The sequence below is a fragment of the Podarcis tiliguerta genome (assembly GCF_965153285.1).
Source record: "Podarcis tiliguerta genome assembly, chromosome: 2".
In the NCBI taxonomy this organism is placed as follows: domain Eukaryota; kingdom Metazoa; phylum Chordata; class Lepidosauria; order Squamata; family Lacertidae; genus Podarcis; species Podarcis tiliguerta.
Window position 1 is genome coordinate 60,347,551 of NC_139535.1, and position 288,358 is coordinate 60,635,908.

Sequence of the window (288,358 nt, forward strand, 5' to 3'; positions counted from 1 at the left end):
GTCACTCCTTTCTGCTGCAGGAAACGTTATTCCCAGCAGTACAGAATACAGAGATAAGTATCCCCACCACCTTCCATTCATTGGTGTCCTGTGATCCTTTGGAAGAAAGTGTGGGAAATAAGTCTTATGGTTATCCGGAGTGCACGGGTATTGTTATGACTTATTTTAGGGTGTGACTATTTCCCAGTTCAAACCCCTAGTGGGTAGTAGTGGGGCTGAACAGATTGGTGGAGCCACCACCACATCCAGAGTCACACCACCACAAGGCAGAAGGTTGTGGAGGCAAGAAAAGTAATTATGAGTCAGTTTAACTGGACCTGGATAAGATTCAGAGCATCCTTGTGTGACCCAGCTCTGCTCTCTGTGTGTCCTGTTTAGAGGGTATGTGCTACCTAGCAGGGATGCGGGGGGCGCTGTGGTCTAAACCATGGAGCCTCTTGGGCTTGTCAGTTGGAAGGTTGGTGGTTCAAATCCCCATGACAGGGTGAGCTCCTGTTGCTTGGTCTCTGCTCCTGCCAACCTAGCATTTTGAAAGCACACCAGTGCAAGTAGATAAATAGATACCAATGCAGCAGAAAGGTAAACGGCATTTCCGTGCTTTCTGGTTTCCATCATGGTGTTCCCTTACACCAGAAGTAGTTTAGTCATGCTGGCCACATGACCTGGAAAAACTGTCTGTGGACAAACGCCTGCTCCCTCAGCCTGAAAGTGAGATGAGTGTTGCAACCCCAGAGTTGCCTTTGACTGGACTTAACTGTCCGGGGGTCCTTTTACTTAGCACTGGTAGGGATACTGTTAATGGTCACTTCTGCCCACCTTAAGTTTGAGCAGGAGGATTTGGAAGTTCCACACCAGTGGACCCACCAGTGGAGTCCAGCAGAACTTGGTGGGTTGACACTTCTGCCTCATCTACACTCCCTCCATTGTGACAGAATGGGAGGGGGCGTGGAGGCGGATAAAAGTTGGATTGCTCTCAGTTATGTCTGGTGCCCACTGGGACTGGTGGGAGAGCAGAGGAAGCGCCAACTAATTCAATTTGTATTTATTTTTTATTTTTCTACTAAATTTATTAGTCATTATTTTTTGCCCAGGGCAACTCAAAGCAACTTCCAAACAAACAAACAAACACAAACAAACACAACCCACATAGTCCCATCCTCCTCCTGCTGTGTTCTACAAGGGGCAACCTTGAGACTCAGAAAGAGCATACTGATGGGCAGTGCCCCCCTCTGGGCTGGATATAAGGAAGGAGACAGGCAGGTGGGGCCTGACTGCAGTTGGTGGGGCCTAAAGGTCCAGCCTCCGCTGATTGCTCTGTAGCTCCTTTGGGGAGAGAGAAATAGGAAATCATTCACATTACTAAAAGTCCCTAGGTTCTTCAGAGAAACTTTCCACTTTACTGGAATGTGTCCTCTTTCAAATTCCAGAGAGAGCCTTTCAGGTTAAAAAAGGGGGGGGTGGAAAACCACTGGATAACTCATACCATTAAATAAGTAGTAATCTCCTCCTTCACTCCCCCCCCACACACTTCCACCATGATTTTTTTGGGAGAGTTTTGTTTTCCCTGATGAATGGGTGAAAAATATATCTTCAAAATGTTCAGCGCCACTCTAGTTTTAACAATGGTATTAACGTCCCATTTGTTGCTTCTCATTACATGGTTTTACTGCATTGGGTTTTGTTTTGTTTTGTTTAATCATGAAAATCCAGCATTTTGTAAAACTCTTAGCACGCAATTCTTCCCTTCTGAGAGCACAGTGCCTGGCCACAGAGATGTGCCCCATTCAGCAGGAGGTAGGGAAAGGATGCATTTCCACAAGCTGATTGCCCTTCTGAAAAGCTTCCTGGAGGGCCATGTGCCTGTGGGGAGAGGGGAGGGCCAGAGGCAAAAGTGGATGGAGCAATGGGGTGTATTTCTAACCATTGGTCAGTGGTTTAGTTTCTGCACGTGCTCATTTCCCTCGCCTCGTTGTCATTCTATCCACCATCCAGGCAGGCTAGCAGCACTACCAGAGTTCAAGGGCGCATTCCAGCATTAAAGGAGGATGTGACCCAAGTCCTGGGGAAAGAGGGGGTGTCTGGTGAAGGGGTGTTGCCTCCAAGCCTGGGGAAGGTTTGGCTTCCAAGTCTGAAATTACCCATCTCTGCCATTAAGGAGAGCAGAGTTAGAGATGAGATGAGGTAGTGGCAACACTCCAGTGGCAACATTTGCAGCATGGACCCGTTCTTCCCTGCTCAAAGGACAAAGGTGATTGTGAAAGACTCAATTAATTCTGCAGTTAGGTCCCAGCATGAGTGGAGAGTCCATGATGCCAATGCACCACTAGTGGGTGGTGGTTTCATCTTATGAGGGCACTTCAGGCAAGAAGACCAAGACATACAAAGCACCAGTTTTCCCAACATAGGCCCTGGGGTTTTCCCCTCAGCTTTCCCTTAACCATCCACATAGTCTTCAAGCACACTGGTTATTTTAATCTGTCTGAATCTGCATCTGATTGGCCATCTTGCTCTTTATTCTTGTTATTGTGAGTTGCTGGGCTTTTTTTGTAATTGTCAGCACTATAGTTTTTAAATGGTTGTGAGACAACTTGGACATTAAGATTCTCCCCCCCCCCCAAGGTGGGTTAACACCCCACAAAAAAACTCTCAAATAAATAAATGCTTAATACTCCTTCACCTTCTGTGTTGAATCTCCTGCACCAGTTAACACTTGATCCGAGAATGTGAGACTTGGCAATTGGTCAGGAAACTACATCAGGTATAAGCTTTCTTGGCACACTGGGTTTTGCTGTTGAAGCAACTTGACAGCATTGATGGACTCATAAACAGCCTGGATGTGGGGGGTGGGGTGGGGGAACTCGCATATTAGAAAGAGACAAAAGATCATAAAGGAGATGGGAGGAGAGGAAGCTTACATTCAAAGAACAAGCAACGGATTTGGCATGGTAGCAGGACAGACTGCAGGAAGGAAAATGCAGGAGCAGGGTGGCCAGCCTCCAGGAAACCATCAAAATATCATGATGGACTTGCTGAATGTCCAGATGCAAATGGCTGCAAATGAGTATGCAAATACCTTTCTTAAACAAAAACTGATGAAATGAGAGCCAATTGAAGCCCCCAAGACCTGATGAGAATAATTAGAGCAGCATTTGACATAAGCCCTGACAACAAAACAGTAACACAAAAGCCTAGTTTGTTGAACATGTGCTTGAGACATAGGAATTAATTGTCCAAGCCATTGTTGATACACTCCAATATATTAGCTGTTCCATACATTTGCTTAAATTGTATATGTATGTCCTATTGTTTTTAAATGCATCCTGTCTACTGCATGACTTGGTGCGTTTTTCTGTAATATTTGGCTATACAGACTGTTCATTCTTGGCACTCCCGTTTACTGTTGGCTGGTTGCATTGATTGACTATGTGCAGAAGAATCCCAAACGTATTTCTTTAAAATACAGTCTTTATTCCATTGTGCTCCCAATCTATTCATGCATTTGAGGCCTAAAATCTTCCTCGGTAATAAGATTTGAAAGGTAGAATCTATTCAGTCAAATACTTGAGATAGATTTCACAGAAAATGACTAGCAGTGGCCTTTGCATGCACCACACAAACTAGAGCAAGACAAACTAGAGTTTGAGTACTGCTGTTGTTGGCACCCATCTGTTTCAAGAGACAATGGAGTGCACCTTTGAGGGTGAAGTTAAACCACTGCAAGTGCCGCACCAAAGTGACCTCCCCAGGACAAAAGCCTGGGCAATGTGTACAATGTGTTGCCCACTGGTGTGGTCCAAATGAAAGGGGAGCAATGTGTTTGGCACCAGCTAGAAGTAAGGAAAGGGGAGACAGGCTGATAGACATCCCTGCCTCACAGCAAGCTCTGAATACATGACCTTGACTCTTTCTGCAAGATTCTATTACTTTGTTCAGATTTTGAATTATTGGGAAGGAGAGTCTCCATCTTCATTGTTTTCTTCATTGTCTTTGAACCCATGGACCTCCAGAAATTGTTGGACTACAACTCTCATCAGTCTCAGCCAGCACAGCAAAAAGTCAGGGGTTATAATAAAACAAAGTCAGGAGACCCTTCTCTCCAACTGTCATTGTGTTCCTCACAGAATCCTAGATTTCTGTGAATGAAACAACAGTCTGAGGGAATCTGAGGGAATCTGAATGTCCCTGTTGTAGTCAACGGAGGATGCTTGTTTTCCCTGGAAGGGTATTTATTTATAAAGGGCTTCCTACATCCCCTTCCTGGCCCAGAGCCCAACTTGTGCCATTGAGGCAGGCTGCAATAGCAATGGCAGAGGCAAGAGCTTTACAGAAGGTGATGCCAAGTAGCTGTAGACAACCATGTGGTCACATCGTATACAATTCCAGCTGGAGGCAAGCACACTGGGCCCCAGGACTGTCCTGCCTCCATCTGTTCTGTCAAGAGGAAAGCTGCGCTGTGCAGTTACAGCCCAACTGTAGGCATACGAATAAAAATTCATTAAGGAACAATCAAGATGGTTAACAAGTGAATACCTTGTTTGTTGTATAGCAAGTGATATTACATAGGCCCAATCACCTTCTCAGTCTGTCCCATGGACAGTTCAGGAATCAGCGTGTTTTTACATGAGTAGAATGTGTCCTTTTATTTAAAATGCATCTCTGGGTTATTTGTGGGGCATAGGAATTTGTTCATTTATTTTTTTTCCAAAATATAATCTGGCCTGCCACAAGATCTGAGGGACAGTGGACTGGCCCCCTGCTGAAAAAGTTTGCTGACCCCTGACATAGGCACTAAGGAACCCACAAGGAGTTGTATTTCAGCATGAAATGCAGTTTGCTTCGTACAGCCCCTGCATGGAGTGATTCAGGGTAGCTTCCTTATGTTGTGTGTAGTATGTACAAAGGCCCATAGCAACCCTACGTTCAAAGCTGGGTTCCAATTTCAGATTTAGACACTGTCCAAAAGCATCTCTCTTAACTGAGTGAGTAGGTCATGGAATGTCAGTTAATATTCTTAGGGTTGCATCCAGTGTTATGCAAACATATCTACACTTACACAGCAGGAATCATGAGGATTCCTTCCCTTGCATCCTGCAGCCCTGCATGTACTCCCAAATCTTACAGTGTATAGGTTCCCCAACCCATCCAGAGGAGATTTTGAGGGTGTGCAGGGGGGCTGTAGGCAGGAGGGGAGGAATGGGAAGTCCTACTGGACTCTACTTCCTTGGAGGTTTCTAAGCAGAGGTTGGATGGCCATGTGCCATGGATGCTTTTGCTGAGATTCCCCATATATGGTCCTTGGGGTCCCTTCCAACTCTATGATTCTATGAGTGGATTTCTCCTCTGCTCATGCAATGCAATCCACAGTGTGTGAAAGCATAAAATATGAGGCAGTGGTTAGGATGTTGGGTTAGAACCAGGGAGATCAGGCTTCAGATCTCTGCTCAGTCACAAAGGTCACTGGGGAAAGCTGGGCCATTTACAAGCCTGCTTCACAGAGCTGTTATACAGTCCTATGAGGCAGGTTAGGCAGAGAATGTGTAGTCTATCCTGAGCTCTTCAGAGAAAGAGTGGGATGAAAATTAAATTTGACCTGAGAGTTGCACTCTCCTCTCTCTCTAGGAGAATGAAGTGTGGTCCCAGCCCCAGAGTCCTACCACTGGCGCAGCACGCCTCCCTGCAGGGCACCTGTCATGCCTGGTTGCACCCTCTCACACCCTCAGAATAATGCGTCTAGGGCTGCTGCCCCCACAGCCCTGGTCACGCTATGCCAGTGCCTCAGTGAGATTGGATCCAGTAGGGTTAGTGGCCTCCCCCAATTATTATTAACTTTCCTCTTGAAGGTCTGTTTAGTATTCCTATATTCATCTCCTACACAGCTGTATAGAGGAAGATATTGCAGACACAGATCCAGCTTGGAGGCCTCATCATTGGTACAGAGGGTATCACAGAGGCACCTCAGAAGCACTCCTTAAGCATGTGAAATTAAGCTTTTGACTGAAGCGCCATCGTCTGTTGAATGATATTCCTTCTCGCTTCCGTCTACTGCGCTCATCCCAGCCCACGGGCATGCTCTTGGCATGTTACTAATTTGAGTTTGTGTCTTTGGTTCACTACACTCATTTGTTGCAAGGGGGGGGGAGATTATAGAAAACAAAGGGCAGCAAAATTTCCTTCTTTGGCTCAGCAAAGGAAGTGGAGGTGAGGTGGAGAGAGAGTGGAATTAGGTCCTTGTTCAACGCTGAATGGACAAATGGTTGGTTATGGCTTTATAATTTCTGGTTGGGTGGCTTTGCTCAAGAGCATCCTTGCCTGGTCCTTTCCCACAGACCTTACATAAAGGAACAGAAATGTGCAGGCCACCATATCAAAGGCAACGTGTGATGTTCTGCTTCAGAATTGGGAGGGGTGTCAAGCACACTCAGGAGGAGGCCCCAATAATGCGGAAGAGGCAGGATGCCCAAACATAGACTAACCTGGACTTTTTGGATCCCTCATAAAAATTAGATCATCAGTGGAGTAATGGACCTTTTGTAGGACTTGAACTCCCTGGTGAATGTGTGTCCTTTGGAGGCAGCTATAGGCCTGACAGTTTTTTATTTTTATTTTTATGATAGGAAAGTGCCATATATACCAGGTCAGGCTACTAGTTCATATAGCTCAGTATTGTCTACACTCACTGGCAGTGGTCCTTCAAGCATCCAGTCAAGGATTTCTCTAGGAAAGGTACCTGGGGTGGGGCAGAGCTATGGAGCTGCTGTCCAGACCTTGAGACACTTCTGCTTAGCTGGATGAAACTGAGCAAAGTTGGGACCACATGGTTGCACTAGTGGGAGTGCTGGATTGGTGGTGGTGGTTCTGCTACTGCATCCACGTAGCCACAACTTTACCGCAAACCCATCCATGTAAGCAGAAGTGATGTGCTGGTTTTGGAAGGATGGCTCTCTCTTATCACAAATATCATTGCTGGGTCTTTCCCAGCCCTGCTGGAGATACCAGGGACTGAATCTGGGACCTTCTGCATGCAAAGCAGACTCTATACCACTGAGCTACAGCTTTTACATTCTCTCTTAAGAGGAAGGCACATTTGGCAAACCCTCACCATGATCAACTCCTGCCCCGAAACCTATGTTCTCACTGTCGGGGGCCTCCACAGTCACATACGGACTCACTGTTAAACCGTGTTTATGGAAGACAATCTTACTCGGCTATGAGTGGTAAAGAAGAAGAAGAAGAAGAAGAAGAAGAAGAAGAAGAAGAAGAAGAAGAAGAAGAAAACAATCTCTCTCTCTCTCTCTGTCTGTCTCTCTCTCTCACACACACATACCCAGACAAGGAGCAAAGCCAGTAGGTAGCATAAGTAGGAAATGGAATGAAGAATAAGGATGGTCTGCTACTTCAGGTAACATAATAGCAACAAAGAAATGGAAGAATTGTTTGTGTGTGAACTATACCCTTTTTTGGTGAGGTTCTTTCTGCATTGCTATTTTCACAGAACACATCACCAGATGGTGCTGTTACATAGTACCATTTGCAGTCCTTTCTTATATACTTTCAGACGTCATCAACATAAGTTAGGGATACCTTTCCTAAATGCATAGCTGTCCATTTTGCTGTGTCTGAAACCCCTAGCCCTTTGATCAACATGGAGGTTTTTTTGCCTTCACTGGCCTAGGATTGCTTGTTTTATGATGGAGCTACTGTTTGTGGAGTAACAAGCATGAGGAGATGCTAACCTTGATGGTAGATTTTATTTTAATGATTGCTCAAATTTGTTTGTGTGGCACCACATCTCAGTACTGCAATCTGTTAGTGGTTTAATCAAACAAGGCCCTGAAGACAGTTATGCAGCTGTTAGCAAACATTTTCTGCAAAGTTATGCTATGTATCAGGGACCCTGAAATTGTATTCACTCTGTCATGCCATCTGGGTGGGCAGGCAATACAGTAAATTAAGTGCTTATGAAAGCTTTGTATTAGCTTCTTAAAAGGGGGAGGTGAGGAGGTTGGATTGGATATTTAGATTCTGCCAAGTCCCAATTCTGATATGAAAATGGCTTCAAAAGATCTGATCTGCATATTATATATTTTAAAGTTTCCTTCATTCTTTTGATATTTCAGAAGGCTTTTTTTTTTAGTCCATACATTCTTAAACTTGTTTAAACAATTTGTATTCTAAACATATTCTCTTTTCTTCCAGATCATCTTCATTTCCACCCTAAGTTGCATATTGAGGAACAAAACCTTTATTTTTAAAAAATCACATTTAAATGTTTCATTCAAATCCATCTATAGTTTCATGAGGAAAATCACAAAACTGTAAGGATGTTAATACAGTCTTCAAACTATAAAACCCATGATGCAGGGTGAATGTGAGTGAATCACACTTCCATGAAAACATAGAAGCCTTTAGTTAAAGTGAAGAACTGATTATCTTGAATGCATCTTTGCACAACCAAAATTGCCTTCGGCACCTGTATATATAGTATCTACAGCTCAAGATTGAAAAATGGAACTGCAAAATGGTATTTCTCCAGTAGTATTTTTTTTTCTGACACCATGTGAAGGTCACTGCATCAGTTGCACAACCAATACTGAGCAAATTCAGAATCTACATTACAGCAGGAATCACAGATGAGAAAGTAATTCTCCCCACACCCAATTCCAAATAAAAATGTCGCCTCTGAAGCACAGGGGCAAAACTTGCATCATGGATTCAGAAGTAAATGTAGTCCTCCTCAGTCACCAAAGCCTCATGCAGTGAGGGAGATGGACCTATTGACCTCACTGTCTCCTTTAGGTCCCCATCACTAGCTTCATTGCCTTCTATGTATTTGGGTTGGAACCTCTACACTATGTTCCTTCTGTCATTTTTGCTCCTTCTGTAATTTGGAACCCTGGAAGATCAGGGTACTAAATTGCATGGGAAGCCTACATGAGTACAGCAAGCTCATACCCACATCATTCAATAGAAGAAATGAAAAGAGGGTTAATGATTCTCCCAGCATCAATCTTAATTGTTCCCTAAAAGGGAAACACAAACACAGTCTTTGTCAAGCTTCAGTCATTATGGTATCTATACCTGGAAATGGAGTGAGCTTTGAGGACTGGTTTGTCACTTCATGCATTCAAGTTTCCCGAGTGGTGGATCTTCACTACCACTTTCAGAAGACTTGGAACTCGGTTGCTAAGCTACCATGCTGGGTGTTGGAGGCAACACATGACAAAATGGTTTCCGGGCTTGGGTGGTTCAGACGGGTGAATCCCTAGGAAATACAAAGTTCCATTGTAGGAGTATTGGTAAATGAGTTGGGAATTGTGGAGTGACTTAAAGTATCTGAGATAATGTTGGGTGGCAGAAGTGTGGAAGGACTGCTACAGGAGGATGGGAAGATGGCTGAGAAGTGTAATGAGTCTTCAGTGTGTAAGATGTTGGGCAAATGCCCATGCCTGCACCACTTTTTTTCAGGAAAGGCATCTGTTGAGCTAAATAAAATAGAGGTGAAAAGGAAAGAAATTCTAGGGCTAACTGACAAATTAAAAATTAACAAGTCAGCATCTGCACATGGCATGCACCCAAGAGCTTTTTAAAAACTCAAATATTTTCCTTCTCACTAAGCCAATTGGTAAGAGCTTCTTTGGGCACATCTAGGCTTCATTTTTTGCTGTGCTTTCCAGACATAGGTCTACACCTTAAAGCTCCATGTCCAAATTCTTGTTTGTTTGTTTTTTGGTCTCTGTGCTTTCCCCCAGAAAACCCGTGTTTTGCCAGCAAACCAGTTTTAGAGCAAATAGCAATCTGCAGAAAAACCTGTTTGCTGTTTGCTCCAATTCAGTAGGAAAACTTTTTTGTGTAAGATGTTTAATGCAGTCAAACCAACAATTCATGGTTTGACTGCATAGGCGTATGAAGGGACTCAGGCTAACGGTTTCCTGTAAACTTGCTAGAGAGAGCACTGGATCCTGATTCTGTCCAGTCCAGTCACATGACCTGGCAACCCAGCAGAACTTACAAGGCAAAAAGGGTGATGTAGGTCAAACTCTCTTTTAAAGGTAAGTTTTCCCTCTGCCGGGCTTGGGCCAACTCTGCTGGCAGTAGCCTTTCTCCTGAATGAGGTTTACATCTGGCATTTTTTTCTTGAGCCTACATAAATGACATTGGCTTCCCATATTTAATATTGCTTCCTAAGCCCAGTGCTAAAATTACCTGGCTGCACCACTGAAAAGAGCAAGTTTTGCCGAGGACGAGTCAGCCAGACTTCTGTAAAGGAGCTCCTGACTTCTACAGAAGCTGTGCTTCTGAGGTAAAATTGATCAGCATAAGCTGAGGACAAGTGAATCAAAATACTTCTCCACACAATGCATAAAAAGCAGCATACAAAATCTGCACCAGGAGGTAGAGATGGCAAATAGCTTGGGAGTGTGTGTGTGTGTGTGTGTGTGTGTCCAACAAACTCATAGAGAATAGGTCTGTTCATGGATCTTTTTCCATGGTAGGCTAGTGGAACCACAGTGGACCTCTGGATCCCAGTGCCTGGGTAGTGTGGGGTAGGGGCAAAAAGAGATGTTCGTACCTTTCCTGTGGACTTTCCAGGAATATTTGGGTGGTTATTGTGGGAAAGAGGCCGCTGAACTGGAAGGGCCATTGCTCTGTCCTGATCCAATTTGGCTCGTCTAATGAAGAAGACATTAGTAGCTATGTATCATTAAAATATATCTGCACAATACAAAATAAAAAATAAAAATCCTATTTAGTACAAGCCAGCCATTAAGCATGTGATAATAAAGCACCGAAAAATCAAGTGATATATACGTGTGTGTCAACCAGTGTTTAGACAACACTTTGGAGAAATGTATTACAAGCTGGGGGTGCAGAATTGGGGAGCAACCCAGTCACAGGAGCTATTGAGAATTCCACATGAAATATATAAAGTGTGAAGTACTTGTACATCATTTTCCAGCATTGGTCCTCCCTCAAGGCATTGCTCCCACACTCTCATATTTCACCAGTCCCCACCTCGGAATTCACAAACACCTACAGATCGTGAAAGTGTCTTTGCTTCTTTGATTGATTTTGTGCAGAGGTGAGGAAATAGGTTGCACCGTGACCATACGGAACAGTTCCGGCAGGCAAATATCATGGTTGCCTGGCTTGCGCTATCTGTAAAAATACACGATGTGCTTTGTTTAACAGCACTCAGGAGAGTCTGTGGCTCCCTGGTGGCTGTGCTGCTTCCAGAATGATCTTCCCTTCCCCGCAACCCCATCGGTCGCCATCACCTCGGAACTCAATAAATAAAAATGCAAAGGAGAAGAATAAAAATAGTAATCGATATTAAAGACTGGGATGGGTGGGGTCAAGTGCCGTTGGTTGGTGGGGATGGGGGAGGGGGGAGAAGGGAGAAGGAAGCAAAACCCACCATGCAGTCTCAGACCTCATCTTCCTCCTTCGGCGCAAATGACTGACAACTCGCAGGCAGAAGCCAAGGTGCTGGAACAAGGGGGTGACACTCATCCGTCTCCCCCCTGTCCCCAATCTTTTGTCATTGGATTTTTCTGCTGGAGAAGGAAAGAAAGGGAGAAGCGTGCCTTTCCAAATGCTGCAACCGAAATGGTTGATATGAAACCAAACACGCCGCAGCGTGGCACTCAATCTGCAACCGACAGCCAGCGGCTGGCCAAGCGTGACGCCATGGCTCGTTTTTCACTCTGACACTACCGCAAGCTCCACGAGCCTTCTTGACTTGCAAGGTGATTGGAATATTGAATACAATACTGCAGTGGAAAAGCCCGGTGCCTACCATGACAACAACAACCACCGCCCCCTCTTCCACCCACCCCCTCCCCACCCCTTTGATGCACAAAAATAAAGGCAACAAGAAAAGGGTTTTTTGTTTATTTGTTCACATCCAAGGGCCAAACGCCTTCAGAGAAGACCCCGCTTTCATTGTTTCCCCAGTTCTCCCAAATGCCGAGCCACCCCCCCTCCCCTCCATGTCCTTTTCAGTGTGGATGCTTTTGCTATGGAAATGTAACCCTGGTCATACATTGTGTCGATGGCAATGCTGTCAGACCACTGCAGTTCACCCTTCACCCACCCATTACAATGCTAATAAAGTTCCTGGAGAGAGCAGTAACTTATCATTTGCCCTCATGTCACAGCCTGGGAAGGGTGTGCATGTGAAAATCAAGCTCTCCAGAGGTACCTAGTTTCCCCTTTGTCAAACCCTACATTCCCTCCGGACGAGAGGCATGGATATGAGCCGAGATGACGCTGTAAAATGCGTTTTGCAAAAGCGGACGCAGATAGAAATCCACACAGCTTGGCACTGGATCATTAAAAATTGCTACGATAGAATCTGAGAAGGTAATTTGGTTAATAACCACTAATTACATTGCAAGCATGCACCTTCCCTCGACAGATGTCAGAGTGCTTTTTGCTTGTACCGGGGAAGCTTGGCTGTGGCATAACAGCTGCCATACCTCACCACGGCGCTCTGATGAGCACCATCTCTGAGAGTTATGTTCTCAACCTGATTCTGTGACCCTCCTCAGTACCTCTTCATTGTGGCACTTTCCCATTCTTTTTCTTCTAGACTAAGTTCTGGACGGCATGATAATCTGCATCCCTGCCTGCATTGTACCTGCAGTGAAGTGGTGACTCATCAGAAATGCCTTCCAAAGAACCAGATCTGTCCCTATCAAAACTCTAGAGGAAGTACTAATACAGCATGACTTGTGTCTATCACCAATTGCCACCTGAAGCACATCAAACCTTTTCCTAAACGAAACTTCTGCTATCATCAAATGCTCTGTCAGGGGGACAGAAGGGCCAAACCAATGGTCTCAAGACGGTTTACACCAGGGATGAGCAGCTGGTAGTCTGGGATCTACCAGTAGATCTCTGGTTGATTTGTGGTAAGTAGATCAGCCAGAATTTCTGACTCCCAAATGTTGATCAATAGTTGCAACAAAGCAACTACTTCCTCACCTGAATCAGGCTGCTAAACTGAAAAAGTTAGCCAGGAGTTTTGTGTGAAAACAGTGTAGGCACTGTTCAGTTCAGGTACTGAACACAATGTGCTCACTGTCACATTCTTATTTAATTCTAATTTATCTCTTTTGTACCTAGTTTCGGTTGGTAGACCTTGGAGTTTTAGTTTTAGGGTTTTTTGTTTTTGTTTTTTTGTTAATGAGGTTGATGCAGCAAGCCTGAAGACTGCCTGCTCCTGGTTTAAACAACAAGCTCTCTGTGTGATTAAAGTGTTTGTGGACTGGACCATTTCAGACTGACTGTAGGTGAAGAGGAGTTTTGCATTTTTGATGCTTCCTCATGTGGGGCAAGGAGGATACCTGCTAGGCCTGTGACTCAGTTAAAGAAATCATAGGTGAGTGACTGTCTTTGTTGATGAACAGATTAAATTTCTGTCTGCATCATGCCAAGAATTATGCAATTTTTAGATTAATAACACGGAAGTAATCTAATAAAGGTTAAATAATACAATTTTAAATGAGGCCCACATTCATTTGTGGCAGTCTGCTTGGTTTGTGTCTCTGTTCTCCCCTCTCCTAAAACAGACCAAAGTTGGTGACCAAAGGAGGAGTGTGTGAGAATAGATACAATGCATAGCAACAAACTGTGAGTCAGCTTCATGACAGACTAATTTCATCTGCAGTGTACAGTGTGTGTGTGTGTGTGTGTGTGTGTGTGTGTGCAGAGTGAAAGAATGAATCAGACACAGGTACTTTTGAAGGAGAAGGGTGATTTAGAAGAAGTGCAACGGAGGTCTTTGCCTTGTCTGGGATGATCTTGCGCATCCTGGTGCCTGGAGATAATAGGCTCAAAGAAGAAAGAGGGAACCTTTTGGCACAAGGAAATGCCACTGTGGGCACACGTGAATCTGTGGGCACTGTGTTGAAGACCCCTGGAGCAAAAAATCAGCCTTTATGATCAAGAATGACCTTGTGAGAAGTAGCCCCAAAGCCCCAAGTATTCAAAACCTAGTTTATAAAAATTGTTCAAATACCCTGCTTCATGTGTCTGCAGGCAAAGCTAAGTTCTGCATTAGCCCTGGGACTGATTTTACACCTCTGTGTCTGCTAATGGTCACTGCAAACTAGTATTGCTCAAAACAAGGGTAGTGTCAATGTGGAAGCCAAGGAAGCTTTTGGTCCCTGTCCATGGTGCTGAATAAAACCTCAATTCTACGTTCTAGTTCCTGAAATCCTTTGTCAGGTGATAGCAGTTCTATCTCACTCCAGCAGGGAGCAGTGACACCCATATGCATACACAGAATCTCTCCTCAGGTTTTCCACCTGTAGAAATACACATTTTATGTGAATGTCCTTTATAGACCCCTGTATCTCCAACTCTACAATTCTACTACATAAGGTTTGAGTTGTGCATGGGATGCAGATGAGTAGCATTTGTTGAAAAATGGGGACAATGTTGGTGAACTACAGTCAAAGGAAGTGATGGAATGATGCACCAAATGGGGGTGGCCCCTGGAGCAGACTAAAATCTGTATAGTGGTGTATCCAACAGTAGTGAGTGCTGTTGTGCTCCTGCCCCTCTTGCACACTTCCCAAAGGCATCTACTTGACCACTGTGAGAACAGGATGCTGACCTACATGGGGCATTGGCCTGATCCAGCAAGGCCTGCCTTATGTTCTTATCCAATACTTCGTATGAGTATTTTAACCAGGAAAGATTTCAGATACGAAATGCAAATGATTCAGCATATAAAATGACATATAAATTATTTACTGGGATCCACCATTCCTATATTTCTGAAACACCAAATATATTCATCCAATTATATTTTTATACTATTGCTGGAATGATTTTAATATGTATAATTTCCAGGAGCAGTTTTCCTTAGACATGGCGCTGATCATGCATGCATTTTTTCTTCACAGCATCTGCATGTTGTCATCCTCATTAAAACACCTCCCTCGTTTCATCCAAATGGACCATTTCCGTGGTGCATTGTTTCCTTTGTTAATTAATTGATTTTGCTGTGGTAATGATAAAATCTAGATGTCATGGAGAAATTATATGGGACAGCATTTTGCTGGGTAGAGCCTGCACAAAATTTACATGCGAGGTCAGTCCCAAGTTTGCCTGGGACTGACAACTGCCTGGTGTTCTTAATGCAGGATAGAAAGTGAGAAAGAGCCTTTAAGTTGTGTGCCCATTTGAGGGCCAAACCTACAAGCTGAATTAACCACTTGCCAACTAAGATCCGTACAGTTAAAGCCATGGTTTTCCCAGTAGTGATGTATGGAAGTAAGAGCTGGACCATAAAGAAGGCTGATGGCCGAAGAATTGAATTATGGTGCTGGAGGAGACTCTTGAGAGTCCCATGGACTGCAAGAAGATCAAACCTATCCATTCTTAAGGAAATCAGCCCTGAGTGTTCACTGGAAGGACAGATCCTGAAGCTGAGGCTCCAATACTTTGGCCACCTCATGAGAAGAGAAGACTCCCTGGAAAAGACCCTGATGTTGGGAAAGATGGAGGGCACAAGGAGAAGGGGACAACAGAGGACGAGATGGTTGGACAGTGTTCTTGAAGCTACTAAAATAAGTTTGACCAAACTGTGGGAGGCAGTGGAAGACAGGAGTGCCTGGTGTGCTCTGGTCCATGGAGTCACGAAGAGTCGGACATGACTAAACGACTAAACAACAACAAACTGAAACAGCAGGAGGAGAGAGTATTCTTGCTCTGGGGCTTGAGGGTTTACTTCAGGTATCTTGGTGGCCGCTGTGAGAACTGGATGGTGGTCTTGTTGGACCACTGGCCTGATCCAACAGGCTCATCTTATGTTCTTCACTTTGCCACCTTCACTTTGAAGAAAAGGCATCCCTGCATGGCTCCAATCTAACACTAATGGTCCCAATTTCAATCAGGGGCCCACAATGGCTTCTTGCCTCCTTCAGGTACTTTGACTTTAAATATGCCATTTATTACAAAGAGAACAGTTGGGGGGGGGGACTTTTGTGTATTTGCACGCACGCATGCATGCATGATGGGAAACCATTGCGGGGCCATGGCATAGAGCAGAGGTGTAGTGATGCTGTGCGCTGGTCTTTGGTAGCTGAACAAATAAATTGGTTTCAGTGGATGAAATAAAATAATATTTTAAGCTGCCTATTAGAGAGGAAAAGTTTTACAAAATACAATACAAGAATGGGGAGGTACAGGGAAGCAATTTTGCTTCCTGCAGCAAAAACCTTTATTTTAAAATCTTGCAAAAACATTAGTGGAGATAGATAAACTGTCCACATATTATCTCCTTTTTTTCTGGAAAATGAATATAAAATTGCTAAGGCTTTTTAACACCTTGATAAAAGGATCTTCTGTTTGGACTCATCTGGAACATCTTATAAGAACCCATTTATTATGTTGACATGCTCTCCATCTCTTATGTAATGGCACTTTTGCCAGTGATGGCCAAGTCCAAGAAGAGCATTTTCATTTTTGTATTCACAAAAGTTGTTTCTACTTTACCTAGGAGAGCTCATTGCTACCTTTGGTACACTGAAATATGTCATCATTAGCCTCAATCTGTTATTTGGTAAAAAGAGAAACACTGTGCATTTGCGAACATTAATTGGAGTTATTTCAGATTAATCTTAATTGTTTCCACGCTTAACCTGTTTTCTGCAATTTCCATCCTTGTTTTCCCAGGCTTTCAAATTTTGGTTGGTCTGCTTCTGGTTAGTCTGGCATTCTTTTTATGCTTCATTTATAGATTATCAGAGCAATCCTACCGTCACGAGAGGGAGTGATTATGGGAGACAAACCACACAAAAAGGTGGAAACCTCTAGAAGAACATTATGCAAGGCAGACATTTATTTTTTGTTTAGCTAGGGGCTGATGGGGAGGGCGGCAATCTCCAAACTCTTCATCCAAAAAGAAAATCTTCTGATAACTTTTGACTCAGCTCTGGAGTGAACCTTTTACAAGGCTCGGACCTTTGGCAAGAGTACTCCTGGATAATATCACATCACAGTAAATTCTATATATTAAGGAATTTTGTAATACCCTTAATTCCACTTCCCAAGAACTGCAAACAAGCAATGCCTTGGCAGCACTATAGACCACCAGGGGAAGCAAACCCTTTCCCCAAACACTCAAACGTTTAGAGCATTCCAGCAGCATATTCCAAACGAGCCTTTCCAAATTCATACTGAACGATTATTTAGGATAATGAATGCAAGATTCACATAACCAACCGATTCCAGGGCAGAGGGGAGAAGAAAAGGGCGTAATCCTTAAGTCTTCTTCCATAATGTAAATGAGGCCTGAGCACAACACCAAATACATATGCATATCACATATAAAAATACCAGGCTGTGTGGGACTCATTCCACAGCAGTGCTCTCCCACATATTGTCTATTGTAACACTGGTACCTTGGGTTACAGACGCTTCAGGTTACAGATGCTTCAGGTTACAGATTCTGCTAACCCAGAAATAGTACCTCGGGTTAAGAACTTTGCTTCAGAACAGAAAGTGTGGCAGTGGGAGGCCCTATTAGCTAAAGTGGTGCTTCAGGTTAAGAACAGTTTCAGGTTAAGAACAGACCTCCAGAACGAATTAAGTTCTTAACCCGAGGTACTGTATATGAATTCTAAGGTCTTATATATAAAAATCACATGTTAATAAATTTACAAGTCAAACACATACATAAGTATATAAACTACGTGTCTGAAATAGGACAGGAGAGCAATCCTGAAACCATTTTGACTCTCCCAAATTGACCTCAAATATTTCTCTGCAAGGAGGAAGGAAATGGGAAAGCCTCTTCATTGTCTTTTGCTTACCTGTCTTAAGGGCGTATGTGTGTATGAATAGAGTGAGCCTGTGACCTGGATTCAGGAATTAAAGCATTTATCACCACAAAAGAATGGCCGGGCTGCGAGATAGAGCAATGATTGACCATTGTCAGGTTTCCTGGAAGACAGGATTTCTGTAGTAGACCGCCCCTCGTGATGTATTTCTGCTACAGACCACCTCCTTCTGTGATGTATGTAGGATGTTTTGGGGGTTGATCTTAAGCTACAGGGTAGGAAATTTCAAAAGTCTATATAAGAGCTTACACACCATTGTTCTGGGTTCCTCTCCTCCCTCCCTGCGTGGGGTGAGTAGGGGATGCTGTTGCAACAGTTTCATGCTTACTAGCTGCTTTGCTTCTCAATATTCTCTGGTTGGCCTCTGTTATTTTCTCCTACCAACAGAGAACCTGCTTAAGGACTCTATACAGGCTCATGGATACCCCATAAGGGAAAGGGAGCAGGTTTTCTCTCTCCTTATAACACTATTGATACAGTAACCACTTCCCTCTTTGGGAAAGTGATTCCCACACAGGAAGGAGTATGTCTGCATGAGAAGCGGAAGGTGGAAAGGGAAGAGTAGGCAACCTACATACAATTTGTTTTCTTCTGCTCTGGAGGGTAGGACTAGAACCAATGGCTTCAAGTTACAAAGAAAGGAGATTCTGACTAAACATCAGGAAAAACTTTCTGACAGTAAGAGTTGTTTGACAGTGGAGTGGTCTCCCTCAGGAGGTGATGGACTCTCCTTCCTTGGAGGTTTCTAAGCAGAGATGGATGGCCATCTGTCATGAATGATTTAGCTGAGATTCCTGCATTGCAGGGGGTCAGACTAGATGACCCTTGAGGTCCCTTCCAACTCTACAATTCTATGATTCAATTATTCTAACTGTAGCCACTGATAGTCATCTGTTGTTATCTTGCCTCTTTCTCCCCCTATATGGGTCCTCACACTGGAGGTGCCTTGGGACAGGGATCCATGCTTTTGGCTTGCAGCCCCATGTAATCATCATTCTCTCTCCACTCCCTGATTCACATTTTATACATTATTGTCTAAGACACAGAACTAACATAGTTGTTTTCATTTTGGGGTTTTTTATCACTGTGCTTCACAACAAAAGCCAGGGTGACCTGACAAATGCTGGCAAGAAATTAAGGCTACTGTCATTGAGGAAAATGGGCTCAGTAGACCATTGATCTCCCATTCTGTTTTCCTTATTGCTCTTTATCTGATGCTATTCTCTACGAACGGCTTCTTCCTGGCTAAGGGTCATGGAACATTATGTGCCAAACGCAGGTGGGCTTGCCCACTCAGCTTGCCTACCTGGAGAACTAATTAGTTCCTGGGTACTAATTAATGACTGCAAAGTGGATTCTAGATGCAATACAAATAAATCATCAGAATGAATCTCTCAGTGAGTGAAATGGGGGTGGGGGCAGAATGCATCTCTGGCTTCCTTCTATTTTTTATTTTTTTGTAAATAAGAAGAGATCACAAAATAAAGCCGACAGAAACCCCAGCTCTTCTCCGCTCGCCTGGCTCACCGTCTGGAGACCAAACTGTGCTGCCTCCTCTTGGAGCAGTCTGATTCATGAGAGCTGATCGTCTTTGGTTGCTTCATCACTGTGACATCGCGAGGCTGCTGTGGTCCCTGCGCACATGGCTTCATTGTCTCGCCGCCTCACAGTGCCATGTAATATGACCGAGGCATGTGATTTCCAAGCACATATAGCATCAGGCTTGACCTTGAAAAGACGTAGAGGCTAAATGCTTCTGAATGCTGCTGACTGAAAGGATGAAGAGAGAATGAACAAATCAACGGGAAATTAAGCAGGCATTTAATGCAGGGTGCTCTCTTTGGCCTGCATTACATTCCCCAAAGGAGAGGCATTAAAAAGGCATGTGAGGGGGAAAGTCTCCCATTAAGTACTGTACTGTGGCATAATTCTCTCTCTCTCACACACACACACACACACACAGAGAGAGAGAGAGAGAGAGAGAGAGACGCAGACACACACAAATAGAGCAGTTAAATAAATAAATGTACAATGCTACAGATGAGTGGGTGTGAAACTTTTTCCATCCCAATGGCCACATTCACTTCCAGGCAACTTCCCAAGTGCCACATGCCAGAGGCAAAAATGAGACCAAGCAAGACATTTAAATTTTACCTTTGTACACTAGACTAGTTTCTACACACACTCACAACCCCCTCTCTACACTCCATCCAAACAAAAGGCAATATCAGGCTTCATGAAAACAGGGCAGCCAGACCAAAATTCCTGGAGAGTGAAGAAGGGTCACTGAGGGGTGTGGCCTGGAGAGAGTTCTAAGGGCCAGACAGAGAGCACTGGAGAGCCACTCTTGGCCCCAGGTCTGAGATTTCTCACCCCTGCTATGGATGTCTAGTGTAAACATTTCTACTCAGAAGCAAGTTCTGCTAAGTTCAATGGAGCTTCCTCTCAGGTAAGTGAGCATAGAAATGCAGCCTTGCATAGCCAGGTTTCCTTGCATTAAATGATGGAAGTTAGGCCATAATCCTCTCCTAATTGCTGCTTCTATTTTTAATGCAGGGAAACCCAGCCATTTCCATCACATGCATGCTGTTAAATATTCACCACGCTGAACATGCATTTCGCCACTCAAACATTTCGCCACTTCTACCTGGTTTAATCAGCAAAGTGTGAATCTGCTCTAATACTGCTGCATGTGGGTTACGGCTGTGAAATGCTTGACATTTTTTGACAATGAAATCATGACAACTGATTTCTGCAATGGGATTCTAGACAGCTGTAAAAGTGGGAAGCCGGATATGGAAAGCTGGATATTTTTACAGAATGTCTTAAACAACAGCTGTAAAGTCATTGGTCTTACACGGGATCTAGGCCATATCCACACTCTTATACCACTTAAACAGCCATGGAAATTCCTGGGAACTGTAGTTTGTTGAGGATGCTGGCCCTTATAAGCTATACTTCCCAGTATCCTTAACAAACTACAGTTCCCAGGAATCTTCACAGCTGTTTAAGTGGCATAAGAGCACTTTAAATGAATGGTGCGGATGTGACCATAGTCGTTTCGGAGAGAAGCCACACAGCCTGACACCAAAAGACCCTGCACAGTACAATTTCATCTGTCCATTTGGGAAATACAAGACAACCATTTACCAGGTGATACCTTACTACGCTGTGCAATCATACAGCCACTTTAGAAGACGGCATTTTCTAGCATCCACTGACACCCTCGTGCATGTTTTAATTACTCAGAGTAGCACTGTAATAGCCTGGTCGAGGACCAGCTCAGCTTTCCCCCTTTTACCATGCAGTCTGAAGTATGCCCTACCCACAATGGTGGATATTCTTCAATATGACTAGCTGATCCTCATAGAAAACAAGATCCCAAATATTTCACATGGATGACAGAATCACAGGTTTGCCACTTCAGTCAACTGAATTTGATTATAAGCCCTCCATTGATATGCAGCAGTCCTCAGCACTGTTGGCCTTGCATCCTTGCATGATTTGCATAAGAACCAGTGTGGTATAGTGGTTAGAGTGTTAGACTAAGACCTGGGAGACTAGGGTTCAAATCCTCAGTATGCCATAAAGGTACTGACGTTTAAAGCCCTAAATGGCCACAGTGCAGTATCCCTGAAGGAGTGTCTCTACCCCCCCCCCCCACCGTTCAGCCCAAACACTGAGGTTCAGCTCCGAGGGCCTTCTGGCAGTTCCCTCACTGCGAGAAGTGAGGTTACTGGGAACCAGGCAGAGGGCCTTCTCGGTAGTGGCCTCTGCCCTATGGAACGCCCTCCCATCAGATGTCAAGGAATAAACAACTATCTGACTTAGAAGACATCTGAAGGCAGCCCTGTTTAGGGAAGTTGTTTGATGTTTTAGCGTGTTTTTAATATGCTGTTGGGAGCTGCCCAGAGTAGTGTTATTATTTATAAATTATTTATAATACTTTATAAATAATAAATTATCATCATCATAATCATCATCATCATCATGGAGTGGCATTGAACCAGTCACAGCCTCCCAACCTAACCTACCTCACTAGGTTGTTGTGAGGATAACATGGGGAAGAGAAAGCCTATGTATCACCACCTTAAGCTCCTTGGAAGAAAGGTGGGAGATAAATAAAATAAAGAAATAATAAATAAATAAAAATCCTCTTGATCAGGGGAACACTAAAAGCATATTTGTGCAAAGGGAAGAAATGCCACACGTTTCTAGGAAGGATGACTAGTATTATTTTAGTGAGTTTTTGCAACTTGATATTTATTCAGAAAATTTTAAAAATGTGACTAGATCATCACAAATGAGGTATGGTTGAATAACATACTTTCTTTGACCCACTGAAATAGCATCCTACACTGTCTATAAATTGTGATAGCCCTACTAGCCATCTCCTTGATCATTTCCAGATGTTTAATCAGTTTACCAAGGCCAACTCCTGATTGGTTGGTTTGACCTCATCCAGGCTACTTGTAGCTGCTGGTCCACATTCTCTGTCACTCATGTGGACCATTAAAAATGCCCTAGGCATATTAGCCACCCAGTTAAAAGGATGTTCCATTCTGAACATTCATGGACAAGGCTGTATACTACAGACAATATTACTGCACTTGTGTGCTTTGGGAAGGTTCATTCTTTCTGTGAAAAGCAACTAGCACAGACTTCAGCCCTGCCAAAAATGATATATGCATCATGAAATCTCAACATGAACTCCCTGAAATCTGGACAATATATACTGAAACTTTCCAAACAGCTCCAAAACTACAGTATCTCATATTATTTCTATGGATGATTTATAGTTTGGCTGTGAGAGTAGCTAGAAAATGACGGGGGTGGGGGTTGTGTTTGTAGAGAATTCTTTGGGACAACCAAATGACTTACGTGACCCTGCAGCTTTTGCTCTCATTCTATTCCTCCCAAATAACCCTGCTCTGTGTTATTGTGCAAAGAGAGACATGTTATGCAAATTGATGATGATGATGACTTGAATAGTAATTACCACATTTAGAATGCTGCAAAAACATTCTTTTGCTGGGCTGTCCTAGCCCACGCAGTTGCTTGCAAACCAAGCAACGTTACAAAAATTAATAACAAAACAATAAATGGGGGTGGGGGTGGGGAAAGCAGACAAGGCCAATTGGGCCACAAACATTTTGCTTCCTGAGATGAAGGTCAAGATGGTCCCCATATTCTATGTACAGGAGCCAACTTCACATCTAGTTTAGGCCTCACCTGCTCTATTCACTTAAACCATCATGATAAACAGTCATAGCTTCTCCTAAAGAATTGCAGTTGAATTGCATCTTGAGAATTGCAGTTTTGTTAAGGGCGCTGAAGTGGTAACGCTATTCCCTTCAAAGAGCTATAATTCCTAGAATGGTTTAAGAATCAGTCCCTCTTCCTAGGGAAGAAATCTGGGAATTATGTATCTCTTTGAGGTGCCTAGAGGTCTCCCCAAAACTCTCATCATTCTTAGCAAACTACAGTTCCCATGATACTTTGGGGGAAACCACAATGGTTAAGGGAGCACCACAGTGCTTTAAATGTACAGTGCAGGTGTGTCTTGAATCTTATTTGAATCACCTCAAAGCAGCAAGCTAACTTAGGAGTTGCAGGGCAAACTGCACCTTCTAATCCTGGAGGACAGAGCTCTGTTGTCCAATGCTGTTTCTACCTCCCCAGCATCTGCCGCCTGAGGCAGCTGCCTCACTCAGGCTAGTGGGTAGTTTGGACCAGAGGCAGGGACAATAAACATGGTTCCCCTCTCCATCAACCAAAGAGGCAGGCATGCCTTTTGGGTCCCTGTGGGGACAAGCCATTTTACAGAGTTGAAATAGCCAATTCAGACCGAAACTAACTGAAATCTTCAAGCTTGGTAAGGTCTCTGACAGTGAGGAATAGGTTCAGGAACCCGTTCCACTCTTAATCAGTGTAATGAAGCAACTCTTCAGGAATTATGTGTTTCTAAACCTGTTTTGGCTCTCATTGACTCAGTCCACAGCAAACCTTCATTAAGAAGGTTTATACAGATGGGCGAAGCTGCATTTTCCGTTTCTCACGAGGGAAGAAAACAATAACTTGTGATTTATGCCAGTGTTGTGGTGTGTCAGTTCTGTTCTTTCCCAAACTGCATAATTAAAAAACAGTGTTTTCAGTCTTGAAGAATACTTACAATAAACAGTTTTGGTGGATACTAAATGACTCAGCTCCAGAGCTTAATCAACTGCAGAAGATGTGTATTGCTGCATATGCTTGAATGCTGCAAACATTATCTTTTATACGCTCACTTTTAACTGAGAAGAAATAAAATCAAAATAAGAACAAGTTAATGTCCTTCTTGGCTCGGCTAGAAGAAATTAAGGCAAGGGAGGGGAGATTGGTTTTAATGCAGCAGCAACAGTTGCAGGGCTTGCATCTATTATAGATTTTGGAAAGTTGTATTTTCACTATGCACTTGGGTGCCATTTTTAGTCAATATGGTGGATTGAACCTTCCAAAACTGCATTGATTTTCTTAACCAAATACTGCATGATGGTTCCTAAAATCAAGGAGCAGGTTTATATCTGTGTTTGGCTATAATTGGATGCTATTTTGAATTGAGGTGGCAGACTGAACCTTTCAAAACTGCACTAGTTTTAACATGGCATCAATGGTTGATATTGGTCCAGCTTTGAAAGGTTCAATCGACTACAATTTTGAAAACTACACTGATTCCCCCCCCCCCGCCGCCTTTGAATTCCTGAACAACGCCAAGTATGAGGCTAGTAGTATCAAATAAAACATTTAATGCTAGTGAGTTTCCCATCAACTGTGTGTGGAAAAGAGGCCATATATCTCTTCTCCTTTGGTTGTATCAACCTAAGTAGACTCATTGAGATTGAGGGAAACAATTAATTCCAGATAGGTCTACCCTGAGTGAAACCTAGTTACATAACAGCCCTTCAATCCCCAGTTTCTCTCTGAGATCTTCTGCCCCTACTTTTCCAAATGCTGCAGTCTCAAGCAGTCATGTTTCCAGGGAACCTACCACCTGCTGTTCGCTGCTTTCTTTATCCTTAACTCTTGGTTGCTAGGCATGCAAATAAGTCTGAGATGAAAATCAGAATTGGTGTAGCAGTCACAGCTATCACAAAGTCACTGAGGGTTCACTAAAGCAGAAGAAAGCCATTATAATTCCCCTGTGCAGGTTCACTGGGAAACATCAAAATGCAATATAGGAGACAGGCAATAGGACAGTGGTGCAAACATGGACCACACCTGCACTATTATACCACTATACCTCTATTAAAAGCACTATTATACCACTTTACACGGTCATGGCTTCTACCAAAGAATCCTGGGAACTGTAGTTTGTAAAGAGTGCTGAGAGTGAACAGCAAAGAACGTGCAGAAGCAACGCTGACACCAAACCCTACATATATTAAGTGAAATAGAAACATTGTCACCCACACCCACCCCATCTTTCCCCCACCCCACCTCTTTCCCCCTTTTCTTCCTAATGTTTCAACAAATGAAACTGATTTGTAAAAATGTTGCGGGGGGGGGGGGGGATATGAGAGAGAGACATTGCACACACTTTTGTAAATCAAGAAAATCTTTAATAAAAATACATTTTTTTAATAAAAAAAAAAGAGTGCTGAGAGTTGTAAGGAGACCCCTATTCTCCTCACAGAAGTACTATTTGCAAAGGAATCAGTTGTTAAACAACTTTGGGAATTGTAGCGGGGGGCGAGTGGTTTTCTAACAAATTTCAGGACCCTTAACAAACTGAAGCTCCCATGATCCTTTGGGGGAAGTGATGACTGCTTAAAGTGGCATGATACTGCTTTAAACCCATGGCATGGTCTTTGATACTAGAGTGGGATGCAGCAGAACAGTCTCAGCCCCCAGAATTCAACTTGTTACCCATTCATACTGCTAAGTTTCCTGGAATGAATGAAGTGGGATTCATCTCCAGCTACTTCCAAACAAAAACGGAAATAGAATCTAGTGTTCTTTGTCATTGAATAGAAATTTATGTTCTGAAAGAAGCTTCTGCGCAAGCATGAATGAATGAAGAAGTATAACAGTTTTATGACCTCATCTACCTGATGCACAAGAAATGATTGAAAATGAATGTGGTGCATTTGGGAAGTTCATTAGCAGCGCTATGGAAAATTTACAACCAGAAAATCAGAGTGCAAATGTAGCTTAATCAAACCCAGGTACTCTGAAAAGTTAAATCTAATGAAATGGTCACAATAGTAAAACATTTTCTTTTTTTACTGTGTTGCCACGTAAGCAAGAGAAGAGTTTCAACCTCTCTAAAAACTCTAAACATTTAAGTTCCTGGGGAAAACTCTATTCTCTTGTAACTTATCTGTATGTATGTATGTACTGTATGTATGTATGCACATTAGCAGTAGTAGCAGCAGCAGCAGCAGTAATAATTTATACCCTGCCCATCTGGCTGGGTTTCCCCAGCCCAACAGAAAATTAATTTAAAAAGCGATAAAACATCAAACATTAAAAACTTCCTTAAACATTGTAACTGGAAATCTCTCTAAATAGGTTTAAAAAGAGGCAAAGTGCTACCTGCTCCTTTCCTATTTTTTTCTCAGGTCAATGGTCTCAAATCAGAGAAAGTTTGTCACTTAGGTTTCATGGGATGATCTGAGGGCACATAAGGCAGCTATTTAGTTGAAGACGAGCAGGTCTGGCTCTGGTCAGTGTCTGGTGGGAGACCACCATGTCGACCACCTTGACTTCCATGATGGAAAAAGCTGTGAGATATGTAATGAATAAATTCATTGATGAGTAACTATGCCGTGACATCAGCCTAGTAAATCCTCTCTAAATGAGGATAGGTTTGCATTCCTTTTTAAAATTTCTCACCACCATTTCCCTCCTGATAAGCTTTTCACATCCTAATCTACAACTTTGCTTTCCAATTCTTTATGTCTCTTCCCTTTGCATGGAATAAAAGATGTAAATCCTTCACTTTGGCGCTTATCTCGCCTTTTTGAAATATTGCACACCCAGAAAAAGTAAAGTAAACACTGGGTAGTAAATTTCGATTGGAATCAGAGAATGAAATGTACGATAATAATACAGGAAACCAATTTCATCAAGATTTCTCCAGGGAAACAGGGAACTAACAATGTCTATAGATCAGTATAGCCAATATAGTGGCCTCCAAACAAAAACCTGTTGCCTTGCTTCTGTCCTCCTTCTTTCACATTACTTTCCCTTGCTATTCACAAAGTTCATAGCCTTCGCTTGCCATTGATTGCCTTGCCTGCCTCTAACATCCCAAACTTCCTGCCTGCAGTCAGACTCAGTGGCCATTTGTGTACATGTGACTACCAACACATATGCTCAGAGCTCTAACGCAACCAAGGGCACCCAGATTTCCACAAAGGAAATACTTGTTCCTGCATCCTTCACTGAGTTGGACTGTGAAGCCTGACATGATCGGCTCACTGAAAATCCCAAGATCACACTTACCCACACATATACCTCAGGGTTTCTTTTTTGCATTTAGAATACAAAAGACCTGACTATTCCTTGCCCACTCAACCATGTTCTTGGCACTGGAGGGGGAAGAGGGGGGGAGCACACCGCCCCTGGCAGTCCGATCCCAGTGGGGTGCCATGGCAGCTGGGCCCCCCTCCTATGCTGGGTGCCACGCCTCCACAGGTGGTGTGTCATGCCCCCAGGATGTGTGCCCCACCCTGGGACACATGCCATGCCCCCAGGATCCATGCCATGCCCCCGGGGTGCACGCCAGCCCTGCCCCGCCTGCTCTCCGCCCCCTGGTGCTGGATCATGAAGCTCTGCCACCTGTTCTTGGATTTCTCTATATCTACTAGAGTTGGATCATTACACAAATTAATGAGGGCTGGACTAATTCATGGATGGTGTGCCCATTAATGGCTAGGTAGCCCATTAATGGTTAGGATCAGAAGTAGTGTATTTCTGATTACCAGAAATCTTCTTCAAATTACATCTGTGTCTACTGAAGTCAATGAAATATACATACATACATACATATATATATTCATAGAAAGACTCAGGTAGGCTGTCGTGTTGGTCTGACACAGTCGAAATATATTTTTTTTTAAATTAAAAATTGTCCAGTAGCACCTTAGAGTTCAACTAAGTTTGTTCTTGGTATACGTTTTTGTGTGTATCTGAAGAAGTGTGCATGCACACGAAAGCTTATACCAAGAGCAAACTTATTTGGTCTCTAAGGTGCTACTGGACAACTTTTTATATATATATATATTTCATAGAAAGACTGTGAGCTATCTGGAGCTCTGAAAATTTCTCTGAATTCTTGAATAGTTATCAAATATTTTCTGGATATTTGATAAGCATATTTAACATGGTGACAATTTATTTCAATATTTCATTTCTGATGCCATTTCTTGGTTGACATGCAATGGTATGTTATATCTAATAATTGTCATGTGATAGTATTAGTATTTGATGGTTGCTAATAACTGTTATGCAATGGTGTATGTTACTGGACAACAGCTAACAGTTCAAATGCAAATGAGGCTTAATGTAAGCCTGGATTTGATAGATAATTTTTCAACTGGACCTAACATTTGACAAGGTTATACTTATGAGGTTTCATCTGTCTGTCAAGCTAGAAGCAAAAACAGTTGAGATGTGCCAACAAAACTAACACACTTGAAATTAGAGGTAAGCCTCTTCACATTCAAATTTTCACATTCAGAATTTAAATTGTGGGGTATTTTAGAACCAGAAATATTAGCAAATATTTGCAGATGTTCCTTTCATCTCTAGAGCTGCTGCTATTAAGCCGGCATACAGAATATTAAACAAATCTGGCCTTTTCCCAGTGAACTTATGAAAAATACATTGCTGGGAGTTGCAGGAGGAGGAGGATAGTAAAGCAGTGCAGTAATTTGAGAATAAATAGCTTTGAAAAGAAACACACCAAAACAATTCTCAAACTGTCTCCCTGCTATGTTTATTCAGCACAGGCGTTGAATAGCTTCTAGACAAGATTTCACAAGGCATTGAAAGAGATGAAAAGAGCAAGCTCCTTGTGATTTGGGCAGTGGGTATTCACCAAAAGAATAGTCAAGGAGTTGAAAATGTTGGGTGGGGGCATATTGTAAAAGAAGAGTGCTCTGTGATCCTAATGGTTAAAATCTGTAACCACACCAAGCTCCTGATTTTTGAAAAGTGTTTCCATACAAACCAGAGAAATCAAAGGAAACTTGAAAGGGGAAAATAAAAGCCGTCTTAACAGAGACAATAACTAGCGAGCCCTCCCTGGTTGCAAATAGACCCATGCATGTTTCTAGCAAAATTCTTCCTGTATACATGGGACTGATTGGCTGCGATTGGAAAGGATGTTAATTTTCATCTAGAAGAAGGTATTAACCCAGAAGATTATTCCTTTGCTATACACCAGTGGTTATAAGATGGAGAAGCCTTCTCTTTTCTTCAAAGGCCCTTCTACGCTGCAGGCAGTTCAGTAGGATAAAGAGAGGAGAGCTCTCTGCAGTAGCAACTCCCTTCCAACATCAGTTTGATGCTGACTGTTGGCCCCAATACATTTTTGTTTTTCTGGGCTAGATTTCTCGGGGATTCTGATTCAAGTCCGAGGACCTTCCTTCTTGGTCTCTCTCTTATGTGATGGGAAAACTTCCTTGCTCTCATGTGGGTACCATACTCCAAGACTCACCTTTGGAAAATGGCATGCTAGCTTCTGAATACACACCTACATGCATTTCTACATCAAGACTTCTCTAGCCAGGAAGCAAGAAGCATTCCAGCCAGGTAGAAGAGGTGTGGAACAGGGCCAGTATGGCTTGGGACCCAGATAGAGAGGTTCCTGGACCTGAGGTCCCCTACCCCTGCTTTCAATGACAAACAGATATTTTGGTATTATGTGAGAATTTAAGGTAAAGGTAAAGGTACCCCTGCCCGTACGGGCCAGTCGTGTCCGACTCTAGGGTTGTGCGCCCATCTCACTCAAGAGGCCGGGGGCCAGCGCTGTCCGGAGACACTTCCGGGTCACGTGGCCAGCGTGACAAGCTGCATCTGGCGAGCCAGCATGGCACACGGAACGCTGTTTACCTTCCCGCTAGTAAGCGGTCCCTATTTATCTACTTGCACCCGGGAGTGCTTTCGAACTGCTAGGTTGGCAGGCGCTGGGGCCGAACGACGGGAGCGCACCCCGCCGCGGGGATTCAAACCACCGACCTTTCGATCGGCAAGCCCTAGGCGCTGAGGCTTTTACCCACAGCGCCACCCGCATCCCATGTGAGAATTTAAGGCACCCCAAATTCCTAGGAAGCAGATAGAAAGGCAATTAGAGTTGGTGACTAGCATTTAAAGAAAAAGAAATTACTTTTGCACAGTGAAATTGCAAAGTGAAAGGCAATGTGGGTTGATTGTTTTTGTAGTTTTTGTGATTTTAACTCTTAAGGGGTGAAAGCCTGATGGTCTAGATCTTACTGATGAAGAAACTGTGTTTGACCCCACGCGGGGGGGGGGGGGGGGATCTAACAAACTTGTCATTCCAAGATGCTATGTAGTTTGAAATCAGAATAGTTGAATGATAGAAATTGGCTTTGCATTAAAGTCAAGGGTGAATGTGTGACCCTCAATGTGAAGAAGATGCAGGCACCCTGCGAGACACTTGGATGGTCTTCCATTTTTCAATACACTTCAGGAGCCTCTCACAGCTTTTTGCAGTAGAGAAATGTAAGCAAATGAATTGTGACAAGGTTCTGGAAGTCAAAAATATGTAATAAATAATGCACACACTTTTCAAATGACTGCCTTATTAACTCTTTCCTTTTCTGTTTGTTCCCGTTAAAGGGCTCAAACAATGTCCCTTTTGCTGATTTCTCTATTAAATACCGAGTCTGTTCAACATGTACGTGTTAAACAGTTGAACTGTTCCTAGGTTCTGATATGGAGAGAAAGAGAGTCCATGATCATTAGGATATTGTCTGCCATAGGTGAAGATCATGCTGGACACCACAGAGATCATAGTTACCATGTCAATGGAGTAGTGTTGGCCAAATTTGAGTCTCCAGCTGTTTTTGGACTACAACTCCCATTATCCCTAGCTAACAGGACCAGTGGTCAGGGATGATGGGAACTGTAGTCCTAAAACAGATGGAGACCCAAGTTTGGTCAACACTGCAATAGAGAACCCTCCTGAGAACCGTGTGTGTGTGTGTGTGTGTGTGTGTGTGTGTTCCACCTGTCTACTACCTGCTGTATATTTTGTGTGAACTGGGGTTAGTCCACATACTTGGACATCATACTGATAAAGAGCCAGGGCAGTACTAAGGGGGAAAAGCAGAATGGCAAAAGCCATGATGATAATGGAACAATGGAGGTAATCCGTGTTTTGATTCGGAAACTGCTATTTGTGAAAGTCAAAAGAGAAGAACACACAGGAAATAATCTGTAGCCTTGAAAATGGAAAAATCCCACACCCCCATGCACCCAAGTTCATGAAATATTTTAATGTTTGTGTGTGGCAGCATTAGTGCTTAGGCACAGTTTGGCTGTTTAGCACACAACTATCTTATGAAACATTTTACGACGTATATCAGCATATTTTGATCTATTTCCTCCCTTCTCCCCCCATACACTTGTTTTGGTACAGTATTGTAATGGTGACACAGACCATCTCCCTGCAGGAGGCATCTAGCTGCTGCTGTATAGAGTGGTGAATGTAGCTTGTAATTTGCATTTTAGCCTTAACGAGTTGCTGTAGTGCTGAACATGTACAGCAGATTGACTATGATGTGGACTGCAAGGCTATGCTTACTGAATATGTATATGATTATTAAGGCTGCGTTCCGACAGCAACACTCCAACAGCTTACAGCAGAGCGTGCCTTAACACTGCCTGAGATTTTCAGTTCTCCCAAAATGTAACTTGCACATCAGTATAAGCACTCTCCTCCTTTTTGACAGGGTGCCCTTGTAAATGGTAATTTTCCGGGTGGAGGATGGGAAAGGCACTCACAGCTCATCTTGGGCAGAATGCCCTATGGGAAGCGATTTTCATGGAATATCAATGTATCCCTATAGCTACAGACACAGGGCTAGCTCCGGACGTGTAAGCTGGGAGTAACACCGCTGAGATCAATGCTTTTCATGTTGGCGGAAGGATGATCAGAATCAGGAGGGACTCGAGCCGACAGATGTAAATAGAAAGTGTTTGCACTAAGCAACAAGGTGACAGAGACAGGGAAGGCACTGTTGTATAACCAGTGTCACCATCTTTTCCCAGAATGCACAGTATGTTTTAAGGCCAGGATAAATAACTGAAGCAACACAAATCAAATAAAGCACAAGCGTTCCTTAGAAGGCGCATAGCCATAACAATATCTTGCGAATCTGTTGCATCATCTATCTGCAGCGCATGAACAGATGACAGCTTGCTTCCATCTCAGTTCTGAAAGTGCAGGGTGCATCACCAGAAATGGGAGATACCGTAACTTTTCTTTCATGGCACTCTCTCCCACACCACCACAGATCGTTCTGTGAATATTACGTCACCTCTCAGTTGCCCTCCATCTGGGTAAGCAAAAGATCAGTGTGGGAACCTACGGATGCTCTTCAGAGAAGCATCTGATTTCTGACATATTTATCTGGCTAGAGATATGGACGTTCACATAAATGAATTCAAATTAAACTCATACTGTTGTAATCAAATAGAAGATTCCTATGAGTTCGTATAGGGAGATACACATATCCAATTTTCTACTGGAGTTACATCAGTACTGTTCTTGATATCTCTCACCACATATACCGCATTTCATGAAGCTGTTTCAGATCAACTTTACATGCTGTAGAACCACAAGGAGTACACACTGAGCACCCATTTACATGTTTCCTATAGGGCAACACTGCTGCTTCCATTCAATGCTTGCTCTCAGGCTAGTCCAAATAATGCTTCCATCTTCTGCCTATGTTTCAGGTGGAGAATCAAGTGATTATATAACACACTAGCGACGCCCACCCTAGCAGAGTGTATGCTACGATTTCCCATAGTATGTAACATGTGATCCATTTATGTGGAAGAAGGTTGTGAATGTTACATTGATGGGCTCAACCATGGAGGAAGTGATAACGAAACCTTTTAATGACTAATAATTTTAATATTAAATAAAAGCACCTCTTGCTGATAATTAGACAGAAACTAAAAGGGTTCTATGTTTTCCACTACTGAGCTAAAGATCAGGATGAGATCTTGAACCAGATTCAAAAGCTGGCTGAATCTTATATTAATTTACGTACCTTCTTTCATGTATCCATATTGTCTATGCAAGCTAAATATGTGAAGTGACTAGAAAGGATACAAAGCGGGTATGCATAATGAGTGTGTGTTTAATGTGTACCTGCTAATAATATAATGTTTGAAGTGGCTTTCAATGGTTTTAAACTGCACTGTTCCTGTTTTACTTTGCTTGAAGCTTGACTTCCTTGTTAACTTGTTAAGCCGCCTTATATATTAAAAGTCCGGCTGGAAATAAAAGCGAAAGATATGTAGAAGAAAAGGGGATGACAATGTGCTTTTGCAAGATAGAGGCTTGTAGCCAATGTAGTGCTAAGTCAACATCCCATCAGTGCAAGTATTTCTGCTTGTGCAACAGGGCTTGTCCCTCACTCCAAAGAGAGCAGCAGCTAGACTGGTGACTGGGAGTGGCCGCTGAGACCATATAACACCGGTCTTGAAAGACCTACATTGGCTCCCAGTACGTTTCTGAGCACAATTCAAAGTGTTGGTGCTGACCTTTAAAGCCCTCAGCCCATTATATCTGAAGGAGCGTCTCCACCCCCATTGTTCTGCCCGTACACTGAGGTCCAGCGCTGAGGGCCTTCTGGCGGTTCCCTCACTGCGAGAGGCCAAGTTACAGGGAACCAGGCAGAGGGCCTTCTTGGTAGTGGCGCCCGCCCTGTGGAACGCCCTCCCATCAGATGTCAAAGCGATAAACAACTACCTGACATTCAGAAGACATCTGAAGGCAGCCCTGTTCAGGGAAGTTTTTAATATGTGACATTGTAGTGTATTTTTCATCTTTGTTGGAAGCCGCCCAGAGTGGCTGGGGAAACCCAGCCAGATGGGCGGGGTACAAATAATAAATAATTATTATTATTATTATTATTATAAAATGAGGATCCTTTGATGGGTTGGGGACTGACTGCTCCTCTCATTGGACTCCACATCTATCTTCCTTGCTGCCACCACAGCCATGCTCTCAGCTGAGCTGTTCGTCAGCCAGATGCCCCTACTATAGCTAGTGCAGTGGAGGCTAGTGCCCATTGGGACTGGTAAGACAGTAGGTGGAGCCAGAGCCAATGGCAGGTGGAGGCAGGACCAGAAATAGGCAGAGCCAACTAATTCTGGTTTTGTCCCCACCCTCCTTTCTGCCTCCTGAGTAAGGAGGCAGGCATGTGGAGGATGGTTTAGCACAGACTGTGCTTGGTGGGGCAGGGCCCCATTTGCCTAATGGTGCTATCTCTACAAAGCTGGAAGTGGGCATAGTACAGCAAGGTAAAGAAGAAAAAGCAGCTAAGGGTGCAGAAACAGAAGACAGAAAATGAGTGGCTGCTTAGGGAAAAGGAAGGAGAAAGGGAGACCAGTTTTCTGGATTGAAACTGTAAAAAAAGAAAGGAAGTCAAACTTTTCCCTGCATTACTCTGGCAGGCCAGATGCTTCCAACGAACAGGAAGAAAAGTAAGAGAGGTGGAACTGAACACAAGACAGGGAAGGAAAAAGGTGTGGACATAGCACTCAACCTACGAAATGTCACTGCACAGATCAAAATCACACCTCTCAGAAATTATAGTGCTAAAAGCCATCCTCGCCTCTGGAGATTGCTTTTCTCTTCTCTTCTTCTTCTTTTTTTAAAAAAGCTGGATTTTCTATTGTCTTGAAGGGAAAAAAACATGGGTGAGATCTAAAAGAGCAATGATATGACGATTGTGTCATGAAGATGCTCCATGGTGGAGAATGCATGTTCCAAATGTGGTTATTCCAAACTGAACATCTAGGCTGCATTCAGACAACAGTTTATTCCATTTTATCAATATTTCCTTAACTGATATTTTCCATGTTTTATGTGATCTTCTGCATAATGTAAAAGCCACTTCTGGAAAACCAGTGGAAATTTAGCACACTCATTTCTGTTTTATTTGCTTCCAGAAGAAAATCTGCTTGCATTCCAGAAAATCACAGGAGTTTTGGGTCAAAATTTTCCAACAGGAAATTTGGGGTGATATTCTGGCCTAACAGTTCTTCCCACCATTTAAAACATAGTATGTCATGACAGCATATCCATCAAAAAGCCATGGACCCATGATGCAACAGTGTAAATACAGTGTAAAAGGAGTAATAGTACCTGGGCCAGAAGTGCTTGCATTATAATTGGGAAAACTGATGCAATAATCCCCACCTCTGAAAGCATCCTTAGTGTGGAAGCACCCCTCTTGAAAGGTAATGTAAGGCTTGCATCTAGGTAAAGGTAAAGGTAAAGGACCCCTGGATGGTTAAGCCCAGTCAAAGGCGACTAGGGGGTTGCAGTGTTCATCTTGCTTTTCAGGCTGAGGGAGCCAGCGTTTGTCCACAGACAGCCTTCTGGGTCATGTGGCTAGCATGTCTAAACCACTTCTGGCACAACAGGATACTGTGATGAGTGCTAGAGCGCACGAAAATGCTGTTTACTTTCCAGCTGCAGTGGTACCTATTTATCTACTTGCACTGGTATGCTTTCAAACTGCTAAGTTGGCAGAAGCTGGGACAGAGCAATGGGAGCTCACCCCATCACATGGATTCAAACCACCGACCTTCCAATCAGCAAGCCCAAGAGGCTCAGTTGTTAAGACCACAACGCCACCCACTGCCCTTAAGACTTGCATCTAACTCCCTCACAACTTTGTTCTGCTAACCCAACTAATCAATGCAGTTCTAGAACCCTGCAAGTTAGCACCCATGATTTAAGGTTCTAAATTATGTGGGAAGTCTGCAGCTCCCCACTGCAGGCCTTCTGCTTCCAATGTATGGAAGACAGCAGGGAACACATCTTTGCTCTCCCCACACAAGCTTCTAATTGTGTGAGGCTTTCAATACCTGCATAGGGCCCCAGTGTCCTATTTTTGTGCTGCTTCCTGATTTGTATGCCTCTCCTCACTGTCTGCTCTTGCCAGTATTGTTGCTTAGAGGGAACATGAAGTGAAAAGAGGTGAACGCAACATACTATATGGGACAATCTTCTGCAGGAGGGGTGAATATGCGCGTCAGGAACAGTCAGTCCTGTTCTGGGTCAAATCAGAGGATTTATGATGGAACGTATCTGAACATGTTTTTTGTAGGGTCAAGGTAGGGGAGGGAGACATAGAGATCGAGGGAGTACATATCATTTGTGAATCAGCAACAAAGATGAACAGGGAAAACCTTCAGAGACAAATGAAAAAACCAAAGGTTAATTGTGTTAATATATCTACTTGGAGATATTATATTTCTACAATTGCAGTGAAAGGTGGTCATGCAACTATAGCGCAGAAAATGAGGCAATGGCCAGTCTTGTTTTTGAATGTTGGTCCACAGGGAAGACACCCTCCATGTAGAAAACTAACATGCTAATAAGAAAGCCCCATTACTTGTCTGCTTATTTATTATGTGCAGGGACCTCTGTATGTGGGAAAGCATTAAAAAATATGGCATCTCCAACCTATGTCTGAAGTGGTACAGTCCAGAGTATCCCATGCTATGGAGGAAAGGCCATGGCGCAGTGGTAGAGCATCTGCTTTGCATGCATGAGGTCCCAAATCCACTTCCCACTGAGGGAAAAGCCTGTCTGAAGCTCTGGAGAACTGCCACCAGTCAGTGTGGACAATATTGAGCTAGATAGGCCAATGGTCCGACTCAATAGACGGCAGCTTTCTATGTCCCTACTTCTCTCATTCTACATTGTGCATAGAACAGGTATTGGTGAAAACAGTGTTACCACCCCCACCATAACCCCCCATGTTTGGTTTTAAAAAATATAGTAAGAATTTAATTTAAAAAACAGTATACAGTGGTACCTCGGGTTAAGTACTTAATTCGTTCCGGAGGTCCGTTCTTAACCTGAAGCACCACTTTAGCTAATGGGGCCTCCTGCTGCTGCCACACGATTTCTGTTCTCATCCTGAAGCAAAGTTCTTAACCCGAGGTACTATTTCTGGATTAGCGGAGTCTGTAACCTGAAGCATATGTAACCTGAAGCGTATGTAACCCGAGGTACCACTGTAATAATGATTGCCATGATTTCACAATCAGGGCATGTAAAGCTGAGCTGAATTTTGAAAGTTTCATTTGCAGGTCAGCTTGAAAAAGGGCAGATGAGAATTTTGTACCGAACATCTAAATTGTGCAAAAACTTGGTTTTTTCAATGATGAAGCGCAATGTATGAAGAGCAATTTTCATACTCCTCAAAAAGCAAGTGGAGAAGAGGCAGTGCTCACTCTCTCTTTTTTGCCAGATGGAACTGGGGTTAATGTATTTGTTCCCTGGAAAAGAAGGTCATCCTGCACTGGTTATTCACATTTCCATACAGCTTGCATCACTCCAGGTTATATCTCTGTTAGTATAATTGAAGCTCACAGGAGAAGCACTGACTGATTATCCCACTGCTCTTGAAAAACCCCACTTATGCTTAAGACAGCCATGACCTGCCACTTAGAGCTTTCCACTTCATTTCTTTCTGTTGAGTCACCTTGTTTTCCAGAGCTTTCTGAATCGCGTTCCCAAGAAGCTGCTGTTCCACATTTACCTCTGGCAAGTGGAAGGGTCAAGGCAAGTCGTAAGGGCTGGTCCCTGAGGAGGCAAGCGAGAAACAGAGAAAGGGGAGAATTCATGAAATGTTATGTGTGGTGCAGTGGTTAAGAGCGGTAGAATCATAATCTGGTGAACCGGGTTCAATTCCCTGCTCTTCCACATGCAGCTGCTGGGTGACCTTGGGCTAGTCACACTTCTTTGAACTCTCTCAGCCCCACTCACCTCACAGAGTGTTTGTTGTGGGGGAGGAAGGGAAAGGAGAATGTTAGCCGCTTTGAGACTCCTTCGGGTAGTGCTAAAGCGGGATATCAAATCCAAACTCTTCATCAGATGCCAACTTGGGCGGCATCCACATTTAAAGAATGTGGGTTTCCTCAAAGAATTAGAGGTGTTGGGAATTGTAGCTCTGGGAGAGCAGTTCCCATGTGCTTAAAATGATGTCGGTGTGTTCAGAGCTGTTCCCGTGCATGGGCAATTCTGATGGGCAATTGATCCCATTACGTCCATTATGTCCCATTGCGTCCATCTGCATGTCTGACAGTTGTTTCATGCGATAAATGGAAATTTCACCACCAGCATAGCCCAAAGGGGCCCTCTGGATGTTGTGGACCCCCACTGGCAGAGGAAGTGGGTGCGGGGGGTGTGTGGTGTGCCCTAGGTGTCATCTCTGAGTGGAGTGACATCACCGCCACGCCCCCCTGGGATGCTCGCCGCTCACCCCGCCCCCTGTGGACTCCAACTCCCATCCACCCCAGCCAGCAAGACCATTAAGGATGGTGGGAGTTGCGATTCATAACATCTGAAGTGCAGCAATTTGATTCGCATAGGCGGCTTTAGGGGAGTGCAACCAGTTTGCCTGCACTGGGGGCTGAGCTGGGGAGTGCTGCAGGGGAGACTGCAACAAAGATGAGCAACAGAAGGCAGGAGGTGGTATTCTGGCATCGCAGAGGGCACTGCTGAAGTCCCATGTCCACCACTGCCCTGTTCCATAGCCCTAGTCAGGTGTTCTGTTACTTCATGCAATTAATACTGTACAAGGGAGAGTGTTGGTATGCTGGCAAGCCCTATCCCTTGCTTCCTTCATTTCATTTCGTTTCGTTTTTTTCATTTCAATTTTAATTTCCCAATCCAATCCAAATCTTTATTACGGCCATAGACCAGCATAAGGTAAAAACACCTCCATGCATAAATAAAACATGCTAGATAGGCAATAAGGCAACTGCGGAAGCAGAGTGTACACAGCCTCATTCACTCAATTACAGTAAACTAGCATAAGATAAAAACACATAAAACATGTAAATCAAACTTTCACTTTTAGACCTCTGACATATGCCAATCATAGCAGCACAATATCTCGCAACTGAATATGTTATATCAGGATTTATATCTTGGAGCAATAAGGAGATATAGAATTTCCCTGTGTGTCCTGGAAATTTTATTTTTTTTATTGTCAGGATAAACCTAGCATGTATATTTATATAATATTGGCAAGGGAGAAAAACGTGTTCAGTTGCTTCTCTGTGCCCAGAGCCACAGGGGCATTTTTAATTTGTATACCGCCTTTCTATATTACTACACAGGGTGGTTTACAAGCTGAAGAAACAACAAAATAGGCAGCAAAGATTACAAACCTAATAACAATATGATCCATTACAATGGGGGGGGGATTATAAATGGGAAAAATTATAATTTACTTAGGAGACCACTGTAAGCAGATGAAAACATTAGCAGGATTTTAATTCCACTTGTAATGTAACAAATACTATGGACAATATGACTAGATATAAAATATAGACTATGAAATAATATGCAGTTGAAAACATTGAAAATAGGACCCATGTGGGGAGCGGGGGAAAGTCTTGAGATTCAGAGAAATCTCTCTATATGGATATGTATTTGGTTTTGCTATAAATTTATATTTGCAAAATCAAAGAAAAATTATTTCAAAAAAATACACAATATGAACCGTTACCCAAAAAAAGTCAAAATAAAAACCTAACTTTAAAATAAAGCTATATCAAATAAAGCAGTATTTAATAATCCATTAGAATATAATAGTAAACAATAAAATTAGAAGAGCAAATAATTAAACAGTTTAAACTTAACCTTTGCAATAAAGAATCACTAAACTATAATCAATAAAAATAATGGCCAGTCACAATGCATAAAATACCACCAAACATGCAAAACCATGTAAAAGGGTCAGATTGAGAAACAAGGACACACATCTTATAAAATTATTTTTTTAAAAAAAAAAAATCCTTCCCCTTCTTTACAGTCCTCCATGAATTGAAGGCTGAACCTCTGAAGTTCTGAAGGCTCCAGGAGTACAGGAAGCATCCGGCTTCAGTTCTCCCTCAACCTTATGGAAGACTTGCAAAACATGCACCAAAGGCAAAGGGGTTGCCAGCATGCCTTCCTTTTCCCTCAGGCAGTTTTCAGCCCATGGAGATCCACAGCAGCTGCAGAAGACTCATGAAACCTGCTGTTGAGAATTTTGTGAGGGTCCCCCCCCCCCCCGCCTACATGAAATACTAAAGTTGTATTCTCTCTACGAAGTAGACGAAGGCAGACGTTTTTGGTTTAGGAAATAAACATATTTATTATTATCAGGAGAATCATTCCCTGAAATCCCTTCTCTTTTGGTATGGCAAAGTAAACTTGCAGATGTGCTCCCACATGGTAAGAATACAAGCTATTACATCCTGAAAATTATTAGTAAATGCAAAGATAACATTTCAGCTCGGTTGTGTCCTTATGTGCGTTGCCCTCTGAAACAAGGGGTCCAAAACAGTAGAGAAAAGGGAGGATTAATTGTTGCTCATATATGAGTTTATTTACAGAAACTAATTTGTGTGTGTGTGTTCCTTTTTTTGAGATTTTTCCAGAAGAAGAAAATCCATTGCTGGACTGATGCTCCTGCAATCTAACTAGGACTTCTAACTAAAACTGGTGGTTTTTAAAGAGAAAAAAAATCTATGTGACACATGTCTCAAGATCTGCCAGGCCCTATGTTTGATACCCTTGGTTGATGTTGTGTTCCCACCTGTACCTTCCCTGCCTCATTATCAGATATTGCACAGGCACTGCAGTTTCTGAGCACACTATATCACGTCAGTTGTATAGACATCTTGCACATAAGCAGCATCCATTTCATCCCACATAGGGAAATGAGGGCTGCTGCCAGACACAATCACTCCATCATCTATCTATCATCTATCTATCATCTATCTATCTATCTGTCTATCTATCTATCTATCTATCCACACACACACACAGAGAGAGAGAGAGAGAGAGAGAGAGAGCTACTTCACCCTTTCTGCTTTCTGTTCTATAATGACTTCGTTACAGATAAATTAGGCATGCTAGGAAAGGGTAAATCAATCCACAGTGAAAGGTGGGATGGAAGAGGGAGAAGTGCTCTCTGCCACAGCTCCAGTTTGCACTGACAAAGCATATTACTGCAAGCAAAGGTGAGCAAAACACAGGGTTTTACATTGGTATGCAAGTACTGCTGCTTTGGTTTTCTTATATTGGAAGAGTCTGGTGCTCCTGGGGACTGATTTAGACTCCAGCTATTCAAAATATACACCAGCCAACGCGACTCACCATACCACTGTATCTCTAGTCACAGGCCACCTCATAAATCTGCCAAGTACCCGCAATGCGCCCACACTCAGATCTGCAAACGTCCTTCTTAAAGCAATAACGGAATCTCACAGATCTCTGCCAATGCGCCTTCGGTAGTCCTGGCGTGCGCACACACCCCATTCCTGAATAGAACATGGCTCTTCTCTCCCACCCCCTTCTTCTTCTTCTTCTTTTTTAATAGCACCTTCATTACTCAAGGTAGCCTGGAAAGCTTTATGAAGCAAAGCAGGTAGTTCAATATTGGCAAGGCAGCTTCTGTGCATGCAGACGAAACCGCCATTACAGGCTCAGCAGCAATACAAACAGCCTCTGCCATGCCACCCTTTTGTTAAATGAAGACAGGGGGATGCTGATCTAAACTGCAGGCTTATGAGCGCTCTGGATTCTGTTTTAGTTAGCTCTGGTGTCCCATTGAGCCAGAAGCGGTTAAGTCATGCTGGCCATAAGATCTAAAATGCTGGCTCTTTGGGGGGGGGGTTTCTTCTATTGGGTTGCTGGTTTTGTTTTGGTTTTATGTATTTTGTATGTATTTTATATTTTATGTGAACCACCCTGAGACCTTTGGGTATAGGGTGGTATAGAAATGAAATCTCCTTTTCATTAAGTTCTACAAGACTATAACTTTCCCCTACATGATGAGCATGTAGGTCTCATCCCCAGCATCTCTAGATAGGACTGTGCAAAAATCCCAAACCCTAAACAGCCACCACTAGTCAGAGTAGAGCAGCTGTGAGGAACGTTTAGCCCTTCAGATGTTGCATGGCTAGTAGTCAGGGATGATGGGAGTTGTAGTCCAGCAATATGTGGAGGGCCAAATGTCCCCCACACCCGGTTTAGAGAATACAGAGCTTTATTGTGTGTGCCCTATACGCAGGAGCCAACTCCATGGGCTGAGGTCCCTTTGGGCCCCCCAATAAAATAGTTGATGCATGTGTCATAGGGCAGGGCTTACCAACTTACCAATAAGTACCAACTTATTCAAGTTGGCACCCCTTGCCCTATGTATGCATGTGTGTGCATGCACTCACCCTGGGGTGAACTAGGGGCTTGGCATAGCCCTAATCGGGACTTTAACTCTTAATTGAATATGTGGTTAGCGGCATTCCTCTTGATCTGATAAGACTATAGAGCATTTGTTCACATTTGTTTATAGAGTGGTAATGTGGCAGTGAGGATTCATCCTGGTGCATTTACAGGGTGCTCACGGGTCTCCCTATGAATCATCTGTTCATCCCACACTTTTCAGTGCATTCCCTGTCACTTTCCTATCTGCAAAAAGTCTGGTTTTTGTTTTGTTTGGGGTTTTGGTTTTTCATGGATTTCTTCCAATAGAGTGAGAGATTGCTTCAAGACACTTTCATTGGACACACCTAAATTTCTGGTATGAACTTGAATTACCCCAAGAAAATAGCAACAGAATGGAGGTAGACTGTTTTCAGCACTAAAGAAAACAGAAATATGGAGGAAGCCATTTCCAACTTCCCTCAGCAGCAGAATTTGTCAAATTTGCACTTCCCAAAATAGTATGAGAACGGAAGCATGGTGATACTTCAAAATTTCCACATATCTGAATTTTGTGATCCAGTTCTTCAATCAATGTTTATAAATGTTTATAAAAATGAATTATATTATGAGAAATCGCTTGCAAAAATGTGTGCATTAGTCAAAACTTCAGGAAAAAATGTAATAATTAGAAATTAACAGAAAAATGTTGAGCAATCCTTTCTAAAAAAAAAAAATGCAATTTGCTGCAGAAATGTGGAGAACGGGTTGGGAAAATGAGAAATGAAATTGGCAGATCATTCTAACCCTTGTTGAGGGTGAGACGCAAGGAGAGCATTCTACCCAAGGCTATGTTTGAATCTCTCTGCCTGTCAACACCAGACCATTGCTTTTGTAGCAGGGAGATGAGCTTCTGCATCACAGCCAGCTCATAAACAATTAACTTGCCCAGCCATAACTCGGTATATCTAAGAATACCATTTGGAACACCATCTCAACAACCCAGGTCACATCATTCACAAAAAGCTACAGATACAAAGTTGGGGATGGTAGCGAGCCTATCTCTTATGCCTGGCATTGTGTAGACTGAGGGGAAGTGTGTTGGCATCTTACCCAGAGTTAGTTCCAGGCTTCACAGGGCCCTTGGTAAAGGGTCCTCTGGTGGGATTATGGCTATGTTGGCAAGTTTACCTGGCAGTGGCTGTAGGAGCAGTAGGTGGCCATTTAAGTTCCCCACAGTGCCCTGGAATGATGCATCTCCAGAGGTATTGCAGGAAATTGATTGGGCTTGCAGACCCAGAAAGCAGGGCCAGAGTAAGTGCCAGCCGACCTTGCCCAGGATCTGGGAGCTGTCCAAGGATATCTGGTGCTGATGGCAGGTGTCATCCCATCCCACTTCCTTAATGCAAACCAATGCTTTGTCCTTCACCCACCAGTAGTTCCTACTCAGTTTTGTAGGATGCAATCCAGAAAACAACTGGCGGGGGAAGCAAAACCTCTCTCCTTAACCCCTAGAGTAGGCAACTGTTGGCTTGTGCTAAAGGGGGCCACAACACAATTCACCTGACCTTCTTCCACCTTCCCTGCCGTCATCATGACAGGCATTTCACTACTGATTCTGTAAAAGCTTTGATAGATGACAGAACTGTCGTTAATGCAAATTTAGCTCTTAGGAAGTATGAATTATGCTTTCCTCTGTGCCTGATCGGCAAAGGTTATATTAATCTGTTACACAGGCTGGCTCTCAAGTCAAGACTGCAAGTTGTCTTCAGTCCTAGAATGCTGGTTGCTTCTTCTTTATTTATTAAATTTATATCCTGTCCTTCCTCTCAAAGGTCACTAGTAACAGGGTCGGCCCTGCGATGAAGCAAAGAGAGGCAGCTGCCTCAGGTGGCAGATGCTAAGGTGCAGGGAGTAGCCAGTGCTGTGGTGCCCTGCAGATGTCTGCTCCCCCATCCCCATCCCCCTTCCCACCAAAGCACTCTCTCTTGTAGCAGGCAACATTCTTGATTTCAAAGGAAAATGACGCATGATCTCTTGTCAACCATACAGATCCATGGTGCTGGGCTGGAGCATAAAAACAGCTCTGAAATAAATGGCTAGTTTAATTGGATTGATGGAGAAAGCTCCCTGTTCCAAAGGAAGCGGCACAGGAAATCATTTACAGTACAGATAATGAAAAGCCATGCCTTACGACGTGGTTTGCATCAAGGTGGTCTAGTTTATTGATTTGTGTATGCTTTTGGAAGTTTTGTGCTTCTGTTACTGGTATTTATAAACACCCGCACACTCACGCACACACACCTGTGTGTTCTTTTTCTACAGTAATATCATTTCCTATTGGCAAGATATTTATTCATTTATGAAATTTATGCATTGCTTTTCTGCTAAAAACCACTCAAGGCAATGGGCAATCAATAATATTTCAAATACAGTAAGAAGGTCTCCACACAAATTATAAACCCATTAGTCACAGGTCCGGAGAAAGTGAAGAAAGATACATGCTTACCATTTTGCATTCAAAGTGTATATTACATGTCAAAAAAAAATATGCTTTTACATGGTTTGGGGGTTAGCGATCTTGGGAGCCAAGATGTCAGTGAGCATTTTGTGCATTACTTTCATACGGGTGGTTGATATTTATTTATTTATTATTTTGCTTTGGTCTGCCCTTGCACTAATGACATCGGTAACAGTGGAATGATGCCAGTTGCAGTGCGGTCTAGACAGAACACAGGGAATTGGTCATCGGTGGGTATTGGTAACAATGGCAATCATTAGCAGCAGGATATTAACTGCTCTGGAGCTGTAGGAGCTCCTCATCAGGACACAGGATGTCCAGGGCCCAGCCCAACTTCAAACCATGCCGGAGGGGAAATGGCTAAAGCAATCTCCATTCTCACCTCTAGAACCACAAAGTTCAATTTCCTTTGTAACTGCAAAGCGGCCTCAAAATTCAAAGGGCAGACCAAACCACAGACCTAGAGGGAGCAGCTGAAGAGCATTAACTCGAATTTGTTTGCAGATCAATCACAATCTTACATTAAGTGAATATTATTCCACTCTCTCCCATGCATTTCACTATCACTTTTCTTACTGTAAAATGTCTGATTTTCTTGAGTAGCCTGATTGTTCTGCAAGGGCACCAAACCAACTTCAACTGCTCAACCTGAGCTTGCTAGCATGCTGCTGAATCCCATCCACAAAGTTCTGACAGTCTGGAAGAGGCCTTCAGCTTCAGAAGGACTTTCATCCAACAATGATCTTGAACATCCAATTGCCATTCAAAAGGAACAAGCCCCTCTCACACCACCACCTTCTCAAGCCTTTTTACATGGGCATATGAATGTTCTTTATGTCCCACTTTAAGCATTAACTTGAACAGAATTCCTGGCCCATCAGCATTTTTTGAAATGATTTTGTTTGCAACGCTTATAGCTCCGGTTATTTATCAAGGAGATCAGCTTTCTCCAGTCTTGGGGGACAGAGAAAGTAGCAAGCTCTGTGAAATCACAAGATTGCATATGGTGGACTATGAAAGCCATCAGTTTTGCAACTTAAATACACTAAGCTATCCCCACCCTGCTACTGGGTAATGAGGTGATATGGTTTACCAAGGTAGTTGAGATTGATTTACTGATCTCAGACAAATGATCCATAGAATCATAGAATTGAAAGGTACCATGAAGATCATCTAATCCCAAGCTCAATGTAGGGTCTGCAATGTGGGATGCAGCTACATCATCCATGGCCAGTCTCTGCTTAAACACACCAAGTGAAGAAGGTCCCACCACTTCCCAAGGCAGCCTGTCCTTCATGAAGCTTATTCTCCTTTCTAAGAGCCAGTATGGTGTAGTAGTTAAGAGTGGTAGACTCGTAATCTGGTGAACCGGGTTCGCGTCTCGGCTCCTCCACATGCAGCTGCTGGGTGACCTTGGGCTAGTCACACTTCTGTGAAGTCTCTCAGCCCCACTCACCTCACAGAGTGCTTGTTGTGGGGGAGGAAGGGAAAGGAGATTGTTAGCCGCTTTGAGACTCCTTCGGGTAGTGATAAAGCAGGATATAAAATCCAAACAACAACTCTTCCTCCTCCTCTTCTTCTTCTTCTTCTTCCTGTAAGTTGGTTCTAGAGTCCAGCTTTGGAACAAATCTGCTCCATCAGCCATTCAGCTATCATGTCTCCCTTTCTTCTCTTCTCTATATTTAACTCATTCAACTGTTTCACTTAGAAATTGTCTTTCAGACGACACACTCGTTTGCTCATGTCCATCTTTAAAAGACCAGCACAGAACAGAGCAGAATGATTCGTTCTCAAGATCTGGACACTAAGCTCCTGTCAATTCAGCCTGAGATTTCATTCACTTTTTTTTAGCAGCTGTGTCATGCCACCGGCTCATCTTCAGCTTACGATAATCTAAGACACCCAGATCCCTTATACATGTACTGCTGCCAAGCCAAATCTTCTCCCTCCTGTATTTGTGCCTTTGATTCCTTCACATGCATCTCTGAGGAATTTCATCTTGTAAGTTTCATGCATGTCATCTTCAGATCTGACAAGCATCCCCTCTGCTCTTCAGAACCACCCATCCCTCATGAATGCTTTTCTCCCTCAGAATATCTAGCCATGGCATCCTATCCAACTTTTCTCTGAGCTCTCTGAAGCCCATTGTCCAGAGTTTCAGATTATATGCCCGACTATGCTGAGTTTTCACATCGCCTGCTGTCACCATTTCCAAGAGGACACAGCCACCTCCCCCCCAAGGTTCCTGCCACTTCTATTTCTTCAGTCTGTTCTTCTTTGTAGGTCAGGATTAAGTCAAGGATAGCAGATCCCCATGTTCCCTTGTCCACCTTTTCAGAGATGAAGTTGTCAGGAATTTATTGGACATTCCATATGGTGCCTTATTTTCTCGCCAGGCTGTGAAGCAGGGAATTGAGAGGACGAGAGTCATCTGTGTGTGTGTGTGCTTGTTGTTTTCAACTTCACCATGAAATGAGCTGTCATTTTGAAAGGGTAGAAAGAACTGAAGAAGATGACGAAACAGGACTGAGCATGGTTATGGAATACAGTTTTAGATATTCCAACAGCTTACAGAAGGGGCTGGGAAGCCTCAGACAAAGGGGCTAAATATTCACATTTATTCCTCTGGACACTTATGTCTCTGGCCCCACCAACCCCTGGCATATGACCCCCAGAAAGGAATGTTTCCAAATAATCAGGGCCTACCAAGTGACTATTGCAGGGATAACCAGTGTGGTGTCCTCCAGATGTTTTAAACCACACCTCCCATCAGCCCCTTTCAGCATGGCCAGTGGTAGAGGATGATGGGAGTTGCAGTCCAAAACATATGGAGGGCCCCATGTTGTCTATCCCTGGGCCACTGAATATCTAGCAAAAAAGTCCAATAGACCCTGAGGTTTCAGGGGCAGAAACAATGCTACATTTCTGCGGAGTTTTGATGTATTTTTTCTACTACATAGAATGAGAGCTCTTACATCTCTAGAACCCTCTCCATAAAATGTTTAGAATGTAAACGAACTGTATATTCACTACAGACATATATTGGTGTGTTTAATGACTATTGCTCTGAAATTCTATAGGCTCCAGGGCAAAATAGGAAATAACTTCCCGTGAAAGCAGATGGAGCTCTATACAAATCCTCGGCAAAGTACTTGAGTGTGTCTGACAATTTACAATAATATATTTTAGCACAATGGAAGCACAAGTGACTGTACATTAACTTGCTTGACCAAGGTCACATAAGAAATCCTCATAAATAGAAGGGCAATAATACTTCTGCTAAATCAGGCCTCCCTATTAAAACGGAAGGATCTCTGTGAAGTATTGTTTTTACATTTCCTCTAGCGTGTTAGCTGTTAATCTTCTTTATGAATTCCACAATTTTTAATCTCAGTTCGTAGTCACAATTAAATATTCAAACCCTTTAAATATTCAAAGCACTTTGCAACCCTTATGTGAGCTTCTCAGGACACAGTTCCATTTTAGGAAAGAGAGCTGAGGATGGGGCTCAGAGACAATGACTTTAGCCATGACTACCCAGTGAGCCTGTGGGTAAGGTAGAATTTGAACTCAAGTTTCCTAAATATGCAGCCTATCAGACTATGCTGACTTTTGCTGTTATTTATCTGTGTGAATAACACAGGAAACCAACCTATGCTGTCTCAGGCCATTGACTGGTAGTGGCTCTGTAGGCAAGAATCTCTTCTAGACGGGGGTCGAACCTGTGACCTTCTGCATGCAGAGCAGATGCTCTGCCACTGAGCTATGACCACTTCCCCAAGTAGCTGGCTTGTGGGAACCCTTGTGCTAATGCAAAATAGAATTTCTCTGCTACATAAGAAGCAGAAGAGATGACAATTTTTTAAAAAATCACAAACGATGAATTTAAATATTGCCGTGTTTTATAACTAGGAGAAAAAGAAATCACTAATTATGAATGCACAACCCATCTGGCCTTCTCCCTGCAAATGCAAACAGGCCCATCCCCAAGAAGCAGTAAGGCCAGGCCAGTGCTCAGCAGGCCAAAAAAAGGGGACATGCTGATGTCAGAATTACTGCCAATCGCACATGGATTGCCAACATTTGTTTTAAAAATACAGGCCCCCTAAGCAAAGCTGAAGACACAGCTTTTTGAGCCAGGAGCAGAATCACAGGAAGGGCAAGAGGAACAGCAAACCTATTTATCATTTATTTCCAATATTTGTCTACTGTTTTTCACCACCTTGTGGTCACAAAGCAGTTTCTGATAACACTCCATAAAACAAACCATCAACCAACATAATATGGTGTTGAAAACCGCAATGTGCAAGTAAAAAAAAAAAAACAGATTCCCCAAACACTCCTGTGATCCAGAGCAGGCTTAACCAAGTCCACCATAAGCCTCAGCAATCAATTACGTTTGAAATGGTGAAGGAAGCTCAAGGATGTAACCATCTGTACCTTCTGGGGAAGGGAGTTCCACAGCTAGGGTGCAATGACCAAGATGTCCTACTTCCCCAAACACTGAGACACTCTTGACCAGCAAAGAAGCAGAAGCAAAAGAAGAGTAGTAGTTTGGATTTGATATCCCACTTTATCACTACCCTAAGGGGTCTCAAAGCGGCTAACAATCTCCTTTCCCTTCCTCCCCCACAACAAACACTCTGAAGTGAGTGAGGCTGAGAGACTTCAAAGAAGTGTGACTAGCCCAAGGTCACCCATGTGGAGGAGTGGGGAAGCGAACCCGGTTCACCAGATTACGAGTCCACCGCTCTTAACCACTACACCACACTGGCTCACAGGACCATTCCTGAAGCCTGGGCAAACTGTTATAAGTGCTCCACCAGGTACCCAAACCCTTTGAGCTTAATATTTCAACATCAACGCTTTAAATGGGGCCAGGTAGTGTATGGGCAGCCAATGAAGATCCCAAAGGTCATGTATTAGATGGTAATGTACTAAAGTGTCAGTCTGCACTTTAGCAACAGCATTCTGCACTAGTTGCAGCTTCTAGGCTGCCTTCAAGAGTAGCCCTGTATAAAGCACATTACGGTAATCGAGGTGGGAGGTTTCAGAACATGTAAAACTGTGGCAGGCTGTCCTGGTCCAGGAAAAAGCCAAAGCTGGTGAATCGGCTGGAGTAAAAGGGTTCATTGCCACTGAAGCCACTTTAGACACAATCCTCTAATACCAGTTTCCAGTTGGTGGTCCACTGACCCCAAAGGGTCTGTGTAACACACCCAGGGGTCTGTGGCACTATTCACATCACAAAAACTACTATAGAGATACCAACATTTTCAAAAGGCTTAGCTTTTGAAAAACAATACTTAGCTAATTGGGAACCATTACTCTAACAAACATCCTTCTCTTTGGTTGTTGAAACAGAAAAATAAAATAAAGAAATCACCTGCTTAGTTGGCACCTATTGGGTTTCCTGCTTAATTGCTATCATAGTGCACAATCACCTTCACAATTTCTTTCCCTGGTTATTTCCCCCCCTTATCCTGTCTAATGAGAAATTATTCCACTTCCCTGTGCCCATAAAATTCACCCCACCTGGGCAACAGAGTAGTTATTTTATTAGTCCCTGCTTCTTATTCTCTATTATTAAATGAGAAGCCTCCTAATTAAGCACACCACAGTAGACCGAAATCTTAGACAGCCCCTGCCAAGCCGTTGCTACAATCCAAGAAACTCAGCTTGCCAGCTCCCACTCATGAGGATTGTCTTTGCCTCTTAAGCAAGCAATCAAATTCAATGGGCTTCCTTGTGGAAATCAAGCACTATAGGAGAGTCAATAGATCATAGGCTGCTTGCTGCTTGCATTACAATAATGAACAATTGCTGCATGGCAGAGTACAGGTAGCCTGGGAGGAGAAGAGCCTGTGAAGGTAGGTCCAGCTCTCTTCAGAAACATAGCCTATAGTGGGAAATATAAAATCCTCTTTCAACTGCACTGTCAGCATATTGCTTACAGGTTATGACCCAAAACATTCAGGTATGACCAATATTGGCTGCCGCTTTCAACTCCAAGAACAAGAAAGGGGCAGAAGTGAGTCTTTTTGGTAGTCATCATGTCTGCATTGTAATTATGTCATACTTAGCTGGTTTCAGGAAATGGAAGAGTAGTGAATACAACTCTTTGACTGTCAGTGGGCTAATGTGGAGAACATTATGGGAAAGGGTGTGGCCGCCTCTAGCCAAAATCAAAGAAACCTTGAATCTTCCATGAGACGTGGAGCTGGAGCCTGGACAGACTGGGGAAAGCTCTGCTGGTGCAGAAAAAAAATAGAAAGGATTCCTGGGTGCCAAGATCTACGTTTGGGGCTAGTACCCTTGGCTGAGAAAAGCCCAGGATAGATTTAAAATCACAAAATAAGCCAGAAAGTAAAGCATTGAAATATTGACTGTAAAACCTTAAAAGAGCCCTTTCAAATTCATTCCAAAGTTTCCCACTTACTTCCCCTAGTGTAGAAAAATACCATTTTATCATTTGGTAAGTTAAAAATGATTTACTTACAACTCTCCAAAGGTCAAATTCAGGTGCTTTTCCATACAGCATTCAGCTGCAGAGGCAGTAAAATGTATCTTAGTTACAAAATGGTAACAGATTCTAGATAACTGGTGCAGGAACACAAGAGTGGCTGGAGAGAACCACATGGTCAATCTGAAGCAGTCATATGAAACCTCTCCACATGTTTGGGGTGCGGACAATAGCCTTGGTTCCCTATTAGGAGCACTCTCTCTTGTCCTCACCAACTACACTTCTATTGGTGAAGGAACAACAAGGAAGTCCAATCTTGATTCTTGAAATACAATAGTCCCAGGCTGTTTACAGCTTTGAAGGTCAAAGGCAGCATATTTAATTGAGGCCGGAAACTAAAGAAATGTGTATTTAGCAGAAATACAGGTTTAAAATGTTGTCATGTTTTTGCGATAACCTTTTTTTTTAAAAAAAAAAAAAGCAAAATGATGCAGTAATGTGATGAATCACAGCTGTAAAAATGAGAAATGGAGAGAAACTGAAACTGCTGGATTTGTCCATCCCTGTCTGGAAGAGACTAAGGCACTTGCCATCTCATGTTTCTAAATGCTGCTCCAGATTCTACTTGCAGTTTCACCCAAAAATACATGTATTGTGAATGACATGTTATTAAGTGCATCAATTGCTCATTAATCTGCAATACACTGTTTAGAATTGGGGAATATTGCTCACTACCTAATGATGACACTTATGGATTTGGAAAGCAATGAGATATTTAGGCTAAATACTTGACACCTGTCCCTTTAAGGGACTGGATGGCACATAAGTTTACCATGCACGTGACATTGGAGCTTCTGAAATCTCCCTTATTCCCCAGCCAGTTGTTTCCTTCCTGTAAGTGGCTAAAATCATTAATTTAAGGTTTCTAAAACCCAAGTTACCGTAGTGTGCCTGAAATAATAAATGTTTCAGAATTTCAATTAAAGTAAACGTTGAAGTGCTGGATCCCTTTCTCCCCCCAGTATCTAATGAGTCACGCAGAACCATTACCCCACTATCCATTAATTATAACGAGGTCAGCATATTTGCTGACATCTTCTCATGCCTGCATAATGTACCAGCAGAGTACCTTAGCGAGGATCACAGGTACAGCACAAAGCACACAGACGCATTAACCGCTAAGGAATGTCATTGGCTGCTTGGGAACTTGGGTTGGAAAACAGACGGAAGAGGCTGGTGCAGGGCAAGAGAGCAAGGAAGGGACACACAAACAAGTGGGAAACAACCAGAAGAGCTCAGAGCGGGAGGGAGGGAGGGAGGGGGACACAAAGGGGAGCAAGAGTTTGCCCCACAGCTTCCTAATCTTTCATAATTGAGATTCCATAATTTATATTCAGGAACTTCAGACTGGGGGCTCTCCCGGGCTTCTCAGGACTCTCCCCAGACCACAACCCCTGTCACTAGAACACACTCCTCAATGCCCCAGTTCGTACCTTTCTTTGCCTGGTTGAAATGTGCCCTTCAATTCTGACAGTGCCTCTCACTTACCTGCACGGAGGAGAAAGAGGGGTGTGTGAAGAAGGAAGCCACTTCGCAAAGGCAAAATTTGTGATAGCTGCTTTGCCCCCAGAAGGCTGCTCAGATGGGTGAATCAAGCCTAGGTAAAAAAAGTCCCCCCCCCCAAAAAATATATATATATATATGCAAGGAGACAGATTCTACAAGGAGAGTGGCTTTCTCCAACCAGACAGTGTCATCTGGGATCATAAAGAAGCATTTCCAGGGAAAGGTTTGAGAATTAATGGGTTTAAGCACCCATTATACCTCTTTAAAAGCTATGTCCCCCCCCCCCCAAAAAAAAAGAATCTTGGGAGTTGTAGCTTGTTAAATCTGCAGGGAGCCATTAAGAGGCCTTTCATAGATCTACAGTTCCCAGCACCTTTAACATGCAACCGTTCCCAGGATTATTTGGGAGGGAGGCCATGACTACCGAAGTGGAATAAGCAGTGCTTTTTTTCCTATAAAAAAAAGTTCAGGGGTACTCTCATTTTGACTCAAGAAAATCGCTATTTCATAGTTCAAATCAGGAAAAAATTAATACAGTAAATGGACAAAAGTACAAAGATTCACAAAAGGCTCAGGGGTATGCATACCCCGCGTACCCCCCAGAAAGAAGCACTGGGTATAAGGTTGCTTTAAATGTATGCTATAGATGAGGCCCAATTCATGCAATTTAGAAATCAAGCTCTGTGCATGTGCTACCCTTACAATGTTTTCGCAACATACACCTTAGGATGGAAGGACACATTTGCATCTTTTAAAAAAATGAAATCATCTGCTGCATAGCAGTATATCTGAAGGAGCGTCTCCACCCCCATCGTTCTACCCGGACACTGAGGTCCAGCACCGAGGGCCTTCACTGCGAGAAGCCAAGTTACAGGGAACCAGGCAGAGGGCCTTCTCGGTAGTGGCGCCCTCCCTGTGGAACACCCTCCCACCAGATGTCAAAGAGAACAACAACTACCAGACTTTTAGAAGACATCTGAAGGCAGCCCTCTTTAGGGAAGCTTTTAATGTTTGATGTATTTTAATATTTTTTTGGAAGCCACCCAGAGTGGCTGGGGAAGCCCAGCCAGATGGGTGGGGTATAAATAAATTATTATTATTATTATTATTATTATTATTATTATTATGCTTATCCCACCCATCCTGCAAGGAACACTCAGCGTGACATACATGGGTGTGTGGTTTTGTTTTGGATGTTATCCTCACCACAACCTGAGGCAGATTAGGCTGAGAGGGATACGACTGGCCCAGTAACAACGAGCACAATTTTTATCCCAGGCTGAGAGGAAACATGGGGAACATCCAGATGGGAGTGCAATATTGCAACTGGGTCACTGAGACAGCACAAGTGGGTGGTGTTGTGTGTGAGAGAGAGTGTGTTTTAAGAAACAAAATTTACTGGATTGTCTTCAAAAGGGTAAATCTGGATTAAATGAGGGGGAAATGCAGGTTGGCACTTTGATGGCGACAACATTGCATGGACTCTGCGAAAAAACTTGCATACATGAGCAGCACCCATCTCACTATAAAGACCCCTCTGGAAGCTGTCTAATCCTGAATCCACTCCTTCACACTGGCCTTCTGTAGCTGACAACAGGAGCCAGAAAAGGTAACTTCATCCCAGCTCTTCCCTCTGCAATTTTTGAATTCTCCATCCCTTACATATATTTTGATTTGTTTGCTGAGCCTCTGGTCTTTTTCCACCCTGTGGGACACTTCCTTAGTTAAGTGTTTGTCCCTTTTCTCCCTCTACTGCTGGCCCCTGCTCATCTTCTTCCATTGCCTTCCCACATCAAGGGATGCAGAGAGAGACAGAGAGAGACTGTTTCACTTGAAGGGGCTTTAGACTGATGCATTACCAGCTAATTGCCTGGGTGAAGGAGGAGATGAAGGTCATGTCACATGCCGCTTCATTTACAATGCATAGACTCTCTCGCTTTCGCTATCTGCAAGGGTATTATACCCATTCTGCTTGAAAAACACCTACGATTAAGCTCCAGCGTGCCACCATGAAGAATGCCACCTTTCAATAAATTCATAATTATGTTTGCCTTTAAAAAATTCATGCCTATCAGAACCACCTGCCGAAGAACCAAAAACAGCCATCTTCTTTATCTCCCTTCAACAAAGAACAAAAATATATCAAGCTTCTCTGCTGAAATTCTCCTGTCCCTATTTGTGAGTAAGTGGAGGGGAATTTATTGTTTGCTTGTTTAAATTTATTTTCTCATGAAGCTTAGCTGAATGGGGAAGTTCCTCATTATGCTTAAGAGCAAGGGAGGCTGGTTTGTAACAAAAAGTCAGAGTGGAACTGCAAGAGGTCCCCACCCTGCCAAGGCAACTTAACCACATCTTCCCACCACCCTGTCTGTTCTGCTTGCATTAGCTCCTCCTACCAGCCAAGATAAATAGATCCTCAATATGCTTTCTTTTTTTTTCTAATGTAGCCAATTTCCCCTGATATACACATTGTTACATGGAATTTTCCCTAAACGCAAGGCAATTTTGTATTCAGTTTTCAGTTATATGCTTCTTTGTGAATGCTTTCCTAATACACACATCTTGGTAAATATTTTTGTTCTGTAGAACTGCACTGCGAAATTTGGAGATGTGAAAATTTCAAGGGATCTATGCATATTCATTTGTATATGCAGAAGCAGATTTAGGGCAATACAATCGGTTCCACCACACTGGGTGCAGAACTGAAGGTGAGAGGTGGTGGGGTAAGCACCAAATTTTGGCCTCACACTGCTGAAATTTGAAGAACGAAAGTGAGCCCCTGGCATATGTTTTCAGAAAGTAAAAAATTAGGTAATGAAAATACAATCCAAACCCATTTTCTTCCTCATTCTCACCTAGGCATAAGTAGAATTTAGGATCAGATATCAACAATTTTGTGGGGTGTGTGTTGCAGATTGGTTCCTTTTAACTTTGCTATAAACATACAAAGCATAATAGAAATTCTAGGCATGTGATGTTGGGTTTGGAGAGAGTTCTCCTGGCAAGACTTGGTGTGTGCTTTGCTTTCATGCAGAAGCATTAACAAATGGATCCATGCAGGCCTGTCTCTTTCCTTGCAATAGAGGTGGTTAAGCCAATTGCTTGTAAATGATTTCTTTTTTAAGGCAACCATTCACTAATCTCCATTTAAATTGCATGGTGGGGTTTTAAGGCTTATATCCTAAGTAAAGGGACGCGGGTCGTACTGTGGGTTAAACCACAGAGCCTAGGACTTGCCAATCAGAAGGTCGGCAGTTTGAATCCCCATGACGGGGTGAGCTCCCATTGCTCGGTCCCTGCTCCTGCCAACCTAACAGTTCGAAAGCACATCAAAGTTCAAGTAGATAAATAGGTACCACACCAGCGGGAAGGTAAACCTCATTTCCGTGCACTGCTCTGGTTCGCCAGAAGCAGCTTAGTCATGCTGGCCACATGACCCGGAAGCTGTACACCGGCTCCCTCAACCAATAAGAGTTATTGAAGACCCAGAAGATGAAAGCAGAAAGTCTATTTTGTTAGATCCTCATGCCATATCTGACAGCTGTTCCCTGGGCAAATCTGAGCAACAGATCCTGAAGAGCTTTAACATTAGCCCTGAGATTGTCAAGTATAACCAGGAACTGACATACGACCATTTCAAGGTGGACGAAATTCTGCAAGCAGTGCTTCCTGAAGGGCAGGAAGTGACTACTGCATTCAGCAGAATTGGCCACATCCATTCACTTGAATCTGAGGGACCATCAGCTGCCCTACAAACATAATTTGTAGTGAGATGAGCACCGCAACCCCAGAGTTGTCCATGACTGGACCTAATGGTCAGGGGTCCCTTTACTATCCTAAGTAAGCTTTCACTGGTGGGAGAATCCCATTATGCCATCTCCATATTTCAGAGGGGCCCTTGAGCAAGAAATCCTCCATAGTCTTCCTTCCCCAAAACAATTTTCACCAGCTGCTGCTCTTCTTCCTCATCACTGCTACCGCCTGCCTACTTCCCCGGCAGAGACCCAATGAGCAAGCAATCCATGGCATCCCCTGCTCCTCTTTTTCACCATCACCATTGCCTGGGCCAGAGCAAGAAGCAGGTGAACAAGCAATCGGGTCACAATGGTGGATTGACGCACTGGATGCACAGGGCCCCCAACAGAATTTGTGCCTTTGGCAACCTACCAACTATCCTGACCATCATCGCCAGTTCTGGTGTCCAGTGAGTAGAAATTCACTCCTGGGACACTCCGCTGAGAAGCAAAGGGCGCTGACTGTCACTGATCTGTTCCTAAGGCTTGGTGGACCTTCCAGAGCAGAGTTGGGGAATGGGGGGAAATCAGGAAGAAATACCATCCTGCCTATCGCCCAGCAAGGGCCTCTCAATTTGCAGAGGGCTACTTAGGACGCTGGTCTAAGTATTTTTTCTCTCTTCACATTATTTCCCCACTACCATCCTCTTCCTTTTTTTGCTTCAAACTCTCCAGATGTAGACAAGGGTCTCCCCACCCCTGCTCGCTCCTTTTGATTCAGTGAGACTTTTTCTTTCAATAAAGTTTCTGCAGCATTCTATCTGTTCCATTTCTACCTCTGAAAGTGAAGTGTCAGCTAATAACAGGTAGGACAGACCCCTGCAGGCAAGCTCGGTAAATATATATTATCCCTAATAAAGATGGAGAAATGATAAATGTGTCTCCGGAGAGGCTCAAGTGCCTGTTTCGCTAGATAAAATACAAGAAGGGATGGAGAGAAATGCAAGCCAACAAGAGGGACTTGTGTAGCTCTTTTGTTCCTTCCGAAACCTGCCTAATGCTGGAACTGGGCTTACCTAGAAGCCAATTCCATTGTGATCAATGAAATTTATCTCCCCTGGAATATGTTTAGAACTGAGCTGTAACTTGGGAGAGTGGGGGAGAAATAGTGATGAAACACAGCAAGCCACAATGAAAGAAAGGGACTGCTGATATTTACCAGCTTATGTTTCCTGTATCTTTGCAGTTTGAAAACTTACTAGTGGTGTTGCTAGCTTTCAGCACTGGAAGTGGTTCCCATATCCCCACCACCACCTCAAATACACAGGCATTTAGAAAATACCAAAGCATATTATTATATTATATTATATTATATTATATTATATTATATTATATTATACTATATTATATTATATTATAATAAATTTTATTTTGTTTTATTGCAACTAAGTCAAAACTATTTGAATGTCCTCAAAGCCCATAAATAAATGTAAGCGGCTTTGTGTACTTGAGGAAAGTGCTCCCGCACCTTCAATAGGTATATAAAACTGGGAATTTTCGCAGGTGTACCTGGAGTGCAAAGATCTCTTAAACTGTAGTTCGCTAGAGCTCCCAAGCCCTAACACAGGCATCCCCAAATTTGGCCCTCCAGCTGTTTTGGGACTACAACTCCCATCATCCCTAGCTAACAGGACCAGTGGTCAGGGATGATGGGAATTGTAGTCCCAAAACAGCTGAGAGCCAAGTTTGGGGATGCCTGCCCAAACACTTAAAAGCTTTGGCAAACTACAATTGCCAGAGATCTCTCCATGAGGAGCTTGTTGTTGATAAGGTTTGTGGCTTAATGAAAGCTCCAGGAGCAGCCTTCTCCTTTGCTAACATATACACCTCAATGCTGCTGAACTATATTACTAGAGAAAAGAAAGCATAGAATTGTAAAGGTGGAAAGAGGGAAGCTGGTTGTGGGGAAGTTTAGAGACAGAGGAAGACTGAAAAAGTTCAGAGAAAAGCATGAACCCATTCAAAATAGAACTGGAAGAAGAAGAACATAAAATGAGCCTTCTGGATCAGGCCAATGGTCCGTCTAGTCCAGCATCCTGTTCTCACCGTGGCTGACCACGTGCCTGTGGAAGCCTGCAAAGTGAATGTGAATGCAACAGCTCTCTGCCCAGAAACTGTTATTCAAAGGCATAAGGTATATTTGCTCATCTTGAAATACAACAGAGCAGAGGCGGGGAACCAGTGACCCTTGAGATGTTGCTGCACCACAACTCCCATCATCCTTGGCCATTGGCCATGCTGGCTGGGGCTGGTCAGAGTCGAATAACATCTAGCAGTGTTTCTCAACCTTTGGGTCCCCAGATGTCGTTAGACTACAGCTCCCATCATTCCTAGCCAGCATGACCAGTGGTCAGGGATGATGGAAGTTGTAGTCCAACAACATCTGGGGACCCACAGGTTGAGAGCCGCTGATCTAAAGGATGATAGACTCCCACCACTGCAGTAGTGTGATATTATTATTATTATTATTATTATTATTATTATTATTTATTATTTTGACGATATAAGAAATAAAGAAATAACCCCAGGGATGTATGCCTTAGAATAGCCATTCTTCAAACCTTAGTTGTTCCCAAGTTAAAAATTTCCTGAACTTGCAACGTGTCTCATGTAGTGGCATCTTAATGTAACCCTGCATAAAGAGCAGTCACGTCAATTGAAGCTTCCCACTGTCTGAAGATGCTGGGTGTCTGCCAGACGGTTTGGATGAATGCAACTGCATTCTAGTCAATGTTGCCATTAAATGTGCTTTTAGTGCACAGTTTGAAAGGGAGAAACAATGAGAAGCAGAAAAACAAAAATGCTGGAGCGTTTGTTTGTTTTTAGAGAAGCACGCGTAAAGAAAAAGAAGAGAGATTAGGTCAACAGCCTTGGGGTTATCTGCTCAATAAATGCAATGCCATTCATGGCTACCTAGAGTTCTGCTGTTCAGTTGCATAAGAAATTAAAATGTCTACACGCCTGTGGTCTTCATATCCTCCCTGGTGGACATTTTGGATGGCATTTGCAGAATGGTTAAAGGATTTCTGCTCTAACAATGCAGCTGAATACAGAGGATTAGTTTCGCTGCATGAGGCTCTCAGAATCAGCCCTGGGGACATTGTCAGGGGGTTTCAGTGGGAGAGGATAACCACATCTCTGCAATTTAGCAGCTAAACTGTTCCTTCACAAAATGTACAGCTTGGCACTGTGGGGAGTCACAGGATATAACAAAAGCTTACATTAAGGAAGAGTCTAAATCCTATTTTCTAGGAAATTCTGGGGGATTTCCATGTGCAATCCTTTTCCGGGTAATCCTCCAGCAGAAGACTGTATTACAAGGCAAAATAATAAAAATAAAAATCCCAAGCCACAAAGCCAAACTCCAGTGCAAGCAGAATTGTGAAACATGAAAACATGGAGCTGAAGAAAGTCTGATTTAAAACAAGGTTGATCGTCAAGAGTTTTACGTTTTCTCTATCTCAGCTGTAAAATTTTGCAGGAGCACAAAGGGGTTGGGGAATGGGATTTATGAGGCAGTGATAGATAGTAAGATGAGAGTTGTGGGATCAAAGCAGGAGACAGGTGGCTACAAAGATTGGAAACACACTGCAGCCTCACCCTAAGTGCGCAGTCTTCAGCAGCAGCTGCCTTCACATTTTTAAAAGGTCTGTCTCACTGTGCCAAACTGTGATCTTGCTTGTTGTTAATAGCTTGAGTAAGTGGCAAAGACCACACAAAGCATGTGAGTGCATGGACTGTTTCAAAACACCTTACTCTGCAACCATAATTTTTGGAGGGGGAAAGGAGACCTCAGCCCTTTCAGGAAAGGATCTGTGGCTCTTCCCATTGGTTGAAGTGCACACTGTGCATGCTTTCCTCAGCCAATACTAATCCTGATTAGCACCCAGCACTGCTGAGGATGTCCCTTGTGGGCAGTGTGGGTACCCACCCACCCAGCCCATGGCTGGTACATTTTGAGGGACTAAATGGGTCTGATGGCAGTTTGAGGCCAACAACATCTGAATGCCACAGGTTGCCACCTGGTGAAGAACATACTGAAATAGATGGGCTAGTAGTCTGCTTTGGCATAACACAGCTACTGATGTTTCTGTGACCTCCCTGCTTCCTTCTATATTTTCTTGCCAAAATAGGAGGTCATTGCTATGAGCATGGAAGCCATTTTATCCTAGTCCCCCTTCATCTGGGCTTCCAGAGCCATGAATGTGAGAGACCCGCTTTTCTTACACATATTTCAGAGCCCTCTCCTAGGACAACTCCTTCATAAAGACAGTGACTGAAAACTCCACTTTTAGTGAATGGGTTTGCTTACTGCTTGCCGTGGTTAATGCTACCTGCTCTGCGTTGCATCTACAGGAGACATGAGAAGAATCACTGCAGCTACACACTAGAAGGGCAAAGGTCACAGCTCAGTGGTAGAGCAATCCTCTCTTAATCTTGGAGAGCCATTGCCATTCAGTGCGGACAACACTGAGCTAGATGGATAAATAAGATGGCCTGGTATATAGCAGCTTAATATGTTCCTAATAGTTCATCTAGAGAGCATCTATTAAGCAAACTGGAGTACAACCTTTCACCCTCAAAGAGATGTTGGAAATGGTCCAATAACAGTAACAAAGCGGGGGTGGGGGGGGAGGTGATAAATATGTCCTGAAAGCAAACAGTAATGATGTTGTTCAGAGAAATGTTGAGGGAAAGAATTAATTTGGCTTTCAACAGAGCCATTGCCCCTCACCTAGTCTATCATCTTGTTATTTGCTTAATGCAACCATTCTTTTTCAGGGCCTCCAACACCAAACATAAATGATTCAAGAGAGCTACTTCTGCAATCAGTAAAAGTAACAATCATGAGAACAGTGAGAGTAATGAAAAGCTTATTGCTGGCCAATGAACACTTTTCTCTCTTTCTTTTTTTAACCAACGTCTGCAGAGCTGGTGGATGGAAGGAAAATTATTAGAACAAATCAAATAATCCCTTCCCAGTGAGAAATACTTTTGCCGAGACAGATCTGTTTGCAGTTATTAATTTCGTCTCCTTCAAAACACCTCAGTAGGGAACGGGGATAGACTTGAAATTGATTTTCCTCTAGTACTTTAGTTTCAGACTCTCACTGAAGTAAGGACATTAACGGGATATTAAATATATTAGCAAGGGCAATAATTAAAGGAAAATCAGACAAAACACTGTTGGCATTTCTGAGGGATGGTAAAATGGGATGTGCTGTTTACTCTAGTGAAACATCAGCATTTAGCCACTCTTCTGGGTTCCAGCATCAACTGAAAAACACTCACTCTCTTAGAGAGGTATCTCTTGGCTTATAAAAGTTTACTTGCTACTTTGGGGGGTTTAGAAGTTTTTAATTTGGGGGGGGGGAGCTTTAAGGATTTTAATCAATTTTTTTCTACATATATATTGCACTGAGTAAGCTTACTAGATACTTTTTTAAAAAATGTGAGCTGTCTGGGCAGAGGTATAAAAGACCATAGATTCTTTCTATGGAAAGGTGGAAGGAAGACAAGATACCAACAACAGAAGAATGGCAACTGAAAATGATGGACTATGCAGAAATGGCAAAACTTACGGAAAAGCTCAGAGACAGTGACATTGAGAAACTTAAAAAAGAATGGGAAGCATTTATTGTATATGTACAAAAATATTGTAAACAAGTAGAAACACTAGTGGGCTGTGACTAAACATTTGCAAGTAGTTATACTGAGATAAAATTTATGGAAGGAAATTTGAATTGAAACAGCAAAATATGATGACATGCAATTGGGATAGAATAATAAGGATAAGAAAAAGAGGTTTAAGTAAATTATGAAGAAAAGGTATATATTCAATGAAACAGGAAAGGAAATGGAGGGAAGTCAGGAGGCTAAAGAGAACCTCCAAAACGATCTTTTCTTTTCTTTTTCTTTTTTCTTCTCTTCTTTCTCTTTCTTTGTTTCTCTTTAATTTTATTTCACTTTTTATTTTATTTTTTATGTTGGATATTTTGTATCTTTAATTTTACTTGATGGAAAATAATTGTGGAAGTTGAAATTGTAAAACCAATAAAATTTATTTACAAAAAAATAAAAAAGACCATAGATTTTTTTTTTCCAACTTTGGGTTTATTTCACCTGTTAATCATGACCACACATAGAAGTCTCCGCATGTGCAGAGTGATACCATCGTTATTTCTATGGGTATTCATCTGTCAATGCAGTTGGCATCAAACACCCACAAGGCTTGATGAAGAACAAGTCAGTCAACACACATATGTTCTGCTCAGCCATAGATTCAGCATCAGAAGGGCCTGGCATCCCTGATATCACAATCTGTAGAAGGAAGAATCAGTCCAGATGCAGATTTAAAGGTCACCTCCATGGGGTGGGGTGGGGGAAAGAACTGTTCGCTCAAGTAGGTCATGGTGGGCTTGCAAAAACATCTGGCAGACACAGAGAAAGGTTTCAGGAGCAAGAGTCAAGAGATCTTGGTTACAAGCTTGCACTAAAATCCCTCGTATATATATGCAGAGAGGTCACTTGACTGAGCAATGTACAAATCTGGTGGGACTGAAAAGGCAAGAGATGACAAAGCTACTTAATGTTGTGTCACATCAAGATCTGGGGGGCATGAACTAAAATCTCTGGAAAGGTTACGTCTTGAAAGAGCCGGGCTGAAGTCAAGTGGAGGCAGTGTTGGAAAACTGCCTCTCTGAAGCAGCAGCAGAAGGCATACAAGAATGCAGGTAAGAGGATAGATCCAATGAATAAAGACTTATCAAACAAATCAAGAAAAGGAAACAAAGAATTGCACTCTGCTCTTCTTAATATCTTCTTGAATGCTGCCACGATGTTGAAGTGAAAGCTCATAGGTATCCTCCTGTCATTTTCACTCAAGGTCTTACACTCCTACCTTGTCCCAAAATGCCTCATTGTCACCCTAATGTCACTAAGGAGGCCACAAGTGTTTCGAGTCAACTCACTATTATCAACCCAAATATCAACTGAAGCAAAACAAACAAACAAACCAAGGCAGAATGAGTGATTGGGATGAGAACTTTCCTGAGTGATTGAGCAGGAAAAGGTGGTGGTGGACTTGACTGCCTTTGGGAAACTTCTGAGCCCCAGTTCTTGGTGCCATGCCTCATTGACTAGAACAGCAGTGGCACTGGCTGAGTGGTTCTGGCAAGCAGAGAAAGGTTTCTGTCTTAATAGCCTCTCTTATTACCCTCCTGCCTGTAGTTGAGAAGACAAGAAGACTTGAAAAGCTTTGGAGCATTACTCAGCTGAAAACTGGGGAGGGTGAAGGGGGATATGCCTTCTTCTTTGGACATCTTGGGACTTGAGTAAAATCAGTTAAGGGTTACCTTGAGAGCACCCACTGTTCTGAGGGCGGTTTGTGAAGTCTTTTGTTTCCTCTGCTCAGTCGCCAGCTTCTTTTATTGAGCTATATAACACTGTGCTGCAGGAGCAGAGGGTGAAGGCACTCTTGTTCCCCTGTTCACCCTCTTCTCCTACAGTAGCGTGTTATATTGCTCAATAAAGAAGCTGGTGACTGGAATGGGGGGACAAAAGGCTTCATGAACTGGCCTCAGAGCATCATAAAGTGATCACAGAGGATGTCCTGATGGGAGCTGCACCTAAACCACACTGAGAAGATGCCATTTCACATATGAGCCAAAGGGTATGCAGCCACAGAAGCGGCAGCCACAACCTGATGCTGTATGTTTTAGATTTCAATGGCAACCACCATGGCCAACGGTCAGGGGTGATGGAAGCTGTAATCCCAAACATGTGGAGGGCACCAAGTTGGGGGTGACTCATCAAAAGGGTGCCTGAGGAGTGAGCACAACTGTTCAAGAATATACCTGCTCCTCAGACACTGACTCAGTCCAAGAAGCTACAATGTACTACATACTGATTTGGTCTGCATTCCTCACTGTGATGGAGATGACCTTCTCATTTCTTCAGCCTGAACATTTCATTAGGCTTCAATCACTCCCTATGGGACAGCTGTTAGCAGTACTTGAAAGCAAATTGACAAAAAAACTTAATCAATTCCCCCTCCTGCCAGTACTCAGGGACTACATCCAAAAAAACAGGCTGATTTATGGCCAAGAAGTGATTTGTAAATATAATGTACTGACTGACCAGAAGTAAGACAAGAAGAAAGAGCGATAGACTGGCCAACTCTCTGAAAGTTAAAAGTCACTTTGGGACACAGATGCATAATAGTCAAATCCATCAGCTGTCTCCAGCTTCCATTTGGGTCTCACAATTACACCAAGTTAGTGGTGGCTCCCCGCCATTTTGTTACATGGTTCCAGGACTGGCCCTACTATTAGTCAGAGTGAGGCAGGTACCTCAGGTTGTAGATGATATGAGTGGGGGCAGTGAGTGGCAGTGAGATTTTGGAGGCCAAAGCTGTATAGAACATGTGGTCTGCTATGTACCCCTTCAACTAGCCAGCTAGCCGCCAGAGAAGACAGGTCATACCATACATTTAAAGCACATGGTATCTCCCAAAGATTTCTGGGAACTGTGGTTTGTTATGGATGCTGCAGACTTTAGCACTGTGAAGGATAAACTACAACACCCAGAATTAATGGGGAGGATGGGAGAATCAATTGTTATAAAAGTGCATTAAATGTGCTTTCAATGTATGGTGTTGCATGTGACCACAGTCCTATCACCAGCTCTCAAATAAGTTTCAATTGATCAGCTTCTGATCAAAAGACTCTTGAGTCTTGTGCTCAAACTAATCCTGCCCCCATAGGTCCTTCTTTATTGTGCCCTCAAACCCTGCACTGATTTTCAGTGGTGCTCTGCTCCCAGGAACTCCTACACTTGAACAAGAAACATAAGACTGCAGCCTGGCTTCAGAGTCCTCTTCGGGTGCAGAAGTGAGCAGCACATGGAATATTGACCTTGAGATTGGCAGGCAGCATGGAACCTCAGCATAGATCACACCTGGCATGAATGTGAGGAACCTGGCCTGCCTGGGGTTGCTCAATAAAGCTGACCTGCACTTTAGGCTGCAGCTGCCAAACCACTTACTTCAGTTTCCCAGTGTTACTGCCATGTCTGGATTTGGGTATGACCATCCAGGGTCCCAGCCCCCCGACTCTTAATCCGAATGCTTTCTTTATGCCTTGGTACATTTTGCGAGCATTGCCACTTGTCCGCAGTGAACTGAATGCTCTGACACATGGGCACATCATCTGGCAATCTGCATGGCACTACTCCCTGCCTTTCTCAGTGCAGAAAGGGGCAGGGCCAAAACTGTACAGATTACAGATACAAATTTGCTTGCAAGGATAAAATACAATAAACTGGGAAATATTATGTATCCATTTGGTGCAAGGTACGGAGACATAGACATCTGTATATTCTGTACAAAAGTCCCAGGAGGTGTCTGGTGGATGTTGTTTGTAATAAGCTGCATGCTCAAACATGGAAAGTGCATTAAGGTCCTCTGTCCATTGTTTGATCGCTGGAGGGGATTTATCTTTCCCGTGTTGGAGGGCAAAGTTTTTCACCGCTATATGAGCCCTTATGACCCATTTTCAGTTACTCCATTCCCTTGATCATTTGGGTTACATTTTTCTGAACCTTTCCAACCCTACAATATCCTTTTCGAGGTGAGGTAGCCAGCATTCCAAGTGGGGATGCACTATAGATTTGTATCATGGCGTTATGATATCATCAGTTTTATTTTCATATTCCTCTCTTAATGATCCCTAGCATGGAATTGGCCTTTTTCAAAGCTGCAGCGCACTGGCTCAACATTGTCAGTGAGCTATCTACTACAATCCCACTGTCTTATTCCTTTTTGTTCTCTTCATTTGGACAAGATTTCTATTTTGTAAGGAAGCCTTCCTGCCTCTAATAGTTCAGCTTTTTCTTTAAAACAACAACTCCCAAGCATTTTGGAATGATCTGACTTTCTTCATTTTGACTTTTAACTTCAGTCTCTTCATTTGGGGCAGGTTTCCTCTTCTGAAATCAAATGGGACCATGTTGGATTTTTTTGCCCATTGGTCATTTACATGTACGGTATATTTAATTTCTTAGCACTACAGTCACTGCTCCCATTTGTCCTGGCAACACTTATGTCCTGCACCAGGCCCTGGGTGCCTCTCAAGATTATGGCTGGAGTCATTGCCCCTCTGATTGCTTCCATAGTCATTTAGGGTAATTTTACCTCTTTCTCATGACTGCCAGTTTATTTGAGGGTAGTTGAAGTCACCCATTCCTGCAACATCTTCTCATTGGGATGCTTCCTTGAATTCATTCTTCATCTCAAGATCTCCCTGAGCATTTTGAGTGGGGGGACAATAGCCTGTCCTCAGCACTAAATTATTATTGAAGTCTCATATAGCCACCTACAAGAGTTATGTGACAGAATCTGCCCTGCTTGGGATTTCTAGCATGATCTTAAAGGTAAAGGTAAAGGGACCCCTGACCATTAGGTCCAGTTGTGGCCGACTCTGGGGTTGCAGCGCTCATCTCGCTTTATTGGCCGAGGGAACCGGCGTACAGCTTCCAAGTCATGTGGCCAGGATGACTAAGCTGCTTCTGGCGAATCACAGTAGCATATGCTGTTTACCTTCCCACCAGAGCAGTACCTATTTACAGTGGCATAGCGTGGGTTGTCAGCACCCGGGGCAAGGCAAGTAATTTGCGCCCCCCCCCCACTGCACTGTCCCTCCCCCAGATAGTCCCTCGCTCTCTCTCCGCACCGCACGCCTGGCACCCTCCCCTCCACAGTGGGCGGCGACCCGGCGGCTCGGATCGGATTCGCACAGCCAGCACTGCAGTGAGAGAGAGTGAGTGAGCCAGGTAGGGGCAGAGAGCTGCGAGTGTGAGCACCCCCCCCCCAGATATTGCGCCCGGTGCGGCCGGCCCCCCCCCTGCACCCCCCATGCTACGCCACTGCCTATTTATCTACTTGCACTATTGACGTGCTTTCGAACTGCTAGGTTGGCAGGAGGAGGGACTGAGCAACGGGAGCTCACCCCGTCATGGGGATTCGAACCGCTGACCTTCTGATCGGCAAGCCCTAGGCTCTGTGGTTTACATGGGTTTTACTTACCCTCTCCTCGCACATCTGCTTAACTGGCCTTGGCGCTTCATCAGCTGGGGCACCCTGTATCATTCCCCACAAGGATCATTGGACTTCTGCTGACATGCATAGCATGCTTTGTGACTGGAAATATTCTATACATCATGGGGCATTGCAACAGGGGCAAGATGACCTGAATGCTTCTTCAAGACAAGTAGCACAACAGCACAGCAGTGATCACAAAACAACAACACCCTGGTGCCAGCCCCTCTGCCCATATGCGCATGTGAGCTTCTGGAGATATTACCTTTTAATGAAAATGGTTTAAACCCGCTATGCCATCAAGCAGATGGGCCATCATTCAAAGGGATGCGGCAGGCATGAGCTAGTCCTTAGGGGTCTGAACCTATTAAGGTCAGTGTTTTAAAAAAGCAATCAAGGAAGGAAGCTTGAATGATATTATGGCAGCAGTAAAGACTGGCCTGCTTCATCAGCGCTTTCTGGTTTCTTAAATAACCTCGATGGCAAAGAGACACAGAGAGTTTAGCTCTACTAAAATCAGAGGGGAATGTGGAGGTGGGGAGACAGACTGCTCAGGGTTGTTTAAAAAACATAGATGCAAAACAACTTTGGCATGCCAGGCAAATTGTAATTGTTTGCAGATGCATCCCTCTCCACTATTCTACTTTGCTGCTATAAATTTGTGCAACCCAAAATAGCGTCGCTGCTGCCTGGCTGATTCCAACACTTCAGTGCTGCAATCCCAGAGCAATGCCTTTCTCCATTAAGCAGGCCCATGTTGCACTATATTGCTACAAATGAGTACAATTTGCCTGAGATGCAGATATTATTATTAATTGGGATTCTGCAAAGATCTTCATTTTTCTTGTATCATCAGCCACATATGGTACTGAACCATATGCACAGCACTGCTTTGTTTTTTGCTAATGCTCTTTGATGAGCTTTGCCTTGCTGTCTGTTCCTTAGGATCTGATTCCCAAATTATTATTTTCTGAATCCATTTTGTGTGTGCTTTACTCAAACACTTGTATTCAAAAGCTTTCATTCTAGGCTAATACCCATTGGCTCGTCCACATAGATGGCATTGGCATGGAAATAATCCAAAATTATCACAAGACCAAAGCAACTGTGGGATGCGGGTGGCGATGTGGTCTAAACCACTAAACCTCTTGGGCTTGCCGATCAGAAGGTTGGCAGTTCGAATCCCCACGACAGGATGAGCAGTTCAAAAGCACGTCAAAGTGCAAGTAGATAAATAGGTACTGCTCCGGCGGGAAGGTAAACAGCGTTTCCGTGCTCTCTTCTGGTTTCAGTGTTCCATTGCACCAGAAGCGGCTTAGTTATGCTGGCCACATGACCCAGAAAAACTGTCTGCTGGGCAGACAAATGCCAGCTCCCTCGGCCTGTAAAGCTAGATGAGCGCTGCAATCCCAGAGTCACCTGCAACTGGGCTTAACTGTCAGGGGTCCTTTACCTTTACCTTTTAAGGCAACCGTGCAGAAAACCTGTGATGTAAAGGACATTTCCAGCCACAGGTTCCCTAGTGGAGGTTTGTCACAAGAGCAATCTAGTCCTTTCCCTGCAACCTGCACATCATTCTGGGGGTTCTCTTGCCTTCCTGAGCCAATTAGGTGGCATTGAGGGAGAGAAGGAAGAGCCCGTTGTGCTAGTTGAATCCAACCCCATATCTAGGCTTTAAGAAAATATATTTCTCAGCAACAGAACGAGAGAGGGGGAGGGAGTCAAGAACTGATTTAAAGCAAGTTTGTTCCAGATATGCAAAGAATTAACTGGAAACTTTTGGCACTTCCAACTAGTATTGATTTTAAATATGAGTGTCAAATGCAGGCAACCACAAATTGCTGCTGAATATCAATGTTAACAAAACAGAAATAGCAAACGTATAAAAATGTAATGGCAAATGGTATAATATATGGAATGTTAAATATTTAGTTAATTTATATATTTCTTCATATTTCAACAGAATAGCCATGTGATTTACATAGCCAAATGAAAACCAATAATAATAATAATAATAATAATAATAATAATAATAATATTTATACCCCGCCCATCTGGCTGGGTTTCCCCAGCCACTCTGGACGGCTCACAACAGAATATTAAAAATAGAATCAAACATTAAAAACTTCCCTATACCCTTTACAATGCTAATAAAGGGTTGCATCAAACAAAGTTATCCTGTAAGCACAAGGACTTCTGTTTGCATTACAAAACTACTTCTTGCTCTCTCCATGTGGCCCCCATGTTCTCCCAAATCTGTCCCAGGGGGTTGGAGGGGGCCCCCAGAACAGATTGAGGGGCAGGGGGAGGGCAGGAAGATGAAGTTCTATTGTACAAGTGAAAGTCCTTGTGGGGTGGTCTGACTGGATAAAGCCCAATAATTCCAGTTTTTAAGTACTGTAACAATAAATATATCTAAACATGCATACATGTAAAACAACTAAGAATCATAAAATCAAAACAAATAGAAAACACCAATGTACATCAACATAACAGTAGATATTCAGTGCTATTGTCAGATACCATGCACTGTTAGATTCCAGAGTATAATATTAATAATATGTATAATTATTATTAATAAAAAATTATTATTTATACCCTGCCCATCTGGCTGGGTTTCCCCAGCCATTCTGGGTGGCTCCCAACAGAAATAATAATAATAATAAAGCTATAATACATCAGACATTAAAAACTTCCCTAAACAGGGGGAATGTATTCTACATTCATATTTGAAGAAGATAATTTTTAACAGGATGTATGTGTTCAAAATTGAATAATCTTCATTGTACTTTAAGCTAATTCCACATGTAATATTGGACCACTTTAGCACACTAAGCATCCAAATGCACACCAGTAGTCTAGTGTGGAAGGAGTTGCATTCTGGCAACAAAGAGAATAGTTCATGCTACCACTGCACCTCACTTTGAAATGTTATGAGCATTTACTAGATCCACATTTCACCATACCAAAATAAGATTTCGCAGGAGAACAAGGAATCGCAAAAGATAGGAATTTCTAAAGTAGGTATGGGAAACCTGCAGCTCTCCAGATGTGATTAGACTACAACTCCCATCATCCCTGACCATTGGTCATGCTGGTGGAGAATGATGGGAGTTGGGAGTCCCGCCCTGATCCAAAAATGTAACTTCCTTTTAAATAAATATAGTAGTATAAAAGTGGCTTACTGTAAATGCAAACTAGGCCCCTTTCCAAACCAATGTAAGTGTCATTACAGTAAAAGAGAATCAATCTGGCTCATTTTAAGCCCCCCTCCCACCAAGAATACTGTTACGTTTGACCCTTTGCACAATATTAGCAATAAAGTTCCATCCAATATTCTCCACGATAGGTGACTGCTTTGCGTTTGAATTACAGCAGGGTTGGGGAAGTTTCTTACAGCGTCAGCACAAATGTGAAATGTACTCTAACCCTGGCTTGTGAAGCAACTCTTTTTTAAAAAAATGTAATGAAATGAAACATGGTGCAAGTATATCCAGAATTAAAATAGAAGATTAGCAATGGAGCTACAGCAACAGTTACTCAGAATAAGGCAGCCAAATTGCTCTTGGGAAAGCGTGGGTCTTTCTGACGTCACCTCTGTAGAATGGGAGCCACTGCAATGTGCTAACATTCCTCCTGGAAGCTGGAGCAATGCTGACATTGTGCAAGAGTCTTCCGTGGTCTTCCAGGATACCACATCTGTTTATTTTTGCCTTCATTTTCTTTCCACTCTCCCTGTCTACATTTCTAAAAGTCTAAACTTACGGGCTGAAGTTCAGACAATATAGAAAGAGACAAGACAATATATACAAGCGCTGTGTCATCACTCTTTTAACGTCACGCACAGTCAGCCACTGGAAGGGTGGGGGGAATGTTTTATGGGAACTTGAGAAAAGTTCAAGCTGCTGTCTGGTTGTTCATCTGTTTCCCAAAACTATTCTTCCAGACCAGTGATATTCCGGACAGGGTTTCTCTGCTCCATGCAATATGACGCTCAGCAGCACATATGTGTAAAAACTAGGTCAATTGCAGTTCCACTTACTATAACCCAGGGGTGGACAATCAACCTATTTGCATTCTGTGTCAGTTTCAAATACTTTCAATCATAAGTCGCTTCCATCCCATTTTCTGCAAATTTCTTTTTAAATCACACACACACACAAAAATCAGACTTTGTACACCTTGTCTCTTAAAATGTTGCTCCTCTAAAATATGCATTTTGTATGCATTTTTCACATAAATATGCATATTCATATGCCTTTTAAAAAACAGCATTGAAACTTTCAGAGAAAAGTGCAATTAAGTTTGTTTACTGCACTCCAAATTGATTATAAGTCTGGCAAGTGTGAATTAGGTTGGTTCGCTAAGTTTTGTGTCCCATTTTCAGCCTTTTCTGGTAATTGGTGTGCATTGAGGCTGTATGCATGTGCGCCAATTTTATTCAGCTTCCTAATGGTTGTAGAAGAACTTCACCAAAATTGCTATTTCTGTCAGTGAGATAGAGAAAAGCCCAAGTGCCTTTGTAGATATAGATAGTTGATTCTTGATATCAGTACACTTAGAAGAAGCCACCACTCACCACCCACCCCAGAATCAGGGGGACCAGAAATCAACCCTTCAAAAAAGCATGGTGAGACTATTTTAGCTTCTGCCATTCCAAGATATGGGTAAGCAATGGAGGGTATGGCTATAACAGATGTCATGTAACGGATGCTTATTTAGAAACATTTCTGTAGTAATAGTAGTATAGTTGTAGTAGTAATAAAAGTAGTCTTGCTTAGTCATTAAAAAAGAAGCAAAGTTTCACATGCACAGCTTAAAAACTAACAAATTCATTGCAGCCTAGATCATTGTGTGAGCAAGAGCCTACTTCATGACATTATTCTATTCTGAACTTAAAAATGGTAAGCGTAATGCTGGCTGTCAAAAAAAGAGGTTCAAGGCAAATTTTTAAAAATGTATTATAAACACCGACAACTGGGAAACACTGGCCTGCAAGCGCTCTATTTGGAGAACAGCCTTTACTAAAGGTGTCATGGGTTTTGAAGATGTTTGAACTCAGGACGAAAGAGAGAAATGTGCTAAGAGGAAGGCACGCTTGGCAAACCCTCACCATGATCAACTCCCACCCGGAAACCTATGTCCCCAATGTGGAAGGATGTGTGGATCCAGAATTGGCCTCCACAGTCACTTACGGACTCACTTTAAAAACCATGTTTATGGAAAACAATCTTACTTGGCTACGAGTGATTGTCAAAGAAGAAGGTGGCTTCATGACATTAAACCAGGTGTGGAGAACCTTTGTCCCTCCAGATGTTGCTGAACAACAACACTCTTCATGCCTGGTCTGCTGAGGGAATTATAGTACAACATCTAGATGGTCTCCACACCTGCATTAAACACTCAGATTCTCCTCCATGCTACTAGAGTACTAGAGCACAACCAGTTGTGCTAAGGCATAATGAAGGGTTTTCAGGAATACATCATTTCTGTCCAAGAAGGAATTCCCAGGCCTCTAAAATCTTTGATTACTAACCTTTAAAAGGTTGATTTAAAAGAAAAAAAGAAAAAAGAAAAAGCCAGGGGAAATGATGAATGTTAATGTAATAACTAAAGGAAAACATCTCGCCTTCAACTGCTCTTTGAATGAATCAATATTTGCTTAAGAAAAGTGTGATTAGATTATGCAATAAATCTCCCCTTTTCCAGATGAAAGAACAAATGCTACATTTGACATATTTGTTCAACATGCCTCTTGGGTTAATTTATCAATATGTGATAAAAATTGATTTGGGGATATCTGTGAGGTTGTGCTGCATTGGGGAACGCTTCATAGAACAGCAGAGTGAAAGGGGAACCTACAAAGTTACTTGCAATAAAACAGGAACTTCCTTCCCATTTAACTCATATAATCCAGAGGAAGAGGAAGATACAGCCACATAAAAACATATGAAAGCAGAGAATGGCATGGAGCTTTGTTTATATACTGACCTGAGAAGAGTTGCACATCACAGAGAATGGTAGAGTTGTCAGATGACATTCTGTGGACCGAAAAATGAGACGATCCAAATTATGACAAATAACAAGCAGAAAATATGGAGCAATAAACAACATAATGACAGATATGGCTGCGGAACAGGTAATGGGCTAGTTTATTTGGGCAAGTAGGCTGTACTACATTTTAAAGTAAGGCAAGAGAAGGTACTCTTTTCCTTACTATTTTGCTTTATATGAACCATTGCATACTTCTGAACTAGAGATAGAAAACAAAACAAAAACAATGCCGGTTGTAGACTATGTATATTGGCCAGAAAATGTGCATATTGCCCAAACAAGATGTGCATATTCCCCAAAGCCTCTTAGGGATTATGCATAATGGCCAGAGATATGCACATTCTTCAACACTTACCAGGGATTGTGCATATTGGGCAGAGAATGTACACAATTCATTCAATATACACACATTCCCTAAGGTAGTTAGGAGTATCAATATGGAACCTTGAGATATGCACATTCTTTAACAGATGTGAGGAAGAAAAATATTCAATGAGCAAGCGTCTTCACTTAGTATAATTCCATGACACAGCAGCTGAACAATTTCATCTTACAATACAACTATTAACAGAGTCACCCTTGAGGGTGATGCATAGGAATGACTGTCCCTGGCCCCAGGCTTTGTGGGGTCCTTTGCTTTGTGAGACACATTTTGGGAAGGCATGCCTGGCACTTGTGGGAATGGCCAGCAGCCCCTCTGCCTGCCTGGCCCTGCTGCCTTCTGCCCTCCCACTGAGGCTCTCCAACTTCTCCCTTTCTAGAGCAATGTCTCCGTGACGCTGCTACCACTAAAGCAGTGGCAAAAAAGTAAGCCAAGGAGGAGGAGGAGGGGGCACTGCCATCACCATTGCCATGAAGAGATAATGAAGAGGCACACTGTGTGATTTGCTCTGGGCCTCACATACACCCCAGGGAGGGCCCTTGGAGGAGCCCAATTTAGGTCAGAGGCTGGCAAGCACATGGACCAGGAGCTGTGTCCAGAAGGCTACATTGTTTTGCTTATGCAAAATGCATTTCCTACTTTTCTCCTCCAAAAAGGAGTCCCTCGGAGATGCTTTCCAAATATCAAAACAAGCATCTCAACAATGACTCGTCATTAAAACACAATTACCAGACTCAAAGCAAGAGCAAAATTCCACTCTGTGCTAAGAGAAGCAGCAAAGAACTTGTTGAGATCGTCTTTCATTAACCTTATGGCTGAGAGTCAGAAAGGAAATATACATTGCTCGTACTAATCAGGATCTGTCTCTGGCCTCTTCAAATCCCTGCTTATTCTCACCACTGAAGGGACAAGACAATGTCTAGGTATCAGTGCCAGGTATCTGATGTGAATTCTACAGCCAATCCCTTCCTGATTAACTCAGGCATTGGAAAAGCTATCCCAGCATTCACTCTGTCTTGTCATTGTCCTGTCTCTTCATTGAACCCCCCCCCTTTCTCCATTACAAAGATGGACGCTCTGCAGTGGGCCACTTCTCTGTTTGGTGGGGAGGCTGGCTGCCATCCTACCTGCCGGTCACTGCTGGCAGAATAAAAAAATGCTGCTGAAAGTGGCAAAGATTATGCAACAGATTATGCATCAGAGAAAGAATATGTTCCCTCATATCTCTACCAAATCCCCATTCATCACAGTGACTCAGAGCAGCTCCCCCAGCAGGGACAAATTCAGACACCCAGTGCACTTTCTGACGAATTTCTCTGCAATAATAGATGGGACATTGCAGCTCAATGGCAATACAATACCCCTTTGCCATCTCATAACAATTAGTTCTGGGACCCAATCATAATCTAATTTTCATAGGATGATTTCCCTTCTGCCATAAAAGGGAAGAAGAAACCTTGGCAGCTCCATCCCCTGTTTTCCTCCTGCTTTTTTATGTTGTTTATTTGCTTCCTCTAACCTTTCTAGATGTGATAAATCATGGAAATTTAATTTGGAGATCATATCCCTGGCTGTGAAAACAGACAAGGTTAGCCCTCCACTTGTTCTCCCCCTCCTCACTAATCATGTAACAGTCCTGCCTTCCAATTTGGCTGAAACTTTTTGCAGTCTAACGGTGCCAATTTCAGTTCCATGAGGTGCTCGGGTCTCTTCTCTGAATGCTTACAAATGGCACACTGGCCTTTGGCCAAACCTCTCTCGCTGCTGAGTGAGGGGAACCAGACATAATCCACGTGCTCTCCTAAGCCCCTGTGTCGCAACTGGAACCACTTTGGGGAGTCCCAACTCTAGGAAATGCCAGAGTCAAAAGGTCAGGAGTCTGGCGCCCTACCAATTTTTTGGGATCTACATCTCCCATCACCCACAGCCAGCACAGCTGACTCACTGCCTACCTGGAGCACACTGAGACCACAGCTGTGCTACGCTCTTGCTTCTTTCTCTTACCATCAGTCATGCCACCAGCACAGCAGACAATAAAAAACTTGAAACAACTCTAACCCATCACCTCATCTACCTGCTGGGTGAAATTCACTGGAGACCCTCAAGAGTGGTTGCTGTCAGAGGAAAGCAGCTGGTTGCAACAAATACAGTTCAGTGGTACCTCGGATTAAGTAGTTAATTCGTTCCGGAGGTCCGTACTTAACCTGAAACTGTTCTTAACATGAAGCACCACTTTAGCTAATGGGGCCTCCTGCTGCTGCTGCACCACCGGAGCACGATTTCTGTTCTCATCCTGAAGCAAAGTTCTTAAATTGAAGCACTATTTCTGGGTTAGCAGAGTCTGTAACCTGAAGAGTATGTAGCCTGAAGCGTATGTAAACTGAGGTACCACTGTACTTCATGATGGTTAACTTCATTCCTAGCATTATTTAGTAGTGCTGTGTACCAGGATTTGACTGAATCCTGAATTGAACCAGGCCAAAATAGTCTTATCCCTGCCACCCACTGCTCTCTCCCAAACATATACTTAATTAGGATGGGAGCTCCCTGGGTTGACCCAGCTTGGACTGGCCCTGAGTTGACCTCATATGAGGGCCTGAGTGGTCCCTGAGTCAGGTCAGGAGGGCTATACACAACCCTATTATTTAGTAAGAGTAATCACAGAACCAGAGACTAAGACATAATGTTATGTGTTTCCTATTCGATTTCTGCTAGTGGGTTGCCCTGAGGCAATACCTGGTCATAGCTTGGATGTGAAAGAGGAGGGTGGATAGCTATTGATGTGGTGGGGATGTGTCTCTATGGTCCAAGGAGGCCTAGAAGATTGTCAAAAGTGTGACTCATCCTTATTCACCCCTCTCTTAACCAAGGGGAAGAGGAAGGTAGATGTGAGTGGAGAAAAGTAGGCTGGTCAGAGACCAGGAAAGGCACAGCAAATGTATTCATCCTATTTGCACATTTCCTCTAGTCAAGATTAACCTTTCAAAGGTTACATTTTTTACAGCTATATACTGTACTATAGTGTATTGATTAGTATATCCAATACCCTGAACATAAACTCCATCCTTTCAGCCCGTTATTGAATTACAGAGAAACTTAGAACACAGGTTGTTTTTTTTAAAAAAAAAATATTTGTACGGTAGTTTTTACATACAGTTCCAAAAGAATAAGTAAAAATGAAAAGGGGGGAAATGAAAACAAAACCATAACCAAACAGGGACACAACATAAGACATCTAGGGACTTCCTTTCCTCTCCTTCTTTGGTGTCCTTTCTCTTCCCTCTCTCCTACATATTCTAAGTTACCAGAAACATAGAACACAGTTGTAAATCTGTACATATAAGGCATTTAAAGCTGAACTCAACTGAAGTATGAATTTCACTGAAAGAAAAACCCAACACTCCATAAAATACACATACATTTGATGACTGATTGAGGGAGAGGCATAAAGTAAAGCACAACAATGTTTGTCCAGAGGAGGCATCACTCGCACTCTGATTTGGCTTCATGATGTCATCACACAGCCAAATCTGATTGACTGTTGATAATATGATGTGACCAGATGGCTTGAATTTCCACGAGAGGAATTGTTATTAAAAATTAAATGCAGAAAAGGTTCAGATAAAGAAAAGCAATTGTGAACAGGAAGTTGACAGCAAATGACAAAGGTAATCAGGTATGGTTGAAATCCCACTCCCCAAAAAACCAACTCTCTCTCTCTCTCTCTCTCTCTCACACACACACACACACACACACAATTTCAAAAAATTGGGCTTAGTCCAATTGAGGATTGTGGTTCTAGCTCCAGTGAACTAGCTTTTCTTCTTGCACTCCACCTATCCGGCTCCCAAACAGAAAGTCATATAAAGTGTGACAGATGATTGACAGCTATAGTCACATATTTATAGATTCAGCTACAGCCTTTGTCTCTTGAGAGAACACCCTGAATGGCTTTCTAGAGGGATTGGTCAGAGCTGTTCAGCATAGATGAGCTGGTTGAGTCGAACACTTACTTTGAATTTACATTTACCTCTTCCCATCCCCCGATAATCCGCTAAAGGCGTATTACCAACTTTATTTTTAAAGAATCAAAATTGCATATTCTTAGGAACAGAACTGCAGAGTAGCTGAACGGCATCCATTTCAATCCCTTGAGGCGAGATCTTCTCTAACAACAACAAAAAACATACAAAAAGTCCAAACAAATGAGTCCATATCAGCAAGAGTACTATATACTAGGCTGCAAGCAAACAGCAGGAACAAGGAAAACCCATCTGCCAGAGCTGCCTGAAGAGTAAAAAATGAAATGCATTTAGTGAAACAAATCCAGATGTCTCTGGCTTCATGCTACAGGGGAACAGGGAGGAGGTGACCACTTCCAGGAACGCTTCCCAAACTCATGCCTTGAGCTTTTAGGCACCAGGCTAAGACATACATCTTTGCCCAGGCTTTTGGTCTTTAACTCGGATCATATGGTGGCATGATTCATGGCCTGTTTCTACTCTTCACCTTCTAGTAGGGTGGGGTAGGATTTGTCCATTTTAGTTGTCTCACTGGATGGAGAAAAAGATGACTGTAGACTTTTTAAATAGTAGGTGATGAATAAATATTACCATATTGCCCCAAATATAAGCCGTACCCGCAAATAAGCCACACCTTTAAAATTCAAGGGGGGGGGAGGGGTAAAAAAGACAATACCTGAATATAAGCCTCTCCCTTAAAATTGTGTTTTATGCTGGTGCTGGTGGTCCTAGGAGCCATATGCTGGCATGGCGCCTGCCATCTTGCCTCACCGGAAGTCTCGTAAAAGCCAATTTTTGTAAGGTCGTGACTTTGTAAAGCCGCACTTTAAGTTTTCACAGTCAGAATTGGGAGGGGGGGGGAAGGTGGCCTATATTCAGGCCAATACAGTATGTATTAGTTAGTTAGTTAGTTAGTTAGTTAGTTAGTTAGTTAGTTAGTTATTAGTTATCATCATCATCATCATCATCATTATTAAGTCTGGGAGAATACTGGTTCCCTGTGTGAAATAGGATGAGCTATACCAAAGCAGAGTCCATGAATGAAGCTTTCAAAAAAGGAATATTTTCCAAGTCAGAGGTGAGCATACTTCAGATCCCTGTGGGATCTACTTTATTTTTAAGAACCACCAATGGAATCCAAGTATGGAATAATGATGCTAGAGTATATAACATGAAATTCAGCACTTTTGGACACATGTTCAGCCTAAGATTTTGTTTTTCATACCAGAAATGAGCTCACAGTCCTTGCACACAAAACTTCCCTGATTCCTAAGCAGGGAGGAGGTGAGATCCTTTTTTATTGCTAATGTGAAAAGTATTGGCAGTCAGGAACAACTGTGGACCTACTGCAAATCATCCAGAGATCCTGTCTTTTGCCCACCTCTGTTGTAAGGAGCACAAAAATCATGTTTTTAGGAGTGGGGGGGGGGAGATTCAAGGGAAAACAAAAATGATTTGATATACTTAATTAGGGTTAAAGCCAGTTAGATGATTAGTTGATTAACACAATATTAGGGTTGCAACAATTAGTTGGTCATCATTATATTTATCAGCTACCAATTTGTTGATTATGATATTCCCAAACTCAACCTTCTGTATGTTTTCTCTGCTAAGTTTGGTGGTACTTACTCCCATGTAAGCACAAGCAAAATCAACAAGCCCATTTGGAACTATGGAGTGGCAATTTATTTGTTAAATTTCCGAGCTGCTTAATAATCAGCACAGCTTACAGAAAGGTGAATAATAAAACGTAAAGGTAATTTTAAAAATTAAAGGTGCACTTGCTATCACTATGGAAGCTATTTGCATTCTGGTATGTTATTATAGTCTGGACTGAAAATCAAAGCATTAAAGATGGGCCTTGCTTCTGAAAAGAGATGATAGCTTTTTGACTGTTATTTTGTTTTTGTTTATATAAAGGTTTTCTTAAGATGTCAACTTATTTGAATTTCAACTTATTGATCCATTAAAAAGCAGATCAACTAAATCTAAGTTTGATCAGCAGCAGGGGTAAGGGAGTTTTTCAACCCAAAGGCTGCATTCTGACATAATCTTCTGGGGATTCCACGCCAGTGGCTGTAAAAGTGACAAAGGTGACTTTTGCCTTTGTACAAGAGGCTACATTCCAATAATGCAAAGGGCAGGGGTTTCTTCACAAACACAAACACTTCTGTCCATCCTTTATCCAGGCAAGCAAGAGGAATTCTATCACAATTGAAGACCACTTTCCAGCTAGACAAAAGGATTCAAGGAGTATGGCCAGCGAGGGGCTTGGCCTGGGAACAGGAGGCATGACCTAAGGAGGGTACTTTGCCTGACAACAAATCAGTGTTTGGCTCCCCGCCTTGTGTTTCCCAAGCCCTGTTTAAAAGCATCCTTGTGATACTCTTCCAAAACCTTTGCATGCCAAACTAGCTACCTAATTTGGACTACAGAGATTCAAATTTATATTGTATATATTTGCCCCACAGAGGAAGTCACTCTTGTGCAAAGCTCGTGGCCTGTTGGGTGGAATGCAGTGATTTCTGGTATCTTTAATTAAAATGAGTACACTATGAAGTGTATCTGCAACCGTATGACGTCTATCTGCAACAATTATATAAGCAACTACATACATAGTACAGTGGTACCTCAGGTTAAGAACTTAATTCGTTCCGGAGGTCCGTTCTTAACCTGAAACTGTTCTTAACCTGAACTAATGGGGCTTTAGCTAATGGGGCCTCCTGCTGCCGCCACACCGCCGGAGCACGATTTCTGTTCTCATCCTGAAGCAAAGTTCTTAACCCAAGGTACTATTTCTGGGTTAGCAGAGTCTGTAACCTGAAGCATCTATAACCTGAAGCGTATGTAACCCGAGGTACCACTGTATAATCACTCCAATGAAGCAATCCTATTATTAGCCCTAGGCTAAAATGCCCCTCCTCAGTCTACAAATTGGCAGTGAGGTGAATTTCAGGGTGGGGGGTGAAACCCTCAAGCACTGGTAGCCATTTTCCCCCAGACTGTTCTGGGAATGTTCTAGGCTTTCTGTGATGAAAAGGCCAGCCACCAACTACTATGTATAAGGAGCTGAGAGGAGTTTCACCATCTCCACCCTCCCAACCAAATGTTGGCCTCATCCCCCAAATTATGAAAGAGGTAACTTTCAGCTCCAGTACTCCACAAAAATTCAGCTGAAAGTTTTTGCTGGAAAATGTTTGGCCTACCCATACGCTTCATAGTTTGGAGATACATCCTAACTACCAGGATACTCTAACCAGGGGTTAGAGGGTTCAGGTATTGATCTCTATGCAAGCAGGGCAGATGACAAGCAAAGAAGTCCTGGCCTGAGATGTACTGCCATTCTACCCAGCAGCTGTATGGAGAGAATGTGCTGTTTCCCCCCAGGGGGACAAGATCAGGTGACTTCAGTAGCCAGTAATGCCCCATCTGGCCCTATATAACTGCTGATTCTGGCCTGGTTCTTCCGCCTGACAATTTATTGTTCAGTATGCGATGAGCTTCTACAGACCACCTGGCAGTCTACTGAACTGCTGGCCTGCCAACTGGCCACCCGCCCTAACCCTTTACTTAGTGGAAAAATACTGGCTAGTATAGTAGCATTCTCTTAGTACTCAAAACAAAAGAGCTTTCCGTTTCCCTCCAAGGAGATGCTTCGATTTATTTATTTTTTCCAAAGAGGCACATCTAAAAAAACACAGTGGTTTGGCACCGTGTAAGAGGCCTAAGGAGACTGAAGTCACAACTGTCTGCCCCAGAGGCAAGAAAGGGTACGTGAACCGTCTTGATGTTGCGCACAACAGAGAGAAGCAGATGGTTCATAAAATGGCATGATGTGTTGTACAGCGCAGCAAAGTATGCGTACCTCTGTCTGATTTGCATTTAGGGCAGCATTCACAGAAGTGGCTAACTTTAAAAAAGGGATAATTTAATCACTGTCTCTTTCAGCCCCCTCCAGAAGGGTGTGGGGAGGGTTTACTTATGTATTCTGCAACATGCTGTCGATGTAATAGTAGTGCATTGGGGGTGAATTTATACTGGACCGTCCAGGAATCCTTCTACTTTATTTAATTTGTTGCTCCATTATTGCTGTCTGGAGGGGCACTCTTGGGCTATAGTGCAACAAAATCAGCACAAGCCACCACAAGCTAACATGTGGTATGAAAAGTTGCAGGTTTTCAGCAGGAAGCTATGGGATGCACTCTGAATCATTATTATTATTATTATTATTATTATTATTATTATTATTAAAAAATAATTGCAGTGGTGCCTTGGAACTCGAACAACTTGGCTCCTGAACAAAGCAACTCCCGAATGCCGCAAACCCAGAAGTGAGTGTTCTGGTTTGCGATCGTTTTGAGTGCGGAAAGCTCCAGCAGCCAATCAGAAGCCGTGCCTTGGTTTTCAAACCATTTCAGGAGCCAAATGGACTAAGTTCTAGAACAAAGGTATCTGCAGCAGTATCACAAAAAAACATAGTGCAATGGTTTACAACCACAGTATAAAGCAGTATGTTCAGCCCAAAATCTTTGCAAGAACAAACAGGATTGAAAGTGGGATCATGTATAACCAGCCTGATATCATCATGAATGCTCATTAAAAGGGTTGTATGGAGGGACCCTTCCTGTATTGACCCTTGAGTTGGTAAGGCAGAGGTATCAACTGATATGCTTTAGCACAAGAAACCTCTTTAACTAAAGATATTCCAAGCAGGTGGCAGCCTATCAGGACATAAAATTGTTCCCTCCACATCAAAACACTTCAAAACCACATTTAAAAACTATGCATCACAAATCTTTCTTTTTTCATATGAGTGATGGAGTGGTAAAAACTGCCAGGGCAACAGGAGGTTTTGTTTAGAGCAGACTTTGCTAATCTTGTAGATATTCCAGATGACCATAAAAGGGTGGTCTGAGGACCACCTCATAAGTACTTCCCTTTTTAAGAAAAATCTAAAGTTTGCCAAAGCGATGTGTTTATTAAAAGGAGTATATATATATATATATATATTTGCTTTCGTAGATTTTCACGGGTACAGGAATGCAGGTTTTGGTGTCCTCGGGTGTCTTCCCGTGTAAAAGTTGGGGTGTCTAGGCGACGTTTCGACGAGGTCTCACTCGTCATCTTCAGGCTGGTGCTTTCGGCTTCTTGTTACTGGAACAGAGCAGGATCTCAGTGTTTGAGTTCCTATAAATACTGTTGAGGAGGTGTGGTGTATAGCCTCCAATGTTCTGGGCAGAGAGGAGGTTCCCAGGCTAGTGTGCCTTTTCTTCTTTTGTTCCTTAATTACTTGAGGGATATCTTGAGTGATTTCTTGAGTGATTTCCTGAATCCCACTTAGGTGGGTCATTAGGTGTGGATTAGTTGCTAAAGCCTTCGTGTCTTGAACTCTTGAACTTTGTGAAGAGTTTTTCTGAGAAGATGGCTGTACTGTACTTGGTTGTGCTCTGGCTTGGCTTCGTGTATAGGGGCGAGCTGTGGTTTTGTGGCCTGTGCCGGCCAAATCTGTGTAGGGATTGCAGGGGGGTGCAGCATCCGGAGGTGCCACCCTGGTTTGGCTACTGGATGGTGTCTGTAATTTATCTGTGGAGAGGGTCTGGGTTTGGGTCTGGTGTGGTTGATTGGTGATGGCGTTCTGTGTGCCTCTGGATCTGGTGTTAGATTTTGTGGGGAGGGCTAATTTCCAGATGTCTGGCAAGCGGGATGTGTCGTCACGCTTGTTCATGACGCATCCCCACGGAAAACATCATATGCGGAGTCGAAGCTAGCCTAACCAAAATCAATCCAGATGAAGCCAATAAAATCAGACTTGAAGTCACCAACATCCTCTGCTCCAGCAAACCACCCAGAAGCAATTTACACAAAGAAGAACAGAAAGCACTCACCAACCTGAGGAAAGACAACAACATAATCATTCTCCCAGCAGACAAAGGTAATGCCACTGTTGTGATGAACACATCGGACTACCAAGCAAAACTATCAAATCTACTCCAAGACCCTACCTACCAACCTATAAAAACAGATCCCACCACCTATCTGGAAAAAACCACCAAATCCAAAATAAAAGCCTCTCCTATCAGTGAAGAAATCCAGCTAAGAATCATCCCCAGAGAAAAATCATCCAGATGCCCCAAACTCTACGGCCTCCCCAAGATACACAAAGAAGGAACACCACTCAGACCAATAGTCAGCTCCATAGGCTCACCTCTACAAAATCTCGCTAAATTTCTCGCCAAGCAACTTCAGCCCTATGCAGAATCCATCTCTTCACACGTTCCAAACTCCTTCCAGTTCATAGAAACAATAAAGAAGCAAAACCTACAACCCAATGACCTACTTGTGAGCTTCGATGTTGTATCTCTCTTCACACAAGTGCCCATTAATGAAGCCTTGACAGCCATCCAAAACAAATACAATCCCCCCGAATACATCTTGGACCTGACCAACCACTGCCTAACCAACACGTACTTCATCCACAATGGACAAAGATACAAACAGATAGAAGGAGCACCTATGGGATCACCCCTCTCACCGGTCATCGCTAACCTGTACATGGAACACTTCGAAACCAATGCTTTAGACAAGTCAGAACACAAACCCAAACTTTGGCTCAGATATGTTGACGACACCTTTGTAATTTGGCCACACGGGAAGGAAAAACTGGATAGCTTCCTCACACATCTCAACAGCCTACACCCCAAAATACAATTCACTATGGAAATAGAAGCCAACAACCAACTTCCCTTCCTTGACGTCCTAATCTACAAAAAACCTGATGGCTCCCTAGGACACACTATCTACCGGAAAAAAACACACACCAACCGCTACTTACATGCACAATCACACCACCACCCTGCACAAATAAACTCCGTAGCCAAGACTCTCATCTCCAGAACCAAACGCCTGGCTGACGAAGACCACTTGACAACTGAGTTACAGAATCTCTCAAATGTGTTAATTGCCAATGGATACCAGCAAAACAGGGTTACGAAGCTAATCCAAAAAGAAACACCCCCCAAAAACCAAGACACAGAAGAAAACAATGGCATAGCCCTCCTTCCTTATATCAAGGGCACTACAGATAAAATTAGCAAAATCCTCCATAAACACAATATCAAAACAGCCTTTTGCACCAACCAAAAAATAGCCAATATCCTCAGAAACCCCAAGGATAAAATTTCAGTTGGAAAACCAAGGGGTCTATGAAATACCCTGCAAAGTCTGCCCAGCCACGTACATTGGACAAACAAACAGACGAATAAATGCACGTATCGCAGAACACAAGAATGCCGTCAAAAAAGAAGAAAAAACTTCCTCTCTTTTCCAACACATGAAAGAAACAGGACACGAAATTAATTTTGCAGATTCCAAATTGCTCTTTAACATGGAACATCACCACAAGAGAATAATCATGGAAGCCATCGAGATAGAGAAACACCCTCACAACATGAACAAGCGTGACGACACATCCCGCTTGCCAGACATCTGGAAATTAGCCCTCCCCACAAAATCTAACACCAGATCCAGAGGCACACAGAACGCCATCACCAATCAACCACACCAGACCCAAACCCAGACCCTCTCCACAGATAAATTACAGACACCATCCAGTAGCCAAACCAGGGTGGCACCTCCGGATGCTGCACCCCCCTGCAATCCCTACACAGATTTGGCCGGCACAGGCCACAAAACCACAGCTCGCCCCTATACACGAAGCCAAGCCAGAGCACAACCAAGTACAGTACAGCCATCTTCTCAGAAAAACTCTTCACAAAGTTCAAGAGTTCAAGACACGAAGGCTTTAGCAACTAATCCACACCTAATGACCCACCTAAGTGGGATTCAGGAAATCACTCAAGAAATCACTCAAGATATCCCTCAAGTAATTAAGGAACAAAAGAAGAAAAGGCACACTAGCCTGGGAACCTCCTCTCTGCCCAGAACATTGGAGGCTATACACCACACCTCCTCAACAGTATTTATAGGAACTCAAACACTGAGATCCTGCTCTGTTCCAGTAACAAGAAGCCGAAAGCACCAGCCTGAAGATGACGAGTGAGACCTCGTCGAAACGTCGCCTAGACACCCCAACTTTTACACGGGAAGACACCCGAGGACACCAAAACCTGCATATATATATATATATATATATATATATATATGCACACATGCTAGATGGAGCAGATCTGCTGGTCAACTCATCTAAAAGGGGTATGTATCAATTTCTGCCCACTCTCAGTTAAAACACAGTTCCCAGCCTTTTTCATAGAATGTTCATATTTGGTTCTTTTCAAAATCAACCTTTACACAGAACAATGCATTTTTGTTCATTTTAGTAATTTCATATAAAAGGAAGCAACCATTTTCAACCACCACATGCTTTGACTGTATGCGTGTGTAGCATGTTTACAATCCTTGTTTCCTATTTAATCAAGAGGGACAACGCAATCAACTGTTACTTCCTGTAGACTTACATGTGGGCTTTCCTGTGAAAATCAAATTTGCACATTAGAAACTGTTGATCCATGCTTACTTGTCTTGCTCGAAGCCTTTGAGAACTGTGATGTGGCATTGCGCGACCTGATTCATATTATAGGATCAATAAGTGGAAATATTTTGCTTCAAGCTACATTAATATGACATGCCCAAATCTGTTATGACAGTGCCTGCTATGCGCTTGAATCCCAAGGGGCCCCAGCAGAATTTCCTGGACCCCACCAAGAGAATTTTTCTGTATACACCCCTTTGTATATTGCAAGTGAATCCAATATCATTTTTGTTTTTGGATTTCAGAAGCTTACAAACTGAACATCAAGTTCCTATTTTAAAAATGAATGTTTTTCAAGGACTATATACATATTCAGGGTTCCTCCTCAACAGCTGAGGGGGGAAATGATTTTGACATACAGTGAGAAGGAGGAGGGGGGCTCAAATGAACATCTGCCTCCAGGCCTCTCAGAGTCTTTAAAAGGGTCTGCATAGATCAGCGCAGCTGCTTTAAGTTTTCTCCCTCAAGAAGCTTTTCCCAGATCCTATTAAAAATAGCATTTGAAGTTAACCAAGCAACTCATCAGATCACTGACAGAGTAAAAAATCAAGGTGGGGTTGAAAATGAGATGCACTTGTCTACTTAACCCACATAATAGTTCACATACATTATTTTTGGTTCAGTACTAGCAGCTTCTGCCATTGCAAGCATTCACTAAGTTACCACCACAGCTGAATATAAGGCTGCAATCCAATACACATTTAGCTGGGAATAAGCCCCACTGAACTGAGCTGGATTCATTTAAGAGTGGATACATATAGGATTGTGCTGCAAGTCCCATTCTCTAATGTATTCAAACTCAGATACCTGATGCAAAATCAGAATGCTTCCTTGCAAAAAGTAATAGAAATATGTTGAAAAATAGCCTAATCCCTTTGGTATGGAATGCTTCTTACCACTTCTGGTGAATTTAGGAAAGAGATCAATTTCCCTTCTGCTCCCTGAAAGGCATTGACTGTGATCTTAAATAAATATGGATGAACAATTCGAGCACTCCCCTGGGTCCAAGGACAATTTCTGAAAAAGAGATCACACCAGCCTTTTTTGCACAGAGGTGGAATTTCCTGCTTCAGACCTAGGGTGAACCACTAGTTATAAACAGAGAGCAAGTTTCAAGATAAATCCTAATCCACAGTTGGGGATTTAGATAGTCACCACAATGCAATTGCAGGTAAAAATCCTGTTTAGTTTTTTCCCTCTCTCTCTCTCTCTAGTGATCCTGAAGATAGTTTATTCAGCAGCTAGCAATTTACAGATCAGCACAATCACTGCATATTCTGTAAAAGCATTTCATATCCAGGTGATTTCTTTGATATCTTCATGTATACAGAGCAAACAAACAAAAAAACCTCTATGAGCAGCATAACTGTGCAAACAGTTTACCCTGCTCAAAGTCACCCGGTGAGCATCATTGGGATGTGAACCCTTGTTGAACATATGAACTCCAAGTAGATATTGACACTCTGTTTGTGTGTTACACATTTGTTCAATATCCTCAAATATATATATTTTAGATATGTGGCATGAAATCTCATTGACAGTGCAATCTGATGCAAGTCTACTCTGAAGCAAGTTGCACTGAGTTTAAGGAGATTATAGTGTATAGTGTTGCAGCCTTGGTAGCTTCTAACACTAGTCACTCAGCGTATAGAACTGAAAATTCAGGTGCTCCATATGTGATCTGAAACGTAAGGGAAGGGTGCCCTTTAAATGGAACTTTTGACCAAGACCCTGGTCAGCAGGGCTCCTACAAAAGCAGCCTTTAGGAAAACCAGCAACCCCACAGAAATGGTGAAGGCTTTTTGACAGCGATAGGTAGATCAACTCTGCTTATTTTCAAAACTAATTTAGTTTCCAGACAGCTTTCATTTCTCTTATGTCAGATTGTCACAGACCCTCCCATTCAAGATGTGACATGCCCTAGATGCTACATCATGCGTAATTAACACCAAGGCCTCTCTTAATATGGGCACAAGCCAATTATACTGTTCCATAACATCTTTGACAAAGGCATTGAGGTTGTTGTTACAGATTGTGCCAGTGTTCCCAAGCTTGTTCGCTTCTGGACTTATCTTTTATGTCACTGTTGTTGCTGTTGTTTCTTCCCTTGGATTTCAATATGACCCTCTCGCCATGAAAGCTGCCTTTTAATCCAATTCTCCAGTTCACTATTCTTTCATTGTTGTTATGGGTTTTGGCAGCTTCTCCAAGCGGTTTACGCAGACTTCCAATTAAATGTGGGAAACAAGTCCACTTGTGGAGGGGTGTCAGTGTGAGGGGAAAGGAGTGAGTTTCGATTTAAATAGCTTGCCGCATAAACAAAAGGAGAACCAGGGAAATGAAGGATGAGGCCTACTGCCACCCTCTCCACGCCGCCACCTTTTGCCTTGTACCTTTGATTGTCTTTTGGCTAAACAATATTGTAGGGAAAGGTCAAATTCCTTGTTATTGCTCTGTCCTCAAAGAACAGATGATGCCTGGGCTTTCCCCCCTCCTTTCAAATAGCATTTTTTCTATATAAAAGCAATTTGCTTACAAATCCCAGAAAGCCAGGGGGCAGCAGAAGGGACAACAGCCTCTTGTCTTTATTGCTGAAGATATTTGCATGAAAAAGAACTGCTTTCTTATTCAAAAACTCATCTGCTACTGCTGCTTATTTCCCATTTCATGTCATGATCTATCATCATTGATGTGCCCATTAGGAGCAACTATAGGTCAGCTTGCTGAGCCATTTATCGGAGGGGTAGCCACTAAATGATATTGTGAAATGTGGTAAGATCACAAAAGACTGGGTGGTATTCAGCTAAGTTTTACCCAGAGGAGAGTTGCTGAAAGTAATGAATATGTCCCTTAATTTCAATATGTATTTTCTGAATAAAACTTAGTTGAATACTACCCCCTGGGGCCAGAATCTATACTTCTGAACTGTAGCCATTCATGGTGTGAGTTAATCTACAAGAAGGTTGATAGAAGTGTGGAAGACCCCAGGCTTATGAAAGGGTTTGAACAGGATGAATGTTAGGGGTCAAACCACATCTTTAAGGGCCAGCACTGGTGGGAATGGAACTCCTCCTTTCTTGCTAGGCTCCTAAAGCTGTGGGCTCTGAAAGCCTTTATTTTCACTCAGGTATTTCTAGCTTAGTGTAGTTGTTAGTTTGTCCATAACCAGCATTTTATTATGCTTTTATGTTATTTTATTTTAAATATGTGTTTCTTTTCCTTTTCCTTTTTTGGACATTGCCTGGATATTTTGATGTTTAATGGTTTAAAAATATTCTTAAATAAATAAGGAGAACTTTTGAAAAGTAACGGAATAGTCACAGATATCTTGGGAAGTTGGTGTATGGCTATGCTTCCCCTTCAATAATTAGTGGTGGATAATTTTCTTTCAGCTCAATTTTGAAGCTTTTTTTAAAGTGCTATTTTCCATAAATCATCATCCTGAACCTGGTTTGGTCACGTTTCTAGTTTAAATTCCAAGGTGAAGAAACACAATTTGGGGAAATATATATTAACAGCTGCTAAAGCTGAGGCTCCAATACTTTGGCCACCTCATGAGAGGGAGAAAACTCCCTGGAAAAGACCCTGATGTTGGGAAAGATGGAGGGCACAAGGAGAAGGGGACAACAGAGGACGAGATGGTTGGATAGTGTTCTCGAAGCTACCAGCATGAGTTTGACCAAACTGCAGGAGGCAGTGGAAGACAGGAGTGCCTGGCGTGCTCTGGTCCAGGGGGTCACCAAGAGGCGGACACGACGAAACAACGAAACAACAACAACATATTAACAGCTGACCATTATGAGTTTGACTGCATTATTAACAAAAATTGGGACATTAAAAAAGAATAGAAGTGGAACAGATTCAGCAGAACCTGTTGCAATTCCAGTTTTGGAGGTGAGGTGAGGTACAATATTTTTCACCTAGCCAATTTCAGCACAAACCTACACATATATACGCATATATAAGTTCCACTGAATTCAGTGCATATTCTCTGGTAAATGTGTATAGGATTGCAAGCACAATAACAGAAAATTTGTCATTAACAGGTTCACACAATACCAGCTTCTGTTATTTTGGTTTCACATTTCTTCGAAGTCTGAAAAGTTTATGAAATACATTTTTCTATGCTTCATGAACCTTCCATATCTCTTGAGGATGATGCTTACATTTTCAAGTGTTTGGCTCAACTCAGTTTTAATAAAGACAATCTTCACATATAAATAAAATTGACAACTGTTTCAGAGGCCAACTTTCAGGAATAAATAGAGTTGACATTTTTGCTGTCCGTGGTTCTGAAACCAGCTTTCTTTTTCCCTCCAAGTGATAATTCAGAACTGCAACAAACAAGGAATGTAGCAACAGGAGCATTTTACAGCTTTGTAACTCTCTTAAGTTGCTGTCATGTGAAGTGTCATGGTTGAGCAATGACAGAATAATATCATAATCGGTGTGTGTGTGTGTTATAGAATAGCAAACAGGTGCCCACGAGGAAGTATAAGACAACAAGCAATGAAGTAATTAACAAGTCATTATGTGGACCTTCTTCTAGAGCAGGGCAATCCTACTTTACATACCAAATGGGCCGCAAGAGTACTTTAGCACAGAACCCATGGGCCACACACTGCCTTGTTGCATGGGGGGAGGGGAAGGAATGAAGTCAAAATTTGATGCCCACACTTGTGCTGCCTTCCCAAGCTGGGAAAGTGCTAACCAGGCTTTGGGAGGGGGGGTGGGAGATCTCTGGGACCCTGTCAGAACCCTCATGCCCCCTTCCCCCTTGAAGGCCACATGTGACCCTCAGGTTGTGCATTGGACCATGCTGTTCTAGAGTCACAAACCAGCTTTATCTTGCTACATTACTATATTGTACTACAATATTTCAAGCAAAATGAATTGGTACAGTTCGCTCTAGTTCTTTCACAGTTGCCTCTAGTTCTTTCCCCGTTCCATCCTTCCATGAATCCTCATTGTAGCTCAGTGACAGAGCATCTCCTTTGTCTACAGAAGGCTGAAGTTTCAAACTCTGGCACCTCCAGGTAGAGCTGGTAAAGAATCCTGCTTGAAATCCTGGAGAGCTGCTGCCAGTCAGTGTAAACAATACTGATGTAGGTGGGTCAGTGGTCTGACTCCATATAAAGCAGTCTCCTGTGCTTCTAGACTCCTTCCATTTATCTGCCATGAAACCACTTTGTACACTACTCCTACCATACATTAACCCACAACGCAGGGGAGCCACAGAATCTGACACTGGTCAGTTGGAGCCATAGTTCATGAACTCAGTCCTACACACCACTTTGCCAGAAAAAAATGACGGTGTGAAGCAGCTACAAGGCTGGAAACAAATATAAAAAATGAACTTTGCACAAATGCACACACACAAATTGGGATGTATTTATGCCAAGATTGAAATGTGATCCTAGATTTTATGTTTGGGAGTTTAAAATAATTGATTGCTGAGTACCAAACCAGTGTGGTTGTGCTGCATCTATTAAAATGAATATAATTTGTGCCTTGATGATCTGAAACAAAAGGTGGGGTATGAAGGTTTTACTAGATAGTAAGCCAATACATTGCTTACCACAATAGTCACAGATGTGTGTCACTGGAAACCTTCACAAGGTGGAGAATATTACCACAAGCATACAGAATCTTATAAACTATGCTATCAACACATAGCTCCACATGTTGAAATGTCTGTACAAAGTGCTGGAACCTTCACACTTTCTGCCATCTTGCATGCCAAATGCACCTCACTGGTCCCATATTAGTCATGCAAACAGATCTCTCTCCCATGCCATCGCTGGAACCCGTATCATCTGTGCTGCATTTATGACAAGAAGAACCACCTGATTTAAAGAGAAAGTTCAAGGCTGGTCTTCTCATAAATCTTCTAGAAAGCCAAGAGGACCATAAATCTTTTTTTCCACAGTTAAAGCTGGAAGGCTAATCAGAATGGAGCTTTTCTCTTCCCCTATTTCTTTTTTCAGATAATAATCATGATCACCAGCATAATCTTTGTTGTTAAAAATTCCCACCTATGCTATAAGAAAGAAGTCTAAAGCAACTACAAATAATAAAAGAGAGAAGAAAGGCATTGAAGAAATGAACAATCTTGGCTTCCTGACCGTATTATCTGCTAAAAGGAGGTGGGCGAGTTAAAGGTCAGCCTTCAGACCACCTCACATAATTCACTTGGATGCAGATTCTAAAAAGGAATATATTCTGATCCTCACATTAATCCTGAAAGTGCAGATTCCGGCAAATTCATTCTGAAATTTGGACCTACAAGATTCCTTGAGCATCATACATACAACACACATACAGATTTCCCTTGGGGAGAGTCAGGATGCAGATTATTAATGAATTCATCAGTGAACCAGATCAACAGTCTTGGGAGGTGGATGACAGGGCTACCAGCAAATGCATAACAAGCATCTTGCTCTTAAGAAGTTTGCCTCCCAAGCTACAATCAAGCAATACTCATGCACACATAATTGCATCACAATTCATGTCAAAACAAATTGGCCATTATGTATTTGCCAGGCTAATGATGAGCATCCTTTCAAACAAATGGGGATCCCAACTGAACTTCATGGATGATTTTGTTCCAGCATTTACAGCATTTTTGAATGATTTTCCTTCATCATTTCTGCATTGTCTTTGATACATTTAATCGCTTCAGTACTTGACCAAGAGTGTCCATTGATGAAACTGTAGCTATGCCTTCTCTCAATTTCAACCATGTGGTGTGGCAGCAAGAGGAAGAAGCGTTGAGCTTGTGCAAAATACACACCCAGAAATGTGCTATGTTCTAATCTTCAGGATGCAGGTTTAATAAAGAGACATCCAGAACATTCTGGCTGGCTTGGAGTGGGAAGAGGCCCTTAATTACTTGGATCCCTAATATCAGAAGGGACATGCCTGGGTGTTGAGATCAAAAGAGGAGGCCATTGCAGAAGTTCTGCAAAATGAGGTTCATGGGGTGGCAGTGCAAGAAAAGACCTTTTGTATTGTGGCCCCCAGATTTTGAAAGATCCTCTTCTCTGAGGTGGATCTGGCCTTGACCCTGTATACATTTCAACATCAGGTCAAGAAACACCCTTTAGGACAGGTCTTTGGAGGGTGGAAGATGTTGCATGGTTTTGTTGTACTAAGCTGCATGCAACCTGCCTTGGAAACTCATGATGGAGACTGAGCTATAAATGCTTGTAAATAAATAAGTAAACAAACAATACCCTTCTGAGGCCATCAAAGTTGGTGGCCATCACTACATTTTACAAAAGTGAATTCCATAGCTGAATTATGAGCTGTGTGAAGAAATGCTTCCTTTTTTTTTTCTTTCCTGAAACATTCAGCTTTGATGAATGATCCTTGGTGCTAGGATTACGATAGGTAGAAAAACATCTATCAATTTTTTATAAAAGGTAAAGGTAAAGGTACCCCTGCCCGTACGGGCCAGTCTTGACAGACTCTAGGGTTGTGCGCCCATCTCACTCAAGAGGCCGGGGGCCAGCGCTGTCCGAAGACACTTCCGGGTCACGTGGCCAGCGTGACATCGCTGCTCTGGCGAGCCAGAGCCGCACACGGAAACGCCGTTTACCTTCCCGCTAGTAAGCGGTCCCTATTTATCTACTTGCACCCGGGAGTGCTTTCGAACTGCTAGGTTGGCAGGCGCTGGGACCGAACAGCGGGAGCGCACCCCGCCGCAGGGATTCGAACTGCCGACCTTTCGATCGGCAAGCCCTAGGCGCTGAGGCTTTAACCCACAGTGCCACCCGCGTCCCTGCATAATCATGTTCCCCAATACTCACTTTTTTCTAAATTAAAAAAGACCAAACAGAGGAACTGTTGCAGCCCCTTCAACATTCTAGATGCTCTTTTCTGAAACCTATCCTTTTTAAGGTGCAGCAATTAGAATGGAATGTGGTATTCCAAATGTAGTTGCACCATATGATCTATATAGTGGCATTATGATATTGGCAGTTTTATTTTCAACTAAACCTCAACATGCAATTGCCCATTCCCTTCTTCTGCTACATTCACCGGGCTGACATTTCCATTGAACTATCTCTTTCTTGGTCAGTTGCTGCCAGTACAAACACCCTAAGTATATATACAGGTATTGGTTTTTTTAAAAAAAATGTCCCAGTGTGCATTAGTTTAAGCTTCTTTGCACTGAACTGCATTTGCTACTTTAATGACCATTCACTCTGTTTGGAGAGAGCCTTTTGGGGTATCTTCACAATCCCTTTTTCTTTTTTCCGTCCTGCACGGTTTGGTGTCATCAGAAAACTTGGCCATCTCCCTGCTGACCTCTAATTCCAGGCTATTTATTAAAAAGCACAGGTCTTAATACTGATCTTTGGGAATGACTACATCTCTTGCATTCATGCACTGTCGAATTGTCCACTTATTCCTACCGTCTGCTTCTTGTTCTTTAACCTGCTACTGATCCTTAAGTGGATCTGTCCTCTTATCTCATGACAGCTAAACTAACTCGGGTGTCTTTTGTCAGGAACTTTATCAAAAGCTTTTTAAAATCACACAATATCTACTGATCCAAGTACACAATATGTACCAAATGACTGTTCCTTGTTGTTGTGACTGCACTGAAGACAAACATGGCTACCCTTTTGGAAGACAGTGGCTTATTTCAATGCATGGCTCTTTTTCAATCCATCAGAAGAAAGCTCAGAATGAATACCAAATAACAAACAAGCAACACATAAATTAAAGCAGATGTCATGCTTAGCAAAGGAACCAACACTTATAGATAAACTTTGGGAAATGATTTCAATGTTTTGAATGCAATTTCACATATTCATTTCAGTGAAACCTTCAACCAGCCCATACATACTGATTAGTATTTATTTGCTTCAGTAATTGATGCACCACCTGTCACCATCAAAATAGACCTAAAGTGGCTCATTTTTATTTTAAAAGAATCAGATAAAAATATCAAAATACAATGCCAAGCACAATAGCAAATCTACACAACACCACAATATTGCATCGTGAATATTACATCTTTCTAATCAGGATTAGTTGATTTGGAAAAGATGCAGTCCACAATCCATATGCATACATTGAAAGAATGTGTGTGTGGATAAATTTACTTTATAAAACACTATAAGTATGTTAATTGCAAGTAAAAAGGAGTTTCTGTTAAAGAGAAGCACACCTAGGCACCTGCCTCAGAGAGAACCCTCCACTGACTGCTAACCCTCCTCCTTATCAAGGTAAGGAAGGGGCAATCATGACTAAATTGGGATTCTAGAATACAAAACTTTTTTTTAAAACTCCGCTAGGCTTTTTGAGTGATTGGTTGCAGCCCTCAAAAATCAGGGTGCCCCTGAAGATTGGTGGGGTGTAGCTCAGTGATACAGCTCATGTCTTGCATGCAGAAGTTCCCAGGTTTGATACCTGGCATCTTTAGGTAGGACTGGCAAAGACCCCCATTTGAAACTCTGGAGAGTCACTGCTAGTCAGTGTAGACAGCACTGAGTTAGATGGACCAATGGTCTGACCCTGTATAAGACAGCTTCCCTTATTGCTTCCACTTGTGCTGGTCATCTGCAATTTTCAAATACTTTTCATTTGCTTTAGTTTAGTTTTATTTGCTTTTTATGTGCTTTAGTTGATGCATAGGGTTTTTCCCCCAATTGATCAATCTAAACCACAAATCAATTAAAATTTGGCAACCCTAATGATGTTCTGGATTTCTTTGTCCCAACCGTAACACACTGTCTTGGTAACGCAGCCCATAAAGAAGTATCTCCCACCCATTAAGTAGCCTCTTCCTCAAAGAAATGCAGATATGGATAACTCTCAAAAGGTTGGTCTAATAAGGAAAAGATCACCAATGCCTGCTGGGTATCCAACTCCATAAAAAAAAGTCAATAGCCTACTTCATTTTGTCCTTAACTTCTATACTTTTGTAGCATGACTATATAGCCTCAGGACTTGTTTGTGAACAGGGCACTGCATCGCAGTTCTTTCTTTCTCCTTCCACTCTGCAGCAGAGTTGAGCTTTCAACAGACCACACACACCTTATGAAACAAAACACAAGCAGGGACTGATATCCGATGGGAAAGAGGAGCTGTGGCAGTCCTCGGCGCTTGATTATCAGGCAATTCATACTAAGCAGGGCCAGGAAATCACATTTTCCACAAAGGTGTACCCAGATTACTAAAAATATTTTCTTTCAGTAATGCTTGTAATCAGAGGGAAATGCCTCTCTCCTCCTACTAATGCTCTGATGCTGGCTGCAAAAAGAGAGCTCCTTGCTGCAGTGAGACATAGCTTAGGAGAGAAAATTGATTAAATGAACAAGGGGAGTCATACTAATGAAAGAAATGGAGGAAGGCAGAAAGAGGCAGTGGGAACAAATCACTGTGTTCATTTATTAGGTGCCTGTAAATTTTGGATCCGTGTGATTATTCAGTAGACCTAAGCCTTCCCAATTATTGTTGGATATTGCCTCTGCTCCTTCGCAGGCCTTGATGCTTTTCGCAGATTGCGACGCTCGCTTAGCAAAACAGTACCTGCTTCCATCCCCTCCCTGCCTATAAAGTTCCTGCACAGAGACACCATACTGAATGCAGGCATCGTTCTTCCTAAATGAAATGTATGAGCCTTAAAATCTTTATTGCAAAAGTCCACAGCATCTCGTTTTGCTAAAGGTGAATTCCGGAGGGCGGCATGTACAGGAAGGCTTCAATACGACACAGCCCTGTGCAAGCCTGCCTGCACTCTCCGTCATGGGCATACCCGAAAACACCACTTCTTTTCACACAAATGACTGCAGCAGCAATCAGTCAAAGTCCCTGCGTTAAGGGTGTACGCAACCTTTGCAAAGAATATAGAATATAAGGGAGGGGGGATAAAGCCTCTTGCATAACATCCATACATTATGGATGTGACACTGTCCCTTGGGGACGGCGGCAAAAAGCAAAGCGGCTCTCTCGGTCCAGCACAAGAAGCAAGCATCTGAGCTTCACACGTGAGCATTTCCTGTATGGAGGTGTCCCACACTGCACAAACAAAGCATCCCATCCCTTCAAAGATGAAGTATAAAGAGCTACAGCTGCCTCTGCCTTTCTGCCAATGATAGTACACACAGACAAACAAGAATAAAGGGTAACATGGGGAGTTGGGTAACATGGGGAGGGGGTTAATTAGAAAAGCACACCCAAAGGTACAATGATGATAACACATAAACTCCCAGCCCCTTTTTCATTCAAGTTGGTTTGCTCTCATATAGAAGCAACAGACATTAGATGTGCTTTGACCAGTAATAGCAATTATGTCCCAGGAAAGTGGCATATTTGCTTCAATCCACCCAGTTTCCCCCCCTTTCAGGCTAGAATTGCATCCATTCATTCATTTGTGTGTTTCTTTCCATATATGAATCACTTCCCATAAAACATCTTAAAGCACGTCTGCAACAAAAGCATCAGCAGTAAAATCAATTACAGAATTTAATATATGAAAACAATGTTAAAGAGGGCTGAAAACCCAGTTTCATACTTTAAAACAATTAAAAGCCGTTTCATATATAAAAACAATGAAAAGTAATTTCATACATGAAAACAATTCCAAATCCAATGCTGATAGAGACTGGGATAAAGATTTCCAAAGGTCTTCTTTTTTAAAATAATTTTTTATTACGTTATTTGGAGGAAATTATACATATAAAACAAAATGATTTCAAACATTAAAATGCAGAGGAGTTCTTTCGAACCCTTAGACCTCCTTCCCTCCCTCCCTCCCTTTTTAAGATTAAATTTACTGCATCTTTTACCCTTGTCTATCTATTATATGGGACGCGGGTGGTGCTGTGGGTTAAACCACTGAGCCTAGGACTTGCCGATCAGAAGGTCGGCAGTTCAAATCCCCATGACGGGGTGAGCTCCCGTTGTTCAGTTCCTGCTCCTGCCAACCTAGCAGTTCGAAAGCACGTCAAAGTGTAAGTAGATAAATAGGTACCGCTCCAATGGGAAGGTAAACAGCGTTTCCGTGTGCTACTCTGGTTCGCCAGAAGTGGCTTAGTCATGCTGGCCACATGACCCGGAAGCTGTACGCCGGCTCCCTCGGCCAATAAAGCGAGATGAGCGCCGCAACCCCAGAGTCGGTCACGACTGGACCTAATGATCAGGGGTCCCTTATATAACCATAATTACCATGAAAACAATTCCACTTTGCAAGCGCCTTTACATCCCTGTCAAAGTTTTTAAACTATTTACAGTGGTCTTTTAAGTAAAATACAAGAGAAGGGAAGGTCTTCAATGGGCATCAGAAAGACAACAAGAAGAGATGGTGTCTGCCTGATGTAAGGACATAAAGAAAGTTCTGCTGGATCAGGGCAAGAGCTCATCCTGTTCTCACAGGGGCCAACCAGATGACTCTAGGAAGCGAGTAAGTAGGACCCAAGCACAAAAGCACCCTCTCCTCCCATGGTTTCTAGGAACTGGCATTCAGAAGCATTGCTTCCTGTGACTATGGAGGCAGAGCATAGCCATTATGGTCAGTGGCCAAAGAGTTTGTCTAATCCTCTTTTAAAGACTTCTAGGTTGGTGGCCATCACTGCCTCTCATGAGAGCGGGTTCCATAATTTAACTTGACACTCTCCTGCAGAACATGGTGATGGGTTGGGGTCATAACATGAGCTTCACATGTGACTCCTGATACTGGGAAGCTGCTGAAAATGGCAATCCTTGGCTGATTTCTTTCTCTGCTCATTGCACCATCGAAGCAGGTTTGCCTGCGCTATGCTGTCATCACATTGTGGATTTTCCTGTCCCTGCTGCACACAATTGGCTGTACATGGGGAAAAAACATGGGGAAGTCGGCCTAACTGCCATAGGGAGAGCTCTTGATGTAGTGGTGCTGTTTTGGTGCTGATCTCATGTATATGGGAACCCAGAACGCTCCATTGAGTCAAATCGTATTGAGCTCAGTTTTCTTTATACTGACCCACAGCATCTCTCCAGGGTTTCAGACAGAGGGCATCCTCAGCCCTACCTGGAGAGAACAGGGATTAAACCAGAGACCTTCTATATTGCAAGGCAGTTGCTGACCCACTGAGATACAGCCTTCTCCCCAAGAACCATGTCTATTTCTGCTCTTCCTCACTGTTTTCACTTTGCTCCCAAACTTTTGCTTTGGGGCTGGTGATGCATTAACAGCAGAAGATTTGTGGCAAGGACACAGGGTGGGGAGGAGGATTAATAAGCCTCAAACCTACTGCTTGCTTTGCTGCAGAGAGCCATTCTCTTTCCTTCCCAATGTGAAGATCAATGCGACATCTGTGTGGAAATTACTCTGATCCCTTCTGACATCACTGCCTGCTCTTCCCAACACAGCCTTTCTGCAGCTCAGAGAGCACCCTGCTGTGGGGGTCCCCAAATTAAAAAGAGCAGAGACAAACAACTGCCTGCCCAAAGTGGGTGGGCAGCACAGCATGCGGGAGTCCTACAAGAGTCCCAAAAGACTCCGTTGCCACTTCCCAAAATGCTTTCAGAGATTTCTGTGGCTACCTTTAGTAATGATCTCTGAAGACAAGGTAATGATGCAATAATATAGTGCATGACAGACAGGCCCTTGGGGGCAAGGCTGTAGCTCAGTGGCAGAGCACCTGAGTCATAAGTTCCATCTCCAGCATCTTCTGGTAAGAGGAATCTATGACTTGGAGTCTCAAATTTCAGTGGCGCCCTCTGCAACACCCAGTTTGGGCACCCTCGCCTCTCGCCTTCCATTCTACATCAGAGTTGTGGCACCCCCTGCAGCACCCCCAGGGTTCCATGCCCAGTGCGACCAAACCAATTGCACTCCCCCAAATCCATCTCTGTAAGGGTGGGACTGTTCCCAAGCTGAAAACCTGATGGGCACATCAGTGTAGACAATACTGAGTGAATTGGATGAATGATCTGATTTTGTATCGGGCACCTCCTATGTTTAAATGGTAGCACCCTAATTTTCCTTTCAAATCCATGTTTTTAAAATTTGATCAAACCTACTGAAATGTCAAAGGGGCTGGCGACAGAGACCCATTTTGGTTGTTTCCTCATGCAGCGAGTCGTTCATCTGCAGTGAATCTCCATGCATACAGATCCTCACTTGGCAGATTTGGGCAAAGCAGAAAATATACGTTGATGCACGTTGAAGGAACTGCAGCATGTTGATGCTGAGCTGTCTCAAATGGCCTGCTGTATTTGGATAGACTTTCTGTTTTGACAACATCTGAAAGGTAGAAGGTAGAAGGGGAGATCCTAGACTTCTGTGGATACAAGAGGACAGGAGCTCTATTTGAGGCTTCAGGGCAACATTATCTGGGTATAGGCTTGTAAGTTAGAGAGGAACCCAGCATCAACAGAAGAAGGCCACAATAGTGCAAGCGTGACACCGTTTGGAGCCATCCCAATATAGAAAGCCCTGTTCCTTCCACTCTGGGGTATCTGCAGTGACATCACTCCATCCCTCTCCCCTCTCCTCGGAGTCATTCCATCTGTTCCTCTCTCTCTCTCTCTGCCTGGGCCTCCTGCCTATTTCAACGTAGAGACCTGCTGCTTAAAAGGAAACAACAAAGACCCTCTTTTGGAACAAAGCCTCCAGGGTGGCTATGGCTGAGGACACGGAAAATAATTCTTGAAACCAATATTGTATTTTGAGGTTGAGCCCGCGTAGGTGACTGCATGCCAAGGCTCCCTTGGGAATATGTTTTTCTTGTCATTCTGGATGCCACTTACACGCTGTGGCAGTTCTCGTGGTTGGACACCTACAGCAGTGCTACACTCAGAATAATAAAGAGACCAGTCACATCCACATACCTCTGCCTCTCTGCTCCAGTCACTACTAGGAGATCAAGCCTCTCCTCTCTCTTTTTTCTTAAACCAGTTGGGGGCTGTCTAAACAGTCAGGGGCCATTTTCGCACAGGGTTGCTGTCAAGGAAACATCTCCCTGCATGAAATTTAAGGCCACACGCATCACATTCAAAATATTTTTGAATGCTTTAAGTAGCTGCTTTTATCGATAATTTTATTGTTCTTGTTTTGTGAACCGCTTACAATGAAACAGTATATAATTTTTATGAAATAAGCATGAGCATTCAAGAATTCCATCGGAGACATATAGACATAAAAGGTAAAGGGACCCCTGACCATTAGGTCCAGTCGTGACCGACTCTGGGGTTGCACGCTCATCTCGCTCTATAGGCCGAGGGAGCCAGCGTACAGCTTCCGAGTCATGTGGCCAGCATGACTAAGCCACTTCTGGCGAACCAGAGCAGCACACGGAAACGCTGTTTAGCTTCCTGCCAGAGCAGTCCCTATTTATCTACTTGCACTTTGACGTGCTTTCGAACTACTAGGTTGGCAGGAGACATATAGACATACAAAGCCCTAAGCAGCATAGGACCTACTTTAGATATTTGATGGAGAATACAGACCTGCCTGTCTACTAAGATCTATGGAGACCAGGCTGTAGCTCAGTTCTAGAGCATCTTCTTTTGAATGCAGAAGGTTCCAGGAAGGTCTGGGAGAGATCTGTTTGAAACCTGGAGAGCCTCTGCTAATCAGTACAGGCAACACTGAGCTAGATCATGGATCAATAGCCTGATGGACCATAGTCAGTGGCAGTAGGTGTTTGGTTGCCAATTGCTGGAAACCATAAAAGGGGAGAGTGCTTTAGTGCTCAGGTCACATATGCGAGCTGCCCAAAGGCACCTGGTTGGCCACGATGAGAAGAGGATGCTGGCCTAGAAGGGCCACTGGCCTGATCTAGCAGGCTTTTCTTATGCTCTTATGACTTAGTATGTGCCTGCCTGGTATTCAATAAGTGGTTACAAGGGAGAGGGCATTCCTGGCACACAGGTGCCCCCATTGTAGAATTCCTTCTCTTCCCAAATATGGCTGCTGCTGACACTTATCAGTTTCCAGCAGCAGTTGAAGGGTTATCCATTCACTCAGGCCTTTCTGATGGCCTGCTACGTTTCCTTGTTCATGAAGCTTTGTTGCTTATTGTGGTGTGTTTTATTTATTTTGCTGTTTAATTATGTCTCTTTGCTTTGATGACGTTGCTGCTGCTTTTAATTTCTAATGTAACCCGCTGTGGGATTGCTTTTAGAAATGAAGACTGGGTAAGATATAGATAGATGATAGATAGAGAGATAGATGATAGATAGATAGATATAGATAGATAGATAGATGATAGATAGATAGATAGATAGATAGATAGATAGATAGATGATAGATAGATAGATAGATAGATAGATAGATAGATAGATAGATAGATGATAGATAGATGATAGATAGATAGATAGATAGATAGATAGATAGATAGATGATAGATATAGATGATAGGCGACTTGAGAAATGCTACCTGTGGGGAAATATATCATTTCCCCTCAAGGCAGTGAGGTAACACTGCAGAGTCTCAACTCACTTCAAATGGGGCAGTATCCTTGCAATGGCCTCTTTCCAGCATCTTCTTCCTAGGTCTCTTTCCAGCATCTGCTTCCTATAACACCAAGCCTTGCGGTATTTTGCTTTGATTCTTAAGGCCAGAGTGTACTTTTCCTGCAGAATTTTGATCAGCTTCTCTGTCAGTTGAGACAAGGACACAATTTGTCCCAAAACTCCAGCATGTCCCGTCCTTCCTCCCCAATCCCTCAGTCTGCGTTCCTGCCCTTATGCAGCCTATCTATCTGGATTTTTCAGTGATAAGTGCATTTAGGCCTGACCTTCTAGCAATTCAGTTGCTCATGCACCAAGTGAATTCTTCTTACTCAAAATTTTATCTGCCGTCCTCCTTCCGCACCCTTCATTTTGCATATTCTGTATTCACTGTTTACTTGTAGAATCAGAAAGGTCACCTCTCCATCCTCCCTTTGACTGATAGGAATTGTGTTTTATTTTCCTAGTCATTCTGTTGTTTTCATATCCATCTGTTATCTCCTTGCCTTTGCATCCTGCACATTTCCATTTGCCATCTTGCGATCAGATCATCTATTATTCCCAGACACTTATCAGCTCTTCCCTCCACCTTTCAGTGCCTAGAGACAATCATGTATCCACAGCAGTGACCAGAGGAGGAATGACTTCTGAGAGAAGCTTAGAGAGAGAAAATGCCTTGGTGCATGTGCAATAAAACAACTGCACGCCTTCATCTGCCCCAACTGCAACAAAACATGTCTTTCCTGTATCAGTCTCTACAGCCACAGCAGGTGCTGCTACCTTCCAGCAGTTTGACTTCACCCCCAAAGGCGCACTCCTCCATTGTTTCCTGAGACAGACAGATGCCAACCAACCAACCATGGGTGCCCCCTATTCAGGCCTATGTAAAAATATGTATGAATGATTTCAATGGCTCCAACTCTCAAATCAGTGGGAACAGCAGGTGTGGCCAACATGGTGCCCTCCATAGATGTTGATTTTTTTAAAAAAAAAAAAAAAACTAGTCTAAAAAAACCAAACACATTGTATGTGAGCAATGTTATGCTACTGGAAGGACAGATCCTGAAGCTGAGGCTCCAATACTTTGGCCACCTCATGAGAAGAGAAGACTCCCTGGAAAAGACCCTGATGTTGGGAAAGATGGAGGGCACAAGGAGAAGGGGACGGCAGAGGACGAGATGGTTGGACAGTGTTCTTGAAGCTACAAACATGAGTTTGACCAACAGTGGAAGACAGGAGTGGCTGGTGTGCTCTGGTCCATGGGGTCACGAAGAGTCGGACATGACTAAATGATTAAACAACAACAACAATGTTATGCATCTCACTGCCTTTTATCTTTCATACTCTTATCAACATACTGCAATGATTCAGCAGAGAAAAAGCCATTGGATTTAAAACCCTATGAAAAAGAAGAAGAAGAGTTTGGATTTGATATCCCGCCTTTCACTCCCTTTAAGGAGTCTCAAAGCGGCTAACATTCTCCTTTCCCTTCCTCCCCCACAACAAACACTCTGTGAGGTGAGTGGGGCAGAGAGACTTCAGAGAAGTGTGACTGGCCCAAGGTCACCCAGCAGCTGCATGTGGAGGAGCAGGGAATCGAACCCGGTTCACCAGATTACGAGACTACCGCTCTTAACCACTACACCATGGTTACACCGACGACAGCATTTTGGACACGCTAGGGCATGAAGACCCTTCAAGATGTTATTGAATTCTAACTCCCATCAACCCTACAACAGTTTGGAATGATGGGCATTGTAGTCCAACAACACCAGGAGGGCCACAGCTTCTCCATCCCTGTTCTATGTAGGCATGAATTGGATTACAACTAGCATATGGCCACTGCTTTGCAATTTGTCATCTCTTTTGACAAGTTCATCTGAACCAACTGCCTCCGAAGGCAGTGAATCCTCTTTTGTTAGAGGCTTTTAAGCAGAGGTTTGGTGTCCACAAGAAAGGAAACTGTAGCAGCCATGGATTTTCTGCATTGTCAGGGGCTCAAAGATCACCTTTGAGGTCCATGCTTCTAACTTCCATGACAAATTAGGCACTTTAAGGTATGGGGAGGTGGATGCTTGCAGGATTCATTATATATAGCCAAGCTAATTTCTTCCTATTCAGCTAAGAAAAAGCTTGGTTAAATACATACAGGGGGTGGTAAATCCTACAAGGATTTGCAATGCATTACTTTTTTTAAAAAAAAGACACATCCAGCAAAATATCACTTTCCCTAGCTCTAAAGGCTAGAGCATCCATTCTGCTCTCCTCAGCATGAATTAGTTCATTAATGAAGAGAGGGATTCCCCCCACACTCCTCTGATCTTTCTTTGATTAATGAGCATTTCATAAATTTTCTGGTCTTCTCTCAGCAAACGCTTCCATCGCCTCACACACCCGCTTCCCTGCCCTTTCCCTGCTGCCTTTCCCTTGCTTTAAAAGGCAGAAAGCACAGGGGGCTGCAAAGTGCCTGCCAGCCTCTCCTTCCTATCAGCAGAGCCAGAAAGCGGGTGCCATTAATAATTGCACAATGACTAGTCTGCAAAGCACGCTGAGAACTGATCATCCAGCTGAGATTGTGGCAGGTGTCACAAGGGTTTCAACTATTGCAGGACACCCAAGAGAAGTGTGGCAGTGAACCCTGAGCTTGAAGCTGGACCTACAAGTGAACTGTGGGTGCTCAAAGACTTCACACCTACCAAAAGGGCATCCAGGTAGGGTGGAGGAGGACTTCTTAAAAAAAGGAAAAGCTTGTGAATGCCTGTGTTTCTTCCCAGCTCACCGTTTCTACGCGCTAACTATTAAGAGAAGCAATTAAGTGGGCCAATATTGCACACATGCCAAAGGTAACATCAAACTGCACTAAGCACTAGGCATTGGTCTGGAAACTGGCCAAGTCTCCCCTGAATCAGGAGGAAACAGTATTGCCAGAATGCCAATGAGACTGACATCAGCATCAGCTGAGATCATTCAGATTTCATTCAATTTTCTGGGCTTGCTTTTCCTTTAAAATGCCTAATTTACCGGTATGTTTGCTGGACAGGCATCTGCAGCCCCTGTGATTTCAGAATATTATGTTTGGATTGCTGCTAGTCTATCAACATTGATTTATTACAGAAGGACTTGTTTTGAGCAACAGACGCATCTATTGAGAAAAGGGCATTATTTTTTGTGATGTTTCAGATCACTAAGTATCAGGGTCATTATATGTTGTTGTTTAGTCGGGTCTGACCCCATGGACCAGAGCACGCCAGGCACTCCTGTCTTCCACTGCCTCCCGCAGTTTGGTCAAACTCATGCTGGTAGCTTCGAGAACACTGTCCAACCATCTCGTCCTCTGTCGTCCCCTTCTCCTTGTGCCCTCCATCTTTCCCAACATCAGGGTCTTTTCCAGGGAGTCTTCTCTTCTCATGAGGTGACCAAAGTATTGGAGCCTCAGCTTCAGGATCTGTCCTTCCAGTGAACACTCAGGGCTGATTTCCTTCAGAATGGATAGGTTTGATCTTCTTGCAGTCCATGGGACTCTCAAAAGTCTCCTCCAGCACCATAATTCAAAAGCATCAATTCTTCAGAGATCAGCCTTCTTTATGGTCCAGCTCTCACTTCCATACATCACTACTGGGAAAACCATAGCTTTAACTATACGGACCTTTGTTGGCAAGGTGATGTCTCTGCTTTTTAAGATGCTGTCTAGGTTTGTCATTGCTTTTCTCCCAAGAAGTAGGCATTATATACCCATACACATTTGCCCCTCTGCTGTAAATACTCACATTTCTTTTAGTCTCCTCTGGCACATACTTGCATATAGGTAACTTTTCTTACATTTGTATATTAATTTAATAAAATAGCTAATGTAAAAAGAAGCTCCATCCATCATTTGACATTCAATTTTTAAAAAATCTTTGTGGAAGGAAAAACTCAGTGAAAACAAATGGAAATATCATTTTTTATATCTCTGTCTATATATAAGGCATCACACCCGATCATGACAGTGGAATTCCAAAATTTGCTTAATGTAGGCATTCACATGCAAATATCTACAACCCCATTCTAATGTGAATATACAAAATCAGTCAGTGAATGTTGATAATCACATTAAGAAAGTACCGTTTACTGTGTATCACTTGAGATTTCTGCTAATCACAAAATTTCCCTGGGATTCTTGATATTGACATGTGAATGCCAATATTCTCCGCATTTCAGACATTTACAAGGTTATGCAGATTAAGGGATAGGGACCATGTCAGGGAGTATTTTCTGCCTTATCAGATGTTCTATGCACTCAAATTGTCTAGAGAGGCCTTGCTCCATCATTTACAGAAACTTGATTATAATTTACTAGGAGAAGGGCCTTTTATGTGGTGGCCCAGATGAAACAGAAAGCCCTCCTTCATGAGACCCACTGTGCCTTGTATGGATGCATCTGGTGCAGTCCCATAGCAGGAGATTAGGGAAGCTGGAATTGTAGGAATTTTGCCTGTTCACATTCCCCACTTCCAACATCATGCCAATTAGAAGGATCAGCAAATTGCAGACATATGGATCTTAATATTAAGTTACTGTAATGTACAAGACCATACATAGTATTTTCTGCTTACATGTCACAGAAGTTTAGGTATGCTACTTAAGTTACACTTGCCGAACTTTTGGGAGAATGAGTGGCAGTTGTTAAGCAACCTTAACTCTTCATTTCAAACCAAAGGGGTTTTGATTATGGAATACAAGCTGTTCAGCCCCACACCACTTACCATTGGGTCAGGAAGGATTTTTCCTCCAGGTTACATTGTCTAGACACTCCGGGAGACAAAGTATTGTTGTTCTGGCTGAATTGCCTGTCACTGAAAAGTGTGGTTTTACCCTTTTGCTTGATTTGTTTGAAGCCTATCAATTATTCCCTCTGTTGTTTGAGCTCCATGCCATGAAAATTACTATCATCAGTCATTAAATTAAGGACTGAAGTGGATCTTTTAAAAGCAAACAAATCAATATAAGATGCCTTACCATGACAGGGAAAAATTATCCATTATGTAGCCCCATCTTCCCAATGAAATTGGGGAATCTTCCCGTTTTTGGGGTTGTTGGGTTTTTTTTAGAAAAGTCCCTAAAATATGCATGGAAGACTGAGATGAAATAACCTAAATTTTCCTAAAATGTGTGGCTGCTTGTGAGAGAGCCTCAAGACTGTGACCAAGAAATGGTCCGTGGAAGCTGAAATGAAAAGACCTCTCGAACCGATTCTGCTATAGTATTCTGCAGCTAGCTGAAATGACACAAAAAAATCAAAGCTAGGAACAGTTGTTTGCTGTTCTTGGGCCTAACCAGGCAAATAGTCCAGGAGACAAACACCATTGTTTTATCAGGGGGCTCAAAACAAATTGTGCCTTCACTAACTGAAAGCACTGTGCCAGATTATCTGTTTTATTAAATGGCCCAAGAGACTTTCAAGCAATATATGAAACACGCTAGATAGTTTAGCAAGCTAAGTTCCTCATTTGTTACTTGATTTTTTTATTTAGGCTGGGGGAGGGAGCCCACAAGCCCCATTGCCTGACTTCCTGCATTTCAACCAACGCATGCTCCCATAACCTTCAGAAATTGTCCCATTGAGGCTAAAATGTTTCATGGAACTGCTTGAAGTAAGATGCAAATGTAGCAAAAAAAAGGATGTTCCTTTGACATGTGCCCAGCTGTAAATGCACAAGCCCCTTTCTCATTAATCCTGAACACAGGGCCAACAGGAAAGTTGATATTGGGGGTATTGATATTGATCTGTGGACATGGTCTCAGTTTCCTCATTCCCTTTATCCATCTAGGTCTTCACTGTTAGCGCCTGTCTTATTTCAGGGGCAAGGGAGTTCCATAAAGTCGATGGCACCATAGAAAAGGCCTTTCCCAGGGTTGCCCCATACTGTTTACTATCTACAGAAGCACCAAAACCTCAATATGGATCTGGTCTTTTCACTACCCAAAACTGTATGGTAGCTCAGGCAACAAATTAAAACCAGCAGCAGCAGCAGTGATCAGATTAAGCTGCTGTATCATTTCCCAACAATCCCTGGAAGCCTGCTAACCTTTCACACGCCCTACTATTACATGATTGATTTCCTTCATAGAGCTTGGGAAGAAAACTCCTTCCCCTTTCCTTCCTTCCTCCATCCTCTTCTGCTTGACAAAACTAAACCATCAGCTTCCTTTCCTGTTATGGGAATGCAACAAAACAAGAGTTTCTTTTCTTCAGCAGTCAGGGAACTCTTCTCTGCCCGTTGGGTTGGCCGAATGAAACGAATGGCAACAAGTGCTTCCAACAGTTAACACCCCTCCCAGTTTATCCATCCTCTCAGAAGATATCTAACCAATAGACAATGCACAAGCTACAGTATTCAAGGGGCCTGTGTCACACTCCTGCAATGAGGGAAACTATTAATTCCAAGTCAAGTACTCTTTCTCTTAAGAGCTGCTGATAAAACAGCGGTGATAAGAGCAAGGTAATTTAAAGGTCAAATAAAACTCAGTACATAGCATCTTCCTTCAAATTTTGTGCCTTCAAAATGCATCAATGGCAACAGTATTTATACAGTACACACACACACGCTTTAAGAGTGGCATAGACACTGAATACCAGATATGAAACCATCTGGTATAAATCAAGCAGAAAGGGGCTGAAAACTGGCAATCTCCAAACCATCTCCTTTTTATTTTTATCTCTTACTCATTATTGCTGTCTCATGTTGCAAGCTATGCCATAGGGTTTTAGGTTGTACAATGTCTGGTGTGTTATTTAATATTGCTTTAAACTGACATGTTTGCCATCTTGAAGGCCACCTTGAGATAGCAGGCTTTCATGCCCACAGTGATTATGGGAAACAATGAAGCTAAAACATAATTGGCAAGGTCATAAGAACATAAGAAAAGCCCTGCTGGATCAGGCCAATGGCCCATTGAATCCAGCATCCTGTTCTCAGAGTGGTCAACTAGGCACCTAAGCAGGACCCAAGCACAACAGGACTCTGCCCATCTGCAATTTCCAGCATTAAATGGCCTCTGACAATGGAGGAAGAAAATAGTCATTGTGCCAAGTGGTCATAAATAACCCTATCTTCCTTGCCATTTACAAACAAACTGAAGTTTTCCATTCTACACCAACATGTGTTAGTCAAACAAGTTTAACAGAAGTACCACAAGCAATAGCTTTGCCATTGCTTAATTCTATTTTCTTTTCCTTTCTATCATGAAATTTATTCTGCATGTTGGTGCAAATTTCCCCTAACATGCACATTTCTGTATGCTGTTTTTCCCAAGGTAGGGTTGCCAAAGGGGCCAAAGTTGTTGAGCATTTTTGGCAAAATCACACAAAAAATGATGTTTTTGCCAATTTCCGCCTGGACACTGCTTCCAAATGCAGTGTTTCAGGTGTGTCACCAACATATGCATTATTATGCACATTTTCCCCTAGCAAATGCTGGGGAGGGGGGAGAGTACATGTTACTTGGCTGGTGAATTGCATTGCAAAATTCAGAGAAGTGTTTCTCTCAAAGGAGAGCTGCATTTTGCTTCGCATATTGGGTGGGATTCAGTGAAGCTGCTGTGTTCAGGGAACAAGATTTACTTGCACAATGGGACTTGCTCCTTTCTCCTCCTCTTGCATCCCTCCTGCACCCACTAAATCTTCTCTGTGTGGTTGGGTAGAAACCCAGAAAACATTTAAAGGGCATGCAGGCATCAGAAGAGGTAGGAAACGTCTCATTGTGAGAGCAGACTTAATTCCTTGCCCTCGTACCCCAATTAGCACTACTGTGAATTCCAGCCAGCAAGTAAGTTCACCTTTAAATGTGGACTGAATCAAATTTCTGCCCCATTCATAGTTCCAGAGGACAACAAGCTCAGATTTACTACTAAGTACATCCTAAACCGTTTGCATGCTTCGGACCAAATTGCCCCATGCCTCTGCATTAGCTGCTGAGCTGTCTTTTATCTTCCCATTTAGTGTGCTTTTTTTAAATAGTCTCCTTTCCATCCTCATTTGAAATCCAGTCAGGTTTTCATTCATTCACCCCTGCCCCAGCGAGGAGTAATTGAATGTCACCTGTTGAGCATAATCTGAGAAAATCCTTGGCTGTCATGCTAAGACCCGAATGGCTGGTGGTAATTAAATCTACTTTGCTGAGTGTGTGTGTGTGTGGGAATTGTGCCTAAATGTAATTAGGGCCTTTTGATGCATGCAGCCATCCGTTGGTCCGGCGGGGAATAAATATGGCCAAAAATAAAAGGAGCAGCGAGGGTCTGATTCCTTCAAATCCAGAATGCAGCAAAGCAAAACAGGAAGGGGCAAAATTAAAATAACCAACTGTGTTTCAGCAAGCTCTCTGTCCTGCTGTTCAATAGTCCACATGCCTCTAGGTGAAGCACTGGATCTGGCTGCCTCTCCTACCCTGCTACCCTCCGCACCTTTTTTTGGACTACAGTTCCCAGCATCCCCTGCCAGCAGTGCAGGACCAAGGGGGACTGTTGTCCAAAACATTTGGAGGGCGTGAGACTGGAGAAAGCTGAACTCCTGTGTACATCTACGCTGCCATCATCAGCCATCACTATTTCTGTTGTGCGGAATGCAATGAGACTTGATAGAGGCTTTGTTGTTGGCTATCACATGGGAAGGAGGTCTGTCGAAGGCTGAGAGTCATGGTGACTACGCTCTGCAGCTGGAGACAGTGATGCTTCTGAATACCAGCTGGAATGCTGCTGGAAACTACAGCAAGTAGGGCTGAGCAATGTCTAGTTTTCACCATCGTGATATATCACCAGCTCAACATCATGATATACCGATATATCATGATGTCTGAAATAAGGATGGAACTACATAGAGGCGAATGGGGTAATGTGGTGGCAGCTGCTGCTGCTGCTTAGGAGTCTAAAACGGATACATTTTTACTTATCTTTAACATATTGTTATAACTGTTATTTTATAGTACAGAGTAACAGGGGAGCAAGGATCATGAGAGACGTGATGGCTGGCTTCACAGTTTTTCCCACATCATGATTGTTTACACGGCACATGCACATGTTGTGATTTGCAATATCTCGCCATGCCAAATATTATGAAACTGTTGCCATGATGTGGACTCCAAACCCATTGTGGACAATGTATTGATGCATCGCCCCACCCTAGCAGCAAGGAAGAGTGCTGCTGTGCTCATGGGCTTCCCACAGGCATCTGGCTGGTCACTGTGAGAACAGGACACTGGGCAAGATGGGCCCTTGGCCTGATCCTGCAGGCTCTTCTTAAATTCTTATGTAATGCCATTAACAGATCATGTAAAGAAAACCATAAAAGAGCCTCTTTGTTTTAACAGCAATGTTTTATAGTCCTGGTATTTGCAGCAAAATTCCCAAACAAACAAACAGGTTTGCCAACCCTGATAATAACAGCAAGCAAACAAAAAATTCTCTAAGAATGTGGCTTTTTGCATTTGTGCTGTCTGAGCTACCAGCTCTTAGCCTAGCCTTCTTCATGGGGCTATTGTGAAGATAAGAGGGGTGTTATGTACTGAGTTGAATAGGATCCAAAATGCAGCAGTCTGATTGGTCCTAGAACAATAGGATCCAAAAGGCAGCAGTCTGATTGGTCCTAGAACAATAGGATTCAGAATGCAGCAGTCTGATTGGTCCTAGAACAATAGGATCCAAAAGGCAGCAGTCTGACTGGTCCTAGAACAATAAGATTCAGAATGCAGCATTCCGATTGGTCCTAGAACAATGCAGCAGTATGATTGGTCTGCATCCAATCGAGCTCCTGATGGAAGTGAATCCACAACCTGATTGGCCTGCAGGAATTCTGGAATTAGCCAATCACGTGCAGCCTATTGTGTAAATAATGTATATAAAGCAGATACTTTGAGGGGATATTCATTCCTCATCACCACTATGAGCTGAATAAAGAGCATGAAATCCACTCTCGACTCTGAGTATATTTCAAGGGGGAAGAGGAGGGCAATGGTCACATGATGTACTTGCTTGGTGGCTCAAGAACTTGTTTTGTAGCCAAGCCAGGACAACCGGAACTGCCCATCAACCTAAACTATTGCTTCTCCAGTGTCAGAAAAAACTGGCTTTTCTCCTATGAGAAACAGTCAGTCAAGTTGCTCTTCTCAGGTTGAAAAGATGGATCTCATTCAGCTAATTATTTCTTCTCACAATACAACAAAACATTCCAGTCAAATCATGGCAGGCAAAATTCATAATCGCTTCTTTCAGCCTCCAGTTGTTTTTCCTTTTTCTCTGCCCCCCTCCCACAAACTGTACAATTAGTATTAAACACTACCGTTTTTGTCCTATTAACACAAATTGCCCTCTCTGGTGATGAATTAAAGGGTTTCCACCAGGGACTTCTCCTCTGCTTTGCAATTTCATTCCTGTGATCAGAACAGCCTGTGTCTTTCCCCCCAGCTCCTCAGGGAAAGAGTGGGAGGGTAAGCAAAAGACAGTTATTAGCAGATCCTTTGAAGACCTGGATATTGTGAATTAAACTGGTGATTAACTCCCTTCTCACCAATCAAGTAGGCTCCTCTCTTCCTCCTCCTTCTCCTCCTCCAGCACTCTAGAGATTTTCAAGAATGGAAATTACTTACCCGCAGCTGTATACTGTATATTGAGTGAGTTCCACCTAACTAACATACTGCACATCTTTAACATTTTCTTTCTCTCCTTCTCAATTTGTGCCTTTTTTATTTTGCTAAGTAGGAGATAAATGTATTTAAAATTGTAGTCTACACAGCAAAGCATAAAATGTGCTTTTAAAAATATGTTTGAATCAGGCTTGGATCAGGCAAATGTAATGAAGCCAGACGTTTTCTGCGGTTTGCTCAAAGCAACAAATATTGTGAGAGGTTGGTGGTGGTACTATTAACTTCTAAAATAGACCTTCAAACTACTTTAAATGATTTATTAAAATTAATATTTTAACATTTTAGCAGCAACTGAATAATAGCAGCTTTAATGTCAGTCTTCCAACAACAGCACCGAAAATATTTTCAGCTCCATACAGAGCCCCAGATTCCTGGATGCTAGTCCATGGTATAAATGCCAGAATAGCAGCCATTTTACTCTATAGCAGCAAAAGGCTGTAGTACAGAGGAACCCCTGGCACACGTAAGATATTTACTAACAATGGCTCTAAACAGACACATACACAACTGGGATCAGAACTAGGCATTTTCATTCAGCATCAAACAGATTTTGTAAACCTAGTAGACACAACGGAACGTAGATTCACATAACCGGCTACAAACCACCTCTCCAAACAACCTATTGAGCATTCATGATGATTTGCTTGCAGAAAGCTTAAATGCAGGTTAAATTTAATCCTGACTTTAACTGAGCATCCAGTTTGATTTGTATGAAGGGTGTTTACCTGTATTCCCATTCAATAAGTTGTTAATTTTCCCATCATTTCCTAACTGGAAAAAAATGTTGTTTTTAAAGTGGGCTTGCTGCACTAGGGTGGCAGAGGACTTTAATACATTTTAAAGGCACAAGCATAAAGTACTGCTTTGTGATTGAATCACTCTTGTAAAATCCTTTCAGTCTGGAGGCACCCTATATCATGGTAGGCAAACTAAGGCTCGGGGGCCAGATCCAGCCCAATTGCCTTCTAAATTCGGCCCACGGATGGTCTGGGAATCAGCATATTTTTACATGAGTAGAATGTGTGCTTTTATTTAAAATGCATCTCTGGGTTATTTGTGGAGCATAGGAATTTGTTCATTTTTTTTCCCCAAAATATAGTCCGGCCCCCCACAAGGTCTGAGGGACAGTGGACTGGCCCCCTGCTGAAAAAGGTTTGCTGACCCCTGCTATATGATCAGTGCCGGATTTACGTACAGTCATACCTTGGGTTACAGACACTTCAGGTTGCATTTTTTCGGGTTGCAGACCACTGAAACCAGGAATTACCGGAACAGGTTACTTCTGGGTTTTGGCAGTCATGCATGCACAGAAGCGCTGAATCACAACCCGCACGTGCGCAGATGCGCCATTGCGGGTTGCGGATGCTGCGGGTTGCGAACGTGCATCCCACACAGATCATGTTCGCAACCTGAGCGTCCCCTGTATAAGCGAAACAAGCTATAGCTTAGGGCAGCCCCCCAAAAATATATATATTTCTTCATTGTATTTCACTATTAATATACTTCTTAATTGTACTTCAGTTCAACAATTATTTTGATAAAATAACTATTTTTGTTATGTGCAAATGGCTTTGGATACCCATAAATTACTGTATAGCATATATTCAACACAATAAACAGTGACAATTTGTTGTTGACAAAGGACAGCTGGACATATAAAGGGCCCCATTACCTTCAGTAGCTTAGGGCCCCATCAAACCTAAATCCGGCCCTGTATATGATACAAAGTTGCAAATTCTCTTAGTCGGATTTAAATACAGAACAATAATCCTCCCATCTCCACTCCCAGACTGAATGTACTAAACCCCATATGAACATATTTATGAATAGCCAAGAGAATGCAGGGCCACAAATCAGGTATCTCAGGTCGCTTGTACAGTAGTTCTGTTTTGGATATTGTAGCCCCCTTCCTGTTCACTTCTTTGTAGGATGCCAGGATCTGCCACTGGCTGCAATACATCAGAGGACACTGGGTGTTCAACATTATTCATAGAATCATAGAATTGTAGAGTTGGAAGGTTATCTCAAGGGTCCTCTAGTCCAACCTCCTGCAATGCAGGAATCACAGTTAAAGAATCCCTGACATCCAACCTCTGTTTAGAAACTGTCAGGGAACTGCCATCGGAGCGGGAGGCGGAGAGGAGGCTCCAGGACGATGGTGGAGAGGGTCCCAGTAGGGGGAGAGGCAGCCCATCCGCTGGGGAAGGAAATCAGCGTAACACCAGTGGAGAAGGGGGGCAGATGGGGGAATCGGAGAGGTGGCTCCAGGACTCTTCGCCGGAGACCAGCGGAGAGGGCACGGGTACTCCGCTGCCCACACCCACTTTGTGCAGAAGACTTCCGCGCAGGGAGAATAGGAGGAGACTGGGCGTCAAACAGCTTCTATGCTGGAAGAGGTTTAAGAAACGCCCACTGACGGATTCTGCCAGCGACTGAGGCAGCCATGGAACTTGAGGCTGTCCAGACAGAAAGGGTTCAACCAGGCAACCTAGCCAGGAGTAACGGCAACTTACACACGAGCAACCCCTAGAACCATCACAGAAACCTCCAATGAATGAAAGTCCACGACCTTCCTTTGTGATCTGTCTGCACTAGATTCAATTTACACTGCCATTGCTTAAGCAATCCATGGTCTCTTGACCAAGTTGTCTCTTGTTTTCTTCCACAGGCATTTTGTGCATCTGTTTCTGCTCTAGCTGTACTTTGGAGTGCCACAACACCCCTAGCTGCAGTTTCCATTGCCACTCCAATTTCTACAGCAAATTTGAAAGTAAGGTTTTGCTGAGTAAAAAGTCTCTTTTGTGCACTCTGAAGTCCATACACATATTTGTCTCTTAATGCACCATTAAGCCCCTCCTTCAAGCTACTACGTTCTTGAAAGCCTTTTCAGTTCTGCTGCAAATGAGGAAATGGGTTCACCTTCAAGCTCTTGTAAAATCTGGAGCTTTCTGTGGGTTTGGTAATAAATGCTGCTGAACAATTTCCAATATTGCTTTGAAATACTTGCTTGCAGGCTTCTCTGGAGCAATCAGGTTGTGTACAAGACTGTATGTTTCCCTCTCCCGTCGAAATCAGCAATGCTTCAAAATATTCTTTTCTCGGGGAATTTCATTTGCTGCAGGACGCATCTCTAGACTTTCTACATAAGTAGAGAGTCTTTCACAGCACTACCAAAGGCCTCTCTTTTTCCATTGTAGCCTCAGAAATCATCATATTTATAGTTCTGTACCCTGAAAGGTTTTTGAGTGCCCTCCTCTACTCTAGTTGTTAAGATATAATAACAAATAATACAGTAATTCTAAGCAAAAACACACACACACACACAGACAGACAGTTAGGTTCACAATTAAGCTTTTTCATTAAGCAAGAAGCACACTAGGTAAAACTAGTAGATATCATAGAACAGTCGATTCAGCATATCCTGATACAACCAAACTGCAGATCCACTTAGACAGATTCCAATAAATAACAGTCCACAGGCTGGACCTGACCCATTGCATGTGCCCAGTCTGGTGGCCTACACTGGAAGACAGCCTCCAGCATCTCCCTCCAGCTGAGAGTTGGCTCTTTCCCCAGCCATGCATATGTGGTTTATTATTCTTGCAAGTGAGCTTTCGCAGGCAATATCCTGCATCATAAGCACCATGTACAGACTTGAACACATTGTACCCGCAAATATTTCCTCTCCGTTGAACAGAGTGGTTGGTGTCATGCACAGCTAAGCACTCTGGATAACATTTCTCATCATTCTACTCCACCCACAGATGGCCTTCCATCATGTAAGCAAAATCTCTTTGGTGCCTTGGAAGGGCTTTCAGAAACCATAACTCTTTCTTGGGTTGTAATTCTTCATTAGTCAGCTATTGCCAGATTGCTTTACCAGTTACCTTGTGCAGCCAACAGAAATGTTCTCGTAAATATATTCTGGGATGTATAATGATGTATCTAGAACCTTCTCGGCGTATAAAGTAGTTAATGGCATCAAACAACATGAAGGTGCTACGAATTTCTGTCCGAAAGGGAAATGTCCCTTAATTTAAAAGATTGTTCCTTATTCCAAAGTACTATAGTTGTCTGTCTCTTGATACCCTTTAGCACAAAAGATATTCCTTAACGCATAAAAAATGGCTTCAAAATGCCATGTTGTATTATCCCAGGAATCTTAATTACTATCATTGTCTCCCAACTTCAGAAAAGGGTTTAGGTTGAGTGGCAATGGTTTGCCTATGGCAAGGGTGAGATTTCAACCAGAGACTTCAGAGCTCAATTGTTCACTTGTAATGCTTTGCTTCGACGCGGGTGGCGCTGTGGGTAAAACCTCAGTGCCTAGGACTTGCCGATCGCATGGTTGGCGGTTCGAATCCCCGCGGCGGGGTGAGCTCCCGTCTTTCGGTCCCAGCTCCTGCCCACCTAGCAGTTCGAAAGCACCCCTAAGTGCAAGTAGATAAATAGGTACCGCTTTATAGCGGGAAGGTAAACAGCGTTTCCGTGTGCTGTGCTGGTGCTGGCTCGCCAGAGCAGCTTCGTCATGCTGGCCACGTGACCCGGAAGTGTCTCCGGACAGCGCTGGCCCCCGGCCTCTTAAGTGAGATGGGCGCACAACCCTAGAGTCGGACACGACTGGCCCGTACGGGCAGGGGTACCTTTACCTTTACCTTTAATGCTTTGCTGTTTCCTGGAAGAATGCAGCAAATCTACATTTGTGTGCAATGCCACCCAACAGGAGACAATATTAAAATGTGATTTGCACCTCCCCCCTCCAACAATTCGAGGCAATCACAGGCAAATTCATTAAGGTAGCTCAACAAGCTCATTAAGTGCCAATCGATTTTCTTGAGGACTATCATCTCTGGAATATGACATGCCTACAAATAGGCTGGTTAAAATCAAGATGCTATTTAACGATCATGCAAATAAATGCCTGCGACATTCAAATAAGATAAAGAACAAGCAGAAGTTAATGCACAGCATTGGAGCGATCATTTGGCTGAGCAGCCAGGCTGCTATTTCCTCCCTCAAAACCCTTGTCCTTTCTTAGTAGAGTGAAATACATCAATCCCCAGGACTTTGTTTTCCCCCAGCCATGCAAGGAAAGTGTAGCTGTATTGATTTCTAATACACAGCTGGCTCATGTGATCCCTTTTTATTGGGCCAACAGAAGGTTTAGCTGACAAGGTTCAAGAGGTCTCAGATTTACAGCTATATACAGCTGCCCAATACAGAAAACTGATATGCTGTTTGATGCAATTTAACAGACAATACATCATATTTAAATAGAGTAACCCGGGTAAAGTGTAGATGCAGCAAGGCTGACATTCCTCCGGGCTTTTCAACTCCTTCTTTGGCCATAAAATCTAGCAAGGGGCTGGATGGATCTTAGCTCAGCTTTCTATTTATTTCCCCCCTGGTCTGATGGATGAGGTGGGGGGAGCTGAAGCGGAAACAAAGCGTGCCAAAGCACCATAAAGAAAGAAATGAAACAATACTCAAATTAATTTATAATTTTATCATGTTCGAGAGAGTCTGTAGTCTTTGGGGCTGCCACTGCAGCACCCGACAGACTTTATGCTCATTAATAAGCTAGAGAACAGGATTGTACTTCTGTTTCTATAGTTTTAGTATTTTGTACAAAGATGTGCACCATAATTCTTGCCGTATCTCAATGGAATTCACCAGGGAGTTTTGCATTAGAGCTAAGCTGAGAGAGGCTGGGCGGGGGGGGGGGGGAGAGAGAGAGAGAGAGAGAGAGAGAGAGAAGGAGAGGGAGGGAGAGAACCCTCTCCTGCTAAATGGCAGTCGGTGTGTAGGTCTCAGCCTCAAACAAACCACAGATGTCTCCCACAAAAAAAAGAGAGTCTCCTGGGACTATTTATGCAAGCCAAATCTGCCTGAGGGATATTTCCTATGTTGAAAAATATGAGTCCTTATCGTCTCATCTAATAGCATCTTTACATGGGCCATTTGTGCTATGGGAAGATAAAGAAGGTGACCTACATCCCGTAGAAAGGCAGAGGGCACATTCCATCAGCTGCCTGCTCTTGCACAGGCCCCGGTCAATTTGCTGGACCTCATGCAAGTGGCCTCCCAGGTGGATTACACTCAGAATCAGCATCCTGGATATTTTGCTCTGTGATTAGTAGAAGACAAGAAGGATATACTCCTGCCCAGTAGGGACACATGTGCTGGGGAGGTGCTTCACAGCTGCACCCCAGACCCTGCTTTCCAGCTGCTTACCTGGACTGAGCTGGGGTAGGGCAGGTCCACGTGGGTGGATTTAGTGAGCAAGAAGGGCCTGTGACAGAGAGCAGTTCAGACTCAGAGGCTGGTGCAGAGGAGGCAGGGCAAGAGGCTGCAGGAGAATACAGGGAGTCTGCCTCTCCTACTATGACAAGGACGTGCAGAATGATGCACAGGGCAGTACAAAGATTAGAGATGCCCAGGTGCAGTTTGAAATTGCTTGGGAAACATTTGGCAAAGGAGGAACCTTAGAGCGGGTAGAAGGCAGGGACCTTCAGTCCTGGCAACTGCTCCATAGGGCAAGACCTACTAAAAAGTGTTGCTGAGTGTATGTTTGTTGCCTTGGAACAAAAAGTTAACTTCACTAACAAGGGCCTCTGCTTCTTTGTACTGACCTGCATCTGACTCCAGCCCATGGTAACCTGCCTTGGTTACCATGTGGATGACATGGTGGAAAATGGACATGGTGGGAGTGGGAAGAGTAAGGGCCCTATTCAGTCTCCTGGAATTCTTGGTGGCTACCTTTCATACGATGGTATGGGACATGGGAACATGGTCTCCCTCTGGACCATCACTCTGAGTTGTAGCTTGTCCTATTTGGAAGGAAGGGAGGAGAAGGTGATGCTGGGAAACCTCTGTTTCACCTCCTGGTCTTTGGGGTGCCTCAGGTTTCCATCTTGACCTCCATGCTTTTTAACTGTTATGTGAAACCACTGGGTAAAGTCACTTTGAGGTTTGGCCTGTGGGTGTTAATGTATAGATGGCACACAGTTCTACCTCTCTTTCACATCATTCAATCTCAAGGAGATGGTGGAAGATCTGAACAGCTGTGAGGGAGCAGTTTGAGGGATGAAGTCAAACACACTTAACGTAGACAACACAGCTTCTGTATTCTGCAACTGGTTCTAGATGAGGCTGCACTGTCCCTGTAGGGCTAGGCATGTAGTCATTAGCTATGGAGATACAGGTGGCATCGGTGCTGGTTCTCCAATTGTGGCCTTATCTGGAGAAGGCAGACTTTGGTCTGGTTATGTCCACGCTACATGACTGAAATGCATTTTACATGTGGCTGCCTTTAAAATCTGGACACTGAAAATTGCCACAAAATATGGCAATTAAAATGCTTGCAAGAGCTAAGTGTTTAGATAATATTGTACCTATTCTGAAACCATTACTTTTACTTTCTATAAATTTTGGCTCCCAATTTAAAGTGCTTTTAGATAGTTTGAAGGACCATCTGCACCCATATAAACCTGCCCCAGATTTAAGATTAGCACCTGAGGCTCTGCTTTCTGTTTCACCAATAAGAGCTGTTAGATTGGCAAGTATCACAGACAAACCCTTTGCTCTGTTGCTACCACATCTCTGCAAAATCTCCCTACCCGGAAATTAACTTTTCTGACGGCATTTAGGAGAGCCTTTTAAAAACATTTTGTTTTTAAAATCCCAGTCTACAGCTGAGTAATAATGGTGCTGTGTTTTCACAACTATCTTTTTAGGGCATCTCACTGGTATTTTAATGTTGTTTTAATAATTTGAAGGTTTGGAACATTTGGACTAGTGTGGTTATTATACTTGAGGTTGCAACTTATCTTGTGAGGGTAGATAACATGAATGGTGGATTGAAATAAAGTGCCCACCAAAATGGAATAATATAAGTAGTTCCACTTCTATCCAGACTATTGGTGCAGGATGTTCTCTCAGTAGCCAAGTCCTTTTTAGCAGCTTAATGCACCAGCTGCATTGACCTTCTTGACCCAATGGATTTGGGGAGTTTATCCAACAGTACGTTGTACGTCTCATCCCAGCACTGAAACTTGGTATTCAAATAATGGTCTGGAGTTTCTCAGACATATCCAGAATACTGCAGTCGGAAGCAGAGTCCAGATTATAATCACTAAAATGTCTGGGAAAATCCAAACCATGTTGGCAGTGTCATTTTTGCCAGGTTTCCTTAAAAACTTCATTCGCTTTTTGTGAATTTGCCAAAGCAGCTCAACAACTTTTCTGTCCGGATTTTCACTGTTTGAAATATGGTACCCCTCTTACTGCCATTTCATCTCACATTACTTTACCCAGTCAGAATTGGCCCTGGTGGCTGGTCTGTTTGTGGCACACTTTTAAAGCCTGTTTGCACTGACCAACCTGCAACAGACCATGGAGAGATGAGTCAAAAGTGGGCTTTCTTTATCTTGGGCTTCCATATCGAAAAGTGCATGGACTGGTTCCGATACGATATTCCTCCTGAGCGTTATCTCAGCCCCACACCTTCTCCTTATCCAAATTAACTCCACACCTCTCTTGGACTGTGTTACTCTTTGCTGTCTGAAGTTAATCTGCAATCTCTTCATACCAACCTGCCCTCATATTTTTCACTTTGGCACTAGAAAACTGATTGCTTCTCTGCTAAAGTTGGGGAAAGGATAAGAATCTCAGGGTCTGATTCTGAACTTATCCCCAGCACTAGAAAATAGGAGTAAGCCCTCTGAAACAAAAAGTTGCTCCAGTGTAAATCTACTATAACGGTAGGCTTTTTGACTGAGTTTGCCTGGGAGCATAATTATGTTTAAATTTCAGGGAGCAATATAGTAAGTGAAATTCTCGCGGGTAATCAAGACCAAAGTGTATATCAGTATTCCTTGCAGAGCCAGCGCGGGGGTCCTTGCAATGACTATATAACTGACTATTAAATAATGATACTGAAACCCAACTTCTTTTGTCTCTGTTGCAAATGTCTCTGGAGCCAAAGGAGCTGCAGGGTTACCCCCACCCCTCATGATTTAATCATACACATCAGCATTCAGAGATTTTTTGAAGTTCGGAACTTTAAGATCATGAATATAACCAGGAGAATTTTAGCATTTCCCCCCGCAAATATGTAGCTTGCCTAGTTGCTTCATAAACACTACCAATGGGACTTCAGCATGTACCTTAAACATCAGAATGAAACACCACCACAAGTACTTATGGGAACAATAGCCCCCCCCCCCTGTATTTCTTTCAAGTTCCTAAGTTTATTGTCCTAGCCAAAGCCCATGACAAACATTCAGCAATACTATTAATAAAATAATATAAAACATACACCCATAAAATAAGCCAACATCCATGATGAAAGAAAAGATACCAGAAATTCCAACAAGCATAAATCTATATTGATTTCAGATTTAACCTACGAATCAACAAAACAACTTACGGCAATTTTATCAACTTCTTTTTCCTGGTTGTTGTTGTTGTTCTACAGCCAATGCATAGAGAGCCACTATGTGTGTTACAATGCTATTACTGTCTCTCAAAAGAAACCAAACCATTTCTGTCAGAGTGTACCTGATTGCTGATGTGGACAAAGGTTTCAGAAAGCAATCTCTGGGGTATAAGGGGCAGGCTAACAGTTATTGAGTGATGTCTTCCACCTGAGAATGACCACAAATACAAAGTCTGTCTGTGTACAGGACATTGTTGATGCCCACTGCGGCCATCCAAGACTGCAGTGGGCATCAATTGGAAATGCAGCTCAACAAAGGCATTTATTAAGGAAACTAGCAAGAGTTTGGTCAGATAACCAGCTCTAGAATGCTCTGTTTCATATTTATTTCTTTGAACACTAGATTGAAAATCCCAGTTTTGTTACTGGCAGAGATGGACCCTGAAAAATTGGTTGTGACACTTGCAGAGCAATCCAAACCCCCTTTGTACTGGGCTTGGCTGGTGGTGGATTGGATTGGACTGGATTGGACTGGATTGGACTGGATGGAGGAGTTGCTTCCCCAGCCCTGCTGGCCTCCATTGGCCTCCTACTAGTTGCCTTCTGTGGAGTGATACCAAAACAGGACTTCCTAGGGACAGGGTGGAGCTGAGCCAGGCCAGGATCCAGAGCCAGAGCCAGAGCCAGAGCCAGAGCCAGCCCTCCTGCCATTGCATGACAGCATCAGGCCTGATTCAGATCCAATCACTATGATAGTTCCAGACCAGTGCAGCGATCTGCCTTCCACCCTGGTCCTAGTGCCCAACAGGGCTGTGGATGCAGTGGTCGTCCCACTGCTCCATAAAGCTCCACTGGGAAGGGGGGGGGAGTTTGGATTAGCAGGAACAAATCCCTTAGAAAAGGTAAAGGTAAATTACCTCCGGACGGTCAAAGTCCAGTCAAAGGTGACTATGGGGTTGTGGCGCTCATCTCGCTTTCAGGCCGAGGGAGCTGGTGTTTGTCCACAGATAGCTTTCCAGCTCATGTGGCCAGCATGACTAAACAGCTTCTGGTGCAACAAAACACCATGACTGAAGCCAGAGTGCATGTAAACGCTGTTTACCATCCCACCACAGCAGTACCTGTTTATCTACCTGCACTGGCATGCTTTTGAACTGCTAGGTTGGCAGGAGCTGGGACAGGGCAATGGGAGCTCACTCCATCGTGGGGGTTCGAACTGCCAACCTTCTGATTGGCAAGCCCAAGAGCTCAGTGGTTTAGACGACAGCGCCACCAGCATCCCTTTACAAATCCCTTAGATTCAGGTGCTGGCAAGCTTCCTTGAAAACACCTCCTGAGAAGCCTTTCAGTGGGGGGGGGCTGTTCTGGCAGTGGTGGAAGGGAGTCATGGTGGTGGGGGTGTGGCACAGAGGCAGGGGATGACGACACATGCCTGTTTTTTCTCAGATGGTGAAACGGGATGGGCCACCCCTGGTGCTCATACTATTGTGTGTGGTACAACCTTCTCCTTTGAGCACTTTGAAAAAGGGGGACAAAGCACTGGGATTTCAGTTTGTTTAGAAGTAGTATGCAGAAATAGAAATAATTAATTTGATAAGACTGATGGAACTCACAGTTTATTACTCCTGGGAAATGAAGCCATTCCACATGTGGCCATTATGGAGTCATGAGTTTAATACACTCTAACCAAGGGAATTAAGAAAGAGGAAGGAAATAATGCCGGGGATGGGGAAACAATCTACATATCATCAAGTATTTACTTAAGAAGGAATCAACAAGGGAAGAACAGCTGGCCTTTCCGTCTATCATCCACCACTGGTTCAGGTAACTTGTCACAAGCTTTGGTGCTTTACACCCAACACAACGCACTCTCAGCTAGTCCACACATCTAAGGCATCATCCCCACATGTTGCTGAACTATAATGCCCATCAACCCTGACCTTTGGCCCAGCTGGCTAGGGGGGATGGGTGTTTTATTCAAATAGCAAAGCTGGGAAAGGCTGATCAAAGGTAATCAGCAGCCCTCACCCTCTCTGAATGGCCAAGGCCCTCAGGCCTTTTGGGAAGTCCTTGAGCCTGGAAGTCCAGCTGCAGGTGGCTGAATACATGACAATGTTCTGGCTCTTCCAGGGACATCATATGGGTAAAGAGATGGCTGTGCCCATACAACCATGTAGACAACAATCTTTGTTTCAGCTTATTATTGTCTGTTAGTTCTTCATAATTGTGTTTTTGTGATTATTTCATGGCTTTTTATGAGTCGCTTCATTTGCAATGAGAAGAAGTCATAAGTGTTTTAATTAAATACATTTCTGAAGAGGGACAAATAAAGAGCTTCCATTCTCACAAGAAATCAAAGGAGGCAATTTTTGTGAGAAAGATTCCAATCAGTTACAAATATTCCTGTCAAGTTACATACTAATACTTATGCTACTGATCCCTATGTGCTTCATTTTCTTTTTAATTTAATACTCACTTCTGTCTAACTGACTATAGGGGATTTCCCCCTCCCCCAAATTGCAACTGATCTTGATCAAAAGCCCTGTAGGAGCCCCACCCACCCACCCAACCAATGCAGAAACCTAGACTAGAATTGTATCTTAAGTAATGGCATTGCTTTGTGATGCGAGCAGGGTTGACCCAATAATGAAGTGGAATGAGACAACTGTCTCAGGCGGCAAATGGCAAATTGGCATTCCCCCAGGCTCCTTCTTTGGATCATTATTAGCCTGGATGGGTGGATGGGCTTGACAGCTACCACCCACCCAGGCACTCCGGGAAGCAAAGCTTTTAGTTTAGAGAAATGGTAAGAGATACCATGATAGAAGTTTATAAAATGAAGCATGTTATGGAGAAAGTGGGTAGAGAAAAGTTTTTCCTCCTTCTCTCATGGATCAATTTCAGTCAAGGTTTAGGTCCAATTCTGGCATAGAAAGTGCTTTGGTTGCCATGTATGATGGCGGGTGGTGCCGTGGGTTAAACCACAGAACCTAGGGCTTGCCGATCAGAAGGTCGGCGGTTCGAATCCCTGCGACGGGGTGAGCTCCCATTGCTCGGTCCCTGCTCCTGCCAACCTAGCAGTTCAAAAGCACGTCAAAGTGCAAGTAGATAAATAGGTACCGCTCCGGCGGGAAGGTAAACGGCGTTTCCGTGCGCTGCTCTGTTTCGCCAGAAGTGGCTTAGTCATGCTGGCCACATGACCCGGAAGCTGTACGCCAGCTCCCTCGGCCAGTAAAGCGAGATGAGTGCCGCAACCCCAGAGTCAGCCACGACTGGATCTAATGGTCAGGGGTCCCTTTACCTTTACTAGGAGAGAGACAATGGGAGGATGTTGATGTTAATTTTCCTTGATCTCTCGGCAGCTTTAAATACCATCAACTGTGTTGTTGTTTTTAGTGTTATTTGGCCCCATGGAGCCTTTAGTGTGGTATTTCATCGGCTTTGGTTTTATCCCCCATGTTATTTAACATCTACATGGATTAGATGGGCCACTGGCCTCATCCAGCTAGCTCTTACATTCTTAGACCTCTTTGCCACCCTCTCCTCTTCCCTGCCTCACCTCACCTCACTCTGAAAAAATGTCAAAAAAGGTAAGGGTGTTGGTGAACACCCTGCAGCATCACTGGGAGAATCAGAGTTGGAAGGTACCTTGATGGTCATTTAGTCCAACCCCCTGAAATTCAGGAATACTGCCATCCCTGGGTGGGCTCAACCCACCAACCTTCTGCTTAACAGCCAGATGCCCTGACCCATTGCAAGAAAGTGACCCGGCTTTACTAGGACCAGACTCTCAGAGCTACTTGGTTCAGGAGAGACATGGAAAGTAAACCACTAGAGCTAGGTGCCTCAGAGCTCGTTGGCCTGGGGAGAGTAGTCATTTAGCCTTGGACTTGTTTTCATTTGTGTTCTGTGAGAGGAGCTACAAGTAGCTCTGGAACCTCCTTCAGGCCCTGAGCCAAAATTGGATGGATTACCCAGACATTAGAATGAGGAACATCATGTTCCATCATCTAATCTCAAATAGTCAGTGCTCCCATTGAAGGGAATGGAGTTCAACAGTTAAACAGCAGGGATTCACACTCACTACAGATCCTGAAAATATTAAATAAAGCTGTGGCACTCATTCAGCCACAAAGATCCTATGCCTTGTCTCGTTTTCCTGGGCCTGTGAGCAGTCCTTCCAATCCAAAAGCAGGTCTCTGACCTGATTTTGCAATATTCTTGGACTTCTTTTTCCACGTGGTTTTTAAGCGGGCAAATTTCAGGAGTAAGCTTTGACAAATAAAACAAAGAAGGTGTTTAGGTGAGCAGCTTTTACGTCAGGTGTCTGCTGCTCAGGTAACGTCTGCAAAATGCCCACGTAAGCAGCATTTGCGCTCCTTTCACTCCAGAAGATAAATTATGCTAGTTTGTTCTATGAGTGAACTGGGGCATGGGAGATATTTCACCATCTGAAAACATTCATTGTGTAGGGAGGTCACTTCAGCTCTGCTTACTCAGGTCCCTTGAATTCTCCGTAATAGCTTGCTGTTTTTCTGTCAAGCTGTCAAACTTCCTCTGGAAAGAGTCTCACTTTCGGGCTACATCTGGCAGTTAGAAATGGAGGGTGCATTTAGCTACTCAGCAATCTCCTCAGGGGAGAGCCAACTGCTATTCAGTTGGGCAGGGGGGAAACTTCAGATTTTAGTGAAGGGCTCAATATTGAGTCATTTGGCAAAAAGACCCAGTACGTAAAGCTAGGCCAGGGATGAGGAACCTATGGCCTTCTAACTTAGGGTTGCCATATTTTGAAGAGCAAAAAAAGAAGACACATTTACCAACTTCTACTTTTAACTATGAATCGCTATGACGATTCTACCCGTGAGAAAGAGGGCATGTCCTGGAAAAAAGAGGACATATGGCAACCCTATTCCAAGTCCCATCAGCCCCATCTAGCATGGCCAATTTCAAGCATGATGGGAGCTGGAAGGCCACAGGTTCCCCTCCCCTGATATCAACACTTATGAAACCCGATTACATGTGGTCTGAGGCCTGGTGTACAATAAAGCAGAATGATGGTTTGAGGCCTGGCCTACACAGAGAGCAGAATGGGATGTGAATGGCATTGTTAAATGGTGTGTGAAGGTCTCTGAAACATGAAAATGTTAAATGTGTAGATTGCAATATTATGCAACCAATTGTGCAGTTAGAATATTAACAGCTAAAGATTGGAAGGCAAGTGAAGTTTCATTAATAGGGAAATGGTACCAGAAGCTTCTATTTGTTATGGTGATGAATAAAATTTCAGCCACAAATTCTTTGCAACTGAGTAATTTAAATGCACCATATTCATTAGTTAGAAGAATGCACTGCATTTATAAGATATTTGAAAGCAAGGTTCCATTGTGATGACATTTGTGAGCCAGGCCTAATGTGATTGCAAACTAATTTTTCTCACCTTTTGATGTATTTGCGTTTAAGGCTGCAATCCTTTACGCACCTACCTGGGAGCAAGTGCCACTGAACTCAATGAAACTCATTCTGAATAGGTACACACAGGCTTGCATGGTAAAGCTGCAATCCTATGCATGCATGCCTCCATGTAAATCTCACTAAGGTCAACAAGCTTACTCTCAGATAAGTGGGGATATGATTTCAGGCTCAATACATGTATGGGGGAAATCATAATATTGTTAGTGATTAGAAGGCTAAAAAAAATTGTCTAGAGAAGCCAAGGACTCAGCTACATTTGTAATGATAAAGCACTTTATATGCATTATAACATTGTGCTGAAGTAATTGCCCACAGTGGTACCTCAGGTTAAGTACTTAATTTGTTCTGGAGGTCTGTTCTTAACCTGAAACTGTTCTTAACCTGAAGCACCACTTTAGCTAATGGGGCCTCCCGCTGCTGCCGTGCCGCCAGAGCACGATTTCTGTTCTCATCCTGAAGCAAAGTTCTTAACCCGAGGTACTATTTCTGGGTTAGCGGAGTCTGTAACCTGAAGCGTATGTAACCTGAAGCGTATGTAACCCGAGGTACCACTGTATTGCTATTAAGGCAAATCCATAGCCAGCTTTTAACAGTATGGGCAAAGCTTTGCGTTTGCTTCTGTTGCTGCCCTTATACCACACTACTAAGCCAATGGAGAACCAGTTCATCTGAAAGATTCATTTAAAGTGTTGCTGCTGTTGTGTGCTTGCTGCTTTGTTTCATTTATGAACTGCTTCCTATGAAACATCTCCGTTTGGTTTCACAGTACAAGAAGAGCCATATACAAAACAACTGCATATATAAAACATATGGGTTGTATCCAGTAAAGTTGTCCCATTAGCTCAAAGACTTCTGCCTGTGCAACTGGACCTCCTCTTCTCATGTGCTCCCACTCTAACCACAAATCTGTTCTGGGGGTTCCGCCAACCCTCCAGAACAGATTGGGAAGGTGCAGAGGAAGGATGGAGAGGTGAAGTCCCATTGCATGGGCAAAAGTTCTTGCACCAATGGGACAGCTTTGCTAGATATAACCCTATATGTAATATTATATATATGGGTTATATAATATTATATATATGGGTTCTACTAGAATATTTTACACCACCATTCTTAGAGAGTGCATGTTTCAGATAGGGTTACATAGACACTGACTGTAGCTATTTCATCGGCATCCATGAGGTGGGAATAAAAGTTCAAGGTGATTGTATTACCAGGAGAATTTCATTTAGCTGAATCCATCTGTGTCTGGTGCTGCAATATTTTATTACAGAAAGAGATAGTTTTAATTGGAATTTACTGAAGTCTTTGAAAGCTTCCCAACTTAATGCAATTTGGAAAGCTGTATTTATTTTATATATTATCTAAATGGAAGAAATTGCTGCAGTAGTAATTTACATTTTCTGCCTTAGGTAACACAAGCAGGGTTCTCTGGGCAGTATTTCTTCATTAATTCTCTGCTAAATGACAATAATAGATTTAGTATTCCCAAAACACATGATGGAGTAAGTCTTGCAGCCACTTGAAATCTCTTTTTTAAAAAATAAATAAATGCTGTATAATTCTGTTTGGCTTGGGTGAGGACTTCATGTTCATGATGGAGTTACTAATGAAAGGTATTTAGTTTGGGCTTCTCTGTACATTATATTGAAAATCTTCAAAAATGACTACAAGCACTGAGTATCTAGTTGAGTCTATCATCTTCGGCTATGGTCTGAACCAGCTAGCTTTGAGGGAAAGTAAGAGGAAAATGGATTTGCAACCAAGAGCACCCCAAGCATTTCTAGCTTCTGGGCATCAACAACGATCTCCATTTCACAAATAATGGAAATGACCCAGCATCAGTCCAATACCCAAAGAAGATGGTGTGGTGTTAAAGTTTATTTATATCCCCCAAAGCAAGACATAATAAAAGTACAGTAAAAATAATGTGAGTCATCGAAACAATGTAAGATAGCCAGAACAAAATACCCGATGGGGCCCTGCTTACACAGTGAACAAGTCAAAATATGATGGCGATTCACTATCCTAGGACTGTCTACCTCAACCCTTTTGCTTCATTCTCCAGCTCTGTAGTCACTAAGCCATTCTCACTGCATCACGGCAAACATGCAGACCCCCATCAACCCACTAGCTGTAGGCTATATCCAGCCTCATAAAGCCAACATGCTTAACTCTAATTAATTTATGAAGGGGTTAAGACCATAGAGTAAGCTGTCCTGACAGGCTTAACTAGGTCACAACCCCTCTCCTTGGGAGGAAGGGTTACCAAACTCTTTCTCTCTTTTTCCACCATGATGTGAACCCTACCAATACAGATGTGGCTCTAGCAAGCCATCTTTGTGTTTCTATACAAATAATTTGGAAACATTTACCATTTTGAAACCAAGCTAAGCTGCCTGTGTTTTGTGCTGCTTTATGGAAAAGCAAATGAATCTGAATTTTGAAGAGTCTGTAAGTAAGTAAACAATTTTTAACTTACCAAGTGTGTGGTCTCTTTCTGTGCTAAGGAAGTGGGAAACTCTGGAAACCACCCAGAATGGGATATTTTAAAGGTCTAATAGTCAATATTTCCATGCCTTACTTTGCTGCATGCTTTGGGATTTTAAATCTCTGCTAGGGCTCTGTCACCAAAGAGTACTTGCCCCAAACCTGGATCTAGGCATCCAGTGAATTTTTGCTTTATTTTACCATATAGTATTTTCCCTTTTAAATCAAATACAAATGTCAGGTCCTAGAACCAATGCAAGGAAATAAATATCAGAATTGCAGTAGCTGAAGCAAACACTCATTTGTTTTAAACTGTTTTTACATTACTATTTTTGTTGTTATTGTTACTATTTCAATTTATGAATTGCTTGACGGATAAATGATTTATAAAATTTAGAACATAAGGCCCAGCATAAAATCAGAAAAAAATAATGAATTACAATAATACACTATAAAACAGGCAGCAGTCAGTTGACAGCAACTTTCTAGTCATTTCTAGTCATAAGGACTAGAAACCTGGTGATGGGTCGAATGGATATGCACAGAGCAGAATGGTGATTTGGTAAGAGCAGAAGTATAAGCATTTACCGGTATGTAATATTTCTTTAGTATATTCAGCTTTGTGTCCATGAACTGATTGCCATCTTGCCCCAAATTGTACTGATACATATTCATTTATTTGCACATCATTAAATTTCCCTTAGGTTTGGACAAAGCTGGGTTTGATTTCACAGTTGTGAAATAGCTATCCCATCCCACCTTGACTGCCATGACTAATAGCCATTATAAACTGTGAAAATGATGATCAGTTAAAATACTGCCAGCCGAACCTTTTCCTAATGGAAAATATACTTAGAGTGGAAATAAAATAGTCCTTGGAATAAAATTGCAGCAGCTTTTTTCTTTAAAAGTGAGAAAAAAGAAATGCAAAGGGGAAGCAGAAACTGCATATTTTGAATAGAATCTAACTGATGCCCTTCAACATGGAATAACTTTTGATTCAACGTGTCCACAAATGGAAGAAGAGGGGAGGCTTTTTTATTTCTTTTTTTGCAGATTCCCTCTGTATCCCTTTCACCACCTTCCACCCTGTCCCCCAACTCTCTGGAACTCATTTTGAAGAGGCACTAGGGTTGCTGAGAGGAAGTGGATGATTCCAACTCTTGAATTAGATGATTATATAATTCAGAATTATATGATGCTACCTGAAGGAGCACCTCAACCCCCATCGTTCAGCATGGACACTGAGGTCCAGCTCCAAGGGCCTTCTGACGGTTCCCTCCCTGTGAGAAGTGAAGCTAAAGGGAACCAGGCAGAGGGCCTTCTTGGTAGCGGTGCCCATCAGATGTCAAGGAAATAAACAACTATCTGACTTTTAGAAGACATCTGAAGGCAGCCTTGATTAGGGAAGTTTTTAGTGTTTGATGTTTTATTGTGTTTTAATATTCTGTTGGGAGCCGCCCAGAGTGGCTGGGGAAACCCAGCCAGATGGGTAGGGTATAAATAAATTGTTGTTGTTGTTGTGGCATATTTTGTACTGCAAGATTTGCTCTTAGATGGATCATCATTCCCATTTCAAGCACAAGATTTCCTGTTAGGTTGCAGGTATTTCTTCAAAGTAGTAAGATTAATTCATTTGCAGGGTGGGACAATCACATGAGGAAAATGAAGACTGCAAGACCCTAAGGAATAGAATACATGGGGGTGCATATTCACAATGAGTAGTATCATAGTGATATGGAAAGAAAACTGATACTTAGGGCACTCAGTATAATTTTCTATATTCAGGCTGGGTTTATCTGACTATAGCTGTAGCACAGCGGTAGTGAATATGGGGCCTTCCACAATGCTGTTGGACTCAACCATCTGCCCCAGCCAGCATGGCTATTGGCCAAGGAGGATTAGAGTTCTACTCCAGCAATATCAGGATGGCTACAAGTCCGGATCCCTGCTGTAGTTCCTGATGCAAACAACAGCTCAGAAACACACTCCAGAACTCTATGGTATTAAAATCAGTGTCCTAAATAATGGAGATGGGTAAGTGAATGAAACGGTCCTAAGCAAAATAAGAAAATTAAGGGAGAATTGCCTCATTGTGCCACCAAATACTGGGAATATAAAATGTATGAATGAAAAATTATTAAGGGAGCACTTCAGTCTTCCTAGACAGCCGAACACAATCAATCCTAAGGGTTATTACATGGAGCTGCGGAACTGGGATCATTAACAAATTTGATTGTTCCAGTATTTTAAAGGAAGGGTTTTTAATGGTGCACAAATGCCTCTCATTTGAATCTGTACTGTGTGTCATTTTGTGTGCCACACAAGTTTAGCATTACTGTGTGTGGTTATTAACAACATTAGCCCTCTTTTTAAAAAATGGCCTGTCTTCCAACGCACCACCACTTTCTCAGATTTCTTAACAAATAAAGCAGGCTATTTCCTAGCCCTCAATAAATGACTGACAGTGCAATCCTAACCAGTCACTGGGGCTAGGGTTGCAGCCTTGGGGTTAGTTACTACAGTCAGATTCCCTGACATGGGAGCGGTTACAGCATGGCTATTATAGGAACATGGTAGATACCAGGTCAGACTGATGGCCCAACAACTAGGCTAATACAGTGGTACCTTGGGCTACAGATGCCTCAGGTTATAGACTCCGCTAACCCAGAAATAGTACCTCGGGTTAAGAACTTTGCTTCAGGATGAGAACAGAAATTGTGCTGCAGCGGCAGCAGGAGGCCCCATTAGCTAAAGTGGTGCTTCAGGTTAAGAACAGTTTCAGGTTAAGAACAGACCTCTAGAATGAATTAAGTTCTTAACCCAAGGTATCGTCCATTCCTGGCAGCAGCTGTCCAAGGTCTCTAGGAAAACTTTCCCCTCATTACAGTACTAGCCACCTGATTGCATTACCTGGAGATACCAGAGTCTGATCTGAGACCTTCTGCATGCAACCCACATGCTCTTCTGAGCTACACTCTGTGCCTACGTTGCGTGTGGAAATGGTAGTGTGTGAGCTGAACTACACAGGCAACCTACTGACAGCCACCTCTCTGAATTTTGCAATACATTTTCCAGCCAATGAAGTCATGCAGCCCATATCTATGTACAGGCAGGTTCATACTAATATATCCACACACTTGTTCATGAGACCATAGGCATGAATGCAAATGTGTGGAAAGGAATGGGATCTCAGGAAAGGAGTCCCAGGTCAGTTTGGAGAACACTGACAGTATCCCCATCTTAAACTTTCCTTCTGAAAAGGCCCCATCACAGATCTTTCTTCCCTAGGTTGCTCCTTGCTCTCAATGGAACCATGGGCATAGCCGGGGGGGGGGGGGGAGGAGCAGCTGTCCCCTCCAATCAATAAAATTCAATACAAATACATAGCAAACTGAGGTTCTTCCCCACCTAACAAAAGGCCTGCCCCCACCCCACAAAAATCCTGGCTATGCCCATGTAGGAAACATTCCTTCTGCACATTTAACAGGCCTGCGGTGTGTCAGTTTACAAGCTCAGGAGAGGCCTTTGAAGGGAACCTGTTCAGACACCTCCTTCTAAAGAGACATCCTGCATTTATCAGTGCTCTAGTGGCTCAGCCACTTCAAGAATGAATAAACAGGGAACAAAAGGATTCGCTTATTCTTGAAAATGCCTGGAGGGTATTTTAAAAGAGGGGGCGGGGAGAGAGGAAAAGAACCAGTGAACTTTAAACAGGCTCATTACAGCCATCATTTTCTTAAAATAAATGAATGCAATTTAATCATGGGCAACATTCAATTAAACCAAAATAAGAACGTAAGCCACCAGAAACTTATTTTGTGCAAAAAGGGCTGTAGCTCAATAGCATCACCAGAAAACCCTGCCTGAAACCCTGATTACCTGATGGAGCAATGATCTGATTCAGCATAAGGCATGCTATAATCTGCTCATCTAGAAGGCAGGCAAGTAGGTAGACAGCCACAGATTTGTTTGTTTGTTTATATTAAATGTCTTTTCTGCCCTTTCAAAGGAGCCCAGGGTGGCAAACAACCAAACAGTAATAATACAATTCAAAATAAGCTAAAAAATGTGTTTAAAAATACTTGAAAGGCTTTGAAACAATAAGAAGATAGGGTTCTTCTTATTGTTTCAAAGCCTTTCAAGTATTTTTCCTTACAGTCACTTTTCCTTACATCTGATAATTTCAAGGCTGCCAGGCTCATTTAGGCGTCAAATGCCTGGGGGAATAAGAATGTTTTAGGTGTCATAGGCCAAGAGTCAGCTTTGCCTACTGAAGGGGGAGAAGGGGGAGTGACTCCTCCTGCAGCTGACCAGCCTTCAAGGACACAGAGGAGAAGGCACTGATGAGAACTAGCTGGCTTTAGCCTTATTAAGCAGAGCTTCCAGGGGCAGCCAGACGCTGGTAACAACTGGCCCTACATTGCTGCTTCCTGCTCATCTTGACCCTTGACCATCAGATTCCCTGACCCTTGGACCAACAGACCAGGTGGATTGCTGTTCGTCCAACCCTCGGACTAGACCTGACTTTGGACGCTGATTCTGCCTCCAGGCAAGTATACCTCAGAGACTCTTCTGGTTGGCTGGCCTCCCACTCCTCTGAACTCTGCACGTTGTTGCTCAGCACGAGACTGGCATTAAACTCCTCCTGAATGTTAATGACAAAGGAGGCAAGACACACCTCATCAGGGAAGATGTTTCACAAATGGGGAATTGCTCCCAAGAAGGTCCTGTCATGAGGCACAACACCAACCAGGTAGCACCAACAGGGCTTCCCCTGCCAATTGTAGGGTCCAAGATTACCATATTGAGGAAAGTGATGTTTTAGGTACTTGGCTCCCAAGCTCTTTAATGCTTTTTACACTAGTGGTAAACAGCTTGAATTGGGCCTGTTGTTCTACTTCATATAAATTCCCATCCTATCATAAGGAGAGTAAAATCTGTCCAAATAGCTGGAGTTTATAGGAAACAAGGATTTTTTTTCCCCATTCCAAAATAAGCAGATTCAAAAACTGCAGTCAGGAAGACTTCAATTCATTTGCAATAGTTGCCTCTTTCCTGTTTATAATGCCACAGCTTTTCACTGCTGTTGTTACATATTGAGTCTGCATCAGTCCTTTCATACAACAGAAATAAAGTAGGATAATAGCTATCGGATCAATGCTATTGACATTAATGAGAGCAAGTGGATCTTTCTGTAGTACCAGGAGACTATCATTTCATGACCACATCCTGTCCTGTAGGCATGGTTTCAAATAGAATTAATTTTCATTCATTCATACTGAATGAAGTGGTCCCCTGTGGAGAAAGGGGCCTCCGATGTTAAGGATGGTTGGCTTGCATAAGCAAGCTGATCTTTGTCATGTGGTAACGGGAATGTTATTCAACAGGCAGCTATTACCGTACAAACAGAAACATTTGAACCATGAGGATGGGAGAGGCCAACTCCAAGGCACAATCAGTCTCACACTGTGAGGTCCCCTTTCCTCTCATTCATTCATATTAGCAACTGATAACATCTTAGGGGAGGGTCTACATAACGAAGTATAATCAAACAAGAAGCCTTTGGCAATAAAAACAGCAGAAGTGGAATAATAATAAGCCCCACAACCTGAGGGCATTTTTATTTAAATGCCTCCCAAAATGATGCCATTTTCAATGTCCACAGTGTCCAGGGGAAGGTGGCAAGGATGGTGTGAAGATTGAAGATAAAATTATACGAGGTAAGATTGGAAGTTGCTGGGTACATTTTAGCCTGGAGAAAAACTGATGTGATAGCCATCTCCCAATGAGAGGATGTTAGAAAGGATGTTACATGAAAGGATGTTAGATGATGGACCAAGTTGACCAAGATGATGTACCACGTTTATTTTCTATTGATGTAGTGGGCAGGGCCTGAGCCAAATGGGTCCAATTTGCAAGGAAGGGGATTTTGACTAAACATTAGGAAGAACTTGCTGATTGTCTGGGTGTTTAACCATGGAATAATCTGCCTTGGAAGGGGGTGGGGCTTCTTTCATTAGAGGTTTTGAAACGGAATAAACACTTATCAGAGGTGCTGTAGTAGTGGGCTTCCTGCATTGGAAGGAAAGTGAACTAGATTAGCTTTGATATAGCTTTTCACTCTGACTTATGATTCCAGAATGAGAAACCCAGTGGAATTTCCCCAAGAACATAGTGAGGCTCGCTCTTTCTTCTCATTAATTCATTGTATTTAAATATATACATTCCACTGTTCTAGGCAAAATGTTCATCAGTTAATAACCTGGAGGCCACAATGGGAAATGTGCTTTCCATTATCCCCACCACTTAACTTCTAAAAACAGAGAACAACAAGAATGGGCTTCATAATCTATATTGGAGCAATTTCATAAGAAAGATTATTTTTTTTTAAAAAAAAAATGCATTTGTACAGTTATTGGGAGTGCTAAATCATTCCAGTCCCTCCCAAAAGAAACATAAAATGAAAAATAAATTTACATGTAAAGCAAATCTGTTCAAATGACCACCACCCCATGACAGAATTTGGGAGACTCCATGCAGAATCCAAGGATCGGTATTTCCCACATTGCTTTGTTCCTTTATTTTCCAGTTTTTAGATTAGTTTTCCCTGACCTGGTAGCCTCTGGATGCTATTAGACTCCCACCAACCCTGCCAGCATCACCAATGGTCAGCTGGAGTCCAAAAGCATCTGGATGGGAGCGTGCACCAGGTCAAGAAAGACTGATACTGAAGAATTCTGGGAAATGATATATAATGAACTGGAAAAAATGTGGAATATGTTTTTTTCCTAAGGAACCAGAAGCTTTTCTTTTAGGTATTATAGGACCAGAGATCCCAAAGGACCAGATGAAACTATGTACATGACTACAGCTGCACAGACTCTGTTAACCCAGAAATGGAAAGGTGGTCCAACTCTGACCAAAGAAGAGTGGCAGGCAAAATTGATGAACTATGCCGAGATGGCAAAGCTTACAGGAAGAATTAGAAACCAGGACGAGGAGGTCTTTAATAAAGAATGGGGAAAGTTTATAATTTGTTTGAAAAGCTATTGTAAACAATTACATACATTGGTAGGATTGACTTGTAGTAAAAAATTGAACTACGGATTGACAAAGGATTTATAAAGATAGTTATGAAAGGCATTCAGAGGGGGAAATCATTACATTAAAATCCACAATGGGGTGGGGAAGTCAAAAGGGATTATATGTTTATGTATTTAATTCATTTGTTTTTGTAAAATAGAAAATGCAAAAATAAAATTTATATATAAAAAAGACTGATATTGATGGTAGAACAGGAATGTGGTGATACAAGTGGGGAGGGTCCTTCATTTTAAAGACAGCAATGCATAATGACTCCACAATGTCTTATTTCAACAGTTTGCATCAATGCCACCCCCTCTTCAAAGCTGCCTACTGGGCACAATTAAGATTTCTTGCATTCAGGGAAAACATGACACTAATGAGGCATGCAGTTTGGTCTGTGGGTAGAATCTTTATGGAAGTTGCAAGGCACAATTAAAACATCTATGCTGAGAGCAACCTTGCTAGGAAATCTTTGGGACGCCTGCACATGGGTAGATTTACTGCAAGAGGAAATGCTTCCAAGCATATGTAAATGTTCCTATAATCCTTATGCTCTTGGGTATCTTTTTACACGGCAAACAATATTGTGCTGTTCAGAAAGTGGTGCTTTGTAGAAATGAAACGACACTTTTAGCAATAGCCCCAACCTTCATCTTAAGTCAATTTGTGGTTTGTTAACCACCAGCTTCCTACAGCTTCTTTCTCCTGGTGTATCTTACTTAGACACATCAGTCTGACAAGCTCAGTCTTTATCACCCCTGTTATACAGAAAATTCCAAGTGGGTCCGAACCTCAATGCTTAAAATTCCTGATAGAGGATAAGGACCCAGAGATCATGCTAAGGGTGGCCAAATTTTGCGTGGCTGCCATAAAACTCAGGGAACAAGCTGTGCTGTTACAAAGACTAAGGCCTCAGAGGCAAACCCTAGATAATGTTTTAGTGACTAAGACCTAAACCACATTTCTAATGGCTGTCATATTTGTATTGTTTATGGTTATAAAGGTAAAGGTAGAGGGACCCCTGACCATTAGGTCCAGTCGTAGCTGACTCTGGGGTTGCGGCGCTCATCTCGCTTTATTGGCTGAGGAAGCCGGCGTACAGCTTCCGGGTCATGTGGCCAGCATGACTAAGCCACTTCTGACGAACCAGAGCAGTGCACGGAAACGCCGTTTACCTTCCCACCGGAGCGGTACCTATTTATCTACTTGCACTTTGACATGCTTTTGAACTGCTAGGTTGGCAAGAGCAGGGACCGAGCAATGGGAGCTCACCCCATCACGGGGATTCGAACCGCCGACCTTCTGATTGGCAAGTCCTGGGCTCTGTGGTTTAACCCACAGCGCCACTCATGTCCCTGTTTATTGTTATATTTGATTGTTAATTCAAACTTAATTCTATTGTGTTTTATGTTCGCTTAGTATGGTATGTGAAGCCTGTCTGGGGTCATAATAAATTTCATTTCAGTTAAGCCAGTATGGTGGTTGGAGTGTTGGACTAGGACCAGGAAGATCCATGTTCAAATCCCCACTCAGCCATGGAGCTCACTGGTTGACCTTGGACCAGTTATGCTCTGTTAGCCTTCTCTACCTCACAATGCTGCTTATATGATACAATGGAGAAGGGGGAGAATGGTATATGCCACCCGGAGCTCCGTGGAAGAAAGATGGAAGATACATTGAATAATGAATAGAAATTATAAGCAGATTTCCTTGAGAAATGCTTTAAAGTCATTTCAATATGGTCACTTTACCTTTTTAAAAAGCCAAGCATTGTGTAATGCAGGGGTGGGGAACTGGATACAACTGGTGGACTGGATGCTTACCTTCCCCACCCCACCCCCACAAGGCACCCGCCTGTCAATCGCCTGATGCCACAATGATGTGACCCATTTTTCTTTGTCCATACAATTTGAAATCAAACAACAGAGGCAAAGGCACAGGGCTTTGCATCACATTATAATGGCATTATTCTTCCAACAGCAAAATTAAAGCAAGCATCACAAGATTTGTGCACATAGAAAAAAGCTGAGCCCGTTTTTCAGAAATGGCAATGGGCATGTCTTTTTTTAAACCATAGATCCATAGAATAACAAGATGCATCCTCCCACCCTTGAGAGATCACTAGATGAGTGGCAACCAACAGGTATAGAATGAATTCTTGAGAAGTAATTAGCACTATAAAAAATGGGAAAGAGACTTAACTTAGCGTCCAAGGTGACCTGTTTGCCAACAATACCAACTTCCATTACAACTTGCTTCAAGAACTTGTTTACAGATAAATTTTACTTTTCCGCTACCATTTCATCCATACGGAGTTGTCCAGTGGAGGTGTATATCAAGGGCCTGATGTGATGAGATAGGAGCTCTTAGTGGCCCACTGTGACACTTTGCTGGTAAGTCATTTGCATCCATTCAAGTCATGATTCCAAGAGAGTACTTTTAACAGCTTTTAACAACAGCCCTGTTGTTAGGGTTGATTTTCAATTTGTAGAGTTAGAGAATGTGGGCAAGATCCTTTGAAAGATCAGGTCAACCACTTGCATGCATGATTTAGTTTAAATTAATATCTCTCCGTTGTGTCTATATGTCTCTCTTAATTGCTGTTTAATATTCTTGCTGAGTTTTATATATACATATATATATGTACTCTGAGTGCTACAGTTGTAGTAGGGAAAGCATATAAATATTTTAAATGAATAAATGAGTCCAGCCTACACACTAGCATCAGACTTGGTAAAGGCAAAGAGGTGGGAGAGGTTTAGGGCCAACTGTCAGTAAATCCCTCTACCATACACTGAATGTCAATATTCCGTCAAAGTTCTAGATGACTTCAAATGAAGGGCCAATGATGGTTAGAGGAGACTTGTGTTGGCCATTTCTATCATTGTACAGTGGTACATCGGGTTAAGAACTTAATTTGTTCTGGAGGTCCGTTTTTAACCTGAAACTGTTCTTTACCTGAGGTACCACTTTAGCTAATGGGGCCTCCTGCTGCCACCGCATTATTTCTGTTCTCATCCTGAAGCAAAGTTCTTAACCCGAGGTACTATTTCTGGGTTAGCGGAGTCTGTAACCTGAAACGTCTGTAACCTGAAGCGTCTGTAACCCGAGATACCAATGTAAATCAAAGTTTATGCAACTTCTGATGGTTCCTTTTCATGTTAACACCTTTGGTTTTGATGTTTCCATATCTTGCCTTCTGGTATGTTATCACTATTTACTTACTTACTTACTTACTTACTTACTTACTTTGTGTGTTGTCTGTGCATGACCCTTCTAGGAGACTTAGTTTGAATTATATGCAGATACCACTAAATGATGAGACCTTCAACATAATTTTTAGATATTTCATTTAGCAGGGAAAAGGAGATGCCACAGGAAAAGATAACATAATTCTAAACCCATTCTAAAAAAATAGATTCCTCCCCCCCCAAAAAAAAAGAAAACAGAATTCTGCAAGCTTTCCCAGATGAAGAAGGTTACTCACCTCCTTCTTTGGACAAATATTTAGTCGGACTTGAAATGGTCTCTATTTTCTTACATTGTATTAAGGAAGAATCTCAATCTCAATGGCCTCACTCTCAAGGAGTGTTTAAAAAATAACACACACAAAAAATGCCACATCCGAGTCCAGTTTGGGTAATTGCATCCCAGCCTTGCTCTTTCTTTATTCCCTTGACGTAATTGCAGAATCCAAGGGAAAGGATATGGGTTCAAGGCATGAGAGAGACAACAAGGAGGTCCCAATTGAAGTTATGATCCATTCTAAAACAATTTGGCCAAGATCCAATGAGGTAATTTAGGTAGATGCAAGGGCTTCACTCATCCAGTGGTGTGATGTGGGTCCTCCCCCCCCCCTTATTTTCTGCTAATCTTTGAACAATATGCTCAATGCTTATCACAAACTAGCTCCACTGATGTGCCAGCAAGATACATGGCCAGCAAGGGACTTCTACAAGTTCAACCTATTTGCACATCAAGCCCAGTCATGTCCATTTTGATTCTCAGTGGTTCTCCCAGGTTTCAGGCAGAGAGGTCCTTCCCATCACCTACCACTTGATCCTTTTAACTGGAGATGCTAGACACCTGTACACACAATGCCCTTTCACCCATCAACAGGCCATGCTGTCTCTCTTGCTTATCCTTTAACCACATCCTTATGGGGCCCAGACCCTACTTGTTCTTTTTCCCCTTAGATCCCATCTCAGGGTCCTAATGCCCCACCCTGTGTCCTCACTCCCTTCTACCTTAGATCTTCCTCCCTGAGACCCTAGCCCCAAGCCCACTCTTTCATTCTCTGGTCTGTCTCTTCCCTCTTCCTTAAGGCTGCCTTGCTACCTCCCTCTCTCTTCAATTGCTGTTGGTGGCAACAAGAACAATACTAGATAAAGTCCATCGTCATCCCCCACCCCAATAATAGCAAAACAAATCTTCCGCGTACTGATTGTGGATACAAGAGAGGCTGGCTAACACCTTCAGGCAGGCAGAGACATCTGGCTAACCATTGCTGGAACCTGGAAACAGAATTTCTCTGGCTCAGCAAAGCAAATTTGTCATTTTAGAACAGGGGTCAGCAACCTTTTTCAGCAGGGGGCCGGTCCACCTTGTGGGGGGCCAGACTATATTGGGGGGGGGGGAATATATGAATGAATTCCTATGCCCCACAAATAACCCAGAGATGCATTTTAAATAAAAGCACACATTCTACTCATGTAAAAACACCAGGCAGGCCCCACAAATAACCCAGAGATGCATTTTAAATAAAAGGACACATTCTACTCATGTAAAAACATGCTGGTTCCTGGACCATCCGCGGGCCGGATTTAGAAGGCAATTGGGCCGGATCCAGCCCCCGGGCCTTAGTTTGCCTATGTCTTAGAATATGTCCCTCCTCCCCAGTTTAGGAACTCCCCATTTTACAATCTGCAATCCTGGCACTGCTTCATCTCCACCTGCTCCATCTCACCTACACTCCAAAATATAAAGCATAGAGTGGCAAACAATTGAGGCTTCTTTTTTTCTCTATTACAGATCCACAGCTATAGAACACTACCCCATCAGATATCTGCCTGGTACCATCTTTCTTCAGTTTCAGGGAATATTTGGAGCTTTAGAAGTTGGACAGGAGATGGTTAATGGATCCAGGAATCCTGCTCAAATTCACCTTAGTGGTCTAGGCAAAATTGCTAAATGCTCTTCCTCTGTTAGGGAGATCAGCTGTTTGCTGTCAGTAGCTGACCCACAATGATTAGGAAATGATCTGGCCAAGAGACATACTAAAACAATGGTTTTACACATACAGCCTCTGAAGTGTAGCACTTCCTAGGGCTCCCCCCACACACCTCACATGGCACTTATATTTTCAACAAAGACAGACACACATCCTTACAACATTCAAGGACTGCAAGTGTAAATGATTACACATGCACATGGGAATCCCAGGCACAAAGATGCAAATGCACATCTATTAACAGCACATATATATTAGACACATTTCACCTCTTTGCTGGGAGGAATCCTTGCATTCCCAGGGCAAGCATAATTGTCATGCAAAGTGTAAAGAGGCCCAGGGAAAGCAGAGGAGTACATGCCTTTGAGATCCTTTGATCAAAAGTGCTGTCAGTGTGGGCAGGATCAAATATTTTTAACACCTCTTTCCCCCTTTTCTTCCTAATGTAACACTAACATCTCAACAAATGAAACTGATCTGTAGAAAATGTAAGTTGAAAAAAGAGACATTGCACATACTTCTGTAAACCAAGAAATCTTTAATAAAAATATGTTGTTGTTGTTTTTAAAAAAACACAATAGGATAACTGTTGCAATAGGCCCCTTTCCCTTTAGACATTCACTTATTTACACAAACATTTACAACCTACCTATGATTTAAGCAGCTTGCAAGAAATGCAATAATATTCAATATTAAAAGCTCGGGGGGGGGGGGAGTTCTGCACAATCCCAACAAAGTTAAGCACTTCAGCTCCTTGTGATTTGAAATAGGAGAGTTAAACACTTTAATCTCTCCCACTGAAATCCAAGGGACTCAATAGGGCATAACTTCAGCTGGAGCATGCCTGTAAATATTAAAGACACTGCTGAAGTGTAGAACACATTGGCATTTAAAATATGCTTCCTATAGGATAACTCCCCATCAAACTCAGTGGGACTTACTTCTATGTGCAAATATGCGTAGGATTGAATTGCATGCTGAAGTCTCTTTGGTATATAGGAAATCAACAGGAAAGCACTTAATATTACCTATTAAGTCCCACTGATTTAATTATTTCTCTTTGGTTATAGAGTTCTGCCAACCTTATTGTCAGTGAGTTGACATCCAACTGTGAAAACATATTGCCTACTGCCTAGGGCTCCCTTGGACCCTCTCAGTTTAGTCATCAATGGATCACATGGAAGTTACATGCATAACCCTTGCTGTATTGAAGAATAGCAAATTACTTGTGACTGGGCAAGCAACCTAGTGATGTCACATCAAAGTAAGTGGGCATCATTCTTCGAACATCAGAGCTAGTACAGGCTGACGTTCATGCCACTCAAGGGTCTGGGGAAATCTGAAAGAGTGAATGCAGTTTCACAACCAATACTGGTGATCGGTTAAATGTGCAAATGCCTTCTTAAACATTTAGGAAGCACTATATTGTAAATTAATTTCCAGTGCTGTCCTGCAGAGACAGGCATAAGCCAGGAGAATGAGCAAAGATAGGCAAAGATGGTCTATTAAAAAAATATATATGCCAGGGTGTGTGTGTATGAATTGCCTGCTTGACAACAAGCCTAACTGAATATCAGCAAGTTACTTTTTTGCCACAGACTGAATGGAAACAATAGAGGCAGGTAGAAATGTCTGCTCCATGGAGCACATTTTAATAATAATTTTAAAAATAGAAGGATCGATCAAATTGCATGGGGGGAGGAAGCAGAGAAGCCCCTACAGACAGAATTTCAAGCTCTTATTAATCTCAGGCTTTAATTTTTTTAAGAAATACAGAAGTCGAATCTTTCTTTGTAGATTTGGAGGAATCGGCATGCTTTCCGTTTAGTGATAAGCAAAAGATGGTGAAGTTTAGCCCTATTCATTCTGTGATCTGAAACTGACAAGTTTTCCTTACCTGTCTCGCTTTGGTGGGTTCCCTCTCTCTGCTGTTTCATTTCCAACTCTGTTTAAAAGTCAAGGGAGGAGGAGGAGAACAAAAGAAAAGCTGTTAAGCGCGCAGATCGCTCCGTGGATCGACACCCAGCGATTGTGCTACATTTGTTGGGAGTGTGTCGTGTCAAAGAGAGATTTGGAAGATTTCTTTTTAGAAGCCGGTGCTTTTGAAAGGAGGAAAAGGGGGAGGAAAAGCCACCAGCACTTTAAAGGTTAAGTTCCTCTGCCGAAGAACAGGCGTTTGATCCAAGCACAACAGAGTGTAGCTTTTCAACCTCGCTAGCCAATGAGACGAGTTGGTGGGCGGAGCGAGGACTCTACAGAGGCAGGCTTATTGTTGGGGTTTTTCTTTTTCTTTTTTTTTAAGAAAAACATTTCCTCCAACCCCCCCCCCCCACGCACACACACCATTTTTTTTTTTTTTAGTTTAGTAAATTAATGCAGCAAGAAAGTCTCAAGATCCGGCGAGTTCTATGGAGGTGAAGATGGGGCGAGGAGGAAAATGGACTGGATCGAGAGATCACTGAGAGACTTTCCTCTTCGGCTTCCTCGCTGATCACCATGGGAATCCCAGCCCCATGAAACTTGCCCTTAGCTTCCTTCCCCACTTTCGCCCCGAGCGATGGGACACCTTGCCTGCAGCAATAATAACTTATTCGTGGGGAAAAGATCCCGGGAAGCTGGAATCGACAGCAGCGAAACGTCGACCCACCGGGAAGCAACGTTTCCGGAACAATGCAGCAACTGCATAAGGAGGATTGCAAATTCCCTTGGATATAACTGAGGAAGACACCCCGGGCGCCCGAGGAGATTATCCGTTGGGTTTCTTACTCCCACCCACCCCCAGTTTCCCCCCACATGGCCAATATATTCTCGTAGCATTCTGCATGGTCCAGAAGCCCGGTGCGCGCACTGGGATCCTACTGGAAGGAAGGAAGGAAGATTTCTTTGCAGGGATCTGGTCATCCAAGCAAAGCTGTTAACACCGAGAGCGGCGCTGGAGTTTAAATGTCCATTCCCCCCTCTCTCTCCAAGGTGCTGAAACGTGGGGGGGTTGGTTTGCTGTCCAGGGTCCTGAAATCCCAGCGCCTCGCCCGTCTATGTTCAACTGCCTCCTCTTCCCCACGCCACCTCTAACTGCAAGGATTGTGTACAAAATTAACAAAGAGGATATTTTCCACCATTTTATCCAGTCTGGTATTTATTTATTTATTTTTGTTTCTAAGTGCCAATTCGCTTGTTCTGGCGTGTGGACTACAAATTCATCCGATCTGAAAAAATGTGTAACCTCAATGCACTTGGAGTCTACCTTTGGGAGACCATAGTATTCTTCAGGTAGGCTGTTTTCTAAACCACTGAGCTAGGGGTGTATGGGTATTTGAGATTGCAATGATAAGATCTGGCATGTGCGTTGAGTCCTGCTTGAGAGAAGAAAGTCCTCCTTTGGGATATCCCCACATACTTTTCTCTCTCTGGTTATTTTCTGTTTCTAATTGTTTAATTCAGAGTATAAGGACTTCTGACAGCTTTATGAGTTACTCGGTGTAATTAGCACTGCATTCTCTGCCTGTAACCGCAGTGCTGAAAACGCCAGGTGCTCAAACTGGTAGGAATGCGACAACTAGTGGTGATGGCGAGGGTTGCATTTGTACTCCACGAAACTAAATATTTCATTTTCCGACTTGGGGGGGGGGGGGGAAGGATGCAAGTTGAGAAGAGCAATGTTGTGATTATGCCTCTATCATCATTAAACTTTCAGAATCACGTTGTGCTAGGTGAATTATTCTGACTATACCCAACAGATTTAGTAGCAATATATATACTCTACTATGAAATTCAGCTTTAAAAAAAACTTTCCACAAAAGTTCTCTTGTATGGTTGTTGTTGTTGTTGTTAACTTTGCACGTCATAAGACGAGATTGTCAGTGAAATCCTGTGCATGTCTACTCAGAGGTAAACCTCATTAAGTTCAGTGGGACATACTGCCAGGTAATTGTCTGTGGGATTGCAGTATGTGTGAGGGTTTGTCTCCAAAATGACCTGGCCAGCACTGTCACATACTTCTCTCAAAATATCTTACTAATCACAGGGAGGAAATAATTATCTGTCCTGCTGTGTGAGAATGAACAATGCAATCTTCTGAGATAATGAGAGGTGTCATATGAGCATATTTGGAAACCTATATTTGTTTCACAACCTGCAGGATTCAGAAGTATTACACTCCATTTGAGTTGCATGACTGAACCACTTCATCCTCCATGCGTTTTAGTAGAGCAAAGATGTTTTGACAGAGAAAGCTTAATTAATGATAGATAGATATCGATACATTTTATATATAGACACATTGCCAAAGCAATGCTTCTTTCTTTCTTTCTACAGACGCACTATTATAATCTCTTAGATGTTGAGAATTAAGTGGCTTTGTTCTAAGGAGGTCAGTGTTGGAAGCCTTTTCAGTCTTCCAATTAATCAAAATAAAATAAATAAGACCTCCAGTACGAAACATATTTGCCCTTCCAGAGGTCATATAATACAGGAAATCTGCATTTACAAAGCATACACATGCAGTGCTGAATGAAAGCATATGCAACCCTGCATGCCATAGACTTCAGTGGGACTTATACTGCCTATCTGGATTGCAACCTTAATTCAGCAGAAATGTGTCATATGCTTTCACCCTGAACTGAAAATGTCTTAAATGTAGATCTCCTCGTGGAGTGTGGTAAGCTAATCTCTATGCAGGACAGTGAAGAGGTTACACTGGAATGCAAAACAAATGAGAGAGAGAGAGAGCACAATATTTAAGAAGAGAGATGAACATTACGTGCCTAAACAGTTTAGAATGTCAGCAAAGCCTCCTAAAAGAAAGAAGAAAGCTTTTCACCTAAAGTTATAGCAGGGCCTGTAATAGATGGAAAACAAAGATCGTTCCTCCATTCCGAGGACTAATCAAAAGCAGGGGATATGTATAGTTAAATATTCCTATGCTTCCATCTTGTTCCAGTTTAGAATGCATGCACTTTGAGTAAGTCATGTTTTATATGAAACATATGCCTTCAGACTCCTATTCCTTGAGAATTTTAGGTCCTGCCCATGCCATGTTCAACTACCTCACAGGCATGTTGTGGAAAAGAAACTTCATAATGACTGTATCAGCACAATCCTGTAATGCAAACTCAGCCCTACTGAGTTCAATGGAGCTTACTCCCAGGTAAGAAGGTGCAGGATTGCAGCTGATGTTACACAGCTTTACGCTGGAGTTTTTAGATATTTGCCACAACTACCCTTCTGGGTCTAAGGAACTTGGAGCAAGCTTAACCTGACATCTGCAAATATTCCCAAAAGCAACAGTGTCTGTAGAAAAGAGTTTCTTCCTGTCTTTTGTACCTTCCACCCAATCATTTGAGAGTTTAGTGTAGTGGATTAAGGGCTATTTGGAAAGTTAATAAAAACCAATTATACCTGCAGAGTGATATGTGATGTTAAAAATGCAACAACCTAGTAATCCAATAACCCATGATAGAACAGAAATGTGCAGTGCATTAGATAGCATTGTATGCCTTCTCTCCCCACCGACCTGTCAAACCCAAGTAGTTTAGGATTGAAGTAAGAGCCCATACTGCGTCAACACATAGTCTGCAATATGAAAATAAAAAAGGGAGGGGAAAGCATATACAGCAATTACATGAGAGATGAAAGCTAAGCTTCTGTTGAAACATAAGGCCTTCTGTAAGCCATTAAAACCTTCCAAATCTGTAGGGACAAATAGCATCTGGTATGTGATTGCAAACATTATGATACTGCCAATATAATATTTGCCTCTGTTACGCTCAGAGTATTTTTGAAAGAATTTGATTCAAACGGGCCTTTTATGGAAGAAGTTTGGACATCAATATCCTTGTATCTGAGCAAGCCTTTGCAGGCTGCAACAGTTTCAATACACAGCTAGGCTGAGGCTAAAAGGGAATGGAAAAATGGCATTTATGTTTGAAAAATCATAGAATTGTAGGGTTATAGACAGAACTCTACGAAGTATTGTTAGAGCACAAGTGCTCTCTTTTATAGTATCCTCAGTGCAAAGTGCAAAACTTTGCTGCTAATTAATACAAAGAGTGATACATCTAAATGCCTACCTGCCTAACAGATACAATCACTGATCCTGGTTGTCCATACAAGGTGCTCCTAATATACTCAGACCAAGATAAATGTGAGCTTACAAATATATACAGTAATTTTAAAAAAGTGATATTTTCATTCAGTCTCATTTGTATTGTCACTGTCTAAAATAAGTCCATAAATGATCTGTCTAAGCAATGAATACCCAATCCATATTTTAAAGTGACTGGTCATATCACAGACATAATTTGGGTTGTGCATTGAGGAAGATGGGTCTTTAAAGTTCATTAAATAGGACTAAGTTTGATTCTTAGCTCTTTTGTTCTGAAATAAATTAGAAGCAACTTTCCCTGAAGTTAGTAGGAAGGTTGGTTGGTTGGTTGGTTGGTTGGTTTGGACTTCCAAGAGAAAGTAGTATCTGAGGCTACGTTGCACCAAAAAGCAGTCCCTCAGATTCACAGAACCTGTTATACATAGATTAGGCCTTTCCTGTAGTGATGAGTTTGCACTTAGAATAGTATTGGTTGGTAAACTGCAACTTCCTGGCTGTTCAAAGAACCTGTTGGATACACTTAACTACTTTAGCTATCATTTTCCTGCATCTTGTTGATTTCCATTGCAAACACAGTTCTAACAGATGAGAGGCTGCCATATTAACAAGTTAATTTCCATTTCTATTTAACACAAGAGTATAGTGATCTGCTTTTTCGGAATCTCGCTAGAAATAAACTTTTTTAAAAAAAAATAGAGAAAAGAAAAAGCATTACTCTTGCCCTTGGGACATAAAAATGCAGCCGAGATTCCAGATAGCCAGTCTTTTCATTGTACCTCTGCAGTGCTGGATAACATTGCAGTGGAATTTGTAAGTAAGACAGCAAGAGAGGTTTCCAGGACCATGTGTCTAATACCATGCCCCCATTGTTGTTGCTTAAAGGAATGCTTTGTACACACTAAGGGATAGGGGGAATTATTATATTTCTGCTCTAACCTAGTCTTTGCCTAAAAGAGCTTAAACCCCTAATTTTTTTTTATTATTATTTTTATTATTTTTATTATTGACTTCTCTTCTATTATGTACAGTCCATAATTTAATCCCATGTTTGTCTTTTATGTTATATCTTTTTTAAAATTCACATTTGAAGTATTCATCACAATATTAAAGAAAAAATAATTTTAAACATGTAATTTCTATAGAGTACATAATAGAACGACGCTAACACTTCTCTTCCACACTTGAGTTAACAAGAGCTCTTGATCTCTCTCTCTGTTTGCTTCTTCTGTCTCAATTAGGCGACAGGATTTCTGAGAATCCCTTTGACAATTTTTAAATGATAAGGGAATCTATAAAGTCCTGCAGAAGATTGATAGGAACAGGTTTCTCCCAAGTTGGCTTAATATAGGGGTGTTACTAGGTGCTTAATAGATCTGGGAAGCAGGGTAATGGCAGATATTTGGATAAATGCATAGGGTACCTCTGGGCAAATTTAAGATAGGAATTGGCTGGGGTCTCCAGCCAAACCAAACCACTCTATAAGCACAGTACATATATTAAAAAATCAGTTTTAAAAGAGGATGAGGAGATTTGGGGTCTGACACTAACTATGTCCCTGGCTGATTTTCTCACAATGCAGCACAGAAAAACTAATGTGGCCAATTTGATCTTCTTTTTTTTAATCCGTCTTAGGTTCCTGTAAGATATAAAAACTAGTCAGTTAGCTCAGTCCAAAAGCCTATGTAGGCTACCATAATTTCCTTCCAAAAGCCACCATCCCAATATCTCTGGAGAGCTTTCAAACCCTGCACTGAGCTGCTGTCCAAACTTCTGTAATTCTCACCACACTTGCTCCTGCTAGAGCAGGGGTAGGCAACCTAAGGCCCGTGGGCCAGATGCGGCCCAATCACCTTCTCAATCTGGCCCAGGAATCAGTGTGTTTTTACATGAGTAGAATGTGTGCTTTTGTTTAAAATGCATCTCTGGCTTATTTGTAGGGCATAAGAATGTGTTCACCCCCCCAAAAAAATATAGTCCAGCCCACCCCATGGTCTGAGGGACGGTGGACTGGGTCACAACTGGAAAAGGTTGCAGACCCCTGTACTAGAGCACCGGGGTCATCAACTTGTTCTTAATCTTGACTCAGGGCAGATGGTGGTGGTCATAAAAAAGAGGGTCTTAGCTCTGTGGCAAAGCACATGTTTTGCATGTAGAACGTCTCAGGTTCCACCCCTGACATTTCCAGTTTATAGAATCATGTAGCATGTTATGGGGAAGCTCTCTGTCCGAAACCTCAGAAATCTGCTGCCAGTTGGAGTAGACAATTCTGGACAAACAGGCCACATCCCATGCTCCTTTAAAAAAAAAAAAATGTCTTTTTTCTTTTCTTTTCTTTTTTCTTTTTTACAAACTTTACTGAAAACTTTAAAAACTATTACCAATCATATTTGTCTTCCAAGACAGATGTTAAGTCTGGTACTATGCAGTCATCCACATGGCATCAAAAGAAACCTGGAAAAACGTTTACGTTGTGGACGAAGTATTTTCCATGGTTGGCAATAGTAGCCATATTGGTCTTTTGCAATCTCAAGCATTTCCTTTGGGATTAAGAGTGGTAAAGTAAAGGTTCAGAATTGTCCTTGGTTGTCCCTTTGTTAGTCCAATGCCCAGGACAAACCCCTCAACAGCCTGCGTTGTCGGAAGAGTCAAAGGATAAGAGGAAAGTAGCTTTCACATTCATTTGCAGACATCTATTCAATCTGAGCAATGTAGTACTAGAGGCAGGAGGATTTGTTGCTCTCTCCACAAAATGACTCAACTCTGTAATGAAAGCATTTGGAAGAGGCAGAGCACTGCAGCAGCCACAAGTCCCTGCAAAAGGCTTGGACAGATAGCTTTATAGGATGACCCCCCTATCCTCGTGAGATTTGGTCAAGAAAGATTAACATTCCCAGCATCAGAATGTGGACGTTTGTCAATGTCCACTAATGGAATAAATTAAAGCAGTAGAAAGTTCTCTACCTTTCTGCCACCTTTCTGTCCATCCATACCATGCTAGTATACACAGACATTTCAGAGCAAATACACAAAGCCTCCTTATAAAAATGAACTGCAAGGTGTGGGCTAATACAACGGAAGGATCATTATTTTTTTACCTGCCGCCAAGTGATTTGAGAATCAGAGAGATCAGAATATGAGTAAATGTTAATTTCGAATTAGGATTCCTTTATGTCAGAATGGAACTGTTTCATTTCTCCAAATCTAGGTGCTTTAAAGGACCAGTGAAGACCAGTTTTCTAGCCTGTTTACATCTGGTACTAAAGCTACAGCCGTAACTGCACTTGTTAGGCAATGGGCCTTCCTTCTGCATAAGCATGGTTAGCAACATAGGAATCTGCCCTAATCAATCAATCAATCAATCAATCAATTAATAATAATAACCCCATCCATCTGGCTGGGTTTCCTCAGCCACTCTGGGCGGCTTACAGCATGTTTAAAAGCATAATTAAAAAATAAAGCATTAAAAACCTCCCAATACAGGGCTGCCTTCAGATGTCTTCTAAAAGTTTGTAATTCTTTATCTCCTTGACATCTTAAGGGAGGGCATTCCACAGGGAGGGCACCTTATATCAAGACCAACCGGTTGGCCCCTCTAGGCTCAATATTATCTGCACAGGCTGGCAACAGCTCTCCAGGAATTCAGACCGGGCTGACTCCAAGCCCTATGTGGAGATGCTGGAGGTTCAACTTGGAACCTTCTGGATGCAAGACAGATGTTACCACTGATCTATGGTTGTTTCCCAAAGGATTGTGCTGCGAGGAAAAGTTCCCTAAATCATCGTCATCGTCCCCCCTTACTTTTAATGCACTGTTATTCTGATTAGTTGTCTTTACAAGCTGACTTCCTGCTCTTACTGTCCTTTGTACTTTCACTGGCACTGTGGCAATGGGAAAGTTATTTCCATTTGTCACCTTGAGTGTTGTGTTTAATGGGATCATCTTTTCAAAGCTTGTAACAGAATTCCAAACGCGTTTGCTTGGAAATGGGTTCCATTGCTTTCTGTGGAACTTACTTGCAAGCAAGGATGCTCAGGACTACAATCTAAGTCATTCATTTTCCTCCACCCTCTTACCCTCTCACCCTCTCTCTCACACACACAAACAGAGGGGGGGATTTTGAATGATTTCATATACTGGCTGTGATTAAAAAATGCCCCAAAGAATCTGGATAAATCAGCATTAGAAAACCTGGTGAAATAATTGATAACCTATGCATAAGGGGGGAGGGGGGAAATCACAGGGTGAGAACTTACAAAAAGGCAAGATGCCTAGCTGAAGAGATAATGTTTGATTACCGTATGTTTTCTGAGACCCAGTTAAATGTGAGGCTACATTTGTACAAATAAGTAACCAACCACTGCAGGGGGTGGGGAGCCCTGTTTAAGGAAGTTTTTAATGTCTGGTGTTTTATTGTATTTTTAATATTTTATTGAAAGTCGCCCAGAGTGCCTGGGGAAAACAGCCAGATGGGTGGGGTATGTATAAATAAATAAATAAATAAATAAATAAATAAATAATAATAATATTAAAAACTTGCTGGGGGGGACACTGGAAAAAGTACATAGTAAAGTGTCTCATGACTGAGCACATTTCAATGGCTTATTAACTCTCATGCTTCCTTCTGTCCATAAAATATCTGTGATGCCTCTCCATAAAATATCCATGATTATCTCTATAATTGATAACTGACAGGTACAAAGCACATGGATGTACACAGATTTTACGTAGGCTGAGATCAACAAATTACTGAAAATTCACAGGTCACTATTTTCAGACATGTAAAGTGACAGGCATTGACTCTCATTGCCGAAGACGTGACTGTTTACATCTTAGAAAATGAGAAAGCTACAGACCTGAATGGAATCAAATAGTTTGCATTCATGGAATCATAGGCCATGGGGCCTAATCCAGTGTTCTTTAATATCAACCCTTTCCCTAAAGCAGACATGTCTGTCTTAACTAGGCCTCATTAAATTTTGATAAATAAATAGCAGAAGTGAACATGTGTTTTTGGTCTGGTTTTAGCTTATTGAAGATTTTAATTATTCTTTTGAATTTTCAAATTCCTGTTTTTATCTCTGTCTCTTAACTGTTTAGACATTCCATCTACAATTGTGCAGTATATATATATATATATATATATATATATATATATATATATATATATTGTTAAATAAATTCTTATAAGTTAAATAAGTATCCCACCAGAAAATACCAGCAATAAGTAAGATACTTCACTGGCAAATGATTCGCCATTGGCAGTCTGCTAGCAAAAGCAGCTAAAGGCAATATATGCCAAACTACACAGAATGTTGTTGACCAAATCACAATCCTAATATTGCCAAACTTTCAGATAATTAGAGAGCGTAATGACTAAGTTCCAATATGCTGGACATCTCCCCTTCCGAAACCACCACACAATAGTCTTCAAGAGGGAGATGACTGAGAGAAAGATAGGGAGAGAGAGAAAAAGGAGAGGATGTGCTCTTCAGAACAAAATGCATTATATATAGACAATTATTCATGCGATATCTTGCACTGTGTAAGCCACTTATTTAGCTAACGCATTGCATCATGTAAATATGTTGCGTTGACAGCAAACAAATGTGTCTCTGTTGCATCAGTACAAAATAAACCATAAGAAATCTTGACTGACAGATTCACTCTCATATCCCGTTCCACAGAGATCTTTAAAAAAAAGGAAAAAGGAAAATGCTAAATTTGCCGAACGGCCTTCAGAAAGCTGAGGTGTTTCGGCCTTCTTTTCTTCTAAGGAAAAGGAGAAATGGTTAGAAAGGGTTTGCCGAAACGAAAAGCAGTGCATGCATGGTACAGCAGTTCTTGCAGTGCCATCAATCATTGCACATCGTCTTCAGATGCAAGCCGGCGGCGGCAGCCCAAGATACACCAACAGATGACTCCCAAGACGAACTCCCTTCCATGTTTGTTTTCATTAGCAGCACACATTTCAAAGGAAGCTGTGCAATCGCAGCAATGTCCACCCACCCACCCCCCAGAAAAAAAGAAGAAAATCAATGGGAGTATGAATATATGTAACTCAGGGCCATTCAGCAGGGTGAGAGCAGCATTTTAAGGGGAAATTCCTGCTGCTGCCTCCCACACAAGCCAGGCATCCCATCATTTTTCTTATTAATGTCCTAGTGGGTTTGAGGAGAGAGAAAGCCTCTAGTTCTGTTAAAAACCAACACAGTTCATTTAATGCCTCCAAGCAGAAAAAGGAGAGGTGGAGGACGGACACAAGAGGAAGCTGGTTCCATCTTGAAATATATTAAAATTCATTTTCAAAGATCAAACATTCTAAAGGGAAAGGTTCAGGATCATACTCTCTGAATTCAAACTTGGGGCTGGCCAACCCCCTTCGCAGTAAAGCTCCCTAAAGCTGGACATCACATCTGATGGTCTGTTGCTTGACAGGGTAGATACAAACTCTCCGCTCAGGAGCCTGTTTTCCTGTCCACAGTTTATCGCATTTTGCCAGAAGTTTAAAATTGGATGTGGAAATCAGATATGTGAAAACAGATATTAAAGTGCTGCCTCTTATACCCCAGAACGCTCACACATTTTTTTATTGTTGTTGTTATTGAACAAATGCTGAGTGGGTTTCCAAGCAAAGAATTTATTCGTGGAGTAGCGAGGTATCGAAGGGAAACACAATGCTTCTCCATCTTGTAGAAGCAGAGCCTTCTTTTAAGGACTGTCAAGTAGAATTAAGGTCACAAAAGTCTCTCGGCCTCTCGGGATTCTAAAAATGGAGGGATTTGGAAATAGTGCATATTCACATACAAAACAAACCCCAATAGAAGAAAATGACGGACTCATTATGAATCATGTTGGCCAAGAAAGTAAAGTATGGCTCATTTTTCCACCCACCACCTGCTCTCCAATCTCATAAGGCTCTATCTGGAAATAAACTGCACCAGCCCCTTTCATTCTGCTCCATCTATCACAGTCACCTTCAAAATCAGTCAAAAACGTAAAAAGCCATGCTGGCCCATAAGAAACTTTCCAGGCCAATATTTTCATTAGGTCAACCCAAAAGTCACAAAATGGTGTGCTAGCTTCATCACGCCAGATTTATGAGAATCGGAAAGCTTGCACACTATTTTGGGACATTTGAGTTGGCCGAATAAAGATATTGTGCCAATATGGATTTTAAAATGAGTGGGATTCATATTTTTCAGCAGCAGTCAGTGGCACAAATGAAGGGCGAGACTGAGGCTATGTACATACTAACCAGTTTGTTGCACAAAAATATAGCTTTTATCAATCTGGAATCATTCATATTCATCCTTAACACAGTACTTTCAATCTAGATTGATTCCAAGATCTTGCTGTCCACAAGGTTCAGTGTGATTACTTGATAAGCATTTGAAAGCCCACCCCTTGATTACATTATCCATGTTTGCACATGCCCCGGGTAAATGAAAAAGAAGTGATAATTGCAAGCTTGGTATGTGCCCACCCACAGCCCCATTGGGCAGGTGTGGAGAGACCCCCTCCTCCATTGCTAGGACAGACAAACTGCAGGGTAATGCAGAATCAACCTGCAATAAGCTTTTATTTTTGGAATTTATTTTCTCAAGAAGCACTTTTCAGGGGCAAACAATATGCAGCAGATCTCAGTTGTGTGTGGACTATGCAAAAACAATAACAAGTACTCACTCCATTGATTCTAGAATGAAATGTTGTGTGTATGCAGCCTGAGACTAATTCATCTCACTCTTCCACATTTATGTGGATTTCCGAGTTCTGACATAACGCCTTTTGTCAGTAAACAAAACAGTCTTCTAAAGGAGTGCCACTGTTGTGTGCAGCTAAAAAGTCATTGCTGTCTCTTAGGGCCTGTAAGCACTATATTTAAAAAAAAAAAAAATCGCAGACATCAGTGTTGACAAAGGAATTACAAGGGAAGGGAAATCACTGCACAGACCACATTTACCTATAAATTCTTCTCAGAATGGAAAGGTTACATTGATGCATTATGTGTTTATAAGGGTCTAGAATAGTCAAATGTCTACACATTATTCTCCACTTTAGTTCTACTCAGAGTAGACCCGTTGACATTACTGGACCTACGTTTGTAATGTCTATTATTTTCTGTGGGTCTAATCTGAGTATGACGAGCATTGAACCCAATCCTGCAAGACATTCTGGGGGGGGGGGGGGACTGGTAAATTTGCTTTATTTAACAGATATGTTATTTCAAGTAGTTTGATAAACAGCTGTTGTTATTATTTGTAGGGAATCCATAATTGTACTTTGATCATTACTATTTAGTTATTTAAAAATATACATCCTGGTACCAGGATTACAGGGCTGCCTTGATAGGACCAGTTCAGGGCTGCATGGCTGCCATGGAAATATGTCTCTCAATATGTCACATACTGCAGAGAATGTTCTTTAGTTTGCTAGTGCTCTTTGCACTAGGGCAGAAAGCGGGGCTCTGAATTTGAGGGGGGTTAAGGTTGTCTTGGTCAAAGAAAGCAGGTGGCCTTGGGCTTGCTTATCAAAAGGTCGGCGGTTCAAATCCCTGTGACGGGGTGAGCTCCCATTGCTCAGTCCCAGCTCCTGCCAACCTAGCAGTTCAAAAGCACGCCAAAAGTGCAAGTAGATTAATAGGTACTGCTCTGGGGGGGGGAAGGTAAATTACATTTCCGTGTGCTGCTCTGGTGTCAGTGTTCCACTGCGCCAGAAGCAGCTTAGTCATGCTGGCCACATGACCCGGAAAAACTGTCTGTGGACAAACACCAGCTCCCTTGGCCTGTAAAGCAAGATGAGTGCCGCAATCCCAGAGTCGTTCGCAACTGGACTTAACTGTCAGGGGTCCCTTTACCTTTACCTTTACCTTTTTAAGGTTGTCTTGGTCAAACCATTGTCTGGTGTAATACAGACTGGTGGCTGCTACTCCCCTGCAGGGGTGGAGGGCCCAATAAAGATGATCCACCCCAGAGACTTCTGGAATCCAATGGATTCTTGCAAACCCTGCGGAAGTTACTAGGTGGCAGTGCTGGTGATCATATCGATGCCCTGAACTTGATATGGAATGGCAAAATGAAGAGGATAATTTTCATGATTGTTTCAGAGGAACCTTTCCAACGCTGGTTTTTAGGTGAAATTTGGGCAAAGAAGCAAGTCAGATGACAGCTGCAGCGCAGACTGTGGAGATCTCATTGTGTAGTTATTATGTACTAGATCCTATCTATCTCATTAATGTGGTGGCAAGGACAGGGAAGAAGGTGTTATTTACTGCCTCCATTGCCTCCTCAAGTAGTCATCTGGCAGAGCTGTAGGGTGTTGGAACCCACAGATGCTTGCTGTGGCAAGCTTGTATGGTATGGCACTTTGGGGATAAAGAAGCTTATGTCTATGCTGACTTCATGGTTGAAGCAAGTCCAAATGAGGTGTCCAGTCCACCATCAGGACCAGTTTTGTGTGATTAGCCTTTGAGGCCCAAGAGTGTGGACAAAACGCTTGAGATGGTGTGGTCTACTATATGCCTCCTTGACCAATGTGTCCTGAACCCCTGTCCTACCTGGCAGCAAGTCAGTATGCCACGTTCAAAGTCCAAGGGTCCATCCACACAAGCAAAGTCCAAATCTGAAGGTCAGGAAACAAGGTTCAGGGTCAGTCCAAGTAGCCAAGTCCAGCAGTCAGGATACAGTCCCGAGTCAAACCCAAAGCCCAGCCCCATGGCAATCGAGGAGCATCCAAGTCAAGGTCCACATGGGCAGTTGAGCAGACAGAGCACCTCAGCTCTGTTGCCCTTTTATACCTTGCATGCTGATTGCAACATCTGGGGTTGATGAGGCATGTGCTCCAAGCCTATTCCAGCTGAGGAATCACACACCTTCTCCCAGGGCTAGCGAGCCCCAGCTGGCCAGCTAGAGAGTTGGGCTGTGGGGCCTTGCCTGCTTCAGCCTCCTGGAGTGCCCTGCTTGCTTCTCCCTATGCCCCAAAGCCTGCCTTGTTCGTGGAGACAAGGTCCCCTCTGGTGATGGGTCCTGCTGCACTGGCCCCCATCTCCTTGTCATCCCCCATCATCCCGTGAGTACTTCCTACACCAACCTCTCCTTCCCCATCCCCAGCTTGCCCCTGTGTGTCTCAGTCGTGCATACACCCCTCACTGTGATCCTCTTCTCCTTCCCCCTCCCCATTGTCCTGCCAGTTCATGACACCATGTCTGCCATGGCTAGTTCAAGCAAGCCAGGGGACTTGACCAGGTGAGCTCAATTTGTGGTGAATGTATCAGAAGGGCAGGGTGCTTGATGCCTTGAAAGAGGTAGAAGAAGAAGAAGAGTTTGGATTTGATATCCCGCCTTTCACTCCCCTTCAGGAGTCTCAAAGCGGCTAACATTCTCCTTTCCCTTCCTCCCCCACAACAAACACTCTGTGAGGTGAGTGGAGCTGAGAGACTTCAGAGAAGTGTGACTGGCCCAAGGTCACCCAGCAGCTGCATGTGGAGGAGCGGAGACGCGAACACGGTTCCCCAGATTACGAGACTACCGCTCTTAACCACTACACAACACTGGCTCACACTGGTGGGGCTGTGTCCTCTCCTTAAAAAAAACCATCCTTGATCCAGAGACAGTGAACAACTACCACCCAGTCACTAATATCTTCTTCCTGACACAGTAGTTGCCATTCAGCTTCAGATACTCTTGAAGGGTATACCAGGGTATACCAGGGTTCAGGTCCAAATCAGCCTTGGTCACCTTACTGGATGACCTTTATCAGGAATGAGACTGAAGAAGGTGAGATCTGTTGGGGATGATTGTGCCACATTTGCTTGGAATTTGGTGTGTTGCAATCCAAAAAAAGGCATTTTTGATACAGACCACCCAACTATGGAACTTAATTTCCTTCCAGATAAGATCTGTGAGCTTTCACTGCCAGTTAAAAACTCATCTTTGGTTGGATTTCTTCTCCTCTGTACTCTGCATTTCGGTATTTTTATTTGTACTAGATGCTGTGGATTGTTCGATGTGGATTGTAACTGTGTTGTGTGCTTTTAATTTGTTCAGAACATTTTAACTATTGTTGTAGAGGTATGTTGCCTGAAAAGTAGTCTATAAATCTAAATACCTTGTTGCTGCTGTTTGTTGTTGTTGTTTGAAAGGTAGTCTCATTAATTGCAGTTGGGCTGACTTCTAAGTAAGTATGTTTCACATTGCAAACATACTTGGAAATAAACCTCATTGGTTTATGTTCACGTGATCTCTGTTCCCTCTGGTATGGCTGGTTCCAGTTTCAGGTGGCACTTAGACAAAGTGTTTCCTCTTGGGAGGCTCTGGTGACTTTACCTGGTGACAGTGCCAGGCAGAAGCAGCATCAGCATTGCTCTGGACAGTCCTGGGTGCCTGGGTCTAGCTGTCAGTTTAATTCTTCACCATGCCCTGTTGCAATGCTATGTTTGTGCCATTGTGAGGGATTTTTATATTATTAATTATTATTAATTTTTCATTAATAAACATCCAATGGAGGCCACATCAATACAATGCCATATCACAATACAATCAAAAGAGCCAATTAAACAATTCCAAATTAAACATTTCTGGATGACTTCCCACATTGTGAAGGATTTAAATGGTGGTTTGACCCAGCTACCAGTACTGCTGGCTGGGGGAAAAATTCAAAGGGGGAAGACAGGGCAGGTGTCTATGGATGGCTGGGGGCATGGCAGCTGCCCAGGAACACCAGTCCACAGCTCCCATTATCCAGGCAAAGCATGCCCAACTGGAATAAATGGCAACATTCCCACTAAGTTTACTGTTCTGGATTGCACTTCTTGTGTTTAGGATGGATTCACACATGCATAGGGATCAGTTGGCATCTCATCACCTGATGGCATCACTTAATGACCATCAGCTGAAGAGGAGGCCTTTCACTGGCTATGAAACGATGTGAAGTTTGTCTATGGTGTTTCATTTGATGTTAGCTGTCACTCGTATGCAAGGAATCGCTCAACACTGCAGTGACTGACCAATGAACATTCATATGTGAATTCATCCATAGGCCATCCCTTAGCTATAGAATGACCTTTGCCAACAAGGTGGCCTCTAGATGTTTTCTGCAATGACTTCCATAAGCCTCAGTCAACTGCACCATCACAACGGCCATGCTGGTTGGGGTTGACTTGAAAAAATCTGGAGGGTGTCAGGTTAGGGAAGAGTGCTATAGGATCACTGTGCTATAATTGCAGTTCCGAGCCTAAAGATAAGAAATGCAAATAGACAAAGTTAGAACTTTTGCTGGACTAATTTCTAAGGATATAGGAATGTGAAACTTTTAAGTTCCACAAACCGCTTCATCAGATTACTTCCTGATAAGGACTTCTGTGTGAAATGAGTTTTCACATTTGAACACTGATAGTTCTTTTAGTGTATTATCACCTTGTTTATTTTGCATTTCTGTTTTTAAAAATATTTTTATTGTTGCAAAAACATTACGGTGCGTGTGATTTGTGATGGACTGAATCGGTTATCAGGGTGTTCTTTTTAAAAAAGTTTGCTGTGCAATTTCATGAAATCAAAGGCAACAACAGATTCTATATATGCTAGGCGTTGCATCTTCAGTCAAGAAATATATAGGAAGAGATAGATAAAATCCACTGCTGCTTATAGAAAACCACAGCTGCAATCTCATATCCAACTTTGACAAATGATAAGAGTCCATGCATGGAGACCGCCAAACATTTACAGCAAACTGCTCCTGTGTGCCACATCCATGCAAATACAAATGTTATTAAGATGAAGTGATATAGATAGAATAGCATCAAATAAGTAATAGGGAAATCAAGGGACGTATCCAAGCTATGCTGCAGTAAATGAATATGCTCCCAATGGTTTCAAGAGGCTGTAGTTATGGCTTTCATTCTTTCTTGACTGCAAATGAGACACTGACTGAATTATACATTCATTGTATTCTTACAGCTCTGATCCTCCAGGTGTAGGAGATGCCCTTATGATGAGCCCTTCACATCTAAATCTTAAACATAAGTCTAAGTCCCATTGATTTCAATGTGTTTAAGTTTGCAGCACTGCCTAGAGTGAGATAAAAAAATAAGGCATGTGTATACATCTTTTGCAGGCTCAGGGTTTGTTCTGTGGTAAAGAAACATGAGCATCTCACCAATTCTGCTTAGGCCTATGAATGAAAAGTGCATATACAGTGCATTTCCTAAATGCTCAGAGTGGTCTACATAACAAATATTGTCTCAGCAATCCTTACAGTAACACAGCAAGGTAAGATAGCATTATGACCCTTCATATTACAGGGGGTTGACTGAGGATGAGACTCACTTAGGTTGTGAAGTGACTTCACATCTGTGGTGAAATTGAACTGATAGTTCAGGCATTTAACCACTGTGTTATAATATGGAAATGGATAGATGGATGGACAGATAGATAGATGTGGCTCATGACATGATCACAGCCAGCTTAATAAAAAATGAGATAGGATTATACTTAATGCCATATGTCATACCATACCAAATTGCTTGCCCCATACCTTGAATTGCAGGAGTGGTTCATCTCGTACAGTGCGCAATGCCATTAAGATATATCAACTCATCTAGTATTATGGGCATGTACAAGGGCAGACATTTCCAGTTGCCTCTGTGACTTTGGAACCAGGGTCCTCTGCAAAGTCACGGACAGTAAGCTTGATGGAAAATGTTCATTTTTTCCTTGTGCACATAATAAAAAAGCCAGAGCTGTCATTAAGCCTGTAGACAAGCCATAATGAGACTTGCTGCTTTGCACCGACTTGCGAAGAACAAAATGTAAAGAAGGGGGGGGAGGGACAGGGACGGCCAACCTGAATTGAAATATTAACCATTTGAAAAGAAATGTTTATAAATCAAATGAGCGATAAGTGCAAGAAAGGAAAACAGTTTCTAGTTAATATTGCTGTAGTTTGGATCCCATCAAAATGGTTTGAGAAAGGGTGTCATTAATTGCATACAAGGGATTCATCAAGAGCCACACTCCCTTTTTGTTGTTTCTGCAGTTGGGCTTTGGCTCATTGACGGCTCGCTTTGCTTACGAGGCTGCGTGTTCTCCTTTTGCTCTGCGACAGTGAGCCACCTTTTGCTTAGCCGAGTCCTACCGCAATCTCAGCCTGCCGTGGCTCTCCTTGGTTTTAATCAGTTTAATTGGGCTGTTTTATAGGTTTGGAAGAAGCTTTTGCAGCAAGGAGATGCGGGCGAGAGGATGTGGCCCTGGCACGTAAAGTTCGCTGCAGTCTGAAGCGCATTTATTTCCTCCCTCTCCTTTTTTCAGGATTTCCATTTGGAAAGAGCCTTCCGAATGACTGACACGCCATGCGAGGGCAATTTTACACCACCTGTCATCTCCCGTGCTTTCTGTTTGCATGTACAATATAACCATCTTCCATGGGGTTCCCATAAAAAGGGTGGGAGCATATAATGGGGGAGAAGGGGCCATCTTGGCTGAGTCACTGCAGACAGAACTAAGGACTCTTCAAGGCCAAAGAGTTTGTGACCTGGAACTAAGTGGTCAGACTCTAAAAGCTAAAGACCTCAGCAGGCTCTCTCATGTACCCAGTGAGCACCGACTGCAGTTTGAAGAGCCCTGGAATTTACACCCTCATTGAGCTGCAATGGCATCATTCTGCCCACGGCTGTAATTCAGCCACTGATGAGGTTAAGCTGTTCAAACAATGAGCTTCAAGTAAGGCTGCATAACAGATTAACACATAGTGAAAACATTGGACTTGTCAACAGATTTCAAGTGGGATTCCCCTCCTGCTTTCATGTCTAGGTACAAACCATGGGTGAACATTATCTGTACCAGGTGTAAATAAACTCAGGGCTAGGACTGTGTATTTGATAAAGGGGAACCATACCGGAATGAAGGCGTCTTCTTCTATTTATCCCCGTGTCCAGTGTTTTTTTGCTTTAAAAAAATGTTTAGGGGCATTCCCATTTTCCTACTCATATTGAAAAACTGCCCCTCAATGAGGTCAAACTTAGATTCACAAAACGTTTATGCATACCCCCATAAAAAAAGCACTGCCCATGTCAGTTCCAGTTTATTGGTTAGTTTTTCTAATTAGGCTGTTTTCCATACAATTTGATACCATTGGTCCATGCTTACTCCTGACGGGTCTCTCAAAAAACACGCACATACATACCCCACTCACACACAAAAAGAAATCTCACTACAGCCAACCAAAGACAACCAACCACATCCTAGGCTACCCTCAACCTCTCTCACCACCAAGCAAATACAAGTGAATAGTAAAAGAACTCACACAAGTGATGCTGACACAAAACCCCACACATACACTAAGTAGAAGAATAGAAGCATTGCCACCCAACCCAACCCCACTCACTATTCCCCCCTTCTCTTTTCTTCCCAACCTAACAACGTAGGCAACACTAATGTCTCACAACAAATGAAACTGATCTGTAGAAAACACAAGCCTCTAAACTCTTCCACAGCTATCCCCCTCACTGGCCTGCTTCACACCGCAAATGGTTTTGCCTGGCTGGAATGTGGCCTTGAATTCTGGTGATGCCTCTTGCTTTTCCAGATGCAGGATAGAGGCTAGTGTGTGGGCATGTGTAGAAACTATTTTACTATAAAATGTTAAATGTCCATTTGTTGCCCCATCCACTTTTTGCCTCTGTTACCCACTCAGTCTATATCATAATATAGCCAGTCCATTCTCTCTCTCACACACCCCTCCCTCAGTCACTGCAGGTTGCTTTTCTTCAGCAGTTTGCACATCCTACATGCCTCTTTACACTTTGTTTGGTATTTGATCTTATGCTTTCCTTCTGCCATCTTCCGGACTATCAAATTTCTGGCTTTTAAGACCCTGTAAAATGTGAGTCAGCAAGTCAAATTTCAAAATCGCTTTCCTTATCTTTACTTCTTACTTCTGTGATATTCTATCATTTCATCTCATTTGATAGGCAAAGAATTATAAGACACTTTATTTGGGATTTGTGCATGTTCATGTGGGTGCTTTTTGTTTTTTGTTTGTTTTTTAACATATGAGGGAACAGAAGCAGAGGGAGGATATTTTAGCCACATTAGAAGCACTGAAAGCTCCTGCATATCTTGCAGAAAACTACCCATTCAGAGGCCACACACGTCAGCCAGAAATACATTCAGAAAATGAGCCTGGCTGGTTTTTTAATTGAATTATATACAAATATTGATTGTGCTGCCCATTTTAATATTTAATCTCTCTCTCTCTCTTTTAAAAAAAACTATGCTTTCTGAAGATTTTTTCCCCCAGGCATTTTAAATTACTGTCTAATTATTTTTATGCAGCAGGTGGCAGAATATATATAAAAAGTGCTAATGCAATAATTAGAACTACACTTTGGAGAAAGTTTGAGGGCATGTGAGTCCTGTCTTCTTCAGGAATAGCCAATTTGGTGTCCTCCAGATGTTGTTGAAACACAACTCCCTTAATCTATTACCAATAGCCATATTGGCTGGGATTGATGGGAGTTGGAACCCAATAACATCTAGAGAGGTCCATGTTAGCTACCATTGTACCAAAGTTAGACATGGGGAACCTTTTTAGTCTGGTCATGGTTTGAGGGAAATTGACACATAGTGAAATGGGAAATCCTAGGGGGCCATGTCTGGACTTTGGGATGAAGCTTTCTCACCCTTGATCTAAGTATATCGAAAGATAAGCTAGAGGCATAAGGATAAGGTAAAGGTAAAGGGACCTCTGACCATTAGGTCCAGTCATGCATGACTCTGGGGTTGCGGCGCTCATCTTGCTTTATTGGCCGAGGGAGCCGGCGTACAGTTTCCGGGTCATGTGGCCAGCATGACTAAGCTGCTTCTAGCGAACCAGAGCAGCGCACGGAAACGCCGTTTACCTTCCCGCCGGAGCGGTACCTATTTATCTACTTGCACTTTGATGTGCTTTTAAACTGCTAGGTTGGCAGGAGCTGGGACCGAGCAACGGGAGCTCACCCCGTCACGGGGATTCGAACCACCGATCTTCTGATCGGCAAGTCCTAGGCTCTGTGGTTTAACCCACAGCACCACCCGCGTCCCAGAGGCATAAGGTTACAAGCCTATAAATTGTCTGAGGAGAAAGAAATGACAGAGGCACATCTGCAACTCGCAGTGTTCGCATCCTGAAGCACCACATCTGTACAGGTTCTGGCTTGATTCGGTGCTTCTGCACATGCACAAAGCGCAATTTAGCACTTCTGCGCATGTGCGGGCGGCAAAACCCATTCCGGTACTTTCGGGTTTCCCGCGTTCCGTAACCTGAAAACACATAACCTGAAGCATCCATAACATGAGGTATGACTGTAAGTATGTGCATGTACGGAAGACTCAGAAGGTACTGGACAGTCTGAAGTGGGTAAATCAGAGAAAATACCCAACAAGAATCAGGGAGGAAAGAACCAGTTAAATATGAAAATGGAAAGAAACAGAAAAAGTTGTGCAGGTTAGGAGGAGATGTGTTTGAAGGAAAGAATAGCTAAAGCAGCTCCAAAACTGTCAAGAGTCATATAGGATGACGCCAGCAGGTTCTGTTTTTCAGATACAATCTTGAGAAAATGGAGGGACACTCTCCTTGAATCGGAGTACAGAGGGCATGATGCTGAGATGCCATATGAAAATATTCAGAAGGCCAATTTCTGATCCATGTTGTATGTTACATTGAATATCAGAGCTGATAGATGTATTATAAAACCACCTTTCATAAATATATTCAAGTGATTTCTGTTTGAAAGGGGAAAGTGGGGTTTACAATTTTGTATAAATAAATAGCTCTCTCACTCAGGCGGCTTACAAAGTGATGTTTAGTATCTCTGACAAAGGGAAGCACAGGAAAACAATAATCGGGGACATGCCTCATATATATGCCAAATGAGAAAGCAAGACACCATTTTTAACTCTAATTATCTGCATTCATTCCTGTTTTGTGCACCAGTCTCAACTGGTGAGCTACCTAACTTTGCTCCTCCAGTAATGGATATTATTATTTAAAATAAGTGATTAAATGATATATCCTGATTTGTGATGAAAAGTGCTACCCACCAATGACAGAGCAGCATCGTTGCTTGAAGAGGAGCCCTGGTGGAATCAGACCAAAGGCCCATCCAGCCCAGCATCCTGTTGTCACAGTAACCAATCGGAAGCCCACAAGCAGGACCTGAACACAACAGCATTCACTCCACTTTTCCTTTCCAGTTACTGGCATTCAGAGGCCTACTATCCCTGATGCTGGAGCTAATTCAGCCTTATCCTCCACAAACGTGTCTAATCCCCTTTTAAAGCTCTTCGAGGTGGTGGCTATCGTGACATCTTGTGCTGTGTGAAGAATTACTGCCTTTGTCGCAAATCTTGCAGGTCTTAGAATTATGAGATAGGGAGAAAAACCTTTTCCTATCCACCTTCACAGCATCGTACACAGTTTTCACATGCTTCTCCCAATTGCTGCCTTTTACTCTCAACTGAAAAGCTCCAGATATTGTAACCCGTACTCCTAGGAGAGATGTTCCAGCCCCCTTTTTTATTTATTTTGGTTGTCCTTTTCTGGAGCTCTGCAATACGCTTCTTGAGTTGCGGCAGCAACACAAGAGATGAACATCAGCTGGTATTCTTGATGGCTTTCCTACCTTTGAACAAAATATTATGATTCAGAACACAGTTAACAAGAATGGTGGATTTATGACAAAGCAATAGGGCACACAAGAAGTCAATGCAGTTGTGTTGGGTCACAAGGAAAAAAAGACAAATTATCACAGAATAGTGTGCAAGCATTTTAGCTGCTAAGCAAAGCAGGAGGAGGAGAAAATGGGGGTGAGGTTGAAGCCATGGAGTCTGTATCTGGGCACAGTCTTACAATGGAATGGCAGAGGGGATTGCAGCCATTCAAATAATGATGCTCAGGTCCTCTGCAGGTATCAGATTGAACCAAGTGCTGGTTGGGGCTGATGAAAGTTGTAGTCCAAAACATCTGAAATGCACCAGGTTTGTGAAGGCCATGTTAACCCTTGAGTTGAGTCCCCAAGCAGTTGCATAGTGATCACTGAGATCTAATTTCAGGTAGAACTTGCTTCCATCTAAAGAACAGTTTGCATCAAAAGCAGATTGGGCTTGTGCTGGGCTCCTACAATAGGTACCAGTTCGTCTTAATAATGATTCCTTGTGAGCACCTCCTGACCACTACCTTTCTAGTGGTGGCCATTGACCAGCAAAGCATGGAGGTTACTTTCTAACATGGACCAACCTTCAGCATGCTTAAGAGTAGAGCTGCAGACACACTGGTTTCTTGGTGCATTATTTTTGAATGAGTGGCCAGGGGTGGGGAAGGATGGTTAGATACAATGCAAAATATTATGACATTCAGCAATGTTGGGAAAGAGAAAGCTGCTGACAGTTGACAGAGAAAGTGTGAAAATGCTCACAACTAGTAGCACCATTCAGAGTAGCTAAGGTCCACATGCTTTTCTATGGAAAGGAAGGGTTTATGAAACAAATGTGCCTGATTCATCTGCCATGGATGGGGGAAGCCACTGTATGAATGGCTTATGCCCTGTTATTTTTGAGAAATAATTCAGCTACCCCATTGCAACAGTGATCTCTGTGTTCAGGAAGCACTGCAGATGACAGAGCCGGTGTGCTGCAATGGTTAGAGTGCCAGACTCTGACTTGGGAGAGTTAGCTAAGTCTTCTGCAGACCTTCCCCACCCACAAAATGCAGAAATCAAAAGCAGAAGCAAAACATCCTTTGTTGAGGCCTGCAAGTAAAAAATGGTAGCCCTAATTACCTTATTTGTAGGTGCCTCCATTTTGCTGCAACTGTAATCAATGGCATTTTGCAAAAGCCAGCCCTACCTAGAAGACTAACTGATTCAAAGGACTGATGAAAAGTTGCAGGAACCTTGCATTTTCAGCTGTGCCATTCAAATTCCATTGTGGCATCCAGGCATTTTGACACCTCCCCCCCCCCCCCCCGTGATGACACTCGGGGATGCCTGCACCCACCGCTCCCCCCTTCCTCCACCCCTGCATACAGGCTAAGACAGCTGCTTGCTCACACCAAATTGAAATAAATTAAGTCATCTCCAACCACTTTCTTGTGTCAGTTCCAAAAACTCATCTCTTGAAGCCTAAGAATCACTGAGCAGGTAAGTAATCAATTGAAAGTACTCCTAAACAACATGGAACTTTAGGAATGATCAGGCAGGAAACAGCCAAATGAATATCCAGTTGTTAAGTATGGGTTCCAAAGAGACCCCTATTTAGCTCACATCTTAAAAACAAGTGGATTGCATGTGCTATATTAAGCCTTTCTGACTGCAGCAAAACCTCATTTATCCAGAAAACCCATATGTGGGCCATTTTATTATCCTGTAATATTTGTCACAAAAGTATATTCCACCACCTCCATAGGGATCAAAGCAGTTTACAGTAAAAAGGCACTAAAATTGAATGCACATAAGGAATCTAAAACGTTGATAAGATTCAATAAAAATACAAATTGCAGAAGACAACTGGATCAAACAAGAATAGTACTAATAGCCCCAGAGCAAACCCAAATCAACAGCAATCATGTGTTCCTATTGAAATAGTGGATTGAAAGACAGAAGCAATTGCATCCACAAGGCAGTGGTGGATACTGGAGTCTCAAATTTCACTAGCACCCTTTGTGACATCAAAAATTGGCACCCCCACCTTCTTTTGTGCATCATAGTTGTGGTGCCCCTCAGACTCTGAACCCAGTCTGACTGAACCACCAGTTGCGCTTCCCTAAATCCACATATGCATAAGACCAGGAAGACCCATCCATTCGTTAGCATCTTGGTAACTACTGTTGTGGCTATAGTCACTGCTCTTGTATCTGGCCAAATCCCAAAAGTGGAGGAGAGAATAATCTTAGATTTCAGTAAAGGCTATGGTAGTGTCACAAAATGCAACAGCAACAGTGGTGGCAAAAGCAGCACACGTGTGTCCTCAACATTTTTCAAAGTTGTACTACGTGAGCATGCTTTGTTTGACTCCACAGAAACTAAATAGGGCTTTGGCTGTAATATTGTGTACTTACTGTGTGCAGAAATTCAGCTCTCTGTAAACCTTATTTTTAATTTTCTGTGGAAAACACTATACACATGTGCAAACAACCACTTGGCAGTCCACCCCCTTTTCTCTCTCTCATTCTACTGCCACATTTATTTATTTATTTATGATATTTATATTTTGCCTTTCTTCCCAGGAGTTCAAAGTAGCATACATGGTTCTCCCTCTCCCCATTTTCTGCAAATCATATGATCTACTAGGGTATCCTTCTGGTTCCTCTACTCACATCATGATGATGATGATGATGATGATGATGATGATGATGATGATTTTATTTATACCCCACCCATCTGGCTGGATTTCCCCAGCCACTCTGGGCAGCTTACAGCACAGACATACATCATCTACAGTGTTTTGATATTCCAGTAGGAATATGTGGGGAAAGTTGCTTTATGCTATGAACCACCCTGAGATCTACAGGTGTATGGCAGTATACTACATACATACATACATACCAGGGTTGCTCCTATACTTCTCACATTCTACTACCCATCACCCCACCCCATATTTCCCTCTCCTTGGCACCTGCGTAGAATTAGGCTGATGGCTGCAGGGTTCCCTCTGCCCCCAATGAAAGTAATCTCCCACATTGTCTTTAATAGCATTGGTTTACAGCAGTGAAAGAAGAAGGAAGGTGGAAAATGCCCTCCCCTTATTTTTATATTTCTTCTTTCCTAAATAAATACCAAGCATCCATACAACAAACCCCATAAAAGGAACGTGATCCAGCAGCAACAGTGCTGATAATGAGAAATTCTGTGACTTTTTAAATTAAACCTGTATCAGGTTCTGTTGTAGGCAGGAATTGTTTTGCCACCGTGTGCTCTGCACCCCTTTAAACACCTGTGTGTTTAACACAAACAATCAAAAAGCAGCAAGAGAGCCAGTGTGGTGTAGTGGTTAGAGTGTCGGACTAGGACCTGAGAGACCAGGGTTCTAATCCCCACTTGGCCATGAACCTCACTGGGTCACCTTGGGCTAGTCATTGCCTCCTATGCTAACCTACTTCACAAGGTTGTTGTGGGGATTAAATAAGGAGAGGAGAACCTTGAGCTGCCTGGAAAAGAACAAAGAGTAAAATGAGAAACAATGGCTTAAGGATTTGGTCATTCCAGAACCCGTATTAGTTTAGAACATAAGAACGTATGCTTGCTGGATTGGGCCAAGAGTCCAGCAATCTAGTCCTGCATCCTGTACTCACAGTGTCCAACTAGATGCCTCTGGATAACCAGCAAGCATACTCTCCCCTCCTCTGGTTTCTAGAAAATTCAGAAGCAATGTTTCCTCTGACCATGGAGCCAGAGCATAGCCATCATAGCTAGTAGCTACGAATAGTCTTAGTTTGGTCATCCCCCAGCCCTTTCCTCAATATAGTCATAATTTGCAGCTGCTCTGGATAAAGCTGGACACATGTAAGGGGCACTAATCAGACAAAAGTAGCACAAACTCCAGCACTGTTTGGTTCGCCAGTCAGTTATTGCCTTTTCACTTTCCTAACATACCAGAATAAATTGCGTCCCTATGAAAAGAAAACCAGCTTGGGCCTTTTATCACATTTTAAAGAAAACTATAAGCTTTATGCATCTAATACCTTTGGAGTTGTTGTTTTATAAAACAAACAAACCCCAAACTCCTAGATATTTTATTGCATCATTCCCTCTGGTCTCCCTATAGCCCGTAGTTAATGAGAAGAAATCAGTATATTGCATTTTCTGGCACCTCTCTGCTGAACTGGCAGGATTCTTTGGGCACCAACTCATTTGCTGTTTAATTGAATTTTTTTTCTCCAGGCTCATTTCCATGCAGAACCTCTTTTGGAATGCAGATTTACAGCCCAGTATTGATTCCCTCTCTCCCTGTTTTCTCCTGAGCTTGCAAAGCAAAGATACCAATTTTTAAAGCAGCCGCAGCCCATATTGCTCCAGGGAAGATATCGGCTTCCAGTGGAATAATTGTTCAGGCCTCTCTAAAACAAGTGCTTCCTTATTCCTTTGCACATATGTGCATGCGCACACGCAGACATAAAAATCTGTGCAGCCAGCTTTGGATAGGGTAGCCAGATGATGCAAGGTCTACCTGCCAAAATCCCCTTTCCTGCATAGCAACCTGCCTCCTTTTTCACCTCACTATATTTAGAGTACATTTCAGAGAAATAATATCATCCTGATTTGACTGGGACATCTCAGAATTACAGAAGCCATTGCATCCCGGAATATTCATTTCTCGGTCCCATGCTCTCACACAAGTCATCTGGCTCTTCAAGAGTGTGGGATGAAAAGGACACACGTTCTTGGGTGCTGTGCTCTCAGCTTGCACCCGTGTGCCACTCCTCCTCCTCTGTGTTATGTGGTCTGAGCTGCACCGGTCTCAGGAAGTACATCATGAGATCAGACCTGGCAAAAAATAAAGCATGGGGGTGGAGTCACAGCAGCCCTCATGTGTGTGCATGTGAGCTGGCGAGCAACTGGGCAGAGAGGCGAAGCAGTGGTGGGCGAAGGTGCACAAGGGTGGAGACCATCAGTGGGATGGTGCTGGGGGGGAGGGAGTTGTGAGTCCCAAGGGGGAGGCAAGTGAGAGGGGTAGGGCCTCTGTCAAGGAGGAAAGTGGGGGTCACTGAATAGGGTTGGTGTATCTGTGGAAGGGTTTGGAGGCATTGGTGGGATTGTGTGATTTCAAGTGTGTTGAGGGACTGGGCCATGTTCCAATTTTCCTTAGACCATATAACACCAGTCCTGAAAGACATACATTGGCTCCCAGTACGTTTCTGAGCACAATTCAATGTGTTGGTGCTGACCTTTAAAGCCCTAAACGTTATAGGCCCAGTATACCTGAAGGAGCATCTCCACCTCCATCATTCAGCCCAGACACTGAGGTCCAGCTCTGAGGGCCTTCTGGCGGTTCCCTCACTGCAAGAAGTGAGGTTACAGGGAACCAGGCCTTCTCGGTAGTGGCGCCCGTCCTGTGGAACGCCCTCCCATCAGATGTCAAGGAAATAAAAAACTATCTGATTTTTAGAAGATATCTGAAGGCAGCCCTGTTTAGGGAAGTTTTTGATGTTTGATGTTTTATCGTGTTTTTAATATTCTATTGGGAGCTGCCCAGAGTGGCTGAGGCAACCCAGCCAGATGGGCAGGGTATAAATATTATTATTATTATTATTATTATTATTATTATTATTATTATATGTTGGAGGGTATGGAAATATAGCCTCCTGTTTAATAGAGCGCCCAGTGCTCTCATGTACGCCTGCATACACACAAAGCACCTGTATTTCTCTAAGATGTCTTTGTCTATTCATTCCTAGGAAAATGGCATATTTTCATGTGTTTGTCAGGGAGGTGAGGAAGGTTCCTCTCCACTGAAGTGAATAAGGAATGTTTTACCAGCAGAAAAGATCCATGCTTAGTCTGGAATATCTACATCCTCAAGGAATCACTGACCTGAGATTCAAATGTGGAGTCCGTCAGATGCTTTTCTCACACTATTCTCATGAAAATAAATGGCTCTTCTAAGGAAGCAGTGCTTGGTAGAATGCACCCTAGATATATGTATCACCTTAAATGAACAATAAATGAACTCATTCCAGAGCTGGAGGCACTCTCTGTGAAAGAGCAGTGCAGGCAAACAGAACCCTGATTTCATATTCCAAATCATTTCTGGTCATAAATTTGTACCTTCCAGAGGCAGAGCAACATCTTTACTGATGAAACAAAGGAAAAACAAATTTAAAGGAAGGGGGGCAGAGAATAAACTCAGAGCAGTCGATTGTAATTTACAGGAAATTACCCCATTAATAATTCCCTGGATGCCACAGAGTGTTCATGAAGGTCAAGGGGCTAGAATGTGAAATGGGGCATTTGCTATCCACCCACCATTGCAGCCAGAATTTGGCAGAATTGTATTTCATGTGGATTCCATCTCCTTTAAATCACTGGTTACCTGTGACTTTTGAATATGTAGGCAATCATTTTATGTAGAGGAAGGGCAGTACCTCCATGGTAGAGTATCTGCTTTGCATGCAGAAGATCTGTGGTTTGATTCCCAGCACTTCCAGGTAGGACTAGGAATGTCCCTGTTAAGTTGTGGGTGAACATATCAGACGACACAGCGATTCTTCAAACAGCTCTTGTTTATTTACAGGCCAGAACAGAACTGAACTGAAGGGTTCAGCCAGCCTGCTTATATAGAGCTCCGCTACAATGCAACAGTAACCACTTTCTGTAACTATCCAATCACTGAACGTCACTTTCAATCCCTTATTTGCATATGCGGACCTGAGTGAAAACTATCTACAGTATCCCCCTGCTGGCCCAGGATGAGAACTTAAGTACATAACAGTCCCCATCCTGAAACCCCAGAGAGAAGCTGCCAGTCAGTGTGGATGAGCTAGATGAGCCAATTTTCTGATTCAGTATAAAGTAGCTTCCTATATTTATATCTATATAAACTACACTTTCGCTGTTTTTTAATGAGAGTAATAGGTTTGCTTTATGAAATGAGTGATGGGTTTCCACACACACACAAGGCCTGTTTAAGATTCTGAGAGGCCAGGAGGCTACATTGCCCATTGAGGCTCCCCTGCTTCCTCCACACTCCACCCTGGTCAGTGTTGATTTTTCCTCAGTTGGCACATCCTGTTGATGTGGGACCCTCCATGTGTGAGGCCCAGAGCAATTCTCTCTCCCTCACCACCACCACCCCCACACAGAAAAAGGAAAAGGCCCACCCTGGACACACACTCCTCCGAACCTTAAACATTTTATGAAATTGTATATGGCAGGAACCCTGCAAAGGGCTTCCAAACAAACCTGCCTTGTGTAGAAAATATTCTGTAATTCAAGAAACAGTTGTGGCCATTATTGTTTTACTCTCGGCAAACATAGCCAAGTCACAAGTGTTGTTAAGCACAGTGGTACCTCGGGTTAAGAACTTAATTCGTTCTGGAGGTCCATTCTTAACCTGAAACTGTTCTTAACCTGAAGCACCACTTTAGCTAATGGGGCCTCCCGCTGCTGCCACACTGCTGCACCGCGATTTCTGTTCTCATCCTGAAGCAAAGTTCTTAACCCAAGGTACTATTTCTGGGTTAGCGGAGTCTGCAACCTGAAGCGCCTGTAACCTGAAGCGTCTGTAACCCGAGGTACCACTGTACCTGAGACAATTATTGCTGTCGACAAAAGGAGTGTATTTCTACTCTATAGGACTGGCAACGGGGTCTTTTTGCACCCAATTACTCTTCCCTAGGGGACGCGGGTGGCGCTGTGGGTTAAAGCCTCAGTGCCTAGGGCTTGCCGATCGAAAGGTCAGCGGTTCGAATCCCCGCGGCGGGGTGTGCTCCCGCTGTTCGGTCCCAGCGTCTGCCAACCTAGCAGTTCGAAAGCACATCAAAGTGCAAGTAGATAAATAGGGACCGCTTACTAGCGGGAAGGTAAATGGCGTTTCCATGTGCGGCTCTGGCTCGCCAGAGCAGCGATGTCACGCTGGCCACGTGACCCAGAAGTGTCTTCGGACAGCGCTGGCCCTTGGCCTCTTTGAGTGAGATGGGCGCACAACCCTAGAGTCTGTCAAGACTGGCCCGTACGGGCAGGGGTACCTTTACCTTTACCTTTTTACTCTTCCCTAGAACCAACACCAGGAATTGGCATTGTTAAGCCAACAGCAGTGAGCCCCCTGATGAACGCAAAAATCCTCCATCTTGTTCCTTCATCTTGTTGCCCTCCCCTTCCCATTCTGAGCACAAGAAGCTAAGAGCCCTGCTAGGTCGAGCCAATGAGACATATAGCCCAACGCAGTGGCCAATCAGATGCAGGATCTGAGTGTGACAGCACTCCCCAGCACTTCATGGGGAATACGGCTGTCAGTGGCGACTAGTCATGATGGTTATGCTCTACCTCTGCTGTTAGAGGCAGTATGCCTCTGAATACCAGCTGCTGGGAATCGCTGGTGAGTGGAGTGCTGTTGTGCTCAGGTGCTGGTGCGGACTTCTCAGAAGACACCTGGTTGGTGGACTAGATGAGTCATTGGCTTGATTCAGCAGGTTCTTCTGAGGGAGGGAGGCCATCCTGCCTAAGGGCCTCCCAGAACCTGGATCTGACCCTGACCCCTCAGGCAACACCATCTCTCCATAATCAACCTATAGAAGCATGGCTATGCAACTGTATATCTGTTCTGGCAATCACATCCTCCATTGATCAAGCTAGCTTTTATCAGCCTGGTCCCTTAGCTCAACCAGCTACTGTAATGTAGACAAATGTCTGAATGATTTCTCTTTTCAGTCCACAGAGAAGGAAGGAGTCTCTCTAGGGCAAAAGCAGCAGGCAAAACTCCCCAGCTAAATGAGTATTGTTATGGGAGATGTTTCTGTGCTGAAAGGTGGATGCATTTTAGTGTAATGGTGCATCAGTACAAACTCTGAATACAATCCAAGATATTTTTATGCCTCTATTTCCTAGGAAGGTGCTGTAGGATTTGTACATTGGATTTGCACTATATGTGAATGATTTACACAATCCCCATGTGATCTAGTCCCTTAACTCACTTCCCAGCCCTTCTGAATTTGTTCATAATTCTACCTTCATCTCAGATGGTAAAGGGAGGGAGGAGAGCCAATCCTCTCTGTTGGAACACCAAGCTCTTAGAAGTTGAATCAGTAAAACTCATGAAGGGATGAGGTCTGGATGTCAGATGGGTACCTTCATATTCCACACACTCATAACAGTCAAATCCCTTGTGGGTTGCTTCATTGTTTAGACTTACATGCCTTTTAGGTCCCAGTACGTTTCCAAGCAGAATTCAAAGTGTTGGTGCTGACCTTTAAAGCCCTAAATGGCCTCGGCCCAGTATACCTGAAGGAGCATCTCCACCCCCATGATTCAACCCAGACACTGAGGTCCAGTGCTGACCTTCTGGTGGTTCCCTCCCTGCAAGAAGCGCAGTTACAGGGAACCAGGCAGAGGGCCTTCTTGATAGTGGCGCCCACCCTGTGGAACACCCTCCCATCAGATGTCAAGGAATAAAGAACTATCTGATGTTCAGAAGACATCTGAAGGCAGCGCTGTTTAGGAAAGTTTTTAATGACTGATTTTTCAATGTATTTTTAATGTTTTGTTGGAAGCTGCCCAATTATTATTATTATTATTAATGCAATTTCCAGACTAAACACTATGGTTCAGATTAAGAGAAGTCAAGTCTCACCTACATCCCATTCAATTGAATGGGGTGAGCAAATTGCAAGTACCTGAAATGTACTGATTTCAACAGGACCGAGACATGATTATCTGTAACACTCCAACTGATGCATCAATGGAGGGGTGAAGGCCAACGTTAAATCAGATCTCTGTGGTCTTTGGTAGGTTTGGATTTGAGACTGAGAACTGAGAGCTGGGATCAAGACTGAGATATCTTGATCCCAGCATGGCAGCCAACTTTCTGTAATGAATAATGACTAACCTAGATAGGAAAAATCACAGGCCCCTGAAGTGTCGCCACACTGTGCAGGGAATTTAGACTCCAACTACCTATTAAAGCAAATGGAAGATGACAGAGCTCACACACTCTGCCCACTCTTTAGAAAATGAAAATGTCAACATACTGCACGCTCTCCTCTGTTATTTGCCATGTAATTACATGGTAATTGATGCTTCATAACAGAAAAAAATTTGCAAAGTGTGTTTTCCCACCAGGATACAATGCCAAAGTTCGCATTTCTGATTTAAGTCGGCCTCCAGGTCTGTACCTAAATTAGCAGAAGGATTTTCTTCATTCGTCATCTTGCTTGATCTTGGGTAGCAGTTGGGATTCTGTGTTCGGGAATGTTTGGGCTGAGCAAACAAATTAGCAGAGACCAGCTTCATTAAGAACCCACAGAGGTATTTGTCATGGCTTATAATGGGAACAGTGTGCTAGCTGCAATGAATTCTGATCCCAGATCCTCACAACATGGGGCAAAAGATACAATTTCAACAGGAGAAGAAAAGGCTTCTAATTAAATCTCTGCTTGCTCTCTTCTTTTCTGGCTCAGCCTCGCCGCTTCCAAAGAAACTGGAGCAGCAGCCCGATCCGCTCCTAAACTTATGTCCCCTTCAGATTTCCTGGACAAATTGATGGGAAGGACATCAGGATACGATGCCAGAATCAGGCCTAATTTTAAAGGTATGCAGTCACTCTTGGTTTCTATTTCACCTCCATTTTGTTTTAGATCAGTACATGAAATTTGGGCTTGTTTTCACCAGATTCTGTCTGTGGGACAACAGAGCTGGACCCTGCTCCTAGATAATTAATTGCTGCCCTGTGTTTCTTCAATTCCTCCTCTTCTTCCTGTGACCACAACTCATGATCAAAGCTAATCTACAAATGTTGCAGGATAAAGCCTAAGAATTCTGAGGTGGTGGTAGAATGGACTGAAACGGTTTAAGTTTCAGAGACTGACAAGAAATTATAAATGCTCGCCCTCATAAAACAAACAAACAAAAGATTTACCAAGCAGAAAGCCAACATTTCAAGGAGAAATGTTTCCCTACCACACTAGATATCTACTTGCACTGTGTGTGTGTGTGTGTGTGTGTGTGAGAGAGAGAGAGAGAGAGAGAGAGAGAGAGAGAGAGAGAGAGAGAGAGATTAATACAGCGTATTACATAGGAGAGCATTAAAAATGTGATTCCTCTGGAATCAGTATACACTGTCTCAATCCATTCTACCCTTTTATGTCCTGCTCATATTGCTTCATGTGTAGACCTAGCCTAAGCCTGTTTCCTGGACAGGATGAAGAGCCATGCAAAGGATACTCTTGGAGAAACAAAATACTGAGAAATTCTATCAAGGAAGGATATATATAGTTATAATTTTTAAATTTTAATTGGGAAATGATTTATACTGAATTAATCCTTTTTTTAAAAAAAATCGTTTTCTAAAAATCCACAAGCATTACTCCTGGGGTTAATAACAATAGAAGTCTCCCCACCACCACTAAAGAGAGAAAAAATTGTTTCTATATTTGACAACAGCCATCCATGTATTATTAGTGCAAAAAATGGAAAACAGATAAAGTACAAACAAAGGAGGAATGACACATTACACTGTTAGAATATGCGGAGCTAGCAGGGATGACCACTAGAATAAGAAATCAAAATGATGAAAGACATAAAGAGGACTGGATCTTGTTTATGGAACATATGGGAAAGTATTCTAAGCAAACAATTTACCTAGCAGGATGGTAAGATTTTCAGCAGAGTAAGAAATAAATAAAGTATATAAAAGTTCACTGGGTGAACTAAGAAAATGTGGGGGAAAGAGGGGATAAAAGGAAACATGGAAGGATAGGCTAGGTCACAGTGGTGTCCAATCTTTTTTCAAAGAGAGCCAGATTTGATGAAGTGAAGGGCCGACAAAGGGCCGACCAATGTTGTTAACCTCTTTTTAGGATTGAAGTTGTTGAGCTTTTTAAAGGATTTCACCCCAGGAAATAAACTGCCACAGGGGCCAGTTTAAACCAGCCGGTAGGGGCCACATTAGGCCCCTGAAACAGACCTTGGGCATGCCTGGGCTAGGAAGTCAATGTTTTCTGAATTTTTGTCTATTCTTTGAAATCTTAAAAAAGATACCTTTTTCTTTATTTCAGAGATTTTTCTTTATTGTATCATCCTTGTTCATATTTTGCTGATATGGAATCCTATTAGAAAAGCAAATAAATATGAGAAAAGGAAGGATATATATTTAATTTCCTCAATTCCATGAAAGTCTCCACAGAATGGTGTTGATTTATAAAGAAGCACAAGAAATTACTTAAGCATCTATTTAGCACAATGTTCTGTCTATAATGGAAAGTCCTAACAGCCCTGGGTTCTGAGTATTCTGTTCCTTGCCATCCGCTCCCATTTGCCAGCAGTTTAATGTAATAGGCACCCACTGAGCATATCAGTGGTTGCAGTGAATATCCTACCCACTAGTCGTCAAAATTCTGATTGCCCACAAAAGAGGATCTTATCCAGAGTTCGTTATAATCTTTTTTTTATGGCAGACTTCCATGAAACAAATGTACTTTGTTGGGATGGCGGGGGTGTCACTTGCCTATTTACAAACTGCCACATGCTGATTTAATTTTGACTGGCTGCCTTTTAGCTGTAGTGATATGCTAAAAGGATAGCATATTTACACACCATGTTTTCCGATCTATGCAAAATCCCATATATTTCAATTACTCCCCTTAAAGCCTCTGCATTTAATTTAATGTCACAACTAGCTGTAAGCATCTCCTGGCAGTACGGAGGATTATAATGCATAATCTCAGCATCTTGCTAGAAACAGCTGTGAAATTCACAGGCTACGATCCAAATGCACCATACTAAGATTAGATTCATCAATGGATCTGAGATTCAGGTAGGTAGCCGTGTTGGTCTGGCGCAGTTAATCTGAGTCAGTCATGACTAACTTGTCCATTGATTTCAACAGGTCTACTCTGAGTGTGAGTCATTCCCTACCCACAGACTTTTCATGGGGTTTTCCTTATTTTTCAGTCAACGTTCCCCTGCATGCGACCTGAAACCACCCACACACATATACATATCAATCATTGTCTCTTTTGTGGTACCACTCATCATAACTATGAACCCAATCCCTCTCGCGCACAGCCAATCAACCAATGTAGCCATAAAGATTCATGACTCATCTTTTGTGGTATGTGAAGCACGAGTAAATGTCTACACATTTTGACAGGCAGAAGGAAGAAAAAGAGATGAAAAGGTGAAATGGAATTAATATGCACATGTATTTAAATTATGGGTGCTAATACACATTATGGTTGCTGCAGGAAAGTGGTGTGGTTTCTGCAGCAAATGTGTCAAGTGTGGAAGACACACAGGGCCAGCCCACCCATGAGGCAAGCCTCATGTGACAGCCAAAGGCGGCAGGATCCACAGGGGCAGATGTAGATCTTTCTCTCCCCCCTTTCTTGTTCCTGGAGTAGATATTCACTCATCCCTCCTTCCCTGGGAGGGTGTGTGTGTGCCCCATCCGGGGGTTCACCTCAGGCGCCAAAATGTATTGGTTCGGCCCTGGTAACACATGCTGGTATGCACCGTTAAATGCACATGTACATATATCTGGGACTCTTGACACATATACACAGAAGTTTAGAAGCATGTATTATTTCCACACTTTATGACAGTGTTCCCCAACCTGCTCTCCAAACGTTTTGTACTACAACTCCTATCATCCCCAGATGTGCTGGCTGGGGCTGATGAGACTTGTCATCCAAAACATCTGAAGGGCACTAGCTTGGGGAAGGCTGCTTTATGTTTTTTTTACCACTGGTGCTGCACTAGGGTTTCCTGCCCACCAGTTTAGTGGGGGACGAAGAGGAAGGGATCAGAGTTAAGGTGCTTTTAGATTGTCCACTGCTGCAGTAAACCCACAGCTGATCTGAGACAATTTCATATCACATGAAAGAATTTGCCCTTTGACAAATACGCAGCAGCTGCTCCAACATCAGCCTTGGGCAGTCACTCTGCATTTTGCCAGAGCAGTCACCCAGGCAAGACTGGCCAAAAAGAGCTGCTCTGTGTGTGAGCCCTTTTTTGATATAACATGAAACACGTTCCTATTAAGCCAAGTGAGGAATCTGATTTTTGTGGCATTAGAATACACCTTTCGTTCTTGAGAGCAATCGCGCCACGTGGAAGGGCAACTAGGCAATCAGGTGCAAAACAATTAGCCCAAACTGATGGAGTGTGTGTCTGTGTGTCTCTGTGTGTTTTAACTGCCCCGGGAGGCTGAGCAGAAGGGAAAGTTTCTATTTTTTCATGACCGATCCTCATATCCAAATTTAGCAATGATGAGCCTTGAGCCATCTCAAGCCTTTGAACATCAAGCTACCCATAAAGACACGCAAACTTGGGTGCCCCAGATACGAGTGGAGTCCGACTCTCACAGCTGCCACTTCCCTGGAGCCACGTTGCAGCTTGTCAACAGAGCCGAGATGGCTGTGCTCATAGTGAACCCTTCCCTCTATCCCACAGGGATCCCATGTGGCCAGTGGAGAACTTAAGATGAGGCACTTGCCTACTCTTAGCTCAGTCATTCTCCTTACCTCGTGCCAGCTGCCTCTGTCAACACCTCCCAAATCTGATTGTAATGTTTGCTTCTGCCCTGGCAACCAAAAAGAAGAGTCGTGAGGCCAAATGTTGGGGTAAAGGTTGTATTTATTGAAATATGACAAGTTGGAGAAACTGCAAGTAAATTAACCAAAATCAGAAAGCATGGGCAGGTGAGGATTTTATCTAACTCTGGTAGATCCCTCCAGATCGCTAGGCATGTGATACAGACAACATAAGCTGGGTTTCCCCAATGAAGGATGAGGAGGAAACGACGTGAGCCTTGAATATAAAGCCCACTGTCCAGTGTTTACTCAAAGTGTGCATATCAGACTTAAAGGGCACCCCCACACACAAGTCCCAGCAGGGATAAAGTACTGGCAGACCCCTAAAGGGTGCTCTTGTCTCAATAGTGCCTACAGTTTTCTCCCTCACTTCCTCATCTACCCAGATTGAGTGCTCCATGAGAAACTCCTGTCTGCCATTCACCAAATTGCCAGTTGAATTAGTCCCAGCAGTGTGGAATAGGTGGGGAAAGGAGGAATTATAAGGGCTAATCAAAGAATCTCCCCACCCCTTAAAAAATCCTACTCAGGTCCTTCAACACGCAGCTAACCAAAGCACCATACCACAAAGGGGGAGGGAGAGAAGGCACAGGAAAAAGGCTACGAGGAGGAGAAGGCTTATAAAGGCAGGTTCCCAACTGCTTCCTAATTGGCCACCAGACCCCACATAATTCCCCCTCCCTTTGGGAGCCAACCGCCCACATCTTTTGAAAAAGGAGGGTTGAGGGCAAACACACACCCCCACCAAAGGGCAGGAATAGGACTGCCATACGTCCTGGAATTTACATCTGGGGTGCATTTCTGAAAGGCGGTGCTTTGTCCTGGATCTTAGGCAAGTCAGTTGAAAAATCACGGTTTTTGTGGTTTTTGTAAAATAAAATAAAAAGAAGCAGCAGCTCAACAACTTTTGGGATGTTCTGGTCTGAAAATTGGAACCCTAGGCAGGAAGACTCCCTTTCTGAGATCCTTAATGGTTCCCTGGTAACTAATGATGATGATGACACAAATCAACAAGCTACGTTTGTTGGCTTCAGTCTCTAATGTGTGGTCGTCTGTGCTGTGAGGAGCAAATAAACAAACTGTGCTGAACACCAAGGAACTATTAACTACTGCAATTACTCCTGCAGTCCAGTTGCAAAGAGGCATGTTATTATTCATTGCATTGAATTTATAGATCACCCTACCTCAAAGGCTGAGAGGAAGTATAACAGAATACATACAAAACCTTCTGCTGAAATTAAGTCGAAATCCAATTCACTAGCTAAATATAACAGAAACAACAACAGCAAACCCCAGAAACTGCCAGCTTAAATCTGCTCACACATGGACTAAAATAAGCAGCTCTAGATGCTCAGGGCTTTGGAAACTTGCAAGGCAAAGCCCAACAAAGCTGATATGGTCTGATGAAACTGGATTTGGAAGTCTTCTTCAGTAAACTAGTGGTGTGAATATGCATAAACAAGACCATGCAGTAGCTGCTTAACAGTTTGCCACACAGTACCTGCAACCACAAGAAGAAGAGCTAATATTCTGTAGCTACCAATCACGTGATTAAGTGCAGTCCCGTTACCCTTTCGCTTCAGCAGCTTTTCAAGCAATGTGGCTAGGTGGTCCATAATGCCTGACTTAACTGTGTGTTTAGAGTTACCTGCAAGAAGGCTCTGAACTGAAGGGGAACCTGTGACTCCCCAGATGTTGCTGGACTACAACTCCCTCCAGTTCTACCCATGATAAGGAGTAGTAGGCTGACAACATCTGGAATATCACAGGTTTCCCACTCCTGGTTCAGAGGCTGTGGATGAGCACTTCGCCATACAGTTCCAGGTGGCATGTGGCACAGTTGAAGTTGCTACCACATGACACCTGGATATGAGGTGTTTTACTGATGCGAGGCTGAGGTTGAGAGTCTGGCCCAAGGCTGGGGGTTTTAACTCATGGGTTTGCATCCAGTTAAGTGCCGTGGGTTAAACCAAAGCCTAGGACTTGCCAATCAGAAGGTCGGCGGTTCGAATCCCGGCCATGGGGTGAGCTCCCGTTGCTCGGTCCCTGCTCCTGCCAACCTAGCAGTTCGAAAACACGTCAAAGTGCAAGTAGATAAAAAGGTACCACTCCAGCAGGAAGGTAAACGATGTTTCCGTGCGCTGCTCTGGTTTGCCAGAAGCGGCTTAGTCATGCTGGCCACATGACCCAGAAGCTGTACGCCAGCTCCCTCGGCCAATAAAGCGAGATGAGCGCCACAGCCCCAGAGTCAGTCACAACTGGACCTAATGGTCAGGGGTCCCTTTACATTTACCTTTAAGTGCCACTCACAGTAGACCCATTAAAGGACCTAAGTGGGCCATGCCCATTCATTTCAGTCAGCCTACTCTGCATACAACCCTTGCCATACAAAAGGCAATTTTAAATTTGCCATTTGGCTTCTATAAGCCATAGATGAGGGGTTCAGGGACCTCTGTTCCCAGGGGCCAACTGTGAACCCTTCACGCCTCTCTCACTCTCTTCTCTCTGGCCCTCATGACTCATTCCAGGCCACACTGGCCATGCTGACCTCACTTTTCACTCTCCTTGGGTGTCTTTGGTGGGCTGGAATAAATCCTGGAAGTCTGCCTCTGGCTCCACCCACCTTTTCTCTGGCCCTACCCACTACTGACATGTGACCCCTGGAAGATTCCTGGGAAGGGAATGCAGCTCTCGGGCTGTAAAAGGTTCCCCATTTCTGCGATTATGACACAAATATGTCTGGTTACCCAGCTAAAAAAGAAGGCTTCAGATACTGGGAGAAAACCAACAGAGGGTTAAAAGGAATCCACCGCAGGAAGGTCTTCCCACTCCAGCACACACGTATACACAAAAGAAATTAAACTTTAATATTTAATGAAATATATACATTACCCTTCTGCTGAAGGCAGTTGTATTGTAATTTTATGCAAGATAATTTAATTTCAGATTTATTTCAATGAACTGCACCTTCCCCCCATGGGGGCAGTTCGCTGGCTTCGTCTGTCACACATAAATCAGTATCCAATTTATATGAAAGTCACAGCAGCAGCTTTGCAGAACTTGAGCTTGTAGCTTTCTGAGCACATCATTTAAATGAGCCAGCAATAAGTCACAGAGGCGTTTTAATGGTTTAGATTTAAATGAAAATAATACCATGGCCGCCCAGAATCAGTTCCTTTCTTTATTCATGATAGTTAAAATTAAAAGCAAGGGGGAGGAGAAAAACGCCTTTTTGTGGGTGAAGCCCACAGTGGGCGCTTCAAATGATGTGTTTATTGAGCATTAATTCTTGTTCATGGGGAGATTAGAGGACACTGGCTATTTAATGAGCATTCATTCCAATTTGTTTACAGGGAGATTAGATGGTGTTGTGTCATGGCAAGTGTTACCTAACACTCTCCAGCACATCTTCTCATCATATTCCTTACCATAAAAATTCATATTCCTTACCATAAAATTTTTTAACAGGCTGGCACATATTCAGCATGGAGAGATCTATGGATCAGAGGCCAGTTGACATGATGGGGAGCCACTGACCGTGCACATAAACAGATAAAAATCACTGTTTGTTTGTTTATTTGTTAGTTTTTGGTTTGTTGCATAGAATAGACCTAAGATCATCATAAACTCATCTACCTCCAAATCCCCTTCTTCATATTGCTATGCACACATAGCAAAGTAGAATTGGATAGGAAACATTTTTTCCCCCGTGTGACAAGGATACAATCTTTGTCCCCACCTACCAAGTACAGTCGTACCTTGGAAGCTGAACGCCCTGGCACTCGAACGTTTTGGCTCCCGAATGCCGCAAACCCGGAAGTGAGTGTTCCAGTTTGCAAACGTTCTTTTGGAAGCTGAATGTCCGGCACGGCTTCCGTGGCTTCCGATTGGCTGCAGGAAGCTCCTGCAGCCAATCAGAAGCCGCGCCTTGGAAGTCGAACATTTTGGAAGTCAAACAGACTTCCTGAATGAATTCCGTTCGGCTTCCAAAGTACGACTGTACTATATTCTGCACGGGAAGATACTCATGAATGGGGATGTCCGAGAATTCCAATAAAAAACAGAAACAGAGGGAGAAAATGCCAGTGTTGTTTATTATTATTATTATTATTATTATTATTACTACTACTACTACTACTATTACTATTACTATTGCTATTACTATTACTATTACTATTATTTATACCGCGCCCATCTGGCTGGGTTTCCCCAGCCACTCTGGGCGGCTTCCAACAAAATATTAAAATACAGTAGTCCATCAAACATTAAAAGCTTCCCTAAACAAGGCTGCCTTCAGATGTTTTCTAAAAGTCTGGTAGCTGTTGTTCTCTTTGACATCTGGTGGGAGGGCGTTCCACAGGGAGGGCGACACTACCGAGAAGGCCCTCTGCCTGGTTCCCTGTAACTTGGCTTCTCACAGTGAGGGAATCGCCAGAAGTCCCTTGGAGCTGGACCTCAGTGTCCGGGCAGAATGATGGGGGTGGAGACGCTCCTTCAGGAAATCAAGGGTTGGGTCTTTAAAAACTAAGGGACATTCCATGTGGGTCCATGGAAGGTAAGTAGTAAGCAGACACAAGCCTTGTTGCTCATGCAGCACACCTGTGTAGACATCAGCCTTCACTTCCAATTTCCCAGCTTTGTGGAGCTTGAACCAACATAGCATATTACCCTTGTGATCTTAAACTGGCAGATTTTTTTTAAAAAAAGAACAGAGTTAAGGCACGAGTTCTGGCCTGTTACAGAGAGTACCTAATTCAAGCAGGGACTTTCAGATCAGGGATTATTTAAGAAACCTCCCCTTTAAAACTCAGCTGAAAGTTCAACCTGGAAACCCAGAATCCATAGCATAGAAAAGGGGTCAGCAACCTTTTTCAACCGGGGCCATTCCACCGTCCCTCAGACCATGTGGTGGGCCGGACTACATTTTTTTTTGGAGGGGGGGGGAATGAACGAATTCCTCTGCCCCACAAATAACCCAGAGATGCATTTTAAATAAAAGGGCATATTCTACTCATGTAAAAACACGCTGATTCCCAGACCGTCCATGGGCCAGATTGAGAAGGTGATTGGGCTGCATCCGGCCCACGGGCCTTAGGTTGCATATCCCTGGCATAGAATTTACCGGTATATCAGCTTTGTGGGGAAGGACAAGGAAAACATCCTTTACCATAATTGATGCAGCCTCCAGGTGGCCAGGGGCCATAGCTTTCAATACAGCCACCCGTAGTGAGAGCACTGGAGCATGGTGAAGTTTATTTGCTGCATATGAACTGCCAGACAAAAGCTGGGAAAGACATTAGTTCTCCGTTCACATCTGGCAAACGTCGGGCACTTTTAAAGAAAGGCTTCAGATACACTAAACCTTGAGGCCTTCCAGCCTGCAGCTAAAATGAAGGCTATAATATTGCCAGCTCTCCCCAAAGGAGGAAGTGGTACCAGCTCATCAGCATATGTTAATATATGTGAGTACTTAGGTTTTAAATGTCTTGCAGTGAGACAAGAATGAGAAAAGATAAAGAAGGGTCATGGCTCAGTGGTAGAGCATCTGCTTTGAATGCGAAAGGTCCCAGGTTCAATCTTCAGCTTCAGGTAGAGCTGCGATAGGCTTCCTATCTCAAACCCTGGAGAGCCCCTGCCAGGCTGTATTTGAAATGCACAGGGGTCATGTTTCAGAATGTACTATTGTGCATAGCAGTTTGCAATCGTACACACCTTCATGCAATAATGGCAGCTGCTATCTGTGTTATCTGTACACAGAGGTGGGCATGCTTTCACACGAGTGTGCAACAGTGGTCTCTATTCCTCTCAATCAGGGTCCACAGACCCTTTTTATATCTGTATACAGAGATTGCTACATTATCATACAGCTTCCTGTTTTATGTATGACTTTAAGCATGTAGTCTGCCTTTGACCACAAGCTTTTTCTTTGAAAAATTCCAAGAGCTGCATCACTGAGCCAGATCAGGACCTTTACACGGGAGGATGAGGGTGGTCAGGAAGTTTTATTCATTTACTATCCACTGTGTGCCAATCCAGATTGGGTTCTCCACACTGACAATTTGCATTGAAATAAAAACTCCCATTTGCTTCAGTGCAAATTGCAGGCAAGCAGGGGCCGGTCCAGATCAGCACCACAGCAGGGAGGAAAAGATGGAAGCTTTACTACTCTCCCCACACAAACATACCAGGACTCGGGGAGCTCACCCTGGCAATTTATAGAAAACAAAGCCTGCACACACAAGCAGCAGCAGAGCAAGCCAATTGGGTGCCTGGGGCAGCGCGCATGCCCTGTGCCCAGGGGCAGGGGCAGCCGCTCGCAGGACGAGGCGAGCAGGGACATGACAGGACAGGACACTCCACAGTGCCTCCAAGGAGTCTGCCTGCCTCCTCTCACTCATCCACCCTACAGCTGAGGGGAAGGCAGCGGGCGGACAGTTTGGGGCAGCGTGGAGCCTGCGGGCGCCGAAGCCATCATGTCACTCCCAGGAGAGACACTTGGCTCAGGTGCGCTGCAGGCTCGGTGGTGAGTGCCGCCTGGCATTTTGTCACCCCCCCCCTCAGTGGTGACACCCTGGGCAGCCCGCCTCCACCACACACCCCTTCCTCCACCCCTGCACACAAGCAAACAATGTGATTAAAGACACAGGTCCTGAGGGAGTCTGGGGTGGTGTTTTTTTGAACATAAGGCTCATTTACTGTAGTGAAACCTGCTCCCAGATTAATGCTCACCTAGCACCAGGACCTTTGTAAGCCTGTCAGCAGCCTGGCACACTCCTGCAGTAATCATGTGTGGAACGCTGAAAGTTCAAGGGTACAGCAATCAAATGTAGGAAAATCACTTTACCGGCATGCATGTGTGAGCCAGACCTTTGCTTCCATAAGGGAATCCTGGAGGAATTCAGTGTGTCTAGACTGCCAGTTACAGCTGTTTCCCAGCAAGACCTTTGAAGCGGGATAGAGCTCTCCTCGCCCTTTTCCCCTTCATGTGCAGTCATCCAGAGCCTAGCCCTGAATATAGATTGATACATTATCCTCACTGAATTTTGCAGTCTGCTGCTGCTATTCACAAAAGATTTATTTATATTTGGAAGAGGGTGGCTGGCCTGCTTAATCCTGTAATCTCTCCAAGGTAGAACTGTAAGTAATAACAGGTATTAAAACAAAGGTGAAATGGAGCAAAGCTCTGAGTGGCACATTTCAGATCGTTTTGGCATGCGCTGCTAGATAGTCAGGCCTCTGCCTCTAATCTTCACTCTGGTTGGAGTCCTCACTGCTCCCCTGGCCTGGGTGCCCTTTGTCACTCCCTGATTGGAAAGGGCATGCTAAGCTTTCTGTCCTTTTTGTCCGAAGTGATTTCTCAGACTTTTATCATCTAGATGCAATGAGCTAAAGGTCTTTAGGTGATGTAACTCCGTGCTCAGTTTACACCACGTCCCTTCCTGTTATCTAATAAGGCTGATTCTGAAAAAGTGAATGGCGCAAAAGGAAGATAGGGCACAAAGCAACTCCCTTTCTGAACACTTAGATTGATCCAAGCCTTAAAGCCCATTGAGCTACACACACTGTAATTGACCAGAAAACAGTGGCCACAGCATCAGATGGGTCCTTAGGTTATATAATTCTTGCCTACCTTCCAGAGGCAAGCATAAAAGCCCTCTGGTCTAACTATATAGACTAGATGCATGGATGGGAAGCTTATATGTGGACAATTACTACATGTGCAAGCTTTGTGCACAATGCAACCAACAAATATGAGTTGGTGGAAGTCACAAGTGCTATTCAGGTCCTGCTTGCAGTCCCCCCCCCCCTTAGGCACCTGGCTGACCACTGAGAAAACAGGATGCAGGACTGGATGGGCCTTTGATCTCATCCATCACAGGTCTCCTTATGTTCTTAAGAACAAGCAAAAGTTTGGCCATTATGGGTTTTTTTGTCCTTTTTTTTAAATATTAAGAACATATTACAAAACAGCAACCCTTAGCACAATATCCCATGTCAAAAACAGATTGACAGACATCACATCAATATAGGTTTGTGCCAGACAACTTCTTTATTGAACGTTCACCCTGATTTGCTTGCACAAAGCTTATATAGAGGTTAGATTATATCTGGTTTTCATTGAGCATTCATTCTGATTTGTTTGTGGGGAGGTGCTACGTCAACAAACATTCATCACAATCTGCTTTCAGGGTGTTCATACAACTTCTTATTCATCCATTCCTATCACACATTTCAATGCATTTCCCCCTCACTTTTCAAACCGCAAAATGGCCAATTCTTTTTATTTTGAAGAGAATTTATTGCTCTGGGGGAATAAAACCCATTACAGTGGAACCTCTACTTACCACCATAATCCATTCTGGCGGCCCGTCCTTTAGGCAAAACGGGTCTCTGGTAGAAGCACCATTGTGTGCATGTGCAGACGGTGGCAGCCGCTTCTGTGTGTGCGTGAATTGCGGCAAACCCAGTATTTACTTCCAGGTTTGCCATGGTCGTGACTTGGATCGGGCCCAAGTAGAGGCGGTCGTAAGTAGAGGTTCTACTGTAATTTGTTTTAAGTGCACAAACCGAGAGCGCCAGTATGTGCTTGAATCTCTCCCTCCAAAACTGTGGCAATCTGAAGGCCCCCATGTAGTATCATCAAATCCGAGTGGGAAGAGACCTTGAGGCTCAGGTGGTGCAAGCCCCTGCTGAATGCAGGGTCTACTTTTGCTAGGTGGCACACAGAACGTCTGATCAACCTTCACTTGTTTTGCAGGCCCTCCAGTGAATGTCAGCTGCAATATTTTCATCAACAGCTTTGGATCTATTGCAGAAACCACTATGGTGAGTAAAAACAAAATATGGAACCTATGCATACCATATCCAGGTCATGAGACAGGTACTATAAGCAGCATGTGTTATTTGCATTTCACGCGCTAGAAAAGATAAGTGTTTATCTCTCTGTCCCCATGTTTCCCCCTTTTCCTCTCTTGTCAGCAATGGATAGCAAGCTCACTGTATCACTGCCGACAGGATGGGTCAGGGTTTTGTGTTAGGAGCAGAATCTCTCCACACAGAAGCTGCAAATGAAACGGGCACCTGGGCTTCTTTGGAAGCTGTGCTACTTCCCAGAGAAGCGTTTGGGGAAAACTGCAACAACAAACCTGGCTTACGGCAATGTAATCTGCTTTGCTAACCAGCCAAAAAACCAGAAAGCTCAAGAGTTCCAAAGGGTGCTACAGGTTTCAAAATATATTCAACCCTTTGGATGCATTTAGGTGCAATTTAAACAGCATTTTAAATTCATCCAGGCTTCAGGAGATGTAAAAACACCGACCCTCCTACCATGTTGACCAGTTGCTGTGTTGAGGGCAGTTCTAAAATCATGATTAGATTGTTTCTTATTGTAAAGCACCCTTTGTTCTGCAGGGGAGAGTGATGAAATACAAATATGTTATTTGCATCCTTTACTTATCGTATTAGTTTGGTAGAAAGACACACTTGCTCATGTGATCACCATGAGTGGTGCAAGCATGCTGTCCACACTGAGGTGGCAAGTACCGGAGGAAGTGGGGGAGAGAAATTTGAATTAGTTTGCATTTAAAGTTGAGCCTGACCAACTCACACTGAAGCAATCTGAAGCGATATAGGAACTGAAACACAGTCATTCTGTGAAATTCACACTTCCTGTGAATTTTGCAATTCAGTTCTCCAAACAAATGAGGTGTACAAAAATGCATCTAGTGGGATAAAATGTGTCTAAAAATGCATAAAAGGTAAAGGTAAAGGTACCCCTGCCTGTACGGGCCAGTCTTGCCAGAATCTAGGGTTGTGCGCTCATCTCACTCTATAGGCCGGGAGCCAGCGCTGTCCGCAGACACTTCTGGGTCACGTGGCCAGCGTGACAAGCTGCATCTGGCGAGCCAGCGCAGCACACGGAACGCCGTTTACCTTCCCGCTGGTAAGCGGTCCCTATTTATCTACTTGCACCCGGGGGTGCTTTCGAACTGCTAGGTTGGCAGACGCTGGGACCGAACGACGGGAGCGCACCCCGCCGCGGGGATTCGAACCACCGACCATGCGATCGGCAAGTCCTAGGCGCTGAGGTTTTACCCACAGCGCCACCCTAAAAATGCATATGTTCATGCAAATAACACACAAAAATGCATCATATGGGGGGAATTGATTAGCAGAAATGTGTACAAAATGGCATAAAGTCATGTGTACATTAGCAGAAGATCACATCTAAAGATTGGAAAGATGAGAAACTGAGAGAAACCAAAATGGAAAAGAGTCTCCCATTACTATATACACCACATCATTCTTGATTTCCAAGTCACAAAGTGCTCTCACTTCTCATCATGTCTGAGAGGAAGCTGAAGATAAAGCATCAGCAGACATTTGAAGCTGAGATGGCTGTAATTCTTGAAAGATAGTTTCCAGTTTTAATAATGGTATTTAATTGAAATGCACCATTTTTCATTAAGGAATGCAGGTTGCCAGTCATTCCTGGTGACAGACAGAGAAGCGGTTGCAGCATATTAGCTTTTCAGTATACAAAAACATGAAACCAGTCACTTCCAAATTGAACTGCGATTGTATTTTCATGTCATTTTTGAGTTTCATGTGGAAAACTAAAATTCTTAGCTTTTGGTTTTCTAAACAGATGTAGCCAGCAGAGGCTGATGACTCCTACACTTTTGTTTTGGGATCGCTATGAGAATACTGCTTCCCTTGGGCTGAAATTTACATAGTTATTACAATTTCGGCTTTTATCTAGAAAGATCATTAAACTGCCAGTATTGGGGGATTTTAGTTCACACATAAGACATTAATGTTGACATTTAAAGACACTAGAGGCAGTCTTTGCAGCACACAAATCAGTAGCTATCATTATGTCAACATGCAAAGGTCTAATGAGTTCACAAACACAGTTTGGGGCACAATCCAAAGGAGAATAATAGGAGCTGGAAGGAGTGCAGGAGCCATCAATAAAGGGCAGGCATTCTCAGGAGAATAGATGAGCAGGAACTCTGGGAAGCAGGTCTGTATTCATCAAAAATTAGTGGGAGTAATGAAAAAGATGTCACAAGTGGGGAGTTTCTAGGAGAAGGTTTCCAGCTCAGTGGAATTCACAAAAGAGAAGACACAGCTAGGAAGAAAGGTGCAGGCTACTGTAGAAAATGAATGAAACAGAGGAGAATCGTAGAATTGTAGAGTTGGAAGGGAACCTCAGGGTCATCAAGCCCAGCCCCCTGCAATGCAGAATAATTGGGTACAGAAGGCAAACCCATCTTAAAGTCATAATATGGAAATATCTTAATGTGGTGCTCTTGGCCAATTTATGTCCCACTGCCTATCAGTTAAGGTAACACATTCCCTTCAAGCTCTGCAGTGGTGGCTGGCTGTCACCAGTTTGAGGAAATATTGTTGCAACAACACTTCTAGTTGAGATTTAGTTGAGAGAGATTCCTGCATTGCAGAAGGTTGGACTAGATAACCCTCAAGGTCCCTTCCAACTTTATAATTCTATGATTCTAGATCTTTTAACATCAGAACTGGTTCAGCCAGTGTCCTGGAGCTGCAGCCGAATGATTAAGGATGAGCACACTGCAGCTGAACCCATCTACATTGAAGGAGGGATAGCCAGATACCATCATTTCCTAGGACTTGTCATTGGTGTCATTTCTCCATCCTTAGTCAACCAAGTTCAGAGCTGGGAGGTCCTACCTTGTTCTTCCACATTGAGGTTCTAGGGACGGCCAGGAGTGCCTCCCCCCACCCTACATCACCCCATCTTTGACTGCTCCATCAGCTGAGGCGCTTTCTGGGCAATGAGGTTTTGGAAGCCATCACCTGTGCTTTTGTAGCGTCACAAGTTCTGCACGTGGCTGGCTGTGCTCAGGAAATGTTTGGAAGCTGCCTTTGGTGCACAACGTATCTTTTTATGGGAATATGGAAATGTGAACATGTGATACGTTTCAACAGTCTTGTATTTACCAGAGGCAGTTTCTATTTTTCTGGTAAAATGCCCTGTTTTGTTCCTATATTCACAAACACGCACCAGAGCTCAGTCCACTCCAAGGTCTCTTGTTCAATCTCTGGAAGGGATGCATATGCATTTTGACTCTAGTACGCAGGCATGTAAAATGACAATATGCTCCTACCCTTCTGCGGCACCACTGCCTATCTGCATAGCTAATGTTGCTGAACGATTGAGTTGCAGCTGTTCTTTCCTAAGTACAACGATCCATGGTGAGATTAAATACCTTATTAAACATTTTTCATTGGGTGCACTTTTTCAGGAAACCGTTATGGTCAGCTTAATATAGCACAGGTGTTAAAGGCTCTTCAGACAATGTGTAGTGGGGAAAAGAGGGAATGATGTTCGATGTGAAAATAGAATAGGCATGTTAGAAGTCTGCAAGAGCAATATTATTACTTGGGAATTGTGACATATGAGGCCAGGTTTCTCTTAAATGCGTCTGGACCCAGTTCAGTGGTGATGGCCTTAACCTATACAGCTCACCCTGAACATCTTCCTATATACTCTTGGGCCTATCACCTTTCTTTAAGGGTCACAAGTTAGGAGTCAATATGGAACAGGGACTTTATATTGGTGGCACCTTTATTGTGACCATTTCCCCCCATGTCAATCTTGGTTTAGTTTTAGAACATCTTATAGGACATTCCTTTTCTAAAAAACAATTGTATGGTTCAATTTTAATGTGGCAATGATTTGGATTATAACTCAGTGTTGTTGTGTGCAGTTGTCACAGTGGGTTGCATTCAGTGGTGCCCATGTGCAAGCAAAATGGACCTCCACTCATGCAACAGGACTTTATCTTCCTTGCCTCCCCCCTGCATATCTTCAAAATCTGCTCTGGAGAGATGGGGGACCCAATGGATCTGATTCTGGGGGTACATGGAGCACTTCAGGAAGGAGAAAAGGAAGAGCAATTCCCTCTGTATGAGTGGAAATTCACACGCACATAGTTTTGCTTGATTTCCCCCCCTTTTTAATTTCTTTTGCAATGTCTTCAATTTTGTAAGTTGCTTTGATTTGGGTTTTTTTAAAAAAAAGGCAGAATAAAATATTTAAACCTATCAGTATTATTATACAGGAAATAAATAAAGCAGAACCAAAACAGGATTACTTTGCACTCCCATCCCTTCTGACTTGGACATCACAATCAGAGTGGGAATTCTGAACATGCCAATGGTTTCCTCTTGTCCTGTTCTAAACAGTTTGGGTAACCTAAGGATGTGGACTGGATTTTTTTTTGGAGAGGTGAAACTAGCCATTTATACTCCTGTCTCTTGCCCTTCTCAACTGATTGAAGAGGGAGAACTGGCATCTGGCTGAGGTTCTAAATGCTTCCTTGAGGGAGGGTATGGAGGAAGCTGTTGTGAGACCTCTCTTTTAAAAAACCTCCTCTGGATCGTCCCAACCTAAAAAACTATTTCCAGTCTCCAATTCGCCATTCCTGGGCAAGGTAATGGAGCATGTAATGGCATCTCAGCTCCAGGTATTCCTGAAGGAAACCAATTGTCTGGATCAACAATCTTGCTTCTAGCCTGGATATGAGAGTGAAACAAGGGTGGAAGACCTACCTTGGGAAATTGACAGGGGGAGCGCAACCTTTTAAACCTAGAACTCTCAGTGATCTTCAATGCAATTTGCTATGGCATCATTCTGAACCATCCCATGGAACTGGGATTGATATATATTATGTTTTGGTGACTCCAGCCATTGCTGGAGGGGAGGATTAAGAACACATTGTGCTAAGGCTCTTTCACCCCCTTGCCAAGGTTCCATTATGTTTCCAACATCTATATGAAACTGCTGGGTGAGTTTGTCCAGAGATTTAGTTGTGTCGTCAACAGGCTGATGACACTCAACAACATCTCTCATTTTCACCTGTCCTCGAAGATGCGGAAGAAGTAAAATTTGGACCAGGTAAACAGACTGGAGCTTAAATCTGACAAACTATTGTCTGATTTGAGGTTGTACTGATCCAGATGCAGGGGTTCAGCTTGTTTTGGGTTCACAGTTTGGGAATGCTCCTGGGTCCAGCATTATCCTAGAATAGTGGCCTTGGGTAGTTTTCAGGATCTTCTCCTGATGACCCAGCAAAGTCCCTTCTTGGGGAAATCAGACCTTTTTCATGGTCTTTCACACCCCATCCACATTTGGTATATGTAAAATTCTGTATATAGGGCTCTCTTTAAAAGATGTTCAGAAATGTTTCCAGATTATTGTGTGGTGCCAGCTTACTGTGTAGTGTAAAGCATTATTTACAACAGGGCTGTTTCAGCTATACTGGTTGCTACCAGTTTGCTTCCAGGGCCAAGCCAGATGGTTGGTTTTAAGCTTTAAGGCTCTAAAAGGTCTACCTCTTTCCATATGAACATGCTCAGGTGCTTCACCCAAGAACTGAAACCCAACCACACACCCACACTCACTGTCTGAAGTATGGTAAGTGGAAGCATAAGACACAGTTTTATTGATGCAGTGCCTGGGTCTCAGAAAGTCCTTCCCAAAAAGGAGGCCCTTGTGGTAGGACATCTGCCTGGAATGCATAAGATCCATGATTTAATTAACCAGCATCTCCAGGTGGGACTGGGAAAGACACCTGTCTGAAACTGTGACAGCTGCTACCAGTCATGGTAGACCACATATGGGAGACCTGTGGCCCTCCAGACGAACTCCCGTCAGCTCCAACCAGCCTAGGCAATAGTAAGGAAATATGGGAGTTGAAGTCCAACAACATCTGGAGTGCCATGTGATGTAGACAACACTAAGCTGGATGGACTAATGGTTTAACTCAGGAGAAGGCAGATTTCTATGCTCCCTTGCTCACTTTTTGAAAAGTGGCCAGATCTGTGCTGTTGGAAATGGTCCTTTTGTTGGCTTTTCTTTTACAACTTACTTTTCAATGGATTGCTTTTAATGTTTGCTACTGCAAGCCTGGGGTCCACAATGATGTCTGTGGACAGAGTGGCTGCCAAGTTTCCCTGCTCTCCTCTTTTTTATTTTTAAATGGGATTGGAAAATTTGCTGCATTTTTGCCTGTGCTTCTTTGGAGAGATGCATTCCCTGTTTGTTGGGTGGGGAGGCTTGGAAGACCACCAGTTTTCTTCTGTGAAATTGACATGTTGTGCAACCCAGAGCAGTTTCTTAAATTTCCAAATTTACCCAGTGGCCCAAAAAGGTTGAAGATGCCTGTTGTTAGCCATCTTCAGGATCCATGGTGGAAAGTTGGGGTCGAAATATTAAGTAGCAGAATATAAATATTCAAAATAATGAATGGCTAGGCTATCAGACTGGTCACCCCTCCCAACTTCAAAGTTGGTAGCAAAAGTTACCTGTGCAAGCTTAAATTAAAGATCAAGAGCTGACATTTGGAATCCTCATTCTATTGTGCCCTTTTGTATCTATATGATCTATATATAATTTGATCTATTTAAAGAAATCTCATATGCTATCCATCTCACTTCAAAAGGTTAAATCAAATGTAACCTTATAGGAGACTGCAGTGCAACCCACAGCAGCTACAGAGATTAATATAAAGGGCACCAGAAACTAGAGGCTGGAAATAACCGAAAATAATTGTTAGGAGTCATCTGGGCACAAACTTTTCAATCAAAGAATGGACTGGGGGGGGGGGATAAATGGGTCATAATAGGCAACTTTCCGCTTACTAGCCACAAGTCTCAGAAAATGAGAAGAAGCTTATCAGAGCATTCAGAAGAAAGAACGGTCAGGTCATATATGATGAGGATAGTGCTTATGAGGAAAGACAGAATTTGCAACCATGGGTTTCCTTAACTCTAATGTGTATGTGGCTCCTCTTTTTGGCCCATGGAAGAAGTACACAAGAGAGGAGAGAGAGAGAGAGAGAGAGAGAGAGAGAGAGAGAGAGAGAGCGCAAACAAGTATAAAGAATGCTTATTTCAAGCCTAACTTTGTGGTGGAAGGAGGCCCACTCTGTGGATACATGTGCATAGAGACATGAGGGAGCTGCTTAATCTTTCCCTTATTCGTGAATTCTCTAGCAAATGGTCCCACGCTGTCATTCACTACCCAACCCCAGTTATGTTCCAAAAGTAGACTGAGAAGCCAGTCTGAGAAGAAAGCAGGAATGGGGCAAGGTTTCTACCTCAGAAGAGTCAACAGCTGTAGGAGGAGCAGGCTTACCAAACCCTTCCCATAAATCTGCCCCCTGCCCTTGCGTTCTCATTACATTGGTTTGGATACACAAGTTCGCCAAGATAATTGCTATTTCTGGCCTCGGGGATCACTTGTAATTTTGTGCATCGCAAGAGAGAAATGGATTCAAACTAATCCACTAAGGCAACTTAGGCTTGCACAGATATAACATTATGCTGGTGTTCTTGTTAGGGAGGTTGACTGCAGCTCCCCAGGAAGTATGCAAGCAACCCCCTTTCAATATGTGTTTGACTGCAAACACACACACACACACACCACACCGAACCCAGAAGTGACCTGAAAATGTTTGTTCAGGAGGCTGGGGTTTGTAGTTATAAAGAGAAGTAAACTACACTTTAAGGGCACTTTGGGCGAAGCCATGTGATTGAAATGTATGGTATGTATGTGGACCATAGAACCAGAGATAACTCAAGACATTTGATTCCTCAAACAAAAAAGAAATCAAATGTTGTTCAACCAAATGTTGTTCAACCAAATGTTGCTGACCAGGGCAGTGCATGCCTAAAATAACCCAAAGTGCAATCCTATTCATGTTTCCTCTGAAGTGAATTCTGCTGTATTCATCCAGATTTTATCGAGACCAGAGAAGTGCTTTACTGTCATTTAAAGCTGTTTTGATTGGATTTTATAGATTTATATTTTATGGTCCTATCTATGGTGGTGTGATCATTTTTTGCTTTAGTTTGTACACCACCCTGTACATAAGTGCTGAAGGGAGATTGTAAAATGTAATAATAATAATAATAATAATAATAATAATAATAATAATAATAATAATAATAAATTTATTTATATCCCACCCTCCCCAGCTGAAGCCGGGCTCAGGGTGGCTAACAACAATAAAATAGTACAACATTCTAAAATCATTCCATTATAAAATTAATTCATTAATTAAAATTAAAATTAATTCATTAATTTAATAAATAGATAATATAATCTAATAAATGTGCTAGGGTTGCAGCCCCAAGTGACATTAGAGGTTTCACCTGAACCTCTCTCACTGTACACATGTCATGTGTGAGTGCTGTTAATATAAGATAGTCTTCTTCTTTTTCTTTGGCAATCACTCGTAGCCCAGTAAGATTGTCTTCTATAAACACGGTTTTAACAGTGAGTCCATAAGTGACTGTGGAGTCCAATTCTGGATCCACACAACCTTCCACCGTGGGGTCATAAGATAGTACAGTCCAAGGAGTCAGATGTCCAGCCTAGGAGATGTCATTTTTTTATGTTCCTGTTATCAAACAACCCAATTTCAGTTTCATGTGTGAAAATGCCCTTACTCTGGAGTCATTCCATTGTATAGAATCACACAAATTTAATAACTAATAATAATAATAATCCCACTAAAATCAGCCTTCCCTTTGGGAGGCCCATAGGAGCATTGAAAACTGCCTTCTACTGAGTCAGGCCATGGGTCCAGCTAGCTCAGTAAAGTGGTACCTCGGGTTACAAACAACTTGGGTTACAAACACTTCAGGTAACAGACTCCGCTAACCCAGAAGTAATACCTCGGGTTAAGAACTTTACCTCAGGATGAGAACAGAAATCGTACGGTGGCAGCCCAGTGGCAGTGGAAGGCCCTGTTAGCTAAAGTAGTACCTCAGGTTAAGAACAGTTTCAGGTTAAGAACGGACCTCCAGAACAAATAAAGTTCATAACCAGAGGTACCGCTGTATTGTCTACACTAGCTGACAGCTACTCTCCAGGATTTCAGACAGGAGCTTTCCCCCAGCCTATCTGGAGAAACCAGGGTGGGTAGAAATCAATGGTTTAAAAAAATATGGATGTTTAATTTAAATCGGATTTAAAAATAATAATAATGATATTTTAAAATAAAATGCTTTTGGAGGAAAAATCTTTCTAAAAATAGTTTTCCATTTAAGTTACATTATAGTCCAAAGGCTATTCATCAGGAAATAAGGCTCTGTTTTAAGTTTTTCATGTGTGCTATATCTCAGTCTAAGTTTTTTTAAAAAAAAAATGTTTAACCACATCAGTTAACAAACATGGATACATATGCTATAATGCTATTGCTTTAGTTAAATAAATTGTTTAAATTGTTATTAAGGAAATGATTTTTTTTCTCCTTCCAATAAAGTACAGCAGAAAAGTTGTCCAAATATAAACAGTTAACTTATTAAACCTCACAATAATTTCATAATTATCGGTCTATGTATTTCTTATAGTATAACCAGATCAGTAATTTTTTATAGAACTGTAAAAACGTCTCTGAAAATTTATGATTCCAAAAATGAAACCTTCATTTGGTTGTAAATATTAAGATTATGCCAGCAAGAATGAGTCTTTCCCTAAAAAAAACAAAAACAAAGATTTAAATCAAGTCTTACTGACTAGTGATTTAAATTGTTATTTAAATCAAATCCACCCTGGGAGAAACCAAGGGTTGAACCTGGAGCCTTCTGCATGCAGTTGATGCTCTACCATTGAGCTCCAGCCCTTTCCCAAATGGTACCTGGTATCTTCCTTCGATCTCCCATGGTTAAGGACTCTGCTCAAACCTCCGTTTATTCAAAGCCTGCTTAGTTCCCCAAGCCATAGAATCCTTGCTTTCCCAAATCGCCCTTGCACCTTTTCATCATGCAAGGCAATAAACATCGAGTAGCTCCTGCTGGAATTCCTCTACAACTAGATTTATTTCATGCCTTACATGAAATAGGCACAGGATCAGGGCTAACCTGCCGGCGTTCGGCCGGTTTGCAGCTGAGTAAGCAAAAGAGTCTTTTTCTTTCTGCCTGTTAGGCCAATTACATTGATTTTCACTGACTGCAGCCATCACTGATTTTCACAAACAGAAAGGGGAGGGAATCAATGCATTTGATTTGCTCAGGTAGCTGCTGTCCATAGAGACTCGAGCCTCTTCTCTTCAAAGTTGTCCATTCCGCCTGCCCCTATTTTAACTATGTCTTTCTTACCTGACTTCAGACTTGCGTGACTGGTTAGTTGTGCAGAAGGCCAATCCCATTATTGGCTGTCTTCAGCTATTCAACAGTTTTCTAAAGATATCTTACCTTGGGGAGGAAATGGGTAATTAGCCAGAACATGTGAAGGTGACTTCTTGGAGCCCAGCCTTTCTCGCAAAAGAGCAGGGAATAAAATTTTATTCATGCGTCTAAGAGGCATACTTTCAAGTTCAAATGGAGGTGGAGAGCCAGCAGGAGGAAGTTATGTGGTGCCATTAGCACTGCAAAAGCGCCTGTGGTGACAGGTGGACTTTATAAAGGCAAACACGTCATGAATTTCTAAAGGGATATTAACTGTGCTAGAAGGATGTGAAGATGTTTGCCTAATGCAGTTCAGCATACACTGAAGTCAGAAGTCCTTAAGAACATAGAAGATCCTGCTGGACCAAGGTAGTCCAGTATCCTGTTCTCATATCGGCCAACCAGGAGTCTGTGGGAAACCTGCAAGCGAGGCCTAAGCCCCACTGTGTTTTCCCAACTTCTGAGGAGCTGGCTTACCAGTTGCTTGGAATTTAGTTGATTCCAAGCAACTGGTATCTTTCCTGCAGGTAGAACATTTCCATGCAGTACACAGGATATTAGTAGAAATCAAACCCTGGATCTGCCCACAGTTTTGCATCATAAGCTTGTGCCTGGTACATAAGGGCTTGATGGTTACAATTATGGGAATCTTAAGTGGATTTCATTCATTTATTTAAAGAAATCATCTTCTTTTCCTGCTGCTACTGTACAGTGCACTGCAGGGAATACCAGAAGCCCCAGTAACCTTGGTACACTCCTGTACTGGCCATAGGGTTATAGAATCATAGAATCATAGAATCATAGAGTTGGAAGCGACCACAAGGGCCATCGAGTCCAACCCCCTGCCAAGCAGGAAACACCATCAGAGCACTCCTGACATATGGTTGTCAAGCCTCTGCTTAAAGACCTCCAAAGAAGGAGACTCCACCACACTCCTTGGCAGCAAATTCCACCGTCGAACGGCTCTTACTGTCAGGAAGTTCTTCCTAATGTTTAGGTGGAATCTTCTTTCTTGTAGTTTGGATCCATTGCTCCATGTCCGCTTCTCTGGAGCAGCAGAAAACAACCTTTCTCCCTCCTCTATGTGACATCCTTTTATATATTTGAACATGGCTAACATATCACCCCTTAACCTCCTCTTCTCCAGGCTAAACATGCCCAGCTCCCTTAGCCGTTCCTCATAAGGCATCGTTTCCAGGCCTTTGACCATTTTGGGTTACACATCCAGGAACTAGGAATATCACTTGTCTCCAGAGCAGGGGGCTGAAACCAGTTCTGACTGGTGGCACTTCAAGCAGGGAAAATAGAAATAGGGGAGGCCAGAGCCAATGAGAGGGAGGACTTCTACACCCAAAGGTCCCTGGCAGGAACCTCAGGAGATTTATAGACATCAGCTGTGAGTAGCAAAGACTGCTGAAGGACCGTTGCTCAGTGGTAGAGCAGCACATGCTTGCCTTAATAAAGGCTTTCGGAATGACTGGCCAGTCCAACTAGGAACCTGACTGCCATATTCTGGACCAGCAACGGTTGCTGAACCCTCTTCAAAGACAGGTCTGTGTAAAGTGTGTGACCCAATCTAGAAGTTACCAAGGCAAGTAACATGGTGGCCAAGTCTCTTTATTTATTGTTGTTGTCATCCATCTGTCTCGAGAGACAGTGGAGTGCACCACCAGGGGTGAAGTCAAACTGCTGTGTTAGCAACTCTGAAACAACCTCCCCAGGGCATAAGCCTTGGCCACTTGTATGGAGCTCCTGGGCTGCCTAGATGACAAGACCCCCATCTCAACCTCGCTGATGTGGTCCATAGGAAAGCAGAGCAATCCAGCCTGTTCATTGAGATGCTTGGGAGAGACCCTCCTATAGTCATGTCATGCCTGGAGGAGACCTGTCTAGAGGCAGATCAATGAAGGGTCTTCTCTGCAGTGGGCACCATGCTGTGGAATGACAATCCCATAGATAGGCAGTGGGCACCAAGAGTAATTGGTTAAAACATGCCTATCCCTGACTGCATTTTGGAGCTTTTTTAGTACCACCTCTGTAGGAAATTCTGGTATTTGAGCTTTTAGGGTCTTCCTGTTTTGTTGTATTGATTCCATTCTGTAAGCTGCCTTGTTGTTTTATAATGAGAGACAGTTTATAAATGTATGAATACTGTAAATAAGCTGGCAACTTTGTTTCAAGAATATCTGGAGCAAATTCTATTAAACTCCAGCTGTTCAATTGCCACCTTGCTCCACATTTATAAACCTATCTCCAGTTTTGGGGAACTCCTCTGTCGTGCACATTCAAGGCTGCTTTCACAATGGTTTTCAACACACCTCTAGCTGAGGGCAAATTTCCAAAAATAGGCAGTAATTCTAAGCACCATTGATTTGCATTAAGAGAAAAGATCAGCTGCTTCTGTCTGCGGTTATGTATTAGTTACTAGTGAGCACACATATAATGGCTTCTGCACACACCTTCACTTTATTATCGGCGTCTGACTCACTGCTTCAGGTCATCCCAAGTAAGAAAAGCACTAAATAAAAACCATAAATCCTAATCCTAACAATTAATTTGGTCAAGGGCAGTGAAATTGGTTTATGACCTGCCATTCCTCAAGCACATTGAAAATGCAAATGAAGGAAGGGACCGGGAGCTTTTATCGCCTCCTTTGTTCGCAAAAAGGGCTTCTTTTCTCACTCAAAGCCCAGGAGGGCAGATGGCAAAGGGAAGCCATTGGTCAGACAAAGGAAACCAGAGCTACCACCTATTGTCCAGGGAAAGGGTCTGGCTTGGCTTGGCCTGGCGACAACACAGGGGAGCTGTAAGACATGAGACAGTGAAGCAAATGTCATTCTCAATAGCACAGGCGAGACAGGTTTCCATTAAATTAGAGGGTAAGCCCATAAAGTCTGCAGTACTGTCTGGTTTGCAGCTGGATGGGACACCCCTATGAACAACAGGGATCTCTAAAAGGGTCAGCCCCATTTGTGTACTCTTGCTTTCTCTCTCTCTCTCTCTCTCTCTCTCTCTCTCTCTCTCTCTCTCTCACACACACACACACACACACACACACACCCCACATGTCCTTCTCTTCTTTGGCACAGGAAGAAAGCTAAATACTATGAAGGGAGATGGAATCAGCATATTGCCCCAGACCAGAATTTGAGTATTTATGAACATAAAAAAGGGTAAAGGACCCCTGACAGTTAAGTCCAGTCAGACGACTCTGGGGATCCAGCGCTCATCTCACTTTAGAGGCCGAGGGAGCAGGTGTTTGTCCGCAGACAGTTTTTCCGGGTCATGTGGCCAGCATGACTAAGCCGCTTCTGGCGCAACGGAACACTAAAACCAGAGTAGCGCATGGAAACCACCGGAGTGGTACCTATTTATCTACTTGCACTTTTTTGGCGTGCTTTCAAACTGCTAGGTTGGCAGGAGCTGGGACCGAGCAACAGGAGCTCACCCCGTCACTGGGTTTCGAACCGCCAACCTTCTGATTGGCAAGCTCAAGAGGCTCAGTGGTTTAGACCACAGCACCACCTGTGTCCCTTATTTATGAACATAAGACACAACAAAGCAAGGTGCCTTATATGTCAGCCCACTGGACCATCTAGCTCAGTATTGTCCACACTGGCTGGCAGCAACTCTTATAGGTTTCAGATGGGGGACAGTCTCTGCTGTACCTGGAGATGCCAGGAATTTAACTGACTTTACCCCAGTTGACATCTGTATTGGGTGGGTAGTGATTCCATGAAAGCACCGTTATTGTCTTAAACTATGCATATGCAATTGTATTAGTGTATTTTGTATTTGTAACTGTTTTATATGCATTTTTATTGTGAGTTGCTTCAGGTTGCCTCATGGGAAGTGATTTATAAATGAAATAAACAAATAATCTGGAACACTTGGCATGCAAAGTAGATTCTCTACCGCTGAGCTATGACTCTTCCCACAAAAATAATTTATTTGTTACACGATTTGTATCTCTGTTCTCCTTGGGGTTGCTCAGGCAGAATATATTGGATTAGAACACCAATCCCTAGCATTTCTGTGGAATATGTGAATGTTCATATACGTGATTACAACCCTGTAAAGGAAGTTAGTATCATTATCTCCTTATTTTCAGATGGAGAGGGAGAGAGGCTGGCTTCCCTAAGGCCATCCTATGGATTCTTTCTTGATGGTGGGGCTTGAACCTGAGATGTTTCCACTCATATCTTTAGCCACTGAGCTATGCCAGTTATCTCTCTTTATCCTCACAACAGTCTTGTGAGGTTGTTTGATAGGGCTGCTCAGTGAGTTTCCTGGCTGGGTTCAGATCTAAGACCAACACCCTATCCATAACATCTCTGAGGGCTCCTTTGTTCAACTTATTTCTTGTGCTGGCTTTGTTTTCCATTCTGTCCCATTGTGGCCTGCAATCTTTAGGCACTGAAAAAAGAATCTGTGAGGGCGGTTCAAATGGGGGAGGCATGCAGACTGGGTCTACTCACAACATCCTCACGTGCAATGGGCAAACCCATGTCACAGCTGAAGAGGATGGATGGATTGCATTTATATCCTGCCTTTCCCCTCAAGGAGCTCAAGGCAGCATACGTGGTTCGCCCTCTCCTCATTCAATCCCCACAACAGCCCTCTGAGGCAGGTTAGACTGAACTGGCCCAAGGTAACCCAGTGAGCTTCATGGCTGAGTGGGGATTTGAACCCTGATCTCCCAGATCCTAATTGGACACTGACCACTACACCACACTGGCTCTGATATCACATGACTGAAATCATTCCTTATATTAGAAGCACAGCTTAAGGCTGAATATGTGTATATTTGGAACATTTCAAATTAGATCCTGTTAACAGATGTTTAAAAAAATCCTCATGTTTTTTTTTAAGCATCTTCCAGATGCTGCTTGTTTTCTTTTTAAAATACTATGCAATGTGGACATTTGTTTAAAAGTTATTTTTAAAAAAATCCTGATGATTAAAAAGAAAAATTTCCCAGATGTTTATTATTTCCAATTTTAAAAAAATAATGTGCAACGTGAACATTTGTTCATTGATTTGTATATGATTTAACTACTATTTTCTTGGAGGATGAAATACTGCAGGGTATATTCTGGCCATCTACTCTAGGAGTATAATCTGGACTATTGCCTGGGGATCTCAAGCCCAGCTTTGTGAGACTTCAAGCAATAGTTTTTGCTGTTCTGCTGCCTGAAGCCATCAGAACTTGAACCCAGAACCTCATGCATGCAGGCTTGCACTCTCTTCCTGAGGCATCATGCTAGTTTGAAATAACAGTGGAAACTTTTTTAAAAAATGAACAAGTAACATATTTTGAAAATGAAATAGTATGGTCTGATGGAGAATTTTGCAAAGGTCTGATAGCTGAGGAACACTGTGCTTTACCTGATAAAATATTGAAGGCACACTTCCCTGTTATACCTGTAAAGATCTACCTGAAGAATATTTAAAAGTAAGAATATAAAAGCCATACTAAATTATTTATTTACTTAATTTATTTTACCTATTTCATATACTGTAGCACTTTCATTCCTTTTTTAAAAATATAGGGGTTTTTTTAAAAGATCAAAACAAATTTGACAATGCAACAACAAAGCAATCAAACAAAAAGTAGAACATCTGAAAACATAATAAAAATCCACAGCATATGACAGCATGAAAATCCACAAATCAGAGGTAACCCGGTCAACCCAGGTGCATAAAAATGTATTGAAGTGGCAATGGAAGCTCATCAGAGATGCAGTTCTGCAAGCCACTAGAAGAAGAGAGCTCCATTGAGCTCCAGATCAAAGGTTCATCATCCAGCACCCTGCTTGCACAATGGCAAACCCAATGCCCATGAACACACAATAGCCCTCCCTCCATTTCTCCCAGCAACTGCAATTCAGTGCTTTACAGTCTCCTGGAGTTTCCATGTAGCCTGCAGTACCAACACACACTCTCTGACAGTCATAAGGACATAAGAAGAGCCTTCTGGATCAGGCCAATGGCCCATCTAGTCCAGCCAAAGCAGATGCATGATATCGACTAAGTCACAGACTCTCAACTTTGATTACCCCTTTATCCTGTTCTAGAGAGGAGGAGGCAAGTGGGACAAGGGTTAGGGCACAGAGACAGAACCATGGACAGCTCCACATGGAGCTGAATGAAATTTGAGATGGATACAGGCATCCAGCAGCAAGCGAGCTAGGATGCTGCTCCAGGAAAGGTCTGGAGACAATCAGAACTTCAAATGAGCTGTAGAGGTAGGTCAAGGTTTCCTGCTTCACACCCTCTGCGACTGTTATCAGTGCTTGATTCTTCAGGCAGTGACGGGGATGGGGGCTCCTGTTCTACTGAGAGTTTGTAGGCAGTCTTCAGAGGAGAACGGGGCAACTTTTTTGGGTTGGAGAGGTGGCAGCAGTGCTGGTTAATGGGGGTTTCTTCTCACAGAGCCTTCTGGCTGAGCACTGTCTTCTGGGCTTTGTTCTGTTGGAAGCCATTCCCTTGCCCAATCTTCTCCCTCCTTAGTATCCCCAGATCTTGGCCATGGGAGACCCATGTGCAAAACAGAGTTGATCTCATAGAGCTGTTATGAAATTCAACTGTAAAATAGCTTGCTTTTTGCTTGCTTGCTTCTAAAAGGCTCTGGAAATTACCATTAACCTTGAGAAACAGGTGGAATACTCCCAAGAACTACCTTCCATCCTCTGCACATTCTCAATATACCAAAGAGGTATTTCATCATTGTGTGACCCCAGCCCAACCTGGGAGAGGATCCTGCAGTGCCTATTCCATGAGCCTGGATAATATCCCCTCTTCAGTCTGATAAACCACAGCCCTGGTCTGTCGATGGATGGTCTGAAAATCGCAGCATGGAACAGGTGTTGGCTGCAGCTGTTTGCCCTGTGATAACCCCTTTGGCTGCAGAGCTAAAAATACAGGCGCTTCCTGAAGAAATAGCACCAGCAGCGAAACTCGCAGAGAAAGACCCTGACCCTAGCAGTGGTAAAGACTTTGCATTTGCTTTTGTTCATTCAGTCTCAGCTGCTTTTCAGTGCCCTTACTTCTGCATTTAGCATTGCAGTTTCTGGCCATTTCTGATACCTTCCTTGGGGCATCCCATAACTTTGCTTTTCTTTCTTCCATGCAGGATTACAGAGTGAATATTTTCTTGCGGCAGCAGTGGAATGACCCCCGGCTGGCGTACAACGAGTATCCAGATGATTCCTTAGACTTGGACCCATCCATGTTGGACTCCATCTGGAAACCCGATTTGTTCTTTGCTAATGAAAAAGGGGCTCATTTCCACGAGATCACCACAGATAACAAACTTCTGCGCATCGCCAGAAATGGGAATGTCCTGTACAGTATCAGGTGAGAAAAGGAAGCATGGAGACCCTTCGCGAGTCTCCAGGGTGTGGGTCCTTCACATGTTGAATCTTGATCTAGACCGCAACATGAATTCTGGAGTAATGTTCCATTTAAAATTATAATGCAAAAGCATGTGAAGATGTTTCAGGGCTGAATTAACACCTTTAGAAGCCCTAAGCACTTAAAAGATTTTGGTGCCCCCATAGATATCTAATTTGAAATATAAAAAATAATAAACCGTAAAATATTGTCTTCTACAGTTATTGTATGAAGTTCAGCATGACTGAATCTTGTTTCTACATTTTTTGTTGCACTGAACTTACCACACATAATATCGTGGGAGCCTTTTTTGCAGAACCTGCTTCAGCTGCTCTGTATGTTCCATGGTAAATTTGGCAATAGAAAGTTACCGTGGTACCTTGTGTTATGGACAGGATCTGTTTCAGAGGCCCAGCCATAAGGTGAAAAGCCCACAACTCGAAGTACCGTCTCTGCGCAGGTGCACAGCGCAATTTAGCACTTCTGCGCATGCGCGAGTGGCGAAACCCAGAAGTAACCCATTCTGGTACTTCTGGGTTACCATGGAACGCAAGACAAAAACATGCAACCTGAAGCGGACATAACATGAGGTATGACTGTATGGCGCTTATTTTGCTTAATGGCTAATTCAGCCCAGAGATAATTGTTTGCTCTTACACTACATGAGCTAACAAGATCTAAGATGGCTAGGGTTACTGACAACAAGGCGTGGTCCAGCAGGCACCAAGGTTTGTTCCTATATCAGAAGGGCAAACAATAGGGCCAGTGTGCCTGGGGCTGCACTAAACTTTTCCACTATCTTAGATTTCTTTAACATATGACACATTAGTCAGACTGGACATAGTGCCTCTTAGATTCTATAGAAAGAAACACATGCAGCAATATCCCGTGCATATCTATTTCAAGAAAAATCCCACCGAAGTAGGTTTGTGTAGAAGGGATGGGGTGCCATTTTCAAGCCAGGAGCTGTGCTTCCTAGTAGAAAGAGCTCAGGGGTTGCATTCAAGTGGTACGTGGAGCGAGAGCCAAAAGAAGGCACCCAATTACATACACATATACACCCGCACAAAACTATTTGCCATGTAAACAGATACACTAAAGCTTTCCTTTTCATTTTCCCCATAGCCTTTTCCCCTCTCCCCCAAGGTTTGTGAATGGTGGTGGGCAGGAGATGCTCTCTAGCACCCTTTTATATCTCCTGACTGTGCAAAATGCAAAAAGCAACTCAGTAATCTCAAGCGGAATCCACCAAATAAGCTCAACACACGGCAAAACTGCAAGGCCTGCCATACAACTGTTTCAAACCTCAACTTTCAAAATGCATATGCATCCCAAAAACTACATGCAGGCAATTGCAAAATTCATATATGACTTTTTTGAGTATTTGTAAGGAACACATCTGCCTCTCTGCCGAGACACTTTTCCCTCTGCCTTGATTGTCTTGCAGACAAAGGAACTGCAGTTGCACACTTTGCCCTTTGACCTCTCAGCTGCTCCCTGCCAGACAGCTGATGGTCAAGAGGAGACCCAGAAGGCCAATCACAGCCTGGAGCAGGTTTCCCACCCTTGGTGTGTAAACTTCAGCCATATTCAGGATCACTTTGCCGTGATTCATTGTGCCTGATTCACTGTTACAAAATCCTGAGTACAGTGGTATCTCGGGTTACAAACACTTTAGCTTACAAACACTTTGGGTTACAAACTCCACTAATCTGGAAGTAGTACCTCGGGTTGAGAACTTTGCCCCAGGATGAGAACGGAAATTGCGCAGCAGCAGGCCCCATTAGCAAAAGCGCACCTCAGGTTAAGAACTGTTTCGGGTTAAGAATGGACCTCTGGAACAAAGTAAGTTCGTAACCCGAGGTACCACTGTACGTAGTCTTGCTTTTTAAAATGGCAATACCTCAGTGGACCACAGAGATTCTAGAAAAAATATCTAGAGAACAGGTGACAGACATTAGTGCTGCCCTTCGCAGCAGCACTTCTTTGAAAATTTCGTACAATTTGAGAATATATAAGGGGATTCTCTGCACGCTGGTATATTACAGTTTGAAAGATGTTCCAGCTCAGTCTCCTTTGCTTGGAGGAGAATGAAAATTATTTCGAGAGAGGGCAAATCACACAGTAGAACCAGATATATCTGGCTTCCCCCCACACACACACACCATTTCTCAACACAGTTATTTCTGGGTCATTGGATTTCAGATTAATGCTATGTGAACTGAGATAACCGCACTGATTTCAATTTGGAAATAATCCATTCTAGCCACCTCCGAACCTCCCTTCCCGCCGCCTCCCCGCTCTCCTAAAAAGAATGCAATTAAGAATATGCAATTTTCCTGTTAAGTGCAGCCTAATGCTAGAGAGGGAAAGCGCTGACAATAGATTCTAAAGACTACCTTTCTGTGAACTCGTGCAATGTTTGCAAACTCTGGCTCGCTGAAGCCTTGCAGTGCAATCCCAAAATGCACAGGGGCACATCCCACGGGGACACCTGGCTCATGTCGCAGGTGTCGTGCTGGTGTGCCGAGGAACAGAATAAACAGCCAGTGTAGTAATGCAGACAAAAAAGGAAGGGGGGAGGAAACCCAGGAGGTGGCTTCAGTTCAAACAGCAGACAGCAGAGCCGTAGTCCAAGCACGTAGGCCAGCTCTTTGGGAACCTAAAGCTTTAATTCACACAGCTGTTTGAAATGCTTTCCAGCTAACAATAGGTAGGTAATAAAACAACTGCCACCAAAGGTGACCTACCATTTATAGTTCTGTTCGGAGAGGTGAGAGACATGTGTTCTCATACCTCTCGTGTCTGAAAGGTATACGGAGGAGCAATACTCATGGAGGCTGGTGTTGGGAAAGGTGGAGTGATCCAACTTTGTACAGTATGACCTTAGTCATGGCTACTCAGAAGAAAGTCCTATGGAGTCAAGTTGTTTTGTGTGCTAAGTAGACTATGTTTGGGGGGGGGAATGAGGTCTGCTTGTGCAATGGGACTTACCCCCCCCCTCTTCCTTGCACCCCTGTGCTCCCTAAACAGGATGGGGGATACTGGGAGACGCTTACCTGGCGCCTTTGTTCAACACCTTTAGGTGCCAGGCAAAAACATCCCTTTTCTCCCAGGCCTTTGGCTAATTAAATAATCTATGACCTTTTAAACCATGTGTGTGTGTGATTGTTTTTGTTCATTACTATGTTATGTAATTTTGTGTTTTTATATTGTAAACTGCCCTGTGATCCTCGAATGAATGGCGGAAAAGCAAACAAACAAAAAATATATTTTTTAAACTGGGGCTATTGCAGGGTCTGAAAGGACGCCAATGAGAGCGGGGGGCAGCATCTTCCGTAGGACTGTGTTAGCCCTTTTGTTCATCATCGTACATTGAAGAGATCAGGGATCAGCTGGGTTGGATCTCTCCAAGGTCAACCCTATCACTAGTTGCCTCATGCCATGTGACAGATTTTGAGAGACAGCAACAGCAGTCTTTCCATCTGCCATTCCTCCTGAGCCCCTTGGTCATTCCACCCATAGATCAGAGCTATTGGTGGTATCCAACCCACTCATTCCATCAGCACAAGAGTTTCTGCCGGTTGCAGTAGGGCTTCCCACCCTCCCCACTATGCACCCCCTTCAGTCTTATAGGTTTCATCTAAACCCTCCAGAGCCCAGGACACCTGCAAAATGAAGGCAAGGGGCAAACCTTCTGTTGTGTAATTTAAAAAATCCTTGTGCAGACAGAATGAGTTAGTTGTCGGCTGCCCTATATGTCCCATAGGCCTGTCTGGCATACCTTAAAAACTCGCCTGCAACCCTTGGGTGCACAGAAGGATGCTATTACATTGCCAATGTTGTTGTACAATTCAGCTGCCAGTCAGCTCCTGCAGAGCAAATGGGGTTGCAGGAGGGAGCACCATATTGTCCTTCGCCTCAGGTAGCAAAATGTTGTGGACCTGACCTGGGTCTCTCTCTGATGCAATTACCTGCAAGTGCTCCTGTTATTGCAGCTGTTGTTGGGAAAAATGGGTCCAATCTGATTCTGACACTGGTAGCTTTCACTGTTTCTCTTGCTACAGAACATGTAGGAACATTTTCTCCTCACCTGATAGCTGTGTCCTCAGCATACGTGATCATCAGCCTTGGCACAATATACCCTATGGTGATGGAGCATTTCAGACTGCTGGTTTAATGTTTTAATGCTACCCCTGCCCCTGCCCCCCCCCCAAAAAAAGTTAATTGAATTTACATAGCCAGGGAAGATTGCCTCATAGGTTCCTCTGGATGTTCTGCCTTTTTATATGTGGAGATATCTATGTTGGGGAGCATAAATATTAAGCAGCGTTAATGGAGTTAATGTTTGGAGCATGGCCCTATTTCCAGAAGTCAGGGGGTTGTGCTCTCTGTATCTCCCTCCCCTGTCCGTAGGCCTGAGGGTGACCCCCCGCTCACCTCAGTTGCCACCCCAATGACTTTAGTGCAACTTGCTTGTCACATCAGCTTGAAGCATCTTGAATCACGGTCTCCGTTCCTTTCACAGGATCACCTTGACGCTGGCTTGTCCCATGGATCTGAAGAACTTCCCCATGGACGTCCAGACATGTATTATGCAGTTGGAGAGCTGTGAGTCTTGAAGGTTTCCCCTCTAAAAATAGCTGCCATTCTGCACACAGACTTCCACTGCATCATCTGTTCAGCTCTTAGCCGAATCCTCCAATTATGAAAGAGAAACCGGAGGGAAGAAGGGAGAGATGAAGCATTGGGACAGACTGTGTTGTCATGTGCAAGTTTTCATGCTTCTCTGATCACACTCCCTGCCAGTGTTCAAGCCGTCCAGCTTAAATTTAGCTTGCTTCAACAGATTCTCAGTGGAGAATACTCTGGGGTAGAGGGCAACAACAAAAAGCCTTTGTCTGGAGAAGACTGTGTGATACAATACTCGCTCAATATTTATCAGCCCTTGTCCTCTGTCCTTCATTCCTGTTGAGTCCATTTAAGGGCACTATCTTCACCAGCCATGTGTCCTCCAGATGGTATTGGACAGCAACTCCTATGAGGCTGATGGGAGCTGTAGTCCAGCTATATCTGAGTGGCACCAGGTTGATGAAGGCTTTTGTGCTGAATGCTCTGCTGTCAACAAAAATGGCTGCTATGTGCCTCGTTCCCTGGTGTCTGCCTGATGCCTAGTAGAACTCTTGGTGCTGTGGTGTTTCACATTTCTTCACCCCTGCTCGACATCACTAGCTGCCAGTGGCGGAGCCCAGATAATGCAGAATGTCGTGACGACACATCACAAGGCATGTAGGTGTCAGATACGGGGAGGAGAAAACTAAATGAGCAGCGGCCACTCTAGGTAGCAGTTCTGCATTTACCCTTAGCATCTACTTTTGACCCTCCTGTAAATTTTGAACTGTCTGGCTGGGAGCAGCATCCATTATATGTGTATATCTTGCTGGTAAGAGACAAAATGTTTGTACTACAGTCGTACCTTCATTCTAGAATGGCTTAGTTGCCAAACACATCAGCTCTCAAATCCAGAAGTATGTTTTCCAGTTTGCGAACGTTTTTCGGAAGCCGAATATCCAACGTGGCTTCCGATTGAGTGCAGGAAGCTCCTGCAGCCATTTGGAAGCCGTGCCTTGGTTTTCTAACAGTTTCAGGAGTCGAACGGACTCCCAGAATGGATTAAGTTTGAGAACCAAGGAACCAAGGTACCACTGTACTAGATGTGAATGTCAGCCATGTCAGTTGGTCATCTGAATTTTACCTTAAGCCCCCGTTGCCATTTCGCCCTGTGTACCCTTCTTTTTATATGTCTTTAAATTAATCCACGCTTGCAAATGTGTTTACCCCAACATCCCTTCCACAGGGAACCTATTCAGAGTTGGGAAACGCACCTAACTCAAAGCAACTTTGGGGCTATTATTTCTTGGCCCCTCCAAGCATTTGAATCCAGTGCAAATCACAGTTCATGCTAAAGTGTTTTGTTTCTCCCTCTGCTGTTTATAGTTGGCTACACAATGAACGATCTGATATTTGAGTGGCAAGAGAAAGGAGCTGTGCAGGTTGCTGATGATTTAACCCTGCCTCAGTTCATCCTAAAGGAAGAAAAGGACTTGCGCTACTGCACAAAGCATTACAATACAGGTCAGTGGTGGACTTGCACTTCTTGCATTACCATGCTAAGCATTATAATGCAAGTCACTGATGGCCAATATATGCCAAACGTTTCTCCCTAGAAATAGTCAACTGATGAGATTCTGGCTCCACACATTTTGTTCAGCACTTCTCTTTAGTGATAAACGCCAACCACTCCACTTGTTCAATGAGCCATCTAATCGATAGTGTGTTAGCAAAGTTTCTACATCAGACCAAAATGTTATTTGCAGCAGCTTCTTGTGTTTAGAACACTCTAAAGACAGAACTAGATATTACAAGAGACATAGAACACCCTCCCTCCTTCCTAGTAATGTGACAACATCCCACCACTAGGCATCATTTTCTGTTGTATCACATGTTCATTGCATGCTGCTCTGGTTCTGTTCCACTGCAGTTCATCTTCTGCTAAAAGCCCTGTTTTTGGCACACTGTCTGCTGTCGCAAAATGATACAATTGACATAATTTATTAAGTCAATTGCTTAAGTCACATTGTCATTCTGTTGTTCCACGTCATTTGTTTCAGTGCAAAGAAAATGCAATTCAAATGGCGGGGTGGGGAACCCTAGTCAATTACATGTTGTTTGCAACTTGAAAGCATTTGCTGGATTGATTTCCAGTCTGAATGATAAGTAAGTGAACGTTGATGATTTCCGACCTTGTTTCTATTTCACTAGAATTCTCCAACACCCCTAGTCATCACATTGTTAGTTTCCACACTCTCACCGCAACCTATGATGTTAGGCAAGGGTGAGGTAATAGACAGTGGAGTGGCGTCATACCAATCCCTTTATTATACAGAATGGTACTGGGAATCTAGGAAAAATTGCTACAGAAACTCTCTGGTTCTTGTTACATATAGGTAATCACAGTTCTGGAGCTCAATCCCCATATAATTGGGAACAGAGCATGCAGTAAGTTCAGATAAAAAGGAGACTTAGGCTGCAAGCCTAACCCTGTCTCCTCAGAAGTAAGTCCTATTAAAATCAGGGGGGCTCAACTTTAGTTAGTGTGTTTGTGTAGCAAAGCAACAAATGAAAACACTGGATACATTTGTGAATGCTCAAAATTTTATTGAAAATTTTGAGAACGGTTCTGTGGTTTACGGCAATTTTTTTTTAAATCAACTTGCTTTGCAGTTAAAGTAGAAATGGTAGAAACACTGCAAAAATTAGAGGATCTCAGTTGTGACAAGAAAAATGTCAGCAAAAACCCCCTTAATTTTTCAGGAAGAAAATATATTGCCTGTGACATTAATTTTTTTTTTTACTAATTCTAGAATGTCTTGGGTGATATTCAACTAAATAATACTCAGAGTAGACCCATCAAAATGTATGGACTTGTCAATTGATTTCAATGCGTTCAGACAGTTGCAGGACCTTTACATGCAAACATGATCCACAACTGGTTGTTTTCCCAAATGCATGCCTTTGCAGCTGGAGCTCAGGAAAGGATTTATTTATTTTATTCAAAACAACATATCTCACCTTTTCTGAAAGTATACAGCACCCAAGGCATATACAAAAAAATACAGCGAACATTCGCATTATTCTTACTATAATCTTCCGAGCAAGTTGTACTAAGTGAGTCATGTTCCTCAATTTCTATGAGTTTACTATAAGCAGAACTATCATTAGATGCAACCCCTTAAGTTTTCTGTACTGTTTCAAAAGTAGGGTCTGCCAACACTTGACAGTTCATAGAATCTGCAGGTAAATCTCCGAAAGGTTCTGTAAACAAGCGCTCTCTGTATACATGGGATGCCTCTAATTTGGGAGATGGAGCATGCAGTTTCAATAATTCCTTCAATTCAGACATATGCAGGCTGAAGAACACACATCTGTCCCCACAGGTGGGTTGCAGTTTAGTATTCCTGATAGGAAGCTGCTAAATACTTGGTGCTCTGTTGTTTGAAAGGGCAAAGAAACCAGGAAGCAAGTGAGAGCTTATGCCTACTTTGCTCTGGGAACCAACTGCCCAGCACAATTTCCCAACATATACACTAACTAGGATGTTGCAATCTGCAAAACTTTCCCTCTTAGGGAAAGTGTCACCTGTGAAGCAGCCCTGAAATTGTGCCCAGGGCTGAATCTACACAGAGATAGATAGATAGATGATAGATAGATAGATAGATAGATAGATAGATAGATAGATAGATAGATAGATGATAGATAGATAGATAGATGATAGATAGATATAGATAGATAGATGATAGATAGATAGATAGATATAGATAGATAGATGATAGATAGATAGATAGATGATAGATAGATGATAGATAGATAGATGATAGATAGAGATAGATAGATGATAGATAGATGATAGATGATAGATAGATAGATAGATAGATGATAGATAGATAGATGATAGATAGATAGATAGATGATAGATAGAGATAGATAGATGATAGATAGATGATAGATAGATAGATAGATAGATAGATAGATAGATATACACACCGTATATATAAAAAACCGCTGTGAAAATGTGTTTTTTTTAAAAAAAAAGTTGTAAAATATATATGGAATTTGCCATTAGCTCATCAGCACCATCTAGTGTCGCATTTGTATATAGCACACTTAAAACATTATAGTTGCAGCTGTATAGCTGAATCCTAGGGTAGGAAATGGTTATTTGAGCAGGTGACCTCTTGCCTAAAAATGCTTCCTGTCAAGACTCTCACATGCCCCTGCTGGTCCCCATTAGGCTAACCTTTTCCTGGTTCATTCCTAGGCAAGTTCACCTGCATAGAAGCTCGTTTCCACCTGGAGCGGCAGATGGGCTACTACCTGATCCAGATGTACATCCCCAGTCTGCTGATTGTAATTCTCTCCTGGATCTCCTTCTGGATCAACATGGATGCTGCGCCTGCCCGAGTTGGTCTGGGCATCACTACTGTGCTCACTATGACCACGCAGAGCTCTGGTTCCCGAGCATCTTTGCCCAAGGTAAAATGTCCTCTTTGAAGCAGGTAATTCAGAAATCCCTATGGGAGCAGGCAGAGCTCAGTTAGAGCATCTCTAGTTATAAAGGATTGGGTTGCAGGTGCAAATATTCCAATCTGGTAAATGTCTAAACCACAGAGCCTAGGGCTTGCCAATCAGAAGGTCGGCGGTTTGAATCCCCGTGAGGGGTGAGTTCCCGTTGCTCGGTCCCAGCGCCTGCCAACCTAGCAGTTTGAAAGCATGTCAAAGTGCAAGTAGATAAATAGGTACCACTCTAACGGGGAAGGTAAACGGCGTTTCCGTATGCTGCTCTGGTTCGCCAGAAGCGGCTTAGTCATGCTGACCACATGACCTGGAATCTGTCTGAGGACAAACACCTGCTCCCTCGGCCAGTAAGGCGAGATGAGCGCCGCAACCCCAGAGTCATCCGTGACAGGACTTAACAGTCAGGGGTCCCTTTACCTTTACCTTTATGTTCCTAAGTAGCTTTTTGCAGCTAACACCTTTCAAAACACCAGCTTGGCATATTCCTCAGCTGTTTCCCATATTCCCCACCCCAAACCCTTAGCATATATAATCGGTGGATCCCTTTCACTTTCTTTAGTAAGCTTCCAAATGGGTAATTACTTCACCGGAAGATAAAGCATTTAACACCAGTTAAATTAAACCGAATCAGTAGTGAAATAATGGGTCTGCACTGGCATTGTATATCTCCAGGATTATTTCCATATGCAGTGAAACAATGGCAAAATCCATCAGTTTTCGAATGATGTCGCAGAGGTTATTTTTTTAAGATTATTTTGTGTATTACCTGTCTCTCCAGTAAGCTTTTGATAATATAATGAAGATGTGGTCCCTGGAAATGACCAAGAACAGGTTAATAATATGATAATTGCAGCATGAATTGTGACTGCAAAGAAATGGGAAAAACAGAGAAGATCCTCAGATAGAGAATCAGCTAAAAAGACCATGGAATACTTAAGCAGTGGTACTTATGCATTTAATTAGATTCAGAGTAGGTAAGGAACAAGAAAATAAAATTACTATTTTTTGAAAGCTGTATATTTAAAATATATACATTTATACAATACCCACTTTAATTAGATTATACCAGAAGATTTACTCTAGTCCTAGAAGAAAATATATAATATTAATGACTTGAAGTTTAGTGATTAACACATTATATATTGGTTATCACCATTTCATCGTCTTGTTTTCTCCCCTCTTAAGCTGTCGTTATGAATTGCAGCTTGTGAATTAACTGTCAAAAATTATTAGTATGGATTAATTAATTAATGGTAATCATAATAATAAAAAGAAGACATTAAAACAGAACTAATTTAACTCTTGTTGACAGTAGCCAGCCAGGTAATAGCTACAGTTCACTTTTAAGGGATCCTATTGAAAGTATCATTTCTTAGGGCTGAACTAAACCTTGCTTTCAAATGCATGTAATAAAACCTGTTTGAAAGAAAAGCTGATCTGGGAAGAGAATCATTTTGGGTGGAGAAATTGAGGCTGGTGGGCTTAACCTAACTCTCCCCCCTGCCAGTCTGCACGCTGCTTTCTCTTGTTGCACAATACACCCACAACTGAACAAAGTGTTCCAAATGCATCTTTACCTTCCTAAATGTGAAATTCTGTGGGGATGAAAGCAGATGGTGGAAGGGGGGCAATTTAGAGCAGAGAAATTATCAGAGCAGGATTAAGTACTCCTTCCTCTTTGGCTTCTCTGATCTAAATCATCCCCTTCTGAAGTGTCTTTTCTTTTTCTTTCAAGAAAAAAAAGTCTGTTGGGATTTTGCTTCACCCAAATATGTGTAGTGATCAAATGAGCTGAGATGAAGCACCTTGACATTAAGTGATGTCCTTACAGTGACTGAGTTACAGCATAAAGTGAAGAGTGATCAGAGAAGTAACTGTCAGGAGCTCGTCCTACTCTCGAGTAGGACCCTGGCAGAGACACATGCCCGACTGGCATGTTCTCTCCCTCCTGGTTGTTCTTTCGGGAGCTTCAAAAGCTTTCTTCAGCCGGAACATCACAGCGACTGATGCCAACAGACCCCGGCACACTTAGGGATCCACAGAGTCTTCGTAGTTTGTGTAACAGACCTCAACAACTCAGCATTTTGGCTAATCTACTTTATTTACATATAAACACACACGGAGCACTGCAGCATGGCTCCCTCTCTCTCTAGCGTCAGACAGCAAAGAGAGAGAAAACAAAGGACAATAGTCCCACTTCACGGAACACAGTAACACAAACATCCTGGCTCCGTCACTTCCCACTCTGTGGAGTCGAAACATACACCGTCATGTGATAGACAAAAATCCCATGACTGCAATCATGGAGCAGGAATTCCAACGGTAACATTCAGCATGGGACTTTTAATTCCAATTGCTTTAAGGGAATATATATAAGATCACTGAAGTTGACTGGGTTTGTCCATTCCCTTGCTAGTGAGACCATCTGGAGAATGAAAGAAAAACCCCACACGATCATCTGAGTTTCCTAGAGAAATAAAGACAATCATTTACATAGACACAAAATACATTTTTTGAAAAAATCAAAGCATAATTCTCATAGATGAGGGGTGAATGAGGAGTCAGTGCATCAACTAGGAAGGGGAGAAAGTACCCACAGTAAAGGAATGGCAGAATAAGTTACTAGACTATGCAGAAGTGGCTCAATTGACAAATAGGTTAAGGGGAAATACAAAACAATCATTTACTCAAAAATGGGATATGTTTAAGAAATACTTCCAAAAATATAGTGACGATATAATATCTATGGCAGCATTTGAATTACCCTTGTGTAAATCAAATATTAATAAATAAGGAAAAATGGTCCGATATGTTATAAGAAAGTAATAGAGTATATTAAGAGTAAGGTAATAAGTATAAGTACATTCAATATTGTAAATGTTATGTACATCGGGAAATGACGGGAAGCCTATTTTAATATGGTTTAGTTTACTTGATTCTACTTTGGTTTATTTTTTAGTTAGAAAATATAAGGAAAGAGCACGTATAAGTTTAAATTAATATTTAACGGTAAAATTATTTAAGATTATTATTATTATCACTATTACCTTTTCTATGTACGTGTATTTAAGAACATGTATGATATCTATGGATTTCAATAAAGAAGTTTTTTAAAAAAAGGAAGATGCATCAACCACACCATCTTCTCAAGGAAAGTTATGGTTCTCTCATGAGAAATTTCACCATCATTATAGGCTTGAGATTCTAGCCTCCTATTAAATTCCTGCTTCCACCCAGACATCAATGACTGTCTGGCTCATTGTTTATTATCTATTTAGTGCCATCCATCATATCCCAAGACAAATTTAGGAAGCACCAGCTTCACTTCCTTTTGACCTCTAGTTCAATAAAGAAGGGCAGATAGGCTATTACAATCCATGAATACCTCGTGGTTTAAAGATTGGATAAAAGATCAAATCCTTTCAATAGGTTCAACAGCATATGAGCCATGTAAGACCACCATTGTGTACAATATAGCATGTACAAATCAGTCGCTCTCTTTCAACCAGGACTGATGAGAGAAGAACAATTGAAGGGCGTAACACTGGTAGCTCAGCAGTAGCAGCAGAGCAGCAGTATTGCATGCAGAAGATCCCAGGTTCGATACCTGGCATCTCCTGGGAATGTCCACTGTCTGAAACTCTGGAAAGACGCTGCCAGTCATTGTGGGCAGTACTGGTCTTAGAGGGGCAAATGGCTGGGCCCTATACAAGGCAAGTTAAAAAGTCAAAGGAAGCACTTGCTCTGTTGCTGCATATTTTAAAAAAAAGCAAAACCCAGCATATGCAGAGAAAATAGGCAACAAAATTACAAATGGAAATTTCTGGGGAAGAATGGAATTATTCATAGGGAAAACTTGATAAATATACAGTAGGTTCCGTATTGCAGGAAAATTGTGATGCTTCAGTGGCAAAGCATCTACTCTGTATGCAACAGGCCTGCGGTTCAGATCCCAGCATCTCTGGCATAGTTCTGGGAATGTCGCTACTCTGAAACAACCTGAGCTAAATGGACCAATTGTCCAACTCGTTACAGTGGTGCCTCTGGTTGCGAATGGGATCCATTCCGGAGGCCTGTTCGCAACATGAAAAACCCGCAACCTGAAGCACTGTATGTGCACAAGTGCGCAGTGCGATTTGGTGCTTGTGCGCATGCACGAAGCACGATTTAGCACTTCTGCGCATGCGTGAGTGGCAAAACCCAGAAGTAACCCTTTCCAGTACTTCCGGGTTGCCACGGGACGCAACCTGAAAAAACGTAACATGAAGCAAACGTAACATGAGGTATGACTGTACAAGGCAGCTTCCTATGTTCCTTTCTATCTCAGTGCTGTCTAAACCCTGTGGTAATGTTTCAAACCCATTCGCTCTATGTCAAAGGGCAAGAGGGGACTTTGCCCATTGTGCGTGAACCTGTGTGTGCTAGGAGATTGCAAGCAAAGGTCAAAAGCTATCCATTCTGTTTGGGTAGAAAGATTGCGTTTAGACCCTGAGATATTTGCCTCACCAATATTAAAAGGGATAGTGCCTAAAGTGAGTGTGGGGAACCATTAGCCTCCACAGATGTTGCTGAACTACAACTCCCATCAGCCCCAGGAAGTAGGGCCAATGGCCAGAGCTAATGAGAGTTGTGGTTCAGCAATAACTGGTGGGCCAAAGGTTCCCCGAACCTGATCCAAAGAAAAGGGTGGAATCTTGTTCTATAAGACAGTGAGATAAATGGACTGTAAATACTGGAGGATTTCTCAAATGCCTGAAGAATGGTGTGTAAGACAGTAGGATAGAGCTGTCTTAAGTAAACTAAGACAGGTATGATGGGTGAAATGGGGTATGAGATGAAAATATCTTTGAAATGCATGGGGCAAGTTATTATAAGACAAAATACAGGAGTGGGAAGTCCATTTCCATTGACATAATGTGTGTGTGTGTGTGTGTGTGTGTGTGTTACCAGGCTTTATATTATGTACCAACCAAATACAGTGGTACGTCGTCTAAGAACAGTCCTGTTTATGAACGATTCAGTTTACGAACTCTACAAAATCGAAAGTAGTGTCCCGGGTTGAGAACTTTACCTCAGTCTAAGAACGGAATCCGAACGGTGGAAGGGCACCGGCGGCGGGAGGCCTCCTTAGGGAAAGCGCATCTCGGTTTAAGAACAGTTTTGGTTTAAGAACGGACTTCCAGAATGGATTAAGTTCATAAACCGAGGTACCACTGTATGATGTTTAACATGTTTTATATTCCTTCGTAAACTGCTTAGAGGTCTTCTATGAAGCAAGCACTATATCCATTCTGGTAAATAAATAAATACATTATAGAGCCACCCACCTAGCACTGCATGAAGAAGATGGATCTCTACACTGTGGGATTGACAATATAGAAAACAGGCCCACCAAGGGAGATAGCAGAGGAAAGGCAGGGTAGTGGAACGAGGAGGAGACATGGGAAGAATATTTGGCTGTTTCAATATCTGTGCCATTAAGTGACTGGTTACACAAGTTGCCAGTCTGAATGCATGGTCGAGTTGTTACAAATTAGGATCCGAATAAGCAGGTAAAGGGCTTTAACTCCTCCCTATGGACCTGATCCAGATTGTAGGAGGGCATGCCTGCAATTTGCATAGGGGAGGAGTTTCCAGAAAAGCGAATGCGGGGGGGGGGGGCAATGCAAATTGCAGGTGTGCTGAACAGGAGCAACAGAGGTCTGCATTATGGAAGGTCTTGAAAGATTAAAGCCCCCAACCCATTCCTTCAACTAGAGTCTCAATCCAGATTCACACAAAAACCTCAATATTAGTGCTTTGAAAAAAAGCACTACACTTTTTTCTACACTTAAAGGCAAAGCTATGTGGTTAGCAGAATGTTAGCAGAAAGCAGTCTTTAGCTGTACTAGGGAATGGGTACAGGGGAAAATGAATCAACAAATATTGGGAAAGTTGAAAGTGGTTGGGCATTTATGCTAGCTTTGGCCCTCCCTCAAGCAGAGAGCGATGCAACCAAACCAACCCATCTGGCTAACTTGGAGCAGACTTTGCTAGGCTTGCCGGTCTACCTGGCTGGAGAGCGCCTGGCTCCAGTTGCCAACCTCATCCTCTCTTCTCCCCCAGGTGTCCTACGTGAAGGCCATTGATATATGGATGGCTGTGTGCTTGCTGTTTGTCTTTTCGGCTCTGCTGGAGTACGCTGCTGTCAACTTTGTGTCCCGGCAGCACAAGGAACTGCTCAGGTTTAGAAGGAGAAGGCGGCACCATAAGGTAAGCGATACGCGAGCCGACGCAGCCATGTAGAAGAGCACAGCTGAAATGGACGGGTCCTGGGGCAAGGCTGGCCTGATCGAGAATGGGCACTGGAGACCATTTCATTTGGGCAGGCAAGATTGGAGCACGTCGGCAATGAGCCAATTAGACGAGCCCGGCAGCCATATTTGAAAGGGAGATTTGCGTATCGTTTGGAAGGGGCCAGGAGCTACAGCCAATCAATGCTCTCTGGTGCACGGCAGGCAGATGTAGTCATCTATTTCACGCCATCTCCCATCAGTTCCAGCCAAAGATGGCAGAAGCTGTAGCCCAAAGACATCTGGGTGGCCCTGGTTTGCAGGCAAACACCTTCCCTTCAAATGCTGTGCTACTCGCCAATGGTCACCGTTATTGGCATTATAAAGCTGCCCACTGTGTTCAAGGGTGAAACTCGGCCCATAATGTGTTATATTAAGGTGGCTTGGGAGAAGCATATGGGAAACTACCAAAACAGAAGGCCAGTGCAGTAGCTGCTTCTCTGACATTCAGCTTGCTCTCCCAGTTTTTGCAAAAAGTTAACTCTGCCGATTCAAAGAGCCTGTGCCTGTAACTGCAGCTCTCCCGGTCATGCTCTCCGCATTGCTTCACGTGCTGCGATATCATTCATGGGTCCATGCTGCTTTCTTTAGCTGGGTTGGGAGGCAAGGAATGGTCTCAGAACTGCACTGCTGAAGTAGCCCGTTTCCTATATAAAGGTAAGTAGAACAAACTCTCTCACCAGTCAAGCTCCCTGTTGGGTTTGCTGAATCATAGAGTTGGGGGGGAGCCCCAAGTGCAGGGATCTCAACTGAAGCATCCAGGACAGATGACCAGCCAACCTCTGCTTCAAAACCTCCAAGGAAGGAGGGGTTTTAAGCAAAGGTTGACTGGCCATCTGTAATGATTCTAAGCTGTATGGATGCACTTTGTCAGTGACTGGCCTCAAGCTGAGTAAGGTGAACTTGGTAGGCCTCCTTGTGAGTCCCTGACTCTGAACCTACTCCAAAGAAATGTTTTGATGGGGCAAAACATATATGAGACAAAAACAGCAAGTGGAGACTAAAGCAGAACGTTGCAGTATATCCCCAGCATGCTCTAGTTCTACGCCAGTGTGGTATAGTGGTTAAGAGCGGTGGACTCGTAATCTGCTGAACCGGGTTCGCGTCCCCGCTCCTCCAACACAGCAAAAGCAACACAGGAGGCAGCAGTTATGAGTTACCAGTCTCTGCAGCTACAGCAGGCTCTGTGATTCTCTAGTTGTTTTTATTTGCCCCTGGAGGCGCACTCTATTGTCTCAAGGCAGATGGATGCCAACACTGGACCAAGGGTGTGACTCTCAGCATAAGGCAGCTTCTTGACGTGTTCCTGCTACCACTCCAGCCATTTGCTGTTTGTTTGCCTGCCTCACTCATGGTGGGTTTGTGAGGGTGACTTCATAATAGCCAAAAGCAAATGGAGAAGAGGGAATAAATATCCCACTGAGCAGCTGGAAAAGAGTAGCAATCTACTATTTTGCCACAAAAATTCTGTGAAGGTACTTTGCTTCTTCTTTTTTCTGGCAGCCTGTTGCCTTTCTGCAGAGGGAGAAAGGTTGGCTGGAACTACAAAAGAGAAAGAAAAGAAAGAGGCTAGCCTGAAAATGATACTGAGAAATAAAGGGAACTTGTAATGAAACAGAAAGTTGAACAATGTTATTTTTCTGGCAAGGCAACATCTCTCAAATATAATTCAGCCATTCTTCTTCCTCAAGGAATATTTCAATCAAAATGCATAGGACAATTAATCTGAATTATCATTTCATTAAAATTCTGTTACCTTTCATCACCACCTTGAGGCTTGCCTCTTTTCTTTTCTTTTCTTCCTCTCTCTCTCTCTCTCTCTCTCTCTCTCTCTCTCTCTTCCCTTTTCTTTCTCTCTTTCTTCTTTCTGAATAAGGTGTAGATTTAATATCAGTCTGTACACCCAGTCTCCTGAATCTTGTGCCAGAATTAGCACTAGCAGTGGAACACTGGACATGGTGGGCAGGGGGGCAGGGGGGCGAGAGAGGAAGCAGTTGAACCAGATCTCCTGGCTGCTTTTTCTTTGAAAAATATTAAAACTGGCTGGTGGGAGGACTAGGTGCCTGGGAGTTTAATATTACAATGGGCTTCAATTTTACCTTCCCAAATGTAAATATTCCCACCGTTTCCACATAGACTTTTCTAAGTCCTTAGAGCTGAGCTTCTACCCCCCATGAGTTTCAGAAGTCTATCTTTGTGGTACGGCTAAAATGCAGAATGTGACTCATGGAATACAGATAAGTTTCTTGCTTCGCATTGCTGCCACCTGCTGGCCAGAGCAAGATTTTATTCTTTTTTATTATTATTTTTAAAATAGAAAGATAGGCAGACAGTACATTTTTTAAAAAAACCACCTTTGAAAAGCCCCCAAGTCATCTTGAGGTTAAAAGACTGCCTCCCGTCCCAATTCTTAACTCGCCCCTTCTCTTTTAACTGGGTGGTAATTTTCAACGCTTCATCTATCACGTAAATTAAAATAGCAAATTCCATTTAATAACTTGATAACCCACATTTGCCTGTGTCACCATAATCTAAATCTGCCTATTAAATAAATTGGAATCTCTTTTTATAGTTTAGTGCCAAAACTGTAGAAATAATAGTTCTATGAACTCCTGACTTCCTTTTATCTTGGTTCTAATTGAGGACAAATATTATGCATGCATGGAAATTCCCCAGGGGGGAGTAGCATACAGATCTATTAAAGTACTTGAAAGCAGGCAGCACCTACACGCAGTGCAGAACACTGGCTAGCACTGAGAGCAGCTGTTCTTGGCAGACTGATGCTGTGATCTTTCCTATCTCTCTCCTTTTATCCATTAAACCAGCATAAGATCACCTCCCCTTTTCTATCTTTCCCCAGGAAGAAGGATGAGAGGGGAAGAAAGGGAGGCTTTCTTAGACCCTGGGAATATTTTTTCATCAGGATACATTCTTTGGACCATCTGGTTGTTGAATGCCAGCATGGTTAAACAACAGGATCAAGGAGGCTACAAAGCACAAGAATGATTCATTGGGGGGGGGGGGAATCTTGATAAACCTACTAAAACAATAAAAAGTGCCACAAACCTGCAAGCCAAATGCAAAGATACAATGAGCTGGGATAGCTCAGTCGGTAGAGCACGAGACTCTCAATCTCAGAGTCATGTGGTGTAGTGGTTCAGAACGGTAGTCTCGTAATCTGGGGAACCGGGTTCGCGTCTCCGCTCCTCCACATGCAGCTGCTGGGTGACCTTGGGCTAGTCACACTTCTTTGAAGTCTCTCAGCCCCACTCACCTCACAGAGTGTTTGTTGTGGGGGAGAAAGGGAAAGGAGAATGTTAGCCGCTTTGAGACTCCTGAAGGGGAGTGAAAGGCGGGGTATCAAATCCAAACTCCTCCTCTTCTTCTTCTTCTTCTTCTTCTTCATGGGTTCAAGCCCAACATTGGGCAAAAAGAGGGTTGGACTAAATGACCTTTGTGGTACCTTCCAAGTCTGTGATTCTAAGGCAAGCCAATAATAAAATTGTCAATGATATAAAGCTGTTAATGGTTTTTTAAAAAAATGAAAACATGAAATGAGCCCAGGAGGGAGCAAAACTTCCAGATAACAAAGGTGAAAAGACAGGGACATTTCAGAGATGTTCTTCCCTCAGCTAGTGCTGCACACCCAAACGGTGCTGGACTTTTTTTTTTATCAACCTGCACAGCAGTTCCCTTTGCTTTTGAAACCCAGACTTTCCAAAGCACTTTGTGTTATTTCTGTGCATGGGAGTGAAGGGAGTCTGGAAAAGGTAAAAAAAAACTCAACAGGATAACTCTTTGAATACCACCTTTAGAACATTTCACAGCTGAGAAAGTGCACTGGAAACATCAAAACCAGCATCTTGCGTGGTGCCAGTTCAAGGTGTAAAAGGAGACATTGTGAACAGAGAGCAGGTAGCTAAAGAAGAGACCCCACTCTCTTGGTGTTGACTGTAGAGAGCCAGTGCTATCCCCAGGGAGGAGGGGGGAGGAAAGGGAAACAGGGATGATGCGCTTACAGATCCAACCTGCTCCTGAGACTAAACGGTTCCATAGGTAAGTCATATGCCTGGCAGCGAACTCCAGACGAAGCAAAACTTCATTCAGTATCATTTGCTCAGATTTGCCAAAGCGCTCTCAACTCCATTCATACTTCCTTGCTGTGAACTTATGGCGGTACAATTCATCCATACCATGCAAGGCCGCTCTTAAAAGATACTCTGCAAAGAAAGGAAAGGAAAAGCCATGCATAGGGAACTTGGTCTAAATTAAAGTCCGTAGGTTAACTGGTGGCAATTTTCACCAAACCTTTTCCTCCAACTGCTTCCCAGCATATAACTTGGAAAGGTCCTGCTTCACCCATGATAATGAATGCAGAGTCTTAAACTGGATGTCCTACTCTGTGTGTACTGATATTTAAGAAAGCTTGAAAAACAGAAGCTTCTATATGCTAATATCTAGGCCAGGATTTGCTCGTGGAATTGCTAAATGACCTTTGTGTTCAGAGCATCATCACAGCTGCTTCATATTCTGAATTAAAGGCCGTCAGTTATTTGGCTTCTTTTCCTGGCCCTGACAAGAATTCTTATTTATTTAATTAATTTGCCGTATTGGCCCGAATATAAGCCACTCCCTTAAAATTCCGCAGGCACTCACACCCGTTCCATTTTACCAGATGTCTGATTCAGCAGCAATATCATAAAAGCCAATTTTTGTAAGGTCACAAATTTAAGCCACACTTGGTGGAACGCTCTGTCACAAGAGACAAGGGCCCTGCAGGACTTGACATCTTTCCGCAGGGCCTCCAAGACAGAGCTGTTCCACCAGACCTTTGGTCAGGGTGCAGCCTGACTCCCTCCTTTGGCAATCTTTGCAAAACTTTAGTTTACGGTTGCCATCAATTTTGATTTTAATTAATTTTATAATGTTTTATAATGTTGCACTATTTTAGTGTTGTTAGCCGCCCTGAGCCCGGCTTTGGCTGGGGAGGGCGGGATATAAATAAAATTTATTATTATTATTATTATTATTATTATTATTATTATTATTATTATTATTATTATTTAACAGTCAGAGTTTGGGGGCAGAAGTGAGGATTATATTCAGGCCAATATGGTATTAAATTCATCTGAGGAGCATAGGGCAGTTTACAGTATAACATAGATTCATACATCCCGTAGGTGACGTCTCACTATCTTTATTTAAAAAAAAAAAACACCACACTAACTCTTTCAAAAATAGGCAGGTCAGTCTGAATGTAGCCTTTCTCCAGCTCATAGAAGCATAAAATATTCTTTATTGGGTTCTTAAGTTTAGTGAGGATGCCGTAAGCTCCACTCACATTCCCACAATCCGGCAGAACCCAGTCCCAGAATCCCTTGTGATGACTGTTAGCCCAGTTTGAGCCTGTAGCTGTGCCTCTATGACCTTGAGGATCTCTGCAAGAGACTGGGGGAGGAAACAGAGTGGAAAGAGAAAGCCCCAAAGAGACAGAGAGGAGCATCGGCCATCAGAACTGATGCTATACGCAGGTATCTTTTAAAGGACGAGCCTTTTCTGCTCAAAGTCCATGTAACTCCGTAGAAATCCACATGGAACGACTTTTGCTATATGAGTTACATGGAGCCCACTCCTTCTGGGCAAGCCAAGAATAAAGAAGGTATGGATGGGGAGGAGGGGCAGAAGCAAAACAGGGGATATCTTGTTGAGGGCAAGGAACGGTTCCCGAAGGAAAGGCAGGTCAACCCACTTTCCAATGGATCCCCTGCTTTGCATCTGTGCATTGTACTGCACCCATCTATAAGGCTGGTCTCTCCAAGAGGGGGTTGCCCAACTTGAGCAAGGCCTCACAAGAGGGACCTGTCCCCAGGGACTTTGGAGCTATGGTAGGAGAGCCTTATAGCAAGGGTGCACTGTCTATATCTTATTTGTAAGTAGAGCCCTATGTTTAATATATTTCAGGAGGACGACACCGGAGAAGGCAGGTTCAACTTTTCGGCCTACGGGATGGGGCCCGCCTGCCTTCAGGCCAAGGACGGCATCTCGGTCAAGGGAGCCAACAACAACAACACGGCCAACCCAGCACCGGCCCCTTCAAAGTCTGACGCCGAGATGCGCAAGCTCTTCGTCCAGCGGGCCAAGAAGATAGATAAGATCTCGCGGATCGGCTTCCCCATGGCTTTCCTCATCTTCAACATTTTCTACTGGATCATCTACAAGATCGTCCGAAGGGAAGATGTCCACAAGCCGTGAGCTGGGGAGCAAGGTTCGTAGGTGGAATTCCAAGAAGATGAGGATGGATGGTGGTTAAAGGCAAGACAGATGGTTACTCTATACACACTACGTGCAATAGCAATGCAGTGATGCATGAATTTAAGAATGTGGCAATATCTATTTTAAAAAACAAAAACAAAGTGGGTGACTTTTAAAACAAAATATATGAACTGAGGAATATTACGGGGGGTGGGCAGTGGGAAGAAAGCTTTCGAAAACTTGAGTGGGGTAAGATTACGGGAGGGGCAAGTTGTTTTACAGCACTGGGAAGTTTAGGATTGCTACGGCGGCAGTCCAAGCAGTGTAATATATTAAATATATATTCATGCTTAATTATAATGCAAAAATAAATCCTTTTTTAGCCTATTAACAGCTTAGATTCTAAAGCCGATGGAATGATTCATGATTCCATGTGCAAAGAGGATTGCAATTACGCTTAAACCAGACTCTTGCTCTGTAAGGCCATACCAGTTTCTAAGCAAGCACGCAAAAAAAAAGCAAACAAAAAAACAAAAAAAAGACAAGCAAAAGAGAAAAAAGTCATATACTGTATACTGCCCCATGTTGTTCGTGTATGGTTTGAAGATGGAATGAGTTGGGCCAGGGGATTTTTTAAAAAACGAAAAGAAAAGAAGAGTCAGGGTCCACTGGGAGAGATTGAGGGGTGCCAAAGTTGCATATTAGAAAGCAATCATTTTATGATCCAAGAAAAAGAACCTATATTATATAGATATATATCGATAGCTAGATAACAGTCCTATATCCTTTCAGAGAGTGGTGCAAATTCATGGCATTAAATCTAAAATTGTAACTTACATCCTTGAACATCCTTTTGGAGATGTGTCCATAGATTTCAGTGAGAAGCTGGTTGAGCCTCCAATTCTTAAATTGCAAGAGGTAGGAGTTGTGTTTTGGGGACAAAGACACTCAGTCACAACTCATACCTTCAGCGAGATTCACCTCAGTGTGATCATGGAGTCATGATGCAATGTGGGTTTTTTAAAAACAAAAACAAAAACCCATTAATCTTAAGATGCTCGCCATGTTTCTTTAAATAACAAAAGCAAATTGTTACTGTGAAAAGCTAAGGCTTTAAAATGAACCCACATAAGGAAGGTATTCTGCACTACAGGAAAGAAGGGGTGTGTGTGTGTGGTGTGTGTGTGTAAATAGAAGTAACAGAAAATTAATTTTAATTGGTAAACCTGGGGTGGGCTATGGGAAAGAATGCTATATATCTATACAGAAAAGATGACCATTATTTTTTGACATTTCATAGCATAAGTAATTTTCCAGTGGGATTGCTAGCCCAACTATATTTTTGTAACTCTTTGGTGCTGCATTTAGCTTTCATGGCTAGCAAGACACGAACGAGATTTCCATTTGTGCATTTCTTCTCCCAACCCCCCCCCCCAACCCCGTATGGCTTCCATCGCTGCTACGTTGCAGAGAAGAAGAAACGGCATTGCACATTTACATGGACTGGGGGATGCGACCAGCTCCACAGGGGAAGTTAAAACTGGCAGTGAGGGCCCTTTGGGGCAGCTGAATGTTTAGTCTGTGTTTGGAGTGAGGACGGGTGAAAGAGAAGAGGAAGGATAGAGATACAGTGTCCTTCGGTACGATCTTCCAGACACAAGCTTCCTGCTTTTGGATTAATTTCCCCTTTTCTTGCACTTTAGAAAGTTAACATGAAAAAAAGATTTAGTGAGTAGGTTCAGCGGGACAATCAATTCGCATTCAGTGTTGGTCCTGTATTGGCAAAGAACAATAGCCCAAACCAGGGGAGTTCTCCACCTTTCAATTGCTGTAGTAGACAACGCCAGTCTCTTTCTTGCATTGATGTCCCCTGTAGCAAACGCATAAAGCATGCCGTCATTGACACATATGTGCAACTTGGATCCAGCAAGGGTTCACTGATGTGCTTACATGGGCAGACACATGCAGGAAACTCCAGCGCAAGGCTGGTTTTCCCCACAGCTAACCTAACACATGGAGCTGCTCCTAGAGGCATCTTACACACATGGGCAGGTCTGCCACACACAGGATGTGTAAGGAAGAGACCCAGGGAACCTGAGTAGCGCACAAGTAAAGCATAGCTTTATTAAAGCATAGATGAAATTGCCGAGAAGTTACAGCCTTTACCCAGAAAGCTCCTTCTCATAAGCATATATTGTTGCGAGGCTGGAAGAGGTCATGATGTGGCAAAATCGAGCGCTTTGTCTTTTCTTTTTCTCGTGGCAAAGGCAAAATGGGGTGAGAAAGACCCGCTGATGCCCTCTTACTCAAAGAGCAATTAAATGCTGGAATGGGCCCTGTGGCTTGAAAGTGTCTGGTGTGAAATGCCGTTCTATGCAGGAGGGGTAGATTATAAGGAAAAGCCAGGGCATTTGCAGGCCTCCCTGAAAGCTTGGTGGCAGGCTGTTCTTTCCTTCCTCTTCATTCAGAAAGCTGTCTTCCCAAAGAAAGCATGTACACATGTGCACACAAACATAAATATGCCCCTTTGAAATCCAAAGCATTATAGCTGAGCTGCTGTTACCATGCGAAGGGCTGCACTCAGAGTCTTGTCTACAGCCCACAATTGCCACTGGCGTTGAGCTTGCTTGCTGAATCTGCTGCAGCACAAATGGTAGCCCATTGCACAAGCTCTGGGCTCAGGAAGCCCGCTCGCCACCTGGTTGTTGTCTGGAGTCAGTGTTCAGATGGAGGAGTTCTCCTTCTTCCTCCCTCTGACATGAGGGCGGTGTGTACAGCTACAGCTTCTCGCACACGTGCAGCACAAACACAAAATCCCTTGGTGCCTCCCCCACCGTTTATTCTTTCTCATGTGAACTGGAGTTGATGTTCACCTTGGCACAGACGCTACAAACCAAGACACATGAAGCAATGGCTTGCACGGCTACCTGCCTGCTCTCCGTTCAGACTTGCCTGACTGGGTTTCTCTTTACCGAGCCAATTTTTCTCAGGTGTGACTCTGATGGCTTGACAGAAGGGCAAAGCATGGCTAAATCCTATTCTTTGACTAGTCATTATCTTTTCTTAGAGTTCTGCCACCCCACCCAAACCCCCTGCCTTTATTTTGGGCATGGTGGGGTACTATAGCATGTTGCTTCCTTTTCACAGACTTGTTTCATTTTGTAAAATCTCTGCGCATGCCAGACCTCCCCTGAGAAGGATGCCCTTTCCTTTTTCTTAATGGCTCCCTTGTCTGTGTAATCAACTTCAGCATTCTAGACCAAAAGACTTTCTGAATGTCACTTATGCAAATGCCCTTGGATTATTAGCAACACATTGCGCAAGGCATCCTGTTTCAATATAGCCAAAGCTAGGGATGTGGGAGCAATTCAGTTCAGTTCACATCTCAAAGAGGACCTACCCAATTCACACTTCCCAGAGCATTACTAAGGCCATAGAAACCTACAGGGGCTGTGGGGGCTTCAGAAAAAAAATATTTGAGGGGACTGCCCCCCGCCCAAAGTTGATGGGCATTCACATTCAAATAATGTGTGTGCACTGCATCATGTGATTTATTATGCAAGGTGGGGCTTACCTGGGCCCCCACAATATTTTATTCAAGTTGGCACCCCTGACTGAGGCCAAAACACAGCCATCCTTCAAAATCTGCCCTTCTTTTAATTTTACGGTATAGTTCTCCAGCCAAATAATCCATTCAGAAATGTATATACCAGGGTGGGGTATGCATTTTTAAAGTGTTAATGAAAGCAACATACAAGAATGCATTATATTGGACCAATTTGCGTGCAAAAAAAAAAAGTGCATTTGAGGCATATTGCATTCAAACAAATCTCTTGAGAGAAATTCGCTCTGAAATGCTGATGAATTCCTATGAGAAAATGTGAAAAAGCTAACTTAAAATTGGAAAAGTGATAAATTGAGACCCACCAGAATTGACAGACTTGCCCATCCTTTGCCAAAGCCCACAAGTACCCCTCGTCGCACATCTCTGCTGGACAGATCATTCTGCATTATCAAAGACTTTTTCGTTAATCAATTCAGATTTTGGCTAGGTTGAAATTTCTTAGAAAGGACCTAAAAGGGTGGGGTGCGGCTTTATCAAACTGCTAGAAAAGTGGAAAATTCCAGATCTTCCTTGGAGGCTGTTCTGGTCAAATGCCTCCCCAGTTTCGCTATCCACAAACTTTGGGTGCTACTGTGGATCTAATTTTAATATTGTTTACTTTTATTTTAATACTGTTGAAGGAGGCAGTAGCCTTTACTCCTTCTCCTTCCAATCCTCCCCTCTTAGCCTATTGCTTTCTTTCATTCACCAATGTGAACTTACAATAGCATTTCATTCCATGTTAGGTGAGACAAAATTCCTTAGAAGAGAATTTTTGGAGGAAAACCTGTTGGAGAATTTTACCCATTATCATCCCCATAAAATATCTGGCAATATCCCCACCCAATGCCTCAATTTTAGTACCTGCAAATAGCTTAGAGAATTTGGGGGGGGTCCTATTCACCCATCCTTCATTGAGGTAGTTTGAATGCTGCATCCCATTCCTATGCCCTGAAGGTGGTGCACATAAAATCAGGCTTCAGAGTCTCAGTGGATCTGAATCTTGCCCCCTTACCAGAGTAGCAGCAGTCATTGACCCTTCTACTTGCTGCTGGTCCCAAGGGAGCAGGTCAATGTCCAGTAAAGTCTTTGCTTGATGCTGCCAATGAAGAAGAGTTGTTATGTTCCACCCATACATGGCTTCCCAAGATCTGTTAGACTGGCCCAGGAACATTGCTATCAATGCAGCATCACACACTAGTTTTGATTATGAGCATCAAGGTGGCATTGCTTTAGCTAACGCATTTATGCCCAGGACCAAAACGCTATTTTGCATTATGGCAGCTCAAGTGGGTGTCTATAATCGAGGTGTTTTTCTTCTTAATTTCACATCATTTGCAGTGTTATTATGCCAAGACAGGAGCATCCTCTCCAATTCAAATAAGCAACTGTTATATGGGATCTTTGCCTAGACTGGCAGATATCCTTTCTAACCTGCTGTTTGTTTACTATTAAAAATCCTTCCTCTTTTTTGGACAGCCTCCATTCTAGCCAAAAAATATTGTCCCACTTTGCTCTACAGTAGCAGGATTAGATGCCCCTCAATGCACAAAGTCCTATTCTTTTGGTGCCCTTACCGTTGACTAAAGAGAGCAGACGGGAAGAAGTCAAGCTTTCCACTGCATTTATCAAGCCACTTCATTATTTTGAAAGATAATTACAGCAATCCGTCATCCTTCAGGGTATTACGATTAGCCCTGAGACAGAAATTATTGCGCAGTCTTTTTTTTCCTTTTACTTTTTAGAGTCATTAAGGCATCCCTGGATTCTAGCCTAGGCCCATCATGCTCTCCCTCTTATCAGTAGTGTTTACATCTCTGGGGTTTGGGCATATCTTTTTCTAAACAAAGCCATTACAAATCCCATTGGAAACAGTATCCAATGCTTTGCTCATCTTCCTACCCTCACGCCACCAGGGCTGGCATCAATTTCTTTAGACCACTGGTACCAAAATGTATGGGAAACTGCCCTACTAGGAAAGTTAACCAACAAACTTAAACTAGCACAGGGACAAGCAAAGGAGGGCACCTTCACCCCAGTGTGGTTCCCCTTTATCACATATGCAGCAGAACAAGACAATTACCTATTCCCCCTCCAACAGTGTACAAATCAATATGGCTAGCCTGACCCAACAACACACACACACACACACACACATACAAACCAACCAATCACACCACAACCAACTGAACTCAACCAACCAAGCTCTTGACCTGCACCCCCCCCGCAATCCTGTAATGCCAATAAAAATAAACAAATATATAAACAAAGGACCTACCCACATGACGCTGACACAAAAACTCTGCACAAACTCTCTACAATGGAATGAAATATCATTCTCCCTCCCTCCCTCCCTCTTTCTCTCTCTCTTCCCTCTCCTTTCCCCCAACCCCACAGTGTCTATGACAATAGTGTCTCATACCGAATGTAAACAAACTGCAAAACGACTCTACGAACTGAAAGTGGAGGCGCTATATTTACTTTTCCCTGTTTATTTGTTTGTTTTGTAACACACATACACACACACACACACACACACACAAAGTAATCCCACCCCCTCTCTCTTATCTATACAGTGGAACCTCAGTTTTCGAATGTAATCGATTCCAGAAGACCGTTCGGCTTCTGAAACATTCAAAAACTGAAGATCAATGGGCTGGTTGCAAAGTCAATGGGAAAAAGAAAAATGCATCTCGGAAGCTGTTTGACTTCTGAGGCAAATTCAAAAATGGAAGCAATTACTTCCGGGTTTTCAGTGTTCAGGTTCCAAATTGTTCAGCTTGTGAGACGCTCAAAAATCTAGGTTCCACTGTATCTATATCCAGTATCCTCAGGCAGTCACTAGGCCCTCCAACGCCCTGATAGAGCCTGCCCCTTTCCTCCCCTCCATATTATTTATTGATTTGGCCCCAAACAACTGGCACTAACCATTGTTTCAATTTCCCACAGTGTCCCAGAGCAGCCTCCCCCAGCCATGGCTGATGAGAATTGTAGTTCAAAACATCTGAAGGGCACACAGTTGGGGAAGGGGGCCCTTGGGTGATGCCATGGTGGAGGTGGCCCACCAGAGGATACTTTGCTGAGAGCACTCTCAAACATGGAGCTCTACCACCCATAAAAAACTGGCATTGCTCTGTCACAAAGTCATTCCTTCTGTGCCTGAGCTCCCATCTCACTCTTCTGCTTAGAAAAACCTGCAATGAAATTCAAATCAGAAGCGTGATTCAGCGCAGCCCGGTTATATTCACCTCAGAAAGAGTTCCAAATAGCTAATGACGAGGCTGACAGGACACGCAGCAGCTCCAGCCCATAATGAGCTTTTTTGTGCATGTCCTTTTTTCATGGCATTACTCTTTATTGACCTTCCTCTTCTCACTGAGCTGTTCTATTGTATCTGTAAATGGTAGGGAACAATTAGATAAGAGTCGGCGGTACAAATGGAAATTGTTGGCAGAGGGACAGAAAGGAAATATCTCCTGTCTGCTAATCAGGTCCCTGGCATAACCATTGGCTTGCTGTCTGCGACTTCTGTTTAAAAGCTGAAAGAAGGACTCATCCTTCAATAGGCCTCAAACAGATCTTGTTTTAAGAACAATGCTAATAACACTGGTGGTATACCAGTAGTAGTATTAATTTCCACAAAGAGTGTTTCACATGTTGAAGAAGCAGCAGAGTCGGTCATTGGCTCATAGTCAAATTCATGGAGCATTAGACTGTTAAAAGCTACCAGCCATGATGGCTGTGTTCTCCTTTGTCACTGTCAGAGACAATATGTCTCTGAAGGCCAGTTGTTGGGAATCACAAGTAGGGAGAATGCAGTTGTAGGCAGGTTCTGCTTGCAGAGTTGTGGTTGGTCACTGTGAGATCAGGGTGCTGAAGAAGATGGCCTCTGGCCTGATGATGCAGGGCTCTGCTTATGGTTTTAGTCATGACTAAATACTAAGAATAGTCCCTTTTTTGGATTTGAGGAGCGAGAGTTTTGGTGATGACCACACAACTGCTTAAATCAAGTGAACAAGGCTAAAGCAAGACCAGGATTGCTGGTAGGCCATATTTGGCAATTGACTGAAATGAGGGAGTCTGAGGCTATATGTATTTGAAGTTGCAGGCCTAGGAAATCGCTATCAAAAGGGCTTTTCCTGGGCAAGAGGTAGACGTGCAGTGGGATTGCAAAATGCACTGCACGCAGTAGAGGAGAGAAGGCTACAATGCATATACAGTAACATTGACACCTTGATCTAAATTTCACTTTTCATGGTCTAGATAACATCATATTTGTTTCATTTATCTCTGGCGACTCAAAATGTACACTATTGACATTTATAATACAGATTTTTTTGCCCTTACCATATATTTGGTTCACCTTTAATGTGTAGCTCTACCCTTGCAGGAGTCTATCTGCATGAACATGAGGGTGCTGCACACACAAATAGGGGCTAATTCTGGGTCTGGTTCCTGTTTGCTTTTACAACATCATTTGGATAATCTCATTCAAAAGTTTTTTTAAAAATTAAATCAGGTGTGTAGTAATAATTCTCAGGAACCATATATAAATATATATATATTCTGGTCCTCATTAAAAGCAGAAATGTTTTAAACAAAGATTCTAATAAACTTTCCTGACAGTATGATGGAAACCAGAACTTTTCTGGACCTTACGCTACTGTAGATCAAAGAAAGGCTTTTCCATCACAAGATGTTAAGAAATCTGTCACCCACCCAGTCCTCTTGGCTCCGATGTTCAGAAAATAATGAGTTGCCATTAAAAGCATTGGAGTTCTTTTAATTATTTTTCTTTTAAAAAAATATAATGTTACAATAGAACGTTCTCGCTTTTCATGGGATCTACTGGTAGATCTCTGAGTTATTTCCTCTAGATCGGGAATATTTCTGACTCCTGGTTATTTAACATGAGCAGCACAACAATCTATCCTCACCAAAATTAGGCTTCTGAAGTGAAGAAAGCTAACTAGGAGTGGAATTTTGTGGGATAGGATTGTGGTCTCAGTTCTGATCAGTTCTGATACTGAATAAAATGCCTAGGTTCAGAATATGTCCAGATGCTCCGTGTTCTTTAATTCTAATTATGTGTCTTTTGTACCTTCCTCTTGTTGTGGATATCGGTGTGCTAGTAAAAAAAAAACCAACCCAAAGTCGATCTAACTAGTAAACAGAAGCCTTCCCTCCCCGGTCTACACTGCCAGCCCAGTCACAATATGGAAGGATTGTGCTTGTGCGTGTGGGAAGCTAACCATCTTACAAATATTGTCAAGACTCTTCAGTCCTTCATGAAAAAATTCCTTCCTCACCAACATTTTTCTTTAAAAATTAGCCAAAGTTTCAATCTACAGTGTTTTGGGGGGGGAAAGCTATGACATTTTATGTGTGATGTAGAGTTATCTAATGTAGTTGTCTTTTCCAAAACGTAGATCCCATTTCAGAAGGAAAGACTGTGCTTTTCTGACTAATTTTGAGGGCTTAAGGCAGCCTTTCTCAGCCTTGGGTTCCCAGATGTTGATGGACTACAACTCCTATCATTCATAGCCAGCAGGGGCAGAAATCAGGAATGATGAGAGTGGTAGTCCAACCACATCTGAGCACCTTGAGAAAGACTGGCTTAAGGCAATGCTGTCCCATCCTTGGCCTTGAATACTTAGAGAATCATGCTTGTATCTTTCAATGAAAGTAGAGAGTCAAATTAACTGAATTATTTCTATAGCACCACAATGTACATGGCACTTTGCAGAAAAACATAAGCAGAAACAAAAACAAAAAACGCTCAGTTGTTCACAATCTAAATTTCCACAGAAGGAGGAAAAAGAAAGGAGTAACAGGGTAAAAATATGTGTCAATAGTTTCTGGTACTTAGGGTTACTGTCAGTGGGGAGTCAATATCAGATGGAGGCCAAAGACTTCAAGGAAGAGATTTTGAAGACAGGCTTGAAGGACAGGAGAGGTGGCATTTATTGGTGACCATGACAGATGGCCCTAGACCCCCAAATGTTGATTACCATTTCCAAATGTTCATGCGTGAGAATAGGAGGGGGTTAATATCATTACTCTCACAGTTTGGCATAAATCTCTCATGCGGAAGCATGTGCACACTCACACAGCATGTATCCAGAAAAACACCACTTAAAACAGCAGATCAGAGCCATTCACTGCAACATAAAACACAAATTTTGATGCGAACGCCACACTTTGTGCTTAATAATTGAAGGTGTCCAGCCCTCCTTGCTTAAATAAGTTCTCCCTGTTGCTCTGGCCTATTACAGCACTGTCTGTCCTCCAGACAGAATCAATTTTGCTCAAGGCATATTCCCCTCAAGCTATACTTTCAAAGCACTCTGCGGACACCGTCAGCAGTAACTCAGGCACAGCTCAGAGGCTCACAATTTCAAACTAATCGCTTGGCTTCAGTGAATTGATTTTGTAGCTGTTCCCCTTTGCAGGTGGCTCTACCCTTTTTGTTAAACAACAGCAAGTATTCTGACTGAGTAGCTCCTGAAGTACTGAGAAAGGCGGCGGGGGGGGGGGGTTACCTGCCAGTTTCAAAAGAAACTAAGGGGAAAGAAAGGGATGCAGCAGACATACCCAGATAACACCAGGCAGGGTGAGCCTGTAATTCTGTGTCACAGAAGCTGCCTTTACCACAACTGACTTGCCCCATATCTGGATTGTCTGGCAAGCAGCTCCAGATGAATCAGGAGCTTTCTGGCCCTCCAGGTGTTGCTGAACTACAACTCCCATTAGCTCTGACCATTGGCCACGATTGCTAGGGCTGGTGGGAGTTGTAATTCAGCAACAGCTGGAGGGCCAATGGCTCCCCACACCTGTGTTAAATCCCATATTTCCTAAACATAAATGACTTGCCTTCCATCCCCTCCGTATCCTTTTCCTGTTTCTCCTTTATGCAGCACTTAGCTGTGGTTCCTGCATTGCGGAGAGTTGGACTAGATGACTCTAAAATTCTGCAATTCTACTTACCCGAAAAAGTGCGGGGTTGGGAGTACTGGGGCCTGGAAGGCATCTTAGTAACAGCACAAGCCTGTACATATCTGCTCAGATATAAGTTCCGTCGAGATCAGTGAGCCTTACTCCAAGGTAGGCAGATGCAGGATTGCAGTCTTAGTGAACCTTTTTCCCTTTCATCTATCTTGCTGCAACAGCGAGAATGAACCAGTGGAGGCTGCTCCACTAGGGTGAATGCAATACTGCCCAGGCAATCTCAGCCTGGCTTTGGTCATTCCCCACCTATCTGTCTTTGTCCAGTCACGTTCCTCCTCCGCAGTCTTCATATCATCCTTGCATTAATTCAGGAGGTAGATGGGGACAAAACTAGAATGAGTTGGCTCTGCCTGTGACTGGCTCTGTCTCTGTCTCCTGTTGGCTTCTCTGCCTTCTATCCTATCAGTCCTAATAGACACTGGCCACAATTAGGCATCCAAGCACTGTATTGCATTGATGTGCTCTACAAGTCCTGTTACTCCTAAACCAATCACACGCTTGCTTAGGGCATGTTTACATTGCACCATTCATCTGGTTTCATTGTCATGGCCTCCCCCTCCAAATTAAAATTATTATTATTATTATTATTAATTATTCCCCACTGAATTAAATGAGGTTCAATTTGGAACAGGCACCCAGATGGCTTGTTACTTGATTTATTGCTTGATTCAGGGGTTAACTTTTTATTTCCTGTTCATACCATACCTATTCAGTTATGGCATACTCCCGGCATAGGCAAACTCAGCCCTCCAGATGTTTTGGGACTACAACTCCCATCATCCCTAGCTAACAGGACCAGTGGTCAGGGATGATGGGACTTGTAGTCTCAAAACTCTGGAGGGCCGAGTTTGCCTATGCCTGGCATACTCAAAAGCTTTCAGGAGGAATTTACAGAGTTGAGAAACTCTCACAGCTGACTGGAGACAACTTTGATACCAAAAGGTAGGACAGTTCCAGTCAGCCCATCAAAAAAACCCCAGCAACATAGGTCGCAATCTACAGTGGCATTGCATGAGTAAAACAAACTTCTGCTCAAACATGGGGGCTTCCATTTTCTCTCCCCATCTCTGCAGCAGCTGTATCAGCTGCTTTCACCCATAACAGGTAATAGTGACAACAATGAAATACAAGCTATGATGAAACTAGAACAAAAATACACAGGAGCTTAACATCCCAATGGATGTAGGGCTGTTCATGAGCACTTTGTGAAGAGACACAGTGTTGCAACTTCTTCTGAGTTTAAGAGTGACACTTGGGTTGAGTCAGTTTCAGATCAAATCCATACAGCTAGCATCAGGAACAAGGAGCCAAATGACAAGATCAGGAATCTCACCCAACTGCTGATCCATACCCCATCATAGAGTTTGATAGCCACCTCTCCCCTATAAAACGCTCCTGGCATTTATATGACTAATATGTTAAGGAGACATTTCTAATATGGCTTTGTCTTAGAGCAGGCATATCCAACTCCCAAGAGACTGCAATCTACTCCTACTATAAAAAAACAAAAACTGGACGTGATCTACCCATTGGATTGACCAAAGTTGTTGAGCTTTTTGCGGGGAGGAAGACCCAAAGTTGTTGAGCTATTTTTATGTTTATTGGGGGGGGGGTCAACCAAGATCCGCAATCATTAGATCACAATCAACCTGTTGGACAGCCCTTAAAGGATTCTTATATTGGCTGGATGGTTTTGTTTTGCTTCCTTGTATGTTTATTCCAAATGCATTCACAGGTCTGGCCCAGCAGCACCCCTCCTTTACTCAAGCAACCTTTAAGACTCTAACCCCATGCACTTCAGGACCAATTCCATCTTGCAGCAAAATATGCAAGTCAGTTATGCAGAAACATACCCCTGCAAGGTACTGTCAGGAGCTCGTCCCACTCTCGAGTAGCATTACTCATTGTGCAGGATTACAGACTTGCAAGTTGTGCACTTTACAAGGTGTTTTGTTTATTTAGTGAACTGAAGCGGAGGGGAGTGGGGAGAAAACCCTCTTTCAATTTAACAGTTTTTTTCCTGATACTCAACCTCAACCTGAACTAGTTCTACTGCAGAGGAACTGTTAAGGTTCTGGGAAGAAGAGTGTGTTACACACCAATGTGAGACCTGAACTTAGTTTGTTAAGCAGTGCCAAATGTATAGCTTGGGAAAAGATCTCTTCCCTCTAGCACCATGTTTCCTCCCCTCAAATGAAGTGCCATATTTTATATAAACAAACTCACCCTACTGATACTTCCATAATACATGGCCCAAGTCATTCATAAAAGAGCAGATCCAGTTTACTGAACAGGAACACATCACTGGGAATCCATAGCATAGAAGTGGTAAAGTTATCATGTGCCCCAAAAGCTAGGAAAACATTACAAAGCCTTTGCTGGGCATTGTGGGGAAGCTGTGGCCCTCACAGATGTTGCTGGACTCCAACTCCCATCATCCCATCATCCAACTCCCATCATCCCATGCTGGCTGGTGCAGATGGGAGTTTGAGTCCACAGCAGCCTGGGGCCACCAGACTGGGGAAGTCAGGTCTCGAATGGAATGAACTAGTTCAGCCCAGCTTTCTTATATCAAACTCCAGATTAGGTCTCCTACACACAAACAACACAGAGAAACATAGGAGCTCTTTCTCCTTGAGCCTGTCCACACAATGGAACCGCCACATGGACTGAGAAAACCACACAGATCCTTCCCACTCAGCAAGGACACAATTGGGTAAGAAAGATCCATGCAATGGTCCCCACCCACATAGCTATGATATGCACATTCTTACTCAGGCCACAGGGAATCTGCTCCCATGTATCTCTCTCTCCGTATGTGTGAAGTGCACCTTAGTCAAGTGAATCCTATAGTCACGTTTAATCCATTAAAGTAATAGCAAATTGACAGCGCCAGTACACAAGTCCTGCCTGTGATAAGTTAGCACTAGGCCAACTATCAGTTGCACCCAAAAATACGACTCAGGTAGGAAATAAAGCAGTGGGGGGAAAGTTTGTTTTTAATGCCAATATTTTCAATCTAGAATTGTTTGAACACTGAAAACATGCACTTTAGGAGGTATTTCCTCAACTGAAGGACCTTCCAAAAAAATGAAATCAAGTCAATGTGAAACACAGTCTGAGTAAACGATGTGGCTTATCGTTTTATAAGGAAGTGAAGGACTGCCCTGCCTTTTCTATGTGAAATTTGTATGTATGTGTCCCATTGGTATGGCCTTAATGCTCCATTAAGGATGTGTTTTGCTACATCGGACCCAGAGAACAAAGCAACTGCTTCCTTAAGAGTAAACATTTTTACATCATGATAACCTGTAACTTATATGAAGTACAGCTTGCATGAACACACACAAGGAGAAAAAGAAAACATTCAGATATCAATGGCAGATTATTTTTTTGGCTTGTAAAAATAAATTTTAAGAGAAAAAAATCTATTTCAGCAGTTTGAAGATGGAATGTAAATTTCTGTTAAGTGTATATAAAAAGTATATTTATTCAACCATACATTCATGCCAATTCCAATTAAAAACAAAAATAAACATTTTCTGACATTTTTGTTTGTTGTGTGTTACTGGCTGTGGTGGCGTCAGCCCAAGACCTAACTATGGTTCTTAAGCAATGTTCTTCTGACTTTTATAAATATGCTGCCTCACTCTCCACACTGGTAATCAGGCAATCTGTATCCTGCCTTTTTAGCAGACAAAATAAGCATAAGGTTTGTGTTTGCTGCTCAACTTCAGACTTCCTTGAAGACGACCCATTCCAGTCAGGCTTTCGGCCTGGATGTGGGCCCAAAATGGCCCTGGTTGCCCTAACAGATTGTCTCCTCCAGGAGAGGGGGAGATGGGCTGAGACAGGGGATTGTCCTGAACCACTTTTGATACCACTGACAATGGTAACTTATTGGACAAGACCTGGCAGTTGAAAGCAGTTACATTGGTTCTTACCTACAAGGCCAGTTCCAGAAGACTGCATTGCGAGACATGTGTTCAACTCTGTGTCGGGTGATCATGGGTCCCAGAGGATTCAGTTATGCCTACAGTGTTGTTCAATGTCTGTATGAAGCTGCTGGGCAAACACAAGTGGGCTTTGGGAGCTGGGTGTTATCAGTATGCAGGTGCCACCTCACCTGAGGGCATCAGGTTGTGGACCAGTGTCTGGCTGCTGTAATGGACTGGATGAGGACTAATAAATTGAAACTGAATCCAGATAAAGCAGAGATTTTGTGTCTCTTGGGTCTGGGAATCAGGTGAATGGTTATTCTTGACAAGGTTGCACTCTCCTTGAAGGAGCAAGTTCATAGGCCAAGACTGCTCCTGACTTCTACTGTTACTGGAGCCTAAAGTTTCTTCAATGGCATGAAGAAACTTTTTGCCAGTTTGCCAGCCTGGCCTCAGTAATTTATGCTCCAATTCCTGGCTGGATTGCTGCAATAATAGGATCTCCAGTATGGCCCCCATGGCGCAACACCCTTAGACTTTTCCTGATGTCCACAAAGTCTCCGTGATCCTCTCGCCACTCCCCCATTTATCATGTGGGGGTGAGGGTAATTATCTTCCCCGCTCCTCTTTAAAAATACATGGAACTGAAGTCCAAAGAACGACACTCAGATTTCCCAATTTCTGTTTTGTGACTTACGTGCTTCTCAAGGCTCAAATCAGAAGTGGGGTAACCAAAAGTGGAAAGGGGCAGAGACTAGAGGGTATGGAGCAACTAAGAGGGGGGAGTGGGGTGCTTCAGGGGGTGGGCCATGAAAATCTGAGCATCTATGCCTTGATTTGTGGTGCTGGCAAGCACCAGAAGTGATTTTTACAGAGCAGTGCCATATAAAATCATGCAGATTCAAGTGGATCCATTTTAGTGCCACTGGATCACTTTCACACAGACCCCATGGAAAGCCCAAGCGTGCACATGTGCGCAGATGTGAGCACACTTTCTCACCGCAGGTGGATGGGGAGCGAAGAAACCATAGATAATGGTGCACATGGTACTTGCTCAAATTTCCCAGTTCCTACAGTATCAAAGTTTGGTGACCCTTGCAATGTGCTCTAGAGGCTACTTGGAAACTGCAGCTAATGCAAAATGCAGCAGCACAGCTATTGCATAGAACCACTAGTAAAGAGTTGCACTGCAGTAGTCCTTCAAGGACAGCACTTTGTGCCAATATGTTTCCAGTCTAAAGTCAAGGCTTTGTGACACAGAAAAGCCTGAACAAGTTGGGACCTTCTTACCTGAAGGAGTACCCCACTTTGGCTGGAAGTTAAGCAGCTCCACAGTATAGAGGATGCAACACACAGGTGGGCCTTCTCCATGGCAACCAGTCTTTGAACTCCCCAACCCTTGAATTCACACTGGCCTCTTATGTTGCTGTTGAACAGAGGCTTTTGGAAATTGGTGTTCAGTTGAGAATTATGTCTCCTGTTCTACTTGTTCGTGATTTTTATTCTGCGGTACTGTTTTATTGAAGTGACTGTTCCCCAGAGATCTTGAGATTAAGGGGCACAATAGAAGTATTTTAGATCAATTTTTAAAGATGCCGTTAGGAGCACAGAAACACATACGGAGAAAAAACACTTATGCACCTATGATGGGACGGCATCAAAGTAAAACAATTCTGCATTGCAGTGTTGGAACTAGTCAGCCAGCTTTTGGTCCTAGACCTGATGTTAACATTGCTCTCAGCTTAAAATAATCGGAATCCCTTGTTGCACCATAAAGAACTAGCATCAGTATTGGCAACAGCAGCTCGGATGGAGGCAGCTAGATGGTTGAAGGCCGCAGAAAGGCCCCAAAAAGAAGGGTGGTGGGTCAAATTATACGACGTTGCTTCCTTGGAACACTTAATCCATCAGAAATGTAGCAGAACATGGTCATGTTTGATACGATTGTCATTCATCAGCTTTAATTAACACCTCCTATCGGTGCCCAATGGGACGCAGGTGGCACTGTGGGTTAAACCACAGAGCCTAGGACTTACTTGCCGATCAGTGAGAGTCAGTGTGGTGTAGTGCTTAAGAGCAGTGGACTCGTAATCTGGGGAACCGGGTTCGTGTCTCCGCTCCTCTACATGCAGCTGCTGGGTGACCTTGGGCAAGTCACACTTCTTCGAAGTCTCTCAGCCCCACTCACCTCACAGAGTGTTTGTTGTGGGGCAGGAAGGGAAAGGAGAATGTTAGCCGCTTGGAGACTCCTTCGGGTAGTGATAAAGCGGGATATCAAATCCAAACTCTTCATCAGAAGGTTGGTGGTTCAAATCCCCGCAGTGGGGTGAGCTCCCGTTGCTCGGTCCCTGCTCCTGCCAACCTAGCAGTTTGAAAGCACGTCAAATTGCAAGTAGATAAATAGGTACCGCTTGGGCGGGAAGGTAAACGGCATTTCCGTGCGCAGCTCTGGTTTGCCAGAAGCGGCTTAGTCATGCTAGCCACATGACCCGGAAGCTGTATGCCGGCTCCCTTGGCCAATAAAGCGAGATGAGCGCCGCAACTCCAGAGTCGGTCACGACTGGACCTAATGGTCGGGGTCCCTTTACCTTTTTATCGGTGCCCAATGACTCACATCGTGCTATAGCGGGGATGTCTCTTGGTGGGACCATTATAGTATTGTTATGAAAATTATGTACTTGGCAATTTCCAGTTGTGCCAAAGCTGGAAATCTTGGTAAGAATTCTGCCATGCTGCTGTTTTCTTAATGTTTTGGCAAAAAAAACCAACCCTGATATAACTTTGGGGGAAAAGAGCACACACAACTAAACAACAGAAAACCTTTTTGTTGCTCGTATGCTGCTTCTGTATTGAAACCAAGTGGCTTATGTTAAAACAGACAAGATAAAAAGTTAATATATCTAATAGAATAAAGCCTGTCAGGAATTAGTGCAATTAAAATAACAACAGGAAACTGGAATAGATGCAGCCTTTGATAAAGCAGTGGTCATAGGTCTTTAAGCCCCTGTGTAGCACAGGTAGTTCCACTGGAGACAGGTCCCATGGTCCCTTGTTATTTTTGGAGCCTCAAAATACCACCATGGTCAAGCATTCTGGGTGAAAGCAGACACTACATATTGGTCTGGTTTTGTTTTCATTGGGGGGGGGGGCTTGTAATGTGTCAGCTTGCAAATTTAGGACACAATTACTAAACACCGCCCTGAGATTTAAACATTTTTATTGACTAGTTAAAAGCATTTTGTTAATCCATCATTGTATTATAAACACTGAGATAGTTCAAAACTGTCCTCTCTTATCACTAATCACATCCCATTAACTGAATGTACTAGATCAGATCCAAGATTATGAATGTCCTGTGCTGTAAGAAGCTAAAATAATTAACTACCGAGAGTAACTTTTCCACTGTCTCACACCTTCCATATACTCTCAGGAACTAGCCAAACTCAGAATAGTACAGCTGGATTATATGCACTATACCAAACAGCTTATTAGATACAAAAGCTTTAAAGCTGGAGCAGGAAGTGATTAAGCATCTCCTGGAATAGTGCTCTCAGCTTTGCAGAGTGAAATGCAAGAGAGACTATAGAGAAATTCAGATTCAGATAATCTCTTGAATCACGCATTACGCTAGCAGAGTGAAGCTAGTGACCAAGAAGAAGTCATTTATGAGAGATCTCCAAAGCCAGAGGAAGTGGCTCAATAAATTTAGTTAACCCAAAACAATGCAAAGTTGGACTATTGGTCCATCCAGCGTATCATCAAAACTGAATGGCAGTGGCTGTTGGGTTTCAGACAGGACACTTTCCCCGCCATACCCGATATACAGGGGACTGAACCTGGAATCTGATGCATGCCAAGCACACATCCTACTCCTGACCAAAGGACCTTTCACAGCATAATAATGAAGCCCAACTGCGGCTTCAAGGTGGACTCATGAAGATTTATAAAAGTATTACTTCGTTTAATGAATTCAAGCCGAATTGGGATTAGCTATTCTGTATCAACAGACCAGCTCGAAACACTGAAACCCACGCACATTTGTGTAGCACACTGAAAAAACAAGTTACTTACCTTAACTGATGTTTGGGCACATTTGATAGTCCATGGTATCCACAAGTTATTTATTTGAACTTCATAGTCAATTTATTAAGCAATAAAATACTCTAAACAAACTTTTGGGTTTATTCAAATCACACAGACCCTAATTTCCCATTAAAAAAATTCTAGTCCTTAAGTTACAGAGATGCTTGAAACAGTTTAACAAAAAGCTAAAAGGTTGACTTTTAACAGAAATGGCTTAAAAGTCTTCTGAGGTTTGGCATTTCTTCACATTATCAATTGCAGGATGCAAACACTGCATAATTCAACTGCAGCACACCACAACTGTGCCATCATATTTGTGTGAAATAGGCAAGTTTGGATTAAATGCAATTAAAAATTGTGGCCCACAACATTGGCCCAATTCCTACCTACATCACAGCCAGAGTGCTTCTAAACTGGGAACCCCAGTTATTCACCTAGATGCCTTGCACATTGCCTTGTTCTCATTAAGTTGTGCGCAAGACCATCAGCAACTCCAACAGCTGCAATGATGTTTCTGCATTTTATTTTATTCTGTATATACATTCAACAAAAACAGATGTCTTAGTTTATGCAATACCATGAATATATCACAGTGATAAAGGTTATCATCAGGACCAGGGTTTCATCATTTCACCCTTATTTGAATGGCATTTTAAAGCCAATGATGAGTAACATCATCGCAACATACTACATATACTGCATATGTGCATACTGTAAAAATAACGCACTGTAAAGATTTAGGGTGTCGTTTCCCATAGTCACATATGGAAGGCACTCGCTTCAGAGCTAATGACAGTATCAATACATAGTTGGGAAGTCCTCAGAAAGTATTATAAAGTGTTACAGAATTCCATGAGGCTATTAAAAAACAAAACGTGCAACTCTAGAAAACATATATACCCATGAGGAGACATGAAGGACAAACAGATCTCTTGAAAGACTTCAACATACTCCAAAAACTGGATAAAGCAAATCTAGACTTTTTTATTTTTTTTAACAATTTGCCAAGACTGGAATGAGAGATAAATAGAAGGCACAACAATTTTGTTTTCGTTTTAATACAAATACAAACTAAACATGAAAAAAACTTCCCTATTTCAATAAAAAAAAAAAAATTTCACAAGTTCAGGAACAGTGTTTTAAAGAGTCAAGTTCTAGACATTTAAAACCTATCCCGCAATCCTTGTAAGTGGTAAAACAGTAGTGAGAATTCCTTTTCGTGATCGTGTACCAAAAGAGAGCATTCTATTGATACCCTTTATTCCACTTTTACAGCGCCACAGAGAAAGGGTAATGTCAATTTTCAAGCGGCAACATCTCCAGACCAAGGTCCAACAGGTCATGTGACCCCCCCCCCCAAAGGGGTGACGGATTTCCCTGCCCTTGAAACGTTTGTCACGTGCTAGTTTTTCCTATAGGCTCCTGAACACATGCAGCTGAAAAGGTTAATTCCACTGACTGAAGCGCACCCCATTTCAGTAAGGAGGAAAAAAAAGCGCCACACATTCCATTAGGAAAAACAACAGGTACCAAAAAAAAAATCCAGTCCACATGTCTGCAGCAAGCAAGGATTCAGTTCTTTTCTTTTTTAAAAAAAATCCACTTTTTCCCAAAATATTGTTCCACAAAGCTGGAATCTGGGACAAAGACTAGAAAAAAAAAAATCACGAAACCAAACACAAACAAAATGGGCCAAAATAGTATCAAACGTAGCAGTCTATAACAGGGTAGGGCCACATTCCAAGATACCCAAGGCTGAAATTCACAAATCTGCAGGAAGAAGGGTTTGTCTCATCATGTCATCCATTAATCACTGGCGTTGCCCGATGCCCCTTCCAGTGCCAAATCCTGGTTTCTGAGACATTCCTCCACGTGGAGGCCCTCGGATCCCACCTCCCAGCCCCCCACGGGGGCCACCAGGCCCACGGGGTCTGTTGTCTCGGCGATCACCCTCCCTGGCTGCTCGCGTTTTTTTCTCTTCCACATTTAAACGCACTTCTCCTCTGAACATGATCGGCTGGAAGAGAAAAAGTGGTAGAGTGGAATCAACGAACAGGTAAGAAAGTACTAAATGCGTACAATAATACATTGAAGTGAATTATTGCATGCAACAGACATTGCAGAAAAATAAGATCCTGATCTCCCAAAATCAAATGTCTTTGTTTACTCAAGTTGTGAATTCTTCATCCACCCCACCCATATTTGGTAAGGATAGTTTTGAACTGTTGCGTAGGCCATTATTTTTAACTGTAACTGCAAATTAATATTGTAATCTAGCCAAGAGCACCAACAGCTTTGTCTATCTATTCCCACTTCAGATGCCACCCCCAAGTTAAACGAAGAAGCCATTCTAATTGGCTTCTCTTGGTTTTTTGTGTTTGCTTTATTTCAAAACATCAGTTTTTAGTACACCTCAGTATAACCTTTATCACTTTAAATATCATTTAATGTACCCTATTGGCAAGGATCTTCTGAACGGGCTCTGGATCGTCAAACACCACAAATCCAAAATTAGGGAGCTTTCCTCCACTGTTGATACGTAGTTCCACAACGTTCCCATAACCTGCAAAAGAATTTCCAATTTCTTTGATCACACATTAGACTGTTCTGTAGAAATAGGCATGTACTTTTAGACACAACCCTGAAGCCCCACCACTAGGCAAGCAATATTCAAGACTTACGTTGGAAGAAATCCTTTAGTTCTGCCTTATCCACATCATGAGGGAGATTCCCAACAAACAGCTGGTGACTGTCTGGGTACCTCACAATACGCCTAGTTTCCATGTCACCTGGCTCTCCTTCCCGCACTTAAATTAAAAAAGATAGACATAAATCATCCCTCATCTTTTGCTTTCTATAAACACCATCATAAGCTTTGCCTACTGGAATAATGGCAGAAGTCAATAGACAATAAAGCTTCAAATAAAACACAAGAAATGAGTGACTTGGTGCTCCCATTCAAAAGCATGTAAGCAGACTGAAGTGTCCACTTAAGATTAAGTTGTGGCACTTCAGACTTTGAAAGCATCTGGTTTAAATTATTCCCAAATTCTTTCCAACTCTTAGAACACACTCTCATTGTATATAGTATAACATCTTTGAGTATCACCACAAGAGTTGACTTTATCTGTTCTAACAGTGAGCAATGCTAAAGTAGCTATATTGTTATTACCAAGTACACCAGATTTCTTACTTGGTCTAGGGCCTCTTTGTGGTGGGATATTTGTCCGTTGTTCTCTCACCCTCTGGTCTCGCTGAGGTCTCTGCGGCGGAGTCTGGGATTCAGGCTTTGATTCAGGACGGGGCTGCAAAAATGGACCAGCACAAATGTGATGAATCTAAGTCATGCGTAGGCAAACTAAGGCCCAGGGGCCAGATTCAGCCCAATTGCCTTCTAAATCCGACCCACAGACGGTCCAGGAATCAGCATGTTTTTATATAAGTAGAATGTGTCCTTTTATTTAAAATGCATCTCTGGGTTATTTGTGGGGCATAGAAATTCATTCATTCATTTATTTTTCAAAATATAGTCCAGCCCCCCACGAGGGCTGAGGGACAGTGGACTGGCCGCTGTGCTGAAAAAGTTTGCTGACCCCTGATCTAAGTCAAGCAAAGCTTTATGTCAACATCCTCATACCCTAACCATTCTAAACCTGGGAACCCCAAGGAAGGGAAAAACACAAGTTCAGATGCCAGAATAGAGGAATATTTATCGGCCCTTTCACTTGAAATCGCATGCCAAGCAATGAATTTCAAGAACATTTCCCCTGAAAAGGATGATTTTGCAGAGAAAAAGATGACTGCATCATCAACAAAGAACAATCATGTCTTAAAAAGTAAAAATAACGCTCTACTACTTGAAATACTATCAAATTTGCAATTAACCTGACAGTTGTTGATCCTGGTTCAAGTTCATTAGTTGGCTGGTATATTTTTACCTGTGATGCAGGTAATTTGACAACGTGAGGTGGTATGCCTGAAACTGGAACAGCTCCACTAGGTGGGAGATTCTTACTGGTTACAGATGCCCATGAAGATGTCTAACAGGAAAAAACAAGATTGCTATTGTCAGGCTCTTTTTGCCAGCAAGAAACCCAATAGACTAAGAGTATTTTTCCAGATACTACTTAGAGCAGTTATGGGGAACAAAAATAGAGAGAGGTTTTTTGGACTTATACAATTCTTATGCTACAATGTGATATAGGGAATGCTGTAAAGACTGAAACTCTACAACCTGGCAACTACAGTACAGTCTGAACAATTGCCTTCTTGTTATCAAGATAGCTGCCACTGACTTTCTGCTAAGATACAACTGCCTTTTCTTCAACTAAATGTGAGTACACAGGAATTATCTTGAATGTCTTGACAGCTCTTGTAATCTTTCTCACTTCAAACTTAAAAATACACGAGTAAATGTGAAAGGGGATATCATCATTAAAATCATGCATGTTACCCTTGAGTCCTCTTGCACTACAGGAGCAGGGTCCACAGGGACTGGAGAAGGACTCTTCTCTACAGTCTCTTCAGGTGCTGCTTCCTCCAGTGCTGGCTCAGTTTTTTCTTCCTGAGCCTCTGGTTCAGGCTCCTGTTCAGGTTCAGGTTCAACTTCTTGTTCCGGCTCTGCAACTGGTTCCTCCAAATGTTCCTCCAAGTCATTGCTGTTGGTGGAAAAATATTTTCATTATGGTAACAATGCATTTGCAGAGCTCAAGCACCAGGACCATAAATGGAATCCCAATATTGTGCTATTTCAGTACCAGGGTTACAAACAAACATCCATCCAATCTGAACCCTCATACAACAATGCTTTGTTAAGTCAGCAATGTTCCCTTTTTAATCAGTATGGATTATACTCATTCATGTCCTCTCTCACACACACACACTCCCCTAGAAATCTGAACTTCAATGCTCCCACCTCAGTAAATTTTAAGAAAGGGCTGGTGGACTTTTAGTTATGCAAAAAGACTGCAGCATTGTTGTGTATTATAATAATAATAATAATAATAATAATAATAATAATAATAATAATAATAATAATTTTTTATTTATACCCCGCCCTCCCCAGCCAAGGCCGGGCTCAGAGCGCCTTACAAGCAATAATAAAAACAAGATGAATGATTACAACTTAAAAACAAAAGTAAAGTACAACATTAAAATAATGGAACATCAAAATATTAAAATGTAGCCTCATCGCAGGAGGAGAAGGAAAAGAAAAAAGAAAGAGAGGGAGGGAATCAAATTGGGTCCAAGCCAAAGGCCAGGCGGAACAACTCTGTCTTACAGGCCCTGCGGAAAGAAATCAGATCCTGCAGGGCCCTGGTCTCATGAGGCAGAGCGTTCCACCAGGCCGGAGCCAGAGTTGAAAAGGCCCTGGCTCTGGTTGAAGCCAATCTAACTTCCTTAGGGCCTGGTGTTGGCCAACACTAGGGTGTTGTTATTTATGGACCTTGAGGCTCTCCGTGGGGCATACCAGGAGAGGCGGTCCCGTAGGTACGAGGGTCCTAGGACACTTGTTAGAACAACAGTCTTGAGATCAGGCCCTAAAAAAAAATTTGGGCAGTAAAGTCAGCACTGATTCTGCAGACCATTATTAAAACAGAAATGAGATTAGGTTTATAGTCTGAAAAAATAGTGCTCTACAGAATACTGGTCTCCTTCCTACATTTCTGCCAGCAGTTATAGGCAAACTGGTTAGAAGCAGTAGCATAGTTATGATTGCAACCGTGTCTGAGTTACCTGACAGACTGCTCATAGTAGGCTGCTGAATCATCAGCAACTGCCTCAGGGGTCTGTTGCCTATCCTCAGGTTCCTCTGCTTCCTCCTCAGATTCTGATGAGGGAGAAAAAAGTAGATTTTACACCGATTAAGTACAGGACAAATTTCCACATTGCAGTCAGAATGTGCACGCAGTGGCTGCATTCTCATGTTATAGTAAGCCGTGCTAATGGTTGACCATGAACATGCAGACTGCTTCTATCTCACTCCTCTCCACTAGCAAACAGGACATCACTAGCACACCACAATGCTTACCTTCATGTTTTGTCAAAACTGGAGACTGTTGTTTGCTTCAGTCAAACGAATTATGAGTGCTAAGCCAAGAACAAACCTTGGCTTCAGATTGGGTTTGGATTGAAACAAACTGCAGCCCCCAATCTGGACATTAACACTAGGCCAAGAATTCTGATTCGTTGCTCCTGCTCGCTAGCAAGGAGTATAGGAGAGACAAACTCTGCATTCCTGGTCAGCCACTTGCAAATATACTCAGTGTTTTACATATTAGGCATGGGGAAATTTGATTTTTGTTAGCTGAAATATCCCCTTACCTTGACATTATTTTAATTAAATATTTAAGATTTATAGCCTGCCCCCCTCTAACAATTCTAATACCAGGCCAGGTACATTATAAAACAGAGTATGCAAGCAAATATATACATAACCAACAGTAAAATGCTAATAATCTAGTTGTTCACATCATTGCACAAACAGCTGATCAATGCTCAACACATATTTCAGAGGCACGGTTCTGACTGAAGCTTCTAAACTTCAAGCAAGTACAAAGCACAGGGTTACAAAAGGTATGAATGACAGCTGCTAAAGTTAAGAACTGGTTTTAGCCCCTTAACCAGCAAGTCTGCTTCTATGTCTTGGCATGACAATTACAGGAGACTGAAATGCTGAAGAGAGTAGTGAATCCCAGTAGTAAACCTAAACCATGACCAGCAAAGGCCATACCTCCAGTGACGTGTTCACTATTTTTTCTTCTGTTTTGCCATACAACTTAACAGCTCACACCAGGAGCCATCTTAGATAAGGCGAGTGACAATTTACGGATGGTATTAAAATTACATAAAAATGGCAGTGAAACTTCTCAAGACTGGTCTTCATCAGTTATTGACCAAGATCAAATTCCTACATTTGGTAACTTTAAAAACTCTTATATAGATGTAAATAAAATTTGACTGCCTCAAGTTTTAGCACTGCTGCTATTAAGGTTTTAGCGTGTTCTGATGTTGGCTCCCAGTCTGGGGAAAAGGTGGGATATAAATATATTAATAATACTTTGTTTATTATGTGTAAGCAACTTGAATTTGACTGGGCAAATCGTGTTATCATTTTTTCATCACAGAGAACTAATTTAGGAGGAAAACACATTGACAGTCTTGACACTTACCCTCTGGAGGTTCAGCATCTAAATCACCAAAAACTTCATCCTGGTAACGGAATATGTCATTATGGACATAAAACTTGTTCGCAACAGAACCCTAAAGACAACACAAGGAGAAAAGGAAGTTTAGTCTACTGCATTCAGTACCAGTGTTCATGTTTAATCTGGCAGCACAAACCCACTTTGCTTATGTTTGAAACAATCTAACCCTGCTTTACCTACTTGCACTGTGCTACAAATATAGAGGGACACTTCAATTGTTACATAAACATTACTTCCTGAACCATCTCAGAAGTACGCTCTACTCAACTAAAAAGCATTCATTCAAAGTATCAATGATCAGAAGAATGCTAAAAAAGAGTTTTTAAAAACAAAAACTTAATAGCTTTTAATGCATAATATATTTATTATGATTTACTAAATTTATATACATCATGATAAAGGATTATCATGGAAGCAGAGATTTTTAGTAACTAACACAGCCAACTAAACAGTGAGACGTCAGGATTAAGACAATGAGTCTACCAAGGCCAGCAAAAATTTAAGGAGCCGTCACACCCAGACATTTAGAAATTTCTTATTTATAAATTACTGGAACCAGGCCTTATGACAAATAGTGCTTCTCAGTTATGAATGCTGATAATTATCCCTTTGTCTATGATATGCAACAAGAACAGAAAAAGGACTTAACGCATGCACAAATGTTAGGCTTATTCTGGCAGAGCCACATATCCAAACACAAGTGCATCACAGTTGTTAATGACTCTAAAGTAAAGAAGTTCTACAGCCAATGACAGAGGGGAGCCAATTGAACCTTCCTGGCATCCCCAATCCCACTGCACTGATATAAAGTCACACACTGATGTTGGGCATACTGGTTCACAGACTAAGATTCCCACAGGCTACATACCTCAGGAGCAAGGACAAAAGTCTGCATGAATCTCCGCATTGGCTGTGTGTTATTGGAGAGCTCACCCATGACCTGTACAACAACACCATCATTCAGAGTGGCATGAGCGTCCACGTGGTGGATCTTCGTGCGGCAATCCTTAAAATTCAGTGACAAGACCTTCTTGTGGATATCCTACAGAAATCACATTGAAATATGTATGAGCTACTTTAAGGATTCAAGCAGAGATGAACTAGAAGTGTTATGAGTTTAGTACTGTAAAGCAAAGACTTTAAAAAAACAAAAACCTGAAACATTAACAGGCCCAGACTACCTGCAGTCTGACTTAACTGAAGTCTTCCCTTTCTTACAACAAATAGTCTTCTATTTTATGAAAGCTTTCTTCATTTAAAAAGGGACTTACCGTATTTTCCGCCCTATAGGACACACTTTTTCCCCTCCAAAAATGAAGGGGAAATGTGTGTGCGTCCTATGGGGTGAATGCAGGCTTTCGCTGAAGCCTGGAGAGCCCCAGCGCCAGCCCCACAAGCTCAGGGGACAGTGGGGAGGCGGAACGCCGCCATCCCGCTGTCTCCCGATGTGGTTTGGAGGCTGACGGCGGGGAGACGCGTGCTTCTCCCCGCTGCTGTCCCCCGACCTGGTCTGAAGGCTGGCGGCGGGGAGAAGAGCACTTCTCCCCGCTGCCGGCCCCACAATATTCTTTTTGAGGTGAGGCGACACAGTATTCCAAATGTGGTTGCACCATAGATTTGTATAATGGCATTATGCTACTGGCAGTTTTACTTTCAATTCCTTTTCTGATTATACCTAGAATGGAATTTGCCTTTTTCACAGCCACTGCACACTGGGTTGACATCTTCATCGAACTATCTACAATGACCTCCCATTCTATGACTGCTAAGCTTACTCATGAGTCTTTGGTAAGGTACCCTGTCCAAAGCTTTTTGAAAGTCAAAATACACAATAACAACTGGATCACCTCTAAGTTTGTTGACACTCTGAGAACTCTAATAGGTTCATGAGACAGGACTTGCTGTTGCAGAACTCATGCTGTCTCCCACTTCAGCAAGGTTTGTACTTCTATATGCTTGATTATCCTATCTGCAACAAAACTTTCCACCCGTTTTCCTGGGGCACATATTAAGCTAACCAACATATACAATCCAGCATCCGTTCTTAAAGACTTTTGACACCTTACCTGAAAATACATGACCTATAGCAAATATCTACTTCAATCGAAGTCCATTCACTGAATACCTAAGGACTAAGAATTCAGATAGCTGGCACAGAAATCTGATGCAAGTTTCCCACCTCCTCAAATTCTACTTTCTAATTTTAAGTATTTTTCCTCAGACTTTACACTGTATCTTGACTGTGCCTCAGTCAATCATAAAACAATTTTGCAAATGCTTACAGACTGCCCGTGGACTGCATCAGCTGGTTTTCCATTCGAATCCAAGCCACCGTGGACATAAGAAGAATTCTTTCCATAGAACCTGTGAAAGAGCAATTTACATCCATTTCATCAATGTACAATTCCATCACATGGTCCTTTGCAGCACTAAAATGTTAGCCATATTGTTGACTTTAGGCGTAAGCAATCTTTTGTTTTGATGTGAGCTGATGGAAAGCCAGAAGTTATCAAACCAGTTTCTGCAGCTGCTCGTTGTCAAAAACAAGTCTTTTAACCATCTGTCTCCAAGGAACACAATCCCAACTTTATCACAATTACCTGGCCACCACTGGTAACTAGAAGTTCCCTGCAGGTAACAATCTACATACTGGTGGCACTCAGCTCCCAATCACTACTGGTGACCTTATTCCCCAGTGCCATAATACTGATGTTAAAAAGCATGCGGGACAAGATGAAACCCTGCAGTATACTACAGTCAACTGCTAAGGAGTTGAGTAGCAGTCCTCTGATGCCTCTTCTTTGGTAAAGGTCCTAAAGGTCATCAGCCTGCACCTCAAGGCTCTTTCGGTTCTGGTTTTAGGCCCAAAGCCAGATTGAAATGATGCCAGATAATCCTTTTCCTCCAAGCACGTCTGAAGCTGACCACCACTCAACAACCTTGCCCCCCGCCCCACATGGTTTTCTCAATATATAGTTCCGTGCAAGTGTCTATAGTTCACATAGTCACTTACGCTTCCATCTACTGCAGTATTGCAAAACAATGCGTTTGATAACAAGTGGATTTGCTGTGTCCTGTTGGTGGTTGTTCTGGAGTAAGGTTCCATGTGACTGTGAAGCACCATGGCAACAATGAGCTACTATGACGTGCTAACTGAATTGTATTGTTTTGATTAATTTGTTGCTGTTGCTTGCTTTATTTATATGCTATTGTGTTTGATATTATAACGAATGCAATGTTTGGAGTTTTAAAAAATGTTATTGTGATTAATGTGAGCCACTTTGAGCTCAACATTTGTTGTTGGAAAAGTGGAATACAAATATTAAATCAAATAAAAAACCAGGTTTTCACAGATTGCTAAATTTGCCACCTGAGTCCCTTATTTTGTTAAGCAGTCCTTTCATATTAGAAGCCTCTTGATGTTTGGATAAGAGCTCTGCTGTATGTAGAAAAGAGCTCTGCTTTTTGTGGAGTTCACTGTTCAATAAATTAAGATGATGCAGTCCACATATTGCCTGTAGCCTGATGTGGTCATCGCAAGGAACTCTCATCTCAGGCATAGGCAAACTCGGCCCTCCAGATGTTTTGGGACTACAACTCCCATCATCCCTGACCACTGGTCCTGTTAGCTAGGGGTGATGGTAGTTGTAGTCTCAAAACATCTGGAGGGCCGAGTTTGCCTATGCCTGTCTTGTCTCCTTATATTTGCATTTTATTTGCCCGGAGACTGGATTATAGGGGGAAGATGAGACTGAGGTTTTGCTGATCCTCCAGGAGCTACAACTTCCATGGAAGAAACCAACCTGGAAACTACTTTTGTATGGAGTTTTATTATTACTATTTTAGGGCAATGCAAGAATAGTGAGTGACAAGAAGAATGTTAAAACTCAAGATTATAGGCAATATCCAACTAAATCATATTCAGAGAAGACTCAATGAGATCAATAGGCTCAAGACCACTGATTTCAATGAGTCTTTTCTGATATTACTAATACTGAATATCAACTTATTACTACACAGTGGTGATAGAAGAGGGAATCTGGTCCTGGAGCATATACAACTCGGCTCAAATTTAAACTGTGGGGAGGACAGAGAACGGAAGAGATGTAGAAGTTTATCTGCAAAGTCTTCATTGCGCCCATAATTTTTGTTTTGCTTTTGGCAAATTAAACTTGTGAAGAGGAGCCAGTATTTCTGTACTACAGGGCCCCTGATTCTGAAATATTATTTTAATTAATTCAAATAGACTTTACCTGTGCAAGAAGTCTGGTGCTTGGTTCAGCAGAATATAATACTGTCTTACGAACTCCCGCCCAACCAGCAGGGGACTTGGCTTCTCCATCACCATTTCTTTGGTCAACTGAAAACTGAAGACCAAAACATTTGTGAAAATATATCCAATACTCATCCTTGCCAAGGAAAGGTTATATGAACTATAACCAATTTCTCACACAGTTGCCAATTTACTGCACACACGGCTAAATTTCTTGAAATATTTCAATGGTAAGGAAAAGAAACAAGACTATAATTCAAACATAGCTTTTTGAAGTGATTATATAAAAAAATACAAGTGCCCAAAATTTCAAATATAGCAGCAGAAAATTGGTGGCAAGCAAGTAAATCTTGTAGAATTTAACAGGCTATATATGGCTGCACTAATTCCCATTAACCTTGTCTGACTTCAGTAGCTGAACTGAAAGGCTTCAAGAAAAGGTGCAATGACCTTTAAGTTCACATACAGTAAGTCATCTAAGCAATAAGCTGGGATACCTCTTATCCAGGAACCCAAATTTTTACTTGATTGGCTCTCCACCCACCCATTTTGCCAAACTCTTTGTGCGCGCACACACCTCACAAACACCCCCCCACAAGAAAGCATTGGAGTCCAGAGCAGAGTAGGGTAAGGTGCACAAAAAGGTTTTTGCAGTAGCAAAATTTGGGCACCATCATTCCTTCACCCACCTTTCAGTAAGCTGGAATGCTATTTTTTGTACACAAACAATGTTCTTCACTTGAAAACACATTATTTTATAGGAATGATCATTCCCCTCCATAACAATACATCTGTTAAAGTCAACTATTTAACTGTTTTCCATTGAAAAGCAGCCACTTCACAATACAGTACACATATCCTAATGCATAAATTTGAATCCTATGCTCTTGTGTAGTATGAACCCATGTGTAGTATGACTGCAGAGGGAAACTTGATCACTCACTAGCCCATCCCACTGCACATCCATAAGAAGCCTAGCAAGGGCAAATGTATTCCTGCAGACCATGTTCTTATCTTCATCCAGCACAGAGGGAACCTGACCAGCCAAAAGTGAGAAACAGGGCTTTCTTTTCTCAGGAGCGGGGCGGGTCTTTAAAAGCTGAACTGCCATTGGAGCTTTGTCCGTAAGAAGTTACTCTTGTTGACTGAACTGGAAAGACAATAATACATTCACCTTCATGATCATGGTTATTTGGCTGCAGGAGTTGCTGGAAGGATGTATACAAGGTGCCATACAACCTTGTAAGGACCCCACTCCGTATTTGCGTAGGGTTTGCTCCTTAGCCTTTTCTTCTCCCAAAGACAAGGCAGGTGATGTTTGGGAACAGTGTTTCCCTTCTCCTAGATGGGCTACCTTTCCAGGTTGACAAGCCCCATCTGTGCCTCACTTCCCTGTACAGCAATTGCAGAAACCGCCTATTTGTCTCATCCACCCAATCTGCCACAACCTGTATTTGCATGCATAGCTGAGTGCACTGTGGGGACCAAAAGTTGACGAACTACTCCAAAGGAGCAGTGTCCCCCACCAGAGGTACTACCTCCTCCCCTAACATCCCATACACCAGTAAAACAATTAAATACCAGTAAAACAATTAAGGTTGATGTTTTATTGTCTTATGGCTGTATTAGGAAAAACCCTGTGATCCTATTTGGATACAAATCTAAAAGTGATACAGTCTAAAAGTGTGGGGGGGGGGGAACTGTCTAAAATAAAATGAAGATTGAACCTTTATCTCAGCTACCAGCTAAGCAATATATAACCTTGGGGGAAAGAGTGGATATAAATACATCAAATAAATAGATAATATCACACAGAGATGTTGTAGGAAGAGTCAGAGTGGCCTAGTAGACAAGGCCTTAAATTTGGGGCCCCCTTCCATGTTCCAAGAAATATAAACATATTGGTGGTCTTAGAAAACTACAAGTCTGAGTTTTTAAAATGGAAACAATCATCTACCACACTGAGTTATCACAAGGAGTATAAGTGCTCTACAAAGGTCTGGCTACATCAAACATCAGCACATTTGAGAAAAGCCAGCAGTTAGTTTTATGTTTACACTATGAAAGAGTTTTGATGTATAGTGAAGTTAACCATAATGCTTGCCTGTGGCTGTTGAATTTTTCTAATATTAAACAGTAACATAAATGAGAACTCTTAAATATAGGTTGGTCATGACTAACTGAGCATTATATGGTTTGAATGTTCATTGTTGCTTAATTTAAACAACAACAACAACAACAACAACAACAGAAAGAAAGAAAGAAAGAAAGAAAGAAAGAAAGAAAGAAAGAAAGAAAGAAAGACAGACAAATCTTTGGAGGGCAATAAAGAACTAGGTTTTCCTAAAAAAATTAAGACACACCAGGTGGTATCCAACTAAACAGTTCTGCTAGTGCAACCAACAAAACATAACTTCTCTCCATCTCCTTTCTCCATGCACTCCCTAGATCTGCTCCTGAGGGTTGGGGAACCCCAGAACAAATTTAGTTGCAGCAGGGGGGTGGAGTCTTGTGGCACAGCCAAAATTGCCTACACTACCATAACTGTTTAGTTGGCTACCACCCAGTCATTTAATGCATAGTCACTAAGAAAGATCACCAGGTGGCTTAGGTAAGTTGGTCTGTGTACAGTACTTGCAATTTGTAAAAATGTTTATGCAAATTGCTCCAGCAAATTATACCTTCTGAATAAATCAATTCAAGATAACCAAACTGCGGGTGGCAGTGGAAGACAGGAGTGCCTGGCGTGCTCTGGTCCATGGGGTCATGAAGAGTCGGACACGACTGAACGACTAAACAACAACAAGGGTTACTTTTTAAACCTGAACTGCTTGTTCTACCCCCTTAGTTTAAATCTGCAATAGGCTAACATGGCATTGAGGAAAATGTATGTTTAAGATGGTTAATACCTGCTTTCAAATTTACATCAAACTTTAGTGCATGAACAGTTATGTATCATTCAACCACTATTTTTAATGACTTATCTGAAAACAGGTCATAACCCCCAGTGCTTAAATTACTAATATGCCAACATTTACATTCCCAAGCACACTGAAGTTTGACATCTGTCAGACTTGAAACACATTTGTTTAGAGCTGCTTCCAGAGAGGTGGCTCCTAAAATTAATAATCACCTTTCTTTCAATGTAAGATGCAAGTGGAATTGCAATTGGTTTTCCACGCTATTAGGGATATTGCACTTCTATATGTTCTGTTCACACTAGTGGGCGTGACATAACTGCTATAGATGGGAAGAATGTCCAGTTCACCTGAGCAGCCATCTGAAGCTCAGCACATCTTCACTATGTGTACAATTTTATCACCCAGCCTTTTAAATTGACCTTTAATCAGCATCAAGACTTTTCTACTATATTTCCCCCCAAAAAAGTAACATATTGTTGAAATGTAACTTTAAAATGAACATGTCAGAGCACTATAAAACCACAAGAAGGAATTAGCTTTGCAGCACATTATTAGTCTGTGCACATATTAGCAGCAGAACAAAGGTCTGTGACCGATAGAGCAGAGCATGTCATTTACTTGCAATACATTACTCAACACTTTCACACAGCAGTCCAAGGCATGCCAGTTGTGGTGGTGATGGGCGGGGGGGGGGGGGGGAGGGGATTTTTCAAGATAAAATATTGCAGTCTGACTACTGCAGTGCAATCAAATTATTAAGTCTTTCGGATTTCTCAATGGCCTGGTCTCGTCTTTATCAAACAGTCAATATGTATGTTAAGTTTCCCTTGTGTTGGAAGAAGAGTTATCCAGGTTTGGTGACTGTTTAATGTTTTTATGTCTGGAATTATTAACACAAGCAACTCAGAATTGTGGAAAACTAGTATAATCTCTTGCAGCAAGGAAATTACACCTATACAAAAACACATTTAAAGGGAAGGGCATGCTTTTAAAGAAAAGCACATGCTTTCATGAAATACGGTAGGTTCTTGGTTCAATACCTGAATCTCCAGCTTGGGAAGGAATCCTATGAGTGGGCCAATGGGATGGACCAATCATCTGATTCAATTAAGTTAATTTCCTATGTACCTACTATGATTCCCAACTATAAAGAGCCACAAATAAAAGCAGAGTAAGAAAAACGTATATTACTGTACGTGGCTTCACAAAACAGTGGCAAATATCAAGCTCAGTGAATCCACTGACACCCTAATGCAAATTATTCTTGTATCCCCAGTCCCCATTGCACGTCTGCCAAAGTCACCTTACAAAGACCCTTTTTCCAGGCTAAAAGAGGTCCAGCCATTTAAGCCCTTCCTATTATAGACTGAGGAAGGGGAATCATGTGATCAAAGCTGCTATATTTGAGCTCATCTCCTTAAAGGGAGATGAGCAAAGTCTACAACTCTTCTTGTACAGTATAGCCATTTTATACCCAAATTACACTACAAACTCAACAAAAAACCCTGGAAGCATTCACTTGTTTCACAGCTACATTTCATTTCAGTCATGTTGCAAACTGAGAAATATCCAAGAATCCTTTATTTCTGTCACCTGTTAATGAATGAATCAGCTGGAAGCTATAGAGGGTTCTTATGACCATAAACACTTTGTACGATTAAATTTCACCCTACATGTTAAGTTCCAGAATAGGGCTGGGCGATATCTGGTTTTCCACATTGTGATATATCACCAGCTAAACATCACAATATACTGAAATATCATGATGCCTGAAATAAGGAAGGAGCTGTGTAATCATTGGCTGGCTTCATGGATTTTGCATTTGATTTTTGCATAGTGCACACGCGCGCACACTCACACACACACATTAATGCTAGGCAACGTATCGATACATAGTAGAAAAATCGGTTTAAAGTCTATATTATGGTAACAGTTTCATAATATTCAACATGGTGATATATCGTGAATCACGATGTGTGCGCTATGTAAAAAAAAAAAGTGATGTGGGAAAAACCGTGAAGCCAATCACCGCTTCTCTCATGATTCCTGTCGCTTTGTACTGTACTATAAAATAAGTTGTAACATGTTACAGGTAAGTAAAAATGTATCAATTTTAGACTCCTAAATAGTAGCAGTGATCAGGACATTACCTCGTGCACCTCTACATAGAGCCTTATTTCAGACATTGTGATATATCGGCTGGTGATATTTCACAATGCTGAAAGCCATACATTGTTCAGCCCTAACACACATCATGATTCGCGATATGCCAGGTCAAAAATTATGAAACTGATATCAAACGGACTTCAAACTGGTTTTGGATATATCAACATATTGCCCAACGCTACCACCTGTCCTACTACAGCTACCTTTCCTAACCACACAATTATCTCAGGCACACACAGAGGTTAAGTGCCCATGCTGTTTTTGGCAGCACAAGTACCACTTTACACTAAGGTGCTTACATGGCACAACTGGTCATCATCTCTTGCATTAAACCAACTACAATTTGTCTACCATTTGTATAACATATACTTATCTACAAAGCAAGAGAGATATGACTTCTCATATTCAGCTACTTCTCATTCATTCTGCTTTTCCCATCTCCCAATATTAAGACAGACACTATGAGCAACCCCAGCCAATATGAATAATTCTGGAGATCTCTTGATTTGGACCTACTTTTGGAAGTTGGAACAAACTGTTTCAGTTCTGCCTCCTTTTTACCACTGTTGCACCTTGGGCTAAATGAAGGACACTGGCTGATGTACAGAAATTCAATCTTTACGTGCTCTGTAACTCACTAACCTGGCTCCAACAGATACTCAGAACTGAAGGTCACCCTTTTTTATGACGAGCCTGATTGAGAGAACATTTCACAGTCTAGCAATTACTGCATACTCAAGACCTATTATATTTCAAAAACTTACAAACTAAATTGCTTAATATCAAATAATGATGCTATAACCACATTAAAACATTTCTTACTGCCTGATTCTCTGCATGTTTACTCAAAATGAAGGCCCACTGTGCTGGATGAGGCTTACTCCCTTGGAAGTATATCTAGGACTATCAGGCTGCAGTTGAATACTCACCCAAGAATTAGCCCCCTTTAAGTCAATGTAGCTGAGCACAGGGATGACCCTCCTAATCTCTGTTTGTGCCTGAGGCTTACACCATCTCAAACACCAGAATTGATTTTAACTCATTGGAAATATTGTCTATTTTCTCCAGAGTAAAAATATTGTCATTTAAGAGTGGAGCTTCTGATCTGGTTTCCATATGCTTTGCACAAACAGAATTGGGGGATCCTATGCTCCCAGAGGACTGGGGGGGGGGCACACTCTTAAGTCCAATAGCTTAACCTCCTACATATTCTTGGTAGGAGGTATAACACGCATAAATGGTATTTGACTTGGGGGGGGGGGAATCTAAAAAATAATAATTAACTCACATTAAGTATAGTCTTCTTTGTTCATTTGATAATGTATCTTTATTTTTCCAACTCGAATAAGTCCACAAGAAGTCTTCAAGGAATAAAGTGTTATAAACCACAAACTTTAACGAAAAACAGGTAAGTCCAGTAGTATGACCAACACCCTTCATCTGAGTAGCCTTAAGTAAGATGCATGTGGCTTAGATTCAATGTGTGATCTTAGTTGCTAAGAAACTAATCTCAATGACTTAGAAATCCAAAGTTATATTTAATATTGATGGTTGGGTAGCAGAACTGTTAGAACTGCCATCCCTAGAGTGTGTGATGTCATACAATTATCTTGCACAAATTTAATGCCATGAGAAACACCATTCCAGAGTGCATTGATGGCTATTGTATATTGCTCCAAGCAAGAAACATAGCAACCCAATACTTTTATCTGGCTCCTAGCCAAACTGACAACAAAAATTCCCTCCCAACATTTATACTGAGTCACACCTTCCTACTGACAGAAAACATTTGAACTGTGCACTCACAGAAGTGAGGCAGCATACAAGTTTTCTTTTGAATAATTTTATATCATGTGAGAAAGGCCTGGTTCGTGTCACTTTAAACTAGGCATAGGCAAACTCGGCCCTCCAGATGTTTTGGAACTGCAACTTCCATCATCCCTAGCTAACAGGACCAGTGGTCAGGGATGATGGGTGTTGTAGTCCCAAAACACCTGGAGGGCCGAGTTTGCCTATGCCTGCTTTAAACAATAAATGAAACACTGGGATAAAGCAAGCAGCATGCTGGTTCACAGCACTGTGGCACTCCTCTTCCAATTCTACCCACAGGACCCTGGAGAGAAAGCGAGAAGCTGACTTGGCATTATATGTCAACCAGTGCTCATGCCTTGTAACTAGTATTCTGCACATTCTTGCTATATCACATTTAACTTTTAACAATGATTTACTGTAATGTGCCAACTGGGCCACTGAATTTGCTTCCTTGGGTTCTAAGATTAATGTTGTTGGGTTTTTTAAAGAAAACTATATTGTTATTTGTAAAGAAAATAAATTTTAAGACATCAATTGACTGTGATTCCTGCTATTTTTAAGCTTTAGCATGAGGGTCCCAACATTAAATAATTCAAAAGCAAAGAAAATATTTGTGGTGTCAATTACAGGTACCACAAAGTTCACACATCTACTCAGAAGTTCCATTTTTGCTCAATTTGTTGGAGCTACAGATGTGACAATGCCAGGCTAGTCTATAAAGAAGTATGAGTTGTTTGGATCAATTTCGAATATATCCCCTGTGAATGCTGACAGTTTGCCATTATGAAAACCACCACATGTACTTTGGCTCTTGAACAGCAGAGTTGGTGAAGGTCAGCGTCAGCAAACAATGGTCTTCTAGCCAAGACAGTGAATGTCTTCCTGGAGAAATGGAAGGTTTCTCCTTCTTTAAAGAAAGTCCTGACCATTAGTTAAGTAATTTATATATATAGCTTTTCATTTCAGAAACCTAAGAAGCTGCCTTATTCTGAGTCGGATCTTTGGTCCATCTTCAGCTTTGTACATACTATACCTTTAAAGCACACTCAAAGCATATCCTTTCCCTCTAAGAATTCTACTCATGCCTCTGTAGCTTTGCATTTGTAGTGGCTAACCAAACCACAATTTAAAACCATGGTTAAACCAAAGGAGTTGGGTTAGCTGATAAGGCCAAATCATAGTTCAAACAAGTCATTGTTTATAAACCAACAAACCATGGCATCACATAATGGTTTGTTATCTGAGAACAAACCATGATGAGCTGGCATACTTCAGACATTTAAATCAGACCTCACTTTGACTACCCCAACCATGAGAGTCAGATCTATCTGAGCAAACCTTGCAAACCTTTCGGCAAAATGCTACTGTGTGCCTTCTACTGAATACTGGCTAATACACATTCAACCTGTGTTACAGCAATTTCATCAGATACTACTGTTTCTGAGCCCAACTAAAAGTATTAGTTTCTTTTTTTAAAAAAAACATTAGTTTCTGTGTTAAGAACCCTTCAAATCACTGTACACCAACTTGGACTAGTTGCATTCAGAAAATAAAGCCCTGTTTTATGTCCCCTTCATTACCTGAGGTATGATTTCCTGCAGCTAGAAGCAGAGCACTTGCAGCAGTGGCTCTGCATGTATGGAGCCAAGTTCACATTCAGACCTGCTAATACTAAGTAGTGTATCTGTCCTGATCTTTGTATGACTAATCTTCTGGCAGGCTTTTGAATGAATTTAGCTGCCATTATATAATGGTTGAACTGTGGATTTCTGGATTTTCAGTGGCTGTAAGCATCTTCAGCTGCACATATCAGTATTGCACTCAAAGTAAAAACCTCTCTTAAGCCAGGGTTAGCTTAAACAATTGCTACCTAATAAAAACAAGAAAGGAAGCAATACAACTGGATTCTTTTGCTAGCTCAGACCTTGATGACCAGAAATATGTAGTCAGAAAGCAGCACATAATTACGTAATAAAGAAAATGTTTGCACATAGAATTCTAGGTGCTGTCTTTTGGGGGGAGGGGGACAAGCCAAACAAGTCCCAAGGATTGAACAAAGGGAAATTCATCGTCCCAAAGCTGCTGCTTTTGTAGCCAATTTTGAACTAAGCAGCCACCTTATTTGAAGGATAACTTGCACAAGTTAAACCAAAATTTTCCCTCCAGAAAACTTTACATGTACTGCTGAAAGAAAACATATATGGGAAGAGGAGGCTTATGTCTATATGCTCAGCTGGTATGATTTCATGTACAGTACTTTGGTTCAACTATTATTTCTGTAGCACTGACCCAAGCCCTCCCACAAGTGTTTATGTGCTTAGTACACACAATAAAACTAAAAGTACTGTATCAGGACCAATTTAAACAAAATCCTATCAAACTATTTTATTATATTTGAGAAGCAATTCTACACCACAAACTTTATCCTCTCTTCTCCTACATGTTGAAATAGCAGCATCCTATTGAATGCAAAAGGGATGCAGGTGGCACTGTGGGTTAAACCACAGAGCCTTGGACTTGCCAATCAGAAGGTCAGCGGTTCGAATCCCTGTGATGGGGTGAGCTCCCATTGCTCGGTCCCAGCTCCTGCCAACCTAGCAGTTTGAAAGCACCTCAAAGTGCAAGTAGATAAATAGGTACCACTCCGGCAGGAAGGTAAACGGCGTTTCCGTGTGCTGCTCTGGTTCACCAGAAGCAGCTTAGTCATGCTGGCCACATGACCCAGAAGCTGTACGCCGGCTCCCTTGGCCAATAAAGCGAGATGAGTGCTGCAACCCCAGAGTCGGTCACGACTGGAGCTAATGGTCAGGGGTCCCTTTACCTTTTATTGAATGCAAAGGGATGCAGGTGGCACTGTGCTGTAAACCACTGAGCCTCTGGGCTTGCCAATCAGAAGGTCAGCAGTTCAAATCCCCACAACGGGGCGAGCTCCTGTTGCTTGGGTCTCAGCTCCTGCCAACCTAGCAGTTCAAAAGCACATCAAAGTGCAAGTAGATAAATAGGTACTGCTCCAGCAGGAAGGTAAACAGTGTTTCTGTGTGCTGCTCTGCTTTCACCAGAGGCAGCTTAGTCATGCTGGCCACATGACCCAGAAAAACTGTCTGCAGACAAATGTTGGCTCCCTCGGCCAGTAAAGCGAGATGAGCATCGCAACCCCAGAGTTGTCCGCGACTGGACTTAATTGTCAGGGGTCCTTTACCTTTGTATTGAATGCAAACTAGGAAACTGTAGGTTAATCTCAGACTACAAACTCAGATATCAAACCAGGTTCACATTATGGTTTGAAAACAGATTAAGCCAGTTTCCCAGTTCAGATATAATGGAAGACTATGGTTTAACAAACCCCAGATATTGTCAGCTGCGACACACAAGAGAAAGGAGGACAGAACAGAAGCACAAGGCTCAGTCAAATAAACGATGGTTTACTGGGCAGAGATCATTAGAAAGCTAACTGGGCATCAGTTGTTCCCTTCATGTCTGAAGAAAATCAGAAGACAGATGGGCCTTGTTAACCTGGAAAGGTAGCCCATCTAGGAGACCTTAAACTCTGACCTCAAACCTCTGCTGCCTTGTGGCTATACTCATTCGTGAGAAAGGCTTCAGGAGTAAACTCCCAAGGAAAAATCCTTATACGCTACCTTGTGGGACATCTCCAGGAGAAGGAAAGGCTAAGGACTAAACCCTACACAAATCCAGAGTACCCAAGGCAGTAGGATGGCACTTTGCTCGCCTCATTCTGGCAATTCCTGCAGCCAAGCTAGTGCCACATGTACTGTTTTGCTTTCCTTTGAACTACATCAGCAAGGCTGGGAGTGGCAGAGGTGGCGTTGTCATCTGGACAGCTGAGAACTTCCATATATGCTGCCAAGACTTCTACACTGGAGTTTTTCAAATGGTGCATTCTATTGTCTCTCAAGACAGATGGATGCCAACAACAATGTGTCTTACTGCTTCCCATCTTCCACACAGATTAGCAGAATAAAAAAATACATACATACCCTATTTATTCACAAGTACTGGAAAACTAACAGAGGGATTTGTCCTACATCTTCTATCCCAGGCACAGTAATTCTCAACAATGGGCAGCACTGATGTAAGGTAGAACACTTTCCAGTTCTTTATTTTTCTTTGGGAAGTGTTCTAGCCCTAGGCCGGTGGTTTTCAACCAGTGTGATGTGGCACCCTAGGGTGCCTTGAATGATGGTCAGAGGTGCCATGGACAACACTGGCCTCTGTCCTACTTTCCTTCCCTCGTTCCTATGATGCCCTTGTGTGTCTGCCTCACAAAGGCTTGCACAGCTGTTTACTGCAACAGCCCTAGCTATAAGCTCTGCAGGCAAATAGTGCCTCTGGGAAGCACTTGGGGGGGCAGTTCAGAAACCAGGGACAGCAGCAGCAGCAGCTGTCTAGAGGACTTCCAAGGAGAAGGGAGAGGAGAGGACTGAGGGAACACTCTACCAAGGGAGTGAGGCTGCCAGCTCTGCAGGCAAGAGGTGACATAACTGGACTTCTGAGCCCCACAGGGGTGTCGCAGAAAGAATGTAGTTGGTTAAGGGAACCGTGGACTCAAAAAGTTTGAAAACCTCTGCCCTAGGCATCAGAAAACTTTCCAGCAAACCCACATCACTGTCGTGCAGAGAATCTTGAACTTCCTGTTGGGTATCAAGACCGAGCTACTACCAGCATGCTTTCATCTCATACTCACCTTTAAGTCTAGAAATGGGCTCACATCAAAGAAAGCCATTTGTCAAAGTCCATGTGCAAATACGAGTGTTTTATTATTCTGGCATACCAATATTGATGCCACAGCAGGTGCAGTGTTCGAAACTCCCATTGTTCTAGGCACATTTTGAGAGAGGGAATTTCATTAGCACGAGCAGTTTCTGAGCGCAGTATTGTGCCTAAGATTTCAGATTAAAACTGCATAGTGGAAGGAAAGGTGGAGCTTTTTCTGCCTCACCACTTCCAGCTACTCTCTGAAGACTGGAGAAGAGACCTTCTTAAGAATATTAGGGGGGTGGGCAGGGGGAGGACTAAACCATGTGAAAAATGAACATATTTTAGATGAAGTTCATATTTAGCTTGATATTTTTTAAAAAAACACCTACACGCGCCTATTACCTAGGTTTAAGGCGCCATTTAGCTCCTAGCTTTCATCTCTGTTTCTAACACTGAGCAGATGTGATAGATATGCGGCTCTACTCTGTTAAGAGACTGCAACTCTCACCATCCCCAATAACTTTCTGGCTGGGGATGATGGAAGTCATAGTTCACAAACACCTGGAGGACCACAGGTTCACCCCCCCCCAGGGCTTGCACGGTTGTAAAGATGTTGATGTAACGGGTAAGAAATACTTTAAACATTAAACGTAACTTTTCTTAGGCAATGTTAACATTTAAGGTGCTGAAAACATTCAATCCTTAAAATTCCTTATTTTACCTAAATGTAAATCATAGTGGTTTTCAAATAGTCAGAAGTGAAATGCAACTGCTAAGCTGATTTGCACCTTCTGGATTTAACTCAAGACTTATTTTATAGAGTACATAAGATCCAGTAAAGTGTTTAAACTGCCCAGTCTGTACTTAAGTGTGGTTTTGACTTAAACATCACTGAAGGTAGGTGATATCACGTTTAAAACACAGAATAACATTTCAGAAATGAAACTGAATTCAGAACTATGAATTTGAGTAACTGTCACATGCAAACTGTTTGGAGTGTGGGGAGAGGTAAAAATGTAGTTAAATCCTAAACAGTTTTATGCAAAAGCTTTTTCAAACTCATATTTCACAATTACTTCTTCAACAGCAGGTTCGCCGTTTGCGTGCTTCTGGATCCAGCTCTATCTCTGGAGGCTTAGGTAGCCTCAGTGGCTAGAAATGCCTTTTACCAACTGCAGCTGGTTTGACAGGTACAGCCATTCCTGGACCAGGAAAGTCTTGCCACAGTAGTTCATGTGTTGGTTACTGGATTACTGCAATGCACTCTATATGTTGGGTTTCCCTTGTGCTTGATCTAGAAGCTGCTGTTAGTGCAGAATGCTGCACCTTGACTACTGAGTGACTCCTTGTCAGCATATAACACCTATGCTCAGAAATCTGCACTGGTTGCCAATTTGCTACTGGGCAAAGTTCAAGGTGCTACTATTGGTACATAAAGCCCTCAATAACTTGGGACCAGTTTACCTACAAGATCGCCTTATCCCCATGTGCCACCCAACCTCTTCAGTCAGCAGAATTGACACTACTACAGGTGTCACATAATGCCCATTCCACATTTGTAAGAACTTGGTCACTTAATGTGACACTCCCTGCACTTTGAAATTCACTGCATATTGAGATCAAGCACTAATAAATTCATGTATGTATAATCAAGAACATGTATGTATAAATAAATGTATGTGTTGTTTTCTAGTTTGAACAGGAGTATAATTTTCAAACCTACTGTAATTTTGTAGCTGCTTTTCCTAGCTATCTATGGATTAGCTATTGATTACTACAACCCTACATTTTTTTCCAATCTTAAAAAGCCAATGTCAATATAGTGAAGGGACAGGAAACCTTATGCCCTTCAAATGCTGATGGAACTCCAATCCCCATCAGTTCCAGTTAAGTATTACCAACGCTCAAGAGTTCTGCAGTGTAGAGGGTAGGGTCACAATTTTATTTACTTTATATAGATCTCAGGGCAAGTTACAATTTAAAAACAATAGGCCAATAACACACAGTTAAAATTTTCCAGTACAATTCAACAATGCAAGGATTTGAGATGGGATAGTTGAATGTAGTTATACGTAACTTGGATGGCCTGGAAGCAAATAAAAGTTCATTCCAGTGGTTCCTATCCAAACCTCAAGGGAAAGGATGCTCTATAATGGAGCTGCATTGCCAAAAAGGCCTTCCTGGCCACCTTATGGATCCTCTAACCTCAACTCAGTGATGGCACTGCCAGAAGGGCCTCCTCTGATCTGAAAGCCCATACAGTTTGGGGAAAGTAGCTTCTTCAGGTAACCTGAGCCTAAACTATTCAGATCTTTATTTGTCAAAACCAGTATCTTGGTCTGGAATGGTTTGAGTTCTGGTTTAGCAATATCTGGAGTACGACAGATTTCTCACCCCTAAGTTACCGCATCACAACCCTAAAATTCTACTGCAACTTTCAAGCAGCGGACTATGAGTGGGTAAATTTAGAGAGCATTAATCCACCACATAATGACCCATCAAGGCATTTCTCTTGTCTTCATGCTTGCTTTATTCCTAGACTTTTAAGTCTAGGTGAGTGAGCAGAAGTACATCGTAAGGAAATTTATCCGACTACCTTATTTTCTTAGTTTGTCTTTGTTAAGGTATCCTTAGCTTAAATGTCAATAAGCCAGTAGAATATCTGAAATATGTAAGGCTTCTCCATATAAAAGAAAGCAGAAGTTTGTTTCATGTAGTTTGTCTTTAAAAATGACCTGTAGGGAATACCTATTATTAACTCCTTTAAATTATTAGCATATGAACAACCAAAAAAGGAATCTGTTAAATCCAACATTTCATTACCCAAGACCCTATTGATTATACATATACAATCTAAAGCTCCTGAGATTGTTTTATTCAAATACAAAAAGTTCAGTACACCAGGTGAAAATTTTAGTCTAAAATGGATTCTACCACCAGGGTCTGCTATTTTTAGATATAATAGTTCAAGCAGCACTTCCAGTTAAGTACACAGAAGAGCATGTCTGGACAGCACAATGCAAACTTTACCATTGCTGTTTTGGCTGCTACAAACAAGTGCAAAAAAGATTTGATGCCAAGCAATTGATAAATTCATTTAAGTATCATTTATGGATTTAGCAAATTTGAAATGGTTGGCATCTTTGTGGAACCTTATGGGAACACATGATGGTATTTTTCCACTTAACCATACAGAACACCTTAGCAGCAGAATTATCTTTTACTTAATGACTGACCAGAGCCCTGCAAGTGCCCCCAAAATAGTAGGTCTTAATAAATGGGCATTTTTCTATAGCTTAGTAGTCTGCCTGCATTTCCTAAACCTAGCACTGTGTCCATGGGAGAGGCAGACAAAAATAGCACAAACTGGAAACATGGCTACTTGCTACAAATACTCCGCAATAGATTATGATGCAGCCACCTGACACAACCAGATTTCAATTATCAGAAAAACATGCTCGTGAACGATTCCCATTAAAGCTATTGCAATAGAAAAACTAATAGATTTTAGTAAGATCCTGGAAATTACTAGAAACTCCAGGCATACTCAATCTAGTTTCTATGAACACGTCAAGACTGACCTTGAGCAAGTGTCCTTACTTTTCTGCCTTTATTACTTTATTTTTTACAGGCAAAAACTTGTTGGGAGGGCTTTGTTTGTTGGCTTTTAGGCGTCCACAGCACAGGGTTGTTTAAAACACTGCCGATCTCATCTCTCAAGTGAAAGGCTACGCCACTTTAAAACAAAGCTACTTAGCTCTCTATATTCCAGCCTAGCTTTTTTGCCTGCGCGCTAGGGAAAAGCAGGCTGCGTGCGGCAAGGGACAAAAGCTTGCAGCTCCGTCTGCCTAGGCTTGCACAATGAAGCACAGCTCACTTCCGCGGCCCCTTTTCACAAGCGTCTGCCCCACTGAAAAGGAGCACCATTATGCCCCGGTTCCTACGCAGCTACTCCCGCGGACAAGTGAACGGAGCGGCGTCTCGCACCTCCCGTCGCTTTCCTCCTCCTCCGCCCCCCTACACCGGTGGAACGAGCACCGTTCATGCATTTCCGCTCTTTCACAAAGCTCGCGGGTTTTTGTTTGGCGTGGTGGGTGGGAGGTTCTGGAGGCGCGAGAGAAGCGCGGGGAGGGCGGCAACGGCGCTTCAAGAGGGTCCCCCTGCCCACCCCCTCCCTTTTGTAGGCCGCTTTACATGCACGATCAGGAACCTTCCTAGTTAGTTATTCATAGCGCGGGGCGAGCAATCGAGTAGGGAGGGAGAGGACCGCGCCGGGGCCAGGCTGGGCGCCGCCTCCTCCGCATGTCAGAAAGGAGACCCTCGTCGTTAAGCCAGCACCGAGTTCCCTTCGCAGGCCAGCGCAGCGACCCGTTAACAGCCGCCCAGCCGCTCCTCTCTCTGCTCCCTTCTTCTAGATCACGCACTTCCCCGCACGGGCGGGTCCTTCTCGCCTCGCTTTTGCTACCCAGAGGGCTTGTTAACGGCTCAGGCCCGGCCACGCTGAGGGAGCCCCGCTCGCCGCTCCCCGTTATGCCCCAACCTCCCCTTTCTCCCCCCTCCTCAATATACCGCCAGGCCGGCCAGGCAAACGTCCGCCAGCCCCGAGCGCCCCCTCGGCTCAGCGGACACCCCCACCGCCTGCCCACCCGCCACCGGCGTCCCGCTCCCGCCCCGAGGCTGAAGGCCGCGGGGCGAAAAGCGGCGCGGGACAAGGGGGGGGAGGAGCGCCGCCGGGACCCCGCATGTCTATGGCGACGGTGCTGGCGGCGGAGACGCCACAGGGGTACGAAGCCCCCTCGACCCCCGTGAAGGACGTGACCCTTCTGCGCCCCTCCCGCACCAACCTGCGGGCGAGGCGGAGCTGGACGCGGAGGAGGAGGAGGCGGTTTCACTCCGTACAAGGCGGGCAGGCAGGCCGAAGGGGACGAGAAGCACCTCACGCAACAGCGTGCTCAGCCACCGGCTAAATATACCCGGCGCGCAACCTAACCCTATGGCATGCCCGCAGCCAGTTAGGAGCCGGCTCGATGCCCAGCTCGGAGAACGATAGGCCGTAAGGGAGGGAGGGGAGGCGGTTGACATCCAGAGAGGCCAATCGCGTTACAGCGAGCGCAAAGCCGGTTAGTAGGACTGACGTCCGTATTAATCAATAGCTGTTGCGGAAAGACTTCTGAAGGCGGAGATGGTCATCGCCGATTCGGACGAAGACCAATGAGGCGACGCTCCTTTCGTTATTAGGAGAAAGGTTCTGTGGAGGTGTGGCTACTTTGCCCGCCAAGGATAGGTGCGCTGCACAGTAGAAACCCTGGAAACTGAGGCCTAGAAACCCCGTGTGAGGAAAGGCGTGGCTCCAGAGCGGCACCGGGCATACAGTCCAATTACGAAGGACGTTACCCTATGACGGGCAGGCGAGGAGCTCTGGCTTATTAAAGAAACACACCTTGCCTTAAAAGAAACAAAAACCCTTTTCTTCAAGATTCCTCTTAAACCTCTCAAAGTCGCATTGCCCACTATAATCCCCCTCACCAAACACCACTAGTTACCCAAAACACACCCACTCTAAAAATAAGTGCTTGAAATCAGCTGCCTTCCTTAATAATCCCATAATTAGCTTCCATAAAGGAGATGAGCCCCGCAACCCCAGAGTCATCTGAGACTGGACTTAACTGTCAGGGGTCTTTTACCTTTACCTTTTAATTGTCATAACATGAGTATCTTCATTCACATTGGATTAGATCAGTACAATGCACTGTGGGGGGGGGGGGGGGCTACGCCTGAATACATTTTGGAAACTGCAACCACTATTGGTACATTTACATTGCCTGCCTTTATCAATCAATCAATAATTTCATTTGTGTGCCTTCTTTCCAAAATCAATACCTTGCTCAAGACAGCTTACAACATATGTTTGTAGTTATGTAACTTTAAAAAACAACAACACAAAAGTAGTCATAATAAACAAAAGACCAAAAAGAACACAACTGAACAATTTCCACATAAATCGTAAGATACAAAATAAGACACACAAAAATTGACCGCAACGACAACCGTTTCCCAGCAAAAACCTCTAAACAATACCCCAGCCCAGGATTCTGGTCAAGAACCTCAGCTTTTGTAGCTGGAGTCAGTTAGGGCCTCACCTTCCCAGACCAGGTGGAAAAGGTGCTACTTTACTGAAATTTGGCAGGATTCATCCCCTCAGAAGGAGATACTCTGCTTGAAAATTTGATCTAATTCTGCTAAAAACAAGAAAGTGAGATTATTCTTTTGTTAGAGGAGGTGTAAATTTTGGAAAGTGTCCAGTACAAAAAAAAAAAACCACAACCCTCTGGACCTATTTGTCTATAATTTGGCAGGTCTTACCTACTAAGGAGATGTCTGTATGCCTGCTAACTTCATCCACTTGTGTCAAAAGGAAAACAAGGGATGGAGATATTTTTTTCAGGATAAGAGTTAGAGGTTGTTCCTATGAAACCTCAATAATATACATTTAAAACAGCGAGCACTGAATCCTAGATAAAGGCAGCCTTCATTTAAATAGGATGGAAATATTGAAGCCCTTTTACAGTACTTTCTCTTTTCCTAGAGTAGCTCTCTAAAGACCCCTTCTCCCTGTGTCAAGAGAACTGCAGTCACTAAACTGGCATTTTGGCATCCTCACATTTTAATCCTCCCCTCTGCCTAGCACTTTAGGAAAGTGGAACCACTGTGCAAGCTGCCAATTCATAAATCAGCAGCTTAGGCGAAGCTTTTGTAGAACTGATATGAAATAAATGACCAAACAAGAGAGATTCTTTTTCAATAAGCCAACTCCCACACCCAGCTAGTCTTCCAGGAAGAACTTACTGCGCCCAGCCTGAAACAACAGCCATGGTGACGCACACAACACATTCCCTACTCTTGCACTAGTCATCTATAATTCCAGGGAAACAGTATCTTCCTACACTTCTGTTTAGCGGTAGTGCAGCTAAACTGGGAGAGGGAGGAAGGGATCTGGATGGCTTTATGAATTAGCTGAGCTAGCAAAGGCTAGCAGAGAAAGAAACTACTGATCCCTGCCTGTTCATTATGCTTCTCCCTACCCTGCAGATGAAAATGATTTTCCTTCTAAGGGAAAGTTGTTACAGCAGGAAAACTGTGGGGCTCACTAATATAACAATGCATTTCAGGCCAGGTCAGAATCCGATCTCAAGGCCCTCTGAAAAGATCTGCTAACACAGTGGTTCCAGGTTAAATAGAAGAGGTGCCTCCCTTTCTTAGAGAGCTGTTTTACTGGGGTGGGGGGAAGCACACACGAAACTGTCCCTGGCACTTTTGCCGGGGGAAAGCACAACATAGATTTCTGCCTGTCACGCAGAAGTCACAGTTTCTCTGAGCGAAGATGGTGGCAAGCCTAGACACTAGAGTCAGCAATGTCTCTCATGCAAAATGAGAGACTCATAGGGAGTCTGGAACTACCATTTAGAAGACAGAGAAGCAAGGAACAAAACTGATATTTTTGTTGTATGTGTCTGCCTGTACGGTGTTCTGTTCTGGTTGCCTCATCTCAAAAAAGGATGTTGGGGAGCTGGAAAGGATAAAGAAAATGAGAACTAAAACTATCAGGGGGCTCAGCCATCTCCTGTAAGAGGTTACAGGTTACAATGTTGAGGTTCAAAGCGCGCGGGGCGGGGAGAGAATTTGGGGGGGGGGGCATAACAGAAGTTTATATAACTGTCCATGGCAGAAAGAATGTGGATAGGGAGCAGTGGCGTAGCGTGGGGGGTGCAGGGGGGGCCGGCCGCACCGGGCGCAACATCGGGGGGGGGGGCACTCGCACTCACAGTGCTAAAATCAGTGCTAAAATCCACGGGTTAGGGGCGCAAATTACTTGCCTTGCCCCGGGTGCTGACAACCCACACTACACCACTGATAGGGAGAACTTTTCTCTTTCAAAAAAATTTTACCACCTGGACCCATCTTGTGAAGGGTGAGAGATTCAGGACAAACAAAGGGAAAAACTTACAACAGTACATACATAGGACTTGTCCACATCTGAGCATTATTTAGCTATAAATCCCCTCCTCCCCCCACTTCAACTGCTACTTCGACTGGAGTAGCACACACCAACAGGTTATTTTGTATATGAGGAACAACTTTGGTGTTTCCTATTCATACTAGTAGCTTTCCCTTTTGTGTTTGTCCATGCCTTCTAATTTGTTGAATCTATTATACCAACTGAATACCAACTGTGTATGGGACCAGATAGGTCCATGTGCACTTTGTTTTTTAAAAGTTTCGATTCTACCAAAAATAAATAGTAGTAATAGTAATAGTAATTTATTATTTGTACCCCGCCCATCTGGCTGGGCCTCCCCAGCCACTCTGGGCGGCTTCCATAGAAACAAAAAATACAGTAAAATATCACAGATTAAAAACTTCCCTGAATAGGGCTGCCTTAAGATGTCTTCTAAATGTCAGGTAGTTATTTATCGCTTTGACATCTGATGGGAGGGCGTTCCACAGGGCGGGCGCCACTACCAAGAAGGCCCTCTGCCTGGTTCCCTGTAGCTTTGCTTCTCGCAATGAGGGAACTGCCAGAAGGCCCTCGGCGCTGGACCTCAGTGTCCGGGCAGAATGATGGGGGTGGAGATGCTCCCTCAGGTATACTGGGCCGAAGCCGTTTAGGGCTTTAAAGGTCAACACCAGCACTTTGAATTGTGCTCGGAAACGTACTGGGAGCCAATGTAGGTCTTTCAAGACCGGTGTTATAAAATTGAGAACAGTAGAGCAGCTCAAACATGCAAACTAATATATATGAATGTTGGCATCTGTCTCGAGAGACAATGGAATGAGCCTTTGGGGATGAGGTCAAACCTCTGTGCTAGCACACTGAAGTGACCTTCCTAGGGCACAAGCTTGGGTGGTGTGTATGGAGGGGCTGGGCTCCCAGACAACAAGAACCCCCTCTTGGCCTCACTGATGTGGACCAAAGGAAAGCAGAGCAATATATTTGGCACCAGCCTGGCTGCAGGAGTTGCCAGAAGGAGGCATGTAAGATGCCATCCAACCATCTTAGGGACTGCACTCTGGATTTGTGTAGGGTTTACTCCTTAGCCTTTACTTCTCCCGAGGATGTTCTGCAAGGCAATGGAGGTTTAAGATCAGAAATTTCCTTCCTGTAGATGGGCTACCTTCCCAGGTTGATGAGCCCCACCTGCCCCTCAGAATGAATGAAGAAGAAAACTTACACACCCAACATGTTAATTCCCCAAGTTTCTACCATCACTCTCTTACAGATCTAGAGTTAGTGAATGTTAAATATTAGTAAAATGGTAGAATTTAGATAATACTGTATTTAGGACATTGAAGAGAAAATACAGGCTGCAGCAGCTCTCCTGAACTGTGCCAAACATGGGAATTCCTGGGGTTAACCTATGCAAACTAACCTGGCAGGGCTAGCCGAGTGCAAGCCGTTATGAAACAATGGTCAGTCATTAACACATTAAAGAAGCACCTTTGGGACTGGGCAAAACAGAGTTGCCTTGGTTACTGTGGAGGGAGAAAGGTTGGGAGGAGGCAGGCAGTGCCCACAAGGAGAAAAAGTGTCCTTTTACACAGAGGCTCGTGGCCAGTAGTCCACAAGAGCAATGCAACTGACTTCAATGATATCACTCCTAGCACACCATTAATTATGGTAACTATGAAGTCTGTTTTTCCTTAGCATAATTTTGAAATGTAACACCCCCCAAAAATAAATATTATGCAGGAAACATAACCAAACAATATAAGAATGGTCAAAAAATAAGGAAGGACAAAAAATTCAGAGTTCACTTTCGAACCATTGGCATATCAGGCAAAAGAAAATAAGGATATATTACAAAATGCAATGTTACATTATAAAGCATAATAACCAATATTTCAATCTTTAATGAAACCATTCACCTGTCTTCTTGATCCTTGCCCATCCTGGCTTATAAAAGCTAGCCGGGAAGGGCTGGGCAATGGGCTTCGCGGGGTGGTGAATGCTTCTCTCTGTGAGGGAGCCTTCCCAGACCCGCTGTAAGAAGCGGTTATCAAACCGCTTCTTTAAAACCCATCTTTAGATGCTGCCAATATGGCCAACTATCGCCCAGTCTCAAATCTTCCATTCTTGGGCAAGGTGATTGAGTGGTTGCTGAACAACTCCAGGCACGCCTGGAAGAAGCAGACCATTTGGATCCCTTCCAGTCGGGATTCAAGCCTCATCATGGGACTGAAACTGCCTTGGTCGCACTGTTCGATGATCTCCGGCAGGCTAGGGACAAAGGTGAGAGCTGTTTCCTAGTTCTGCTGGATCTCTCAGCGGCTTTTGACACCATCAACCATAACATGCTTCTGGACCCTCTTGAGGGGCTGGGAGCTGGGGGCACTGTTAGACAGTGCTTCCTCCTGGGCCGTGTTCAGAAAGTGGTGGGGGGGGGATGAGTGTTCAGACCCCTGTGCTCTCACTTGTGGGGTGCCTCAGGATTCTGTCCTCTCCCCCATGCTTTTCAACATCTACATGCAGCCGCTGGGGGAGATCATCAGGGGGTTTGGGCTGGGTGTTCATCAGTATGCGGACGATACCCAGCTCTACCTCTCTTTTAAATCAGACAAGTGAAGGCGGTGAAGGTCCTGTGTGAGTGTCTGGAGGCAGTTGGAGGATGCATGGCAGCTAACAGATTGAGGCTGAATCCTAACAAGACAGAAGTACCGTTTTGGGGGGACAGGAGACATGCGGGTGTGGAGGATTCCCTGGTCCTCAATGGGGTAACTGTGCCCCTGAATGACCAGGTGCGCAGCCTGGGAGTCATTCTGGACTCACAGCTGTCCATGAAGGCACAGGTCAATTCTGTGTCCAGGACAGCTGTTTATCAGCTCCATTTGGTACGCAGGCTGAGACCCTACCTACCTGCAGACTGTCTTGCCAGAGTGATGCATGATATAGTTATCTCTCGCTTGGACTACTGCAATGCGCTCTATGTGGGGCTACCTTTGAAGGTGACCCGGAAACTACAACTAATCCAGAATGTGGCAGCTAGACTGGTGACTGGGAGCGGCCACTGAGACCATATAACACCGGTCTTGAAAGACCTACACTGGCTCCCAGTACGTTTCTGAGCACAATTCAAAGTGTTGGTGCTGACCTTTAAAGCCCTAAACGGCCTCGGTCCAGTATACCAGGCAGAGGGCCTTCTCGGTAGTGGCACCCGCCCTGTGGAATACCCTCCCACCAGATGTCAAAAAGAAAAATAACTACCAAACTTTTAGAAGACATCTGAAGGCAGCCCTGTTTAGGGAAGCTTTTAGTGTTTAATAGGTTATTGTATTTTAGCGTTTTGTTGGAAGCCACCCAGAGTGGCTGGGGAAACCCAGCCAGATGGGCAGGGTATAAATAATAAATTGTTGTTGTTGTTGTTGTTGGCATGTGCCTTTGACAGCTGTGTGAATGGCAGAATTCAACAATTGCAATTTCCCCTGGCATACAAATACAATGATGGAGCAAACCACTTCTTGAGGATCTGCTTGTCACACAGCTGTTAAGGACATAGGCGTTGGGCCAGAAAAAAATGTAGTAACCTTAACAGAGTCTTCTGTCAGTAAAGTTGATACTTTTTCATTTGTCCTGCTCCTATATGCCTCAAATAAGAGCCTGCAACTTACAAAGTCAGGAGGTAAAGCTTTTCCTGGGAAGGATATTACAGTCATGTAACGGAGTGCGTTACTTCCGGGTTTTGCCGCTTGCGCATGCGCAGACGCTCAAAATGACGTCACATGCATTTGTGGAAGTGGCGAATCGTGATCCGTGCACATGCAGACAAGGGTTGCGTTCGCTTCAGGATGTGAACGGGGCTCCGGAAAGGATCCTGTTTGCATCCAGAGGTACCACTGAAATGGCTGAAAAAGTTTCGCTTTTGTAGAGCATCATCCTGGACATGTTTGTTCCAAAATCAATCCCATGGAGTCTAAACAAACTTGCTCACAGAGTCACAGAGTGGGGGAGGGGGGCTTGTTTGCTATCATCTAGTTCAAGGTTTCCCAAGCTTTGAGTTCATTGAGTTCATCAACCCCAAACTAAAAAAATTTCAGAATGTCAAGTAATATCAATATATAATCAACATTCATCAATCACCATTACTCACCATGACCAGATATCATTTTTAAAAATAAAAAAATAGGAATTTGTGAGATGCATACTTTTTCCAGAATGATCACAGGAGAAGATGTGGCAAGTATTAAATCTCCAGCAGATGGCACCAGGTACCTGTCCTTAAACACTGTGGCATTGGTAGTAGCATCTCTCCCTCTAAAGAATAAAGCCTTGCGGTACCAAAAAAAAAATTATTTAATCAGTTTTGCAAACTGTGCGTGGGCGTGACTATCCAGGTATCACAACCCAGCAAAGTGAAAAAAAAAATTAAATCAACAAGGCAGGCCAGACTGGGGTAACTGTGCCCCTGAAGGACCAGGTGTGCATTTTGGACTCACAGCTGTCCATGCAGGTGTAGGTCGGTCAATTCTGTATACCTGAAGGAGCCTCTCCACCCCCATCATTCAGCCCAGAAACTGAGGTCCAGCTCCAAGGTCCTTCTGGCGGTTCCCTCACTGCCAGAAGGGAGGTTACAGGGAACCAGGCAGAGGGCCTTCTTGGTAGTGGCGCCTGCCCTGTGGAACGCCCTCCCATCAGATGTCAAGGAATAAACAACTATCTGACTTTTAGAAGACATCTGAAGGCAGCCCTGTTTAGGGAAGTTTTTAATGCTTGATGTTTTATTGTGTTTTTAATATTCTGTTGGGAGCCACCCAGAGTGGCTGGGGAAACCCAGCCAAATGGGTGGGGTATAAATAAATTATTATTATTATTATTACTACTACTTTTTTCTGGGGAGACACAAGGGTACACATATCCTTAAACATTTTGTGAATCTAAGTTTGGCCTCTTTGAGGGGCAGTATTTCAATATGAGTAGGAAAATTGTTGTAGTTGTTTAGTCGTTTAGTCGTGTCCGACTCTTCGTGACCCCATGGACCAGAGCACACCAGGCACTCCTGTCTTCCACTGCCTCCTGCAGTTTGGTCAAACTCGTGCTGGTAGCTTCGAGAACCCTGTCCAGCCATCTCGTCCTCTGTCGTCCCCTTCTCCTTGTGCCCTCAATCTTTCCCAACATCAGGGTCTTTTCCAGGGAGTCTTCTCTTCTCATGAGGTGGCCAAAGTATTGGAGCCTCAGCTACACGACCTGTCCTTCCAGTGAGCACTCAGGGCTGATTTCCTTAAGAATGGATAGGTTTGAAAATTAGAGTGTCCCTAAAACACTCTAGGAAAATTAGAGTGTCCCTAAACATTTTCTGAGAAAAAAGCAACCCAGGAAGAATCTGCTTTAGGAGGCTTTTAATCTCAGAGTCGTGGGTTCCTGCCCCACGCTGGGGCTTGGACTAGATGACCCTTCATGGTCCCTTTCTCTCTCTTACAATTCTAAGATGATACAGACTCGTGGAATTTCTCCTCCTAGCGGCGCAAAGTGTGAAGAGCGGCTCCCCCCCGCCTTCCCGACGCCGACTCTGCCGGAGAAGGCTTAGCGCAGGAGGGGGGGCCGGCCAGTGGGAGGGGCGCGAGCTGGTTTGGTGGCCTTTCATTTCGCGGAGGCTGCGGAGGGAGCCGCGTCGTTCAGCTGAGCAGCAGCCAGGAAGGCTTCGGAGGAAGAAGAGGAGGAGCAGCCGCAGCAGCAGCAGCAGCAGCCATGCCGGTGGGTGGTGATTCCTTCGCTGGGCTGGGCAGTCGCGCCGTTGCCCTTTCCGGACGCAGCATCAGCCTTTCCCCACATCCATCTGCCGTGGACGTTTCTACTGCCGGGAAAAGAAGGAGATGTTCTCGCCTTCCGGGGATTTCTAACGATCGGGCCCAGTTTGAAAGACGCCCGCCCTCGGCCCCGTTGCGACTCGGGAGGCGTCCCTCCCGCAAAACGGGGTGACGATGTGGAAGGGTGCTGCTCAAGGCGCGGGGTGCTCTGCCCTGGGATTGGGGCGTTACCGGATCTGTGGCTTGGCACAGGCTTCTCTTAGCGGCCTTGGTCATGTCACTTAAGAAATGCTGGTTTTAAAGGGATTATCATTATTATCATTAATATTATTATTATTATTATTATTATTATTATTATTATTATTATTATTATTTTGTTAGTATTTATAAAGCGTTTGATCGCAGGAAAAAACAACCTCCAAGCAGTTTTTAGGGTACTGTGAGGTATGGGCATAGTCAGGATGATGCAGGGGGGCAGCTTGCCCCCCCATCAAGTAAATACTGTAAATAAAAATACTTAAGTAACTGATCAGTTGTGTTGCAGATACTGTAACTTGGTTCTGCGCCCAAGCCCTTAACATAAGGCCTGCTCCCCACCCCCCAAAAATAACACCCATACTGTGAAGTGGTGTTGGCACCAGATTTGCAGCGTGGTTTTGCCACACACATTATAGTGGTTCTTAAACTGCTTCTGCTCGCTGCTGCTATGTGGCCCGCCTCTCTTGATCCAGTTTTAAGTCTTCCATAAGGAGGGCATGCTGCCACGGTTTGCCAAGCCAGGGAGATCACACTAACGATGAGCTGTTCGTTTTAAATCAAGTCGGGGGAAGCAAATTAAGAGGTTCCCAATATTGAATAAATGGGAGCCAAAGCTGTATGCTTTGCTTCACCTGAGGGTGTCTGTGAAGGTTTAAAGTGTTTTTATCCCTCTCTTAAGTGCAAAAAAGTCTCAAAGACTCTTACACATATCAGTGATAAGACCAGCCTTTGCCAACCTGGCAACGTCCAGATGTTTTGGACCACAATTCCCACCAGCAGTCTGGTTGTCTCTGAGTAATATCTGTGCTTTAGAGGAAGGGCGGTATAGAAATTTAAATTATTATAATATAATATAAACCCTAAGCCTGAAGCCTTGACCACCATCCCCTGTTGTTTTTCTTCATCACAACCCCAATGGGTAACCTCTGATGGCAGCAACCCATTGCCTCTCAGACTGCAGTTATGAAAAACCAAAATCGAATCCTAGTGTTGTATTCCACCCTCACAGGATCACTTTGGGAATTGATCCCTAGGAGCTGATGTTACAACAGGACTGCTAATCTGTGTATTGCTTGGTTGTGAGTGCCTCCTTCCTTGAGCAAGGCCTGATAGTGGTATAGTATCCTGCACACAGTGCCCCTCACATGCAAGTACAAGAATACATTTTAAACGGAGTGTGAGGATCCCTTCAAGAACATTTTGTGATCTTCAAGTGACGCATTAACGAACAAGTTGTATTAAGGTCTCCCACAG

The 288,358-nt window shown here is 43.0% G+C and overlaps 3 protein-coding genes and 1 long non-coding RNA gene across 7 annotated transcripts in view; 2 read left to right on the plus strand and 2 right to left on the minus strand.

The window, feature by feature from the left end:
- Positions 1-19,362: 19,362 nt before the first annotated feature.
- Positions 19,363-145,712, minus strand: LOC310669868. Of its 2 annotated transcripts, XR_014507439.1 has the most exons (4): positions 145,510-145,712; positions 73,752-73,801; positions 37,607-37,707; positions 36,220-36,302 (listed from the first exon to the last, which is right to left on the minus strand). It is a non-coding gene; the product is annotated as an uncharacterized lncRNA (long non-coding RNA). The 2 variants fall into 2 exon arrangements; XR_014507438.1 differs by lacking the exons at positions 36,220-36,302; positions 37,607-37,707 and adding an exon at positions 19,363-19,625.
- Positions 145,713-145,999: 287 nt separating this feature from the next.
- Positions 146,000-235,251, plus strand: GLRA1 (glycine receptor alpha 1). 2 transcript variants are annotated; one of them, XM_083423332.1, is made up of 9 exons: positions 146,000-146,882; positions 178,852-178,982; positions 191,741-191,808; positions 209,339-209,562; positions 214,127-214,209; positions 215,596-215,733; positions 218,477-218,691; positions 224,839-224,985; positions 231,003-235,251. In XM_083423332.1, the coding sequence occupies exons 1-9, from the start codon at positions 146,827-146,829 to the stop codon at positions 231,315-231,317; spliced, it is 1,377 nt and encodes a 458-aa protein (XP_083279458.1). In that variant the 5' UTR covers positions 146,000-146,826; the 3' UTR covers positions 231,318-235,251. The 2 variants fall into 2 exon arrangements, with proteins under 2 accessions (XP_083279458.1, XP_083279459.1); XM_083423333.1 differs by having other exon boundaries at positions 231,027-235,251.
- Positions 235,252-250,026: 14,775 nt separating this feature from the next.
- Positions 250,027-278,099, minus strand: G3BP1 (G3BP stress granule assembly factor 1). Of its 2 annotated transcripts, none has more exons than XM_083423315.1 (12): positions 277,894-278,099; positions 261,412-261,525; positions 259,441-259,522; positions 258,027-258,200; positions 257,123-257,213; positions 255,687-255,780; positions 254,404-254,608; positions 253,889-253,990; positions 253,144-253,255; positions 252,632-252,757; positions 252,404-252,534; positions 250,027-251,967 (listed from the first exon to the last, which is right to left on the minus strand). In XM_083423315.1, the coding sequence occupies exons 2-12, from the start codon at positions 261,504-261,506 to the stop codon at positions 251,761-251,763; spliced, it is 1,419 nt and encodes a 472-aa protein (XP_083279441.1). In that variant the 5' UTR covers positions 261,507-261,525; positions 277,894-278,099; the 3' UTR covers positions 250,027-251,760. The 2 variants fall into 2 exon arrangements, with proteins under 2 accessions (XP_083279441.1, XP_083279442.1); XM_083423316.1 differs by having other exon boundaries at positions 252,404-252,513; positions 277,894-278,082.
- Positions 278,100-286,612: 8,513 nt separating this feature from the next.
- ATOX1 (antioxidant 1 copper chaperone) overlaps positions 286,613-288,358 on the plus strand; it is an 8,989-nt gene continuing 7,243 nt past the window's right edge. Inside the window, exon 1 of the mRNA XM_083424220.1 lies at positions 286,613-286,793. Coding sequence (XP_083280346.1) covers positions 286,788-286,793 — 6 coding nt within the window. The 5' untranslated portion in view covers positions 286,613-286,787. The remainder of the gene's footprint in view (positions 286,794-288,358) is intronic.

What these genes read in the sequence shown, in the direction of transcription:
- GLRA1 (XM_083423332.1), top strand. Translation starts at nt 146,827, where the DNA reads ATGTGTAACCTCAATGCACTTGGAGTCTACCTTTGGGAGACCATAGTA. An exon ending in GAGACCATAGTATTCTTCAG is followed by an intron (nt 146,883 to 178,851) that starts GTAGGCTGTTTT and finishes TTTCTGGCTCAG; the next exon opens with CCTCGCCGCTTCCAAAGAAA. An exon ending in GGAGAAGGCGGCACCATAAG is followed by an intron (nt 224,986 to 231,002) that starts GTAAGCGATACG and finishes ATTTGTAAGTAG; the next exon opens with AGCCCTATGTTTAATATATT.
- G3BP1 (XM_083423315.1), bottom strand. Translation starts at nt 261,506, where the DNA reads ATGGTGATGGAGAAGCCAAGTCCCCTGCTGGTTGGGCGGGAGTTCGTA. An exon ending in ATGCAGTCCACGGGCAGTCT is followed by an intron (nt 258,201 to 259,440) that starts GTAAGCATTTGC and finishes TGATTTCTGTAG; the next exon opens with GATATCCACAAGAAGGTCTT. An exon ending in AGAAGATCCTTGCCAATAGG is followed by an intron (nt 251,968 to 252,403) that starts GTACATTAAATG and finishes TTTCTCTTCCAG; the next exon opens with CCGATCATGTTCAGAGGAGA.